The sequence below is a fragment of the Symphalangus syndactylus genome, chromosome 20 (assembly GCF_028878055.3).
Source record: "Symphalangus syndactylus isolate Jambi chromosome 20, NHGRI_mSymSyn1-v2.1_pri, whole genome shotgun sequence".
NCBI classification, from domain to species: domain Eukaryota; kingdom Metazoa; phylum Chordata; class Mammalia; order Primates; family Hylobatidae; genus Symphalangus; species Symphalangus syndactylus.
Genome location: NC_072442.2, coordinates 24,941,993 through 25,192,617, shown reverse-complemented (window position 1 = coordinate 25,192,617; position 250,625 = coordinate 24,941,993). Strand labels below are relative to the sequence as shown.

Below are 250,625 nucleotides of genomic sequence, written 5' to 3'. Positions count from 1 at the left end.
TCACAGTTCTCCTTCTCTCCCTGATCCTCCAAGCAGATGGTCTGGGGTTGGAGCTGAGAGGTTCTGCCACTGATTCCTCTAGGGGGATGTCTTCTACCCCTTTTAAGTCTTTCTGACTAGATCTAGGGAAGCCTAACTCTTACCTTCTTACTTAATGTGAGGTTTGGTCTTCAGGGTAGGTGAGGATACTCACTCATTCACTCAACCCTCTACCCATCTGTTCAACAATACACGCCGACTCTGGTCAAGCCTGGCCAAGCCTGGTGTTAGACTGTAGAGTGTGGGGCACAATCAGATTGGTTACACAAGGGCCCATACCCTTCCGAAGCTTACAGTCTAGTGGTTGAGCCATAGGGAGTCCAGGTAATCGTGGTACAAGGCTGTTTCCGATCAGGTCAATGAAGGAGGGAAATATGAAGACTGTAAAGTGCTCAAGACAGAGAGAGACCATTCCGTTGGGTGAATCAGAGGACACTTGCTAGAGATGATGGCTTTTAACCTGGGCTTTGAAGAATGGGCAGAAGTTGGACATGGAATAATGGAGAAAGGCAATTCAGATGAAGAAAGCAGGATGAGCCAAGACAGGAGTGTCAAAAGGAGCAACATGAATTGGGGACAGTAGGGCTGTGTTCCAGGATAGAAGGCTTGGGAAGGGTAGTCATTGGCGATAATGTTAGGAAGGCTACTCTTGCACAGTCCTATACTAAAAGCTCTATACTAAAAGCATCTAAAAGTTCAGAAACTAGTGTGAGAAGATGGTGCCTCCTTGAAATCCATACTCCTGTCTCATTCTCCCCATGACATATGGACAGGTGCTTGCCAGAAACAGGGAAGAGCACTGTGGGCTGTGGCCCATACCTTGGATGGTTTGGGGGCCTGTCCCACTGCATCCCAGTCAGTGGCTAAGCAAACAGGAAGCTCAGTTTGGAAATCAGATTGTGCCTCAATGAAGCCAGGCTGTGGAGTATGTAAAAAGGTGAATGGACACTCATGGGCCACCACTATTCCCGCGAGGAAACCAGAAGCAGGACTCCTTTCTGTTTAATTTCACTTGCCAATGGGCTTTTTTGGGTCTAGCAGCCATCACCACCTACCTAGGTATCTTTAAGCATTTCAAACATGCCCAGAGGACAGGTAGAACCTTCATCTTGGCACTCTGCCTGGAGCTGAGCTTCTACATAACCATGTTCCTGTCCTCCTTACTCTCTCCCCGTCCAAGCTTTGGAAGGCTTTTTCTCCTCCACTTTGTGGAAGGCAATGTCTGAAGAACTTACCAGGACCCTGACTAGAACCTGAGGCCATTCAGGATCTGAGAAAGCCAAAATCTCTGAAGTGTGGGCCCTAGAATCTATCCTTAAGGGTTTTGGAGTTGGAAGGCAAATATAAATATATGAACAACTTAATGCATTTCAGTCTTCGATAGGGAGGCACATTTAAAATGTTAAATCAACAATAGTTATCACTTACATGGCAATTACTACATGTTAGACACTGTTCTATGTACTTTTACATATATTAACTCATTTCATCCTCACATCAGTCTTATGAGGTGAGTGCTGTTATTATCTCCCTTTTACAGATAAGAAAACTGAAGCGCATAGGTGTTAACTAACTTCCCCAAAGTTATACCGGTAGTAAGTGGCAGGTCTAAGCTTTAAATCCACGTGGCTTGGCTCCAGAGCCCATGCTCTTAAAAAGTTTCACTATGTGAGGCCATAGGTCAGCCAGGGCTTAGAGGATTAAGGGCCAGAGAGGTGGTCTGGAAGGTTCTTGGGGTCAGAAAACCACGTGTTGACATCTCAGACACAGCTGAGTGACCAAAGAATCCCTCTTACCTAAGTTCAGGGAAAAAAAAAATGCTATCTTGGGTCTGCCTGGGTCTGAGACAGGGAGCTGCAGAGCCAGGATTCTGATGTTTCATAGTCACTGGTTCTGATCTGACCTTGTTCATTCTACCATAAAAAAGGAAAGAGTGCAATGGAAAGGAAACAGGGCTGGGAGGCAAGAGTCCAGTCCATCTCTATGGATCTTGGAGAAGTCATGGCCTCTCTGAGCTTTAACTCCTCATCTCTGAAATAAAGAACTTAAACTGGGTGCTTTCCAAAGTCTCTCCCAGCTCTGACACTCTACTAAAGTGATTCTCAACTTTGGATGCACATTGGACTTGCCTGGGTAGCTTTTAAAAAATACCAACACCTGGGAGGCACACCAAGCCAAGTGAATCAGAATCTCTTGGGGAAAACAATCCAGACACTGGTGTTTTAAAAACCTACCCAAGTGATTCTAGCATGTATCCATGGTCTATAGAACCCAGGTGCATTGAAGAACTAAGGCTTCATTCTCATTGTAGCCTCATCAGTGATCTTAGAAACTGATGACCAGGACCATGTTGAGGGAGGGGAGTGGTTTACAGGTAAGGAGACCAGTACAGTGGACCCAAGAATCCCAAAGTAGCCCCTGATTTTACAGAAAAGCAGCCTCTCAAAAATGGCTGATTCGAATCAAAGCACATATCTGTGGACAGAACTCCAAGCTGAGAATCCCTGGGGCCTCTTGGGACAGTAGATCTTGTGGACCCTTCTTACTCCTGGCATTCCAGATCCTTGGTTGTATAGCATTTCCCTCCAATTTTGGAGGTGCCTTCCCCCATAAGTTCTTCCCAAAGAAATGAGGTTCCTACCTCCCTCTGAATCTCACTGGGACACCACATCTTTTGGGGAACTAGCTAAGCAGGAGGACTTCTTCCATCCAATGCCGGAGGAGGAGTCATATATTCCCCTCACAGAATAAATACATTTAGCACCGCCTCCGCCTTTTTTTCCCCAATTTAGTATTGTTTAATATGCATTTAATCAGGCCATTCTGTATTACAGCGGCTATGTAGCGTGACTCCCCCCGTGGGCACGGGGGGAGGGCGTTATAGGCCATTAGGCTAAAGTAATATGTATGAGGAGTCACTTTTCCCCAGGGCGCAGTAACTATTTTTGCTCCCCAGTCGTCCCCATTAAATCATTAAACCTCATGACTATACTTTCTGAACTCTACCATGATCTTTAAAAAGCCAAGCATTAAAGGGCAGCTGTCACCCTCCACCGCCCAGGCCTCCGCCGCTTTATGTATTCACAGCATTAAGTCCTTTGTCAGTCTATACATCATGGGGTGGGGGGTGGAGTTACAGCCCACGAGGAGTAGACATCCCATCCTCCAGCCCCCTAGCTCTCCCCTGGGGAGGGCTCAAGGAGTCTGGTGGTATTCCTCCCACACCACCTCCCCACCCACCCAAGGCTTCACAGTCTGGCGAAGAGGGGTTGTGGAAACGGTGGTCTGAGAACTGTCCGTGGTCCTGAAGACCTGTCCCACAAACGGACGTCATCTGGCTTTCTCGACCGGCAAGCGTCATTTCATAACCAAACCCTTCCTGAAAGTCTCTGTTTTTCCTCATGGTGAGTATGATACTGCCTAAGGAAAATTATGGGTAGTGCAAAGGTCTGTGGATTAGGATTCAGAAAGCTGCTAACCGGCACAATTTGGACAAGTCTGAGCATTAATTTCTTCACTGATAAAATGGTGCTGATAATACCTATCACACAGGATTGTTAGATCTAATAACATGTTTGTTAAAGTTATTTTCAAACCCATAAGCACTGCACAATAATAGCATATATTAATGGTTAATAAAAATTAATATGAATTTCATTTTATTCTTTAGTAAACATTTGTTTATATTGTTAATACCATTTATTATTGTTGTTGATAGGTGTTACTCAATCATTTCCCAAGAACTTCCTTCTTCCCTAGGAAATCTCTAGAGATGCAAAAGAGGACTACCACTATTAGAAAAAGAGAGGTGGCATGTTTTCATTTTATTCTACCTCCTATGAGTTGAAGTGGAGAGGACTTTTGACTCCCTTCTTCCATGACCCAGTCCCCACCCTGTCCCCCATCCAATCCCAACTCTAACCCCCTAATCCTCATCCTGGACACACAGGTGCTTTTCTCACTCTGCATCCCCACACCTGCCTCACCATCAAACGGCTGGGCAGGGAAGGGTTAAGCATCTCAGCGGCCCCCAACAGGGTCCTCCTCACCAGCTGGGAAACAATGGAGCCATCAGTCTATATTTGACCTTTGCCCCTGCAGTGTTTATGACTTATTCCTCTCCTTCACTGCCTGCTGCGATTCAGCCTTCAATCTCCCACCCCTTGCCAGAGTGGAGCTGGCCCTCCCCCCAGCGCCCTCCCCAGCCTCTTTGGCCTCCCTCCTTCCCCTTTTCTCTCTTTCCTTATCTCTGCTGGATTCCTTTCTGTCTTATTCCCACTCTCTTTTATTTTCCCCTTTCCCTTACTCCCTCTTCATGCTCTTCACCCAACTTCCATTTCTTTCTCCTTTTCTTTCTTTCCCTTCCTTCTTTCCTCTTCCTTTCCTTCTTTTCTTTCTTTCTTCCTTTCTTTCTTTTTCTCTCTTTCTTTATTGCCTTTTCTTCTCTTTCCTTCCCCTCTCTTCAGTTTTCTCTTTCTCTCCTTATCATACCAATTTATCAGCTGGCCTACCAGTTTTGGGTGAGAGCCCTTGGGAAATCTCAGCTTTGTCTCTTCTTTCCATCGAACACTCTTAAACCTACAGTGCTCTCCCTGCTCTTATGGCTACATTTGGACATTATTGTGTCCAAAAGTGGTCATGAGTTGGCACAATGAAGGTGGTGGACTGGGGAAGGTACTGCATCCGTTATGGGATGGGAGCCCCAGGGGGATGGGAACAATGTCATCCAGACCAGAGCAGGGACAGAGGGGCTCTGGTGTGTAGAAGCAGGGAAACAGCATCGGGCCTGGGTATCAGAAAGAACCAAATTCCAGCCTTAGCTCACCCACTAACTGGGCTCACTAACCCTGGGCAAGTCATTTATCCTCTTTGAGCTTCTTCTTCGCCTACAACATGGGATTTAATAATGCCTACCTTGACTTGGCTTGCAAAGTTGTTGTAAGGAACAAGAAATACAGAGTGTGAAAGTGCATTGTAAACTGCAGAGGACTGTATAAATATGTGGGGATTGGGAGGAAGGGATTCTATTTTTTTTCTAGAATCTCATCTGGCTGCCCTACCCCCATCCCATCCCTGCAACAGGACTGACAAAGCAGTGATCCCACCCACCTATACAGTACCTTCCAGTTTAAAAAATCACATTGTGCCAGGCGTGGTGGCTCACGCCTGTAATCCCAGCACTTTGGGAGGCTGAGGCGGGAGGATCACGAGATCAGGAGATCAAGACCATCTGTGCCAACATGGTGAAACCCCGTCTCTACTAAAAAAAGATACAAAAGTTATCTGGGTGTGGTGGGCGCCTGTAATCCCAGCTACTTGGGAGGCTGAGGCAAGAGAATCACCTGAACCAGGGAGTCGGAGGTTGCAGTGAGCCAAGATCGCACCACTGCACTGCAGCCTGGGTGACAGAGCAAGACTCTGTCTCATAAATAAATAAATAAATAAATAAGCACATTGACAGCTTTTTCACTTTTAACACAGCCTCATTTCATAGATGTGGGCACCTAGGCATCAGCAAGTTTTAAGTGAATGGCCCAACGCCACAATGCTAGTAAGTAATGCAGCCAGGACCCAAGCCTAAGTTTTCAGCCTCCAAGTTCAGTGCTCTTTCCACCATCCCCTATGGCTTCTCACTTGCCTTCAAGTGCCCCAGGCTGGAGGGCACCTGTCACACCAGCCCCTGTTTCCTCCCGACACTGTCTGTGTACATGCCCAGCTTCCTTCAGAAATCATGAGTTCCTGGAAGGGACAGAACAGATCTGGTGGGCACTCAGTAAAATGTTTTGCCAAGTGAATGAATGAATAACTACATGCCCCTCCCCACCCTATCACACAGTGTTGCCCCTGAGTGCAGTGGTATGTCTTAGAAGGTGAATTACAACTTGGTCCTCTTCTCTCAGAACTCCAGAGAGCTGCTGCATAGTCAGAGTGGTCTCTGGTCTCTGGCATGAGAGTCTCTCCTAAGGAAGGGGTCTTGCCTGCCACCCCCACACATGCACACATTGCTCAGCCCCTGCCCCCAGTCTGTGACAGCAGCCTCTGTAATGAATGACTCTGCAGTGGGGCCCAGCAAAAGGACAGGAGGGCACGAGACAAATCATAGCTGCCAGGCGCTAATCTTCCCCTGGGAAAGTCACCTCCACCCCCCTCATCCATCACTGGGCACTGGGCTGCCACCGTAACCACCCCCCTAAATACACACCCAAGACAACCACCCAAGCCTCATGGATGCATGTGAAAGTGCGCAGAGAGGCAGGTTTTGGTGTACAAGTGGGAGCATCTGCACACAGCCAGAACAGCCAACGCAAAAAAGGCCATTATTGCTCCGGACCAGGTTCCTGCCTCATATCTCTCACCCCAGAAAAAGTAAAGTCTGATGATTCAAAATAAATCCTCTGAGCCATGCATTTGTTTAATTGCCTAAGAAATGTTTGTTGAGAATCTATTTCAAGTAAAGTAATGCAGTGCAAAGGACACAGAGATGGACAGAACAGGATCTAGTCCTGAAGGAATACGTGGTTCAGCAGGGGAACAGAAAGAGATCAAGGGAATGGGAAGGAAGGGACACAAGCGTAAGAGAGGAGGAAGATGGAGAGTGAAGGGAGAGATTTCTCCCAGTGGAGAGGTTCAGGGACAGCTTCATGAAGGAAGACCTTGAAGGATGGGTAGAGTTTGCAGAGACAGGAAGAAAGCAGTCTGGGAGGAGAGAACAGAGTGAGCAAAAGCAGACTATGGAAGGCGAAGGCATAAGACAGTGCAATAAGTTGTACAAGGAAAGATAAGGTTGACACCTGACCACTGAATGTCAGGTTGAAAAGGCCCAACATTCACCCACACCCACCCATTTCCAAAACACACACGCATGCACACACATGTGCAAAGAATTCCAGCCTCATGAAAGAGTGGAGCAGGTTCAATCCCACCATAGATCAATTTCATAGAGATGTGTCCAGCCATGTGTACATCTTCTCCCATTGAAGAGGCTATGGAGGTAAGAACCTATATCCATAAGCCATGTCACTGTACAGCTACAGTCACCCTTCTAGCAAGCATTCATTGAGCACAGTTCTGAGAGCTTTACATGCATTATTTCCCACTAGAATGTAAGCCTCAGGCTGGGCACGGTGGCTTATGCCTGTAATCCCAGCACTTTGAGAGGCCGAGGCAGGCGGATCACCTGAGGTTGGGAGTTCAAGACCAGGCTGACGAACATGGAGAAACCCTGTCTCTACTAAAAATACAAAATTAGCCAGGTGTGGTGGCACATGCCTCTAATCCCATCTATTCAGGAGGCTGAGGCAGGAGAATCATTTGAACCCGGGAGGCGGAGGTTGCAGTGAGCCAAGATCATGCCACTGCACTCCAGCCTCAGCAACAAGAGTGAAACTCCGTCTCAAAAAAAAAAAAAAAAAAAAAAAAGAATGTAAGCTTTATGCAGCATCAAATGTCTTACTGCTGAATTACTAGAGTTCAGAACAGTGCTTGGCACATAGTAGGTGTTCAATAAGCTTTTTTTGAATGAATGATCTCATGTCCTCATTTAATAGGGTTGTTATGCTATAAGATAGGTACAAATATTATGACTACCACCCCACTGTCCCCCATTCTACAGAAGAAAAAATGCAGCCTTGGAGAGATTCAGTCATGCAACTAGTCATGCCACTGGTCATTGCAACTAGCGAGTGGAGGATCCTAGCTCCAAGCACAGCTGTCAGAGTGCAAGCTCTCTACCAACAGTGCTAAAGAGCAGCAGCCCTATGTCTGACTTTCAAGTTTCTGCAGTCATTGTTATGCTTCAAGGAGGCACAATTTGAACTTACACTCTCAGAATCTGCATAATCATTAACTATTGTAACAAGACACTAATATATACACTTCTATAGTTATATGCACTCAGTCAGTCCACTTTAGGGAAGACCAATATAAACAAAAGCACGCAATTTCCAAAGCAGATAAATCTAGGAGGGCTCATTTGCTTTACAGAAAAAGTCTCGGCCGGGCACCATGGCTCACACCTCTAATCCCAGCACTTTGGGAGGCTGAGGCAGGCGGATCGCTTGAGCCAAGAAGTTCGAGACAAGCCTGGGCAACTTAGAGAGACTTCATCTCATTAAAAATGTTTACAGTTATATTTAAAAAAAAAAAAAAAAGAAAAATTATTTGCCCTCTAAAAAAGAGGTTTCATCCAAGGGCTTTTTTTAGTAGGAGAGCTTCTCTGGGCGTTTCAGTGCTTAATTTAATGGGGTCTGCAGGCGGTGGAGTGTGAGGGCAACACCATTTGTGGGTCACCTGCTGTGTGCCAAGCTCCTTACGACCCTGTGGAGCAGATATTATTATCCCATTTTATAGATAAGGAAACTGAGTATCAGGTTCAACACATTTGCTCATTCAACACTATTTATTGAGTCCTGTTCTGTGCTAGGAACCAATTCAGGCTCCAGGGAATCAGATATATACAAATAAAGTCCTTGCCCTGACAGTGCTTGCGTTCTCACGGGGAGAGATAGGTAATAAACAAGTGAATGAATAAGTGAACAAATCTTTGAGAGAATGTCATGTTATAAGTGCTTAGAAGGAAATAAACGGGGTGATAAGAGAGGGCTAGGGTCTCTAATGTAGATCTGGAAGCATCTGGGGATCCCTTGAGCCCTTCAGTTAGAAACTGACTGACTTCCTCTCTGGCTTCTCAGCCCCAGTTCAGAGAGGGAGACAGTGGGGGGAAGGGTGGGAGGAAGGAGGAAAGGAGGGAGGGGAGCATCCAGCCTGCTCTTCTACCATACTACCTTGTCAGAAATCCAGGTGGGAAGAGTTGCCAGAGAAGCAAAATTTATTAGAAGCCATTGTTCACTACAGACCCATCTGAAGTTAGCGCTGAAGCCCTGGCTCAAGGTCTCTGAGAAAACAGGAATTTGATGTGTAAAGTGTCAACTCAGCCAGCTTGGTAGGAGCACTGGAGCCAGGAGCACTGGGCTGTGGGTGAGTAGGGCAATGTAGGCTGAGCAAAGTGAGTTTTGTTGAGAGGGTAAGGCCAGACTGACCAGGTTCCATTTCTGGCTCAGTGACTTAAGGACATGTCGCTTCAGATGGGTGTCTTGACTTCTTTGCACTCCAGTTTCCTCATCTATAAAGTGGGTATCAGGACAGTACTCACCTCTGAGGGTTGTGAGGAGGATTAAATGCTTCAGTATGTATGCAAGACTTCCTAAGCAATAAAAGAGGATTGCATTTAGCATGGGTGCAGGAGTCAGTAACTCCGGCGATACAGAGTGGGAAAGAGAGCAGGAGGAAGGACTCGAGAGAAGAGAAAAAAGTGGAGAAAGGAGACACTGAGGGGAAAGAGCAAGTGTGCACATAGTTACAAGGTTTCTATTCACTTCCCCCAAAGCTTAATAGATTTCTAAATGGGCTTATTATCACCACCTATGAATTCTTTTAAAGGACCTAATTATAAAACACCAAACTAGCTAATTAGGTTTCCTGAGCTCGCCTTGACACAGGTGCAAACAGGCTCTCTGGATGGTAGCCCTGGCAAAGCCCGCAGTGCCAGCTCCAAATCAATGGGGGGCGGGACCTGCCTGTGGTCACACAATTAGGTCTGTAATTGTGGGCCCCCTCCTGCCACTGCCGGGCTGCCAGAGATGCTAGCTGTCTGATCTCTCTCACCTGGTGCACAGGAGCAGAGGCCCTGCAGAATAGGGGACCAGCCTCCTGGGACACCTCTGGGCTGGCTTGGTGCTGAGGGTGCATCAGGTGGGTCCCCCAGGATCCAGTTCAGGAGGGACTGCATCTAGACAGAGGGGTCCAGGAATCGGGTCCTTGGCACTCATCTATCTCTCTTTGGAATAGAAATGCCCAGGGGTGGGATCACCGTGATGCTCAGAGAATGCACATGTGTTACACACCATTGGAGACATGGGTGCACTTGAGGGTAGTAAAGTGGCAGAGATGGCTATGCCCACTCCCATTGGATTAGAGGACCCTTGGGAGAGGAAGCAGTGAAGGGCAGAGTTCCCGAGTCCTGAGGGTGGGGAGACTACAGGAAATCCTGTCTCTACTACAGTGATTCCCAAAGTGTGTTCCCGGAACCACTAGCATCAAGATCACCTGGGAACCTGTCAGAAATCCAAATTATCAGACACCACCCAGGGATGGAGCCTTGCAATCCATGCGTAAAGGAACCCTTGAGGCGTTTCTCAGGCGCGCTCCAGTTTGAGAACCACTGCTCTCCTGTATCCAAGAGGAGGCCATTAATCAATGCAGCTGCCAATGGTGGTGCTGCTGACCGAGGGGGGTGTGCCGAGGGATCTGTTTCTTAAATTAAACTAAATGATGGCCATTAAGGGGGCATCCCCTGCACATAATTAATTCTCCTTTTGCTGAAAGGGGCAGGTAGGAACTGGACAGCTAATGGTGGTCACTGTGTGCCTCACCTGCATTCCTCCGCCCTCATTGCCTCCAGTGTCCTTGTCTTTGGGCCCACCATGAACACCTGGTTCTCTTTCCATGTAGTGGCCCCACCAGAGTCTAAAATTCGTGAGCTACATAGCGCTCACTTCCCCAAACTCCCTCTCACTGCCCCCTCCCCCAAGTCAGTCACCCCTCTTGCCAGCTCTATCCCCATCCTCCCGCTCCCCTGCAGCCATCATAGACCCCCCCTGTGTCGTGCCTCAAGGTGGGGGGCCAAGGAGCCATACTGTGATTCCCTCCAAGGAATTTTCTTCCAGTTGTTAAAGTGAGGCCAGAATGCAAATCCAACCACTCTCCCCAGATACATCCCTAGCAGCCTAATGTGTCCCAGTCATGCCTAGCCCCCAAGGCAGGGGTTCTCATATTCCGTGATCACTGGCCACTCCACTCCATATTCCATGGTTATTGCCTCCTCTCCAGCCGCCTGCCTCTGCTAGGCAGATTTTATGGAATTCTCTAAATGCATTTTTACAACGCCATAGCCTCCAGAGCTGGCCATGCAGAGATCAAAGTCCTCACTGCCGACCAAGCCACCAGCCACCTCTTGCCTTTGACAATAGGACAGATTTCCCCCCTTAGACACCTACTTCCTAATAACTGGCCATCTCTTAGGGTCATGGTGAAGATTGACAGAGATAACATATGGGTAGCATCTGGACAGCTCCCGTTACACAGTTAGGCTGGGGACGTGATCCCCCTCCACACCCTCTCTGTGGGTTCCATATGGCTCAAATGGGGTTCACCTCAAGGACCCAGAGATGTCTGTGGGTTGCAGTAGCCCACCCCCTCATTCCATTTATAAATCCTGGAGTCCAGGGGCTGGGTCATGCCCAACTGGGTCAGGTTGACTGCAGTTCAACAAACCTCTCCTGGGCTCCTGTTGGTGCTGGGTACCCTGACAGTGGCTGAAGATGCAGAGACAGAACAAGAAAGGACTCTACTCTAGATATCCGGTGTGGTAGGGACGCCACATGTGTAATAATGCATCCTTAAGAAGAAGAAATAGAAGATGAGGGAGGAGGCAGAGTAGTACAGAAAATAGGGTCGCTTTGGAGACAGACCTAGGTTCCAATTTTGGCTTCACTGCTGTGTAGCCAGAAAACCTTATGCAAATCACTTAACCTCTTTGAGTCCCCTTTTCTTCCCTTATAAGATAGGGGGATAAAAATAAGAAGAACTTCAAAGGCTCAGGCTTAAAGATGTTTGGGGTAAGTACCTGGGACATTGCGGAGGCTCAAAAAATGGTAGTGTTATTATTATGAAGGCAGTGGGTTTCCTTGCGCTCCAGGAGCCCACCCTGCCTCTATGGGGTCAGAGTCTGAACATTTCTGGTGGCCCTGGGCTTTGGGGTTAACCAGATGACCCTTTAATATACAAAGAAACCCCAAATAGCTTAACCTCAGCCGAGGCATAGAGGGCCCGGCTGCCCCACGAATGCTGGCCTTGAATCCTGTGCTCCATTATTGCATCTGAAAATCCGTTAAAATTTCACACAATTTCCTGCACAGCAGTGTGCTTCATAATGCTGGGAGCCAAGCCGGCCCAGTAATTGGGACCGGAGTGGGGCAGAGTCCAAAGCAATTAATCCAGCCTCCTTCCTTGTTTGCGCCAGGATAAGCCTGATGGGGTGGAGAATAATTGGAAAGGAGCGGCCTCCATCCCCAACTCCAAATTAATATTTTCCTGCCCTGATTTAATTCCGCCCGGGAACAGTGACACAGAGACACGCCGTGTCAAGCGCTAAGTAATCCACCACGAGCCACCTGAGGAAGAGGAAAGGACTTTTCCTTTTCTTTGCGGTTGGCCGGGGGTGGAGGGAGGTGCGGCTAACAAGACAGAACCTCAGAAGTAAGAGGGCCTTCCAGGGGCATCCGTAGCGCAACCACCCTCCCGATGCAGTGACATGCCACAAAGAGGAGAAAAATCAGGGATCCAGGAAGGCAGACAAAACTGAGTCCCAAACCTGGCTTTGCTGCTTATGAAGTGTATGACCAGGGGCAAGTCATTCAACCCCACCGAACCTCAGTTTTCTCATCTGTAAAGTGGAGATTATAGTACCAGCCATGAGTGATTGTTGTCAGGATTCATTACAACAAATACAGTAGGTGGTTGTCAATGGTCGCTATTTTTCCTGTTATTTTAGGTTTTACAACCAGGAGCCAAGCACAACACTAGGCACTGAGAATCCAAAGGTAAACAGGCCGGGCACGGTGGCTCGCGCCTGTAATCCCAGCACTTTGGGAAGCCAAGGCGGATGGATCATCTGAGGTCAGGAGTTCAAGATCAGCCTGGCCAACATGGCAAAATCCCGTTTCTACTAAAAATACAAAAATTAGCAGGGCGTGGTGGTGCGTGCCTGTAATCCCAGCTACTTGGGAGGCTGAGACAGGAGAATCACTTGAACCTCGAAGGCAGAGGTTGCAGTGAGGCGAGATTATGCCACTGCACTCCAGCCTGGGTGACAGAGCAAGACCCCGTCTCAAAAAACAAAAAAAAAGTAAATAAAATGTGGGCCCCAGTCCTTAAGGAGCTTGCATTCTAGTTCCAAATATCCAGGACTGCTACACAGAAGGTGTTTAATATTGGCTAGCTCCCTGCCTTCTGCCTACAGCGTCACTGGACAGGCAATGATTCAACCTCCGCTTGATCACTTTAATCACTTGACCATCTCCTGACAGTTCTGTTGGTGCACTTGACTGTGTGCAGGCTTCCTCTCCAGCATCTAGCTGCACCCTGAAACCTCATCCCACTGGTTCTAGCTCCACTCTAGAGCAAGCTGGAGAAAGAGGTCCAGGTGCAGGAGTCAGGACTCAGGAATCTGCAGATTTCTCTCCCTGTCCCCACTGAGCCCTGCCTCTGTTGGCTCAGCAGCCTTATAATAGGAGGAGGGGTCCCAACTTGATTCTCTCTCACCCCGGGGGGTTCAGGCATGTTGAGTAACCTGGAGAACTGGGGCAGGATTGAGCTCAACCACTCACAGTGGTAACCTTCCCGGTCTCACTTCCCATTCCTTCCTGGACTTTCTTTCATCTCCCAAATGAACCACCTTCCTTGAATCCTTATATCAGGTCTGATTCTGGGGGATATCACACTAAGACAGCCGGGTGTCCGCAAGCCCTGAGGCCTGGACTGCCTGCCGGGGGTGCCTCTAAGCTTCATGGCTGAGCAGTGCCAGCACCTCAGGATTCCAAACTGTTGGCAGAGGTGCTTGGTGGGCGGGCTGACTCATTCATGGGCACCTGAGGCCCCCACCCACCCGGGACACTGGGGAATAATTGAAGGCCGCATGGCAACAGGAATCCCACAGGCTCAGGTGGCGGGTGGTAAGAGCAGGGAAGTCTCGCTATTTCTGTAGCCCTCTCCCCAGTCGGGGGAAGAACACAAACTCCAGGGTGAGGGAGAAAGAAGATGCCTCAGTGGGTTCAAAACTCCCCCAAAGAAAACCATTCAAGCCAAAGCAGGGAGTTGCCAGCAAAACCCCCGTGTGTGTTCGACAAAACTGCAAGGAAGTACTATGCAAATGTCAAACTGATGAGGAGAGGAGGGGAGAAAGGGACGGGAATAAACCAAACATTAAATCAAATCAGTAGGAGAATAAGAGCTAAACTCCTTGCTTGTAGCACTCAATTCTATAGTCGATACAGTCAGGAATGAATGAACAGCCTGCTCAGAGCCACATCTGAATTCAGTGTGTGTAGCACCCTAAACTCTTTGAGGAGAATCAGCCAGCCAGGTGCCATCCCGCCCCATGCCCAACTACAGGGACAAATGGGCTTGGGGAGGGGACCTAACCTAGGCCCTCTGGGGGCAAGGCAGGGAGGAGCCCTGCCCAGGGGCCGGGTGGCATGGGGCAAGTCCTGTCTCCTCTCGGAGGCTCACGGCACCCGCGTGGAGGGCAGCTTGAGGAGGCTGTTTGTGCAGGGCACAGAGGTCTGCGTGGGGATAAAATGGTTGGCCATAATAAAAAGATGGGGATAAAGGAGGTTGAATGAGATACTGGTGGAGCAGGAGCCCGGTGGTCTGTGTCCTATCTTGCTTTGTTTTGCTTCGTTAGGGATGTAAAATGAGGGTTTGGTTTTTGTTAAAGAAACTGGGATTGGAGAGGAGGGGAAGTGCCCTGCCTGGAAGACAGATGACGAAGGAGAGAAGGGAGAAACCCAGGGCTGCTGTGATTAGGCTGGAGTGTGCTGTATGATGCCATCTGCTCCCCTGGTTTCCCACAAAAACTTCAGTGAAACCCGCACTGTTCACCCACACGTTGGGAACTGGCCGTGTGTGTGCTGCATGGCTATAGGGTGGGCACAGGGGTAGGACAGAGGCTGAGGGGGCCCAGCTATGTTCAGGTTCTACGTGGGCAGACATGCTATGTGGAGGATCCCATCAGCCGCTCCCTGTAGCTCCATTCCACAGCCATTTGTGGATTATACGGCCACGTAGCAGGCACAGTGCCAAGACTGGGAACAGCCGCAAATATGACGTGGCCCTGCCCTTGATCAAAGACTAGAGGGGAAGACACAAGCCAACATATTGGTTCAGGGGATAAGCTTTGCATGCCAGGGTAGGTTCTAGCCCCAGGGCAGAGCGCTCTCTGGAAGCCGGGGTGGAGCCAGCACTTACATTTTCGCACTCCACCCACAGAAACTCTGCTCAGAAACAGTGGGGGACTGGCACATGGTCACACAGCTGCAAAAGGGTGGAACTGGCTGTGAACCCATGTCTGCACCTTCAGAAACCAGCTTTGCTCATGGCTCACCTGGTTGAAACTTCACCAGCCAGGCTTTTGTAGAAATGGGATGCCGACAGTGGAGTGGACACTCTTTCCCTTCACCTAGGGCAGCCTCGAGGCTACACGGCTGTCTCCAAGCTCACTGACATGTGGTCCCTCACCCCCAGCTTTGGGCTTTATCTCAGCTGTCTCCAAAGTTCCAGATGTGACATAGAGCCCCTTCAATAACTTCTCCTTTTGGCTTAAGCCAGTTTGAGTTTGGGTTTCCATCAGCATCTTTCTCCAAGCTGAAAAGAGTTAGGACTGTATAGGCCTCAACATCTGGTGGGAATTGTGCCAGTGTGTTCACCCCTGCCCACTCCAATCCCAGGTAGGTTGAGTTTAAATTCATCTTTGACGGTGGAGGAAAATGGAGTCCCAGATAAAAGAAGTAGCTTATGCAAGGCCACACAGCCAGTTAGAGGCAGGACTGAAATTTGAACTCAAACCTTAAGACTTGCACTCTGCTTCCCTTCTGGATCATTGTGTTATCCACTGGTTCTGAAAAGATTCGTATGCAGAGTATGTGAGTGTCAGTGTGAGTGTGTTTCTATGCCCTCAGAGAGATACTGAAGTCCCGTTGGGTCAGGCTTGTGCCACTGACGTCCCCGACATCTCCCAGACCCAAGTAAGAGCAAGTGGGTCCCCCACAAGTGGTCCCTGGACTTCAAGCATAAATGGGCTTCCAGAGGAGGCTGCCCTGGCATGTCCAGATCTGGGCAGCAACATGGCTCTGGGAATGCCATGCTGTGTGTCCAGGGGAAGACATCAACCTTTCTGGGACTCAAGCTGATGTGAAGTTGAACCTGATAAAAAAAGAATACCAGCAAAAGAGATAGCTGGTGTGAACCATCTCTTGTGAAAAAGTAAAACACTTGCTAAAAAGAAAGCTACCGAATGCATTCCACTTTAAGAAAATTCAATATGCAAAATCTCAATTTACTCTCTGAATTTAGAGGATGAAGAACAGTTTGACAAAAGAATTCTAATTGCCACAGCAGTTCCATTGAGGAGCCAGGGTGAGTGTTTCCAGGCCTCCCCAGCATGCAGGCAGAAATGCAGGAAACAGAAATGCTTTGAGCCAGAGGGCCGGAGCTTTGCCCACTGAAGACCCCAGGAGGATGGCCAGGGTCTCAGAGGCAGTAGAGGAAGGGGTCAGTAAACAGTTGCTATGGAGACACAGGGATGTGTCAAGTGGAAGTACAAGACCCCGAACTCCAAATCCTGGGGCAGCTTGGACCCAAGACGAAGCCCAGAAGGATGTGGTATGACATGTTACAAAATCCACTCCCTTCTCTCCCAACCCATCCCTACAGGGCCGCTCCCTGGTACCCATCCTTGTGGGAGAATTGTACTTCCCATCCTACTGCTGGACTTGGCGATAAGACTCCTTTCGGCAAATGGAATAGGAACAGGAGGGACATAGACCATGCCCAAGCTAAGGCCTTTGGACCTCACGTTTCCACCATCTTTCTTGCTCTTTCCTTCTGCTACCAGATTGGAGCTGCTTTTTCAGCCTGAGCCCCAGAATGAAGACACATGGAACAGAGTCACAAATAACCTGCAGCAGATATGTATGATGAACAAAAAAAATAACTTATGTTGCGATAAGCCACTGAGATTTTGGGATTGTTCATTACTACACCATAAACTAGCAAAAGCTGACTAATACAGAAGGCAATACTCACAGCTTTAAGGCCACCTCTGACAACCCAACGGGATAAGTGGCTCAGATGTGTCTCTTCAGATCAGCATTTGCAGTGCACGGGAGTCCCATGGGAACTTATAAAACAGATTTCCACTTCTTTTTTTTTTTTTTCCTTGAAATGGAGTCTCACTCTGTCACCCAGGCTGGAATGCAGTGGCACAATCTCGGCTCACTGCAACTTCTGCCTCCTGGGTTCAAGCGATTCTCCTCTCTCAGCCTCCGAAGTAGCTCAGACTACAGGCATGAGCCACCATGCCTGGCTAATTTTTGTATTTTTAATAGAGACAGGGTTTCACCTGTTGGCCAGGCTGGTCTTGAACTCCTGACCTCAGGTGACCCACCCACCTCAGCCTCCCAAAGTGCTGGGATTACAGGCATGAGCCACCGCACCTGGCCCCAGATTCCCCCTTCTGAGACTGAAGTCAGTTTATCTAAGGATGAGGCCAAGGAACTGGTATTTTTGACAAGCTGTGAAGATGACGGTGGCCTGTCCACAGACCACGCTTTAAGAGGCCCTGATCTAATGAGTCCACTATTTTTGCTATCCAGAACAATGTCCAGAGAGGCACAGCAACATGCCAAAGGTCACACAGCAAGGTGCTACATAAGAAACGAATCTCCACCTCATTTCCCTGAAGCACCCCGTCCTTCCCCAGAGAAACGGTGGGGAGGTGGAAGGGAAAAGAGAGACTCACAGGTTGACAATGCAGCTCCAGAGAGAAACCAGTGGGAGGCCAAGGAATTCAAGTTGAGCCAGGGTCCAGGTTCCAGCTAAGAAGGGAGTGCCCTGTGAGTGGATGAAGAGGCAGCTCCCTGGGGCCTTCCCTGGAAGAGGTGGGGAAAAGGGTGTCAGATTACAGAGCAGGAGGCTGGAGGAAAGAGAAAGAAAATAAATAAATAAAAATAGAAAAGGGAAAAAAAAAAAGCCCTCCAGCCCTGGTGAGCCCAAATATCCCCAGCCGCGCTGCAGGCGCTGCCCCAGTCCTCTTCGATTTTGATGTACAGTTTGAAACAAATCAATAGCAGTATAATAATACTCAGCACGCTGTGTAATTTTTATATCATTAGTTTTCATTTTCCGCTCCCCATGCATCAAAAAACTTACAACGGGCTCGTAAAGTTTATTTAGTATTCCATGAATTCCTAATCAGTTTCATTTCATAATGATTCAGGAGCCGCCCGCTGCCTAGGCCCCCGTGTCAAAAAATCGATAAAACCAACACAGTTTTCCTGATGGCGGCTGCAAAAGGATCTATTGTAGGGGAATTATGATTTATGCCCTGGCCTGAACCATGAGCAGCAGCCTCCACCCGGCGGCTCAGGGCTGAGGTCTTCGCCAATAATGATTTATGCACCTCTGAGGGCCCCACCCTGGTTCCCTTCCTGCCCTGGCTGGCCCCTGACACTGGGGGCAGCGGGCGGGGGGGGTGGGGTGGACACAGCTGGGAGGGAAGGAGGAAGGAGAAGGCACAAGGGGAGGGTCTACTGATAGTCTGAGCATCCCTGTGTAGGTCCAGCATCTGCCTCTAAGTCCACCTACCCTCCAGGAAGGCCTGATCAGAGTACAGAGGGATTAAGGGAGCCCTACCTGGTCCCAAAGAGCTACAGAGGGAACATTCCTGGGGCAGGTGTGTGTGGGTGGAGCTGGGGTAACTCCAGCTCTCCAACTGTAATCCTCGTTCCCACTCAGCCTCCGTTCTGACCCCACGGATGAGTTCTTGGCCCCTACTTTGAACAAATGACAGTCACCTCCACCTCCCCTGTCCCTGCCCCAGTGGCTCTGAGAAAGCTAAATGGGAAAGGGGTCCCAAGGGTCATGGTGGCCAGAGGGCCTCAGTTAGACCCCACGGGATGCAGACACAGCAGGCTTCCAGGGATTTTGAGGCTGTAATGAATGTTTCCAAGACTCCCAGGAGGAAACAAAGAGTGAACCTGAGAGCTTGTTCAGAGGTTCCGGCAGGCGAGTCCAGATCCTGGTATATCCTTGACCAAAGAACAGTCCTCCTCTATCAGGAAAGGTTGTCCTCTCCAAGTGTGCAGCTTCAGCAGGGACACATATGGAGCAGTGAGGGAGGACGGGGACACCCGCCTAGCCAGCCAGATCACCCAAATCAACCCTGGCGATCAACGGGGTGACAAATGTTGCAGCCAGATTGCCCTCATATCCAGGAATGACTTGCCCCTTCTCTTCTCTCTGAGGCAGATTGGCTTGGTTTTCAAACCCCTGCATCCCCACCCAAAGCTCCCATGCCCTTCCTCCACTGGTCATAATTAATAGATCTGTGAGACATGTTAATGGGATGGGTATTAAGTCCAACAATTGGTTTAATTAACAGCAACTAACCTAGCTGGGATAGAAAGATCTCAGGGTGACTTCATATGTGAGGGGATGCTCTGGTGTGGCAGGAAGCCAACTGGGACCACCGATATGTCCACCCCCACACACCATCTATCAGTGGGTTTCTCGGCCTCCACGTGGTGTCTGGGGAAGACTGGGGCTTCATTTAAGTGAGTTGAGAGAAGCAGAGGTTCAGGGGCTCATCACTGCAGGACCTGTCCTGAGGCACCGTTGGCACTCCAGCCTTTGACTCTAGTTAGAATAGGTGGGCTTCTAGCCGGGCGCGGTGGCTCAAGCCTGTAATCCCAGCACTTTGGGAGGCTGAGGTGAGTGGATCACGAGGTCAGGAGATTGAGACCATCCTGGCTAACACGGTGAAACCCCATCTCTACTAAAAATACAAAAAATTAGCCGGGCGTGGTGGTGGGCGCCTATAGTCCCAGCTACTCAGGAGGTTGAGGCAGGAGAATGGCATGAACCCGGGAGGCAGAGCTTGCAGTGAGCTGAGATCACGCCACTGCACTCCAGCCTGGGTGACAGAGAGAGATTCCGTCTCAAAAAAAAAAAAAAAAAAAAAAAGAATAGGTGTGCTTCCTCCTGACACCTTCATTTGTTTTTCATTCATTCACTCATCAAACATCAGGGAGACACCTTGAAGCCACTTGCCTTATTATGCGAAGAGAAGAGAAGGGACTTGCCTGACGCCACGCAGATGCAGAGTGGCAAAGCCAGGATTCCAGCCCAGATTCACCAGGTCTGACAACAAGCAGTGTCTGCCCATCCCGTCCCACTGAGCCCCACAATCCCCTCACTGGCTGCCTGTGCTCCTCTCTTCAGCCTACTTTGAGGGGTTGGGGGAACAGGGCATGACAGCCTCTCTCCTTCCATGTCCATCCATCACCCCATGCACATGGCAGTTTGGAAAGAGCCCAGACTTTGGGGCCAGACCTGGATTCGAATCCTGGTTTCCTCCACTCACCAGCTGAGTGACCCTAGACAATTTAATTAACCTTTCTGATTCTGGCTTTCCTCACGTGTAAAATCAGAGTCATAATTTCTGCCCCACAGATGGTAATGGGTCAAAAGAACAGCAGATATAAAATACCCACCCTCATGAGGCCCCTGATAGATGCTTCCTGCCCTTCCCCCACTCCCTTGTTGCCTCTAAGCCTCACTTCTCCCCAGAGAATCATCTATCTGGTGCTGGGAGTGAAAAGGGGGCCTGGGTCTGTCTCCCCTCCTCCCAGGATTAATCAGAAAACCAAAAACCAGCCAGGATTTGGCATCAGTGGGCTGGGGCTGTGCCACTGTTCGTTGCACTGTGGCAGAAGGAGAGGAGCCCAGCCTCATCTATGCAAATCTGAGCCAAAGCCCCTGCCAGCACCTCGGTTTCCCCATCTGTGAGACAGACGCATGATTCCTTCTAAGGCTGAAGCCTGGCAGTTCACTGACCTGGGAATCGTGTTCCAGGAACCAGCAGCTTCTCCCAGGTCAGGAGTCAGAGGGTAGAGGGGCTGGGGTGAAGCGTGAGACTCCCTGGACGTGGGGTGGGAGAAGGGGAGGGCCCCTGGCCTGGGGAAGCTCTAACTGCCCCCTCTCCATCCCCAAAAGAGACAGAGGCCTGCTGCCTGTGAATCAGAGTCCAAATTCTTCCCCCACGGAAACGGAGGCCCTTGAGGCTGGCTGCCACTCCAGAGCAGCCCAGTCCGATCAGGGTCTGCAACTTCAGACTCAGCCTGTCTCCCTGGGCTCCCTCCTCCGCTCCCTGCTCTGTCTCTGTCTTCTCCAGTGAGTTTCCTGTCCTTCTGCCTCTTCCGCTCTATTCCTTCCCCGCCACCCACTTCCCTCTGGGGAAAATAAGCACTTGGTTGTGTAAGGCCAGAGGGGTTCTAACACCGCTCCACCAACTGGCAGTGCTGAAAGCCCTGTGATTTCAAGGGAACAACCTCTCCCCACTGCTCCCCTTTCTGCTGCCAGGTCCCCGCTTTGTCCCTCAGCTGTTCCATCACCCCTGGGCCGAGTGACAGTCCTACTGGGAAGGTAGCAAAGTGGGGCAGGAAGCTGATCAGCGGCCAGCTCAGGCCCACAGCGGGACATCCACTAGGATCCAGCACTTTGGGGTGAGCCCCAGCCTGTCTCTGGGAGCCAAGGGATGGGGACCAGAAGCACCAATCCATCTCTCTGTTCTCTGCGCCAGACCCTGCAAACACACATAGGCTCCGCAACCCTGAGGCCGGCTCTGCCTTTGAGCTCTGCTTCCTGCTCCCTCTTTCTCTGTCCCTGATCTCACCTCTTATTCTACCAGAGACAGAGCCAGCCAGGCCCAGGGGGCCATGTCAGGGACTTGGTCTCAGCTGCTCCAGCTCCTTGATGAAAGGGAAAGGGCCCAACTCAGGCATCAGCTGTTTCACCTGTGAAATGGGTTCAATGAGAGTTTATGTGTCAGAGGAAAAGGCCACGGCTGGACAATGTGCTGGAGGATTGTGACTCCTTATTTAACAGTCCTCTATTGTCACTGCACAGACCTCAGTCCCCAAGACTGTGGGCCCAAGCAAGGACCCTCCCAGGGTGACTACACCTTACAAAGCTCTCCAGCTGGCAGAGTCCCTGACGATCAGGACCTCATTCAGGGGACACAGAGGGTCACAAAGGAAACAGGAAAACAGAGAGTAGGACCCAAAGGCATCTGTGTCCCATGGTGGGAGGGGGTCACTGAGGCAGGAGGGAGCCAGGGTTCTGGGGTCAGAGGAACCTGAGTTTGGAGGGGATGTGGCCACCTGCTAGTGGAAGGGCATTGGACCAGGAATTTAACCTCTGGGGATCTCGGTTGCTCGTTTGCAGAAATGACAATACACATGACCTCCCAGGAGTGCCCTGTGGAATCACCAGCAAATGACAGCATGGAAGGCACAGGAAGGGCTTTGGAGGCAGAAGCAGGTGGGTTTGCACTGCAGCTGGTTGACTGTCTTCCCACGTGACCTTCAGCAAGTTACCTCCTGGCTCAAAGCTGCGTCTTCTTCATCTGTAACATGGGAGTGATTGTCACATCTCTCTCACAGGGTGGTTTGTGCAGGTTACAGATGGCTGTGCATCCTTTAGAACACAGAGGTGGCACCCAACAAGTGTTCCTTGTAACTTCTGTGGCCTGGGCACAGTGCCTTGGCACAAGAGAGGGGTTCAGTAAATGTTTTTTCAGGCCAGGTGCAGTGGCTCATGCCTGTAATCCCAGCACTTTGGGAGGCCAAGGCGGGTGTATCTCCTGAGGTCAAGAGTTCAAGATCAGCCTGACCAATATGGTGAAACCCTGTCTCTACTAAAAATACAAAAATTAGCCAAGCATGTTGGTATGTGCCTGTAATCCCAGCTACTCTGGAGGCTGAGACAGGAGAATTTCTTGAACCCAGGAGGCAGAGGTTGCAGTGAGCCAAGATAGCACCACTGCACTCCAGCCAGGGCAACAGAGTGAGACTCCATCTCAAAACCATAAATAAATAAATGTTTTTTCAGTTTATTGTGGGTGTGGGTGGGGAACAGGTTTATTATGGGGGACCCATGAGGTAACCCAACTGAATAGTGAAGGGTGGACTCTGCTCAGGCCAAGAACATCTGCAAACACATTTGTAGACACTGATCATTTCTGGGTCCCCAGAGAAGAACAGGGACTTGGGTCTCCATCTGGCAATTAAATAAACTGATACCTAGAGAGGTTTGGTGAGCTTTTTTCAAGGTCTCCCAGAAAGGGTGAGTCAGAAATGTCAGAGGCATGTGAACCACAGCAATTCCATCTTGAATAGGAGCTGGGTAAAAGGAAGCTGAGACCTACTGGGCTGCATTCCCAGATGGTTAAGGCATTCTAAGTCACTGGATAAGACAGGAGGTTGCCACAAGATACAGGTCATAAAGACCTTGCTGATAAAACACGCTGCAGTAAAGGAGCTGGCCCAAACCCACCAAAACCAAGATGGCGACAACAATGATCTCTGGTCGTCCTCACTCCTACACTCCTATCAGCGCCACGACAGTTTACAAACGCCATGGCAACATCAGGAAGTTACCCTATATGGTCTAAAAGGGGGAGGCATGAATAACCCACCCCTTGTTTAGCATATCATCAAGAAATAGCCATAAAAATGGGCAACCAGGGCCGGGCACGGTGGCTCACGCCTGTAATCCCAGCACTTTGGGAGGCCGAGGTGGGCGGATCATGAGGTCAGGAGATCAAGACCACAGTGAAACCCCGTCTCTACTAAAAATACAAAAGAAAATTAGCCGGGCGCGGTGGCGGGCGCCTGTAGTCCCAGCTACTCTGGAGGCTGAGGCAGGAGAATGGCGTGAACCCGGGAGGCGGAGCTTGCAGTGAGCCGAGATCACGCCACTGCACTCCAGCCTGGGCAACAGAGCGAGACTCCGTCTTAAAAAAAAAAAAAAAAAAAGGGCAACCAGCAGCCTTTGGGGCTGCCCTGTCTATGGAGTAGCCATTCTTTTTTTTTTTTTTTTTTTTTTGAGATGGAGTTTTGCTCTTGTTGCCCAGGCTGGAATGCAATGGCATGATCTTGGCTCACCACAACCTCTGCCTCCTGGGTTCAAGCTATTCTCCTGCCTCAGCCTCCCAAGAGGATGGGATTACAGGCATGCGCCACCATGCCTGGCTAATTTTGCATTTTTAGTAGAGATGGGGTTTCTCCATATTGGTCAGGCTGGTCTTGAACTCCCAACCTCAGGTGATCCACCCGCCCTGGCCTCCCAAAGTGCTGGGATTACAGGTGTGAGCCACTGCGCCTGGCCTGGAGTAGCCATTCTTTTATTCCTTTACTTCCTTAATAAACTTGCTTTCACTTTATGGACTCCCCCTAAATTATTTCTTGCATGAGATCCAAGAACCCTCTCGGGGTCTGGATTGAGACCCCTTTCTGGTAACGAAACTAATGCCAGACCACTCAGTGCCACCCAGGTGGGACTCCAGGCTCTGGAGCAAGCTGCCCCCTCCTGCCTTCCCAGACAGTTCATGATAGCAATCACCACTTACTGAGTCTCTATGCCCAGTGCTTGGCTAAATGCTATAAAGTGCTTATCTAATTTAGCGTGCTCACTGCCTATGAAACAGCTTTTTTCTCACCCTCATTTTACAGGTAAGGAAACTGAGGCACAGGGCGTTAACGGGCTTGTCCAAAGTCACCCTGTTCACAAGTGATGGGGGCTGAACTATAAGCTTTGATATCTGAAGCCTGTGAACTTGATCTCTAACTGCGCCAGCAGAATCAGAGGTAGTCTGTCCATCTAAACACAGGCTGGTGGGTCCCCGCATTGGTCAACCTGCCAATCCCCCTGCCTCGCTGAAGGGCCAACCCTCAACTCTTCTCAGGCTGAGGCCTACCAGGTGTGAAGGGAGCCTCAGCTCCTGACCAGCTCCTGAGTGTCCCAGGGAAGAAGGCAACACGGACTCCCTGTGTCCTGCCACCCTGGGCTTTCAGAACCCGCATGTTTCCCACAGTCTAACCTAAATCCTTTCGCTTCAGGGGCAGTCCTGGGCACCTCTCACTTCCACCATCATTCTCGTCATCCACCCCTAACCTAGTACAGCCTCTAAGAAATGGGGCCAGTGGCCCCACTGGGAGAAGGTGCCTGGTCCAAGGCCTGGACCTCTCCCTGCCCTCGAGTCCCCACAGTAATGCCCAGGCTTTGTAGTCACTGGGCCGGAGCTCCCACCCTGGTTCCATCTGCATTCCTTAGCCCATGTGACACTGAGCAAGGAGATTCCTTCACCTTCCTAAGCCTCAGTTTCCTGCTCTGTAAAATGGCAGCAATCATCCTTATTGTCATGAAACTCAGACGTCACAATGGGCTGGAAGTTCTGAGCAGAGTGCTCCTGGAGCACATGGCAGGATCGCAACCCATGCTGCTCTCCTCCTCCTTTTCCTCTGCCTTCTCCTCTCCCCTCTCCTCCTCCACCTCCTTCTCCTTCTCTTCCCATTTTATTTCACCCACCAAGAAACTCCAAACCCAAGCATCTTTGGGCATCAAGCTCCTCCTCCATCCTACATCCTCCCTGATTTCTCCCTGGGGAGGGCAAAGGCAGGTGTGGTGACCCTTCCTTTTCTTCCCACCTTCCCTGGAGGCCTCGGTGGGGGTCATTGAAGGTGAAGTTGGTTCCAATGGAATGGAAGGCACAGTCTTGAGGATTGGGCTGTGTCTGAGGGTCAGAGGGTCCTTCTCCTAGGCTACCCAGCAGCCTGCCAGGGGCTGTGGTGGGGAGACACAGTATGTCACATGCAAGAGGTGGTAGATCATTTGCTCCTCCACTTTATAGATGAGAAAGCTGAGGCCTAGCAAAAACAAGAGGCTCAGCCCAGGACACACAGCTGGGGGGAGTCTGGGCTCAGCTGGAGCCACCAGCCTGCCTCAGCGAAAGTAGAAAGTTCTTGTGCTTCCTGCTTCAGAATCAACATCTTTACTCTCCAGTGTGGAAGATCAACTCCTCATCCTGCCAATCTGAGCCAGTTGGCATTTCAGAGGCCAAGACAATTGGCCTTAAATCCTAAACCCTAATACAGCCATGACTAAAATTGCGCTCCACCCAGTGCAGACCCTCCTTCAGGTCAGGTCCTGCAGAGGAAACCACACATTTGATTGCTCTCCTGTATGCACAGCTGTAGGTCAAATTGCATTACGCCAAGAGCCATTATAACAAAAGTGACAGGGCTACCAAAACTTTGCCAAAACCAGCCCAGGAGGCATCCACCAGCTCCAATACTGCCTCCTTGAGTCTCGGGAAGAGTGCTGGTCTGCAGGTCCCCATATGGGATCTTTATGGCTCAGAGAGGGCACACAGAGAGGAAGTGGTGAACAGCCCATGTGGGTCTGGCCACAAAACCTCCAAGGCTCCTTCCATGCCCAAGTCCTTCTTGAGCCATACCCTGACAGAAGTACCTGGGACAGAGGAACTGATGCACTCTGAGAGGAACACACGAGGTGGGTGGGGCTTGTACTTATGTGCCCTGACAAATGTGCCCTGACAAATGTTACACAAAAGTGGAACACAGCGCCTCCATCAATACACACGCATGTGGCCTGTACACAGGCACACACTCTCATGCACACACAGGCATTAGGGCAGCAGTTCTCAATTGGATACACACTAGACTACTGGGGAGCTTTAAAACACACCTGTGTCCAGCCCCACCCCCTGGGATGCTGATGGAATGAATGTGCGTCAGTTACCTATTGCTGCATACCAAATAACCCCCCAAAATTTAGCACCTTAAAAAAACAACAAACATTAGCTCACAAGTTTCTTTTTTTTTCTTTTGTTTTTTAAATTATTTCAATAGTTTTGGCAGAACAGATGGTGTTTGGTTCCATGGATAATTTCTTTAGTGGTGATTTCGGAGATTTCCGTGCACCCATACCCCGAGCAGTGCACACCGCACCCAGTGTGTAGGCTTCTATCCCTTATCACTCCCGCCCTTTCCGCGAGTCCCCAGAGTCCACTGTATCATTCTTATGCCTTTGTGTCCTCATAGCTTAGCTCCCACTTATAAGTGAAGACATATGATGTTTGGGTTTTCCACTCCTGAGTTACTTCACTTAGAAGAGTGGTCTCCAATTCCATCCAGGTTGCTGCCAATGTCATTATTTCTTTCCTTTTTATGGCTGAGTAGTATTCCATGTTGTGTGTGTGTGTATATATATATATATATATCACATTTTCTTTATCCACTCATTGGTTGATGGGCATTTAGGAGCTCACATGGTTTCTGAGGTCACAAATCCAGGAGCAGCTGAGCCAGGTGGTCCTGACTCAGGATCTCTCCTGAGGTTGGAGTTCAGACGTTAGCCCAGGCTGGAGCATCTGCTTCGAGATGACTCAATGCCACCAGCAAAAGGCTTCATTTCCTGGCCACATGGGCCTCTGCAAAGGGCTGCTTGAGTGTTTTCATGACCCGTCAGTTGGCTGCCTTCTGAGCAAGTGATCCAAGGCAGTGCAGAGAGGAAGCCTCAGTACCTTCCCTGCCCTAACCTCCTAAATCACACCACTTCCGCTGCTTTTGTGTTTTAGAAGGAGCCCACACTCTAGGGCAAGGGAATTAGACTCCATCTTCAGAAGGGAGGAGCCTCAAAGGATTTGTGGATCTACTTTAAAACCATCACAGCATGTGAGGTGAGGCCAGGGCACTGGGATTTTTAAACACCCCCAGGTGACTCCAACGTGCAGCCAGGGCTGAGACCTACTGTCTTGCAAAGTCACCAATCAGAGGTAGAGACTAGAGATTCAGCAAGACATGACTTCAGGGTACACCAGCCACCCAGGCCCTCCATCCCCAGGAAAGCTCACTTCAGTGGCCTCAGCCCAGCTTCCATCCTTCCCTGACCCCTCACAGCTCACGTCTCCTGGAGGCCTTCTCAGAGACCCCCACCCCCAGGCTCCAGGCCACGTCCCAGCCCAGCATCACCCCTGCACTAGCTGTTCCTAAGACTGGTTTCAGGCCTGTGCACATGTGTGGGTTTGCGTGAGTGCCCATGTATGCACACGTGTATGTGCATGTACCCACACAGGCCCATCTCCTCACAGGCCAGGACTCCCTGACAAGGTGACCACATCCTCTCTTCTCCTCACCCCTCCTCTGTCTTCTTCTCTTCCTTCCTTTTTCTTTTTTTTTTTCCTGAGATGGAGTCTCACTCTGTCGTCCAGGCTGGAGTGCAGTGGTGTGATCTCAGCTCACTGCAACCTCCACCTCCCAGGGTCAAGTCCACCTCCTGCTTCAGTCTTCCAAGTAGCTGAGATTACAGGCATGCGCCCCCCTACCCAGCCGATTTTTGTATTTTTAGTAGAGACAAGATTTCACCATGTTGGCCAGGCTGGTGTTGCACTCCTGACCTCAAGTCATCTGCCTGCCTTGGCATCCCAAAGTGCTGGGATTGCAGGCGTGAGCCACCACACCTGGCCTCTTCCTTTCTTTCCCTTTCTCTCCCCCTCCTTCTCTTCCCTCTCCTTTCTTTTCTCACTCTTGGCTTTTCCCTTTCTCTCTGTCTCCCGCAGGTCTCTCCTTTCTGATCTTGGGATCTCCACACCCTCATCCACTCGGCCGTCAGGAGGCTCCTCGGCTCATCTGTGATGATTCGGGTGCTCTAACAGGCACAGGAGCAACTCAGAGTGACCAGGGAGTGGACTGGGACCTCCCTGCCCGCTGACCTCCAAGGACTTTCCAGGCCCACTCTGCTTGTCCTCCAGCCCCAGCCACTCCTCCAGGCCACCTCCTATATCACCTGCCTCACCCCAGGCCCCCCACTCCCAGGAAGGCAGGAGCTGAGGGGCAGTGGCCGGAGCCGGGAGAGGAGCCAGTCCACTTCCAGACGCCTCTGTCTCTCTCTCTAGGGTCCCAGCCTGCCGGCTTCCCATGTGCTCCTTCCTCTCCATATTCCCTCTCTCTCCATTTCTCTCTGTCTTTCTGTCTCTGTCTCCATCTGTCCCTTTCTTTGGCTCCAGCTTTCTCTTGGAGATCTCCTGGCCAGAGCTCCTAAGGCTGCAGAAATGAGAAGGGTTCCCCTCACGAGGACAGCAGCTCTGCCCTAGTAATAAGGAGGAAGGAGAACTCTTCTCAGGAATTAATGAGACCACCAAGAACAAAAGAGGCGACCAGCAGAGGCCAGAGAGGCGGGGCCGCGTTAAGCCATCCCCGCAGAATCACACGCCAGCAATAATAGAGTCAGGAAAAATGGAGTCGAGATCCCTGTGGTAAAAACTATTAGAGGAGGCGAATTATAAAACTATTAACCAGAATGTAACTCCCAATTAAAAGATGATTTAACACTGGAACCTGATGGATGAATTTTGATTAAATGGAGAACTATTAGGAGCCCTGGGATAAGGCTGTTCCTGCCAGTTCTAAAAGTTAAAAGGCAGTTTGATATAAAAATTTATAAATTAAGGTTAATTACTTTAAATAACATGGCTGGAAGCAATGAAAGGAAATTTGTCAGAATCTCCAGAGTTTGGGGCAAGATGGATACAGATGTCTGGACTGGCCCCAGGGAGCCTGGAGGTCAGGGCAGGGACGGTCGAGGCCAGCAAAAGGGCAGGTGACATCCGTGCTCCTGCAGAAATCCACTAAGAAGTGAGGGGCTGGCTGAGGCACCAGAGTGGGGATGCCCCCAATATTCCCCACCAGACCCCACCAGTGGGAGTCTCCAGGCCATGCCCCAGCATTTCCTGAGCACTTGGCAGGAGTGGTGGACAAGTCACTCTGCCTCAGTCCTGCCCCAGCTGAAGGGGCATCACCAGCACCCCCATGCCCAGCCATGTCCTGCCAGGCCTGCTCCACGCCCTCCATTCCAGTGACACTGGCCTGCAGGATGAGGAGGATCTGCAGGGGGCAGGCTGCTCTTCTCTGATGCTCCAGGGGTGTGGGCTATGACCACCCCACAGGACCATACTCCTGCCTCCACGGCGCCCTGCACCAGAGCCCCAGATCCTCCCTGGAGCTGCAGATCTGTGCTTCAGAAGGCCCGGGCACTGCCCATATTCAACATCTGACCCTTTACAGGTCGAGGTTCTGCCTGGGTACCTTGTCCTCTTCCCAAAACCCCATCCCTGCCCTTAGGTGATTTCTCAGCATGCCCTGTGGTTGGCCTGGTCCTGTCCTAGCAGTTGGGAGAGAACCATACTTGGCTCACAGCTACAGCCAGACCTCAAGGGGTCCAGGAGAAATTGATGTAAGGCTTGCCCAGTGATTAGGGCATGGGCACTCAAGCCAGACTCCTTGGGTTCAAGCTCCAGCTCCAACCCTTAGCAACCTATGTCTTCAGGACTTGGAGTTCTTCATCTGTAAACTGGAGATAATACCCTCTCCTTGCACGATGGTTGTGCAGATGAGAGGTAAAGCCCTCACAGGTAGTATGTGCTCAATAAGTGGCAATGATTCTCACCATCTGTGTCTCATCTTAGTAAGAATTGCAATTGTCTGCCAGGTGCCACTGAGAGCTTCCTGCATGCAAGCACATGGTAACCACGTGGCAGGCATAAAGGGAAAATACCTTATTTCATCTTCTCAGCACCCTTTGAAGTCAGTCGTGTCATAATTCTCATTCACAGAAGAGAAAACTGAGGCACAGGGAGGTGTGGTCACAAGCCGCAGGCCTCGAAACTGGCAGCGGCCAAGCCAGGACTTGGGTCTTTCGGTTCCTGACCGCATCGCTCCTTGCCTCCCAGGGCACTGTTCGGCAGGCATTTACATTTACTCTGGCTGTGCCTCTCACTATCAACCCCAAATGGTATTTGGAATGAGAGCCAATAGGAAAGAAGGGAGACATAAAGGGGTTAGAGGAAGGAAAGAAGGAAGGAAGGGAAGGGAAGGAGGGAGGGAGAAGGAATGATCTGTGCTTCAGGAGGCCCGGGCACTACCCACATTCAACATCTGACCCTTTACAGCTCAAGGCTCTGCCTGGGTACCTCGTCAGAGGAAAGAGGAAGGGAGAGAGGGAAGGAAAGAGGTAGCCAGGCTTGGTGGTGCACCTGTAATCCCAGCTACTCAGGAGGCTGAGGCAGGAGAATTGTTCGAACCTGAGAGATGGAGGTTGCAGTGAGCCGAGATCATGCCACTGTACTCCAGTATGGGCGACAGAGTAAGACTGTGTTTCAAAAAAAAAGAGGGAAGGAAAGAGGAAGGAAGGGAAAGAGGAAGGAAGGAATGAGAAAGAAAGAGCAGGGCAGGACAGAGGAAGGAAAGGGAAAGTCTTATGGATTGGTTTGTATGTTTTTAATAAATCTCTCTGAAGGTGTCCTGTTTCTGAGACAGGTGCTAATAACACAGATGTTTTTACTTTGTAAAAATTCATCCCTCTGTGTGTACTCACTCGTGCTTTTTTCTCTATGTAAAACATTGATTATAATAAACAGTTTTCTTATAAATATAATGGGTGAATTTTATGGTATACAAACTATACCTCAATAAAGCTGTGTTTTAAAAAATAAATATAGTACACCAAAAAAACCCAACCCTTTGCACAGTATATAATATAGAGTAGCTATCAAAAGACCAAGAGAGGCCCGGAGTAGCTAAGTGGTTGCCCTGGGACGAGGCCATCAGAGAGGGCTTCTGAGAAGGCAGGTCTACGGAGCCAAGCCCTGTGGGAGAGGAGGCAGGAGAGGCTGGGGCGGGGCACACCACAGGCCCCTGGCCAAATCGCTTCCCCTCCAATCCTCTCTCACTTTTCTCCAAGAACAAGGCTGGGAAGGAGAGAAAGGAAGGACAACCGGAGAAGGACAGCCCAGGCAAAAGCTTGGAGCAGAGAACAGAGGTGCTCCAGGCATAAGGAACGTGAACCCTAGAGGCTTAAACTGCCCTGAGCACAAGAAAGGAATCAGGGCACTTAACATCGGGGGAGAATGAGGAGGGCAATGTCCTGAAAAAATTCCCAAATAACATAGGCAGAAAGTAACATCGCAATTGAGACAAAGCTTATAATGATAATGATAGTGATGATCCCTTATTTTTTCATTTATTTTTATTTTTTGAGATGAAGTTTCACTTTGTTGCCCAGGCTGGAGTGCAGTGGCACCATCTCGGCTCTCTGCAATCTCCACCTCCTGGGCTCAAGTGATTCTCCCGCCTTGGCCTCCCGAGTAGCTGGGATTACAGGTGCCCACCACCATGCCCAACTAATTTTTGTATTTTTAGTAGAGACAGGGTTTTGCCATATTGGCCAGGCTGGTCTCAAACTCCTGATCTCAAGTGATCTGCCTGCCTCAGCCTCCCAGAGTGCTGGGATTACAGGCATGAGCCACTGCGCCTGGCCCCCCAACACTTTTTTTTTTTTTTTTGAGACAGGATCTTACTCTGTCACCCAGGCTGGAGTGCTGTGGTGCGATCTTGGCTCACTGCAGCCTCCACCTCCTGGGCTCAATCAATCCTCCCACCTCAGCATCCTGAGACATTGGGACCACAAGTGTGTGCCACCATGCCTGGCTAATTTTTAAATTTTTTGTAGAGACATCTCCCTATGTTGCCTGGGCTGGTCTTGAACTCCTGGGCTTAGGCGATCCTCCTGCCTTGGCCTCCCAAAGTGCTGGGATTACAGGCCTGAGCCACTGCAACCAGTGGATGATCCCATTTATGATGTTAGTAACATTGCTGCTGTCTTCATGATTGTTGTTGTCAGAAAAGCAGCAGGATGAAGTATAACATTTCCCAAAGTGAGCTCCAAGGAACACTTCTCCCCCAAGATTCTTTCTCCTCAACTAACTTGTTCACAGCAAAGATTTGGCTCATACTAACGCTACTCTGCTCTTGGGACTACCCAGTGTGCAAAAGTACAACAAAGGCTCTGATAAGTTCTGCAGCAAATAGTCTGTTTAACTTTGTTGCAAACAGCCTTCCCTAAGCAGAGTTGATCACAGAAACCTCCTTTTTCACACTTATTATCACCCCAGGAATTGAGGCTTTGTGGCTCACACTCTGAGGGAGGAGGAGTAGAGCATGAGCTCCCGAATCAGACAGGCTGGGTTCGGTTTCAGCCTGTTTCACCGTGGCCTTAGGTAATTTGTTTAACCCCTCTGTGCCTCAACTTCCCTGGCTGTAAAATAGAGGAAATAATGTCTGTCGCATAAGGTTGTGATGAGGCTTCAATTAAATTTGGCACATTGGCCAGGTGTAGTGGCTCGCGCCTGTAATACCACCACTTTGGGAGGCCGAGGTGGGTGGATCACTTGAGGTCAGGAGTTTGAGACCAGTCTGGCCAACATGGTGAAACCCCGTTTCTACCAAAAATACAAAAATTAGCTGGGCATGGTGGCAGGCACCTGTAATCTCAGCCACGCTGGAGGCCGAGGCAGGAGAATCACTTGAACCCAGGAGGTGGAGGTTGCAGTGAGCCGAGATTGTGCCACTGTACTCCAGCCTGGGTGACAAAGCAAAACTCTGTCTCAGATATATATATATATATGGCACATTACAGGTATTCAAAAAAATGTTTATTCACCTATTTTACAGATGAACTCACTTGCCAGGAATGCCTAAGCAGCGAATAGCCAGGGCTGGGATTCAAGTCTAGGTTTTGCTGTTTGGTGGGGGAGGTGGGGACCCCTGCCTGCTGTTGGATGTGGGACTGATGAAGTCTTTTTAGCCAAGGAGTCACCCTCTGAAGCATAAAGAATTCAGGATTACTTCCTGAGAGCATAACACAGCACAAGCCCTGGACCATCGGGGACTGAGTCATGAATCTGCCACTTACAAGTCACTTAACTGCTTAAGAAAAGTCACTTAACTCCTCGGGTTTCTGAACAGTAAAGTGGGGATAAAAATAGTACTTTTACATGGAGTTACCGTGAGGCAGAAATGAGTCAATGCACGTAAAGTGCTTAGAATAGAGATTGACATGTGGTAAACCTTCAATACATGTGAGCTTTTGTGATTATTTCTGTTACTGTTCTTTGTGGGGCCCCAAGTCAATTGATGGGAGATATGGATGCAAAAAATTCTTTTTCCCAAGGGGTCCTGGAAAGCAGGCATGACAGTCCCTGTCTGCCAGGATCCTGTCTCCTGGCTCCGTCCTTCTACAGATTCCAGCCCTGCCTGAGCCCCCTCCTTCGGCTATGGGGATCTCACTAATGACATCTACCCCGATAGGGCTGCCCACACCAAGTGTGAGCATATTAAGCCATTCTCGAATTGCTATAAAAAAAACACCTGAGATGGGGTAATTTCTAAAGAAAAGATGTGTAATTGGCTCAGAGTTCTGCAGGCTGTACAGGAAGCATGGTGCTCACACATGCTCAGCTTCTAGGGAGGCCTCAGGACACTTACAATCATGCCAGAAGGTGAAGGGGGAGCACGCACGTCACAGGCGAAAGCAGGAGCAAGCCAGAGAGTGGGGTGGGGGAGGCGCCACACACTTTTAAATGACCAGACCACATGTGGACTAACTGATCCAGAGTGCACTTATCACCAAGGGGATGGCCCAAGCCATTCATGAGGTATCCGTCCCCATAATCCAAACACCTTCTACCAGGCCCCATCTTCAATACTGGGGGTTGCACTTCAACGTGAGATTTCAGCAGGGACAAATATCCAAACTATATCAGTGAGCCTATGACTGGCCCGTCCTCAGAGGCTTCATCTCGCTAAAGAGCTACTGACCCCATTCTCACCTTCAGCTTGCATTTGAACAGTGAACTTGACCCCTCAAATCACTGTCATGTCTGCAGCATCCTCTGAGAGGAGCAGAATGGGCATTTGCATCCACAACTTATGAGTGGAGAAACTGAGGCACACAGTGACGTTCAGGGACTCCCCTGCAGCCAAATGGGGCCTAGAACCCAGGTTTCCTGACCTGCAAGCCTGGGTTGCTTCCTGCCGTATTGTGCTGAGCCAAGCCCCATCCCTCACCCACTAAATGAAGTGATTCTTAGTTATAAAGGTGCCCACTTCCCAATGAGGCTACCCATGCCAGCGGGAGGAGGCTCGCTGATATGGCGAGCCATGCAATGGAGCTCGTCCATGGTGACAAGGCCTCATGGTCAGCAATCCAATGGCCCCGGCCCACCCTGCTGCACAACTCACAGACCCTCCCATTCCCTCCTATCTCAGGCTTCACAAGAGGGCTTCCCCAGGCTAACGAATCAAACCATCATCTGGCTCCTAATGGCTAGAGACCTTGGCCTGGGTCACCTCTGACCCCAAGGACAGAGCTAAGCTGATATACTCATTTTCTAGCCCAATGAGCCTGCTACATCTCCCACAGCACGGCGCTCAATGGCCATGGTGGCCCCATGCTAAGATGTAGCTCTCAGATTAGAGGTCAAGGGTTAAAGTTCTGAGTCAGGGCCAGATCTACCTTTTTCCCTCTCTTCCTCCTCCTCACTCTCTCCCTTCGGTGTTCCTAAATTCTCTGAAGCTTAGTTTTCTCATCGGTTCAGGTGGCATCCATAGCACCTACGTTGCTATGTGTAAATGTAGCTTCTGGCCCAGGGCAGGCATTCCTCAAGTGACAGCATAACCTGTGTAGTTCTGGGTCACCCTGTGGCCAGTCTCTACATGGTGCTGCATTCAGAGAAGACATCAGTCCATCACCACAGCACACTGAAATGCAGCTCCAGTTCTGACCAAAGCATCTGTAAACGGGCATTTACATTCCTAAGACAAATCCCAACTTCTTAGAGTCCTCTTTTTCCATCTCCTGCTCCCTCCGGCAGCATGGCCACAGTGTCTCAGTCTCCCCACAACCCTCACCAGCCTCAGCCCCAACAGTGGCCTGGTTCTCCCCGGGCTCCCTTCTGCCTTTATCCACTTCTATCCTTTTCACCTGGGAGAAATACTCTGCTTTGCCTGATGGAAACTAATCTGAGATTTGAGGGCTTCTTTCAATTTTCCTCCCTCCCCAGCAACTGGGGCCCAAAGAGGACCAAACACACAGAAACTTCCTTGGAGGGAGATGCAGCACAAAGGCTGGGAATCCTTGGATGTGAATTGTTTTGGTACTGAATAGGTGGATGTCATTAGCAGGTACAGACACACACTTATCGCCGCCATCCACAATCTCCTCCTCTGGGAGCTTACAGTTGAGTTGAGGAAAGAACTTGAAATAATTTGACAATTTGGAACTCTGAACTGCACAAAACAGACATGCCTCTGGAAGGAGTGCTCAGGGAAAGTGCTCCAGGCTGGGAAAGGCTTGAGCTGAGTCACACACACACACACACACACACACACAGAGTAGGCATTCGACTGGGGGTTGAGCAAGGGATTCATGGAGAGGGCACATGCAGGTAAGAAAGGACACCAGGAACTGACTTGAGAGGCAAGGCCAGAAAGGACAGCTGGGATCGGATCACATCGGGGCTGGAGAGCAGGCTTGAGATCTGGGCTGCTGCCCAGGGGGTCATGCAGAGCCATGGAAGGTCTTGGAGCACAGGAACAAAGCAATCGAATCTGCTGTAGGAAGCTAACTGGTGGCCAGAGGAGGAAGGTGGGAGGCCGGGTGAGGGGGCTGAAGGCTGAGGGCAGGGCTGTGGGGCTGGAAGTGAAGGGCTGGGTTCAAGTGTTGACCACGACTGGACAGGGACAGAGGAGGGGAAGGGAAGGGGGAGACCTGGTTCTAGGCAATGACTGCCCCTGCCCACCCGCCTCTGTCAACTTCTGTGGCCCCACTTCCTCAGTCCTTTCCCAACTCTGGCTAAACCCTCTAGACCTGTGTGCTTCTCCCACCCCCCATCTGCCCCTTGGGGACCCTGGGTACTTGTCAGTGGCCTCACTCCTCACCAAACCCCACACCCCACACTCACTCTTTACTGCCTTGAAAGCTCCGAGGAGTTTCTCCAAAGCTAGCGGCGCCCAAGCTGTTGGAGCTGGCCATGAGGTGCTGTCCCTCCAAGTCATGTGGGGAAGCTGAGCCCACCCAACTCACAGGTAATTAAGGTCCGTGTATGAGAGTTCAGGGGTGGGAGCATGGGCTTCAAAGCCAGACCACCTACGACTGGGTCCTGACTCTGTCAACTGCTAATTATGTGACCTCAGACAAACTAATTAACCTTCCAGACTCAGTTTCTCCATCTGTACAATGGGGGCAATGGCGGTTCCTGACTCAAAGGGCTTTTATAAGCATTGAAGGAGTTAATAACATGCGAAGCCTTTAGCACAATGCCAAGCACACAGCAAGTACTCAATACATATTGACTCCTTTGGTTTTTTTTTTTTTGAGACAGAGTCTCGCTCTGTTGCCCAGGCTGAAGTGCAGTGGTGCGATCTCAGCTCACTGCAAGCTCCACTTCCTGGGTTCACGCCATTCTCTTGCCTCAGCCTCCCGAGTAGCTGGGACTACAGGCGCCCGCCACCACACCCAGCTAATTTTTTGTATTTTCAGTATGGACAGGGTTTCACCTTGTTAACCAGGATGGTCTCAATCTCCTGACCTCGTGATTCTCCCACCTCGGCCTCCCAAAGTGCTGGGATTACAGGCATGAGCCACCACACCCAGCCTAATATTGACTCCTTTGTATAGAACAAGTCCCGTGACAGACACTAGGGAGACACAATGTATAAAGCAGGTTCCCTGCTATCATAGAACTAACAGGACATGCAAAGAAATAAATGCCTTGCAATTTGGAACAAAGGATGAGAGAAATAGGAGATATCAACTTACCCTCAAGGAATCCCCAGTCTTGGGAGGGGGGTGTGCACAGGGGCTCAGCTTCTGCCTTTCAAATCTTAGTCTGATGGGAGAGACACACCCTCCTCCCTGACCCAGGGAGCTTCCAGCCTGTTGGGTAAGGATGGACTCTCACACATCGAGGTGTCTCCTTCCAGGCTGCCTCTTCCTATTTGACTACCTAGAATTCCTACTCTTTCTTCAAATGTCACTTTCCCCAAGAAGACTTCCTTGATCCCCACCAGACACAGGGAGTCTCCTATCCTTGACACTCCAAGAGCACTTTGCTCCTTCCTCCATCAGAGCACTTCTCACTCTGCACTGAAGGAGACTGTGTGTGTCTGTGTGTGTATGTCTCCAGGCCACCTACCCACAAACCCCACATTTGTGAAGATGGAGACCAGGTCTGACTCTAGTGAGAGCCAGGTGCACAGCACGTGCAGAACAAGTGTGTGCCGGCGAACTGATGAATGAAAGGATGGACCGGATGGTAAAACAGAGAGACAATCTGGAGACACTGGTCTGTTAGGGAAGATGGACACTGGGACAGGCTATGTCTCTTCGTCATAGAATAGGATGATGACAACCTCTCTAGGGCCTCAGAGAAGCTCTGGGGGGACACAAACGATGGGGATTCCAGGGAGCACCCCTGCCTCCCAGCCTGCACAGCGCCAGCCTGCCCTCTGTTACCCACTCTCAATGATCACAGCAGAAGCCAGGCACGGTGGCTTACACCCATACTCCCAATATTTTGGGAGGCTGAGGCAGGAGGATCACCTGAGCCCAGGAGTTTGAGACCAGCCTGGGCAACATAGTGAGACCCCATCTAAAGAAAAAGAAAGAAAGAAGAAAGAAAGAAAGAAAGAAAGAAAGAAAGAAAGAAAGAAAGAAAGAAAGAGAAGGAAGGAAGGAAGGAAAGAAGGAAGGAAGGAAGGAGGAAGGAAGGAAGGAAGGAAGGAAGGAAGGAAGGAAGGAAGGAAAGGGAAGGAAGGGAAGGAAGGAAGGAAGGAAGGAAGGAAGGAAGGAAGGAAGGAAGGAAGGAAGAAAAGAATCATGGGAGCACCCTCCATCCCTAGGACTGGCTGTCTTCCCCACCTAGGCAGCATGCCCTGGAAAAACACCACAAACATAACACAAATCTGTTACTACACCAAAAAATGGGGGCATATAGCCAGAACATCACAATGTGTGTCCCAAAACCCTCTAGATGCAAGCAGGGGTCTCTCTGCCCATTCCTTGGTTGGTTTGCTCAGGCCAAAGCCAATGGCAAAGTGAGTGTTCAAAACATGTTGGACAAGTAAACGTCTGAGCATCCAGGGGACAGAGAGCTGGCTGTGCTCCCTTCCTCCTACAAGGGCTTCCCCCAAGAGCCCAAAGAGCAGACTCTGGAAGTGCCGGGTTCAAGTCTTGCCAGCTGCACAATCCTGGGCAAGACATTTGGCCTCTCTGAGCCTCAGGCTCCTCCTCTAGAAAATGGGTACGATCAGAAAAAAAGCTTCATAAAGCTCTTCCAAATGCAAGTTCATATTTTGTTCTCACTTTTTGTGTGTGAGAACAAAATATGAACTTACATTTGGAAGAGCTTTATGAAGAATAACGGGCTGCACAAACGAGGGACTTGGAGTATTTGCATTGTTTTTTGTTTTTTTGTTTTGTTTTGTTTTGTTTTGAGACAGAGTCTCGCTCTGCCACCCAGGCTGGAGTGCAGTGGCGTGATCTTGGCTCACTGCAACCTCTGCCTCCTGGGTTCAAGCGATTCTCCTGCCGCAGCCTCCCAAGTAGGTGGGACTACAGGTGCGTGCTACCATGCCCCGCTAATTTTTTTGTATTTTTAGTAGAGACGGAGTTTCACCATGTTAGCCAGGATGGTCTAGATCTCCTGACCTCGTGATTCACCCACCTCAGCCTCCCAAAGTGCTGGTATTACAGGCGTGAGCCACTGCACCTGGCCTTGTATCGTTTTAATATTATTGTTATTACAGCAAAAGAACAGAAACTCAAGCCCTTGATCCTGGATCAGTGCCGTGGCCCTCTAAGGCATCCTCGGCATCTGCTCTGAGCTGGAATTTTTGATTCAAGGTCCAACTGAGGCATGGAACAACTGGGGTGAGGAGAGGAGAAAGGTAGGTGTGTATATGTGTATGTGTCCGTGTAGGTGTGCACTTGCACGTGTGCCTCTGCATGTGCATGTGTCTGGGTGCACATTTGCATGTGTGTGTACATGTGTGTGCCTCTGCATGCACATGTGTGTGTCTGGGTCCACATTTACATGTGTGTGCATGTGTGTGTGCCTATATGTATGCATGTGTGTCTGGGTGCACATTTGCAAGTGCACGCGTGTGTGTCTATGCATGCACATGTGTGTGGGTGCCCATCTACATGTGTGTGCACATGTGTGTATCTATGCATGCATATGTGTGTGTCTGGGTGCACATCTGCGTGTGTGTTCCTATGCTTATGCATGTGCATGTGTGTGTCTGGGTGCACATTTGCATGTGTGTGCATGTGGGTGTGTGCCTGTGTGAGTGTATCTGTGTCTGCCCTAGGGTGGGGAGAGGTGGGAACAGAGGGAAGAAAAGGGGAATAGAGAAGAAAAGAAGAAAAGCAGAAAAGCACAGGGAAGAGGAGGACTGAGGTATTCGGTTACATGATCTAAATTCTAATCAAACATCATTTAAAGCGTGTTTTATTTCAGCCTCGGGAGAGCCGGTCCCTCCTGGCTGCTCACCATGGCAACGGGCCGCTCATTTCAGAAGTGTCATGCCACATTATCGTCCTGCCGCCTCACAAGCTCTCGCCGCCTGACAACTTCGCTCTGCCCCTTGCGACAACCATCCCCGCTCCGCCGGTTTATTTTTGGTGTCAGCCAGCCCCCTCTTCCCTGCCCCCTCCCCATCATCAGTGGATTGAAAGACAACCTCAGCCCTCCAGCCGGTGAGCATCGCAGCCTGTTTGGTGATAAGAGATAATTTGAGAAGATATTTGCTTACATGTGTATGAACGATTTGCTGCATTAAGACAATTCTGCCTGGTGCGTGGGGATGGGGAGGGGGTGGCCAGTGCTTCAGCTGACAACACCCCAGGAAAGAGGAGGTACAGTCTTGTGGGAGCTCTGTGCGATGATGGCTGCCACTGGCTGCCTTCCCCAACATCACCAGGAGACGGCAGGCCGGCCACCAACTGACTGTGTGACCTTGTGCAAGTCACTCCCCTTCTCTGTGCCTCCCTTTCCTTATCTATCAGAAGATGGGGTCAGAACAGCTGGAATCTGAGATCCCTGCCAAGTGTGGCACTGGGTGAACCAATGATTCTAAGAAAGGGGGCAGCAGACGGCTGAGGACTCAGCAAGAGGGTATTCCCCTGGTCTTGTCACCACTGTGAAGACAGATGAAGGGAAAGAGGTTCACATCCCACCTCTATCCATATGACAGTCCCAGCTCAGAAAGGGTGGGAGTGAGGAACCTGAAGCTCCCCACTCTGTGAAGGCTGGAGAGATCCCTGACCTAGGATCGGAGCCTGTCCTGGGAGGGGTTTCCTAGGACACCCTTCCCTGCTCTCTGCGGGGCCTTCATCACAGAATGAGACACCTCTGAAGTCACCCACTCCACCTGGATTGTGCTCACATACACACATGTGCCGCTACAGGCATCTTTCCAAGATCAAGGGCCAAGATGGAGGCAGAAAGGCAGATTTGGAAAAAGCTGGGAGGGAGGTGTGCCCTGAGGCCCCCAGGTAAGGAGATGGGACCCCTGGCTCTGAGAGCCAAGCGAGGAGACAATGGGTTGAAAGGCAAGGTGGCCCCAGCCTGGAGCTCTACCCACTAAAAGCCAAGAATAATGACAAGAGTTTCCATCTGCTGAAGATTTCCAGGTGCCAGGCCCTGTGCTGAGATTAAAAGGGTTAGAGCCCCCTCCCCAAACGCTGTGCCCTCCTGACCCAGGTGGGCAGAAGCAGGCCTGAGAGAGTCTCAGCTGATGGGAGCCTGCACCTCTGTTTATTCATCTGTCAAACAGGGTTAATAAAAGTTCCTACTGGATAAGGTAGCTGTCAGCATTAAGAGAAGGCTTAGCACAGTTGGGCCATATAGTAGGTATTCCGTAAATGTCAGCTATGAGAAGTGAGGAACTCAGGCTTTCTGCACCACTCAGCCTGTTAGGCACCTGGGCCCTATGGCCTGTTTGGCTCCCATGCAGGGGCCCTGTCCTGGGGAAGGGAGACTCTACACCTGCCTCCAACCCCTACTTAGTTTCTCTGGCCCAGCCAAGGTTTCTTCAGGTCATGAAGGATGACCTCTCTCCCGCCCCTGACACCTTTCTCTGGTCTTCAGGCCATGAATGATGACCTCTCTCCCGCCCCAGACACCCTCCTCTGGGACCCTCAGAACCCAGGAACCTTCAGGTCACTGCCCACAAAGTGACCCTCTTCCATCTGCCTTTGACTTCTCTCTGCCCATGTTTGGGGGTAACAGGGGGTGAGGGGCCCACAGAGCCCCTGAAACTAGAAGGCCAGCTGAGAACTGAGACCTCCACTTACCTCACCCACCACCCCCTTCTCTAAGCAGGGTCCCATTCCCACTCCTCAGGAGAATGGTCCCAGGAAAACCACGTCGATGCTGTAAAGGCCAGTCTCCTTCACCATCCAACTCCAAGCAGGCTCCCCCAGGCCTCGGCAGACCCCTTTTCTTCCCCAGGACACAGACAGTGGAGTAGAAAGACAGTGGCTGCAGGAAGAAGAATCTTAGGGTCAGTGGAACCGGGGTCCAATCCCAGCTCCACCATCTCTCAGCAATGGGGTCTTATGCCAGGGGCCTGGCCTCAGTGTTCCTATCCATAAAATAGGGACAACGATACATACCTCATAGGGCTGCTGGCATGATTAGGGGTACGCCACCCACATAGTAGGTTTCTAATAAAAAGCAGCTGTTATGAATAACAATGACCAAAGATGCCCCAGTGGAGCCAGGAAATGATTTCCCTTCCATCCGCTGCAGGCCTCCGTATAGACCGGCACTGGCTGGAGACTTCCCTGGCCAGGACCTTGTGCCCTGAGCCCCTCTACCCTGCCTTGCTCTGCCACCCTGCTGGAGCCTGGAAAATGATGGGCTGGGGGCTATCGTGCCATGCTATGCCTCTGGCAGGCAATGTTTGCGTGCCCTGGCATGGCTCTCTTTCTTTTTTCCTCTCTTCAGCAACACAGCGAAATGAATCAAACGATTCATCAAAACATTCCACTCACATCTGCTTTACCTAGAACGGGAGGGGTCAAGGGGCTCAGCACCTCGTAGGAGGGGCAGGGCCTCAGGAAGGAAGCTTTGTCCCAAAGGAGGAAGGGTTCTCAAATCACACCCACATTTCCGCATTTTTTTTTTAAATGTGAAGAGCATGTATTTTTTTTTTTTTTTTTTTTTTTTTTTGAGAACAGGGCCTCACTCTGTTGCCCAGGCTAGAATGCAGTAGTATGATCATGGCTCACTGCAGCCTCCACCTCCGGGGCTCAGGCGATCCTCCTGCCTCAGCCTCCCTAAGTGCTGGAATTACAGGCATAAGCCACCACGCCTGGCCATTGTATTATTTTTATACCCAGGACTTCCACACACAGAAGTAGTGAGGTCGGCCAGATGCCAACCTTTCCCATACCCACAAGCACCCCGACCTCACCCCACTCCAAACCTCTTAGAGGCAATAGAGCACAGGAGGCTCAGAGGCTTGGGTCCCCAGCCTCCTCCACCCCTTCCAGCCGCGTGGCCTTCCGCAGGTCCCTCGAGCTCCTGGGCCTCAGCTCCTAATCTGCACCATGGGGATAAGGCAGGCCCCGCCTCACTGGACCCCGGGGAGGAGTAGAGGAGGTGACCTGGGGAAGCTCCCTGCGCCTGGACTAGCACCCAGGAGGTGCCGCCGCCCATCCTCTCCTGAGAGAAGGTGGCGCCCCCAAGTGCCAGTGGCTTTAAGCACTTGCTTCTCAGCTTCCCTCTGGAAGCAGCTTTGGGAGGAGGCCGGGGCGACGGGGAAGTGAGGAAAACAGCCCCCCAAATAGGAAGGGGTCGGGAAAGGAAGCTCTAGGGGTCTCGCTCACCCCCGAGCCGGGCGCAGCCCCGCCGTCCTGCACCCTGGGGGCGCCGCCCTCCCAGGCGGGCCTCGGAGCGGGTCAGAGAGGGGCAGTAAAACTCCCGCCCCCACCAGCCCGGCGCCTTGGGGGAAGGGCCAGGGCGGGCGCCTCCGGCTCACCTCCCGACGGTGAAATGTGGCCATTTACCTTCACGCTCCGGTGCCGGCACCTAAATCACTGTCTCCGCGGCCGCGCTCAAGGTTGCTCCCGAGCCGGCCGCCGCAGAGCAGCCGCGGGAACTCCGGCCGAGCCCCCACCCTGAGCCCGGCCGGCTCCTCAGGCCGCCCGCTGCGCCCTCCGCCCCGCGTCCCTTCCCTCCCCTCCCTTTCCTTCTTCTTCCTTCTTTCTCTTTTTTTGGCCCAAGGACTTAGCTCAGGGAGCAAGGAGGCCACGGTCCCGGGCCCAGACTCACCGAGAGCCTCCAAGGCCCGCTTCTGTCGCAGACTGAGGTCGTTAGGACCGCCCCTGAGGGAAGAAGGCTCCGTGAGGCAACTTTGAACTTGGGTCCCTCTGCCCAGCGATGTGCCCCGAGAAAGCAGGACAAGAATATTTCAGTCCTGTGACTCCCGTATGACTGGTACGCAGAATGCATCGTGTGTGCGCGCGCGTGTGCGTGTGTACATGCGTGTGTCCCTGTGTGTGCGTGTGCGCAGTGTGCGGGTGTGTGCGCACCTATGTGTGTGCGCGAGTGTGTGTGTGCCTGTGTGTGCGTGCACGTATGTGTGTGCATGCATGTATGTGCGCAAGTGTGTGTGTGTGTGTGTGTACCTGTGTGTGTGTGGAAAGTGCTACTTTGTAGAAGGTAAACACTAGTCTGTCCTTGTGACTTGTGACTTTGGCACCCTTTCATCAGGCCCTATGCTCATCCTTCAGCTCCTTCTGCCTCCCTGGTCTTTCTCCTTCCTCTCCCCCAGGGACCCCCACTTGTCACTTGTCCAGAGAGGAGGAAAGAGAGTCCCAAGGCCCCAGTCCCACAGGCCGCTGGAGGCTTCTGTGGAAAAGGGGGAGCCGGCTGGGGCTGTCAGCACCAAGAGGAGAAGGTCTGTACCTCTGCCCTGGCCAGGGTGCTTCCCTCCGCAGACTGGGAGAGGGGCAGCCCCAGGGAAGTTCAGAGACCACACATCTAGGAAGGGAGAGAGAGGCAACAAACAGGGAGGGACCCCCAGTCTGGCCCTGAGGCCCACGCAGGCCAGGGCCGATTCTGCCCTTGTGCTCTGAGCTCACTGTCTGCCGTGTGCACTTGCTCTGCCTGCCTGTCATTCATTTGCACCTTATTTCCGTTTTCCCTGTGTGGATCCGTGTCTCCCTCATCTGACTGAGGGTTCCTCCAGGACGGAAGTGACGTTTTCTTCATCAGACCAGAGACTCTCTAGAGCAAAGATATATCCCTCCCGTCAGAGTGGGTGCTCCCAAAACAGGAGCTGTGTCTCCCATATGCTGAGCTTCCCTTGGCAGAGGATCTGTCTTCCCATCAGACTAGGGCTTCCCAGGTTAGAGGTTGGAGCTCCCTCAACAGACTGGGAACTCCCCTAGTGCAAGGCTTGTGTCTCTCCCAACAGGCTGGGGACTCCCACAGGTCAAGGGCTGTGTCTCTCAAGGGCTGTGTCTCTCCCTTGCAGACCAGGAGCTGCCCCAGGACCCTGCTGACCGCATCTGATCTGATGTCCGAAGCCCCAGGGTCCTGCCCCACGCTCAGCCACTGTGGTTTAGGAGCCCTCGGGTCTGGGTGTAAACACAGCTTCATCATACCATAGCTCTATGACCTTGAACAAGTTGCATGACCTCTGGGTTGAATGCTGCCACTACTCAGGGTCTTCGAGGCTCCAATGAGACAGCATTTGGTGAAAAGGCCTAGCCCAGGGCCTGGCATAAAGTAGGTGTTCAATAAATGCATGTCTCATTCCCTTCCCCTTATTAGACAGAGAAGTATATTCCAAACCTGCTCTTCCAGCTTGGACCAAGGAGACAGAGGGGAGCCAGAGTTGGAAAGGAGTGCCCACAAAACACACACACACACAGACACACACACAAGCAACTGGGTAGTGGCCTCCTTCGTTAGGGGATAGGGCGGTGGCAAGGAGTTAAATGTATTAAGCAATTTACAATTAATATAGAAGTCATTCCAGAGATAGCTACTAGAAAGAGTACAACAGGGCAATTAACCCACTAATACACTAGGCTATTACATCGCTATGTCTCTTATTTTAGCCCGAGGTGATTTGAAACGCATTGGATTAGAGGATATTACAGGAGATAGCATGAAAAATAGCTTAATGTAATGAGCCATCCCGTGATGTCTGCTATTAAAGATGATTTGCAGTTGAAAACTACAACATACAGTAGTTCAGCTATTTGAGGACCGAGAGGGTGGGGGTGGGGGTGGTGCTGTTAACCCTTCCCTCCTTCCAGCTGCCCCCACCCCGCCAGGCCCTCCACCACCTTCATGCCAAGATTATCAAGTGCATCTTATTAGGTGACAATAGCTTCATTGGGAGATCGGAGATTGGGGACTGAGGTTGATAAAGAACCAATAATCTGCTAATAACCTTTAAAAAATAGATTCCCCCAGGGAGCTGTACTAATGGGCTGAGGCTGGGGAGGGAGGCTGATTGGCAACTGGGTGTGGAAATGGGTGTGGGATTAGGGTGGAGGGAGACTTCCCTGGATAAGGGGAAGGTCAATGTGACAGCCCCAATCCCAGCTCCCCTGAGTGAGCAGGCAGGCAGGTGTGTGGGTTATGGACTGCTTATTTAAGAGGTATGCCTAATTATGTGTGTGAATAATTACAATACACAAAACTTTTTTTCTATTTAGCCAAGCTTCATATACTGCATCACAACTTTCAAACGGTGTTTCAGGCCAGTCACCATTACTCACACCTGTAACACCAGCACTTTGAGAGGCCAAGGCAGGAGGATCACATGAGCCCAGGAGTCTGAGACCAGCCTGAGCAATATAACAAGATCTCACGTCTGCAAAAAATAAATAAATAAATAAAACGAAAACATTAGCTGAGCATGGTGGCACATGCCTATAGTCCCAGCTACTCAGGAGGCCGAGGTGGCAGAATTGCTTGAGCCTGGAAAGTGGAGGTTGCAATGGCATTGCACCACTGAACTCCAGCCTGGGTGACAGAGTGAGACCTTGTCTCAAAAACAATAAAAATTTTTTTAAAAAGACTATTTCATATGCATTAGTTCTCTGAACTTTACAAGCATCCAGAGAGGTAGGTAGTATTATACATTCACTGCACAAGAAGGCATATGAGCTCAGAGAAAGCAAGTAACTTACCTAAGTTCAATGCAGCCAGTTCTATAATAAGACAGGAATCAAAGAGAGGTTTGCTGATTTCAGAGCTCGTGCTCAATGATATGCAGTTCCAGCCTATGACTATGTTCTACCCAAGAAATCTCTGCCTACCTGAAGATCCCAAAAATCTTCCCCCATGTTTTCTTCTAGAAGTCGTATTGTTTTACATCTCGAGTTAATTTCTGTGTATGGTGAGAGGTGAAGTTTTGTGTTCATTATATTTGGTTGGACTATGAATGCATTTGCACATCCATGTGTTTGGCTAGGTGTGGATGGAGTAGAGTATACACTTATGAGCTGGCTGCCACATAGAGACAGTGGCCTCTATGCAGAGGTCATCTGAGGCAGACACACGTAGAGTCGCACTGAAGATGGTGGATACATCAGCACAGTGGGCTCAAGGAGTGGGTATTGTGCACTGTGGTGTGAGTGCCTGGGGTGAGCATGTGAGTGCATGCTTGTTTTGGTGAGTGACACGTTTGTCACATGTGTGTGCCAGTGTATGTCTATCACTGTATATGCATATTGGTATATGTGTGCAAGTGAATGTGTCCCTGCACCTGTATCAGGCTACGTGTGTGTTCACAGCTTTGGGTGTCACCCAGCATGTATGTTTGTGGTTAGCATTTGCGGGCATGTCACTGTTGCAGCTAAGTCTGTGTGTGCAAGTCACTGTGTGTGTGTGTGTGTGTGTGTAGCTGTTGGCACGGATGGTACTGCGTGTCTGTGTCTGCATCTGCGTGTGTATGTCATCTTGCGTGTCGCTGTGCCCGTGTGTTGCTGTGTGCCTGCGCCTCCCCTGGTGCATCAGGGCCAGCTGGGAGCAGCCCCCACTCCCCCTTCAACGCTGTCTTTTATCATCATTTGCAGCGATAGAGAGCCCAGGAGGATGGTGATAAATAAGGGCCACTTAAAATACGAGACGACCACTCTGACTTTGGGGAATATTTCTTCTGTGGAGCAGCTGGTGCCGCCTCTGTCCTTGTAGAAAGGGGTCCCAGGGGCCGCCAGCCCCTGCCCAGTTTCCTTGGGCTCCTTCTCCTCCTCCCACTCCCCCCTCCCCTGCCGCTCTCCTACCAGCTCTGGCTTGGAGGCCTTAGGAGGCCTGGGGAGGGAAACAGAGGGGGCCCCACCTCGAGGCCAATGGGGCAGGGCAAGGCCCTTTTCAGGGTCTCCATGGAAGATTGAGTATCATGGTGAAAGAGTCATGGACCAGGAAGAGGCTGAGAGGAGACTGGAGGAGATACGCCCTCACCCCTGTGGGATTCCCTTCTAATTCCCTCTCCCTTCTAAGCTCTGGGGAAGGAATGGCTGGGGAGTGCCAGAGAGCCAAGATGCACAGAGAGACACACATAGACACACAACCCAGTCACACCATCTTGAGCACCTATGATGTGTCAATCCCTGAAAGAATGCCACGAGAACACCCATCCCATGTAGCAATAATAATGTACACACATACTAAGGCTGCTACACAAGACATACAAAGGCATGCAAAGAGGCTGGTGTGTAAGACTTGTCACAGTGAGTGCTGGGAACAGGAGGAGAAAGAAGGAAAAGGAATTGAAAAGGGAAGGGAGAAAAGGGGGAAAATATACACATGTAGATGCGAGGGATACACAACAGCATCAGTATAGAATGGCCCCTCAGTGGGAGGAAGAAGAGGGAAAAGGGTTGGAGGACTGCCCTATATGGGTGTGCAGGTTGCTCACTGCACAAGGAGGAAAGCAAGGGCTAAAGTCCACCCTTTGCTCCACCAGCTAACTCGTGCCCTAGTATGAGGCTTCCCCATCAGAAGGAAAGATGCCTTTAATAGTTCATAGAAAGCACCATCAACCAGCCACACCCTGTACCCACAGGGCAAGGTCCTTCCAGTAGGGTCCTAATTCTCACACAGGTGCCTTAAGAGCTAGCTAGGCCCTGGGGGCCCATGGGGGGAGGCTCTTGAAGTCTGTCTGTAAGACATTATTTCCTTAAAAATAAAAAAAGAGGGCAGGGCACGGTGGCTCATGCCTGCAATCTCAGCACTTTGGAAGGTCGAGGCAGGAGGATCACGAGGTCAGGAGTTAGAGACCAGTCTGGCCAACATGGTGAAACCCCATCTCTGCTAAAAATACAAAAATTAGCTGGGCTAACCCCTGTAATCCTAGCTACCCAGGAGGCTGAGGCAGGAGAATTGCTTGAACCCAGGAGGTGGAGGTTGCAGTGAGCTGAGATGGCACCACTGCACTCCAGCCTGGGTGACAGAGCAAGACTCTGTCTCATAAAATAAAATAAAATAAATAAAATAAAATATAAATTAAATTAAATTAAATTAAATAAAAAATGAGGCCCAGTGCAGTGGCTCATACCTGTAATCTCAGTACTTTGGGAGGTCAAAGTGGGAGGATTGCAGAAATTCAAGAGCAGCCTGGGCAACGTAGCCAAACACTGTCCCTACAACAAATTTAAAAATTAGCCAGGCATGGTGGCCTGCGCCTGTAGTCCCAGCTACTCGGGAGGCTGAGGTGGGAGAATCACTTGAGCCCAGGAGGTCAAGGCTGCAATAAGCCGAGATCGTGCCACCACACTCCAGCCTGGGCAACACAGAAAGATCCTGTCTCAAAAAAAAGGGAAAAGAAACAGAGGAAAGGAAGTAGAAACTAAAACAGAAGAGAAGGAAGAAGAGAAAAAAGAGGGAGAGAAAAAAAGAGAAAGGGAAAGGAGAGAAAGATTTGAAAGAGGAGGCAGAGGGAAATTAAACCATAGAAAGAACTTGTCACTGTCACTCTGCTAGTTGAGATGCTAGGACTAATCTGGGTCCCAGGGCAGAGAGTGGTGAGACAGGCAAATCAGGAATAACAGGTCTCTCTCCTTTCCTCCCTACTTTCCTCCTTCCCTCTCTCTCTCTCACACGCACACACACACACACGCGCGCGCGCCCACGCACATCCTATTCCCATCCTGTCTCCATTCTCAGCCTATCCCAGGTGGCCAGGGACCCGTCACCTCTCATTTCCTTCTCCCAGAACCAGTGATGAGGAGCTGGGGGAGAGGTAGTTGGGGGGACCACCTGAGCTGACCTTTTCTCCTTCAATTTCCCTCCCAGGCTCCTTGGCCATCAGCCATGGGTGTGCTGACACCCTCATCTCCCGTGACCTCCCCTACACACACAATGTCATGTCCCCACTCATCCGGGCTTCGGGTCCTAGGACTAACCCATACCCTCTCCCATTGAGCTGCAAATCCCTGGGCACCTTCCCTGGCCCCAGTCCTCCCATTCTCCAAGCCCCTGGGACGTTTTTCTGCCCCGCCCACCCTGTGGGAGAAGAAGGAGAGAAGAACTAACATTTTCTGAACACCAATTGTGCGCTACGGACCCTGAGCCCTGGCCGTAACATTTGATGCTCACAAAAACCCTTTGAGGTGAGTTTTAACTCAGAATCTCCAATTGACAGAGGAGGAAAGTTCAGGCCGTAGATGGGAAAGCCTCAAGGCTCATAACTAAGGCTGCAGGAAAAGAAACCCGGGCTCTTGACTACAGATCCTGCTCTTTCCACTACAGCATCAGATGCTTTTCTTGAAATCTCACTCTATCCAATCTTCTCAATTTGGCTATCGAGGGCATACAATGCGCCAGGCACTCTGCTAAGCACCATGCCACATCATCTCATTCAACCTCACACCCACCTATGGGGAAGATTCTATCATTATCCCCATTCCACAGATGGGACAGTTGTGGCTCAGGGAGGTTGAGCGACTTGCCCAAGGTTACACAGCCTGGGGATAGCAGAGCCAAGACTCAGATAGGGTCTCCTGCCTCTTAATTAACACACTGCCCAATGTGATGAGATAACACGGATTCTGCCACTATCACCTGCAGCCTGGAGCCGGCAACAAGACCGCCAGTCCAGGCCTAAAGGAGTTGAAGGTGGGGTGCTTGGGCGCAGCAGACAAAGAGGGTTGAGGGCTGCACATTCTCAGTCTTCCCAGGAGCACTGGCCCCATTGTCCCCACAAGTGCCCCCAGATTGTCAGAGCCAGGGCCTCATCTGGCCCTCAGAATATATGGCTGCAGAATAATATGACAGTTGGGGGAGGAGGGGTGGAGGCTGGAGTGGAGGGGCAAATGAAGAAGGCTCTGCACAGCCCCCAGAAGGAAACTTAATAGTCTGGGGGCTCCCTTGGGTCCTTCTCATTAAAAAAAAAAAAAAAATCTCTATTTAAATGCAAATTTGTGCTGGAGCTGCGATGGGTTGGCAGGAGGAGGCAGAGAAGCATCTAGACACTGATGACGTAGGCCAGCCATTGGACCCCGCTCCCTGGCTTGCCTTGTGATCTGGGATTCTGCTCCTGGAAGTTAGCTTTATCCTTAAAGATCGCCCGCTCCCCACTCTCTGCAAAGCCCCCACCAGCTTAAGCCCTCGCTACCTGTCTCTGCCTGTGTGCGTCTGTCTGTCTCTCACACACACTCACGCTGTCTCCAGCCTCTGTGTAGAAATGTGTTGTGGGGTGAGCTGGCAGCTGTAAGCTGTGGTAGCAGTTTCCCTCCTGTGTCTAGGAAGTGGGGGTGTCTGACATGATACCCCTCCTCCACATGCCCTCCTGCAAGGACAGAATTGAAGTTAGAAGAGGGAGAAGAACCTGAAGTCGGGTACCTGGTTTTGACCTATGTCTCCCCAAACTAGAAAACCCGTGAGAAACACACACACAAAACCAAGTTTCAAATCAGACAACAGAAGACAAACTGTCCTTCAGGTTGGATTCTTGAGAGAAATCAGACTCCAAGCCAGGAAAAACTGCCACACATAATCCCCTCCTTCCCCTCCCGCAGCCCCCAGGTCAGACTTCCCATGTCACTGTGGGAAAAGCAGACCTGGGATGTGGGGTTGACAGCTGAGACCCACACCTGCCCGGCGCCCACGTTCTGTCCCAGCCCACCTCCCACAGTGGGGGGAGATCCCTCTGTTCCTCCTCCTCCTCCACAAATCCCTCAGCCTGAGCTCCCCTCTGCCCCTCAGCGCTCCCCACCCACCACCTCTCCAAGCCCATTACCTCCAGGGATAATTATGTGGGTGATTCGCTGGCCCTGGAGAGCTCTTCAGTGGCATTAACTCGGGATGAGGGAGAGAAAGGAGGGTTGCCCTTGGTTACCACCCTTCTCCCCCTTCTTCCCAACCCCCACCATTGAGGGTGTTCATTTAGGGGGAGTGAAGAATGAGATGTTGTGAAAATCCATCTAGGACACGAATACAAACACCTGTCTCAAAACTTTCTACTTCCATTTCTGGCTTTGTCAGGGGAAACTGAGTCAGGAGCCTTGTCCTCGGGGACAGATGGTCTTGGGGTTAAGAATGCCAGCATTCTGGCTGGGTGCAGTGGCTCACGCCTGTAAGCCCAGCAGTTTGGGAGGCCAAGGTGGGTGGATCTCTTGAGGTCAGGAGTCCGAAACCAGCCTGGGCAACATGGTGAAATGCTGTCTCTACTATAAATACAAAAATTAGCTGGGCGTTGTGGTGGGCACCTGTAATCCCAGCTACTCGGGAGGCTGAGGCAGGAGAATTGCTTGAACCCAGGAGGCGGAGGTTGCAGAGAGCTGAGATCTTCCTACTGCACTCCAGCCTGTGCAACAGAGTGAGACTCCATCTAAAAAAGAATGCCAGCATTCCTACTGGCCCTGCCACCTCAGCAGCCACCCATCCCCTCCTTCCTGCTCTTCTCCTTCAGCCAGCCCCTTGGGCCTTTACTGATCTCATACCTTTATGGCTCCAGTTTGGCTGGGATGAGCCATCTTTGCCATTGCGTGTGGAGATCTGCAGGGAGAGGATGTCTAGGATTTGCAGGGGTTACCCAGAAGACCCCTTAAAGCTTTCCGTGCAAACCCAAATTCCAGGCTTGCTGAGAAGAGGGCAAAGCCATGACCGGCTCACCACTGCCTACTTCCCATATTTGTGGCCTGAACTGCGATGGCCTCTGGACACTGCAGGACCTTAACATTGTGAAGAAAGGCCTCTGGACCAAAAGTGGTTAGAGGAAGCGTGGGGACCTTGAGTGCCAGGAGACAAAGCAGGGGGGCTAGAGGTCAGGAGGAAGGAGAGATCCCCTTCGTGCCTCCTTCTAAGAAACCCTGATTGAGTAGACCATAACCGCGAGAAGAGAAGGTAGAACTCAGAGAGATTTGGGGCCATCAGAGCTTCTACCAAGAGAGAGACCCAAAGCCTAGAGAGGGCATGGAGTTGCCTCAGGTCACACAGAGTAACACTGGGAGAAAGCTGGAACCTGGTCTCTTGACTCTGAAGCCATAGGCTGACTTCAATTTGAGGGAAAGAGTGGTATTTATACAAATATAAAATCAGTTTGTGGCTGGGCTTGGTGGCTCATGCCTGTAATCCCAGCACTTTGGGAGGCTGAGGGAAGATTGCTTGAGCCCAGGAGTTCAAGACCAGCCTGGGCAACATGGTGAACCCCCATCTCTACAAAAAATACAAAAATTAGCCAGGTGTGGTGGCGTGCCCCTATATTCCCTGCTACTCAGGGGGCTGAGGTGGGAGGATGGCTTGAGCCTGGGAGGTGGACGTTGTGGTGAGCTGAGATCACACCACTACACTCCAGCCTGGGCAACAGAGTAAGACTCTGTCTCAAAAACACCCAAAAAATCAGCTTGCGACACCCCATGTGCTGCAGTGTGCCTACAGTGTGCACAAGTCTGCATGCATTTGTGCACACAAGTGAGGTGGTGTCTGCATGTGGCAGTTTGTCCACCTACAGGTTTGTGATGTCTGTGTGTGCAAGCACATCTGTGCACATGGGGGTGGGTCACACACATACACATGTGTGTGCCAAAGGGCAGGCACATGCTACTGCCTGTCAGGCTGGTTAAGGAGCAGAGGCCTCCCTGGCCACACCTGCAGGGGTCTCTGTGTCCAGAGCTGCCCTCACGAGGCAGCTGAGCCACGTGGGCCTGGGACTGACCCCACACCCTCAAACACGCCCAGCCTCTGATGCTGAGCAGCTTCCTTCTGGAGGATCCTCCTGGAGGTGGCACTGCTGAGGCAGGAGGCAGGACCGCACCCCCCTCCCCACCCCTTCCTTACAAGCTCCTGATGTGATAATAGGAACAATTAACTGGAAGAGACAGCTAATACCCAAGGGAAAACATTTCTAGATATGATATTACGACCTTGCTTCAAAAATGGGACTTTACCATGAGGAAATACAGTTTATTATTAGACACATTTTCTTTTAATTATATAAGCTTTGACTTAAAAAATAAAAAAGTATATGGAGAAGGGGAAGGGCTAAGATGTTTAAATCAATCCACTGCATTTCCCATGCACTCACTGATCACCCAGGACAAATGGCTATACATGGGAGGGTCACTCGGGAAGTCCTGGGAACAGGTCAGTCCCAAACCTATCTTCCAGCCCCCCATAAAACGTGGTCACAGAAAAAGCGACTTCAGGAACCACCAGACAAGAGAACCTGGAGGGGTGACCACAGGCCAAGTTCACTGCCACCTTCAGGGGCAGTGGGGACCCAGGCCTGCGTCAGGCAATCCATCTCATCCACCAAATCAGCCATGGCACACTCACAGTGCTACACTCTGCCTGACATGTACACACACACACACTCTTACACACACAACCTCACACACACATTCACAGAAACTTACACCAGGGAGTAGCCACATAAGCCAGACAGACACCCAAAAGCCAGACCCCAACCCTGTAAATGGCCCCAGGAGAAGAAGGAAAATAAGGCTCGCTCAGTTGACCACCCATAGTCTGCTTGGGTTTGGGCAAATTGCTGACCTCCCCAAGGCCTCAGTTTCCCCATCTTTCAGGGAGATGAGTAAGATGGTTTCTAAGACCCTTTCCAGCTTTAAACTCTTCTGCCTTAAATCACCATCCTCACTACCTGCCTCCTTTCTCCTATTCTTCCTGAGGGGGTGAAAAGAGCAGGTTCTGGGGTCGGGGGAGCATGGACTCCAATCCCCACCTGCCACTCCCTAATGATGTGACCCAGGGCAAGTGGCCAAGTCTTTCCATGCCACCATTTTCCCATCTGTAAAATGGGGAGAACAACCGTGCTATCCGCCACACCCCCTGCCCATGGTAAGTGTGAAATTCATGGTTTCCATCATACTTCTAAGTCCCTAGGAGAGACTGTGAAAGGCCCGTGCCTGCTTCTCAGGGATGAATCCCTGTGGGTAGAGACATCCTCACATGCTGGCAGGAAGCAGACACCTTAACAGATCCCCATGTCCTCCTCAACCTACTGCTCAGCTGTGGCCTCTTCCACCCTCTTCCCCAGGACCACTGACCCTATGGCCAACCGCAGTCCCCTCCACCATGTCCATCCCCCTCCCCAGGTCTACAGGCCAAGACTACCAGACATTAGGGGACACAGGGGTGGCCACAGAAACCCAGGTGTCCGTGTCTGTGGCCCAGTGTGCCTGGTGCTGCCCAGATGGAGCGGCCCCAGGTGGCAGGGTAGCTATAGCAGCAGCAAATCTCCGCACTCAGGTACTAATGCAGTAAGTCCTATCAAGACACAGTGAAATGGGGCGTAATTTTTGCGGAAAACAATGTGGGTGATGTATGCCCACGACTGGCACACAATAAAACTGTAGTAGAACGCAGAAAAAATGCACCCAGTCAATACAATAAAATCAGCACAAATACACTCGTGTAAGGCAAATAAATCTCCCAATCCAAATATTTTACAGCATGCGTACAAGGAGGAGGTGGAAGTGTGTGTCTGCACCGTTCAAGTTTTCCTCAGAAATCTCTAGGGGAAATAAACAAAACGACCAATGAACCCCTCCTGACCCTCAAATAAATAAATAAATAAATACCAAGGAACGGGGTGGGGGGGTTGGTTTGTATTTCTGGCCTCAGATTTCTTCTGTCGAGGTGACTGGGGGCTGGAGGGCCCCAAATTACCATTCATCTGGCCTTGTTGTGGAAATTTTCAAGGGATTTGCAGTAATTATATGACAAAATGCTTGCAAATCTCACTCATTGCTGAACAGAAACAGGCGGGTCAGGGATTGAACACTTTCAGCTGGGTAATTTGTAAATGTCAATCAGGCAACGGGGCAGAGAGAGAGAGAGGGAGAGAGAGAAGAGGGGGGAGTGGAAGCCAGGAAAATACTGTAGCAACCTCAGTGCAAGAGGCCCCTTCATCCTGCCTTAACCCAGGAATGGAAAGGCCCAGGCCAGAGGCCAGGGAGGAGGGAGGAGAGAGTGGGAGGAGGGAGGGAGGAGGAGGACTAAGAGGAAAGATGGGGAGGAAGGTGGAGAAGGAGGAGGAAAGGGACAGAGCCCAAAGCAGACACAGGAAGAAGGGTGGGACCAGAGGGGAGGGGGCAAAGGTGGGGGGAAATGGGGGAGGAGGGGCTCTGGATGGAGAAGTGAAAAGCGTGAATCAGGAAAAACAATTTAAATAAAACCAGAGGAGATTAAATTAACTGATACATACATTCCAAGAGGTAGGTCGCAGGAACAGCAATAAATACCAGCTCCCTACCTCCCCTGCTCAAGACAGCGGAGAGAGCAAAATAAAATTAAAAGATATAACAATAAAAATTACAAATGCATCTTGAGGGTCCTGCACTCAAGGCCCGTAATGGAGACTCCTAGCAGATTAAGCATGGGGCACAGCTCCCATTCAGGCTGGGGAGCCGGGCAAGGTAGGAGCCTGCAGGGGCTGTTACATTTTCTGATGGGCTGGGCCAGTTGACTTGCAGAAAGCCCACTGCATGTATGTAAAGAATTTGATGGCTGATGCTTACCATTGTGACAATTGATTTGGCATTTGATAATTTACAAGCTTTTTCCTGGTCATCATCACCCCTTGACGGAGATAGTTTTACTTCACCTATTTTACAGGTGAGGAAACTAAGACTTAAAAGAGGTCATGGTTTGGCGCAAGATGTCTCTCTAGTTCACAAGTAGGGCAAGGGTTCAAACCTAGGCCCCCTGACTACACACCATTTCCACCACTGCCTTCCTGCAGTCTCATCTGAGAGACTGAATATACTTTCTGATCACATATACAACACACCATCACCACACCATGTGAGTGGTTAACCTGGCAGTTGTGAACACACGAGGACAGCATCCTCTAAGCAGGAGTGTCCAACTCTCCAGATTCCAAAGATCCTTTTTAGCATCCAAAAGTTACTCACCACCCCACCAGCCACATGCAGTCACCTGGACACTAGTGGTTGTACTTCTAACATCTGTTGATCGAGGAAATGCCTGATGACCCAAAGCTACAATAAATCCAGGAACACTTTTAAAGAATTTTAATTTACTCTTCACAATAGTCTTGGAAAAAATAAAAATAAAAACACAGACATCAACACGACAGGGCTTCTGTTGGTCTCTAAATATAGTTAGGCAGACCTACTGGTCGAAAGACCTCCATGCAATAATTCCAGGGCCCCCTCCCGCATGAGGGTCCACAGTGCAAGGGTCCAGGAACCTCTGATTGAGACTGATCCTTTAAGTGACAGGATCAGGGGGTTATGGATTTGGCAAGGTTGGCCCAGGAAGACTCCCTTAGAGAGGCAAACCCTGACAAGCGCTGGCAAGGGGAGCAACAAGGCCTGTGTGGGACAAGGGCTAGGAGGGAGGGGGCAGGCTGGCCACAGCACTCTGGCCTCAAAGCCACCAAAGGCCCCAATTTATCCTTTTACCATAATCTCCAAGTGGGGTCTGTTGACAGCCACAGGGATACCCCAACAGGGTTGAAAGAAGGTGTTTCTCCCATAGGTTTAAGCTGGAGTCTCTCAACCCATGCTAGAGTGCACCATTCACTCATCAGAGCAGCAGCCAAGATGGTGGGACACCTCCTGCGTGCCAAACACTGCTCTAGATGTGGGAGCTACAACAGGGACCAAGACAGGGGATGAGAACACCATGGAACTTACCTTACATTCGCCATCTTTTAAGCCTTGAAATGATCCTGTGAGCGGTACAACTATATGCATCGTCTATTGTCAGTTAAAAGTGTCAACTTGTGGAACGTAAATCAGATGACACTTTTGCAACCCTGTCTGGTATCTCTTCATTTTTAAATGTATTGGAGTCTCAGAAATAAAAGAGGTCTACAAGCCCCTGAAAGGCTCTGAGCAGGGCAGGGGATGGCACTTGATTAAAGTTGCCATCTATCAGTAATCACTACCATCCTGGATGCCAGAAAGCCTGAGGGCAGCAGAGACACCCGTGCCAGTGCCCCCACCATCCTCTTCACCCACAGCTGACCCACACCCCCTTCTGCCTTCTCCCACTCTGTCAACCAAGATCACAGCTCTGGAATTAAGAGCCCCTGCTCTGTTAATTTATCCTCTGGACTATTTGCTCTTCCCACCCACCTCCTTCTAACACAAAAAGAATTCTGAGAGAGAGAAGTCATCAGGAAAATGTGCAAATAATCCGTTTAGCTGTGACTGTGGTCGCAGAGTACCACAGATGAGGACACCACAGAGTACAGTAGCCTTGAGTCTCTCCACCCCAGCACTGCCACTTACTCTGCAAATGGTTTCATCTCTTTGTGCCTCTGCTGCCTCATCTGTAGAATGGTAAACACTAGTAGTTACTCTGGCAGGGCTGTTGTGAAGATTAAAGAACATCATTGTGTGTGTTCTATCAATATTAACTATTATGATGATACTCTTCCCTCTGAGACCATAACAGGACATTACATTTGGAGGCAGGAAGGAAGCTGAGGGCAAAGCTAGAGTCTGCGGCCATTGCCTGGAGATAGCAGAGAGCAGTGGAGTGGCAGTGAAGAGAAGCGGGTCTGCCTGCCCCTGATTCTGGAGTGGCACCTCTCTAAGCCTCGGTCTTCCCATCTGTGGAGTGAGGAGGCTGGACTGGGACATCTGGAAGCGTTTCTGATTCTAGGAGTTAGTGTTGGAAAGAACCAGAGAGGAAGGCAGCGAGGGAACTGGGGACAAGCCTAGATCAGACACAGTCCGTCACCAAAAGTGGGCCGCTGCCTGAGAAATAGCCAGGAATCTCTGAGGCAGGTTTCCCTGCAAATCTCACATCCCAGATGAGAAAACTAAGCCAAGATCACCTGAGAGACACCGTGCCTCCACCTCCACCACCGCCGCCGCCGCCACCACCACCACCACAGCCACCAGCAGTGGGTAAAAGGCCCAGTAACTGAGGGGGGGCAGAGGGTGGGGAGGGTGGCACCCTGCCTGCTCCCCCTGCCATCCTGGAGTCAGTTACCTGCTCCCGTCATGAGCTCCACCCTCAGCTGAATTTAATGAATCTGAGAAAAATTATGAAGTCCCATAAAGCCACAAGTATCATAAAAAGTATAATAAAATTGAGAAAAGCTATTAAGTTATAAATACAACCAATGCATGCAACATCACTCAGTCGGGGAGGAAGTCGCTATAAAAGTCATTCCACAAGTGACTAAATCTCTTAATTCACAAGGTACACTCTCCCCTTTCCGCTGTCCCCCCCCCCCCCCCCCCAGGAGTTTGTGTCACGCGAAGTTTCCGCGGCGGAGAGCGCTGCGCGGGGAGACAAAGGGAAGGGACAGGGATTGCGGGGACGAAGACAAGAGCGGCCGCCGGGCTCTGGGTCCCCGATCGCCACCAGACACGTCTCCGAGCAGCCGAGGCAAAGGGAAGGGACGGGAAAGGAAAACAGGAGCGGCCCAGAAGGGCTGCTCGCTGCGGTGCTGGCGCGCGGACCCGGGAACTCGGGGCAGGCAGGGCACGGGCGGACCCCCTCCTCTCCCTTCCCTCGCTCGAGGCCGGCAGCGCCCCCCGCCCCGCGCCATGCACACCCATCGTGGTGATGAGAGCGCGCGCCCCGTGCCCGTCACGGTCACTGTGCGTCCAGTAAAAACAAACACTGCCGAGGAGCCGCCGCGATGCGGGTCGGGCGCGCGGCCGGGAAAGGGGAGGGGGCCGGAGGAAGAGCTACACCCGCGAGCCGGGCCGGGACCAGGGGCGAGGGGAGAGGGCCAAGACTGCCCCGCCGCCGAGGGCGCCGATGGAGGCACAGGGGTTCCCGTGGGAAGCCCCGAGAGACGCCGTGCCTGGCCGGCGGGACGTGGGCTGACTTCTCACCCGACGGAGAGAAGCGGCACTCTCACCTTCGGGCAGTGGGTCTGGGCTCTGAGCGGGGGCTCCTGGAACACACGAGAGTGGGGGCAGACGGGCCTGGGCCCACCCCAGGCTGGGAAGGGGTCTGAGCGGGGCGTCCTGACTGGACCCGGCCCTGGCGGTCCGAGGGCTCCAAAAGATCTTGCATTCTCAAAGACTTCTGCAGATCGTCACGGCCTAAGGCGCCCCAGGCCCGGCTCCGCTCATGGGAAGCGTGGGAAAGAAAGCTGGGAGCGCTCTGGGGAGCGGGCCAGAGACAGCGGTGTTGGGAGGCGCGCTGTGGAAGCGGCGGGTTCCAGCCGGGAAGGCAGGCCGAGCCAAGGAGAAGAGCCAGGTGACAGGGCAGGATGTCGAAGTGGGAGGTAAAGTCCACCCAGCGACCTACTGGGAGCCCAAAATAACTTTAGTGGAAAATGGGGCAGACAGAGGTTAGGGAAGCTACCCTTCCCTAACCTCTGCCTGCCTGGAATGAGAGCACCAGCCAGGGACGCCCCCCTCCCCCCGCCCTCCGCGCGTCACTGAGGGTCAGCATTCTCACAGCCTTCACCAGCCTGGAAAACTGAGTACCCAGAGCTTAAGGAACTGTCTCAAACTGGGTTTATCTGGGGAGTTGTTAATGGGATGGATTCCTCCAGAGTCCAGAGCCCAGGCGAAGGAGCCTTTGCACAAGTGATTTGACTGACTGGTGAGGCCAGGGTGGTTCTTCAGGAAGATGGGAATGACGCCGGGAAGCACCAGATCTGAGGTCAGAAGTTCAAGACCAGCCTGGTCAACGTGGTGAAACCCTGTCTCTACTAAAAATGCAAAATTAGCCGGGCATGGTGTCGGGTGCCTGTAATCCCAGCTACTCGGGAGGCTGAGGTAGAACTGCTTGAACCCAGGAGACAGAGGTTGCAGTGAGCCAAGATCGCGCCACTGCAGTCCAGCCTGGGTGACAAAGCAAGACTCTGTCTCAAAAAAAAAAAAAGAAAAGAAAGAAAAATAAAGATTTCTTATGTTCCTGCTAAGACTTGTACAGAATTTTCAGAGCAGCATTATTCATGATAGCCAAAGAGTGGGATCAACCCCAAAGTCCACAACTTTGGGGTGAATAGATAAGCAAAATGTGGCACATCCATACAGTGGAATACCATTCAGCAGCAAAAAGGACTGAACTGGTGATGTATTGTTACAACATGGATGAACCTTGAAATTTTGCTAAGTTAAAGGAGCCAGTCACTAAAGACCGCATGTTATGGTTTCTCATTTATATGAAACGCCCAGAATCTCTAGAAACAGAAAGTAGATTTGTGATTGCCTACGACTGAGGGGGATAGGGGAGCTTGGAAAGAACAGCTAAGAGGTACAGGGTTTCTTTTGGAAGTGTTCTAAAATTGGTTGTGATGATGGCCACAGAACTCTGTGAATATAAAAGCCATTGAATTGTACATGTTAAATGGGTGAATCATATGGTATATGAATTACATCTCAATAAAGCTGTTAACAAAACTTTATTCTAAGTGAGAGAAGCCAGACCCAAAAGATCATCCAGAAAAGGCAAATCCCTAGAGACAGAAAGTAGATTGGTGGTTGCCTAGGGCTAGGGGACGGGGAGGGGACCGACTGTAAACTGACCCCTGGGATCTTATTGGGATGACAGAAATGTTCTGGAACCGGGTTATGGCAACGGTTGCACAATTCAATACCTTTACTAAAAACCATTGACTAGTATGCTTAAAATGGGTGAGTTTTATGATATGTAAATTATACCTCTATAAACTTGTTTTTAAAAAACACAACGGGTGGATTCCACCCCCAGAGTTTCTGATTCAGTAGGTCTGGGGTGGCTAGAGAATTTGTATGTTTAACATGCCCCTGATGCTGCTGGCCAGGGAACCACACTTGGAGAACCACTGGCCTATGGAGGTGAAAGGCCAAAGCCAAGAAGAGGGGAGAGGCCTGTTTAAAAAAAATAAACCACTTTGGGCACCAGCTTTCCACAGCCACCCACCACCCAATCCTCCAGCTAACCCAGGCAGGTAATAGGGTGAGGGGCTGCACTGGGCAGCAGGGAGCCGGCTGCTCTCCATGCCTGGCAGACATTCCTCTGCATCAGACAGCAGCAGAGTTAATTTCAAGGCAGACTTTCCAACATCAACCGAAATTGGCAGCGTAAATAGGAACCGCTGTTTATTGCCACTTACCTCTGTCTTGTTCCTCTTAAATACTGAGGGGAAACCAGAGCCATTAGGGTCAGAAGAAAATTACTAACACATATGGTCTCTGTGGGTGGGTGAAAATGATATTAGAGATGGGGGCAGCAGGGGGAGAAGCAAAAAAATAGAGAAAGAAAGAAGGGAGGATGGGGGAAAGAAAAAATGCCTTGTACCAACAGTGCATGAAATAAAATAAAATTAAGTAAAGATCTGTTTGGTGGGTGGGGAATCTTCATCCCAAGAAATATGGGTGGAGTTTGGGAGGAGGGGAGATTTCTGGAGTTATTTTTAAAGCTAGATCAGGGAGAGTGTGAATTCTGATTTCTGTTTTCTGGCCTGATTAGCATGGTTGGGACTGATTCTCTTTCTCTCAGCCATCAGGAAACGAGTCCAGGGAAGGGACAAAAACCAAAGCTAGCATCACTTCCACCATGAGGTATCTCCCCCACCTCTGTGGTCTTAAAGCATCCCTCTTCCTGGGGCTTCACATCCAGGGGCCGCCACCTCTTCTCTACCTACCCCCACCCCCTGGAAGAATTAATTGGAGGCAAGAGAAGCACCACATTTATTACCTCCCCTCCTGCTCCACACTAAATCTTGTGGCAAGGCTTCTAAAAGTCAATAAAATGAGAAGGAAGATGCGATAAAATTAAGGTGGAAAGTGCGATGGGGAGAGGAAATGGGAATCTTCTTTTTAATTTAGCTTTAATTTTAATTTTTTGTCACCTCTCCAAGCAGCCTTCGTGCTGCTGCAGTGGAGAGGGAGCTGGGGGGAGGGGCTGGTTCTTTTTAAGGACTGGGTGAAGCCACACACTGGCCTGGGTCTTGGTGGCAGGGGCCACGTCTTGGGGAAGCCACAGCTGGGAGCCGGCATGGAGTGGAGGGGCTGCCTGTCAAAATTCTACTGCACTCCCTTCTTTGGAGCTCCCAGAGAAAGCAGCTGATTATGCACTCCCTGAAAGCACGAACTGTGTCTCGGCCTTCACTTTACCCACAGTGCCTGGCACACAACAGGAGTAGTAGCAGTAATGATGATGATGGTGGTGATGACGAGAGCAAATCGATACCAAGCACTATGTCTCCAGCATTGTTCAAAGCACCCTACGTTGACTATTTCTTTCTTTCTTTTTTTTTTTTTTTTTGAGACAGAGTCTTGCTCTGTCGCCCAGGCTAGAGTGCAGCGGCATGAACTCGGCTCACTGCAACCTCTGCCTCCCAGGTTCAAGCGATTCTCCTGCCTCAGCCTCCCCATTAGCTGGGATTATAGGTGCTCGCCACCGCACCCCGCCAATTTTTGTATTTTTAGTAGAGACGGGGTTTCACCATCTTAGCAAGGCTGGTCTCGAACTCCTGACCTGGTGATCCACCCACCTTGGCCTCCCAAAGTGCTAGGATTATAGGCGTGAGCCACCGTGTCCAGCCTACTATTTCATTTTACTTGTTACATTAACAATATTCATTAACTTGTTATATTACAATAGACTCATTTACAGGTGAGGACATTGAAGACAGGAAGCTGAAGCACTTTGCCCATGGTCACAGAGCCAGTAGGTCAAATAGGCAGTGGATACTTCTCATGTATCAAGAAATAGACAGTGGATACTTCTCATGTATCAAGAAATAGACAGTGGATACTTCTCATGTATCGAGTGGATTAATAAACTAATGGATAAAAATTGCATAAGAGGGGTGGGGTGGAAGAAAAAAATTGCATAAGAATGCTGACAAAGTGACAGCTATGTAAGTGCCACTGATTCTACGGTGCCCCATCTGCCATCAGTCCATGAATGCAGAGCGGCGCTGAGCAATGCTGAGATAGGGGAGGTGGGCTTAGCAGGAGGCAATCAGAGTCTTCCTGGTATTGGTGGGAAAGCCCTTGAAGTTAGACCATCCTTTCCTGTCATGTGATTTCTTTCCCATTTTTAGGAAAGATGAAATCACACACACTCCCCCATCTCCACCCCCAAAACCAGAAGATGTTCTCTCCAGAGTGGCTCAACCATGACATAGAGGGTCTGTGGCTCCAGCTGTGACCCTTTCCCCAAGAACAGAGCGCTGAGGCAGCAGCAGCACTGACCCTCCTTCACCCCAGCACCAGCTGGGTGTCCTGAACGTCCATAGCCAGACCCAGCTTGGCCTATCAGAGAAGTGCAGATCTGGAAGCTCTCAGGATACTTAGAGATTGCCGAGTGCAGCCCTGCAGTTTACATGCAAGTCTTGGACAAGAGGACAGGGCTTCCCTTGGGTCTCACAGGTGGCCAGTGGGAAGGCTAGGTCTCTTGGCCTCGCTTCTGCAACCCCGAAGTCTGTCCCATTTCTTTCCACCTGATGGGAGCTCCATCTTCGGTATTTTTTGACCTCATAAGTGGGCTTGTATCTCAGTCCTTGATGACAGTCCACCAGGAGGTGAGCAAGAGATAGTTGCTGCTTCCTCTGCATACAGATGGGGAAACTGAGGCTCAGAAGGGTTCAAAGATGTTTCTAGGACCATGTACTAACACCGGTATCAGGCTCTAACCGTGTCCAGTGAAGGATTCTGGCTGCTGTCCACCCTCAATTGAGTATGAGGAAAAACTGTTTTCAGTAGACATTTTCCTCCATCAAGCTCAGGTTCTGAAGCAGTCCTGCCCCCTTCTCTGCCCCACTTCCTGACCACAAGAACCCACCAGCTAACCCGCCCCACCCCAGCATCACCTTCCCGAAGACCTTGCAGCGTTCCTAACTGGGGGAGGCAAGAAACGATGGACTTCTTTCCTAACAGAGTTCCCATTGCCCCAAATAATGTTCCCCTCATTAAAAAGCCATATTCTCAAAGACCATTTAATGCCATGGAGAAGAGCACGTGAAGTATCTGTAAGTTAGAAAAAAAAAAAAAATGCAAGTTACCAAATGCCATGCAGAATACCATCCTAATTCTGTTTTGTTTCAAATACAGTTCATAGGCCGGACACAGTAGCTCACGCTTGTAATCCCAGCATCTGGGGAGGCCGGGACGGGAGGATTTCTTGAGCCTAGGAGTTTGAGACCAGCCTGGGCAACATAGGAAGAGCCATCTCTACAAAAAAAATCAAAGAATCAGCTGGGTGTGGTGGTGTGTGTCTGTGGTCCCAGATACTCAGGAGGCTGAGATGGGAGGATTGCTTGAGCCCAGGAGGTTGAGGCGCCATGATCTTGCCACGGCATTCCAGCCTGGGTGACAGAATGAAACCCTGTCGAAAATAAATAAATAAATACTGTTTATGCCTATATTTATGTATGCATGGAAGAAAAGGCTGGAGGATATACACCTCCAATGTATATTTGTTTACAATATACATTGTTTACAGTGTTTACAAAATGTTTACAGTGTTTACAAAATGTTTACAGTGGTTTCTGTTTTCTTCCTTATATATTTGTATATTTTCCAGAGTTTCTGCTGTGAACGTGTCCTTTCACAATGGTATAAAAGGAAATTATTATTATTATCTTTTTCTGGAGATGGAGTCTGGCTGTGTCACCTAGGCTGCAGTGCAGTGGTGTGATCATATAGCTCACTGCAGCCTCTCCCCCCTGAGCTCCAGCAATCCTCCCACCTCAGCCGCCCAAAGCACCGGAATTACAGGTGTGAGCCACTGCACCCAGCCAGGAAATTATAAATGAATGTTTAAATTCGGCCTTATTAGGTTTTATATTAAAAAAAATACGGATCCCCTTCTAGCTTGCTGGTTCTGCTGCCTTGTAAGCAGCAGCCAGGAACGATTCATACGGGAGCGAGTGTGTGTAAGTGTGTGTTGGGGGTCCCAGCTCCCCCACCCTCTCCCAGTGACTGCTGTTCATCATAACCAGGACAATTAACCATCCCCTTATTATTCACACGTCATGATTACTAATCACCCTTATTAATATCCATGCTTTGCAAAACCAGGAGGCAGCTTGGCTCAGATGCTTGGAACTCCACAGGAATCCAATCCTGACCCCAGGCGCGTCCCTTCCTGCTCTGTGCCTTCACCTGCCCCTGGATCAGGAGGATCTGCTCCTTCCTCATCCCTTCAGTGACCAGGGCCCTCTGCTTCCCTCCTCTGCCAGCTCTTAGAGCCCCACATCCCTGGAAGGCCATCTGAATTCCTAACTCCACTCGCCACCTGCGCCACCAACCTCCCTTTACACTGGAACTGAAACAAGGGTCTCCTCCCGTCTTTGATCCTTTTTCCCAAATTACTCACTTTGCTCATAAAATGTACACTTTCCACCAAACAGAGATGCTATGGCTAAAGACTGAACTTTATGGTTATAACATTTAACTAGTCTATTCTCTAAGCCTTGTTACTTGTTTTGAGAAATCCATCAGCAGTTTCTGTGTTAAGCCAGTTAATGATAACATTGGCCATTTGACTAATATTAAATTCCCTGGCTAATGTTTGGTGCAGATTTATACTATGGGTCCTTTCACCCCCCAGATTTTGTGGTGGTGGTGGCTCTGAGTAACGTTGAAATAAACCATGTTATGTATCAATGAAGTGGGTCCAGACTTTGCCACATGTGCACATGGAGAATTTACAGTGCATCCATGTGCCAGCCCCTAAAGGGGGCATTGTAGCTTCTTCTGGCTGGAGGTGAATCCAAAGCAGCCCCAAGAGGTGGCTGCCACCCAACCCTGCTTTGATCATGTTCTGGGTCAAAACACCAGGTACTGACCACCACCCCAGACCCTGTTGAGACAAAGAGCACAGTTTCCATTCCTGAACCTACTCGTGGAACATACAGGGGATGAAGATAACAACAGTAATTTGAACAAAATATAGCAGTTGCATTTATTATAGCAAGAAATTAGACACCTCGCACATATCCAACAATGAGGGAGTGACCAAACAAAATGATCCATCAACATGATGGAATGCCATGTGGCCATTAAAACGACAAGACAGGAGGCCCTGCCACCCTGAAAATGACCGTGTGAGTCGATGTTAGGTAAAAGCAGGAAACCCAGTGGAAGGGCAGTGACACTGGAGACATACATCCCAGGGGAAACAGCTCTGCACCAGCACAGGGGGAACCAGGTTCAAACCTAGGCTCAGCTGTTAACATGCCTTAGTTGCCCCATTTGTAAAAGAAAATCAACACCCCTGGGCCCAGTGTTGTGGGAGGGCTACAGCAGGTCACAGATGTGAAAGCCAGTTCATAGCACTCAGGATCTTTCAGACACCTGGTAACAAAAATGCCCAGAAAATCCAGAAAGAACTGATCCGAATGGAAACGTGTACAAGTTCTTTCGCTCCTTTTTGGAGTAAGTCCACGTAACAAAAAAGATAGAAAATGGTTTGGGAATAGGGGCTCTAGAGCTTTGAAGATTCTCCACGGAGGATGTAGTTGGTGGCCCATGGAGGATGGCTGGGCTCTAGAAGAATGGGGGAAGAGAGAAAATGTGGGCTCCCCACCCACCCTGGGGCCCCAAAGAGGACCAAAGCCACATCTAAGTAACTGGGGGGTGAGAAATCCCAAGCTCAGTCTACAGTGAGAAGGGACAAACATCACCCCCAGTGCGCAGCTCCCGGGAAGCACAGTGGAGCCCGGGGAGTCACCTGGAATTCGTCTCCTTCAGACAGAGACCACGAGAGAGACAGAGGAGGAGAGAATCAGAGGCAGAGAGACAGAGGGAGGCACAGCGGAATCAGCCAGGGAAACAGGCCTAAATTATCTCCTCCTTCGGCCCACGTTCTCCATTCCTGCTGCTATCGGGGACCGCTCTGCCAGCCTGCTCCAGGACCAAGAAAAATAAAATAAGCAGCTCTGACAGCTGGCCACCTATGCCTCCTCCCTCTCCTCCCCTCCTCCTTCTTCCCTTCCTCCTCCTCCTCTTCCTGCTCTCCCCTCCTCTTCCTCCTCCCCTTCTCTTCTTCCTCTTCCTCCTCCTCTTCTCCTCTTTGCCATCTTCTTCCTCTTTCTCTTCGTCCCCTCCTCCCTCTCCCCTCCGGCTCCTTCCTCCATCCCTCTGCCCAAACACCATCTCCTGGTATCTGTTCTCGAAGGAAGAGGGTGTGAGCCGGATGTAATGCAAATACTCTACAGAAATGTTTCTGGCAGGGAGCAGAATCCTCCTCCCTCATGGACCCAAGGATGAAACAGGGCCCCAGACGCCAAGCTGAGGCTGCTCCTCCCTTTCTCTGAAGACAGTTTGGGGACCTCAGATAGGGGGCTCCCCCTCCAGTCTTCCTCCAACACCACATTCTTTCTTTGAGGAGTGGGAGTGGGGTTAAGGAGGCAAAGTGATGACCTGAGGGGGAGACGGGAGGGGCTCTTCTCTGGGGACATTCCCCTCAGTGTTTCTGAAGCCTGTGACCCCCGCGGTGAAGGAGAAAGGAGGCAAGCCACACACGGGGAGCAAAGCAAATCAGGGATTTAAGGGAACATTTTTGTAATTATCCAAATAATTCAGCCTCGTACTCTTTTCCCAATATATCTCACTTTTGTTTTAATAATCCAGGAATTGGGAACAACGCCCTTTCCGTTTTATGGCACTTACCCTTTGCTCTAGGAAAGCAGCCTATTCACAGCCACACAACCATTTCACAGCTGTGTGCCCAGCTTTCTCACCGAAGGCCTTTGCCCATGCCATTCCTCCCACCGCATCCCCTTCCCTTCTCCACCTGTAAGTCTGAGCCCACTGAGAAACTCGGGTTAATGCCGCTCCTTCTTCACAAAGCCTTCTTGGAATCTCCCAGCTAGAAAAGCTGTTTTTGTCTCTGCTGTCCTGGAAAGGGCATATACTCTGGGATTTTCGGCTCACACCGTATCTCCAACTGGATGGCATCCTCTCCATGATCCTTTCACCCAATCAATCAATCAATGAGCTGAGAAAGAATTGGGGTGGGGAGATGGCAGTGGGGGGGAGCACAAAATTGCCCAAATCCTCGTTAACTGAGACTTGGACAGGCTTGGACTCACAGTTGGAGGCACCTGACACAGATTATCCCATGAAGGTTGCATGTCCACCCCACAGGCTGGGTCCTCTTACCATCCCATCTTGCCCCAGACACCCCCAGCTAGTGAGGATTTGAACCCAGCCTGGCCAAGTCCAACACCCACTCTCTTTCCACTCCACCACACTGCTTCCTACTGCCCTTTCCTGGGGAAGAAAAGTTAGAAATGGGTATATGGCCGGGAGCTGGCTCTCCTGGCTCTTTGCTTCTTCGTCCTCAGGCCCAAGCTGCACCCTGCCTGGCTGGTTGGGGAGATGGGGCTGGGGAGCCCTGGGCACTAACAAGTATTCCTACAGGTGAGCAGGGACCAGGAGCCAGGAGGGGCACATCAAAAACCTCTAGAACAGGCCAGGTGTGGAGCTGTAATCCCAGCACTTTGGGAGGCCAAGGTGGGCAGACCACCTGAGGTCAAGAGTTCGAGACCAGCCTGGCCAACATGGCAAAACTCCGTCTCTACTAAAAACACAAAAATTACCCAGGTGTGGTTATTTTTCCCTGGGTTGTTCTGTAGCTTGGCAGCAGGAATTAAGACTAACAGGACAGGGGTCAGTTGTGGAGAGGTGCATGAAGAAGAGGATGTTGGAAGAGGGGAGCAAGGACCCCCAACCTCTGCAGACAACCTTGCCCAGCCCAGAGTTGAGGTAGGGGGAAGGGTTGATCCCATCTCCATCTCTGAGAAAGATTTATTTCTTCACTTGCCTAAGGTCTTTGGAGAAATGCTGCAACTTTTGGCCTGGCCCTCATCTCCACACCTCTGCCAGCACCTCAGTTCTAGCCCCAGGGCTCCAGGAACAGACTCTTAACATGAACTGCCAGGATACCATATATCCATCCAACTGACAGCTGACCTGAGCTAGGAAGGCCTGCAAACTGGCAGGACAGGAGGGACGCCCCGCGTTTGGTGTGCTGAGTGCCTTTGTGTGTGTGTTCTCATTCAAGGTTCCCAAGTCTGAAAGCAGACACGATTAGCCCCTTTCATGAAAGGAAGCAGAGGTCTTAGTGAATTTCCCAAGGTCACATGCCTAAACAGGGACACAAACCTGCAGGAAAGATGGAGCACAAATGCTGGGGTCTCTGATGGTGGTGCACACATGTGCACAAATACATGCACACATGTGTACCCCAAACCATTTAAATGGACCATTCCCCTCTGTGTGTGATGTAGTTTACAAATGCCCTGTGCTCCCATTCATTATCTCAGTTGGTTTAACAACAGGGTCCTGTGGTAACAGGCAGGGCAGGTGTCATGAACCCATTTCTCAGATAAGGAACCCAAGGTTCAAAGAGGGTGAGCAATCTGCTCAAGGTCACACTCTCCAGAGCTTTGATCACAGTAATACTGACAAACTCCACCTCCGTTCACGTTTGTTAAATGCAGGAGCTGGGTGCTAAGCACCTTCCATGCATCGAACATTTATGGTCATCCCATAGGGGAGACATTGTTATTATCCCCATCTTACAGATGACGAAACTGGGACTTAGAGGTGTTAGATGATACGGGGCAGCCACAGAGAGTTAAGCCCCAGCCAGCCTGATTTTTACTCCAGGAAACTCGTCCAGGGCGGGCATCTTATTCACCTGGGCCCCCGAGTCCCAGCACCTAGACCAGTGCCTAGCCCACACATGAGGTTCTCACTGAGCGTTTGTGGAACATTTGTTAACCAAATAAATCTGCCCCCAATGCCCTTACCCTCAACTTCCTCCTCCCAGACCTTTCCCTGCCCATCTCCTAACTCCTCGAATGTCTCTAGCGAACCATTTGAGACCTCTCCCCCAGGAGTCGAGGGTAACAGACCCCCTCAGTCCCTGCAATGGGTCAGGGAAGTCAATTCACCACCTCACTCTCCTATCCCTACTAGCATTCAGGGATTTGTAGTTTGTCCTTAAGGTTCTCCCTTGCCTCAGTTTCTGCCCCTGGCACCAGGTATGAGGGAAGTAGGCAAGCAGACGGCTGGAGAAGAGGTCCCCAGACAGCCTACCCCTCTGCTTTCTTCTCCCGCAAGCAAGTGCTGGGCTTTTCCTTTCTGTCTTTCTCCCTAGATCCTGCAGAGCCCCAGAAAAGGGACGAGACAAAGGGGGGGCAAGCGGAGCAGTCAGGCCCAGCTCCAAGGCATGCATTTCCAAACAGGGAAAATGTGGACATCTGAGGACAGGGTCTCTCAAGGATACTCCCCCAAGTACAAGGTTTGGAGGCCCCTTTTGGAACACTGCCAACTCCAGCTGCCTTCACCCCCAGGCACCAATCACTCAACAGCACTGAGTGTTTACTGGGCCTGCAGGCAGGGAAATAATGCAAGATGCCATTTCTGCAAACTGGCAGGACAGGAGGGATGCCCTGCATTTGGTGTGGTGAGTGCCTTTGTGTGTGTGATCTCATTCAAGGTTCCCAACTCTGAAAGCAGACACGATTAGGAAGCAGAGGTCTTAGTGACTTGCCCAAGGTCACATGCCTAAACAGGGACACAAACCTGAGGCCTTTGGGTCCTGTGCCTGGGTCTTGCCCTCCGAGCAAAGCTGATCCTTCAATCACATCTGCCAAGGCTTCCTTTCCTACCAGCTGCAGGCATTGTAAACAAGTCCCCATGCCTCTTACCCAGCCCCCTTGTCCAAGGGCATGGCAGATGGCCAAACCACTCCTGGGAGACCCCAGGTCTACAACCCTAGGCTTTAGTGGTCAGTGAGAGGACAACCTTCCCCAGGCCCTTACCCGGCTGACGGGTGCCGGGCTGCCCCACCAGGGCCTGCTGATGTGCCCCCCTCAACCCCATCCCTCCCCTCCAGCTGCCCTCTGGTCCCTCTGCTCCTCCCACTGCCCCGCTTTCAGCCCCGACCCAAGAATGAACAGGAGTCACGGGTGGAGGAGCAGAGTTCCTGGTCCCCAGCCTGGCTTCTGACATCTCCGGTGCCCCTTGGCCTACCCTAGGTCGGGGTGTCAGGTCCGGTGAAACCAGCCTCCCCTCAAAGCCATCCCGCCCTGCCCTCTGGCCACTACGCAGCCACATGCTCAGAGGATTGTCCAATGTCAGAGCGCCATCTAGTGTGCATGATGGGCACTGCACCCCCCTGCCTGCCTCCGCAGGCTCACTCACTTGGCAGGACCTCTCATGGGGGTGGCCGGGTGCAGAAGGGGAGACGCCCTCAGACTCACAGAGGGCGCCAAATCTAGACTTCTGACATAGTGTCCGGATGACACTTTTTCTCCAGTCATGGGAGAGACCCCAGAATCCAGCGAGGGCGGTCCCCTTGCAGTGTGAGAACGTAGGATGACACTGCCTGCAGGGCCCTGACTTAATCACTATTTGAAAGGCTTAAAATGACCTTTCGAAGAGGCTAATCTCTTTGCACTATTTTGTGTGCACTGGTGAAAAGTAAACTTTCTAAATCGGCCATAATTTAGGTGACCTCTTTTTGGCAAATCTTAAACAACAGCCTCAAAGAACAGGGGCTAAGGCATTGTCAGACCCAGGAGAGGCTCCACTCTGCTCACGAAGCCTGCACTCCATGCCTTGCTCAATCTGTTTCATGGGTCTCTCTCTCTCTCTCTCCATCCTTGATCAGCCTGATGGAGTCAAGAGACCACTGAGTCCAGGCAGGGAGGTCAGGCTGATCTGGGTTTGAATCCTGGCTCTACACAAGCTGTGTAACCTTGAGAAATTCACTTGAAATTTCTAAGCCTTATTTTCCCCATCTGTAAAACGGGGTTGTGATGAGCATTGTGTGAAATAACAAGTTTGAAGCACTCAGCAAAGTATCAGCTGCTTATCACAGGTTCAGTAACTGTCAGTCTCATCCTCCTCATCCCTCTGAGGGCCTCCATCGCTGAGTCAGTGTCTCTCTGGGGGTCCGCTTCTGCAGCACCTGGCATGGGGTCTCCATCATTTTCCATCATTCTCTTGGTCTCGGAGCACCGGCCACACTGCACCTTGCATCTCACACTGCATCCTGCATATCCATTTTCCATGGTTATATCCGTCTACTCCCACCCACCTGATCCCTGACTCGGAGCTTCCTAGGGTCTCTGTTTCTCTCTTCTTCCCTTCTGGAAGCCCAGCCCAGTTTTGAGCCCATGGCAAGTGTGTATCTGCCTGCAGCTCAACTGAATGTTCCCAGGCACTGTTAGAGAAGCCTGTTCTGCAATCCAGGAGCTGAACCAACACATGTTTCCAGCCCTGTCAAAACATACATTTTGGCCAGGTGCAGTGGCTCGTGCCTATCATCCTAGCACTTTGAGAGGCCAAGGCCAGAGGATTGCTTGAGGCCAGGAGTTTGAGACCAGCCTGAGCAACATAGGGGGACCCAGACTCAAAATATATACATACATATTTTCTCTCTCAGTGAAATGGTATTGAAGCTCCTGACTCACACAATTGTTAAAGGGATTAGAGAGAGGGCATTTGCAAAGGCATTCATAAAGAGTATAACACACAGTAGGCCCTCAAAAAATAGAATTTATTACTATAATAGCTTGGGAGGCCTTGTTGATGTTCAAAAATATGTCCAGGCTGGGTGCAGTGGCTCACACCTGTAATCCCAATACTTTGAGAGGCCGAGGTGGGCAGATCACTTGAGGTCAGGAGTTCAAGACCAGCCTGGCCAACATGGAGATACCCTATCTCTACTAAAAATACAAAAAAATCAGCTCGGCGTGGTGGCGTGCACCTATAATCCCAGCTACTCGGGAGGCTGAGGCAGGAGAATTGCTTATATCCAGGAGGCGGAGGTTGCATGAGCCGAGATTGCACCACTGCACTCCAGCTTAGGTGACCGAGCTGGTCTCAAAAAAAAAAAAAAAAAACAATGTCCAAAGAAGACAGGATGAGTAGTATAATCTCAATTGTACAACTTCAAAAGAGACACCAGGGCAAGGAGGCAGAAGGCAAGATGGGAATGGTGGGACACGATTAATATTGGCCAAGATTAAAACCCAGTCAGGGTCTTGTCAACAATTTAAGAGTAAGGCATCCCACAGGCCAGGGGTAACCAGGTGGAGAGGATCCTTTCTTTCCACCGGATGGGGATGGGAAACAGGCAAAGCGGGATGGGGAATGAGAGGCGAACGGCCTCTTTATTAACACAATTATTTTATTTGCCGAAAGGTAATCATCCTAAGTGAGGTCAACGGCGGCTGGCACAGGACCGGCCCTGCAGGCGGCTGGCCCACGTTGCCATGGTGAGAGCCCGCTCACTTCCAGCAGCTGCAAGGGCTGGAGGATCCTGAGGAAGGAGACCCCAGGTCTCTTTTCCTTCCCCCAAGAGGGGCCGAAGGAGACCTGCAGGTGTTTGCATTCCCCGTCCCAGGCCCCAAGAGACAGACTAAGAGCCTCTGGGGAAATGTCCCAGCCCAGGTTCACAGGGGGTCCATCCTGGAGCACAGGGGTCTCTGCGAGCATCATCTCATTCTGTCCCACAATAACCCTGTGAGGAAGAGGCTACACATCACCTGACCATTTCACAGAAAGCTGTGGCTCAGAGGGGCCGGTGACCTGTCCACAGATGCGCAGCATGTGGGGATGTGGGGGCCGGGGTCTGAGGCCTAGGGCACCATTTACAGTTGCCTCAGAGCCAGGGCTGTGACGATGACAGGATTAAACCTACATCTTGAATAATCAGAAAAACTGATGTGGAGAAAAACACACTCACCCGGCGGTTAGAAAGGCCTGGGTTCGAGTGCCAACCCTTCCCCTTACAGGCCACGTCACCCTCAGCAAATTTGCTCTAAGCCTTAGTCTGTCCAGAGCATTCTGCACCCGTGACTTTCCAGTCTCTGAAAGACAGGGCCATGATCAAGGTGTGCTTCCCCATCTGTAAAATGAGTCAACTCAGTTGGGTGCAATAGCTCACACCTGTAATCCCAGCACTTTGGGAGGCTGAGGCAGGCGGATCACTTGAGGTCAGGAGTTCGAGATCAGCCTGTCAACATGGTGCAACCCATCTCTACTGAAAGTACAAAAATTAGCCAGGTGTGGTAGCAGGCGCCTGTAATCCCAGCTACTCAGGAGGCTGAGGCAGGCGAATCACTTGAACCTGGGAGGCAGAGGCTGCAGTGAGCCGAGATCACGCCACTGCACTCCAGCCTGGCAACAGAGCTAGACTCCATCTCAAAACAAACAAAAAAAGCCACTCAACCCTGCCCTGGGGACCCAGAATGTCAACAGTGACTGGGAAACTCTAGCACTACACAAACAAGAGCAGCTGGTTCTGTCATTTCACCCAAATTTTCAGGGATGGCAGCTCTGCAGAAAAGGGACACAACATGCCCTGTCCCCAGGTCCTCCGGCCCTGAAGTCCAGCGGTGAGGATACCAGGCTGGAAGTCCAGGGGACAGCATAGCAGAGGCAGGATGGGTCCGGGGGTGGGGAGGGGAAACGCAGCCAGTCCTGGGGCCATTTTGCTTGTGCCCGCAGTGTCTGTCGCCCTCTGGTGGATGCACCTGACACAGACGCAAGGAACAGCTGTGCAACCAGAGGGAATTCAGGTTGGGGGTCGGGGGTGGGGGACGGGGGCATGGCTGGAGGAACTAGGAGCATCAGGGGAGGCTTTAGGGGGTGATGAGATTTGAGCTGGGCCTCCCAGAAAGTGGCTGTGGGGAGGGAGTGGGAGGGAAAGCATGTCAGAAAATGGAAATTGATCCAATCAAAGCCTACAGATTGTCAGGTGTTGTGGGAGTTTGGGGAACAGGGCATCGTTTGGGTGGGTACAGTAAAGGGACTTCAAGAAGCCCAAAAGGGGCCGGGTGCAGTGGCTCACGCTTGTAATCCCAGCACTCTGGGAGGCTGAGGCAGGCAGATCATTTGAGGTCAGGAGTTCAAGACCAGCCTGACCGACATGGCGAAACCCCATCTCTACTAAAAATACAAAAATTAGCCAGGCATGGTGGTGGGCGCTTGTAATCCCAGCTACTCGGGAGGCTGATGCAGGAGAATCATTTGAACCCAGAAGGCGGAGTTTGCAGTGAGCCGAGATCTTGCCACTGCACTCTAGCCTGGACAGAGTAAGACTCTTTCTCAAAAAATAAATAAATAAATAAAAATTTAAAAAAAGAAGAAGGAGGAGGAGGAGGAGAAGAAGAAAAGGAGAAGGAGGAGGAGGAGAAGAAGAAGAAAAGGAGAAGGAGGAGAAGGAGGAGAAGGAGGAGGAGGAGGAGAAGGAGAGGAAGAGGAAGAGGAAGAAGAAAGAAAAGAAAGAAGAAGGAGGAGAAGGAGAAGGAGAAGAAAAGAGGAGAAGGAGAAGAAAAGAGGAGAAGAAGAAGGAAGAAGGAAGAAGGAGAAGGAGAAGAAGAAAGAAAAGAAGAAGAGGAAGAAAGAAGAAGAAGAAAAGAAGAAGAAGAAGAAGAAGAAGAAGAAGAAGAAGAAGAAGAAGAAGAAGAAGAAGAAGAAGAAGAAAGAAGAAGGAGAAGGAGAAGAAAGAAAAGAAGAAGAGGAAGAGGAAGAAGAAGAAGGAGAAGGAGAAGGAGAAGAAGAAGAAGAAGAAGAAGAAGAAGAAGAAGAAGAAGAAGAAGAAGAAGAAGAAGAAGAAGAAGAAGAAACAACCAGACTGGGGCCGACTGTGGACAGCGTTGACCATTATGCTCTGTACTTTATCGTGGAGGCAATAGGGAGTTATTAAAGGTTTCTGAGCAGGGGTGGGCCATGATAGGATTTACATTTTAGGCATATCATGTGGAGGGACAGCAGAGGCGAGGAGGCTACTGGAGCCCACTCCTCCAGCACATTGTTACTCACTAACAAAAGCAGCACTTCTGACCTCGCTGGAGACTTTACGAAGCCTTTTTCTTACCTTTACACACCAGACCTCAAGCTAGGTGGGTTCCCCGACTCAAGCAGCTTTGGGGTGAGGTGAAGCTCTGGGCCCTGGTTCCCACCCCAGCTTCCTTCATGTCAGCATCCTAGCATTGATTAAAACAGTGTGCAAGTCCACCTGAAGGGTGGAGGGGTGGGGAGCTGGAAGGAGCAGGAGTGGGGAGGGGAGGGCGCCCATGTACTCAGGGCCTGCTCAGCTACCAGCCCGTTTCCTGTGCTCCTCACTGTGAAGGAATTATCCCTGTGCTACAAGAAGGAAAACAAGACCTGGGAAAAGAAGAGCCCAGGACCCCCAGGGCCGGGACACAAGTCCGGGTGTGTCTGACCCCAAACCTCCTCATCCCAAAAGCAAGAAGAGAAGCAGGCCTCAAAGAAGCCACGCCCCTCCTCTCTGAAGGAGACGCTGGAGGCCCCTGTCCTATCCAGCATCCCCTCCACCAATCACAGCACAGACCCGGCCTCCTATGACATGCGTGCTCACGGATGCTCATGCTTTGGGAGACTCGGTTGTACTGATGACATTCACAAAGAAGAAGTTCATCTAACATCCCATTTTGGATTCATCAGCCTCATCTGTGACTGTCAATCAGAGTCTCCATCCTGTGGCCAATGACACTGAGCAGGTGGCTGGAGATGGCAAGGGGTGCTCAGGGTGGGGTGCATGCACAGAGCTGCCTTGGGGGACCCCAGGTGGGGCAGCTGACAGTCAGGAGGACTTCTGAGGAAGGGGTGGATGGCGGAAGGTAGAGTTCTTGGGAAGGTGATCACCTCTCCCCCGCCAGCTGGTCATACTGGGTAGGCCCCTGAAGGGTGACAAGGGCAGCAGGTCTGAGGGAGGCTCCAGGACAGGGGAGAGACTGGACACAGAGAGAATCAGAGACAGGGTGAGAGACAGAGAAAGGGAGGCGGTGGTGCTTGTTTCACAGCTGGACTTGGCGGTGGTGCCCAGGGTGCTGGCCACACTCCAGTGGGGTAATAGCATCAGCTCCAGCCTAAACTTTAATCAATGGATCCAAGGCTTGGCCACAATCAGCAGTGAGGAAGATTAGCAGAAGCCTGCGAGCGGAGAGGGAGGGAAGTGCCCAGCCAAGGAAGATGGTGCATGGGATCTATTGCAGGTCCGAGCGGGGGCTTCCAGTGCCCCTTCCCACTGGGCATGAAGTGGAAGCAGAGGTGGGAGTCAGACGGCTACATCAATAGCAAGGGAATGAATCTGGCCCACTGAGGCTCAGCGAGACCCCAACACAGGCTCCAAGCCACTCTCCCCCAACCCCAACAAGCCTCAAGTGAGACACCAAGAAGAACTTGCCAACCAGGGAGCCCCCAGGATGCTTGAGCAGGGGCGGTGCAAGGTGTTCACATCATCCCTACCTGGGCAGGGGTCCCAGCATCGGAGCTGGAGTGCCCCCACCCTCCCCTTCAGGCCGGGCTGCACAGAGGAATGAACTGAATGGATCACGTTCTTACCCCTCAAGTGCTTTGGAGAGAGGGTAGAAGGAAGGAGGAGACAAACTGGTTATCATCTGCCCCACATAACTTATTAGCATCCAGGCGAGATTAATCAAGCCCAGAAACCTCGAGCAGACCCCTAATTAGTTGCTGCTGATAACTATATTTGTCATGCTCTCCAATTATTCCACTGTAAATTTTAGAGTTTAATTGCACCTTGTTCTTCATTGAAGTGTCACTGTTTGCACACGCTCCCCTAATTCTTTAGCAAATTTGACAAAATTCAGCATTAAATATAGATTATCTTTAGATTTCCATAATTAACACAACCAAACTGTCTCAGGCCTAAATATTTCTCCCAGTGTCATAAATCTGGCCTGTCCCTGGAATCCAAAGGGCTGCTTCCAGCTTCCCGGCAGAGGCTGCAGGGAGAACACACATGCACAGCCATGAACTCACATGACACGCCTGTGCAGGGCTGGGGCAAAAGGCGGCAGTGATACTTCATTGAGGGCACACACCTGGGAACATACCCCGTGCCCCATATCAGTAGGGGCCCCATCAAGATGCCCACCCTGGGGCATGGGGCAGCGTCCCAGGGCTTAGAGGGCCAATTCAGGATCGCAGCTGACCTCTGGGCCTAGCGAATGGGCTGGAGGGAAGAGGCTCCGTCTACAACCAGGTCACAAGCCTCCCCACCCAACAAAGGCCAAAGGGCCCCTTCTGTGACCTTTTTTTGTCCCTGTCAAGGCTGACCTTGATGTTTGACATTACCCCAGGAACATGACCCAGGCAGACATGAATGCCCTCATGCCATACCCCTGCAGGGCACCGCCACTGCCCATCCTTCTCTCTTAGTCCACTCTCTCCAGACTCACCAGGCCAATATATGTCCATCCAACTCTAAATGTCCCCTACCCGGGACCCTTTAGCTCAGATTAGGGGATGAAGGAACCCGATATTAGGTTTGAAATGATGCCCCCATATGAGGTTTGAAATTTTTTTTTTTTTTAGACGGAGTCTTGCTCTGTTGCCCAGGCTGGAGTCCAGTGGCTTGATCTCAGCTCACTGCAACCTCTGCCTCCTGGGTTCAAGTGATTATCCTGTCTCAGCCTCCTGAGTAACTGGGATTACAGGTGCGCACTACTATGCCCAGCTAATTTTTGTATTTTTAGTAGAGATGGGGTTTCACTATGTTGCCCAGGCTGGTTTTGAACTTCTGACCTCAGGTGATCCACACACCTCGGCCTCCCAAAGTACTGGGATTACAGGTGTGAGCCACCACGCCCAGTCTGCAGTCTCTTCCACCAGCCCCCAAAACCCCAAATCTAACATGGCAAGGAAATCAGCAGGGTATCCAATTTCCATAGGGACAGGAGGGGGCAGGAGGCAGCAGGGAAGCCTGTGCCCTTTTCAGATCCCAGCCCAGCCTCTGGCCCCTGGTGGAGGAGAATCATATCTTGGGTTTATCCCAAGTCAAGCCCCTTCCCCAGGCTGGCTATCTCATGGGCAGCAGAGCATCCAGAGTTCAACTTCAAGCCCAGCCCCCCATGCCCCCTGCAGTCATGCAAACACACCTGTACACACAGAGGCAGGCGCACAGATGCAGAAATGAAGACACAGATGCACAGAGACACACCACAGAGATACACACAAAACACAAACTGACACACAGACAGATACACAATGCAACACACAGTCCAAGCCCTGTAGGAAGACGGGGACAGACAGACGGGGAAATACTCTCTCCCCACAAATCAGTGACATATCCAGGGTCTTGCCACATTGAAGGGCCAAGGGGGGCTGGGGGCCCCCTTGCCCTCCATACCACCTGCCAACCCTGACACCCCTGTTTCCCCGGCGTAGCAGCAGGGGTAGTTGAGGGGCTGAGGTGGGAGCAGGCAGGAATACGGAAGAGCCTCAAAGTGTACTCACAACAAATTTGGAAGAAAATCGATGGCCTTTAATGAGATTTGATTTTTTCTCCACAATGGACTGGGCTGGTGGTTGTGGGGGGATCTCTGGGTGCAATGTGCAAGGAAGTGAGCAGAGGCACAAGGTGCAGGGCTGAGAGGGACTGGGAAGCCAGGAGTGGGGAAATACCAGGGTCAGCAGCTACAGGGACAGGAAGAGGCAGAGGATAGACAGACAGACAGGATGTCAGTGTCAGGCCACCACTTAGCCCCACCCGTCAGACCAAGAGAGGGGCCCTGAGCTGGCTTGGGTGTCTACTGTGGCCCTGTTGGGTTCTAGATCCAGAGTCTGCACTCCCAGCCCTCAGTAGGAGATAAAAGGCTGAGGTCTGCCCAGGTTATGAGGCTGGCAGGCGCCAAGCTATGGGGAGCAGTCACAGGATGGGGTATGTTGGGGGTGTGGCTGGCTCGGGTCCTTGGATTCCAAGGGTGCTAAAAGGAAATTGTAAGGAGCTTAATTCTGATCAGTGCAGTTAACTGAGCACCTGCCAGGCTCCAGGCCCCTGTTATTGTTATTCTGCAGTAAACCCCACAAGAGAGGTGACAACTCCTTGCTCCCAGATGAAGAAAATTAGGATCAGAGACGTTAAAGAAATTGCCCAAAGCCACTCAGCCAATGGCTGAGGCAGCAACTGAACCAAGGTCCACCAGGTTCTAAAGTCTGTTTCTTCCGTTCTGCCTGCAAGCAGCACCCGGCAGGCGATGGAGGCACATCTTAGTCTCTCTTCCTCTCTTCCAGTCCAGGTCTCCAAGACCTATGGATGGGTTGGGCCAGGGCTTGGGTTCAGGCTCCAGGGTGATGACAACTTAAGGGAATCTCCTGCACAGCTAGGCTTCAAAGCACAAGACTTCCCCAGGCACAGAGGAGGGGATACCTGTCAGCTGCAGTCCCGCCCATCCCACCCTGCTGGCTGAACCTTTGAGCTCCCTCCTTCCTTATGGAATCATAGAAGGGATCAGAGGCCATCAACCCAAACATATCCTCTGTCTGAAGCCCCTGTGAAATATTCTGAGTGATCAACTGAGGTCTTGCACAACTCTAGTGACAGGGAGCTCACTGCCTCCAAGGTATCCTCTTCCACTTCTGAAATCTTGCTAGATTGAGCTGCTTTTTGCCTCCCTGGGCCTCCTACTGGTCCTATTTCTGCCTTCTGGGTCATCACTCTGCTCCGTGAAAGCCCCTCTGTCACTGGACTACCATAATCACTGCCTTCCCACCACCTGGGGGCTTCCATGATCCTGGCTAAACACGTCCTCATTCCCTCAACTTTTGCAATAGTCCCTGGCCATTCCCTCCCATCCACCCAAAGGCAGAATTATCGACAGCATAGAGGAGTGGTTTGGCAATGATTTCTTATGACATCAAAAGCACAGGTAACAAAAGCAGAAGTAGAAAAATAGGATTACATCAAAATGTAAACTGTGCACCCAGGAATACAACCCACAGGGTGAAAAGGCCACCTGCAGAATGGGAGAGAATACTAGCAAATCTTATATCTGATAAGAGGCTAATATCCAGAATATATAAGGAACTTCTACAACTCAATAGCAAAAAAGTAAGCAACCTGATTTAAAAATGAACAAAGAGCGTGAATAGACATTTCTCCAAAGACAACACACAAGTGGCCAGCAAGCCTGTGAAAAGATGCCCGACATCACAAATGACCGGAAAAATGTAAATCGAAACCACAAGGAGATGCCACCTCGCATCCATTATGATGGCCACCCTCAGAAAGACAGAAAATAACCAGTCTTATTGAGGATGTGGTGAAATTGGAACCTTGAGCACTGTTGGGGGCAGGGTAAAATGGTACAGCTACTATGGAAAACAGTATGCAATTCCTCACAAAATTAAAAATAGAATTACTATCAGATCAGCAATCCCACTTCCGGGTATATATTCGAAAGAACTGAAGGCAGGGTCTTTTTTTTTTTTTTCTTTTTGAGACTCACTCTGTCACCCAGGCTAGAGTGCAGTGGTGCGATCTTGGCTCACTGCAACCTCCGCCTCCTAGGTTCAAGCAATTCTCCTGCCTCAGCCTTCCGAGTAGCTGGGATTACAGGCATGCGCTACCACACCTGGCCGATTTTTGTATTTTTAGTAGAGATGGGGTTTTGCCATGGTGGCCAGGCTGGTCTTAAATCCCTGACCTCAAGTGATCCATCCACCTTGGCCTTCCAAAGTGCTAGGATTACAGGCGTGAGCCACTGCACCTGGCCTAAGGCAGGGTCTTGAAGTGATATTTGCACACCCGTGTTCCTAGCAGCATTATTCAAAAAAGCCAAGAGGCAGAAGCAACCCAGGTGCCCACCGATGGATGAATGGATAAATAAAATGTGGTGTATACAGACAACGAAATATTATTCAGTCTTAAAAAGGAAGGAAATTCTGTCACATGGCACAATACGGACAAACCTTGAAGACATGATGCTAAAATAAGCCAGTCACAAAAGAGACAAATGCTATATGATTCCACTCTATGAGGTATCCAAAGTTGTCCAATTCACAGAAACAGAATAGAGAATGGTGTTTGCCAAGGGCTGGGTGGTGGATGGGGAGCTGTGGTTTAAAGGGTAGAGTTTCCATTTTGTAAGGCAAAAGAGCTCTGCAGAGCTGTTGCACAGCAACGTGAATATGCTTAACACTACTGACTGGTACACTGAAAAACAGCTAAGATGATAACAACAAAAGCCACAATTTTGGAGTCAGACTTGGGTTTGAGTTCCAGCTCTGTCACATGGCCTGGGGCAAGTTGTCAAATGTCTCCCCAGCTTTACAACAGGGTAATGATAGAACCTAATTCACACGATCTTATTGACAAAGCGGGTGAAGTGTCTGGGACCTGGTCAGTTGGCTCTGGAACCATGTTCTGGAAGCTACCCTTGTACGGAGGCTGCGCAGGTTGGAGTTGGGCAGCTTCCAGCCCTGGGCTGTCCGCTCCCAGTCCCACCCAGCTTCTATTTCCGTGACCTCTCTGTCTGTCCCATTTCCTCTCACTGTCCCCACTCCTTACCTCCCTCCAGCCACACTGGCCTAGAGCACACCAGGCACACTCCCACCTAGAAGTCTTTGCACTTAGAGTTTCCACTGCTTGGAATGCTCTTGGGGACTCACTCCTGCCCTTTCTCCAGGTCTTTGTTTACAGTCCCCTGTTTAAAACTGTGCCCTCCCCCGACCACAGGGCTCTATGTCCCCTTTCCCTGCTCTACTTTTCTTTTTTATTTATTTATTTATTTTTATTATACTTTAGGGTTTTAGGGTACATGTGCACAATGTGCAGGTTTGTTACATATGTATCCATGTGCCATGTTGATTTCCTGCACCCATTAACTCGTCATTTAGCATTAGGTGTATCTCCTAATGCTGTCCCTCCCCCCTCCCCCCACCCCACAACAGTCCCCGGAGTGTGATGGTCCCCTTCCTGTGTCCATGAGTTCTCATTGTTCAATTCCCACCTATGAGTGAGAACATGCGGTGTTTGGTTTTTTGTCCTTGCGATAGTTTACTGAGAATGATGTTTTCCAGTTTCATCCATGTCCCTACAAAGGACACGAACTCATCATTTTTTATGGCTGCATAGTATTCCAGGGTGTATATGTGCCACATTTTCTTAATCCAGTCTATCGTTGTTGGACATTTGGGTTGGTTCCAACTCTTTGCTATTGTGAATAGTGCCGCAATAAACATACGTGTGCATGTGTCTTTATAGCAGCATGATTTATAGTCCTTTGGGTATATACCCAGTAATGGGATGGCTGGGTCAAATGGTATTTCTAGTTCGAGATCCTCCCTGCTCTACTTTTCTTACAACATACTATATAATTTTACTTATTGGTTGTTGCTGATTTGCTCACTGCTATATCCCCAGCTGGCACATAGTAGGTGCTCAATAAATACTTGATGAATGACAGCCTAAGCTAAGCCTTGGCGTTCTGTCTTTAGAGGCCCTCTGCCTCCAGCCCCAAATCTCATCATTGTGGTGTCTGCCTCCTTAAGGACTCCCACTCCCAGGTCCCCTCAAGTGTGGGGGGAGAACCCCACTTCCCCCTAAAGCCCCAGGCTGCCCAGCTGCTGCTCCACTGGGACCTCAGCACCAATTCTGCCCATCAATATCAGCCTGCGGCAGTCACACTTGAACACCCACCCCAATCGATAACTAGCGGCTGCTATCGATCAGCCCTGAGGGCACAGGAAGCCGGTGGGGAGAGGGAAGGAGAGGACCAGGCATGGTGTGCAGACACAGCCTCAGAGAGGGAGCAACAGCAAAGAGCCCCCAGTGACCCGGCCCGGGCAGGCAGACAGGACAGAGCTCATCAGAAACCAGAGGCAGAGGTTAAGGGGGAGGAGATGCCAGACCCCAGGCTAGGAAGGGCAAAGGGGCAGACATAGATGGAGGCTGCTGAGAAGAAGGAAGAGGCAAGATAGGAAGGGTTGGCCGGGCGCAGTGGCTCATGCCTGTAATCCCAGCACTTTGGGAGGCCAAAGTGGGTGGATCACTTGTCAGGAGTTCGAGATCAGCCTGGCCAACATGGTGAAACCCCGCCTCTACTCAAAATACAAAAATTAGACAGGTGTGGTCGTGGTGGGCGTCTGTAATCCCAGCTACTCGGGAGGCTGAGGCAGGAGAATCACTTGAACCTGGGAGGCGGAGGTTGCAGTGAGCAGAGATCAGGCCACTGCACTCCAGCCTGGGTAACGGAGCAAGATTCCGTCTCAAAAAAAAAAGAAAAGATGGAAAGGAAGGAAGGGTTATTGAAGGTCTACCATATGCCAAGGGCATCATCTTTCAAGCCTCCCAGCACAACCGTGGGTGAAAGCAGTTATTGGCTCTATCTTACAGGGAGGAAACTAAGCTCAGAGGTTAAGAAACTCACCCCAGGCCTGAGCCTTCAAATTTGGGAGCAAAGCCAGGATTTGAACCCATGTCTGGAGTCTCTGTGGGGCCGAGGCTCTTTGCAGCACCCCACAGTAGCCCTGAGCTGTCACTTCTGGGCTCCCAGCCTGGAACACCACCTAGAGCCAGTGGGAAATGGGATGGAGGTGCCTCCCAGCACCTCCACTGGAATGCCCCACTTAGAGCATGTCAAGGTAACTCGGGAAGCCTGGGCGGTGGTTCATGCCTGTAATCCCAGCTACTCGGGAGGCCGAGGCAGGAGGATCACTTGAGCTCAGGAGTTCAAGGCCAGCCTGGGCAACATAGCGAGATCCCGTCTCAACAACAACAAAAATGTTTTTAATTAGCTGGGCATAGTGGCTAAGGAGGCTACTCAGGAGGCTGAGGTGGGAGGATCACCTGAGCCCGGAGTTGGAGGCTGCAGTGAGCTATGATTGCATCACTGCACTCCAGCCTGGGCAACAGAGCGAGACACTGTCTATAAAAGAAAATAAACAAACAAACAAAAAGTATGGTAAGGGAAACAAGATGAGGCATGTAAGCCCATGGTAAGTGCATAACAAATGTTAGTACCATCATCATCACCACATCACTCCTCCTCCTGTTCCAAGCACACGGCTTCCAGGTCACATACTCCCTGAAGCAAGACTGTTGTTAGAGTGTGTGTCAGCCTCAGGGCTCTGATCCAGACAAGATCCAGCCCCATGCACAGTGCCTGACCCAGGCTGGTACCCCTATCTATGCAAGGGGCTGTCGACGGAAAGTCTGGCACAGGTGGGTCTCTGCAGAGCTGAGGGGCTGAGGGAGGCTGTGAAGCATCTCTTCAGCCTCAATTAGCTCCCTTGTTTCAGAGAAGCAAGACCAGCTGTTGGCTGGGGATGATTTCTGACTTGCCTCCTCTGACACTGCTTGAAAGTGGAAGGCCAAGGCCGGCTGGAGGCGTGCTCAGGGATCTGCCCATCCAGCCCACTGCAGAGAAGAGGAAGGGGAGGCAATCAGCCTCCAACCTCAGGACTTAGTCACTTGTTCATGCGTCATTGTGAAACACCCAGCACATGCCTGGCCCTGTGGTGGGAACTGGGAATACGAAATCGGTAAGGCTGATTCCTGCTTGGAGGTCTAAGTGGGGCATGGATATTCCTAGAGGGCGGGAGGGACTTATGTGTCTGTGGTTGTAGGGAGCAGGGGGCCTGCAAGAAAGTTTTTTTTGTTGTTGTTGTTTTTTGAGACAGTCTCACTCTGTCGCCCAGGCTGGAGTGCAGTGGCATGATCTCAGCTCACTGCAACCTCTGCCTCCTGGATTCAAGTGATTCTCCTGCCTCAGCCTCCCAAGTAGCTGGGATTACAGGAATGCACCATGCCCAGCTAATTTTTGTATTTTTAATAGAGATGAGGTTTCACTATGTTGACCAGGCTGGTCTTGAACTCCTGACCTCAGGTGATCCAACTGCCTTGGCCTGCCAAAGTGCTGGGATTACAGGCATGAGCCACCGCGCCTGGTTTAGTTTCCTCTTTCTAAGGAACTGTTTAGCCCATGAATTTTTTTCTTTCATTTTTTTTTTTTTTTTTTTGAGACGGAGTTTTGCTCTTGTTGCCCAGGCTGGAGCGCAATAGCGCGATCTCAGCTCACCGCAACCTCTGCCTACTGGGTTCAAGCGATTCTCCTGCCTCAGCCTCCTGAGTAGCTAGGATTATAGGCACCCACCATCATGCCCAGATAATTTTTGTATTTATAGTAGAGATGGGGTTTCTCCATGTTGGCCAGGCTGGTCTCAAACTCCTGACCTCATGATCTGCCCACCTGGGCCTCCAAAAGTGCTGAGATTACAGGCATGAGCTACTGTGCCCGGCCAGCCCATGGATGTTTTTCTCAGGTTGCAGATAAACCACAAAGGTACTGCTTCTCATGGAATCTCCCTTCTGATGCCTACAAACCTTAGCGAGAAAGCTGGAGCCCGAGCGGGGAGAAGGGCCAGGCTGCAGAGAGGGCAGGAGAAAGACAGGCCCAGCCCCTCCTCCCCTGCCCACAGCAGCTGGTGAAGGGTGTCCTCTGAAATGGAATATTGTGACCGAGAGGGCATGCAGCAGGGTCGAAGGACAGGCATTTCCATAAGGATCCTTGGAGTGCAGTCAGGAGGAGTCCTGTTTCAAAGCAGCCTTTGCAGAGCCTGAGGTAGAAATCTCCTGGTCCTGATTCAAAGAGCAGCCCCTCTCCCATTCCCAATCTGGGGAAGGAGCTGAGCCAATTAACTGGGAGGCAGAGCTCTCGCCCTTTCCAGCTTCTCTGGAGGTGCTAATGGTCCTCAGGGCTCTGGCCCTGCTCCCCTTCCACCCACCCCCAACGGGCTACACACAGTTCTGCGATTTAAAAAGATAGTTTTGAGAGCAGTTGTTTTGCCCATAAAATAACTACAATATTTTCCAATTATTGAGAGTTTACAATTACTGGGCACTGTGCTAACCCCCTGTGAGGTATGACATCCTCATTTTACAGAAGAGACAACTAAATGTCCTAGAGGACAACATCTTGCCTTGGGCATCCAGCTAGCAAGAGACGGGTGGGATGGGAACCTGAGACTGCGCCCTGTTCACACGGGGATTCTGAAGGAAGGGAAAGTGGCCATGTTGGGATGCCCAGGAGATGGGGGATTAAAACCTATGGATTAGAGGTTGAGGGAAGAGGATAAAAGGAAGGATCCGCTCCAGGTGCTTCGTCCCCTGACCAGGTTTCCAGGACCCTCAGGAGAGGGGAACAGTGACAACCTCTGGTCAACGGCCAGTATAAAACTGCTTCTATGTCACCTGGCGCACAGGCCCAGAAGTGAGAGGCATTGAGCTCTGGGCTGGGTAGGAGGCCGTTAGAACTTTCTGAAGCACCTCCCCCAGCAGGATGAGCTGAAGACCACTAGGGAGGTGTTAATGAAACAGGGAAGCTGCAAACAGACCCAGGAGTGATTCCAATCTGACACCTCCCCCCTACGCAGCCCCCACCAGTAATGAGCTGGGACCTGCCCTTCCCCCGACCACCCCCCCGAGAGCGGGGTGGGGGGAGGAGGAGGCGTTCTTGGGCATTTTTTTTTTTAGCTTCAAAAGCCTCCTTTCATCATCATCGTCATCATTGTCATCATCATCACTGCAATTAAAAGCTCACATTTATTGAACACCTACTGTGTCCCGGGCACGGTGCTAAGTCTTTTTCATGTATGCCATCATTAATCCTCACATACAAACCTTAAGCCTACATGGTAAGTAGTATTCTTATCTCCATTTTACAGATTAAGAAACTGAGGCTCAATCAGGGTAAGTGACTTGCCTAAGGTAGGGCCCACATGTGGACCCGGCGCTATCTGGCATCCTGCTTTTGGTACCGGACTTCTGACCCACCGAGAACTCCTGCAGGGGGACATGTATGTGTGGCCTGAGGGCTGGAGCTGAGTGGTGAATAAGGCAGCATGCCCAGTACACATCCTTGAAGTTCAGAATTGGGAAGAAAGACACTGGTAGACAGAGTCGGTGGCACAGGGATGAGTAGGATCCTGGCCTTGCCGCCAAGCCTCCCTGTCTGCTTTCCCTACTCTCTGCTTCCACATGTGTACACTGAGAAGGGGCCAGGAAGCTCGGGGGAGGAGGAGGAGGAGGGAACTCCAGCTCTGTTCACTGCCTGGGGAAGGGGAGGCAGAGGGGTTCTGGCTGGGGAGGAGGCCTGAAGAAGTGGGGAGAGGTTGCGGGGAAGACCCCTGCCTCACAACCCCAGGAGGGAGTAGCTGAATGGCTCTGCAGTGGAGCCCCATGTTTGTAAACACCATTAATCAGGGATTAGCAGATGGGCATGCTAATTGCACCTGTGGAAGTGAGAAACCTCAAGGTTGATTACATTTACAAACTGTGGGGATCCCTGGCACCTGGCCCTGCAGGAGTCGGTGGTGGTAGTGGTGGGGTGTGTGTGTGTGTGTTGGCGGAGCGGGGGTGGGGGGTGCTGTCTAATTCAGGACCCCAACCTAGGGGGAGGGGGATTGACAATTTAGCTTCCTGCCAAAAAAATATTCCAGGCCTGCAGCAGGGATCGGGGGTGCCAGCCTTGATTTAGCTGCTCCGAGAATACCAAGTCACTGCCAATTCTTCCTAGACCCTTCCTGTCTTGGCATCTCAGGTTCTTGGAGCCCTGACAAAGGGGGATCCTACAGATGTTATTCCAACCCCTCTCCTCCCTCAACTCCCTCCAGCAGTTCCCAGTGGTAAATCATTGTGCACTGCAGATGAAAGGGGCCACAGCCTACAGGAAAACGGGGGCCAGGTTGGTTGGGAAGCACAGCCCAGCGCCCTGACCTCTAGATCTGGCCCTAGAGGCTTCGAGGAGCAGCTACCATGCTCCTCCAGGCATGGGGCTGAGGGTTTTACATGTATGACCTCTTTCAATCCTTACCACCATCCTTTGAAGCGGACACCATTGTCCTCCCCATTTTATAGACGATGAAAACTGAAGCTTGGCATTTAAGGGACATGTCCACATTTATACTTCTAGAAAGCCACAGAGTTGGAACTCAAAGCAAGCACTGTCTAGCAGCCAGGCTCCTGCTCTTAACTACCACTGCTCTCTCCTCTGACTTCATTCCAACTCTGCCCTGCAGGGGATGGACCCCCACCCAGCCCCTTCACACCCACAGCCACAGCCTCCCCAGCTCCCGTGTACTTCACCCACACTTGCTGAGCAGTGTCCAGTGTATAGGCACCGCACCAGGCACCAGAGGCTGCTTAAAGGAGAATCAGACCTCATCCTCCTCATCCTTAGGACCTCAGACCCTCCCTCTTTGTTGGGAGACTGCCTGTATACCGGAAATAAGCACACACCTGTGTGTGTGTGGCCTGTAATTTAAGCCTCAATCCCCTTTGGTTTAAGTGAACTTGTCTTCCCAGAGGCCAGCCAGCCTGCTGCCCGGGGAGTGAAGCAGGGAGAAGCCCCCTGTACCTGACTAAGTCCAGGAAGAGTCTTCTAGATGGCCCAGACCACTGGGACAGGAAAAGCTGATGAACAGCACGCCCAGGGCAGGTTAGATCGGGTTCCAGCCACCATGGAGGAGTCTGTAGGGGGTGGGGTACCTGAGTAGCCCCCACTCCAAGTTCCATGTTGGGCTTGGTTCTAGAGAGCAAGCTGAACCCTGCACCCCATATACAGGGAGCACTGGGACGCCTACATTCATTTTCATCAAGTGTATTAGGTTTCTCCAGAGAAACAGAACCAACTGTGTGTGTGTTCAAGAGATTGTAAGGCATTGGCTCATGCAATGATGAAGGCAGGCAAGTCTCAAGATGTGCAGGGTGAGTCAGCAAGCTGGATGCCCAGGAGAGCTGATGGTTTCATTCCAGCCTGAGTTTGAAGGCCTGAGCACCAGGAAAACCAATGGTATCATTTCCATTCAAAGGCCAGCATGCTTGAGATCCAGGAAGAGCTGATATTTCAGGTCTAGTCTGAAGGTAGGAAGGATTCTCTGACTTGGGAGAGGTCAGACTTTTTGTTCTATTCAGGCCCTCAACTGAATGGATGAGACCACTCACATTAGGGGTCTGCTTGACTCAGTCTACCAATGTAAACGTTAATCTCTTCCAAAAGCAGCCTCATAGAAACACCCAGAATGTTTGACCAAACATCTGGGCAACCCATGGCCCAGTCAAATTGATACACAAAATTAACCACCACATCAAAGTCTGTATTATTGTGTGCTAGTCCTGGGGTGCAGTGTCCTCTGGTTTACAGAACATCTTTTACCAATACTCCCTCATTTTATTCTGTTGAAAAGGAAGGGGGTAGCTAGGGCTGGTATCCCCAAGCTAGGGCTGGTACTATCCCCAAGATGAGGAGGCTGAGAAGCCATCTAAGTGGAAAGCCACGGAGCCAGGACTAGAATGAGCACCTTCCGGATCCTGAGGGACAGATGAAAGCACACCCTCACCTAAACTTTCAGGCATGAGCTCAAAAGCACAGGTGTGCATGGGAAGCAGTTTCTTGGACATGAGTGGCTCAAAAGCCACTGATTCTTGAACCTGGTCACACAATGAGATCAACTAGTAGCTTTAAGAAATATCAGCTGGGCATGGTGGTGCACGCCTGTAATCCCAGCACTGTGGGAGGCCAAGGCGGGCAGATCACCTGAGGTCAGGGAATTTGAGACCAGCCTGGCCAACATGGAGAAACCCCGTCTCTACTAAAAATACAAAAATTAGCCAGGTGTGGTGGCACATGCCTGTAATCCCAGCTACTCGGGAGGCTGAGGCAGGAGAACCGCTTGAACCCGGGAGACAGAGATTGCAGTGAGCTGGGATTGTGCCACTGCATGCCAGTCTGGGCAACAGAGCAAGACTCCGCCTCAAAAAAAGAAAAAATAAAAATCAACACATGGCCCCTTCTCCAGAGATTCTGATTTAATCAGTCAGGTGCCTCTGGGCTTCTGAAATATTAAAAATATCCTCCTCCTTGACCCCAATGACAAGCCAAAGTGAAACATCACTACACTAGGCGCTTGGCCAAGAATGAAGCAGGGATGGGTCAGAGCCTGCGTGGCAGTCAGGGACAGGGAGCTCAAGGAGGGCAGATGCTGATCAGTGCAGTTTATGAAGGAATTCTGTCCTCTTTCTTGAAAGGAGTAACTTTGACTTTAAAAAGATCTTAGGCCGGGCGCGGTGGCTCACGCCTGTAATCCCAGCACTTTGGGAGGCCAAGGGGGGCGAATCACGAGGTCAGGAGATCGAGACCATCCTGGCTAACATGGTGAAACCCCGTCTCTGTTAAAAATACAAAAAATTAGCCGGGCGCAGTGGCAGGCGCCTGTAGTCCCAGCTACTCGGGAGGCTGAGACAGGAGAATGGCGTGAACCCAGGAGGCAGAGCTTTCAGTGAGCCGAGATCGCGCCACTGCACTCCAGCCTGGGCGACAGAGCGAGACTCCGTCTCAAAAAAAAAAAAAGATCTTAGGCCCTTTTTAGGCCAGGTTCACACCTGTAATACCGGCACTTTGGGAGGCCGAGGCGGGCAGATCACCTGAGGCCAGGAGTTTGAGACCAGCTTGGCCAACACAGTGAAACGCCATCTCTACCAAAAAAATATAAAAATTAGCTGGGCATGGTGCACGTCTGTAGTCCCAGCCACTTGGAAGGCTGAGGCAAGAGAATCACTTGAACCTGGGAGGCAGAGGATGCAGTGAGCCAAGATCGCGCCACTGCACTCCAGCCAGAGCGACAGAGTGAGACCCTGTCTCAAAAAAAAAAGGAGCTTAGGCCCTTTTTAAACAACTTCAAGTATTGCTCTAAATTGGCATCGCCATTAGAATTCTGAGACAAATCCAATGCAGATGGATTCCAGAGAAAAGTGGAGTACTATTTATTGAGCACCTAATACATATGAGTTCCTATTGCCCTCCATATTCTCCCAACAATCCAGGAAGGTAGGATTATTCCCCTTTGGGCACCGAGGCCCAGGTGGGTAAGGAGCCCGCCCAAGGTCACATAGCAGTCAGGATTGCAATTTCGGGGTTGCTATCCTCCAAAGCCATGCTCCAGGAGGGGAGATTTTTGTCTCTTAGAAGCCACCTGGCAATGTCTGGAGACATTTCTGGTTTCATAATGGGGGGTCATGCTACAGGCATCTAGTGGGTATAGGTCGGGGATTCTGCTAAACATCCTACAGTGCACAGGATGGCTCTCACAACAAAAAAATTATCTGGCCCAAAATGTCAAGGGTGTGGAAGTTGAGTCCACCTGCCCTAGTGGTGATGCTCAGCCTTGGCTGCACATTAGACCAGTGCTGGCATTTTCGAAAGCCGGATGCCAGGCGGCGCCACACCCATCATGTCAGACTCTCTGGTGTCAGTGTTGGTTTTTTTAAAGCATGCCAGGTGGTTCCAATGTGCCACCAGGACAGAAACACTTCTATGCTCCTCACACTGCTGGCTCCTGCTGCTTTCCTGGGACCCGAGGGGAGGAGTGCCAAATCGGTCTCGGTTGTACAAACAACGGCAAGCCTGCTCCCAGTTCCTCCCCTTGAGGGGAACTGACTCAGTCACCCACGAGGGGGCCCCCGTGGGGTGGGAGGTGTTTGCTAATTTCCCGTCGCCTCTCATGGGGCTGCAGCCAGAAGTCCCCCCGCAAGGAGGCTGTGGAAGCTGCCTGAAGACTGGACCGAAGAGTGAGCCTGCCACCTAATGGAGGAATTGGCCAGAATCTCCCACGTGCTGAGTGACGTTTTATTTGAGCCTCACAACAACCCTGTGAGGTAGGTGCAGAGTCCCGAGGCACAGAAAGATGAGGCCTGTGCTCAAGGCCCTAGGGCGGGGCCGTGTGTGGACCTGAGGTGCGCACTGTCTACCCCACATCAGGCCCCGCCCTCCTCCCCCCACATTCTCACACACACATTTGCCACAGGCAACGACTGGTTCAAGAGGAACGGGTCCCCTGGGCTGGGCTGCCTGCCTCTCTGCAGATGTCTAAACTTTCCCTCAACTTCCAGGCAGGGCCTGGGAGGACAGATTCCCTCCATGCTAGGCCATCATGGCTTCCCATGGAAATTAACAAACTACCATGTCCTACTACAGGTCCAACATCACAGTAGGAAACAGCTTCCTCTGGTCTCCACCGCAGTCCCCTTCCCCCCACCCAGACTGTGGTCAATAAACATGGGCCTGGTGCACACTCAGGCAGAGGCTCCCGCACACTGCAGCAGGTGGAGGCAGGTGCGGCCGTCCCTGACTCCAGCACGTGAACATTGTGGACAGTCCACGTCAGCCCTCATTTTGCCTCTCTTTCTCTGATCCTGAAGACAGCCCTGGGTGCTGAGCCATGCTGAGTCCTTCAGACCTGGCTGAGGGTTCTCGGGGGTCTTGGAGAAGCTGCCTTCTCTCCCCCTCTGTGGGGAAACCCTTCCTCTGGTTGCAAATGGAGTGAAGAAGAATTCCTGCACAGACACAAGGACAAGGGGAGAGAGGACGGAGGACAGCGTTGATGTTCAGAGACCTAGACATGTGTCAGGCAGCCCCTCATCTCATCAACAGGATGTAATTTCCCCATTTTGTACATAAAGCAACTGAGGCACACAAACAGCCAGCAAATGGGATTAGAGGGCATCAAATCCCACCTGTGTGATTAGAGGGAGAGAGGAAAGGGAAAGGGGAGTAGACTCACCTGCAGCCACAGAGACGTTCAAGGACTCAAGTCCAGGAGGCAGCTGGCGCCGGGGCAGGATGGTGAGGAGAAGCTGGCAGGAGGCCTGCACCTCCTGGGACAGACCTGAGCCCTCATTCCCTGCAGGGCGTGGGGCCGAGGGTTAGGGTTGCCCAGCTGGACACCCAATTGCTCGGGAAATGTAATCTGGGCACAAACGCAGGGACATCCACCTACCCAGCACAAGGAGAGTAGGCCTATCCCAGAGGAACTCCAAGCAACTCGTGATGGGGATCTCGGAGGACTGGGGATCCTCTGCGCTTGGGCACCCCACCGTGCCGGCCACGAGCCAGCCCTGCTGGGCTTTGGTCTGAAAGGGGGAAGAAGATATGTTCTAATTCTTTTTTTATTTTAATTTTGAGATAGGGTCTTACTCTCACTCAGGCTGGAGTGCACTGACACGATCACAGCTCACCGCAGCCTCAACCTCCTGGGTTCTGGTGATCCTCCCACCTCAGCCTCCCAAGTAGCTGGGACTACAGGCACTCGCCATCCCACCCGGCATTTTTTTTTCGAGACGGGGTTTCGCCATGTTGCCCAGGTTGGTCTGGAACTCCTGGCTTCAAGCGATCCTCCCGCCTTGGCCTCCCAGAGTGCTAGGATTACAGGCGTCAGCCACCATGCCTGCCTCTCCTATTCTAATTCATCAAATCTTCATCAGAGGCCATACGCGGTGGCTCAAGCCTATAATTCCAGCACTTTGGGAGGCTGAAGCAGGCAGATTACCTGAGGTCAGGAGTTCAAGACTAGCCTGGCCCAGGCACGGTGACTCACGCCTATAATCCCAGCACTTTGGGAGGCCAAGGCAGGGGGATCACCTGAGGTTGGGAGTTTGACACCAGCCTGAACAACATGGAGAAACCCCGTGTCTACTAAAAATACAAAATTAGCTGGGCGTGGTGGCGCATAGCTGTAATCCCAGCTACTCAGGAGGCTGAGGCAGGAGAATCGCTTGAACTCGGGAGGCAGAGGCTGCAGTCAGCTGAGATTGCGCCATTGTACTCCAGTCTGGGCAACAAGAGGGAAACTCCATCTCAAAAAAAAAAAACAAAAAACAAAACAAAAAAAACCAGGCGCAGTAGCTCACGCCTGTAATCCCAGCAGGGACTACAGTGCCTGTAGTCCCAGCTACTTGGGAGGCTGAGGTGGGAGGATCACCAGAACCCAGGAGGTTGAGGCTGCGGTGAGCTGTGATCGTACTTTGGGAGGCCGAGGCGGGTGGATCACCTGAGGTCAGGAGTTTGAGACCACCCTGGCTAACATGGTGAAACCCCGTCTCTACTAAAAACACACAAAAAATTAGCTGGGTGTGGTGGCAAATGCCTGTAGTCCCAGCTACTCGGGAGCCTGAGGGAGGAGAATCGCTTGAACCCGGGAGGCGGAGGTTGCAGTGAGCTGAGATCATGCCACTGCCTCCAGCCTGGGCAACAGAGACTCCACTCCGTCTCAAAAAAAAAAAAAAAAACCTGAGCAACATGGTGAAACCCTGTCTCTACTAAAAATACAAAAATCAGCCTGGCCTGGTGGTGGGTACCTGTAATCCCAGCTACTCAGGAGACACGAGAATCTCTTGAGGCCAGGAGGTGGACGTTGCAGCGAGCTGAGATTGTGCCACTGCACTCCTGCTTGGGTGACAGAGTGAGACCCCCATCTCAAAAAAAAAAAAAAAAAAAATCTCCATCAGAGCCCTGGCCAAGGAGGAGCCCAGCCTTGCCTATACATTCATTTATTTGCTGATCCAGTCAATTAGTCAATAGTTATTAAGCACCTAGCACGGGCTCTGTTCTAGGCACTGGGGACAGGGCACTGAACAAAACAAAACAGACCAAAATCCCAGCCTTGTGGAAGGGCAGGTGGGGATGGACTCACTGAGGTGACATTTGAGTGCAGACCTGAAGGAGGAGGAGGAAGAGGAGCACCGTGCAGACATCTGGGGCAAGAACACTCTAGGCAGAGAGATCAGCAAGCACAGAGGCAGGTGCCTCCCTGGCATGTTTGAGAACAGTAAGGTGGCCAGTGGGAAGAGAGGCGTCAAGACAGAAGAGGGAACAACAGCCACATGAGGTAGGGTCTCCAGGGCTACTGCAAGGACTCTGGCTTTGAATCTGAGCGGTACAGAGGCTTTGAAAGGTTTTCAGCAGAGAAGTAACATGGTCTGACTTCAACAGAATCACTCTGCCTGCTGTGCTGAGAGCCAAGAGCAGAAGCAAGGAGGCCAGGTGGGAAGTTCCTGCAATAACGGCCAACAGATGATGGTGACTTGCTTGGGCCAGAGTGGTAGCAGTGGAAACGGGGAGAAATGGTGATAATACGGAAATAACTTCAGTTAAGGATGATGCCAAGGTTTTTGACCTAAACAACCAAAGGGATGGAGTTGCTCCAGAAGGAACAAGTGCTCAGTTTTAGAAATGTTAGGTTTGAAATGCCCACCTGACAGCAAAACAACAACAATAACAACTGTGGAGCAGGCAACTAGATGGGTGAATCTGGAATGCAGAACCAAGGTCCAGGCTAGAGTATACACTTGGGCGGGAATTTGAATTCAGACAGTATTTAAAGCCATGAGACTAGATGAGACCAACAAGAAATGAACGTATACGGAAAAGAGATCCAGGACCAGGTCAGGTGGCTCACGCCTCTAATCCCAGCATTTTGGGAGGCTAAGGCAGGAGGACTTCTTGAAGCCAGGAGTTTGAGACCAGCCTGGGCAACAAAGTAAGACCTCATCTCTACAAAAAAAAAAAAAAAAAAAGAAAAAAGAAAGAAAAAAATTAGGTGCGATGGTGTGCACATGTATCTCCAGCTACTCAGGAGGCTGAGGTGGGAGGATGGCTTGAGCCCAGGAATTCGGAGGCTGTACTGAGCTGTGATTGTGCCACTGCACTCCAGGCTGGGCAACACAGCAAGACCCCATCTCTCTCTCTCTCTTTTTTTTTTTTTTGAGATAGAGTTTCACTCTTATTGCCCAGGCTGGAGTGCAATGGTGCGATCTCGGCTCACTGCAACCTCTGCCACCTGGATTCAAGCAATTCTCCTGCCTCAGCCTCCCGAGTAGCTGGGATTACAAGTGCCCGCCACCATGCCCGGGTAATTTTTGTATTTTTAGTAGAGACAGGGTTTCACCATTTTGGCCAGGCTGGTCTCGAACTCCTGACCTCAGGTGATCCACCTGCCTCAGCCTCCCAAAGTTCTAGGATTACAGGCGTGAGCCACCATGCCTGGCCAAGACCCCATCTCTTAACAACAACCGCTCCTGGCCAAGACCTCATCTCTTTATTTTTTTTTTGACATGGAGTCTTACTGTGTCACTCAGGCTGGAGTGCAGTGGCACGATCTCGGCTCACTACAACCTCCACCTCCCGGGTTCAAGCAATTCTCCTGCCTCCGCCTCCCAAGTAGCTGGGACTACAGGCACGAACCACCACACCCAGCTAATTTTTTGTGTGTTTTTAGTAGAGACGGGGTTTCACCGTGTTAGCCAGGATGGTCTTGATCTCCTGACCTCATGATCTGCCTGCCTCAGCCTCCCAAAGTGCTGGGATCACATGTGTGAGCCATCGCGCCCGGCTGACCCCATCTCTTAACAACAACAACAACAGAAGAGATCCTAGGACTAAAATCTGGGAAATGCTAATGCTCGGATGTCAGGGAGTTGAGGAAGAATCACTAAAAATGTCTCTCAGAGAGGACATGGTAAAGCAGAAGGAAAGCAGGTGAAGTGTTTCAAGGAGGAAGGAGTGGTCAACTGTGCCAGCTGCTACAGATGGGTCAAGTCAGAAAAGAATTGAGAACAGACCCTGGAATGCAGCAACATGGAGGCCACTGGTGACCTTGACGAAGCCTTTGATTCAGTGTGAGAGGAAGAGCTGACTGGTGTCAGATCAAGAGCGTGAGAGGAGAAGTTTGCTTGCACGCTGAAAAGAGTGTAGGAGAAAAGTGGATGCTGCAGGAAGAGGAGGAAAATTGCTAGAGCAGTGTCTCTGAGTATGCAGGAAGGGATGGGGCCCCAGCACAGGCCCCTGCTTGCGGCACCTCCAGCTCTTCCACAGCAACAGGCAGACGACACTCTCCAGGCCAGATGCTGATGACAGTAGGGAGATGTGATGACTGGAGCTTAAGTGGATGTTCTGCAGTGTTTCTGTGTTTTCAGAAGCTACCTGTTCAGGGGCTGGAAGTGATGAGTGGGAACCTCATCTCCTATCAGGCTTGGAGAAAGGGGCTCTCTACAAAAAAGTGAAGCCAAAAAATGCTTCTAGATATGTGCTGTTCAATATAGTAGCCACTAGCTACATGTGGCTATTAAGCAATTGAAAGGTGGCTAATTCAAATTGAGGTGTGTTGTATGTAAAACATTTTTTAAAGGAATGTAAAATATTTCATTAATAATATTTTTTAAAGGCCAGGTGCAGTGGCTCACGCCTGTAATCCCAGCACTTTGGGAGGCTGAGGCGAGTGGATCGCTTGAGGTCACGAGTTCAAGAACAGCCGGACCAACATAGTGAAACCCCATCTAAATACAAAAAAAAAAAATTTAGCCGGGCATGGTGTGTGCCTATAATCCCAGCTACTTGGAAGGCTGAAGCAGGAGCATCGCTTGAACCCAGGAGGCAGAGATTGCAGTGAGCCAAGATTGCACCACTGCACTCCAGCTTGGGCAATAAGAGCGAAATTCTCTCAAAAAATTAATATTAATAATAATTAAAATGATTACATGTTAAATTGATATTATTTTGGATATACTGGATACAATTTATTTAAAATGTCATCTCTTTACTTTTCAATGTGGCTACTAGAAAAGCTAAAACTACCTGTTTCTCACATCATATGTTTATTGGACAGCATTGTTCTAGACAGAGCTCTCCCCCTTCTTAAGAGGGAAATTTCTCACCGTGCAGTTGGGGTGGGGGTTGGGAGGGGTATGGTCAGAGGGGATTCCATATGCAGAGCAATACTGCCCCCTTATGTCCAGCGAGGGAAGCACAGCTGAAGACAAACATGGGAGAGGGGTTTCCAAGGTTTGTCTCTTGCTAGATATTAATGGCATACAGATCTCCTTGTTCAAACATCCTTTCAAGCTGTGCCCTATTCGAGGAACTCAGGTCTCCTGTCCACCAGCTCCCCACAGCTGAACAAAATGCATTTACTGAAGCCCGACCTGGTAGGCAAGTAGACACTGAGGCTGACTTACAGAAGAGGCAGTGATGCATACCTGGGGAAGGGGTGCAGGAAAGGGTACGACGCTAGGAAGAATTCAGATAATGCTCCATTTGCCGTTTTAAAAACTCCAGGACCCTTCCATCCCCAGAGGGGTTTATAAGGCCAAAGGAAGCGGTGCCAACATGCCCCTTTCTCTCCCTCGCCAGGGGCTAGCTTCGTCCCCTTGAAACGGCTGAGCTAGGCTCATATCTGTTCCTTCCCCTCTTGCCCCTCATTACCTGTAAAAATCCGGTGAGGTCATCAGTGGAGAACACGTCCATCACCTCCATAGCCCCCGCGCTGGACTTGCTGACTACTGGAGTGAGCGGGCAGCTGCAAGGTTTCCCCGTTCCCCGCATTAGGCTGGGCCATCTCAAGCCCGGCTCCCCACCCTCCTAGGGCTCCCAAGGGCTAGGGGGGTGAGAGTTCTAGGACAGGTAAGTCTGGCTAAGGGATCACCCAAGGGCCAAGGTGCTTAGGAACTCGGCTGCGTCTCCAAGTTGGGGCACATAGAGAATGAAGGACGTCCGTGCCTGTTTCTCCGGCTGGTGATGACCTTATCCACTCCGAGGAAGTGTGCGGAACGCAGCACAGCCCCAAAATTCCGGGGATCCTGGATCCCATCGAGGACGAGCCACAACTGCTGGGGGTCGTCGCCTGGGCTCGCCTCCCCGGCCTCTCTCCAAGGCCGGGGCCGCAGCGGGCTCACCTCCATGCAGACACCCTGGTGGACCTGGTAGCGGCACATTGTGTCCAGTTTCTGCCGTCTGGGCCGCAGAACTGGAATGTCCCGCGCCTCGGCCATCCGGAGCAGCTCGGCCCGCTTCCCCTGCAGCCCAGCTTTACCCGCCTGGAGCAGGAGCCGGGCCACGGAGCGGCGGGCGGCCTGCAGAGCCAGGAGACACGGGGACAGGCCAAATAGAAGCTCCAGCCGAGAGGTCGGCACCAGGTCATCCAGCAGCAAGCGGCTTAGCTCCTCCCCACCAGGCCGCTCCCCACGCCGCGCTGCATGGGAGAAATGACGGGTGACGAGGCGAGCCCAGGTCGCGCCCCGGACCGTCGAGAGCAATGCCATGGCGCAGCTCCCGCCAGGGACTCGATGCCCCTTGCTGCGTCCCCGGGAGCGGTAACCCGCGCCGCAGTTCGCTCCCAGGTTCCCAACACCGAGGTGAAGGGTACTCGACAGCTGTCTCCGCCGAGCTCTCTCGGACAGGAACAGCCCGGATTACCCACAACTGGACTACCGAGCTACGACCACCCCCTCCCAGGCTCCCACGTGGGTTCCTTCGCTTCCGGGTTCGGGAGCCCGCCCCTCCCCGGCCCCTTCCTGACGGCGTCTTGCGCATGCGCGGCTGCCAGGCTGTCCCCACAGCACCTCCCGCAGGGCTAGAGGAGCGGCGAGCTGAGCTGGCCGTTCTACCGGCTGCGTCCTATGTTCCTCGAGGTCCCAGGAGGCCGGGGAGCGCATTCACCCACGCACCAGTGAAGGGCCCTTTAAGGAGATGAGTTGGCCTTCCTGGTCAACCAATTCAGTCTTGTTGCCTCCCTCCCCACATCCCGGCGCTGGTGATTTTTCCCAGAACTTCTCCTCACTAGCTCCTCACCAGCCAGCAGGAGGACCCCAACAGTCATTTCCTATCCCGGGCCGCTTATTCTCTTCCTAAGTGACTCTGAGCCTGTCATGTGCCTGCTGACAAGCCCACTAACGCCCCCGTCCCACAGGTAATGGCGAGACTCTTTTGCGCAGCACTCAGCCCCCCAGCGATCCAGGAAGGCAGGAAGGAGCTGCCTCTTCAGCCCCATCTTGCTCATGTGCTTAAGTTCTGTGCCGTTCGCACAGCACTGCATGCTCTTCCAGGCCTCTCAGCCTTGCACATTTTCAAGGCCCAAACAAACCCATTCCTGCTACCTAAGGTAATCCATACTCCCATGAGTGAGGCCCCCAATCCACCCACCTGCGACCTACCTGGAAGAAATTCTGAGACACAAGCACCCCGATCACAGAGAAGGGGAAAGAATGGAAAGACACTCCTGAAGCCAAGGCAGATTGGTTGCGATTTTTCTTTTTTAATGATCACCATGAAATCCACCGGGCCAGGCCCTGGTGTTCTGCTGCCATAGTCAGAGTGGAGGGATGACCCCACGAGGGGACAAGAAGCCAAGACTGGGCTGGGGAGCCGAGAAGGAGAAAGATAAAGGGGAGAGGGTGCAGTGGCAGGCAGAGGAGGAAGTCTGGAGCCCTGGATAACCACACAGATATAAGGTGAGGGCCTCCCTCTGCCACCCCAGCCCTGAGCCACAGACGTTGAGGTGCAAGAAGATGGGGGGGGGGGGATTTTGGCCACAACTCCTTTCCCATGTCAAAGGGAAGAGACTGAGAGCAGACAAAGGCCAAGGTGCCCGGGGCACAAGAACAAGTTAACAAGTAAAACAATTAGGGACATCACCTCCTTTCCCCAGCCCATTTTTCACATTTACAACCGAACTATTTGACAAGATGATATAAAAATCTCAAATTTTCTAGCCCCTGGTCGGGGTGTGGACAGGAAGTGGTATCTAGTGATCCAGAAATCAACACCTAAAATCCAGAGGCAGGAGGCAAGCCATGAAGGGTGGGGAGGGAAGGAGGAGCTCCCACAGTCACTAGGTCACCTGCTCCGTGGGCCTCATCTGGATGTCTCCAATCTGTGGAAGGCACAAGGCATGAGGCAGCTGTGACACTCTCCTCTGGCCCTGCAGGGCTCCCTGCTCCCCTCCTCTGGGGCTGGTTGGGTTCCTCCAGTGAGTAGACAGTCAGGGCCAGACTCACCTGGATGTGTGCGGGGGTGCTGAGGACGTAGATAACAGCCTCGGCCACATCCTCGGGTTTCAGACACTGAGAGCATCAGGGGAATGGGTTGAGACAAGGACAGAATGGACTCAAATTCCCTCCCACCACTGAACTCCTCTGCGGCATCCACACATCCACCCCAACCCTCCAGGAGGAGCCACAAAGGCTGGAAGGGTGGAGTCTGAAGGCCGAGCTTCCCTCTGCCTTCATTTAGGGAGTCAGTGGCTTCACCAGGCCCAGAGGGAGGCCCCACCTTCATTTGCTCATAGGCGGCAGCTGCCTTCTCAGGGTCCTTGTCGTGGAGTTTGAAGGCGAATTGTGTCTCCACCACACCTGGAGAGATGCACTGGGCCAACAGAGAGGGCCTTCTCAGGGGCTGAGCTTTGCCAGGCCTTGGGGAGGTCGAGGGGAGAGGATGGAGGCCACAGAACCCCAGCTTCACAGTGATGGCTTCCTGACATCCGGCAGCCGCCTCCTCCCTCCGAAGCTGCCACTGGCAGTGACCACAATGATACCTACCATCTACAGAGCCTTTCCTATATGTCAGGTAAACGTTTTACAAAAAAGTGTCCCTGAAAAGCTCATATCTCCTTTTCACATGTGAGAAGGCCGAGGCTTAGGGAGGTTCAGTGACTCGCCCACGATCATGCAGCCTTCAAGAGAAGAGCCTGGAGTCCCAGTTTCCAGCCACTGTGCACCTGGTTTCCCACAGTCCCTTGCTTTCCCTCAGGTCAGCCCCCTCCCAGCTCAAAGTCTAAGTCTGGTCGTTGGCTCCTGGATCAGTAAAATGAGGAAATGAAGGGCTGCATAGGGCCATGCCGGGAGCAGCAGCACCCAGTTCTGTGCCCAGTCCACTCCCAGGAGCTCTAAGTGGCACATTCTGAACATGGGCTTCCTGAACAGTGTGTGCGGGTGGGGAGGGCCTGCGCCACCCTGTCCCCACCAGGGCTAGGCCACAGCCTCACCGTGGCTCGGATGTGGGTCTGGGCCTCCCGAAGCTCTTGCCTCAGTCCCTCTGTCAGCGCAGTGACGGCATACTTGGTGGCACTATAGAAGTGGGTCACAGACAGGGGTAACACTCGGTGGCCAGACATGCTGGGTGGGGAGAGGAAGGGGAAAGAGGAGAGAATGAAGCTCCAGGGAGTCCAGTGGTGCCCCTGCCGTACCTGGTCAGCCCCACCACCCAGATGCCCATCGGGAAGACTTCTAAAGTGGACCTCTAGTGGCCATCCCACAGCTCACTAATTTAATTTTGGTTATCCAAACAGCTTTGGAAAACCGTCCTTTTCCTGGAAGTCATCCCTAAGCTGACGACAGAATGCACTCTCCTGGTGGTGCACGATGTCAGAATTCTCTCCATCTAATCTGTATGTTCACTGATATGGTTTTATTGGGACATCTCAGGGCAGGCAGAGGCCATGTCCACCCTCAGACTGAGGCTCCCCAGTGGCAGACACTGTACATAGTACTCTTTGTGCCATGAGGTGGGGTTCATCCCCAGGCCTGAGGAATAGAGGCACTTAGTCCCAGGAGAGGCCCCAGGCTTCAGCTGTAGAGGGAAGGGGCTGAGCTGCCCATTCCAGCCAACCAGGGGCTGGTACTTGACAACATTATTCTTTCCCTCACCATAATTGTGCCATTCAGGTATTAAATCCATATTTTCCCACCAAGGAAACTGAGGTCCAAAGAGGTCAGGTGAGCTGCAGCACATTACCCAGCCTGGTGGGTGAGTGGTACCCATTGGCCACCTGCCCTCACCTATTGATGTTAATGATGTGACCATCGTCCACATTCCGCTCCTTCATGGACTGGTAGGCTTCCCGTGTGCAGATGCTGAGGGCCAGCACGTTCACCTGCAGGCCAGGGAGGGCAATGAGGTGTCTCCACTCCAGCCCAGCTGAGCGAGTGATGGAGCCACAGAATGCTAGCGGGGAAGGGGGCAGTGTGGCATTCCAAAACAGTGTCCACGTCCCCCTGGAGACCAGCCACAGGCACAGGGCATCTTGTCTTCTACACGAGATGCCCCTCTCCCTAAAGCTGCAACCCCCAGTTGACAGCAGAGGTAGCTCCTCACCTGGCTGACCCCCCAAGTTCCTGCAAACAAGAATGGAAACCCTTCAAAGCCACTCCTGACCCAGGAGACTCTGTCTTGGCCATCTCCTCTATGAACAGTAGCACAGACCCTCTAATTCCATGGGGAATCATTTCCATTTCTTCCCCCAAATACCCTACTCTTCTCTTCTCTGTGACAGTCTCTGGCCCTGCTCCCTCCTAAACTGCTCAAAATCCTTACCAAAATGGCTTACGAATCTCTCTCCTCCGGCACAGAGCCTAGCCTCTCCCTGCCTTCCTCAGCTACTCTCTGCTCCTTCCCCATCCCCTCCCTTGAGATGAGTGGAGAAGAGAAAGCCTGACCCTCCTTTCTATGCCTTCCTTTAACCTGGGTTCCATCTACAGGACTAGGCACGGAGACTCTAGAGGGTCAGGTAACTTGCCACTCCTACTCCCTCTGGTAGAGGTGACCCCCACATCCCCACCCTTCAGGGAACAGAGGTCTGAAGGCGTGTCTGCTGTAAAGCGCCTACACTGCCCCACCTGTTGGCCCCACTCATTAGCCTCACCCCGAGGACAAGCAGAGATAAAGCTTTTAGCAGGTCCTCAGGCCTCTCCTCTTAAGAAAAGAGGGAACCAGCAGGAGATTAGATGTTTCTCTTAATCAGGTGTCAGAGCCTGCCACGAGGAACAGAACACTTTTGGTGTGAACCTGCCTTGGTGTTCATGGCAGTAGGAAGAGATGGGTACCGGGACAGGGAGGTTTCCAGCTGTGTTTCTCATCTTCTTGGCAATGTGGGCTTGTGAGGCAGAGAACTCAGCCCCTGGCAGGTAGAGTAGGAAAAATAGATCCCCTGGGACGAGGTGAGTAAATCTCCCAGGTCTAGGGTATCAGGGGCAGGGAAAGAGAAGATGCCTTATAGGATGATCCTAATAGACTCAGATAATGTTCAAGCTGAAAGGATATGTAGGAATTTAATGTAAGTCCCTCATTTTACAGATGGGCGAGTTGAGGTCCAGGTTTAGAGACCCATGTGCTGTGGGTGAGGACCATGCCTCTGATCTCCAAGAAGCCTGAGAGGGCTTCATTTTCATGGCTTCATTTCCAGGCCCAAGCATCTATGAGGTGCTAAGTCTATTGTCAGCAGATGGGAAAGGATTGTGGGGAGAAAAGAACACCCCATTCACACACTGCTTTCAACTTCTCAGGATACTTTTATACTCTGCTATCACCCCATCATACCATCCAGAAGTTGAAAACCCACATCCTGAAAGTTGGGTTTGGCCTGTGCATGGTTTCAAAACATTTTAAAAACCCTTCCAACATGTACTGGAAAGCTTCATTTATTCAATAACTATCTTTTGAGTGGATCAAGCCATACCAGAGAATACAACAGATAAAAATCCTTGCCCTCATGGAGCTAACATTTTAGTGAACGGGAGTGGTGGTGGTGGGGGGGGGGGTGTCACATAAAATCAGACTCCCCACTTCTCTCAAAGAAATTATAAGATCAGCTGGGCGTGGTGGCTCACACCTGTAATCCCAGCACTTTGGGAGACCAAGGCAGGCGGATCACGAGGTCAGGCGATACAGACCATCCTGGCCAACATGGTGAAACCCCATCTCTACTAAATACAAAAAAATTAGCTGGGCATGGTGGTGCACGCCTGTAGTCCCAGCTACTCAGGAGGCTGAGGCAGGAGAATAGCTTGAACCCAGAAGGCAGAGGTTGCAGTGAGCCAAGATCACGCCACTGTACTCCAGCCTGGTAACTACAGAGCAAGACTTCGTCTCAAAAAAAAAAATAAAAAATCAAATCAGGCCACACTGGGTCCACACCACCATAGAGCAACTATGCAGCATTTGAGCAGTGGCTGTGTGCTTCCTCACACACCACAGACCCCTCCTAACCTCCCTCACTCCTTTATGTACCTACCTGGCCCCAGGGAACATTGGAGCTGTGACTCCAGATATTGATGATAGAGGTGTGTTCATCCCAATTAAATGTGACAAGACTGAAGCTCAAGGAAGGTAACCAACCTGCCTAAAGTCGCATAGTTACTAGTGAGGCTAGGTAAGAATATCATCACTTGTCTCTCTCTTCCTTTTCTTCCCATAACATCACGTTCCCAAGCACCCAGGCACAGGGCTGACAAGTGGGAAACATTCAACAGGCAGCAGTTCTCTCCCCTAACAATCTTTCTTCTAACACAAAGAAATCACTCTAGACTTTAAGAACTACCTCCAGGTCGGGCGTGATGTCTTATGCCTGTAATCCCAGCACTTTGGGAGGCCAAGATGGGCAGATCACCTGAGATCAGGAGTTTGAGACTAGCCTGGCCAACAAGGTGAAACCCCGTCTCTACTAAAAATACAAAAAAATTAGATGGGCATTGATGGTGGGCGCCTGTAATTCCAGCTACTCAGGAGGCTCAAGCAGGAGAATCGTTTGAACCCGGGAAGCAGAAGTTGCAGTGAGCAGAGATCATGCCACTGCACTCCAGCCTGGGTGACAAAGCAAGACTCTATCTCAAAAAAACAAAACAAAACAACAACAACAACAAAAAACTACCTCCAGGGGCTCAAAGAAGAGAAGAGCTGATATGGCCATTCATCCACTCTCTATCCCTCTGGTAGGGCAAGAAGCCAAGAGAGAGTCAAGATGCCCCAGGTGGGAACCTGAAGCTCCCTCTTCCTAGATGTCCCATCCCCAGCAGCACTCTGGTTCACAAACCCCTGGCTCCCCTCTCTCCTCCCCACCCTCCACCTGGAAGATGGAGGCTCGGAGCTCTTACATTGAACATGTCCTTCCAACCGCTGGTGCTGCCTGAGAGCAGGGTGTCAGGCCGGGCCAAGCCGGCATTGTTGATGCAGATGTCTACACCGCTGTGCTGAGAACGAATAGCTGAGAACATGGAGAGGATGTCCTCTTCATTTGATAGGTCACATCTGTAGGGGATCAAAGTCCCGGGGTAGCCTGCACTCTTACATTCAGCAGCCAGCTCCTATGAAACCCAACAGGGGTCTGACTGGGGTGAGCAGCTTACTCCCACGGCTCCCCAGCCAGCCTCAGACCCCCATCCCCGTCACACTCATAAAACACGCTCCTTTGGCAGCTGACTTTCAGCCATGTAGATGTTGGACTGCCCATCCCCTGAGTCTGTCCTCTTTGGTCAAAGTCTAAGGGATGACAGTGCTCCCTGAGTGATGAAGGGAAAAGGCTGTGATCAATGGAGAAACCTCACTATAAACTCAAGTCCTGGCTGGGCGTGGTGGCTCATGCCTGTAATCCCAACACTTTGGAAGGCCAAGGCGGGTGGATCAGCTGAGGTCAGGAGTTTGAGACCAGCCTTGGCTAACTTGGTGAAACCCTATCTCTACTGAAAATATAAAAATTAGCTGGATGTGGTGGCTACTTGGGAGGCTGAGGCATGAGAATCACTTGAACCCAGGAGGCGGAGGTTGCAGGAGTTGAGATCATGCCACTGCACTCCAGCCTGGGTGACAGAGCAAGACTGTGTCTCAAATAAATAAATAAATAAATAAATAAATAAATAAATAAATTCAAGTCCTGGGTGGAGCAGGGGCCAGGGACCTAGAGAATGGAGTGCTCTCTCTTTTCTGCCTCTTCGCCAACAGGAACACCTCTTCTGCCCATAGGTAATATGCGCCCCTCCACCACTTCATGCTTCTACACCAGTCCCAAGAGTCACTGGGCTGGTTAACCCAGCCTCTTTGCCTGCATTGTGTCAGCCAGTCCCTCATCTCTGAACTATTCCCCTCCCCTCGCAAACTGCAGCCAACTGGCTCAGAGTTCTCAGACATGCCTTTCAACCAAGCCCAGCTGCCAATCTTCTCTCCCTACCTAAAGGAGGGGTCAGAAAGTCAGGACAGATTCTTTCTCTCTGAGCCCTGGTGCACCACCCTCCCCTCTGAGGTTTCTCAGGAGACTATGAGGCAAGTCAGGTGGCAGGTGCCATTGAACACCCCCTGTGCATCTCCAGGCCCTCAGCATGCCAAGAAAGACCTGAGAAGGCAGAGCCACTGAGAGGCAGCCCAGGGTGAAGCTGACATTCAGAGGCATTAAGAAAATATGTTCTGTGGCCTTCTTTGGAAGCCAGTGACTGGGCAATTGAGCCTTGTGAAGGTGACTGTGTAGACGTGGGCGAGGGAGAGGGGGCGTGTGGTGCCCTAGAGGAAGGCCAGCTTGGCCAGCTGCCCTGGCCTGGAGCCCCTTCCTCCTCCCAAGCCGATCCAGGAATAAAGGACAGGATCGGGTGTCTTGGGACATTCTTTTCTGCTTTAACTTTCTGTGAGTTCAAAAGGTATAGTCCTCTGAGAATCAGAAACCCCCCTTCACCAGATTTTACCCACGTTTGATCACTTCAGGAAACAGGAGTTTTCTCTGTAGGAAGCTAGAACCCAAATTCTGCTTTAACATCAATGAACCAATCAATCAAAGCAGATTGTGGGCAAGGAAGACTTCAGCTCTCCCCTCCCCTGGCATACATCTTCCCACTTCCTCCTCTAGACTCAAAATTCCTGCCACAAGAAAACCAGAAGGGATGGGCTCAGAATGTATTTCTCCCTGTCACTGCCTTCCTGTTGCCCCACCTGTGCCACCTGATCTCCCTACCTCCCCTCAGTAATGATCTACAACATCATGTCACCCCCTCACAACAGGGGCATTCTCCTCTCAGACATGGAGTCACCCTGGGACTGAGTGATCAGCCTGGGGATCCCCTTGGGGCTCAGGCCCCCCGCCTTCCTGGCTAGCTTGCGGTAGGGGAGTAGGTGAGAAGGCAAGAGTGGCTTCAGAATTAGGGAATCCAGTTGTTTAATCCCTGGCCTGATCCTCTAGGCTCCAAGGCTGGGGCTGCGTCCTGAGCTCCTCAGAATAGGATAAAGGGAGGAAAGAGTGGGGCAGTGATGGAGCCAGGTGACCTTGGGATTATCTGGGTTATAAAGCGTACCTTTGGTCAGCAGCAGGGGAGGGGACAATCCTCCTTCCTGTATACCTTCTCCCTCTGCCCCCACCCAAGGCCTCCTTACCCTTTCCCTGCTTGAGGACTTTGAGCACGGTGGAGATAAAGCCCTGCAGCTAAGCACTAGCCTGACACTGAGAGTGAGCTTGCAGGGCACATCCAGGGAGAGCCTAGGACAGAAATTCCTCCCTGCTCCAAAATGGCTATCTTGATTTTTCTCTGAGCTCTGAGGGCTCCCAACCCCATGTCAAGAGAAAAGTAAGGAGTTCCAGGCTGCTTTATCCTCTCAAGGTTTCCACCCTATTTCACCCACTCTGTTCGCCCCAGGAGAGTGGAGGAAGGCCCACTAATGAATATTCCATTCATTCCTCATGCCACTGGGCATGAGTTACCTCCGAGGTGAGGGGGCGGGGCTGAGGCTCTTCAGTAAAGCTCCCACCCCAACCCCACCCTCAGTCCTGGATCCTGCCCATCTGGTTGGCCAGCCACCTTGCCCTGCGTGGTGGGTGACTTCTGGGGATTAGAGGCACTTGGCCGCCGGGGGTAAGAAGGCCACAGGGGCGAGACCACCACCCCCGACCTCCGGCTTCCCCCTTCTTCGGGCCAATACCCTGGGCAGACGCGAAGGGCAGGTGGGGAGATGCCGGGGTCGGAGATTCGGTAAATCGAGCAGGGGCTGTCAGGGGAAACGGCTCCTTCAAAGACGAGACTTAAGGGGAAGGGAGAAGCCTGCCTTAAGGGATCTGAGAGGCCGCCCCCACTAGAGCAAAGGGCCCCGGCGTGGCGGGCAAGTGAACCCGACTCCGGGGAAACGACCCGCCCGCGGCGTCCTCGCCCTCGGCCCGGCCTCACCTCGATGTTGCCCACGGTGCGAGCGCAGCCCACCACCTTCAGTCCCTGCTGGACCAGGGCCCGGGCCACGGCCGCGCCGATGCCCCCCGAGGCCCCCGTCACCAGCGCCAGCCGGTCGCGCCACCGCTCCATGCCGGGCCTGGCCATGGGCCTGCGCCGCCCGTCCGCCTCGCTGGACTAGCCCGGCACGGGGGTCGAGTTGCTGACGCCCAGCCGCTCTCCTGCCGTCGCCGACGACCAGCTCGCGTCCTAGCCGCGCCTAGACCCGCCAGAGTCCCGGCCTGCCTCCGGCCGGGACTCCACCCTCAGGCCCCCAGCGATCCGCCGTATCCAGTCGGAGGCCGCCGAGGCCCGGCCGCCCCGCCCCCTGAGGGAAGTCCCCGCCCCTTCCGCCCCTCTGCCCCGCCCCGGCGTAGGGAAACCGGGCTGTGCGGCAGCTTCCCGGCGGCTGGCGGCGCCGCTTCCCCAGTGAGCGCTTCCCTTTGGGGTCAGAGAAACCGAGGTTTACCGGGGAGGCTCCTTCAGCCCCAAGGGCGCAAACTGAAGCGTCCCGCTTAGTCTCCCTTCTCTACTCCTGAACCCTAATGCCAGGATGAGGAATTAAGGGCACTTAAGGTGACTCCAACACTCTTCCACACCCTCCCAAACCCGCCGGTGGCTGATGGGAAGGGATTCAGCCCAGAAAATGCCGAGTGTCTCCGCCATCAATGCTGGGTGACCTTGGGAAGGACTCATTCACCCTACCTGATCCCGTGGCTTTACTAGCCACGGAGAACTGAAACACTCCAAAGTACATGTGTACTGGTGGATTCTGTCCCTAAATGGCCCACTGTGTCTAACTGCCCTAGACCCCCACGCTTACTCCTACCCCACTGTAGCAAATGTATCATGATATATGCCAAAGATTAAAACAGTAACATTTGCTGGTGTAGCAGGCATTTTAAATATAGTAACTAATCTACACAACCGCGCTGAGATAGCACATATTAGTATCTTAATTTTAAAGATGAGGCCGGGCACGGTGGCTCACGCCTGTAATCCCAACACTTTGGGAGGCCGAGGCGGGCGGATCACGAAGTCAGGAGATCGAGACCATCCTGGCTAACACGGTGAAACTCCGTCTCTACTAAAAATACAAAAAATTAGCCGGGCGAGGTGGCGGGCGCCTATAGTCCCAGCTACGCGGCAGGATGAGGCAGGAGAATGGCGTGAACCCCGGGGGCGGAGCCTGCAGTGAGCCAAGATCGCGCCACTGCACTCCAGCCTGGGTGAAAGAGCGAGACTCCGTCACAATTAAAAAAAAAAATAATTAAAAAAAAAAAAAAAAAAAAGAGTATACTGAGGTGGTGAAGCATGGTTTGGACCACAGGCAGTCCAGTCTTAGGCCAGGGATGTGCTCCTAAACTGTCTTCACATCATCATCGCTTCTTGGGTGGTTGGTTTTGTTCAGAGTAGAGCTCGCTTTACTAGAAGTGCTGAAAACTGCGTACTTAATATAGCCATTCTCTTAAAGAAAAAGCATCTTTGAATAACCACCTGACTCCCTTCCAGCAAGCAATGGAGTAAGCGGTGAATGCGGCTGGTTTATTCAAAAACACTCATTTGCCTATCCTGTTTGACCCCAATGGCAAAGATTAAAACTAAACTAAATCAGCCTTTGCTTTTAGGGATCTCAAAAGAACATTTGACTCTTAACAGTGGTGAAGAGGGGATTCACCTCTGAGCCAAGGGCTGTGGGAGACTCACAGTCATTTTTTAGATTCTGGGATGAAATCAAAAAGGGTCCAAGAGGAGTCCTTTTACCTCTGCCCCATTCCTATACAACATTTAGATTTGAAAGACAACTCAGGAGGTGGATCCAAGAAATGGCACTATGAAAATTTAATCTAAGTTTCTGCTGCTGCCCACTTGAAATCTAACTCAAAATCTGATTAAAAGCACACAAAATTCACTCCACCTCCATTGCACAGAAGTACTGATTGTCCCATGATTTTTATGGTGCCACCAAGTATTATAAACATGTAGATACAAATCTCTAAGCATCATGTGTCTACGGAGCTATTTGACTGGATCTTTTAAATGGCAGCGAAATGCTACTCCTGGGGGGAATTCTCTCCTTCAGTACTCACCGCTGTGACAGCAGTAAACTGTAAGACCACAGTGACTTTGTTACTGGATACCAGATAAGGCTGAACCTCACATGCACTTACACAGCCCACAATGTGGTTAGCTCTCAGTGCAGCCTTCTGAGCCCAGTCTTACATGTTGAGCAGTTACTTATCGGGCAACCCTTGGTTGAAATTCTGCCAAGTTTTGTTTTTATTCTTCTAGGTCAATATGAACCTCTGAATTTAAGAAGTATTTTGTGTTACGTATTAGGGAACCTTTAATAATAGCAATTAAAGTCTCATGGGAAAGTAAGATGGTAGCAAGTATTTAAAGTATCTCCTCAAAAGAAAAAGACTGGAAAACTGCTTTTCTCAGTTGTCAATTCTCATCAAAGGAAGATTTTTGTCTTCAACCATCTGTATCTCTGTCCTTCATCCTTTCTAACATCAACACTGGCCAAGCATCAAGTCCACAAGTGGCAAATACTAAAGTACTGCCACATATTAAGTAGAAACATATACACCAAATTTTACTGTGCATATTAATAAATATTCTTTATTTTAAATTTTGCACATTGCGCTTTAACATTACATCCAAACATTTTGCAAGTGGATGTCTACTTTGTAAAACCATATATTCAGCTCATTGTCATTTCTGTACAGAATTATAAGTACAACATTACTTTTTGCCACTAAGTTGCTTTAGTAAGTCTCACAGGAAGAGAAACATTTAATGAAAAGAGATGGCTTAAATCATATGGCAGGCCTGCGCAGCCACGCAACTAAAGACACAAGCCTGAAGAAAGAACAAACTAATGAGGATACCTCCACCGTCTCCCAAAACAAGAAAGAATCACATTGATTTAAGATAAAATTTTGCCATAAGTCACTAAATTAAGAGTTTTTCGAAAGAGAAGGCGCAGTAGTCATCGTGAGTGTTTCACTGAAAGACAGAGCTATTTTATTTATTTAATTTGCTCCAGCTGTTGTCAACCAGCCACTACAAATGGGCCTCTTGTGATCATTTAAGCGGCAGTATTTATTAAATTTCTCCTTCAGATGCTGTCGGTATTGTTCTCTATTGCTGTAGAAAGATTGGTTATTAGCCATAAATGACTGTATTTCATCTTGTGAGATAAAGATTTCCTCATCTGAAGTACATTCAGACTCATCCTGCAAATTAAAGCAGTAGTTAAGACTATGACTTAAGAATGCAAAATGCTATGTAATGGAGGAGGACAGCTAAAAATTAAACCAGTCTAACTTTTTAGTTTCAATTCAGTCACATAAAGCCTTTAATTGGAGTGTTTGCAGAATAAGCATTATGTCATTCTGCCTACGAAAGTAGTGAGAATAAAATCCAACTCCTTGAGTTGAAACCTTCAATCTATAATTTCTCCTAGAAGCCTATGAGCCTAGCAAACTACCACCATACCTAGGCCTTAAAAAAATAACTAAAGATGTTACAACTAGTTACCACATTTTAAGTAGCCAGACATATCTCCAGCTAGTCCTATCTTGAAACATTCATCTCTACGAACTAAGTAAAAGATAACCATTTTCTACTTAAGAAGTAAGTTACACAGCATCACCATTAAACTTTTACAACCATTAAAACTTTTAAACACTAAACTTATACAGGTGGTGGCTCACACCTGTAATCCCAGTATTTTGGGAGGCTGAGGCAGGAGAATCACTTGAACCTTGGAGGCAGAGGTTACAGTGAGCCAAGATCATGCCACTGCACTCTAGCCTGGGCGACAGAGCAAGACTCCTCAATAAATAAATAAATAAATATTAAAACTAAACTTTACAACCACAAAAAGAAAAAAACTAGCTGAGCACGGTGGCTCACGCCTGTAATTCCAGCACTTTGGGAGGCTGAGGCGGGCAGATCACCTGAGGTTGGGAGTTCGAGACCAGCCTGACCAACATGGAGAAACCCCATTTCTACTAAAAATACAAAATTAGCCGGGCGTGGTGGCACAGGCCTGTAGTCCCAGCTACTCGGGAGGCTGAGGCAGGAGAATCGCTTGAACCTGGGAGGCAGAGGTTGCAATGAGCCGAGATCGCACCATTGCACTCCAGCCTGGGCAAAAGAGCAAAACAACACCTCAAAAAAAAAAAAAAAAAAAAAAAGAATTCCAAAGGATTTGGTTCCATCAGGACTCTAATGGAAAGGACACCACTCTTCTTCCTCCTCTCCTCCAAGGGCCACCTATACTATGCACTGGGTCAGCTGGGATCAGGTAAAAAGTCTCAGGAACTGCAGTCTTATCCTACATGACACCTAAAAGAAGAATGCAACCTCTAGTTCAAATTGTATATTCTTTCACATATGGAAGGGTGGCTACCATAACTTGCCAATCAGAAAGGCAAAGTTTGCTTACAGTAACCTACTTTAAGGAGGCAGACTACTGAATATAATGCTACCTCTATCCTTTCTCCAAACTACAGATGGTCCTGACTTAACAATGGTCAATGGTTCTACTCAAGTTTTTTTTTTTTTTGAGACAAAGTCTCACACTGTCGCCAGGCTGGACTGCACTGGCAGGATCTCAGCTCACTGCAACCTCCGCCTCCTGGCTTCAAGTGATTCTCCTGCCTTAGCCTCCCGAGTAGCTGGGACTACTGGCGCACGCCACCACGTCCAGCTAATTTTTGTATTTTTAGTAGAGACAGGGTTTCATCGTGTTGGCCAGGATGGTCTTGATCTCTTGACCTCATGATCCGCCCACCTTGGTCTCCCAAAGTGCTGGGATTACAGGCATGAGCCACCGCACCCATCCTTACTTGGGATTTTATTTTATTTTTTTAACTTTACAAAGGGTTTATTGGGATGTTGAATGTATTTTCAACTCAGCAGTATTTTTGAGTTATATGGGTTTATTGGAATGTAACCCCACTGTAACTCAAGGAGTACCTATAATGTCTTCTACTGAGACAGAGGTGGCCATGGAAACGTGTTCCAGAGTAGTTGCATAAACCACGAGTGGAAGGACAGAAATGAAGTCCCCAAAGAATAATGAAATACTACCCCCTTAATTTCTTATAAGCTTCCTTCCACTACCTACCTTAAGCCCTCAAATACTATCCCCTCCCACATCCACCCCGTTTCCAAACAATTATGTACAGTAAGACCACATGGAATACTTACAAGGAGTTCAACTAAGCTCTTGGCACCTTTTCCGGAATCGGGACCAAACAACGTTTCTGTAGGTTCTGGAAACTGTGGTACATTTTTCCTATGCTCAAACCAAGGCAATGGCTGCCCACCCTTTTCAGAGCTGCAACAGCTTTCAGGATGTGTATCTTTGGTCTTGTCACGGTGAAACACTGTGTGCATGGTATTTCCTGAGGTCTCTCGATTACCTGGATCTGTAATACAGCTTCCAAGCTTCTGGATCTGATACCACAGCAAAGGATTTCACAGGTAAAAAGGCATGATATAATAGCAATTATTCTTTAAAAAAAAAAAAAAAAAAAAAAAAAAAGCAGGGCACGGTGGCTCACTATAATCTCAACATTTTGGGAGGCCGAGGCAGGAGGATCACTCTAGGTCAAGTGTTCAAGACCAGCCTGGCCAATATGGTCAAACGCCATCTCTACTGAAATGCAAAAATTAGCCAGCCATGGTGGCATGCGCTTGTAATCCCAGCTACTCGGGAAGCTGAAGCAGGAGAACTGCTTGAACCTGGGAGGCAGAGGTTGCAGTGAGCCAAGATTGTGCCACTGTACTCTAGTATGGGCGACAGAATGAGACTCCATCTCAAAAAAAAATCCTGACATAGTATTAAACCCTTAGAAGGAATACTAAGTAATAACAGCAGCTGGCATTCATTTTACCAGGCACTTACTATGTACTAGACACTATGCCACACCTGCCAATATACATTCACTTCACCTTCATAGAACCTAATATGATAGGGACGAAACAAATTGTTTTAAGATTACATAGCTTATAAATTTAAAAGTATAAAAAGAACAATTGAATTTCTGACTCACAAGGACTGTTGGACAAATGATCACATGTCTCTCTGCCCCCAACACACACTCTCACACGATGAGCAACCAATGGAACTGCATAAAGAACTCATTCTAAAAAAAGTAAATCCTAGCAGCTAAGCTGCACATATGCCACTCCAAGCAAAACACGTGTTCTGTCCTCAACAGCAAAGGTTTAAGAATTACAAGTTCTGACACTTACATGTTCATCACATTTCAGTATCTTGCTTTTCTTTTTCTTCTTTTTATTTTTTCCTTTTGTGTTGTTCTCTTCAGAATTTGCCCAACATTCAACACAACTATCACCATCATCCTCTTTGTCTTCACAGTGATGAACACAAGAGTCATCACCTGCAGAAATCAATAATCCTTCTTATTTATGTTCTTAAGTCAGCCATGTAGTAGAAATAACTGGGAAACTTAATGTGAGCCTACCGTGTTCATCATGATTACAAATGCCTTCAGTGCAGGCAACATCCGAACCCTCCCGAGAACCTGTTTCACTGCCTTCCATGCTAGATGAATATCCACAATCACTCCCATTACAGTGTGGAGATAAGCCTGAGAATAAATCAAGTGAGAGTTACAATTAACATACCAATAAGTATATTAGGACAAAGAGTGAGTGAACCCATTGGGGACCACAGAAAAATCTTGTAATTAATGGCTTATTAAAAGTAGAACATTTCCAGTGAAGGATTTTTTTTTAAAAGTAGAAAGTAAATTAAATAATGAAAATATGATTAGGAATTTACCATTTTTCGTTTTTGTCAAAAATAAGTCAAAGAATATAAAGAAAAAGGAAATATTAAGTATCTGACTACATTATATGATATTCTTGGAACTATAAAGCAGTTTTAAAATTCTAGCTCACAGAATCTCTAAAAGCTCTTACATGTAACAGTAAGATAGAGTTAAGAGTTCATTTTAAACAGAAATTATTTACTTACCTTTCTTTATTTTAGGGGACCCCAAAAGATTGCCACTGCTAGGACAGGTACATGACGTATTTTCATTGGTAACAATTACTTCTACACAAGTATTACCATCTTCAGTGCTGCCACAGGCTTTGCAGCTGCTATTTTCTATGAAGTCTGTTTCCTTTAAGGATCAACATTAAGAGACAGTCAGGAGCTTTACTCCATAACAGCTACATTTTATTCCCTAGATCAAAACTATTTTCATCCTAATACTAAGATGTGGCATTTTCACTGTACTGACATTTACACTGACAGTACAAAAGTAATGGTGGGTAAAGATATTAGTCCTTAGCACAAATCAAGACAGTACCAACCAAAGTGTGCTAAGAATCACTGTATTCTTCAATTGTCAAGCACTCTCACAAAAATAGATATTTCACTTATGAATGTCTTTGAGGAAGCTGTAAAAATATTAATTGTATTAGATATCAACCACAAATATATATACTTTTTCCTTTTTTGAGTAGGGTCTCCCTGTCACTTAGGCTAGAGTACAGTCATACAATCATGGCTTACTGCAGCCTCAAACTCCTGGGCTCAAGCAATCCTCCTGCCTCAGCCTCTCAAGTAGCTAGGACTACAGAAGCACACCACCAGGCCTAGTTTTTTTATTCCTTTGTAGAGACAGGGTTTCGTTATGTTGCCCAGGCTAGTCTTGAACTCCTGGCCTTAAGCAATCCTTCTGCTGCCATGGCTTCCCAAAGTGCAAGGATTACAAGCATGAGCCTCCACGCCCTGCCAACAGAAATCTTTTTGACAGTCTATGTGGGGCCAGGTGCAGTGGCTCATGCCTGTAATCCCAGTACTATGGGAGGCCGAAGCAGGTGGATCACTTGAGGTCAGGAGTTCAAAACCAGCCTAACCAAGATGGTGAGACCCCGTCTCCACTAAAAATACAAAAACTAGCCGGGCAAGGTGGCAGGCGCCTGTAATCCCAGCTACTCAGGAGGCTGAGGCAGGAGAATTGCTTGAACCCGGATGGCAGAGCCTGCAGTGAGCCAAGATCACACCACTGCACTCCTGTGTGGGCGACAGAGTGAGACTCCGTTTCAAAAAAAAAAAAAAAAAAAAAAAGTATGTGACAAATGGGAAGTATGCTCAAAGCACTTCTGTTGCAGCTGTCTCAAGGAAACGTACTTGTGCAACTTTTTGAGGTGCAAGCTGAACTTTTTTCCTGGAACATCAAGTTCACTTGAAAGAATAAATGAGAGACAAACTGAGACACTTGGATATTTAGCAGGCATTTTCTCAAAAACGAATGAAGTCAATCTGTTACTTCAAGGGAAACAATGAAGAACAACTGTTGTCAATGATAAAACTCAAACATTGAAACAACAATCAGAATTTTGGCCTTGCAACCAGCAGTACTATGAACTTGAAGCTTCCTAATACTTGGACTTTTCTGACCTGCATAATTCAGTGAACTTTGAAATAAATTCCAATGCATGATGTTACAAAACAATGCATGAGTAAAAGATCTATTCAAAGTCCAATATAGTCCAACGGATTCTAATTTAACAGAGTACAAAAAGGTCATTGATAAGGTGCCAGATTCCATATTGCAAGGAATCTTTTAGAAACTACCACTGGTCAAAATGTAGTACTGAAGAATATCCACAACTATCTGAAAAGGTTTATATTAAAATACTGCTCCCAGCCAGGCACAGTGGCTTACTCCTGTAATTCCAGCACTTTGGGAGGCAGAAGCGGGCAGACTGCCTAAGCTCAGGAGTTCGAGACCAGCCTGGGAAACATGGCAAAACCCCATCTCTACTAAAAATACAAAAAAAATTAGCTGGGCATGGTGGTAGGCGCCTGTAGTCCCAGCTACTTGGGAGGCTGAGGCACAAAAATCCCTTGAACCCAGGAGGAGGAGGTTATGGTGAACCAAGATCGTGCCACTGCAATCCAGCACGGGTGACAGAGCACGACTCTGTCTCCAAAATAAAATATTTTCCTACCATATAATATCTGTGTGAGACCAGACTTTCTTCATATGCTTCAACCAAGCCAATAAATGAAAACAGATTGAATGCAGAAGCAGATATAAGAATCTAGCTTATTCCGTCAGGCGTGGTGGCTCACACCTGTAATCCCAGCACTTTGGGAGGCTGAGGCGGGTGGATCACGAGGTCAAGAGATCAAGGCCATCCTGGCCAACATGGTGAAACCCTGTCTCTACTAAAAATACAAAAATTAGCCCCGGGCATGGTGGCACACGCCTGTAGCCCCAGCTACTTGGGTGGCTGAGGCAGGAGAATTGCTTGAACCCGGGAGGCGGAGGTTGCAGTGAGCCGAGATCAAGCCACTGCACTCCAGCCTGGCAACAGAGCAAGACTCTGTCTCAAAAAAAAAAAAAAAAAAACAGCTTATTCCTTTTAAGATGAACATTAAAGATATTTGCAAAAAATATATATAGTATAATATCATTCTTCTCACTCTCATTTTATTTAGAAAAGTTATTTTTGAAAAAATATTTAGTAAACATTATTTTTGAAGGAGTAGTTTAAAATTTATCATTTAATTTCTAATACAGTAAATATTGGTAAGTATAACCCACATAAACAAAAGCTCATTGAGTGCCTTAATTTTTAAGAATGGAAAGGGATCCTAAGACCAAAAACTTGAGAACTGCTCTAGGTCATGCACAGAGGTGGCTTTCTATATTTTAACTTTGATCTAACAGTACATTAAAGTCAGGTAAAGAGATAATTACTCAACATTGTCTTAATAAAACATAGACATGAATTAAAATTCTGGTTTATACAGACTACAGTAGGAAAAAAAGCTGATATAAAAACTGCAGGAGCTCACATCTGGAAAAGCACAGTAAAAATGCCCAAATCTAGCAAAAAGCCATACAGTTAACCCTCCGTACCTGTGGGTTCTGCATCCATAAATTCAACCAAGAATCGAAAATATTTGGGGGGAAAAAAATCAACCTGCATCTGTACTGAACATGTACAGACTTTTTTCTTGTCCTTATTTTCTAAACAATACAGTATAACAACTATTTAAACAGTTTTTATTTATTTTGAGAGAGTTTCACTCTGTCGCCCAGGCTGGACTGCAGTGGCGGGATCTTGGCTCACTGCAACCTTTGCCTCCTGGGTTCAAGAAATTCTCATGCCTCAGCCTCCCAAGTAGCTGGAATTACAGGCGTGAGCCACCATGCCCAGCCTTACATAGCTTTTACATTGCATTAGGTATTATGATTTAGAGATAATTTAAGAATACAAGAGGCCAGGCACGGTGGTTCATGCCTGTAATTGTCGCATTTTGGGAGGCTGAGGTGGGAGAATTGCTTGAGCCCACAAGCTGGAGACCAGCCTGAACAACATGGTGAAACGCCATCTCTACAAAAAATACAAAATATCAGATGGGCCTGGTGGGGTACGCCTATAGTTCCAGCTACTTGGGAAGCTGAGGTGGGAAGATTACATGAGCCTGGGAGAACGCGACAGTGAGCCATGGTTGTACCACTGCACTCCAGTCTGGGTGACAGAGTGAGACCCTGTCTCAGAAATAAAAGTATAAGGAGGATATGCATAGACTATATGCAAATATTATACCATTTTACACCAGGGACTTGCACATCTGCAGATTTTGGTATCTATAGGAAGTCCTGGAATCAAACCCCACAGATACAAAGGGACAACTGTACTTTTTTTTATTAAAAAAATAAAATAAATAGAGATAGAGATCTCACTATCTTGCCCAGGCTGGTCCCAAACTCCTAAGCTCAAGTGATCCCTCCACCCTGGGCCTCCCAAAGTGCTGGGACTATAGGCGTGAGCCACCACACCTGGCCTGTACTTCTATCTACGAGCAATACATACACACTTAAGAGTTGATATTAAGAAATATTACCTTCTCTTGGCTTACTTCCTTTTCATCTGCTGTTTGTAAGGGAGTAGGAATATCACACACACACTTATTTTTTCGTCTATTCTTCCGTTTTTGGCGTTTCTTTTCTTGCTTGAGTTCTCTTACTCGTTCCTCTTCTGAAAATTCCTCACAAAGTTGTTCCAATCTGCTAATACCCTGTACTTTTTCCACGGTCATCTATTATAAAAATAAGGTTGAGGGTGAATATTGGACAGAACTTCTTTTCTTTTTTTTTGAGGCGGAGTCTTGCTCTGTCACCCAGGCTGGAGTGCAGTGGCGTGATCTCAGCTCACTGCAAGCTCCGCCTCCTGGGTTCATGCCATTCTCCTGCCTCAGCCTCCCGAGTAGCTGGGACTATAGGTGCCCACCACCACGCCCGGCTAATTTTTTGTATTTTTTAGTAGAGACGGGGTTTCACCATGTTAGCCAGGATGGGCTCAATCTCCTGACCTCGTGATCCGCCTGCCACAGCCTCCCAAAGTGCTGGGATTACAGGCGTGAGCCACCGTGCCTGGTCCCTTTGTTTTCTACAGTAATATACAAACTCCTATTCCAAACCAACAAGATTCTAGTTTTAAATTTCAGAATTTTTTTTTTTTTTTTTTTTTTTTTTTTTTTAGACAGAGTCTCGCTCTGTCACCCAGGCTGGAGTACAGTGGCACCATCTCAGCTCACTGCAACCTCTACCACCCAGGTTCAAGCGATTCTCCTGCTTTGGCCTCTCAAGTAGCTGAGACCACAGGCATGTGCCACCACTCTGGCTGATTTTTGTATATTTAGTAGAGACAGGGTTTCGCCATCATGGCCAGGTTGGTCTCCAACTCCTGGCCTCAAGTGATCCGCCCACCTTGGCCTCTCGAAGTGCTGGGATTACAGGCGTGAGACACCATACCTGGCCTAAATTTCAGAATTTTAACACAACAAAAGTAAACATACCATTTCCTCACATAATGAAAAAACTATTTAACCTGATTAAGATGGTCTAGTCTCTGAAGGTACAAAAATACAAAGAGAAAAAGAGTAAGGGCCGGGCGTGGTGGCTCATGCCTGTAATCCCAGCACTCTGGGAGGCCAAGGTGGGCGGCGGATCACGAGGTCAGGAGATTGAGACCATCCTAACTAACATGGTAAAACTCCGTCTCTACTAAAAATATACAAAAAATTAGCTGAGCGTGGTGGCAGGTACCTGCAGTCCCAGCTACTCGGGAGGCTGAGGCAGGAGAATGGCGTGAACCCAGGAGGTGGAGCTTGCAGTGAGCCGAGATCATGCCACTGCACTCCAGCCTGGGTAACAGAGCGAGGCTCCGTCTCAAAAAAAAAAAAAAAGAAAAGAAAAGAAAGAAAGAAAAGTAGTCCTTATACCATGGCATTCGCATAGCACTTACTTCATACTATTGGACATTAGCAGGCAAAATGAAACTCACTAAAGGTTTTAACATTTCCTGCTTAATCCTTGGCTGCATTTAACTTTTCGCTAGTTATGTTTTTTTCTTTTTTTCTTTTTTGAGACGGAGTTTTGCTCTTGTTGCCCAGGCTGGAGTGCAGTGATGTGATCTTGGCTTACTGCAACCTCCACCTCCTGGGTTCAAGCAATTCTCCTGTCTCAGCCTCCCAAGTAGCTGGGATTACAGGCACCCACCACCACGCCCAGCTAATTTTTGTATTTTTAGTAGAGATGGGGTTTCATCATATTGGTCAGGCTGTTCTCAAACTCCTGACCTCAGGTGATCCACCTGCCTCATCCTCCCAAAGTGCTGGGATTACAGGCATGAGCCACCATGCCCAGCCTCACTAGTTATGTTTCATAGCAGCATCTTGTTAAACACCTTCAGTTTTCTACTCTGAGAAAAGTCTAAAAACCAAAGCTGGCAAAGTAACAAGATTAAAAACATTTTTTTAAATCCATCAACTTCTTCTAAATCCCAGTTCCCTAGACCACCCCCACTCCAACCCAAAGCCATGTAACGATATCCAGCCAAAGCCATGAAGCTCTATCAGTGATGGACAGTCCTTTTAGGCACTGGTGGCTTACATTAAGATTCAGTCCAACAACGTGACTAAGCAATCTTAGATACTGGAACAGCCCACTGTTCTTACCTCAAAACTCTTGCGTAAAGCATCAACACCAAGATAGAAAAGCATCTGCCATGTCTGCTCTTCTGCCCGTAGTTTTTGCCAGATTCGATGCAGTCTTTCATAAAGATGAATTCCCAAGCAGGTCAGAACTTCTTCTTGAGCTATATCTATTGTCTTTGCATGCCTTTCTCTTCGCCTATAAAAGGGAATAATCACACACTAATACCTTTAACTGAAACAGTAAAAGATGGATAACACAGCTGCAAGTTCAGGTTTTAAACACAACGTGCTTACCTAGTAACAAGACAGTAATACATTTACACTCAATGTATATGTTGCTATACAAGCATGCATGTCTACAACCAATGAGAAATACACATGCAAGTAGAATTTAGTCCTCGTATTGCTAAAAATAAAGTAATTCAGGAACTGGCTCTAAAAAGATGGGTTTTAGGGCACAAAGCAATCACATATAAGTGTCCAGCTCACAGTGGACACAACAGTTCCTTTTACTTTCCATTTATAACAAAACATTTTTTCCTTCATTAGGTTTTTTTTTTGAGGAGGAATGGAGAAAGGCAATGCCAAAGTGATTCATCATGGGCAAGAGTCCTCCACCAGGCCAGTCTTTACAAGTGTTCACAGAACTTTGGCGATAAAAAAGGCCTTTGTATTCTAGCAGAAAGTAGGCACTCAAATGAGAGTTGATACCCTAAATACAAAAGGAAATGAATTTGATTTATTCCATTAACATCATCATCTGATTTTATTTTTACAACAAAGCCAGAGATAATACTTTAGGTTTCTATGTAGTAATAATAATATAATATACACAGTTCATGAATTACATTCAATAAGGCATTTCTTAATCCCCTACTGCAAAGATCTGACTTATGCGAAAACCATTATTGTGAATAAAATTTACACACGATAATGCATGGATAGGGGGAGAAAAATCCCTTCTAATCATTTTCAAATGAAAATGATAGTCTGTAACAACGAAAGCCAAAAACACCTGCCTCCCTTCAAGCAAGAACTAGCAGAGGACTGAACCAAACACCAGAGAACAGTTTTTCCCTATTTTCAGTCAATTAAGAAATGCATACTTTAAAGAGAAGCAAAATCTTTACAGGCATACTGTAGTTTATACATATATCATATGTACTGAGGCAGAAGGTGATGAAAATAAACTTTCAGTAATAAAATGAAGCAAAGCGCTAGATAGCCCATTCTAGCAAATTACATACTCATACCCTCCTGCGAACTCTGGCTCAGCACGACCCAAAAGATGTGCAATGAAGTCTGTTTCACAGCAAACATGTATGTGTCGTTCATGTGGACAGCACCGCAAGCCTTCATAAAGTGCAGCACAGTAGCCCTTTTCTTTGCTGCAGTCAAGTTCACCAATAAGGATATTGTATGCTCGGAGAACTTTATTTTTGCAATCAGTGCAAAACCTGTTGAAAAGAAAAGCCTCAAAATTAAGAACTGGCTGTGCAATTATTTCTTGTGGCATATAACAGTGTACTAGATGATGGCACTCTCTCCATCTACAGCATCCAAAAAAAGCCTCCATACACACATTTAAAACATACGCATATAAGGTAAATACAAATTTAGGGATTGCATAAATACAGATAGACCTTCATTGGCAAATTATTTTTAAACTAGAGAAACACACAGCCTAAAAGAATGAGGCAGATACATACCTATTATTTCATAAAATGCATGCCCAGAAAAGTATTAGTTGCCAAGAACTAGCGTATCTCCACTTCAAAAGCTATTTGCACAGGTCAGAAATAAAACAATAGAGGCAACAAACCAATGACTCTTGATTGGTTTGTTCTCTCTCCTTCCAGCCTCTGAAAATAGATGGTCTCTTCAGCCAGTAGACCTTGACTCCAATTTCTATTACAACATTTTAATATTTCACTAGCTAAGCATTTGAGGATAGGGGTAGGGGTCGGGGTGGGGAGAAGAATGGGAAAGTGGTGCATGTATTTTTTAATTTTCTGATTATTTCCAAAATGCCAAATTCTTTTTTTTTTCACTTTTACACATGCAAAATGCCAAATTATTTCTTCCCAAAAATGCCTATTTCTCAATAACAAACATAATATAGACAAAACATACATGGAAACTGGTTTAAACTTAAGTGTATATAATATGGCAAAAGCATAGAAGAGTTTGTGAATGCAGAGAAGGAAGAAAATTTCTTTTAGAAACCAAATATCAATCAATCAGAAAGAAATAATAGAGCCTGGTTTAATATCTTTGAATTCCTGGAACAAGAAGAACTTGGTCAGGTGGAAAAGCCAGGCTCACAATAAGAGTAACTGGCTACGAAGATTAGTTAAGTGAAACAAGGAAATTTTGATCTCTTTGATTTAAATTCATCTCCCAAACGAGCTCATCTACGCATGTGGCTTCAACTAACATGTCTGTAAAGATGACTTGTGACTCTGCAGCTCCATTCAAATCTCTGCTATTGCCTGAGGGCCAGACCCGTATTGAAAAGTGACAAGACATGACAGATATCCAATAGGCAACACCTTAAATTCACTGTCCAAGGGTAATGCTGTTCTATTCCTATGTTCCTTCTCAATCCCTGTTAAGAACACTGCCATTCACAGCCATTCAGAGTCACCCAGGCTGGAAATCTGAGTTAATTCCAACTTCTCCCTGGGTCTTCCTATTGAGTAGAGCCAACTAGTATTCATTCTTTTTTTTTTTTTTTTTGTTTGAGACGGAGTCTCGCTCTTTCACCCAGGCTGGAGTGCAGTGGCGCGTTCTCGGCTCACTGCAGGCTCCGCCCCCCGGGGTTCACGCCATTCTCCTGCCTCAGCCTCCCGAGTAGCTGGGACTACAGGCGCCTGCCACCTCGCCCAGCTAATTTTTTGTATTTTTAGTAGAGACGGGGTTTCACCGTGTTAGCCAGGATGGTCTCGATCTCCTGACCTCGTGATCTGCCCGCCTCGGCCTCCCAAAGTGCTGGGATTACAAGCGTGAGCCACCGCGCCTGGCCAGTATTCATTCTTTCTTGTTTCTCCTGTAGGTCCCTATTTTCAATTCCCTCTGGCATAGTTTAAGTTGCCTATGCCATATATATATATTTTTTTGTTGTTGTTTGTTTTGTTTTGTTTTTGAGTCTCTCTCTGTTGCTCAGGCTGGAGTGCAGTGGCGCCATCGCAGCTCACTGCAACCTCTGCCTCCTAGGTTCAAGTGATTCTCTTGCCTCAGTCTCCCGAGTCGCTGGGATTACAGGCGCCCACCACTATGCCCAGCAAATTTTTTGTATTTTTTAGTAGAGACAGGGTTTCGCCAAGTTGGCCAGGCTGGTCTTGAACTCTTGACCTCATGTGATCCACTCACCTTGGCTTCCCAAAGTGCTGAGATTACAGGCTTGGGCTACTGCACCCAGCCCACTTTTTTTTTTTTTTAAACTTCTTAACTGACTTTCCTGTTTCCACTCTTCCTAGCATTGATGCATCTCTTACACCAAAATAATTTTTCTAGCACAAATCTGATTATCTGTGTCTCAGCTTAAAAACCTTTCAGCTGGCCAGGCGTGGTTGCTCACGCCTGTAATCTCAGCACTTTGGGAGGCCAAGGCGGGCAGATCACCTGAGGTTGGGAGTTTAAGACCGGCCTGACCAACATGGAAAAACCTCGTCTCTAGTAAAATACAAAAATTAGCCGGGCGTGGTGGTGCATGCCTGCAATCCCAGCTACTCCGGAGGCAGAGGCAGGAGAATCACTTGAACTCGGGAGGCGGAGGTTGCAGTGAGCCGAGATCGCACCACTGCACTCCAGCCTGGGCAATAAGAGCAAAACTCTGTCTCAAAACAAAACAAAACAACTTTTCAGTTGTCTCCATTATTCATACTTCTGATTTACACTCTTCTTTGTGTTTTTTTTTTTTTAGACGGAGTTTCACTCTGTCACCCAGGCTGGAGTGCAGTGGGGTGATCTTGGCTCACTGCAACCCCCGCCCCCCAGGTTCAAGTGATTCTCCTGCCTCAGACTCCTGAGTAGCTGGGATTACATGCACCTACCAACACACTTGGCTGATTTTTGTGTTTTAGTGCAGACGGGGTTTCACGATGTTGGCCAGTCTGGTCTTGAACTTCTGACCTCAAAGTGATCCCCCCACCTCAGCTTCCCAGAGTGTTGGGATTACAGGCATCAGCCACCACGCCCGGCCTAGACTTCTTACTATAGTATTTACCCTTCTACTGCCATATCGTTGTTTCATGCACACACGTTTTGCTGGACCAATAGTAGATAACGATGTTTCTTAAAATTAAGATATGGGCTGGGCACGGTGGCTCATGTCTGTAATCCCAGCAGTTTGGGAGGCAGAGGCGGGTGGATCATCTGAGCTCAGGAGTTCGAGATCAGCCCAGCCAACATGGTGAAACCCCGTCTCTACTAAAAGTACAAAAATTAGCCGGATGTGGTGGCATACACCTGTAATCCCAGCTACTCAGGAGGGTGAGGCAGGAGAATTTTTTTTTTTATTATTATACTTTAGGTTTTAGGGTACATGTGCACAATGCGCAGGTTTGTTACATATGTATCCATGTGCCATGTTGGTTTGCTGCACCCATTAACTCGTCATTTAGCATTAGGTATATCTTCTAATGCTGTCCCTCCCCCCTGCCCCCAACCCACAACAGTCCCCGGAGTGTGATGTTCCCCTTCCTGTGTCCATGAGTTCTCATTGTTCAATTCCCACCTATGAGTGAGAACATGTGGCGTTTGGTTTTTTGTCCTTGCAATAGTTTACTGAGAATGATGGTTTCCAGTTTCATCCATGTCCCTACAAAGGACATGAACTCATCATTTTTTATGGCTGCATAGTATTCCATGGTGTATATGTGCCACATTTTCTTAATCCAGTCTATCATTGTTGGACATTTGGGTTGGTTCCAACTCTTTGCTATTGTGAATAGTGCCGCAATAAACATACGTGTGCATGGGTCTTTATAGCAGCATGATTTATAGTCCTTTGGGTATATACCCAGTAATGGGATGGCTGGGTCAAATGGTATTTCTAGTTCTAGATCCCTGAGGAATCGCCACACTGACTTCCACAATGGTTGAACTAGTTTACAGTTCCACCAACAGTGTAAAAGTATTCCTATTTCTCCACATCCTCTCCAGCACCTGTTGTTTCCTGACTTTTTAATGATCGCCATTCTAACTGGTGTGAGATGGTATCTCATTGTGGTTTTGATTTGCATTTCTCTGATGGCCAGTGATGATGAACATTTTTTCATGTGTTTTTTGGCTGCATAAATGTCTTCTTTTGAGAAGTGTCTGTTCATGTCCTTTGCCCACTTGTTGACGGGGTTGTTTTTTTCTTGTAAATTTGTTTGAGTTCATTGTAGATTCTGATTATTAGCCCTTTGTCAGATGAGTAGGTTGCAAAAATTTTCTCCCATTCTGTAGGTTGCCTGTTCACTCTGATGCTAATTTCTTTTGCTGTACAGAAGCTCTTTAGTTTAATTAGATCCCATTTGTCAATTTTGGCTTTTGTTGCCATTGCTTTTCGTGTTTTAGATATGAAGTCCTTGCCCACACCTATGTCCTGAATGGTATTGCCTAGGCTTTCTTCTAGGGTTTTTATGGTTTTAGGTCTAACATGTAAGTCTTTAATCCATCTTGAATTAATTTTTGTATAAGGTGTAAGGAAGAGATCCAGTTTTAGCTTTCTACATATGGCTAGCCAGTTTTCCCGGCACCATTTATTAAATAGGGAATCCTTTCCCCATTGCTTGTTTTTGTCAGGTTTGTCAAAGATCAGATAGTTGTAGATATGCGGCATTATTTCTGAGGGCTCTGTTCTGTTCCATTGATCTATGTCTCTGTTGTGGTACCAGTACCGTGCTGTTTTGGTTACTGTAGCCTTGTAGTATAGTTTGAAGTCAGGTAGCGTGATGCCTCCAGCTTTGTTCTTTTGGCTTAGGACTGACTTGGCAATGCGGGCTCTTTTTTGGTTCCATATGAACTTTAAAGTAGTTTTTTCCAATTCTGTGAAGAAAGTCATTGGTAACTTGATGGAGATGGCACTGAATCTATAAATTACCTTGGGCAGTATGGCCATTTTCACGATATTGATTCTTCAAACCCATGAGTATGAAATGTTCTTCCATTTGTTTGTATCCTCTTCTATTTCATTGAGCAGTGGTTTGTAGTTCTCCTTGAAGAGGTCCTTCACATCTCTTGTAAGTTGGATTCCTAGGTGTTTTATTCTCTTTGAAGCAATTGTGAATGGGAGTTCACTCATGATTTGGCTGTTTGTCTGTGACTGGTGTACAAGAATGCTTGTGATTTTTGTACATTGATTTTGTATCCTGAGACTTTGCTGAAGTTGCTAATCAGCTTAAGGAGATTTTGGGCTGAGACAATGGGGTTGTCTAGATATACAATCATGTCATTTGCAAACAGGGACAATTTGACTTCCTCTTTTCCTAATTGAATACCCTTTATTTCCTTCTCCTGCCTGACTGCCCTGGCCAGAACTTCCAGCACTATGTTGAATAGGAGTGGTGAGAGAGGGCAGCCCTGTCTTGTGCCAGTTTTCAAAGGGAATGCTTCCAGTTTTTGCCCATTCAGTATGATATTGGCTGTGGGTTTGTCATAGATAGCTCTTATTATTTTGAGATACGTCCCATCAATACCTAATTTATGGCCGGGCGCGGTGGCTCACGCATGTAATCCCAGCACTTTGGGAGGCCGAGGCGGGCGGATCATGAGGTCAGGAGATTGAGACCATCCTGGCTAACACGGTGAAACCCCGATTCTACTAAAAATACAAAAAAATTAGCCGGGTGTGGTGGCGGGTGCCTGTTGTCCCAGCTACTTGGGAGGCTGAGGCAGGAGAACGGCGTGAACCCAGGAGGCGGAGCTTGCAGTGAGCCGAGGTCGCGCAACTACACTCCAGCCTGGGCGACAGAGCAAGACTCTGTCTCAAGAAAAAAAAAAAATACCTAATTTATTGAGAGTTTTTAGCATGAAGGGTTGTTGAATTTTGTCAAAGGCCTTTTCTGCATCTATTGAGATAATCATGTGATTTTTGTCTTTGGTTCTGTTTATATGCTGGATTACATTTATTGATTTGCATATGTTGAAACAGCCTTGCATCCTAGGGATGAAGCCCACTTGATCATGGTGTATAAGCTTTTTGACGTGCTGCTGGATTCGGTTTGCCAGTATTTTATTGAGGATTTTTGCATCAATGTTCATCAAGGATATTGGTCTGAAATTCTCTTTTTTGGTTATGTCTCTGCAAGGCTTTGGTATCAGGACGATGCTGGCCTCATAAAATGTGTTAGGGAGGATTCCCTCTTTTTCTATCGATTGGAATAGTTTCAGAAGGAATGGTACCAGTTCCTCCTTGTACCTCTGGTAGAATTCAGCTGTGAATCCATCAGGTCCTGGACTCTTTTTGGTTGGTAAGCTATTGATTATTGCCACAATTTCAGAGCCTGTTATTGGTCTATTCAGAGATTCAACTTCTTCCTGGTTTAGTCTTGGGAGGGTGTATTTGTCGAGGAATTTATCCATTTCTTCTAGATTTTCTAGTTTATTTGCGTAGAGGTGTTTGTAGTATTCTCTCATGGTAGATTGTATTTCTGTGGGATCGGTGGTGATATCCCCTTTTTTGTTTTTTATTGCATCTATTTGATTCTTCTCTCTTTTCTTCTTTATTAGTCTTGCTAGCGGTCTATCAATTTTGTTGATCTTTTCAAAAAACCAGCTCCTGGATTCATTAATTTTTTGAAGGGTTTTTTGTGTCTCTCTTTCCTTCAGTTCTGCTCTGATTTTAGTTATTTCTAGCCTTCTGCTAGCTTTTGAATGTGTTTGCTCTTGCTTTTCCAGTTCTTTTAATTGTGATGTTAGTGTGTCAATTTTGGATCTTTCCTGCTTTCTCTTGTGGGCATTTAGTGCTATAAATTTCCTTCTACACACTGCTTTGAACGTGTCCCGGAGATTCTGGTATGTTGTGCCTTTGTTCTCATTGGTTTCAAAGAACATCTTTATTTCTGCCTTCATTTCGTTATGTACCCAGTAGTCATTCAGGAGCAGGTTGTTCAGTTTCCATGTAGTTGAGCGGTTTTGAGTGAGTTTCTTAATCCTGAGTTCTAGTTTGATTGCGCGGCGGTCTGAGAGACAGTTTGTTATAACTTCTGTTCTTTTACATTTGCTGAGGACAGCTTTACTTCCAACTATGTGGTCAATTTTGGAATAGGTGTGGTGTGGTGCTGAAAAAAATGTATATTCTGCTGATTTGGGGTGGAGAGTTCTGTAGATGTCTATTAGGTCCACTTTGTGCAGAGCTGAGTTCAATTCCTGGATATCCTTGTTAACTTTCTGTCTTGTTGTTCTGTCTAATGTTGACAGTGGGGTGTTAAAATCTCCCATTATTATTGTGTGGGAGTTTAAGTCCCTTTGTAGGTCACTCAGGACTTGCTTTATGAATCTGGGTGCTCCTGTGTTGGGTGCATATATATTTAGGATAGTTAGCTCTTCTTGTTGAGTTGATCCCTTTACCATTATGTAATGGCCTTCTTTGTCTCTTTTGATCTTTGTTGGTTTAAAGTCTATTTTATCAGAGACTAGGATTGCAACCCCGAGGCAGGAGAACTGCTTGAACCCGGGAGGCGGAGGTTGCAGTGAGCCAAGATCGTACCACTGCACTCCAGCCTGCATGACAAGAGCGAAACTTCGTCTCAAAAAAAAAAAGAATGTATGTTTAATTAGAGGCTCTAAGCCCACTTGGTAAACAGAGGCAACAATGCTGACAAATAATGTTAAATTATGTTATTTCACTCAAGTTTTAAATATGCGCAAAAATATACAAAAATTAACACACAATGGATTAAAAACTAAATGTTAACATCTGAAAACCATAAAACTAGAAGAAAACATAGGGGAAAATCTTCATGACACTGGACTAAGTGATGATTTCTTGGCTATGACACCAAAAGCACACATGCACAACAAAAACAAAAATAGACGCTTCTCTGAGAAAACACCAAATGGCGGATGACGCTGGTGGCGGCCGGTGGTGGGGATCGCCTGGGATGGGGAAACACGGTAGCTTCCACGGAGGCTTCGGCAGTGGCATCCGGGGCCGGGGCCAGGGCCGGGGCTGAGGCCGCAGAGCTCATGGAGGCAAGGCCGAGGATAAGGAGTGGATGCCTATCACCAAGCTGGGCCACCTGGTCAAGCACATGAAGATCAAGTCCCTGGAGGAGATCTATGTCTTCTCCCTGCCCATGAAGGAATCTGAGATCACTAACTTTTTCCTGGGGGCCTCTCTCAAGGACGAGGTTTTGAAGATTATGCCGGTGCAGAAGCAGACCCATGCCGGCCAGTGCACCAGGTTTAAGATGTTTGTTGCCATTGTGGACTACAATGGCCACATTGGTCTGGGTGTTAAGTGCTCCAAGGAGGTGGCCACTGCCATCCGCGGGGCCATCATCCTGGCCAAGCTCTCTATTGTCCCTGTGCACAGAGGCTACTGGGGGAACAAGATCAGCAAGCCCCACACCATCCCTCGCAAGGTGACAGGCCGCCACGGCTCTGTGCTGGTACGCCTCATCCCTACGCCCAGAGGCACTGGCATCGTCTCAGTGCCTGTACCCAAGAAGCTGCTCATGATGGCTGGTATTGATGACTGCTACACCTCAGCCAGGGGCTGCACTGCCACCCTGAGTAACTACACCAAGGACACCTTTGATGCCATCTCTAAGACCTACAGCTACCTGACCCCCGACCTCTGGAAGGAAACTGTATTCATCAAGTCTTCCTGTCAGGAATTCACTGACCACCTCGTCAAGACCCACACCAGAGTCTCCATGCAGAGGACCCAGGCTCCAGCTGTGGCTACAACATAGGGTTTTTATACAAGAAAAATAAAGTGAATTAAGCCTGAAAAAAAAAAAAAAGACTACAGTCGTGTCACTTAACAATGGGACACATTCTGAGAAATGCATTGTTAGCTATTTTGTTGCTGTGCGAACATCAGAGTGTACTTACACAAACCTAGGTAGTATACATATTTTTTATTTATATTTTTTTCACATGGAAAACCAAATGTCCCAGCACCCTTACTGAATGTTAATCATTTCCTCTACTTGATCTGCAATGCCACACAGCAGTTTTCTATACGCAGTATGCTCCATTATAATCTTACAGGCCCACTGTCATATATGTGGTCCATCACTGACCACAATGTCATCACGTAGCACATGACTATACATTAAACTTAAAAACTTCGGCACACCAAAGATGATCAACAGAGTAAAAAGGCAACCCAAAGAATGGGAAAAAATATTTGCAAACCATATATTGAATAAGGGGTTAATAGCCAGAATATAAAGAACCACTACAGTGAAACCCCGTCTCTACTAAAAATACAAAAAATTAGCCGGGCGTGGTGGTGGGCGCCTGTAGTCCCAGCTACTCGGAGAGGCTGAGGCAGGAGAATGGCATGAACCCGGGAGGCGGAGCTTGCAGTGAGCCGAGACTGCGCCACTGCACTCCAGCCTGGGCGACAGAGCGAGACTCCGTCTCAAAAAAAAAAGAACCACTAGAACTCAATCACAAAAAAAAATAGCCTAATTTAAAAATGGGCAAAGCCGTGATCATGCCACTGCACTCCAGGTTGGGCAACAAAGACCCTGTCTCAAAAAAATAAAATAATTTAAAAGTAAATGAATAAATGAGCAAAGCATGAACAGACATTTCTCCAGAGATTATATACAAATGGCCAGCAAGCATATGAAAAGATGCTCAACATCACTAATCATCAGGAAAATGCACATCAAAAACACAATGAGATGTCACCTTAAACCAATTAGAATGACCACTATCAAAACAACAACAACAAATAACAAGTGTTATCGAGGATGTGAAGAAATTGGAACCCTTATGCACCGTTGGCAGGAATGTAAAATGGTACAGCTGCTATGGAAACTGGTACGGAAGTTCTTCAAAATAAAACTACCATACGATCCAGGAATCCCACTTTTAGGTATATATCCAAAAGAACTGATAGCAAGGATTTTGAAGAGATATTTGCACACTCATGTTCACTGCAGCATTTATTGACAATAGGCAAAATGTGAGAGCAACCTTCAATGTCCATCAATGTATGAATGGATAAAGAAATGTGAATAGCCAGGTGCAGTAATCCCAGCACTTTGGGAGGCCAAGGCGAGTGGATCACTTGAGGTCTGGAGTTCGAGACCAGCCTGACCAACATGGTGAAACCCTGTCTCTACTAAAAATACAAAAACTAGCCATGTGTGGTGGTGTGTGCCTGTAATGCCAGCTACTCGGGAGGCTGAGACAGGAGAATCACTTGAACTCAGCAGGCGGAGGTTGCAGTGAACCGAGATCAAGCCACTGCACTCTTCCCTGGGCAACAGAGCGAGACTCTGTCTCAAAAAAAAAAAAAGAAAAAAGAAAAGTGAGTAATACAACATATACTGTAACACTGACCATTTTTAAATAATGTCACAGTATTGTGACATTATTCAGCTTTTAGAGGGGAATCCTGTCATATGCTACAACATAGATGAATCTTAGACACTATCTAAGTATTGTCTTAGATAATGGCTAAGTAAAATAAGCCAATCACAAAAATTCAAGTGCTACATTATTCCATTTATAAGAGCTATCTAAAATAATTAAACTCAGAAACAGAAAGAAGAATTGTGGTTGCTGGGGGTGAGGGGAGAAAAAAGGTGTTGTTCAGTGGGTACAGTTTCAGATGAGATGAAAAAGTTATAGAGATCTGTTGTACAACAATGTGCATATAGTTAACAATGTTGTAATGTATACTTAAAAACTGTTTAAAAGGTAAATTTATGTTTCACGGTTTTTTGAGACAGGGTCTCACTTTGTTGCCCAGGCTGGAGTGCAGTGGCATATACTCTTGTCTCACTGTAGCCTCAACCTCCCTAGTAGGCTCAGGTGATCCTCCCTGCCTCATCCACTTGAGTACCTGGGACTACAGGTGTGTGCCACCACGCATGGCTAATTTTTGTATTCTTTGTAGAGACAGGGTTTTGCCATGTTGCCCAGGCTAGTCTTGAACTCCTCAGCTCAAACAATCCGCCCGCCTCAGTCTCCCAAAATGCTGAACTGTGAGACACTGTGCCTAGCCTTATTTTGTGTTCTTTTAAAACACACACACGTGTGCAGGAACAGAAAGTCTCTCTTTTAGGAGGGAAAAAACGGACACAGAAATAACAACAAATACTTCCACATTTTCAGGTTATAAACACCAAGTTCACATTTTCAGGTAATTAAATGGTCAAATGTCAAAGAGAACAATAACAAAACTTGAAAGATTTTCCCCCTATTTTACTGCTTTATACTCTCATAGTAGTTTAATATATGTTTGATTGTACAACTATAAGCATAAGTAAATAGCAAGTTAAAAATAGGATATAAAAGCCATAAAAGAGATTTTTTCCCATTTGCAAAAGCAGCATTGCATATGACTTTTAAAAAACTTTTTTTTTCGAGACAGAGTCTCAACTCTGTCACCCAGGCTGAAGTGCAGTGGCATGATCATGGCTCACTGCAGCCTTCAACCTTCCTGTGCTCAAATGATCCTCCCACCTCAGCCTCCCGAGTAAATGAAACTACAGGCGTGTCACTATGCCCAGCTAATTTTTTTATATTGTTTTTATATTTATTTATTTTTATTTACTATTATCTTTTTTTTGAGACGGAGTCTCGCTCTGTCGCCCAGGCTGGTGTGCAGTGGCGCAAACTTGGCTCACTGCAAGCTCCGCCTCCTGGGTTCACGCCATTCTCCTGCCTCAGCCTCCCAAGTAACTGGGACTACAGGCGCCCACCATCATGCCCGGCTAAATTTTTTGTATTTTTTAGTAGAGATGGGGTTTCACTATGTTAGCCAGGATAGTCTCAATCTCCTGACCTCATGATCCGCCCACCTCGGCCTCCCAAAGTGCTGGGATTACAGACATGAACCACGGCGCCCAGCCTTTTTTTTTTTTGAGATGGAGTCTTGCTCTGTTGCTGAGGCTGGAGCGCAAATGGCGTAATCTTGGCTCACCACAACCTCCACTTCTCAGGTTAAGTGATTCTCCTGCTTCAGCCTCCTGAGTAGCTGGGATTACAGGCACACGCCACCAAGCCTGGCTAATTTTTGTATTTTTAGTAGAGACGGGGTATCACCATGTTGGCCAGGCTGGTGGTCTTGAACTCCTGACCTCGTGATCCACCCACCTCCGCCTCCCAAAGTGCTGAGATTAGAGGAGTGAGCCACCACACTCAGCCTTTATAAATGGGCCTCCCTATGTTGCCCAAGCTGGTATTGAACTCCTGAACTCAAGTGATCCTCCTGCCTTGGCTTCCCAAAGTGTTGGAATTATAGGCGTGAGCCACAATGCCCAGTCTTAAAAAACCTCTAAGGCAGAGGTTTCAGTTTATTAACACCTCATTTCTAATGATGTTCTATCACGTCTCAGCCTTTTGACTAAGATCAAGTGTAGTATCTGACGATGTTCTACCATAATATTTTTCTTTTGAGACAGAGTCTCACTCTGTCACCCAGGCTGGAGTGCAGTGGCACAATCCCAGCTCATTGCAAACTCTGCCTCCCAGATTCCAGCAATTCTCATGCCTCAGCCTCCTGAGTAGCTGGGATTATGGAAGTGCACCACCATGCCTGTCTAATTTATGTATTTTCAGTAGAGAGGGGTTTCACCATGTTGGCCAGGCTGGTCTCAAATTCCTGGCCTCATGTGATCTGCCCATCTCAGCCTCCCAAAGTGCTAGGATTACAGGCATGAGCCACCATGCCCGGCCTCTACCATAATTCTTTTTTTTTTTTGGGGGGGGGGAAATGATGTTTCACTCTTGTTGCCCAGGCTGGAGCGCAATGGCACGATCTCGGCTTACTGCAACCTCTGTCTCCTCCCGGGTTCAAGCAATTCTCCTGCCTCAGCCTCCTGAGTAGCTGGGATTACAGGCACCCGCCACCACGCCTGGCCAATTTTTGTATATTTAGTAGAGACGGGGTTTCATCATGTTGACCAGGCTGGTCTTGAACTTCTGACCTCAGGTGATCCACCCACCTTGGCCTCCCAAAGTGCTGGAATTACAGGCATGAGCCACTGCACCCAGCTGCTAATTTTATTTTAATTTTTATTATTTTTGAGTTGGGGTTTCACTCTGTTGCCCAAGCTGGAGCGCAGCGGTACAATCACGGCCACTGTGATCATGGTGCACCTTTGACCTGGACTCAAGTGACACTCTCACCTCAGCCTCTCTAGTAGCTAGGACTACAGGTTTGTGCCACCATGGCAGCTAATTTTTCTGCTTTTTTGTATGAGATGGGGTTTTACCATGTTGTCTAGGCTGGTCTAAAACTCCTGGGCTGAAACCATCTACCTGACTTGGCCTCCCAAAGTGCTGGAACTACAGGTGTGAGCCTGTTTGTTTTAAAGAAGATAAAAATTGAGGCACAGAAAAGTCAACTAACTTGTACAGTTACAATTAGTAGAATCCAGATGCAATACAATCTCCCTAAATTGATCACTCACTGCCTTATTACTCTCAACCATACTTTCTCACAACCATTAAGATATTTATAAAATGGACTAAAATCCATCTGAAAAGGTTAAAACACTAACCCTAAACACAAGAAAATCTACAAAACCACAGGAAACTCCAAAACATGTGCTCTAATAACTTGTCATTTATCACCCACAAAAACTATCTTTTGGCAGGATCAATTCATATTTAAAGAGGAAGGATATACGTTTTGTGTCTGTATAGTCCCTGCAAAACTCCAAGTAAGTGACACATTCTCTACTTTCTTGGGCATAATCCACCAAAAAGGCAAAGAAAGAAAGTTTTTAATTGAAAAAAGAAAAACATCAATAAACTTGGTATGCAGGCGAAGTCATTAGCTTACTGCCACACAAAGTAATGACACCAGTTTTTATCATTCACTTGATTTTTAGAGGCACTCCCAAAATAATTGTGTATATCTGCCTCAAAGTCAAAGGACGTACAACCACAAACGCAACACGTAACAAATTTAAACAGTAGAATCGCCCCAAGAACACCATCTCTAGATGATGTTACCTTACCAGTTTCTTTTTCTTTTTTCGAGACGGAGTCTTGCTCTGTCGGAGTGCAGTGGCACGATCCTGGCTCACTGCAATCTCTACCTCCTGGTTTCAAGTGATTCACTTGCCTCAGTCTCCCGAGTAGCGTGCCACCATGCCTGGCTAATTTTTTTATTTTTAGTAGACACGGGGTTTCGCCATGTTGGCCTAGCTGGTCTCAAACTCCTGACTTAAGGTGATCCACTTGCCTGAGACTCCCAAAGTGCTGGGATTACAGACGTGAGCCACTGCACCCAGTCCACCAGTTTCCTTTTCTACTGGACTCTCCTCCCTATGAATTTCCAAATGCTAATGACACTTAGAAAATTCCTTTGTAGGCCAGGCACGGTGGCTCACACCTGTAATCCCAGTACTTTGGGAGGCTGAGGAGGGCAGATCACAAGTCAGGAGACTGAGACCTTCCTGGCAAACATGGTGAAACCCCATCTCTACTAAAAATACAAAAATTAGCTGGGCATAGTGGTATGTGCCTGTACTCCCAGCTACTTGGGAGACTGAGGCAGGAGAGTATCTTGAACCAGGGAGTCCACAGTTACAGTGAGCCGAGATCGAGCCACTGCATTCCAGCCTGGCGAGAGAACGAGACTCCGTCTCAAAAAAAAAAGAAAATTCCTTTGTAAAAGTAGTGTTCTATAAAGAAAAATCTGAAGTTACTTTTATAGTAACGAAACACATGAATATCAACTTTCTTTTGGGGTCCTGACAATGATAGAAGAAATACTTCAAATATTAAGTAAAAAGCTACTAATTTAATTTTGAAAATGCTATCATAGGCTGGGCACAGCTCATGCCTGTAATCTGAGCACTTTGGGAGGTCGAAGCAGGTGGATCACCTGAGGTCACGAGTTCGAGACCAGCCTGGCCAGTTCATGACCAACATGGCGAAGCCCCGTCTCTACTAAAAATACAAAAATTAGCTGGGCGTGGTGGCATGCGCCTGTAGTCTCAGCTACTCAGGAGGCTGAGGCAGGAGAATCGCTGGAACCCGGGAGGTGGAGGACACAGTGATCCGAGGTCTCACCACTGCACTCCAGCCTGGGTGACAGAGTGAGACTCCGTCTCAAAAAGAAAAAAAAAAATCACAAAATAGGAGATGCTGGCTTAACACAAGAAGGCTAACCCTGAGAGTCAGCCCATAAATCAACTGCTTTGGCCAAGCGCAGTGGCTCACTCCTGTAATCCCAGCACTTTGGGAGGCTGAGGTTGGCGGATCACAAGGTCAGGAGATGGAAACCATCCTGGCCAACATGGTGAAACCCCATCTCTACTAGAAATACAAAAATTAGCTGGGTGTGGCGGCGTGTGCCTGTAATCCCAGCTACTCGAGAGGCTGAGGCAGGAGAATCTCTCGAACCTGGGAGGCAGAGGTTGCAGTGAGCCGAGATCGCGCCACTGTACTCCAGCCTGGTGACAGAGCAAGACTCCACCTCAAAAAAAAAAAAAAAAGGAACTGCCTACTCTAATATTAAGCTCCGCCTAGTGCCAAGTATTAAAGGGAAGGCTAGAATGCTATTATACAAAGGAGGTCAGTGACAGGCCACTCTAGGTGACTGACACATAAGGCACCTTCCACATTATACTGGAACAACCATCAGACTTACCTGTGTTTTCGTAGATATGTTTCTAGTGTTTCTAAAAGACAACTCGAGTCAATTAGAACTACTTCATCCCTGCATTCCTGGGACATTAGTTCCCATACATCCATCCAACAACCTCTGTAGACAGAATAAATATTAGTGAAAAGGAAGAATACAGAAGGGTAAAACATTAAAAAAACCAAAAACATATTAAAGTATTGATTTTACCTGGCTGTTCCCTGGAAAGATCCATAATGGAAAATGATCCTACACTTGCTGTCCTTCCTGTGGTCTTCACTATTTCTCTTATCTGTACTTAACTTTTCTGAACTGACACTGCTACTGCTCTCTTCACTGTAGTATAGTGTAGTACAAAGCTTAGTGACACTGAGATAATCTGAAGAAATAATTTCTATAGTCTAAATTAAAATCATGAACACTTTAATGATTAAGATATTAGAACATGTTTACAAATTACATGATTACATACTCACTTTATATTAATATAACGTTCATTTAAATGTGTGCTCATATCTTTATATAAAAACTTCTGCTTATCAAGTTTATCTGATACAATTTAACAACATTTGTAGTTATCAAGAGAGCAACTGGTTAATAAACTAAGTATTCTATGAGCAAATATAGTTGGAATGTTCTAAAGTCAAAATAACCAAAAAAATTATCAAGTATTTTCCCTTATAAACACAGACCAATCTTCCACAAACTGAAAATTCTAAGAAGTTTTGATCTACTTAATGAGATCATCATCAACTAATTTTTTTTTTTTACTTTTATTTTGTAGAGACAAGGTCTCTACTATGTTGCCCAGGCTGGTCTCAAACCCCTGACCTCAAGCCATTCTCCCACCTCAGCCTCCCAAAGCACTGGGATTACAGGTTTGAGTTACCATGCCCAGCTCAATTTTTTTTTTTTTTTGTAATCACTCCTTTTTAAAGCTAATCCATGGTAACAAAACTATTATCTACCCTCACATGTACAAGTAGCTGGGAAGGTCATAGATTAATTACAGTGAATAAGTTTTACATTTACTAAAAGATAGTACACTAAGATGAACACTTTATACAGCCTAAATTAGTAAGAACTATGTGGTAATTTTTTCGAGACCGACTCTCGCTCTGTCACTCAGGCTGGAATACAGCGGCGTGATCTTGGCTCAGTGCAACCCCACCCCTGCAGGGGCTCAAGTGATCCTCCCACTTCAGCCTCCCGAATAGCTAGGACCACAGGCGTGTACCACCACACCCGGTTATTATTATTATTTTTTTTTTGTATTTTTTAAGTAGAGACAGCAGGGTCTTGTCATGTTGCCCAGGCTGGTCTCCGACTCCTGAACTCAAGCAATCCACCCACCTCGGCCTCCCAAAGGGCTAGAATTACATGGCGCGAGCCACCAAGCCCAGCCCTATACAATTTTTTTTTTTAACAAACTTACTAAAAACTTCCCACTCTCCCTCCCCAACAGGGTTCAACTTCAGTATGAAAACTGCTCCTCCCTCCCTCCCTCCTTCAGTATGAAAATTGCTCCTCCCTCCCTCCCTTCCTCCCTCCCTCCCTTCCTTCAGTATGAAACTTGCTCCTCCCTCCCTCCCTTCCTTCCTTTTCTTTCTTTTTTGAGACGGTCTCCCTCTGTTGCCCAGGATGGAGTGTAGCCGAGTGCCTGGGATTGCAGGCACGCGCCGCCCGCCACGCCTGGCTGGTTTTTGTATTTTTGGTGGAGACGGGGTTTCGCCATGTTGGCCAGGCTGGTCTCCAACTCCTGACCTTGAGTGATCTGCCCGCCTCGGCCTCCCGAAGTGCTGCGATTACAGATGGAGTCTCGCTCACTCAGTGCTCAATGTTGCCCAGGCTGGAATGCAGTGGCGTGATCTCGGCTTGCTACAACCTCCACCTCCCAGCCGCCTGCCTTGGCCTACCAAAGTGCTAAGATTACAGCCTCTGCCTGGCTGCCACCCCGTCTAGGAAGTAAGGAGCATCTCTGCCTGGCCGCCCATCGTCTGGGATGTGAGGAGTGCCTCTGCCCGCCCGCCCCGTCTGGGAAGTGAGGAGTGTCTCTGCCCGGCCGCCACCCCATCTAGGAAGTGAGGAGCGTCTCTGCCTGGCCGCTCATCGTCTGGGACGTGAGGAGTGCCTCTGCCCGGCTGCCCCAACTGGGAAGTGAGGAGCGCCTCTGCCTGGCCGCCAGCCCCTCTGGGATGTGAGGAGCATCTCCGCCTGGCCGCCCCGTCTAGGAAGTGAGGAGCACCTCTGCCCGGCCGCCAGCCCCTCTGGGATGTGAGGAGCATCTCCGCCTGGCCGCCCCGTCTGGGAAGTGAGGAGCGCCTCTGCCCGGCCGCCCATCGTCTGGGATGTGAGGAGCGCCTCTGCCCGGCCGCCCATCGTCTGGGATGTGAGGAGCGCCTCTGCCTGGCCGCCCCGTCTGGGAAGTGAGGAGCACCTCTGCCCGGCCGCCCATCGTCTGGGATGTGAGGAGCGCCTCTGCCCGGCCGCCCATCGTCTGGGATGTGAGGAGGGCCTCTGCCCGGCCGCCCATTGTCTGGGATGTGAGGAGCGCCTCTGCCCGGCCGCCCATCGTCTGGGATGTGAGGAGCGCCTCTGCCCAGCCGTCCACCGTCTGAGATGTGAGGAGCGCCTCTGCCCGGCCACCACCCTGTCTGGGAAGTGATGAGCGCCTCTGCCCGGCCACCCTGTCTGGGAGGTGAGGAGCGCCTCTGCCCGGCCACCCCATCTGGGAAGTGAGGAGCGCCTCTGCGTGGCCACCACCCCATCTGGGAAGTGAGGAGCGCCTCTGCCCGGCCGCCCGTCTGGGATATGAGGAGCGCCTTGCCCAGCCGCCACCCCGTCTGGGAAGTGAGGAGCGCCTCTGCCCAGCCGCCACCCCGTCTGGGAAGTGAGGAGCGCCTCTGCCCGGCCGCCACCCCGTCTGGGAAGTGAGGTGTGCCTCTGCCTGGCCGCTGTGCAACCTTCCAAGTGTGAAGTGACAGCCTTTCTGCAGGTGTACCCAACAGCTCCAAAGAGACAGCGACCATCAAGAACGGGCCATGATGACGATGGCGGTTTTGTCGAAAAGAAAAGGGGGAAATGTGGGGAAAAGAAAGAGAGATCAGATTGTTACTGTGTCTGTGCAGAAAGAAGTAGACATAGGAGACTCCATTTTGTTCTGTACTAAGAAAAATTCTTCTGCCTTGGGATGCTGTTAATCTATAACCTTACCCCCAACCCCGTGCTCTCTGAAACATGTGCTGTGTCAACTCAGGGTTAAATGGATTAAGGGCTGTACAAGATGTGCTTTGTTAAACAGATGCTTGAAGGCAAAAAAAAATAAAAAAATAAAATAAAAAAAAAAAATTGCCACACATTTTGCTTTGTTGCAGCACATTTATCTTGGACCTGCATTCCAAGGGAAACGTGGGTTTATACTCCATTCAATCACAGCCTTCTTGATTTTTCATGGTTCTGAACAACTGGCTCCTGTCTGTTCTTCTGCAGGTCTCAGTGCAGTCCAAGGAATTCATTACACCTTGGATGCTAGAGATGGAAAAACCTCTGAACTTTTAACTTACTCTACGTAGCTAAATGGGTATTTCTCAACCCTCTGCCTAAAATATAAGTTATCCACACAATTCAGCTCTGTACTCCCTCTCACAAGGGCTCAGGCCAAGGTTTAGCTGCCCTTATTTGTGACAACAAAAACATCATCTGTTCCACTTTCCATGCTACATCCTTCTATTCTCAACTCTGATACTTCCTTTTTGAGACAGAGTCTCACTCTGTCACCCAAGCTGGAGTGCAGTGGTGTGATCTCGGCTCACTGCAACCTCCGCCTCCCAGGTTCAAGCGATTCTCCTGCCTCAGCCTCCCAAGTAGTTGGGACTACAGGCACGTGCTACCACACCTGGCTAATTTTTGTATTTTTAGTAGAGACGGGGGTTTCGCCATATTGGCCAGGCTGGTCGCGAACTCCTGACCTCGTGATCTGCCTGCATCGGCCTCCCAAAGTGCTGGGATTACCAGTGTGAGCTACTGCGCCCAGCCCCTCTTTTATTAACTATACTTGATTAGTATAATGCATAATTTCCCAGAACTGAAAAACTGTCAAACTCAAGTCCTCATAATTCAGGGAAAGGTTCGTAAAGAGAAATCAGAGCTGAAGAATGATTATTGTATCATCAGAATGTGAAAGCATTTTTTTTTTTAAAAAAGCTCTATAAAAAAAATCTGTATCTCAAATCAGGATTTTATTTATAAACATCCTAGACTTTATGCCTTCTATTATTCTTTTAAGATCAAACTTTCCAAAAAATTAACCTTTCCACTTTCTGGTTCTGCTCCCACACTCTCCATTCACAGCTTAATCCATGACAACCTTACATTGCATTCACTTTTCCATCACTGCAACCTGGATTCTGCTTCCACTCAATCACTAGCTCAGCTCATCAAGATCACCAATTATCTCATTGTTACTAAATCCAATGTTCACTTTTGGGTCCTTGATAACTTGGCAGCATTTAACACAATTGATCAGACTTCCTCAGAACGCTTTTACACCTTGGCTTCCTTCTACCTATCTGGCTACTCTTTCTCAGGTTTCTTTACTAATTTCTTTTCTACCATTAAATTCCTCAGAATTCTTTTACTCTCTTTCCCTTTAGGTGATCTTACATAACATTCTCTAAGATAAGCTACAGGCCTACAACTCCAGCCTAGATCTTTCTTTCAGATCTCAAACTTACTCCCATACAGACAATAACCTGGGTTTACTTGCATAGATGAGAGAATACTCTCAGAAAGGCTGACCTAGATCTCTATTTATTAGGCTAAAACCTAATCAACTGTATTATACTTTCTCTGGAAATAGACTAAACAAATTTAAAAAGCTATGGGGGGTGGGGATGTAGCAGTTGGAGGGGGAGTGGAAATACATAAAATGGAGAATCATAGTAGCATTTAATAGTGGTGACCATCCAAGGGAGAGGGAGCCTTGGCTAAGCATACCGTACTGCTTAGCCTGCTATCCTATGTGGCCTGTGGGAATAACTGAAGGTACCTTAGTCAAGAGACAGACACCACTTAAGATCAATTAAGTCCATTCACACTGATTCCATACTCAGCAAACAGCCTTCTAAAACATACTGACTTCCCATGTAGTGGAACTGTAGCTAGAAGGGGATGTAAAATCTGTGGAGGTTTGTTTTGTTTCGTAAGCTGAAAGATAGAAAAACAGAGCTGAATGTAAATTTAACAAAAGTAGGTAACTGAATAAGCAAAGTGATTGAAAACAAAAAAGATCTCGAGTGCAGAGCAAGAGTGGAAGGACTAGTCTTTGAAGGAAGGCAGCAATGAGCACAGATGCATAAGATGCTGGGCTACTTGCTTCTCAGTTCATCAACAAAGAATATGCTTAACAGAAAAAAGTACCAGAAGGCAAGCTCTTTACTATATCATACCACTCTATGCCTTCATCCAACAGGTCATTCTCTAATGTGAAAAATTAGCCTGTACTCTGCATTTAGAGTCAGAAATTCTCTGAAGCTACTGATAAATCTGAGAAGGAAAAATGAGCTGATGAAAAAATAAAAAATAAAAAATTTTTAAAAGATACTGACAAATCGGGCCAGGCACGGTGGCTCATGCCTGTAATCCCAGCACTTTGGGAGGCCAAGGCGGGTTGATCACCTGAGGTCAGGAGTTCGAGACCAGCCTGGCCAACCTGGTGAAACGCTGCGTCTACTAAAAATACAAAAATTAGCCGGGCATGGTGGCAGGTGCCTGTAATCCCAGCTACTCAGGAGGCTGAGGCAGGAGAATCACCTGAACCCAGGCGGCAGAGGTTGCAGTGAGCTGAGATCGCGCCACTGCACTCGAGCCCAGGTGACGGGAAATTCCGTCTCAAAAAAAAAAAAAAGAATTTGAAAGAAAGAAAGAAAAAAAGATACTGACAAATCAAGCAGCAAAATAACAACTGTCCTTAAGAAAACTTCTTTTCTTAAGGCCACAAGAACATAATGTGTGGTTCTTGTTTGGATCCTAATTCATACAAACCAACATTCAATAAAAAACAAAAACAGGTAAAATCTGAGTATGAAATGGGTATTCGATTGTTACACTTAATTTTGTTAGGTGTTATGATGACAATGTGTGAAAAAAAATGTCCATATATTTAGAGATGCACATGGAAGGATGCAATAGAGTAACACGAAGCCTGGGACTTGCTTTAAAGTACAAAGAAAAAGGTGGATAAATGAAGCAAGTGTGGCAACTCTTGATAACTACTAAATCTTGGTAAACGTGCATGGGAGGTTCAATCATTGTATTTTTTACTTTTCTATGTTTGACAATTTTACTAATAAAATTTATTTTATTTATTTATTTATTTATTTATAATTTTGAGACAAAGTCTCACTCGTCGCCCAGGCTGGAGTGCAATGGTGTGATCTCAGCTCACTGCAACCTCCGCCTCCCGGATTCAAGCGATTCTCCTGCCTCAGCCTCCCAAGTAGCTAAGATTACAAGCACCTGCCACCATGGCCGGCTAATTTTTGTATTTTCAGTAGAGACAGGGTTTCACCATGTTGGCCAGGCTGGTCTCGAACCCCTGACCTCAAAGAATCCACCCAACTTGGCCTCCCAAAGTGCTGGGATTACAGGCATGAGCCACCACGCCCAGCCTATTTTTTTTTTTTTTTTTTTTTTTTTTTTTTTTTTTTTTTTGAGACGGAGTCTTGCTCTGTCGCCCAGGCTGGAGTGCAGTGGCACGATCTTGGCTCACTGCAAGTTCCGCCTCCCGGGTTCACGCCATTCTCCTGCCTCAGCCTCCCGAGTAGCTGGGACTACAGGCGCCCGCCACCGCACCCGGCTAATTTTTTGTATTTTTAGTAGAAACGGGGTTTTACCGTGTTAGCCAAGATGGTCTCGATCTCCTGACCTCGTGATCCACCCACCTCAGCCTCCCAAAGTGCTGGGATTACAGGCGTGAGCCACTGCGCCCAGCCCTATTTTTTTTTTTTTTTTTTTTTTTGAGACGGAGTCTCGCTCTTTCACCCAGGCTGGAGTGCAGTGGCGCGATCTCCGCTCACTGCAAGCTCCGCCTCCCGGGTTCACGCCATTCTCCTGCCTCAGCCTCTCTGAGTAGCTGGAACTACAGGCGTCCGCCACCACGCCCGGCTAATTTTTTGTATTTTTAGTAGAGACGGGGTTTCACCTTGGTCTCGATCTCCTGACCTCGTGATCCACCCGCCTCGGCCTCCCAAAGTGCTGGGATTACAAGCGTGAGCCACCGCGCCCGGCCTATTTTTTTTTTTTTTTTTTTTTTTTTTTTGAGACAGAGTCTCGCTCTGTCACCCAGGCGACACGATCTCAGCTCACTGCAACCTCCACCTCTCGGGTTCAAGCGATTTTCCTGCCTCAGCCTCCTGAGTAGCTGGGATCACAGGTGTGCGCCACCATGTCTGGCTAATTTTTGTATTTTTAGTAGAGACGAGGTTTCCCCATGTTGGTCAGGCTGGTCTCGAACTCCTGACCTTGTGATCCGCCCATCTCAGCCTCCAAAAGTGCTGGGATTACAGGCGTGAGCCGCCGCACCTGGCTGATAAAATGTTTTAAGTATTTTTTGCTGCTCAGTACAGGGGAAAAAAACTTAAAAGATTATTAACACACCACTGCCTGGTCATCCAAGTCTTTGTGTCAGGGAGGAAAATGTCTATACAATAATGGTGTCACTCGGAAGTTCAGGTCAAAAAAAAAAAAAAACAAAAAAAGGTGACAATGACACAAATGAGATATTTAAAAATTAACTTTTCAGAGGCCAGGTGCAGTGGCTCACGCCTGTAATCCCAGCGCTTTGGGAGACCAAGGCAGGCAGATCACTTGAGGTCAGGAGTTTGAGATCAGCCTGGGCAACATGGTGAAACCCCATCTCTATTAAAAACCCAAAAAAATTAGTCAGGAGTGGTGGAGAACATCTGTAATCCCAGCTACTTAGGAGGCTGAGGCATGAGAATTGCTTGAACCCAAGAGGCGGAGGTTGCATGAGCTGAGATCGTACCACTGTACTCCAGCCTGAGTGACAGAGCAAGACTATGTCTCAAAAAAATAATTAAAAAATAAAATTAATAAAGAAGTATTGTTTTTTAATATCCCATTCTCTCCAAAACTAAAGTCACGTCTTAGAAAGTCTCTTCACACTCCATGGCTTCACCTCACCATCCCCACCCCCAGGCAATTTTGTAGGGGACAACTGTGGCACTGTGCTGGGAGAAAGTGAAAAAGCAACCTTGAACACTATAGCACTTAACCAAGAAGAAAACTACAAACTATTATCAGGCAATATTTGCTTAAAAAATAAAATAGGCCGGGCGCGGTGGCTCATGCCTGTAATTCCAGCACTTTGGGAGGCTGAGGTGGGCGGATCATGAGGTCAGGAGATCGAGACCATCCTGGCTAACACGGTGAAACCCCGTCTCTACCAAAAATACAAAAAATTAGCTGGGCTGGGTGGCACGCGCCTGTAGTCCCAACTACTCAGGAGGCTAGGGCAGAATAGCTTGAACCCAGGAGGTAGAGGTTGCAGTGAGCCGAGATCATGCCACTGCACTCCAGCCCGGGCGACAGAGGAGACTCCATCTCAAAAAATAATAATAAATATAGAAAACTACAAATTAGTTACATAAATACATATTATCATAATATTGTCGTAACTACTTTTTTTAAAACCTTGGTAAATTACAGCTAGAGACAAGAAAGATAAATAATTTATACATTATGACTATTCTGTAGATCAAATAATGATTACCACTACTTTGAAAACGTTAATATTAGCTGCATACATTTTCACAAAGACTTCAACCGGCCGAGTGTGGTGCCTCACGCTTGTAATCCCAGCACTTTGGAGGCTGAGGCCAGCAATCACCTGAGGTCAGGAGTCCGAGACCAGCCTGGCCAATAGGGTGAAACCCCATCTCTACTAAAAATACAAAAATTAGCCAGTGTGGTGGCATGCACCTGTAGCCCCAGCTACTCAGGAAGCTGAGGCAGGAAATCATTTGAACCAGGGAGGTGGAAGTTGCAGTGAGCCGAGATTGCGCCTCTGCCCTCCAGCCTGGGCAACAGAGGGAGACTCCGTCTCAAAAAAAGAAAAAAAAAAAAAAAAAGACTTCAACCTCCCTCCTCTAAAACATATTTAACATAAAAAAATCTTTTAATCAGATCTACATTGAGACTTTATACATATCAAGGCAAAATGGCCAACATAACAAGAGGATCTATTTATTTTGACCTATGTCATAGAGTATAACCAATTAATGAATTAAAGCAAGCAGTGGATTTCTTTTACTAAATATGATCAAATATATAATCTTAACAATGACAAAGCCTCTTGGTATTCAATTCTACTTACCCCAAAGGTTTTGGCTTGTGCGTATCTAAGGAGTGCAACTGACATCTCTTATTCTTCTTACTTTTTGGAATAGCATCTATCATGTCATTTAGTTTGGACCTAATTAAAAATAAAACATATTAAGGGTTTAATTCATTTTACTTTCAAATTTTAAAATCTCTATTTACTGTCTTTTAGAGAGAAGTCTCAAAACAAAACAAAACAAAAAACACTTTTCTCTATCCACTGTATCTAGCAGAATGCCTGGCACTCACGTATTTCAACACTGACTGCTACCTGACTCTCAGCCATCTTCCCTTGCCCAGCCATTATGTAAATACACCAGTTGCAGAAGCACACACCTGTAGTCCCGGCTATTTGGGAGGCCGAGGTGAAAGGATCACTTAAGCCCAAGGGTTTGAGGCCAGCCAGGGCAACATAGTGAGACCTCATGTCTTTAAAAAACATATAAAAGCCTCACAAAACATTATGTAAACACAATACATCCTTGAAGAGGAGTCATCAACAGAAATTTTATGCAAATATAGAATACACACCACTACTATCCGCACCCTCCATCCAACCAATGAGCAAAGTTTGTCAATTCTACCCTTTAAATATATCTAGAATCAGGCCTGGTGCAGTAGCTCATGCCTATAACCCCAGCACTTTGGAAGGCTGAGGTAAGAGGATCACTTGAGGCCAGGAGTTCAAAGCCAGCCTGGGTAACGTAGCAAAATTTTCATCTCTACAGAAAATTTTAAAATGAGGCCAGGCATGGTGGCTCACACCCGTAATCCCAGCACTTTGGGAGACTGAGGCTTGGAGTTAGAGACCAGCCTGGCCAACATGGAGAAGCCCTATTTCTACTAAAAAAAAATACAAAAATTAGACAGGTGTGGCAGTACACGCCTGTAATCCCAGCTACTCGGGAGGCTGAGGCACGAGAATCACCTGAACCTGGGAGGCGGAGGTAGCAATGAGCCAAGACTGCACCACTGCACTCCAGCTTGAGACAGAGTGAGACTGTCTCAAAAAAAAAAAAAAAAGAATAAAAGCTAAATAAAAATTAACCAATCTAGAATCAGATCACTTCTTATCACCTCTACCATTATCATCCCTGTCCAACCCAATCTCTAGCTTAGTCAACTGCAATAGCTGGCCTCCTAAATGGTCTCCTTGCTGCACCTTCTGCTCTTTACATTCCAGGCCTCACTCAGCAGCTACAGTGATCCTTTTAAAACATGAATCAGATTACATTATTCCTCTGTTCAAAAACACTCCAAGGCTTATTTTCCCAAGCCCAGGCACAGTAAATATCAAAAGTCCCTACCGCCATCTCTAAATAGGAAAGCCTCAGGGTTTACTTTTCAGACCTCTTCTTCTTTTCCTATTTATATTCACTAAATGAGACAAACTTACAGCTCTAACCCAGACCTCTCTGAATTCTATTTGGATGTCTAATCGCTATCTCAAACTTAGCACACCCAAAGATGAGCTCTGTTACGTTTCTCCTCAGTCTTGTCCATCTCAGTAAATGGAAACCATTTGTCCATTCTTTTTTTTTTTTTTTGAGACAGTCTCGCTCTGTTGCCCACGCTGGAGTGCAGTGGTGCAATCTTGGCTCACTGCAACCTCCGCCTCCCGGGTTCAAGCGATTCCCCTGTCTCAGCCTCCCGAGTAGCTAGGATTACAGGCGCCTGCCACCACGCCCGGCTAATTTTTGTATTTTTAGTAGAGATGGGGTTTCACCATGTTGGCCAGGCTGGTCTCAAACTCCTGACCTCTGGTGATCCACCCTTACCGGCCTCCCAAAGTGCTAGGATTACAGGTGTGAGCAACCACACAAGGCCTGTTGTCCATTCTTTACATCACAAATCTGAGAATCATCTTTGATGGCCTCCCTCACAACCAATCTATCCAAAAAATCCCATTGGCTCATTCCTCAAAATATATCCAGGATCCTTTATAACCATTTTTCACTACGTCCATGGCCATCATTCATTCTCAATACAGAGGTCAAAGTAAGCCAAATTTCATCAGACTATGCCACTCTTCTGCTCAAAACCTTCCCAAAGCTTCTCATCTCAGAGTAAACACAAAAGACCTCGGCCAGGCACAGTGGTTCACGCCTGTAATCCCAGCACTTTGGGAGGCCGAGGCGGGCAGATCGCCTGAGGTCAGGAGTTCAAGACCAACATGGCCAACATGGCGAAACCCTGTCTCTACTAAAAAATACAAAAAAAAAAGCCGAGCGTGGTAGTGGGCACCTGTAATCCCAGCTACTCGGGAGGCTGAGGCAGGAGAATCGCTTGAACCCGGGAGGCAGTGGTTGTAGTGATCCGGTATCGCGCCACTGCACTCCAGCCTGGGCAACAATAGCAAAACTCTGTCTGAAAAAAATAAAAATATGACTGGACCTTTTATTACTTTTTTTTTTTTTTTTGAGATGGAGCTTTACTCTTGTTGCCCAGGCTGGAGTGCAATGCGCAATCTCAGCTCACTGCAACTGCCGTCTCCCGGGTTCAACAGATTCTCCTGCCTCAGCCTCCCGAATAGCTGGGATTACAGGGACCCGCCACTACTCCTGGCTAATTTTTTGTATTTTTAGTAGAGACTCGGTTTCACCGTGTTGCCCAGGCTGGTCTTGAACTCCTGAGCTCAGGCAATCCAACTGCCTCGGCCTCCCAAAGCGTTGGGATTATAGGCGTGAGCCACTGCGCCCAGTCACTCTTCTTTTTTTCTTTTTGAAATGGAGTCTCGCTCTGTCGCCCTGGCTGGACTGCAGTGGTGTGATCTCGGCTCACTGCAACCTCTGCCTCCTGGGTTCAAGTGATTCTCCTGCCTCAGCCTCCTGAATAGCTGTGATTACAGCCACGCGTCACCAGCTAATTTTTGTATTTTTAGTAGAGACGGGGTTTCACCACATTGGTCAGGCTAGTCTCGAACTCCAGACCTCGTGATCTGCCTGCCTCGGCCTCCCAAAGTGCTGGGATTACAGGCATGAGCCACTACGCCCGGCCTTATTACTCTGCTGACCCCATCTTTTATTACTGTTCCCTTCATTCATCTGGCTCCAGCCACAAGGGCTTCCTTACTATTCCTCAAACATGCCAATAAAACCCCAACCTCAGAACCTTTACACTAGCTGTTCCTTCTCTGCCTTCCCCCAGTTTTCTACAAGATTCACTTGCTCACTTCATTCAAGTCTATATTCAATGTCATTTTATCAGGGAGGCCTTCCCTGACCACCCTCCACAATAATTCTACCCCCGCTCCATTCTCTACCTCCCTTACTGATTTTTCTAACTTATCATCCCTGACAAACTGAGTATTTGCTTACTGTCTGCCTCTCCCCACGTGGAGAGCAGAAACTTTACATTCACTGGTACGTACAACTTACTCAATAAAATTATTAAATTAGACTCAATCTTTCCATCAAGAAAATAAGCTGCCACTGCCACCAAGCTGTTTTAAATTTTAACAAACCCGTTTTCTCCTAATTGATTATACTTACCCATGTACATAAAATAATGTATAAAGCTTCTTTGCATCAGTCATGCAGCTTCTAGTTACAGACAGGACTCCCTTGGGCCCTACTGTTAGGGGTTCAAGAGCAGGATTTCCAGACTCTACAAGCTGGGAAAAGAGGCGCTCCACACTGCGACGACAACCAACACATGGGACAAGCTGAGAAAGCGCACTCAGGACTTCGCGTGATGTCACCACCATGGCAATACTTAGATCCTGTTGCTTAAGCATACCATGTCGCTGAAAGAGGGAAAGAAAATGAAGGAGTGTCCTTTAAAAAGACATAAAATTACACTTTCACTACTACTGGTTCCTATTCTTGTGCAGTAAGTACAACCTGGACAGGGTTTATCAGCTGTACCTGCAACTGAGTCAGAAAGGCAAAGTAGTCAGCCTTGTCCATGCTGTACGGAATTTGCACCACAAACCCCCTTGCTCTAGAATCTAGGGTATATAAACAACTCTGCTTAGTATGCCAAAAAGCAGTCCTGCATCTGGAAATGTAGGGCTGGTTCAGTGAGTATTAGGCCAGTCCTCTCACAACACACACACACACAAAAAAAGCACAATACAGCTGTACCTTTTTTTTGGTTTGTTTTTGTTTTTTGAGATGGAATCTCGCTCTCTCACCAGGCTGGAGTGCAGTAGCACAATCTCAGCTCACTGCAACCTCTGCCTCCTGGGTTCAAGCGATTCTCCTGCCTCAGCCTCCTGAGTAGCTGGGACTACAGGTGTGTACTACCATGCCCAACTAATTTTAATATTTTTAGTAGAGATGGGGTTTCACCATGTTGGCAAAGATGGTCTTGATCTCTTGACCTTGTGATCCACCCGCCTCAGCCTCCCAAAGTGCTAGTATTACAGGCGTGAGCCACCACGCCTGGCCTGTATTTTGTGTGTTGTTTTGTTTTTACAACTTTTAACAACACACTTACCATCACTATGTTTAGCTATAGGAGTCAAGTTAGGATGGTAATCGTGTGGAGCAGCAATTCCCAATCCAGAGGCATGAACAGGTGTATTACAGATTAGAGGGAGAAAACATGGCCTATCTTCCTTATGTAGGGAAGTGAGTAACTAGCATGCTGCTGCTTATGAATTGTTATCTGCTGGTTATGACAAGGTAGAAAAATAACTGAGAGCTACTGTTGCGGAGAAATGAGCAAACTCTAGTAAGTAACTTCTACCTGATGGAGTTATAGTTAACTGCAGTTAACACTTTCAGATTTACCAAAAACAGATAGGAAATTAGGATAATTCCCAAGAAGCATTTTCTCACATTTACCATTACCCTTCCATTCAAAGTTTTCTCTAAAAGTAGAAATAAGAGTTCTGAAGTAAACTAACAAGTCATCTTCCAATATCTTAATTACAGTCAGCCCTCCATATCCATGAGTTCTACATCTGTGACTTTAACCAACCAAGGATTGAAAATATTTGACGGGAAAAAAAGGATGGTGCCATCTGTACTAAACATATACAGACTTTTCTTCCTTGTCATTATTCCCTAAAGATGCAGTACAACTACTATTTACACAGCATTTACATTGTATTAGGTACTATAAGTAATCTAAATATGCTTTAAAGTATATGGGAGGATGTGCAGAGGTTATATGCAAATATACATCTTATTTTTTCTGAGACAAGGTCTCACTCTATTGCCCAGGCTGGAGTGCAGTGATGCGATCTCAGCTGACTACAACAACCTCTGCCTCCTGGGCTCAAGAGATCTCCCACCTGAGCCTACTGAGTAGCTGGGACCCCAGGCACATGCCACCATGTCCGCCCAACTTTTTTGCATTTTCTGTAGAAACAGGGTTTTGCCATGTTGCCCAGGCTGGTCTCTAACTACTGAACTCAAGTGATCCACCTGCCTTAGCCTCCCAAAATGCTGGGATTACAGGCATAAGCCACCATGCCCAGCCCTTACTACACCATTTTCTATAAGCATTGTGGGTTTTGGTTTGCATAGGGATCCTTGAACTATCCCCCACGGATACTGAGGGACCACTGTATATTGCATTTAAGCGTATTTATAAAGTACTATATTTCTCAGAAATTAAACAAACATCAGAAAGTTCATAATATAGGATTATTTTGTCCGAACAAAACAATTACTACAGCAGGAAACCAACAAGTTTTTAATGAAAAATTATATACCTTATCTTTTAAAAACTAGGAAAGATGGCCTGGTTTTAAAATTAAAGTCTTACGGACATGTAAAATATTAACACACCACCACCAATTCTTTTTCACACGGCAGTTACATAAATCAGGTAAGTAACTATGCATGCTTACTATAGCAATGGTGAAAGAGCAATTTCAGTGCAATATTAAGACCTAGAGAATCCTATATAAAATTAATACAGTTAAATTTTAAATGAGTCTTTAAAATACACATACACCATTAAAAACACTGATTGAAAAAACTATTACCTGAATGAACTGCTTTAGCTGTGCACCATTATTCTGATGTCCATCGAGATTTAACACATTGTCAGGAAATTCCATCACCATCTTAAAATGCAAACAGAACAGCAATCAATTATTTTACCCCTCTGAGAACAGGATACAGCCTACAAATTCCAGAAATAGACCCGTGAAAGCCAGATTTGCACCCATCCCTAGCCCCCCAAAAAATTTTGTTAAATCCAAGTACATGGCCCGGTGCAGTGGCTCACGCCTATAATCGCAGCACTTTGGGAGGCCAGTGGGGTAGGGGGCGGCGGATCACCTGAGGTCGGGAGTTCGACACCAGCCTGACCAACATGGAGAAACCACGTCTCTACTAAATATATAAAATTAGCCGGGTTTGGTGGTGCATGCCTGTAATCCTAGCTACTTGGGAGGCTGAGCCAGGAGAACTGCTTGAACCCGGGAGGCGGAGGTTGCAGCGAGCCGAAATCGCACCACTGCACTCCAGCCTGGACAACAAGAGTGCAACTCTGTCCAAAAAAAAAAAAATCTAGTACACAAGACAAATTTCCTTTTTTTTTTTTTTTTTTTTTTTTTGAGACGGAGTCTTCGTCCGTCACCTAGGCTGGAGTGCAGTGGCATGATTTCAGCTCATCAGAACCTCCACCTCCTGGGTTCAAGCAATTCTCCTGCCTCAGCCTCGCGAGTAGCTGGGATTACAGGAACCCACCACCATGCCCAGCTAATTTTTGTATTTTTAGTAGAGACGGGGTTTCACCATGTTGGCCAGGCTGGTCTCGAACTCCTGACCTCAGCCTCCCAAAGTACTGGGATTACAGGCGTGAGCCACTGTGCCCGGCCGGAACAGTGCCTGCCTGGCACATAGTAAATGTTTGCTCTAATTATGAACAAAAAGGGCACATTGATATACTTATTCAATTATCAAAATTCACTACCATAGGAAGGCATATGAAACTTAAGGAGGCTTCAGTATGTCACATAATGGGAATGTGTAATTAGTACATTTTACTGTTCTGTTGTCACACCACAGATTTTAAGTAGTACCATAGTTATGTATCACTACAAGCCATTTTTACTATAAGATGTCATCAAATTAAAGCAGCATCCTGATTTTGGGTATTAAAATGTGGGGGAAAAAGATATGCCTTCAAAACAATGAAAGTAACACATGTATATCTTAGCTAAAACATTGTTAAAGATCAAACATATTGTACCAGGACAAACTATTTCCACATTTCCACATAACAAGGACCACAAACTCCTACAAAACCAAAGAGTGAAGTCAAGACAAAAACACCCATTTAAGGCAAAAACAAAATATCCCTACCCAGTTGAATACGATCTTAAAAAGATCACTCCCTACCCCAACCAGCACCAACGACCTGCTTCTTTAATGGATGTGACCATTCCTTTCCTTCCATATTACAGAAATTTAAAACATGCTTGTTCTAGCAACAAAATGAGGCCTCATTAACAGCTAAGTCAAATGTAAGCAATAGATTTAAGAGTTTTTGATTTGATAATGGAGCAATATGAGATATATGAAGCAGAGAGACAAATAGGTACTAAGAGGATGGACTATGATGCAAATACTAACTTAATCCGGACTGCATGTACAACACAATTCAAATTTTTAGTGTGTATACTTTATCTTTCAAAAAAAGAAAACATATTAGATGTGGCTATCTCTAGGTAGTAAGACAACTTTTTCTGTATGTGTTCCTAAATTTCCCAAATGTATTACAATGCATATATACTATATATTATGGGGGGGAAGAGTTAATGCTCCTTGCTTCCAATTCTATATTCACTATACCATGTTTAGAGACATGCTTCCATTTCAATAGCTTTTTTTTTTTTTTTTTGAGACAGAGTCTCGTTCTGTCACCCAGGCTGGAGTGCAGTGGCGCAATCTCGGCTCACTGCAACCTCCGTCTCCCAGGTTCAAGCAATTCTCTTGCCTCAGCCTCCTGAGTAGCTGGGATTACAGGCACCTGCCACCAAACACGGTTAATTTTTTGTATTTTTAGTAGAAACAGGGTTTTGCCATGTTGCCCAGGCTGGTTTCAAACTCCTGAGCTCAGGCAATCTGCCTGCCTCGGCCTCGCAAAGTGCTGGGATTACAGGCGTGAGTCACCGCGCCCGACCCATTTCAATAGCTTTTACCATTCTGGAAGTTTTTTCTTCCATACATACAGAAGAAATGTCCAAATGTCAATCCAATTTTCAGGTTTATCAACCCTGACATCTTGTTTCTAGTTTTCCTTCTCAGTCTTCTTATTAATACCTCCAAAGGGGGGTAGCAATAAGTAATAATAAAGACACTTTATATGTATTAGACATTGTTACAAGCACTTTCATACATTATCAACAGTACAAAGCAAAACTGAAGTCAATGGTCTATTTTAATGCTGTAGCTATAAATGATCTGGTGAGGATGACTGAAATGAGCAAAATATCTAATGATCCATACTGCCTATTGTATTTATTCTAATTAACATGGTCTACTCAAATTAAAAAAAAAAAATCCTGATATTGGAAATCCTGGTCCAAAAAACTATTATAATAAAAGCAATAAAATAGTTAATAGTTCAATTAACTCACATTTTCTGGAATCATCAAAAGGTTTAAGACACATAAAAATTTAACTGTCAAGTCATTAAAAAGGTATAAACTTTTGGAACCATGTAACTCAACAGAATATTGCAGGTCACTCCAAACCTGCCATTTAAGTAACTAAAACTGTCATTTATATTTTCACTTGCTTGATACAAATATACACCATTTCACCACATACCAATAGCTGTAATAAAAAACCACAATTATCTATACTGTTTAAAGATCAAAGCTATCAATTTAAGAAACAAAGAATATTCCTTATTTAACCAAATCAAAATCTCTCCAGTCTGGTTCTTTGGCAAAATCCTAAATTCTGACTCAGTATGTATTTCTATTCTGATCAACTGTTTTAAAAATTGAAACGGAGATCAAAGAACACATCTAATAATACTGAGACCTGCGAGCTGATTTGTAAAATTTTTTTTTTGAGACAGGGTCTCACTCTGTTGCCTAGGCTGGAGTGCAGTAGCTCAATCTCGACTCACTGCAGCCTCTGCCTCCCAGGTTCAAGCAATTCTCCCAAGTAGCTGGGATTACAGGCATACCACCACGCCCAACTAATTTTTGTATTTTTAGTAGAGACAGGATTTCACCATGTTGGCCAGGCTGGTCCCGAACTCCTGACCTCAGGTGATCCGCTCTCCGAGGCCTCCAAAAGTGCTGGGATTACAGGCATGAGCCACCGCGCTCAGCCTAAAATATTTTAATTATATGGATAATACCTGATTTAGGAATTCTTTTTAAGAGGTCAATAAAGAAGCCGGTGGCTCACGCCCGTAATCCCAACACTTTGGGAGGCCGAGGCGGGTGGATCACCTGAGGTCGTGAGTTTGAGACCAGCCTGACCAACATGGAGAAAATGTCTGTACTAAAAATACAAAAAATTAGCCATAGTGGCACATGCCTGTAATCCTAGCTACTTGGGAGGCTGAGACAGGAGAATCACTTGAACCCGGAAGGCAGAGGTTGTGCTGAGCCGAGATCGTGCCATTGCACGCCAGCCTGGGAGACAAGAGCAAAACTCTGCTTCAAAAAAAAAAGTCAATAAAGAACAGGGTTATTTTTAAAAACAAAGCTCGTTTCCAGTCATTTCATTTTCACCTAATTAGTACCAAAAATACTAAGATCTAATCTATTTCTATCTTTCCTGGTTTCATCAGCTTACATACTACTAAATTTTCTCTTGGATTTACTCACTACTCTGGTTGGAGACAATGCACTCAAACTAAATACTGTGTCCTCGCCTTTCAAACACTTAGGACAATGGCTTTTTACCTTACTGTTTTCTGGCCAATCACTATATGCTGTTCAGTGTTTTAAGAGATGAAAATAAAAAGGGGAAGGCAAAGAGGCTAGTAGCACAATTTGTTCTTCATTCTTTAAAACCACTTCCTTAACTTAATCTTGAGATTCTAGGTTACCTAAAGGAAGACAGTCCTGTAAAGTATTTCAGGTGTGGTTTTATAGAGGCATCATTAGCATTCAGCTTCATGAAGAGGTTCCCTACCCATAACTAGCCACAAATAGAACAAGTTATTGTGCTGCAATTACTGCTTTATAAAGTTTATTGAATCCATTACCCACTTTCACTCTTAAGTATCTGTTCTGGTTTCTCCTGACCACAAAAAAAAATCTGTTTTTAGCGCATTCTCACAAGTTCTAACCAACAATATACTAAGTTTGCACTTATTAAAATCACTGTCATTTTGGTTTTACTCCACACAATTTGTAACATCTATCACCCTCAGTAAAATTAACTGTTAAAAGTTGAAAGAAAACATTAAATGCTAAACTTTTAACAATTACAAAACATCTAATTCCCAAGTGGATATGCTACCATTTATTATTTTTTTAAAGTGTAAGACATTAAGAACTCTTATCAGATTAACGCTGTACATGCAAACAAGAATAAAAAGAAAAAAAAAAAACCCAAACTCTTATCAGAGTAGTCTATTTAGATTGGTTTAAATTAGGAGAGTAAACTGCAATGCAGAAATGTAACAATCTGGCCAGGCGCAGTGGCTCACGCCTGTAATCCCAGCACTTTGGGAGGCCGAGGCAGGCGGATCACTTGAGGTCAGGAGTTCAAGACCAGCCTGGCCAAAATGGTGAAGCCTCATCTCTACCAAAAATACAAAAACTAGCCGGGCATGGTGGTGGGCGCCTGTAATCCCAGCTACTCAGGAGGCTGAGGCCCAAGAATCACCTAAACCTGGAAGGCAGAGGTTGCAGTGAGCCAAGATCACACCACTGCACTCCAGCCTAGGTGACACAGTGAGACTCCATCTCAAAAAAAAACAAAAAAAAACATAGCAATTTGACAATATGTACCTGGAACTTTACAAAAGGTTCTTATCCTTTGATCCAACCAGTAATTCCACTTCCAAAAGCCTGAGAAAAACATTTTAATGCAAAGACTTTTGCATTATTTATGTTCTTAGTTTATTCATAGCAAAAACTAGAACAACCTCCATGTCCAACAGTGCAAAAATAATTACAGAATGTCATACAACAGAATATTACACAGCCATTAAAAATGTTTAAGAATGACAAGAAAAAATGTTTTCAAAATTACATTTAGTGAAATAAATAAGGACAAAAAATGTTACAGAAAACAATATATTAACTCTGTATCTATGTGTGTGTCTAGGACTGAAATTACACCAAATTCTGCTTATCCCTGAGACGTATGACTAAGGGTAATTTGTTTTGTAGTTAATTTTCAAGATTTTAGAAGGAATATATATTTTGGCCGGGTGTGGTGGCTCACACCTGTAATCCCAGCACTTTGGGAGGCAGAGGCAGACAGATCACCTGAGGTCAGGAGTTCGAGACCAGCCTGGCCAACATAGGGAAACCCCAACTCTTCTAAAAATACAAAAAAATTAGCTGGGCGTGGTGACGCGCACTTGTAATCTCAGCTACTCAGGAGGCTGAGGCAGGAGAATCACTTGAGCCCGAGAGGCAGAGGTTGCAGTGAGCCAAGATCAGGCCACTGTACTCCAGCCTGGGCGACAGAGCGAGACTTTGTCTCAAAAAAAAAACAAAAACTTAATTCTTCAGATTTCTCTAAAATCAAATCTGTATTCTACCTGTTATTTTATAATTGTAGTAACACTGAACAACATTTTAGCCACAGAGTATAAGACTTTCTTAAATATTTCACCATTCCACCAACTTATTTGGGATTTTCTCAAATACATCTACATCAGCCCTATCCTATACTCAAGTGTTCAAGCTCACTGAACTACCACGGGAATCTTCTAAACATGGATACAACATATCACATAAAAGAAGAGGCTTTTTTTTTTTTTTTTTGAAACAGTGTTTCACTTTGTCTCCCAGGTTGGAGTACAGTAGCGCAATCTCGGCTCACTGCAACCTCCACCTCCTGGGGGTTCAATCAATTCTCTTGCCTCAGTGTCATCAGTAGCTGGGTCTACAGGCGCACTCCACCACACCCAGATTTTTTTGTATTTCAGTAGACAGATTTTCACCACATGCCCAGGCTGGTCTCAAACTCCTAAGCTCAGGCAATCCACCGGCCTCGGCCTCCCAAAGTGAGCCACAGCGCCGGGCCTAAGGCTACTTTTTTTTTTTTTTTTTGAGACAGAGTCTTGCTCTTGTTGCCCAGGCTGGAGTTCAGTGGTGAGATCTCGGCTCACCGCAACCTCCACCTCGCAGGTTCAAGGGATTCTCCTGCCTCAGCCTCCTGAGTAGCTGGGATTACAGGCGCCCACCACCATGCCTGGCTAATTTTTGTATCTTTATTAGAGACGGGGTTTTGCCATGTTGGCCAGGCTGGTCTTGAATTCCTGACCTCCAGTAATCCACCTGCCTCAGCCTCCCAAAGTGCTAGGATTACAAGGGTGAGCCACCAAACCCGGCCTAAGGCTACTACTCTACATACAAGTTTGTTAATTTCATTTTACAAGTCCAAGTTACAACTGCCAGTTTAACTAAGGGTAGAGTTTCAGCATCCCAACTAAAATGATAAAGTCTGCAACTGCCTGTAAACATTGTAACTGTATTGCAACATTTAGCTACTATCAAAATCCTAAGACTACTATTTGAAATAAGTTCAAACAAGGTTTCCTCAGTGCAATACCTACAGACCCTAGGGACAAAGACAAAACCTAAGGTTAACTTCAGGCATGCACTGCCATCTATCAAAGGAACAGTGCAGAGCATAAAACTGATAGGGGCATCTTCCTTCCCTCTTCCCTTTTCCCCTTCTTTCCCAACAGGTGTTTTGCTCTGCATTCTCCCTTTCAGTAGTATTTGGTAGAATATCCTGAAAGAAACTTGTTTCCCTTGACAAGAATTTTCACTAACATTCACTCACAGCATGCAATGACTGTGCAGAAGTTCCAACACAAATAAATCTCACTCATTCCTTTGTGATAAAAACCCATTCTGAAGCAAAGAAAAACTGCGCCTTTTCCTAAATGTTCTTTTGAGATATTTAAATTAAGTGAGCTCAAGTTTTATTTGCCTTAGTCACAAGTCCACAGTACAGTAAAAGCAAAATTCAACCGCCAGATACAGTGCAAAGTAAGTTCCATACTAAACCACATTGCAAGGTTACATCTTTTTTGGTGGAAAATTTTGGAAAGTCACATCATTGTGGAGAGAATACAATATAAAAGCACCTAAAAAGTTGGCCATTTTAAAGTGCTATATGACAGATATATTAATGTGCTGCATTCACAAAGGAGGTTATGTGAATATACCAAGAACTAGTGTCTTTTAAAGACTATTTATGTTGGTTTTCCCTATGTTTTGATATGTTTTCCTATGTTATGATTATTCATTAAATAATAATCTTATATCCAAACTCACTGAATTTTTTTTTTTTTTAACTCCACAGCCATTGTGGGACAATAAACCTTAAAGGCTGATATCATAACTATATGCTTCAGAAGTGTTTATGTTGGCAAGGGGGAGAAGAAAGAAAATATCAACAAATGAATCCCTATCTGGAGTCCAAACTGAGAAATGCATTATTTAATATGATCACAGTGCTAGTTTCAACTATTTAAAAATACAAGTCCATTATACTTCTAACGCAAAAAGTACAGAAATCATAATCAAGACACACAATTTCTAATGCATCAACACTATTTACTTTATGTCAGAACAAATCATTCTACCTTTTTCATGAAAAATAAATGCACTTGAATAATTGTAGATACTGTCACTTAAAAACTTCTAATAAATTAAGTCATTCAATAGCTCTTCTAATCCTTTTTAAAGTACTGCAGCTCAATCAAGTCTTAATTGAGACTGGCAAGCATAAAAGAGATAGACTGGCATCTCTGCAATGACTTGCATTTTACATAAAATTTGAAAAAACTTCGGTAGACATTTGCAAAAAAAAAATATTGAGGAACAAAACTGATCAACTGCCTTTGATAGCAAAAGAATACTGATGAGATGAAGAGACTTAGGTGCACCTTATCGAAATAAGCAAATGTATAATCCAAAGCTTCAGCATCATCAAAACGCAGATTTCAAAAGATATTCGGAAAAGCTTAATTTCATTTCTTAAATAGTGGCAAGCAACTGCACTCATTTCCTGTTCAGATTCAATTCAAATTTCAGCCATTTCCTTTTAAAGGAGATAGTACAGCAACACAGGACAGAGGATCGGTAATGCTACACTACCAAATCTAAAGAATAAAGTACCCGGAACTGGGTCTTGACACTCAAGATGAGCAATCAGCTTTTTATAGTACTCTTACACATTCAATAATGTGGCTTCCTTTAAAAAAAAAAAAAAAAAGTCCACCTGTAAACTAAATAATGCCAAGAAAGCCCGTTTTGAAGACACAGGGCCTAGCAGTACAATCATTTCAAGAGTTTTAATGTATTAGGCAATACGAGACTATTTACAACGAAATCAAACCATTTTAGTGGAATCTTGACTGTGCACGAGCATGTCACTCTGCCCCCAGTAATTAAGCTTATGTGGTGAGAGCTACCAGTGTTAAAACAGAAAATACACAGGTAGCAGTGCAGCTGCGACATTTCCAGGTAATTAAACCTCCCAGAGGATAGGTGGTTTCTGTAAGGGGTAGGCCCTAAACGCCCAAGATCCTTCAATCCCTCTCTGAGATGCGTGCCTTGGCAAAAGCAACGTCTCCTAAAGGGAAAGGGTCAAGGAAAAAGGTTCCAAAAGAAGGAAAATCTGGAGAGAGGGAGTGCGTACGGAGCTCTGGGCTTGGGGCCGACAGAGGTTACCGAGCCACCCACTGCAAAGGCGAGTTTGTGGGGCCTGCTGAAGAGAAGGCCTCGCCTAGGAGTTGCAACACACTCTTTCTCCAGTGCGCAGCGCTCGGCCTAGGGGAGGGGGAGGAGGGGAAACAGCTGCCAGGGGAGCGGCGGGCCCAGCCCGGCCCGGCCCGCTCACCGTCAGGGTGTCGTCTATGTAGAGGGGAATCTGCCTCCTCTCGAAGGGGAACTCCTCCTCCCCGTCCCTGCACACTGCCACCAGTCGCGCCATCGTCCCCGACGCTGCCGTTGCCACCGTCACCACCTCCTCCCAGCTGCCGCCGCCGCCGCTGCTGTTTCTGCCGCCGCCGCTGCCGCCTCCTCCCAGCTCCTGCCTGCAACAGCCAAACCCCGCGAGCGTAAGCACCCGCCGCCGCGCAGCACATTCGCCACGGGGGGCAGGGAGCGGAGCGGGAGGGGACGGGAGAGCCGGGCTGCGTTTCCCATCACCCGATTCCACACGCGCTCAGCCAATCAGCGCCCAGCGCCGCTGGGACCCGCCCCCTCGCGCCGCGCTACCTCCCGCCCGCCCGCCGGCCTCCAGTCAGGGTCCAAAGGCGAGGCGGAAGGGACCGGCCTGCCGGGGGCTTCCCCGCCCGCCGCAGGAGTCCTGGCCCCAGGACCCCACCCCTGGCCTGGGCCCCGCAGCCTGCTCCCCGCCGCCCGCCGCCTGGGTGCCCTTTACCCCCAGCTGACCCCTTCTCCCCGCTTCTGGGCGCACCCCGCCCAGTCGGCCCCAGGACTGCAGTTGCCCAGCGCGACCCCGCCCCTGGGAGGGGTCGACCCCGCAGCGGCTCTGCGGAGTCCAGGGAAGGGGGAGGCTCAGACGCTTTCCTCACCCTTCTCGGAGGAGGCCGTTGGTTCCGACCTTCACTGTTTTCGTGGTCGCCTCGCTAACTCCCACCTCTGCTCCCTGTTACCGGCTGACGAGGCCCGCGTCAGGGCCGGCCTGGGCGGGAGGGCAGCTCCGAATGCTGTTTCCTCTCCGGGAAGTCAGCCGCTCGCGCCGCGGGGAGTGGAAGAGGGAGGGCGGGGGACAAGGGGAAGGTGGGGCCGGGCGGGGTCGGGCGCTGGGCGGGGCCCACGTCCTCTCGCGAGACTGGGGCCGGCCGCGCTGGGGTCCATGCTGGGGAAATCTGCGCCAAGAGGGTGCGGGGCCGCCCTGGCCGTCCCGCCAGCGTTCCCGGCGCCCTCCTCGGAGCCCAGCCATTCCGCTAGACCCGAACTAGGACTGGTAGGAGGGGTGATCGGCCCAACCTCAGGCCCCAGCCGCGGGCCGGGAAGGCTTCTCCAGGGCCGAGGGGCAAGCCCCCCTCGACGTCAGGTCTATGTAGAGGGGAATCTGCCTCCTCTCGAAGGGGAACTCCTTCAGCGAGTCAAGCCCGTCTGATTCGGGGCTGACTCAGGGCAGAGGCCCAGAGAGGACCTGGGTAGGTTGCGAGGAATCGAGATCAGAGGGGGCGGAAGGCAGTGAGAAAAGGGAGACGAGCATCGGGGGGTGAGAGGAAACTCAGGTCTGGCTCTTGGCCCTTAACGCCACTGAATTCGCGACCCACGGCGGGAAGAGTTGAAAAGGGCCCTGACACCGCGGCTCGCCAGGGGCCCGCTGCGTAGCTGCATCCCGATCCCGCTGAGGGGACCGCAAATAGCGAAGTGCTGACAGCTTGTGGTTGTTACACTGGAAGGAAATAGAAAACCGGACAGTGGTGTGTGTGTGCGTCTTGGCCAAAGGAACTTCTTGGTCTGGGTTAATGTGAACAGGTACTCCCTTGGGCGAAGTACTGGCACTGGCCGGCGGCCTTTCCCTCTGACCGTCTCTGAGGAAGCAGAGCTGCTGTGAAGACAGTTCCTCTCGCCACCGTGTGCTCAGTTCTGACCTTGAAGGTTTTGGAGGTCTGTTGTTAAGATACTTAGCCTATGAAAGTCCTGGTGATCTGAAGGACAGATCAATTTACTGCTCTATTTCCTGGTAGAATAGGCTGGAGCTGTGATACCTTTAAAAAAAGTATTTTGGGTCGGTCATAGTGGCTCACGCCTGTAATCCCAGCACTTTGGAAGGCCGAGGTGGGTGGATCACCTGAGGTCAGGAGTTCGAGACCAGCCTGACCAATATGATGAAACCCCCGTGTCTACTAAAAATAGAAAAATTAGCTGGGCTTGGTGGCATGCATCTGTAATCCCAGCTACTAGGGAGGCTGAGACAGGAGAATCACTTGAACCCAGGAGGCAGAGGTTGCAGTGAGCCCAGATCGCGCCATTGCACTACAGCCTGGGCAACAAGCGCGAAACTCCATCACAAAACAAACAAAGTATTTTGGTTATCACATGGAGTCTGAGAGATTCACAACAAAAAACCCACAGTGCACCCTTAGCCATGTTGACTTAGTACATTGTGTGGTCATTGTTAGGGTCGGTGACATAATAAACGAAGAACCATTGTTCATTCCCGAAGGTGTGATTACCAGGCAAATATTTATGTCTTCTGGGCCGGGAGCCATGGCTCACGCCGGTAATCCCAGCACTTTGAGAGGCGAGGTGGGTGGATTACTTGAAGTCAGGAGTTCGAGACTGGCCTGATCAACATGGTGAAACCCAGTCTCTACTAAAAATACAAAATTAGCCGAGAGTGGTGGCGCACGCCTGTTATCCCAGCTACTTGGGAGGCTGAGACAAGAGAATCGCTTGAACCCAGGAGGCAGAGGTTACAATGATCCAAGATCGCACTGTTGCGCTCCAGCCTGGGCAACAAGAGCGAAACTGCTTCTCAAAAAAAAAAAAAAAAAATTTTTATGTCTTCTGGCCATGTTAGCAGAATAGAAGAGTGTGAGCATTAGCTTGAATCTAATACGTATGTACGATGTTCATATACATAGCAAAATTTGGACATTTTTAGAGAATCTTGCGTTTTATGTAAAAAACCAAAACAAAACAAACAAACCAGGATGGGCACAGCGGCTCACACCTGTAATCCCAAGACTTTGGGAGGCCAAGGCGGGCGGATCACTTGAGGTCAGGAGTTCGAGACCAGCCTGGGCAACATGGAGAAACCTCTTCTCTACTAAAAATACAAAAATCAGCTGGGCGTGGTGGCGAGCACCTTTAATCCCAGCTACTCGGGAGGCTGAGGCAGAAGAATTGCTTGAACCGGGAGCCAAGATACTGTGGCCTTCAGTATCTAGAGGTGATCCTATAATGGTAAATCAATTAATGTACCCACTTTAAACCTTTTTTTTTTTTTTTTTTGAGACGGAGTCTTGCTCTGTCGCCCAGGCTGGAGTGCAGTGGCGCTATCTCAGTTCACTGCAAGCTCCGCCTCCCAGGTTCATGCCATTCTCCTGCCTCCGCCTCCCGAGTAGCTGGGACTACAGGCGCCCGCCACCACGCCCAGCTAATTTTTTGTATTTTTATTAGAGACGGGGTTTCACCGTGTTAGCCAGGATGGTCTTGATCTCCTGACCTCTTGATCTGCCCGCCTCGGCCTCCCAAAGTGCTGGGATTACAGGCCTGAGCCAACGCACCTGGCCTAAACCTTTTAGACTTCATTAGGATTCTGGTTGGTAAAGAACATTAAAAATGACAAGATCATTATATAGGTGCTAATTTTAATTACTTTGACTACTGAACACACGCCAGGTACTAACAAAGAAGGGAGTATTCACCCTGGGGATTTAAATCTATGAAAAGGTATTAAAACACATATATAAAACATAATAAAATGAGATCCCAAAGGTCTCTTTCCATCTGAGCTTACTTTCCTTAATTTGGGTGTCTCTTAGGTCCACTGAGTATACTTAGTATCTTTGGACAAATAGGAATTCAATGAAAACGTATTCTTAAAGGCGAAAAAGGCGGATTTGCTAGGTAAGTTGCTGTTTCTCAAGGAGGTAGCCTGGGTGCTATAAATCCAATCCAATCTAATACAATACAATACAATCGATACAATAAAAGCAATATTCCAAGGAAAACGGTTAGAAAATTATTTCATGGAGGCCGGGCGCGGTGGCTCACGCTTGTAATCCCAGCACTTTGGGAGGCCGAGGCGGGCGGATCACGAGGTCAGGAGATCGAGACCACGGTGAAACCCTGTCTCTACTAAAAATACAAAAAATTAGCCGGGCGTGGTGGCGGGTGCCTGTAGTCCCAGCTACTCGGAGAGGCTGAGGCAGGAGAATGGCGTGAACCCGGGAGGCGGAGCTTGCAATGAGCCGAGATCGTGCCACTGCACTCCAGCCTGGGCGACAGAGCGAGACTCCGTCTCAAAAAAAAAAAAAAAAAAAAGAAATTATTTCATGGCAAAATAATTTTTCGAAGTTTTCACTGTGCATCTTCCTGGTTTTAGAGTAGGCACTTATGTTTATTTTCACTATTGCTCTATTTTTAGCTGTAACCACTAGTACTGCAGCAAATATTTCTTGAGTATTATCCTATGTACTTTAAAATGAAAAGTATCTGCTTTTAGAGAGTAAACCTCTAATTGACGAAATATATAATTGCTACATTAAAAGACAGTTGTCTGTTGCCTATTATTTCATTTTGATATTGGCATTGTGAAATGCAAGTTCGAAGGATTTGAAAGGCCAGGAAAGCAAAGGCAATCAACAGCAGAACACATTTTGCTGGTACCTAATAAAGAACAGCTGGAGGGACAGAGCTGTAATAAATTATCAGCAAAATACTATTCTTTTTCTTAGGTCGAAATGTGTGAGAAGCTAGTCACAAAATGCAGGCATAAATGAGATCTATCTGTTCTCCAGTCTACCTAGGTTTAAAAAAAATGAAGGCCGGGCGCGGTGGCTCACGCTTGTAATCCCAGCACTTTGGGAGGCCGAGGTGGGCGGATCACGAGGTCAGGAGATCGAGACCACGGTGAAACCCTGTCTCTACTAAAAATACAAAAAATTAGCTGGGCGTGGTGGCAGGCGCCTGTATTCCCAGCTACTCGGAGAGGCTGAGGCAGGAGAATGGCGTGAACCTGGGAGGCAGAGCTTGCAGTGAGTTGAGATTGCGCCACTGCACTCCAGGCTGGGCGACAGAGCGAGGAGACTCCGTCTCAAAAAAAAAAAAAAAAAAAAAAAAAAAAAAAAAAAAAAAGAAAAGAAAAGTACCAAGGTATTCCTTATAATTTCTTACCTTCATAGACTATATTTAAACTCCTAGGGAGCAACATAAGGTTCTTGTATGATTTATATAAATATATTGGACATTTATGCTCAATAAAAATAAAACTGGTTGTCATCTTTGGAACACGAGCTATTGGGGCATGTGTAGTAGACATCCCCAGTTTATAATTGTGTAAAATTAAAATTAGCCAGGTGCGGTGGCTCGCGCCTGTAATCCCAGCACTTTGGGAGGCCGAGGCAGGCGGATCACGAGGTCAGGAGATCCAGACCATCCTGGCTAACACGGTGAAACCCCGTCTCTAATAAAAATACAAAAAATTAGCCGGGCGTGGTGGCGGGCACCTGTAGTCACAGCTACTCGGGAGGCAGAGGCAGGAGATCGCGCCACTGCACTCTAGCCTGGGCAACAGAGCAATACTGCATCTCAAAAAAAAAAAATTAAAATGATGGGAGTGAGTCACTTTCTGAAGGGCCTAGATAGGCTGAGGTCCTAGACAGATTATGTTCTTCTTACTCCTCACTTTGTTATCTTTCCCTCTCCCTTCTCTGCCCTCAAAAATTGATAGTTGCAAGGAAAATGATAGTTGATTAGAAGACCTTTTGTTGTTTTATTATAATAACCACATTGTTTTATGTGGTAAGACAATCTATGGCCACAGAATGTTATTTAAATCACCATAGTGACCTAAATCTGAGGAGCATCTGTGGATTGGGTTTTCTTTTTCATGAGCTGACACTGGGAAGTTCTGTTTTATCTGTCAAAAATAAACACACCTGGCCGGGCGTGGTGGCTTATGCCTATAATCCCAGCACTTTGGGAGACCAAGGCGGGCGGATCACTTGAGGTCAGGAGTTCAAGACAGGCCTGGCCAACATGGTGAAACCTCATCTCTACTAAAAATACAAAAATTAGCCGGGCAAAGTGGCACTTGCCTGTAATCCCAGCTCCTCCGGAGGCTGAGGCAGGAGAATCGCTCGAACCTGGGAGGCAGAGGTTGTAGTGAGCCAAGACTGTGCCACTGCACACCAGCCTGGGAGACAGAACAAGACTCCATCTCAAAAAAAAAAAAAAAAAAAAAGACAGTAGAATATTAAATGTTATTATAGGCCAGGATCACGACGCCTGTAATCCCAGCACTTTGGGCGGCTGTAATGGGAGGATCACTTGAGGCCAGGAATTTGAGACCAGCCTGGGCAACCCCATCTCTATTTTTTAAAAATTTAAATTAAATTAAACCTTAATTTAGCCATAGTTTTATTTAATTACACTGGGTACTTGATGACTCTCATCTTTCTTATTGGTTCTCCTTTCCCTTAGCATGGTAGACAAGGATGCCTGATGTGGCCCCTGCCTGCCTCTCCGGCTTTCTGCCCATGCTCTTCCTTTTTCTGTGTTCAGCCTTCTTTCAATTCCATTATGTGCTTGGTGCCCTCCCAACGTAGGACTTCTGCTGAGGGAGTCATCCATCTATAATGTTCTCTGCCATTTGCCCCCCAACACCCAGACACATAAGACTTTATAACTCCTCATCCTACTAATCAGCTCTAGCTCAAAAACATCTGTGGGGAAAACTTGACGCCTTACTAGGTCAGTTCTTGATTTGACACTCTTGACAACCTATGCTTTTTCTTCATAACTTAGCATTTCACAATAGATGTTTAATGTCTATTTCCTCCACTAGATTGCAAGCTCTGAGGTATCAGGAAATTTGTGCTGTGCTTCTTCAATCCCTAGTATAGGGTAGGCTAAAAGATGAATTAATCCCAAAGCAAAACTTTGTCTTGTAATTATTATGTGTATAAATGTATATAATACAACATCCAATTCAGTCTTTTTTTTTGTAGACAGGGCCTCACTATATTTCCCAGGATGGTCTTGAACTCCTGGGCCCAAGTGATCCTCCCACCTCAGCCTCCCAAAGTGCTAGGATTACAGGCATGAGTCACCATGCCCGGTCTTCTGTCTGTTCTTTGGTGCATTTAACTGTCTGACTTCATAGTATATAAGTAATTATTTTATTTTTAAAATTTTTCTTTTTTTATCCACCCATCTGCACACTGGAGTATTTGATTTTAAACACTTGCTTCTTAGTCCTAGGTTTTATTCAAAAATTTAAATTGAGCAATAAACAAATATTGACAATCCACAGTTCACACTGAAATGTCAACATAAACATTTCATTTTATATTTATTGTAAAAGCAATATACAATAAAAATACAGAATAGCACAAGGTTACATTAAGATGGAAAGTAAAAATCTTCCTCCCCCTACCCCAACAGTCTTTCAATGTCATAACTATAAGGTTTCTTTAAAATACTACTTAATACATTCTAACAAGTCACAAGGCTTTGTTTCTTCTTGGTTTTGTTGTTGAAATACATTAAAATATTAAGCATTGGCGCAGTGTGGTGGCTCACACCCATAATCCCAGCACTTTGGGAGGCCAAGGTGGGTGTATCACTTGAGTTCAGGAGTTTGAAACCAGCCTGGCCAATATGGCAAAACCCTATCTCTACTAAAAATACAAAAATTAGCTGGGCATGGTGGTACACGCCTACAGTGCCAGCTACTCAGGAGACTGAGGCAGGAGAATTGCTTGAACCTGGGAGGTGGAGGTTGCAGTGAGCTGAGATGGCACCACTACACTCCAGCCTGGGCAACAGACGGAAACTCTGTCTCAAAAAAAAAAAAAAAAAATTAAGCATCACTACTGTTTAGAGGACTGAAACTATTTTATAATAAAATATGGTTAACACTGTTGCCAAAAGCACAATTTCTTTACAATTAATATTCCTCATTAAATATTGCCCAAATACTTATATATCCTACCCCTGCTGATCACCAAAATTGTATAGTCTTATCTTGCAAATATAGTACATATACAATTAAACAGTTGTAAAACATATAGAGATTGACCACAAATAAGGCCCACAAGGTACTGCTGTGTAATGTATCTACCATCAGGTTGATCAGGCCAGTTGTTATATTTGACAGCAAGAAAAATACTAACTGTTTTCTGTTTAGAGCTGCGATTAAACAAAGACTGGGTTCCATTCTTTCAGCTTCAGGGACTAGAGATTCTGAATGCTTTTTAGTTGTAACAGGTGACTGGATAAGTTTCCAAGAACATGGTACTAGAGCTCCTTTAATTAGAAATTTGGCAAAACTCAAAATTATATCACCCAGTAATAAACTACTAAGAAGGATCAGGCTAGAAGCAACTATCCAAATACAAAAGGCTAAATTTGCCATTCTTCGAGATACTGCTTCTACATTTACTTGAACTACGTAAAGAGATATGAAGAGGCTAATAGCTGCCAGTAAAAGAAAACAGGCTACTTTTATCAAGTCTTTGATATGTGATCGGTTCTTATGCACATATAACCCTGTTTGCACACCAGCCATGTGTATTGCCACATACCCCAGGGTAGAGATTATTCCTTCGCGGTTGGCGTTTAATATACCAACCCGTGTGCCACTACCATCAGTGCCATATAATATTAACCTCTTCAGTGAGGTAAAGTCAAGGGCTAGCTGGTATAGTACAGTAATGCTGAGGGCAATAATCCAAGACTTATTTAGGGGAAAAATAATCAAAAGCAGTGGTGTTATCAATTTCACAACTATTATGGTAAAGAAAAAGTTCCAGTGAACTCCATACTCAGTTAAATGTTCCTGATAGCCTATTGATTTTATAATGGCTAATCGTCCGATTCCTAGGAAGACTAGTGGCCAAACAGAGTACAACGAGTTTGTAAAGTAATGCAATTTGGACCCTTCCATATATTTTCTCCTCCTGACCTCTAGACAAACCATTGCAGACCCAAAAACAAAGCCACCTACTCCAAAATCCATTGCTCCTGTCCCATAGAGCTCAGTTTTGGCAAATCTTCTGGGAAAAAGTGGGAAGTCCACAGCCAAAATAGCAATAGCAGTAAATGCACTGGTAATTACACGGAAACAGGAGATGGCTGGAATGTATTCTGATTCTAGACTGATGTTCAAGAATTTTTCAAGGATTTTTAGGAAAGGCAGTCTGGCATAGCAGGTCCTCCTTCGGTATATTTGATACAACAGCCCTGCCCCAAAGATAATTACACCGAGGAGCTCAAGGAAGATAAATGAAGCCCAAATGGTCAAAGTGGCTACCATGGGAACTATTAGGACAACAAAGTCAACGAAGAATCTAGTTTTCCAGGTATGTGAAAAAGAACACAAGTACTGTGAGAAAATGATCAGCAACCCTCTGCACAGGATACAGAATGCAGGAAAGCACAATCCCTGGGTGATTTCCAGCACGGTGGTTCCATTGAGGTTACTGACAAAAGCTTCCTTCATCTGCTTTTGAGACATTTTTCTTCCTGTGAAAGAGCAAAAGAATGGATTTGTGAAAAGCAATATTCTTGTGTAATTAGCATACCTGGCTTAATTTTACTCTTATTACTAGATTTCAGAGCAGAACTTTGGGGCCCTAATGAGTTCATCTAGGATTTGTGATTCCCCTTCCAAGGATTGTGGGAAGAAGCTTAACACTAATGTGTTCAGATAGAAATATCATACTAATAGTATGAAATTATTGGTTACAAAGCTTCAGCTATTCCCTATACAAGACAGACTCACAAAGAAAGTGAATTTGGGGCCGGGCACAGTGGCTCACACCTGTAATCCTAGCACTTTGGGAGGCCGAGGTGGGAGGATCACCTGAGGTCAGGAGTTCGAGACCAGCCTGGTCAACATGGTGAAACCCCGTCTCTACTAAAAATACAAAAATTAGCCAGGCGTGATGGCACCCGCCTGTAATCCCAGCTACTTGAGAGGCTGAAGCAGGAGAATCGCTTGAATGGGGGAAGCGGAGGTTGGAGTGAGCCATTGCACTCCAGCCTGGGCCACAGAGTGAGACTCCATCTCAAAAAAAAAAAAAAAGAAAAAGCAAAGGAAAAGAAAGCGATTTTGGGATACAAACTGTGAGAATGGCATCATAGGCAGATGGGAATTTCTATTATGGAGCACAGTACGTATCATGAAGATTCTTTGGTGAAAATTGAATAGACTTTACTAATGACTTTAAAGCAAATTCAAAGGCTAGGGGCCAAGTACATTTTGAAGTTGGGGGCCTTGGTTCCAATTCAGAGCCTCTCCAAACCTGCTGCCTCGGTACAAAACGTGACCCCTGCAGTGATTTCTGGATCCCCAGGCTGCTCCTTTCCTCATTTACAGACAGCTATGTTTTCAGGTTAGGATAGAAGTAGGTACAATGGGAGCGTTAAGAATGGATCTATAGCACATACTAGTGTTAGTTGCTCTTTTATTAAGGGTTGTAAAACAACTCTGAATGCCACACATCATTGAAAAACGGCATACTGGAAGAACACGTTTGTTGGTCAAACATGAACCTAGAGTTTCTCAGTGTACCATGAGCTGAATAAGTGAATGCATGCATGCATTATGGCCTGTCTGGAATCTGTGACAGTACCTCACAGTAACCAACTCAAATCAGTTGCCCATTAAAAATAAAAGTCCTAGCCAAGAGAAGTGGCTCATGCCTGCAATCCTAGCGCTTTGGGAGGAGAAAGGATCGCTTAAGGCCAGGAGTGAAAAAAAAAAAGAGAGAAATTAAAAATCAGCTGAGCGCGCCTGTAATCCCAGCCACTCGCCAGGCTGAGGCGGCAGGATCGCTTGAGGCCGGAGGTTGAAGGCAGCAGTGAGCCGAGATCGCGCCACTGCACTCCTACCTGGGCGACAAAGCGAGACTCCGTCTCTTAAAAAATAAACATAAAAATAAAAAGTCTTTTTCCTAACAGACACCCGACCTGGCCGCGCCCTGCCCGTATACCTCACGTGCTCCAAATGGTGCCGGTGCCCCCAGCAGTCTACGTGGGCAGGGCCGCCGGACTCCCGCTGCACCCGCCAAACCACGCGGGAACCAGCCGCTTCCGCCTCCCGCGCGGCACTTCCGGCCGACGCGGGCAGGTGGCACTTCCCAGTCGGCCGATTCCGCGCGTCTCCGCCCATCATGGCGCTCGTCCCCGTGTCCCTTGGGCTACCCACTCCTGTCTTTATGTCCTTTGGGCTGGTGCAGGCCAGATATTCTAGGGTTGCAGCTCTGAGACGAGCGCCTGGAGAGGAAACGGCGCGCCACGCACCTCACACAGGCCCTCAGACCTCACGGCGAGGCCCTATCAGGGTAATGGGTCCGCCGGACCCGCACAAGACTCCGCCGTGGCGACCTCTACTCAAAGACCCCCAGCCCTGGGGGCGCCCGAAGGCCCAGGAAACCGTGCGTCTGCGCTTCTTCCCCAGGACGTGGGAAGCTGCCGCTTTACCCTCATTTTACCCCAGGGTCGCAAAACATCTCACCGTAGATGGAGCCCGCAAGCCAGACCCGGCGTCCCGGCCAAGCCACGTGCGCCCCGTGCCGCGAATGCGCGCCCCGCCCCGGGGGAGGAGCCGGCCGACCCCCGGCCATTTAGCCAGTGCCGCAGCCGAAGGGGTGCGGTTCGGCGGTCCCAGGTTCCTCTCTTCACTGCTCGCTCCTGCTCCTCCTCTTTTCTCCCCTGCCCGTGTTCTTCCCGCCGCCTGACCTGGCCCGCTGCTTTCCAGTCTGGCCGGGCGGGGTCTTAAGCACGGCGGCTCGGGCCGTGGGACTGGTGAGTGTCAACCCGAGCCCATATCTGAAGCCCTTTAGACACGGAAGGGGCTTGGGAGGCCAGTTTGCCCCGCAGCGCTGAGGAAGAAGGAGGCGTCTCCACCTCCCCTTCCAAAGCGCCGTTTCCCTCCTTTTTCCCTTTTCCTTTTGACCCTCTTGTGTCTCACGAGGGGTAGCCCAGCTCTTGGCTCTTGCTTGAAACAGAAGCCTTTCTTGATCACTCTCCACCTTTCCACCTGGCCGGCAGGGGGGCGGCCTGGGTGAGGAGAGGGTCCTTGCTCCACTCTTCGCCCAGCTCAGGACCCCGGGAGGGGGCGGCTGGTCGCGGGAGGTGTCAGGGCAGCTGCGCCCTTGGCTGGGGTCACGTCCACCTTCCTGGGAAGGACATACTCTCCCCGTGCCAGGTGCTTCCGGAACGGCATCCCAGCCCTGGGTTTGCGGCACGACGCCCGCCGGGACCAGGAGTCCCCGGTTCCCGCTGGAAACCTGGGGGCGGAGCCAGCTGGACTCATGAGACCCTTACCCAGCGCTTCTCAGCGTCTGCCCTCCCACTGTCCTCCATGCCCAGAAAGAAACTGAGTCTGAGAGGGGGGGACTGGTGATCAGGTTGCCACTTGCCTTGATTCGGTGTTCCATTTACTCATTACCGTCTCCCTTCTGCCCACAGTGGTCACACCCTTTCCAGAAATTCTTGGCTGGTAACCGCGAAACCGACTGGAGCAGGAGCTGGGAGAACTGGAGAAAACTGCTCTAGTCTCACTGGACTCCAGCTGGAAGCTGATGCTGCATCGTAATAACATTTGCAGAGCGCTCTCACAGGTATCAGCCCCTTTAACGCTTCATTTAGCCCTGTGAGATCTGGATGTTATCACTCCGTTTTGTAAACGAGGAAACAGAGTGAGGCTTAGTTCTTGGGTTCTGTGCCAGGGGCCTTGGGTTTTGGATTCAAACCCCAAACCTGTTGTGCTGCCCCTCTGGACCTATTGCTTGAGATGAGTTCCCAGTTGAAAGAGCTTTGTTTTCTGGAGCCCTCTGCATGGCTGTCCCTTGGATGGGGTACAGTCAGTGTCCAGGGTCAGGATCTTCTAGGGCTGTAGCACCACACCTTTCGTGGTCCAGCACAGTCCTGATGCCTGTTTCTGCCTAAATTGTCCTTTTTCTAGCTTCTATGGAAGTCCCTATTCCTGGGTTCTTTTTTTGAGACGGAGTCTTGCTCTGTCGCCCAGGCTGGAGTGCAGTGGCGCGATCTCGGCTCACTGCAAGCTCCGCCTCCTGGGTTCACGCCATTCTCCTGCCTCAGCCTCTCCGAGTAGCTGGGACTACAGGCGCCCGCCACCACGCCCGGCTAATTTTTTTTGTATTTTTAGTAGAGACGGGGTTTCACCGTGGTCTCGATCTCCTGACCTCGTGATCCGCCCGCCTCGGCCTCCCAAAGTGCTGGGATTATAAGCGTGAGCCACCGTGCCCGGCTATTCCTGGGTTCTTTAAAGACTTGATGTATTCAGAGCCTCAAGAAAGTCTCCACCAGGGTTAATCCATTGCAGGCACGCCTCACCCTCAGCCTCATCTCTCCTTGCTAGGGGTGGTACCAAGGCCTAGAAAATTCCAAGTCTGAGGGTCACTTAACCATTCTTCAAAGATTGGCTTAAGCCCAACCTCACAACACCCCACCTCCTAGGTGGATTCAGCTCCCTGAAATCCTCACCTTCTTGAAGTTGACACTGGACTGTTCACCTGATTAGTGCTCCCAAATGGATCATCAACCCTTATTCGTAGTGCTAACAGTGTTTATCCTCTGAGGGAATACTCAGATTCGTACTTTGTGTGGTGCTGTCAAACCATGACCTCATTGACCTTCACAACCACTCCTTATGAGGCAGATTTAACTGTCCCCATTTTCAAGGTAAGAAATTGAGGTAGGTGATGTGCCTGACCCAGGATCACACACCCAGTGAGTGGTTGAACTATGATATAAACTGCCACACCACACTTTTCCTGGAGCAGCAAGAGATGACTCCAGCGTCTCTTCCCCACCAACGACTGGCTACACTGAAATAGGATATTTCTGTCTAGTGTAGAGGATAGGGCATAAGGCTTCTCTGTCTCCCCAGTGTCTTATTCCTCCTACATGGCACACTGACCCAGAGGGTTTGCAGCCCCACCCCAACCCAAACGCTAACCCTGTAATAAAACTGGCCCAGGGAGCCTCTGAGGCTCTTGTAAGAGTTTTCCTGTCTCCTAATTGGCAAGGGAAAGGACAGGCCCACTCTCTGCCCAGGCCTGCCTTGCATCTCATTTTGGTTGCTTCTGCTAGGTGGGAAGGAGTGAGTGAGTCACCCCAGAAAAGCCCTCACCTGTGTGTGGTCCTTGTCTTCTCTCTCATGCCACAGGCTCTGGAGCGACTCATCTGAGATTCCTCCAGAACTGAGCCCTTTGTTGGAACCATACCCCAGCCCATGGTTCCATGACTAGGTGGATAGTACTCCTTGTACCTCCTGCAACCCGGAACCCTGACTGACCACTTTGAAGGAGGATGCTCCAGCAGGTAAAACCTCGACCTTAGATAACCCAGGCCCTCAAGCACCTGCAGCATCTTTTGCTAGCTCTAACCTGGAAGGAAGGGAAAGCCCCCTTAAAGGTCTTTCTTTTCTCTCCTCAAATTGTCTCTCCAGTGCCTTTTACTCATCATCAAGAAACTCTTCCTGATAGCCTAATTTGAATCTGTCTTGTGGTTTTTAGCTCCTTTCTTTGGGATAGGTAAGGTGGGATGGGTAAGGGAATCCTTAGGGCACTTTGGGCATTCTGCAGAAGAAGCCCTGAGAGATGTCCCTGCCACCTGAATTGTTGAGTCATAGTAGAAGCCTGGGGCTTCCAAGAGGATGTGTTCCTTGAAGCTAAGCCTTAAAGAACAAGAAAGAATTAGCCACTTGGAGAAGGAAAATAAGCACTCCAGGCAAAGAGGTCAGCCTGTGCAGAAATGTAGGAGACTATGAGGAAATATAGAAGGATTCTAATGAGTGGATCATGGGTTACATGATCCCCATGTCTCTGCCTCTCTGAAAAGGCTACTGTTGCCCCAGGCCTGTAGGATTCCAAATCACGCTTTACAGTGGAGCTCTATCTCATACCCATATCATCCTTCATATGTAGCTCTTGGTCCTGAGAGAGTGCCAGTACTTATTTGCTGACTTTTTATTTTACCAAGTGTTGCCAGGTACTGGGCTGAGGCAGATGTTGAGGGTGGTGCTTGCCCTCAAGGAGCTCAGAGTCTAGTGGAGTCTTGGGTAGGTAAGTGCCTGAACTCAGCAAGGTAGCAGCCAGGTGTGGGGCCTGCCAGCTTTAAAGGAGCCATAGTAGACACCGCAGCTTGACCTTCCAGCCATATGGCTCCTGGAACAGGTTTGAAGGTAAGAAGTGGGCAAAACAGTTGACTGCTCTGGGCTTTTTTTTTTTTTTTTTTTTTTTTTTTGAGATGGAGTCTTGCTCTATCACCCAGGCTGGAATGCAGTGGCGCGATCTTGGCTCACTGCAAGCTCTGCCTCCCAGGTTCATGCCATTCTCCTGCCTCAGCCTCCCGAGTGGCTGGGACTACAGGCACCCGCCACCATGCCCGGCTAGTTGTTTTGTATTTTTTTAGTAGAGACGGGGTTTCACCATGTTGGCCAGGATGGTCTCGATCTCCTGACCTCGTGATCCACCTGCCTCGGCCGCCCAAAGTGCTGGGATTACAGGCGTGAGCCACCGCGCCCGGCCTGCTCTGGGCTTTTTTATTGCTTATTTTTAACTTTTTTTTTCTCTTATTAAAAAAAAAGTATATCAATACAATGGAATAAAGCAAGTTACACAAAAATATAATACTTTTCAATATTTTTGAACTATGTATTTGGGAAAAAAACGTATGATATTCTCTAAAATACTGGTTATTTCTGGGTAGTATGATTATGGATTTTTATGCTCCTTTTGCTTATCTCTATTTTCCTTTTTTTTTTTTGAGACGGAGTCTCACTCTCACCCAGGCTGGATTGTAGTGGCGTGATCTTGGCTCACTGCAACCTCCACCTCCCAGGTTCATGCCATTCTCCTGCCTCAGCCTCCCAAGTAGTTGGGACTACAGGCGCCAGCCACCACGCCTGGCTAATATTTTGTATTTTTTAGTAGAGATGGGGTTTCACCATGTTAGCCAGGATGGTCTTGATCTCCTGACCTCGTGATCCACCCACCTCGGCCTCCCAAAGTGCTGGGACTACAGGTGTGAGCCACCGCAGCTGGCCTCCAGTTTTTTTAAAATAATTTTTATTTATTTATTTATTTTTATTTTAGAGATGGAGTCTCACTCTGTTGACAAGGCTGGTCTCAAACTCCTGACCTCAGGTGATCCGTCTGCCTTGGCCTCCCAAAGTGCTTTTACAGGCGTGAGCCACAGCACCCAGCCGTGAGACCCTGTCTCTTAAGTAAATAAATAAATAAATAAGGCCAGGCACGGTGGCTCATGCATGTAATCCCAATACTTTGGGAGGTCGAGGCAGGCAGATGACATGAGGCCAGGAGTTCGAGACCAGTCTGGCCAACATGGCAAAACCCCATTTCTACTAAAAATACAAAAATTAGCCAGGTATGGTGGTGCATGCCTGTGATCCCAGTTACTTGGGTGGCTGAGGCATGAGAATCACTTGAACCTGGGAGACAGAGGTTGCAGTGAGCCGAGATTGTGCCACTGCACTCCAGCCTGGGCGATAGAACGAGACTCCATCTCAAAAAAAAAAAAAAATACAAAAGCCACTTGTAGAAGAAGAATAGCTAACCCTTTTTGGCAGATTCCAGATGGCCTTTCTAAATCCTTCATGTGTTTATGTGCTTGTGAGTATCTGTGAGGTAGGTACCATTATCCCATTTTACGGAAAAGAACTTTAAAAAATTTTTTAGAGACAGGGTCTCACTTTGTCGCCCAGTGCAGTGATATCACCATAGCTCACTGCAGCCTCAACCTCCTGGGCTGAAGCAATCGTCCTGCCTCTAGAATAGCTGGGGTTACAGGCACATACCATAACGCCCAGCTAATTTTTAAATATTTTTTATAGAGACAGGGTCACCTTGGCCTCCCTAAGTGCTGGGATTACAGGCTTGAGCCACTATGGCCAGCTGGAAATTTTTCTATTTTTATTTTTTACTTTAGAGACAAGGTGTTGCTCTGTTGGCCAGGCTGGAGTGCAGTGGTACGATCATAACTCATTGCAGCCTCGAACTTTTAGGCCCAAGTGGTTCTTCTACCTCAGCCTCCCAAGTAGCTGGGATTACAGGGACCAGATGAGGAGAATTCAGGCACAAAGAGATTAAGAAATTAACATAAGAGTATATAACTGTAAGAGGTAGAATCAGGATTCAAAGCCAGACAACTAACTTTCAAGTCCAGGTACTTCATCACTATACTCAGATGCCTCTCTGGTTGGATCAGAACTCTTCATAAATTGTGTCTGTGTTTGTGAGTGGTTTGTGTGGTGGTGTTTCTTTTTTTCCCTTCATAAAAGCAGAGGGATATGCATAGATATAGCTGTGCTCTGACCTCAGCAGTTACTCTGGAGGCCAAGAGCCTACCTTGTGCATTATAGTGGGCCCAAAGTTCAGAGAACAGGCAACGGTTTTGGAAGAAATGCATTACTGGGCCTCTTGGAGGAAACTTGCCACCATGGCTTATTTCTATGAGAGGTTTGAAATTTTAGGCTCACCATTCTTATTGGAAATTCACCTGTTGTATCACAGACCTCTTCCTTCAAAAGCACGTTTCAGCAAGATACCTGTCTTCAACCCCCACTCTATATTTCCTGCATCCCCAAAGGAGACAGTAGGAGAAATGGGACCACGGGAGGAAGTGGAGGGATGATACATGTGGAAAGGGTTGACATCAAGGATGGGCAAAGGAAGATAGGGTGACTCATGCCTCTAGTCCCAATTACTTGGGAAGCTGAGGCAGAAGGATCACTTGAGCTCAGGAGTTGGAGGCTGCAGTGAGCTATGATCACGCCACTGCACTGCAGCCCGGTTAGCAGAGCAAGACTCCATCTCTTAAAAAAGAAAGGAAAAAAAAAAAAGATAGGCAAGGGAGAAGGAGAAAGGACCTGTTCCCTTGGTGCCTATTCTTGACCTCAGACAGCCTTCTGAGCCAGGCTTTCCCTCAAGCAGACTCCGGCCAAGGGAACCAATTCATTAGCCAGCCTAAATTTAAGCCACAAAAGGAAGGTGATGAAGACATGGGGCCACCTCTCTCGGAAGGTACAGCTGTTTTACATCAAAAGCTGAACTGTCTCTTCCCAAAAAGGCCTAACCCATGGTTCTTTTCCTCTGCAGTGTTCCTATAGCCTTATTTCTAATAAGGCTAGTAGCCTGGAAGTGCTACTTCCAAGTGGCCGGAGCTCTTGGCAGAAGAGATAGCATTTGTTGAGTACGTGCTGTATGCCAGGCACTGACTAAATGCTTTGTATATCTCTTGCTTTTCTTCCCAATAACCCTGTCAGTTAAGTTTATTTTCCTTTATTTATGAATAAAGAAACTGACTCAAAGAGGGTAACTTACCCAGGCTCACAGGGCTAGTAAGAGGCAGAACTGAAATTTGAACCCAACCAGACTATGCTACCAGAGTCTCCTTCTACTATACAGGTTCCCACCCTTCTGTAGCTGCCAGCTGTTCTGAGTACCAGCTGTCATGGCCTTCATGTTCTTTGGTTTTTTGGTTTTCTTTTTTTTTTTTTTTTTTTGAGACGGAGTCTTGCTCTGTTGCCCAGGCTGGAGTGCAGTAGCACAATCTCGGCTCACTGCAAGCTCCGCCTCCCAGGTTCACACCATTCTCCTGCCTCAGCCTTCCAGGTAGCTGGGACTACAGGCGCCCGCCACCACGCCCGGCTAATTTTTTGTGTTTTTTTTTAGTAGAGACGGGGTTTCACGGTTTCACCGTGTTAGCCAGGATGGTCTCGATCTCCTGACCTTGTGACCCACCCGCCTCGGCCTCCCAGCGTGCTGGGATTATAGGCGTGAGCCACTGCACCTGGCCTCACCTTCATGTTATCTCTTCCAGGTCAATGGCCACAATCCGGGGTCTGATGGCCAAGCCAGGGAGTACCTCAGAGAAGACCTGCAGGAGTTCCTGGGTGGGGAGGTCCTGCTGTACAAGCTGGATGACCTCACCAGAGTGAATCCTGTGACACTAGAGACAGGTATGGGCCTCCCATTCCTCAAGAGTACCATCTCCAGGAGGTTGGAGGTGTGAGGAGAGTAGTCAGCACAGCTTCTCTAGGTCAGACGGAGGTCGGCAGGACTCCTGATCTGGAGCCAGGTGGGCTGTCCAGACCTCCGCCCGAGGGAGCATGACAGCTGCACCTGGGCTCCCCAGGGCATGCTTTGCTTCAGATTTGGAGCTCGTCTTAATTAGATCTTGTATCTGTTCTTCAGGGAGCTGCTGGGATTTAATGATTCTTGGCTAATTGCAGAAAGAGGGCTGTTACTTAAGTAGATGTGTGTCTGTGTGTGGGGTTTGACTATATTTGAGCCCGAGTTCGCTAAAGGCATTTCTGCCTCAGTCCTGAGGTGCCTGCAGGCCCGGTACATGGCAGACACATTCTACACCAATGCTGGCTGCACCCTGGTAGCCTTGAACCCCTTCAAGCCTGTTCCTCAGCTCTACTCGCCCGAGCTAATGAGAGAGTACCATGCTGCGCCTCAGCCCCAGGTAAGGCTCTGCCGCTGCCTGTGGCCTCAGGGCTCCTCTACCTCCCGCTAAACCTCTTTGCAGTTACCTCTGTCCTTATTCATCTATTCACCAGCCATGTGGTCATTCAGAGTCTGCTAGTGTCATGGCCTGCTCAACAGGAGCTGGAAGAATTTTGAACTGTAAAGAACTGACTACAGGACAGAAGGTGCAAAGTGGTGAATAAATAAATATTTGTTTAACTGAGTTTGAAACCTAAAATAGAGACATAAGAGAAAGGATTTTTTTTTCTTGTTTGCGGTTTCATTAACAGGAAAGGATTTTTAAAGGTATTATATATTTGTGTATTTAGCAAACTACCTTTTTATTTTTTTTATTATTTATTTATTTATTTTGAGACGGAATTTCACTCTTATTGCCCAGGCTGGAGTGCAATGGTGTGATCTGGGCTCACTGCAACCTCCACCTCCTGAGTTCAAGCAATTCTCCTGCTTCAGCCTCCTGAGTAGCTGGGATTACATATGCCACCACACCTGGCTAATTTTGTATTTTTAGTAGAGATGGGGTTTCTCCATATTGGTCAGGCTGGTCTCGAACTCCTGACATAAGGTAATCCACCCACCTCGGCCTCCCAAAGTGCTAGAATTACAGGTGTGAGCCACCGCACCTGGCCCTATTTATTTTGAGACTGAGTCTGTCCCTGTCACCCAGGCTGGAGCGCAGTAGTGCGATCTTGACTCACTGCAACCTCCGCCTCCAGGGTTCAAGTGATTCTTGTGCCTCAGCCTCCCGAGTAGCTGGGACTACAGGTGCCCACCACCATGCCTGGCTAATTTTTGTATTTTTAGTAGAGATGGGGTTTCACCATGTTGGCCACGCTGGTCTCGAACTCCTGACCTCAAGTGATCCACCCGCCATAGCCTCCCAAAGTGCTGAGATTATAGACATGAGCCACTGAGTCCAGCAAAACTACCTTTTTAGAAAAGAATGAAATTATACACGATAAGGATTGCCCTGGAAAATTCAGCGTATATTTATCTCTACTGAGGAAAGTAACTTATTCTTTTACTGAGAAAATGATAAGTTATGGGGTGGGGTGGTGGAGGTACAGACAGATAATGAGCTTGTTGGTGTAAAAGTGCATGATGCATTTCAGGGAGAGGTGAGAGAAAACTTGCTGGCAGGAGAGAGGCCTTGGGGGCAAGAGGGAGTAGATGAGGGCAGGAAGACGAGAAAGCCAGGGTTGTTTGTAAAGAGTCTGAAGCACCATAGCAGGCAGAGAGAATCTGCAGAGCGTCTTCATCCAGGTAGAGGTGGAACTGGGAACAGAACCCACTAGACGAATAATTACTCTGGGAGTTGGATTCAAGAAGGTGAGGCAGGAGGCAGAGACAACAGTTGGAGGCTTTGTATCCCTCCAGGTGATAGGTGGCTGGGACAAGGGCAGGTGTAGAGAGGAGTGGCTCTGATGCCATATGGAACAGTTGCCTTCTGCCTCAGCAAGCTATGGGTAAGTGATCACTGCTGGCTGGGTTAGCTAGGCATTGTAGAGATGGCGTGGCCCTCCAGAAGTTCGTGCATGATGAGGTATCCAGTTGGAATCCAGGGGAAGTCTGTCCTGAGAGCTCTGTCTGCTGTCTGCCCTGCCTCCTGAAAAGTAAAAGCCAAGTCATAGTCCCCTGTGTTTCCTCAGCATCCAGCTTGATTGATGCCTAGTACATTGAAGACAGTTAATAGTTGTTGAAGAAAAGGAGAACAGTGGCTTTGGAATTTAAATCACGTGGATATACTTACTTGCTGAGTGGCCTTGAAAGGTTATTTAACTCCTCTGAACCTCACATTCCTCATCTATAAAATAGGATTATATTTCCAATTAGTGGACAGACTTCTTAGTATTTTCTAAGAACTTAGCAAATTGCAAATTATAGTAATATGAAGTAATAGGCAGAAGGATAAGACAAAGCAAGATAAGATGGGAGTATAAAGGGTTAATGTCATTAACTGGTCAAGGCTAGCACTGCTTCTAGGCTGAGAGAAGACGAGTAGGTAAAGCCAACATAGGGGTCCTAAAGTTGGGCCTAACACTGACATCCAGAAAATTTTTCTGGAGGAAGCGTCCCACCACTGCTATTGGCAGCCTCCCCATCTCAGCCATCATTGGCTCAGTCATCATTGAAAAACAGGTATTCCCTCACATGACTTTTCATTCCTTGATGTTCCAGAAACTGAAGCCCCATGTGTTCACTGTGGGTGAACAGACCTACAGGAATGTCAAGAGCCTGATTGAACCAGTCAACCAGTCTATTGTTGTCAGTGGAGAGAGTGGTGCTGGAAAGGTAGGAAGACGTCTTTCCCATCTTGTCAACTCACGACTGGCTGGGTGGACAGGGAGGCAGGGGTCATTCCTTGGCCTTCCTTGTGGAGTTGTTTGCTTCCTAATCATTCCCAGATAGGCTGGCTGAGGCTGGGGTTGGTGCACAATGGTGGGCTAGCACTGAGCTGGAAGTCAAGAGACAGGATTCCAGTCCAGGCTCTACTGCTAGCTCTGCCATCACCCTAGGTGAAAAAGGAATGAAGCTTCCTTTCTAAGCCTTATTTTCTCATTGAAAGTCTCTGGGGACAAAAGTCAGCTGCTGGGGATTCCAGCATAGTGGTTAAGAACACATCAGAAAAGTACTTAGCTTCTGCAAAGCTCTCAGTTCTTCCACTTGTAAAATGGAAGGGAAGGGAGGACCAACACCTGACTCACAGGACTTCTGTGAGAGTTAAATGAGTCACTGTACATATGGCACCTGGTGGCGTGCTTTGCATGTGGCAGTGCTCCTCCAAAGTAGTTGGGGTTCTTGTGGGAAAGAGTTTATTGGAGTAGACCACCTGAACCCTCTGGGTTGCCTATGGTGGCAAGGGCAGTATATTGGGCCAGGTGTTGGGGAGGACAGAAGCTCCTGGTATGGCCACGTGGCCTTCTGGGTAGCAAAACCACAACAGGTGAGACAGGATGTTGCATACAGATGAGTGGGGAGTTGCACAGCTGGTCAAAGGAGACTATTGGCCAAGGCCTTGCCACCTTCTTGACAAGCCTCACCCAGCTGCCTCGCCCTTTCCACAACACTTTTACCTTCATGAGGAACTCTTTGGACTATAAACTCCTCCTGCCTTCACTCACATATGAGAATTGCTGAACACTGAGAACTTGCCAGGTTCTAGGCTTCTGGCTGGGCACTGAGGGGTGGCAGGGGGAGGAACAGAGATGAAAAATGCAACATGTAGCTTTCAGGGAGCACTTAGTCTGCTGAGAGAGACAGACAAGAAAACAAAGACAGTAAGTTGCAGGGATGAGGGCTTGGATTTGGGTTAGGAGGGGATCTGTAGGAGCTATATCAAGGTGGCTAGTGAAGTGGCTTATGTCCAGCTTCTCAACGAAGCCTTGTCCCCAGAATTGCTCTGGGGAACTGAAGCTGAACCTGGCCCAAGACTCATCCAACCAGAGAGCTTGGTAACCCTTTATTGAGCAGCCACTATAGCCCTGGGCTGGGCCTGGTATATTTTCAAAAATTTATTTTTAATAAATAGTAATGTAGTTACATAGTTCAAAAAATCAAGCAATACTACAAGGCTTATAAAGAAAAACAGCAAACCTGCTCCTTATCTTTCAACCTTGTTCCCTCTCTCCAGATGCAGTTACTTGCACATCTTTTATCAGTTTATTTGGGTGTTTACATCTATATTTTTAAACTACTGCTTATATTATTACTGACTTTTTGGTTTTGGACCTTATCTGTTCACTTCCTACTTTGATGAGGATTTAACCCTTATTTCCCTGCCCTCAAAATACATACTCTGTATATAATTATTTCATAATTTCTAATTAAGTTAATAAGCAGTATTTACATGGTTATGGTCATGTGTATATTCACAGCAGAGCCATATAATATACTATATATTCTTGCATAATTTTTATTTTCCCTCTGTTTTCCCTGTTTAGTTTAATAGTGGTGTACAAAAACTAAACCAGAGAAAAAGTGGGGCAAGTGAAATAAATAATAAATAATTGCCCCATTTTTTCACTCGTTTAGTTTTTATATACCATTATTAACTCATTACCAGACTTGTCACCAAATCTGGAAAACATCTGTCAAACTGGCAAGCAAATCAGTTTCTTTCATTGGAGATACCCTTCCTAGAGCTCTCAGACCACATCTTTTCTTCCGTCTGGATTGGTGGCTACTGAGGGCTGCTGCCACACAACTGTTGCATGGAAGCTTCTTTGCCTCTGCACATCCCCAGATGCCCATCTGTCCTAGGATAAATCCCCCACGGCAGGAGCCCATAGCGTTCTCTTTATTTTGTTTTTGTTTTTTGTTTTTTTTGAGACAGGGTTTCTGTCGCCCAGGCTGGAGTGCAGTGGCACAATCTCAGCCCACTGCAACCTCTGCCTCCCCAGTTCTAATAATTCTCATGCCTCAGCCTCCCGAGTAGCTGGGATTACAGATGCATACCACCACACCCAGCTAAGTTTTTTTTTTTTTTTTTTTGAGACGGAGTCACTCCGTTGCCCAGGCTGGAGTGCAGTGGTGCGATCTCGGCTCACTACAACTTCTGCCCTCCGGGTTCACACCATTCTCCTGGGAGTAGCTGGGACTACAGGTGCCCGCCACCATGCCTGGCTAATTTTTTGTATTTTTAGTAGAGATGGGTTTCACCGTGGTCTTGATCTCCTGACCTCGTGCTCAAGAAGCTCAAAAAATACCAAGTAGAATGAATACAAAGAAAACACATTTAGGCACATTATGGTCAAAGTGCTGAAAACTAAATATAGGAAAAAAATCTTAAGGACCAGGTGCAGTAGTTCACGCCTGTAATCCCAGCACTTTGGGAGGCTGAGGCAGGTGGATCATTTGAGGTCAGGAGTTTGAGACCAGTCTGGGTAACATGGTGAAATCCCGTCTCTATTAAAAATACAAAAAATTAGCCAGGCATGGTGGTAGGTGCCTGAAATCCCAGCTGCTTGGGAGCTGAGGTGGGAGAATTGCTTGAACCCAGGAGGAGGAAGTTGTAGTGAGCCAAGATCATGACAGAGTGAAACTCTGTCTCAAAGAAAAGGCAAAAAAAAATCTTAAAGGAAGCCAGGAAAATAAATATTACATAAAAATGAACAAAAATAAGAATGACAATAGGAATCTTGACAAAAACTGCAAGCCCACAGATAAAAGTGACACCTTTAAAGTGCTGAAAGAAAAAAAATCTGTCAACTTAGAATTCTGTTAGCAGCAAAAATATTTTTCAACAATGAAAGTGAAATAAAGACTTTTTAAGACAAATAGAAGTTGAGGAAATTCATTGCCTGCAGACTTGCACTGCAAGAAGTGATAAATATTTTAGTCCAAAAGAATATGAAAAACAGATAAATATTTGGATCTACACAAAGGGGTAAGTTTCAGCATCACAGATGTAAAATCTTTTCTTTTTTTGTCTCTTTAGAAGATAATCACTATAAGGCAAAAATGGTAACAATGCTTATATGATAGAATGGAATCATTAAAATGCTGAATTTAATCAAAGACAATAAGAAAAAAGGGAACTAAGATCACGTGGAACAATTTAAAAAATAACAGATGGTAGATTTAAACCCAGTGACAATTACGATAAATGTAAGTGGTCTCCTCGCGGATAAGTTCAAACTAAATGGATGGAAAAAAATATAACATCCTAACACTCATAAAGGAAAGCTGAAGTGGCTACATTAATATGGAACAAATATTTTAGAACAAGCAATGTTGCTAAGGATAAGATGAGACATTTCATAATGATAAATGGGTGAATTCATCAAGAAAACAGGTCTGAACAGGTGTGTACCTAATTAGTTTCAAAATACATGAAGTAAAATCTGCTGTCATTGAAAGGAAAAATACATAAAATCAAAACTACATTTTGAGGCCAGGCACGGTGGTTCACACCTATAATCCTAGCACTTTGGGAGGCCAAGGCTGATGGATTGCTTAAGTTCAAGACAAGCCTGGGAAATGTGGGGAAAACCCATCTCTACAAAAAAATCCAAAAATTACCCAAGCATGGTGGCTTGTGCCTGTAGTCCCAGTTTACTCACACAGAGCAAGTAAGACTGTCTAAAAACAAAAAACAAAAAGATTAAAATGATACAACTACGTTCCTTGAGCTGAATAGAATTGAACTAGAAATAAATAACAAAGACTCCTAGAAAATCCTAAAACATTGGGAAATTAAACAACACACTTCTAAATATGCTATGGGTCAAAAACAAAATCACAATGATACTATAAAGAAAAAAATTATCTATCTATCAATCTATCTCACTATGCCTGGGTTTAAATCTACCATCTTATTTTTTAAATTGTTCCATGTGATCTTAGTTCCTTTTTTTATTTTTATTTTTATTTATTTTTATTTTTATTTTTTTTGAGACCAAGTCTCGCTCAGTCGCCCAGGCTGGAGTGCAGTGGCGTGATCTCCGCTCACTGCAAGCTCCGCCTCCCGGGTTCACGCCATTCTCCTGCCTCAGCCTCTCCGAGTAGCTGGGACTACAGGCGCCCGCCACCACACCTGGCTAATTTTTTTGTATTTTTAGTAGAGACGGGGTTTCACCGTGGTCTCGATCTCCTGACCTCGTGATCCGTCCACCTCGGCCTCCCAAAGTGCTGGGATTACAAGCGTGAGCCACCGCGCCCGGCCCATTCCTTTTTTTATTGCCTTTGATTAAATTCAGCATTTTAATGATGCCATGCTATCATATAAACATTGTTACCATTTTTGCCTTAGTGATTATCTTCTAAGGAGACATATATATGTGTGTGTGTGTATATATATATGTGTGTGTGTGTATATATATGTGTATGTGTGTGTATATATACATACATACGTATGTGTGTGTGTGTGTGTGTATATATATATATATATATATATATTTTTTTTTTTTTTTTTTTTTTTTTTTTTTTTCTGAGATCCTCTGGCCCAGGCTGGAGTGCAGTGGTGTGATCTCAGCTCATTGCAAACTCCACCTCCTGGGTTCAAGTGATTAATCTGCCTCAGCCTTCCGAGTAGCTGGGATTACAGGTGCATGCTACCACACCTGGCTAATTTTTGTATTTTTAGTAGAGACTATGTATTTTTAGTAGAGATGTTATAGTTTCACTGTGGTGGCCAAGCTGGTATCAAACTCCTGGCCTCAAGTGATCCACCTGCCTCAGCCTCCCAAATTGCTGGGATTACAGGCGTGAGCCACTCTGTCCAGCCTTGCTTGAAATTTCATTACCAAGTCGATACTAGAAAATATTTTGAACTAATGAATTGAAATGAAAGCACAACATCTTCATTACCTCTTTTTTTTTTTTTTTTTTTTGAGGCAGTTTCGCTATTGTTGCCCAGGCTGGAGTGCAACGGTGCAAGCTCAGCTCACTGCAAACTGTGCCTCCCGGGTTCAAGAGATTCTCCTGCCTCAGTCTCCCTAGTAGCTGGAATTACAGGTGGATACCATGACACCCAGATAATTTTTGTATTTTTAGTAGAGACAGGGTTTCATCATGTTGGTCAAGGCCGGTTTTGAATTGCTGAACTCAGGCAATCCACCCACCTCGGCCGCCCAAAGTGGTGGAATTACAGGCGTGAGCCACCGCACCTGGCCTCATTACCTTATTTAACCTTAATTACCTCCCAAAGATCCTTTCTCCAAATGCAGTCACATTGGGAGTGAGGGCTTCAAAATATGAATTTGAGGGGAACACAATTCAGTCTGTGGCATATCTTAAGAAGCTAGAGGGGAACAGAATAAACCCAAAGTATGCAGAAGAAGGGAAAAAGTGAAGATGAATAAAATAGAAAAAAAATTAATGAAATAAAAGACTTTTCTCTGAAAAGATGAATAAAATGATAACTCTCGCTGGGTGCAGTGGCTCACGCCTGTAATCCAGCACTTTGGGAGGCCAAGGTGGGTGGATCACCTGAGGTCAGGAGTTAGAGACCAGCCTGACCAACATGGTGAAAGCCTGTCTGTACTAAAAATAGAAAAATTAGCTGGGCATGGTGGTGAGCGCCTGTAGTCCCAGCTCCTCAGGAGGCTGAGGCAGGAGAATCACTTGAACCCTGGAGGTAGAGGTTGCAGTGAGCCGAGATCGTGCCACTGCACTCCAGCCTGGGTGACAGAGCAAGACTTCGCCTCAAAAGAAAACAAACAAAAAATGATAACTCTCCAGTCAGACATACAAAAAGAGAAAAAAGATGTAAATCACCAATATCAGGAATGAAAGAGTAGACATCAATATAGATCTTATAGATTAAGATAATATTTTTAATAACTTTATGCCAAGAAATTAGACACTTTAGATGAAATGGAGAAGTATTTTGAGAAACAAACTGCTGAAGATCACATAAGAAGAAAAAGAACCTGAATAGCCCCTGTTTCTGAAAGAAATTGAAGTCATAGTTAAAAGCCTTCCCACAGAGAAAGCTCTAGGCTCTAGTGGCTTCACTTGTGTATTCTACCAAACATTTAAGGAAGAAATGTTACCAGTTCTACATAAAGTCTTTCAGAAGATAGAAATATCTCTGATCCCAAAGAAAAATCTAAAAAATCTACAAAGTAAGTTGCCACCTTACTGCAGCTAAAAAGTTGTAGAGCGTTTAGTGAGGTGATAGGATACAAGGTCAATATGTAAAGACAGTGTGTTTCTATGTCCTAGCCACAAACAATTAGAAGTTAAAATGAAAGTATACCTTACTTCAGCTGATTGAGAACAAAAGAGTATGAATTTTAAAATTAGACTGCTTGGGGCCAGGTACGGTGGCTCACACCTGTAATCCCACTTTGGGAGGCCAAGGTGGGCAGATTACGAGGTCAGGAGCTTGAGACCAGCCTCGCCAACATGGTGAAACCCCGTCTCTACTAAAGATATAAAAAATTAGCCAGGCGTGGTGGTGCACACCTGTAATCCCAGCTACTCGGGAGGCTGAGGCAGGAGAATCGCTTGAACTGCAGTGAGCTGAGATTGTGCCATTGCACTCCAGCCTGGGAGGCAGGACGAGACTCCGTCTCAAAAAAAAAAAAATTAGACTGCTTGGGTATAAATTGGAGCCCTGTCATTGAGTAGATGCATGATTTTTAATAAATTTTTAAATTTCTGTGCTTTGGTTTTATTGTTTTATGAACAATTGTATAATCACACCTTTGCAGAGTTTGCAAAAAAACATACACAGAAAGCCTCAATAGCTCAGTGTCTGCCACAGAGCTGGGAGAAACAGATGTTATTACCCCCATTTTACAAACACAGGTAGAGGAAGTGCCTTGCCTGAGGCCAGGGTTGAATTCTGCCTTCACCCATTTTGTCAGCAACACACTGGTGGAGAAGAGAGCTCTGGTGGGCACTGTTCTCTCAGGCAGGCTCGGAAGTGGGTGGGAACATAGATACAGCTCCCACAGGGCTGTTTCTGCCACAGACATGGACGTCTCGCTGCCTAATGAAGTTCTATGCTGTGGTGGCCGCCTCACCTGCATCTTGGGAGAGCCATAAGATTGCAGAAAGGATAGAACAGAGGATCCTGAACTCCAACCCTGTCATGGAAGCTTTTGGTGAGCTTGGGCTCCTTTGCACAGTATCTGAGTCCCATTCCCTCTGGGATTTTCCACCTTCCAGGGAGAGGGGCAGTGCTTTGAGACCCTCTCTTGGGAGGGGTTGGAGGATGAGTATATCCTTCACTGCGTCTCCCTGGTACTCCTTAGCATCATTCTAACAGAGGTAATGTCGTTCAGTCCTCTTCCTCACTCCAGCCTAGGCACACGTAACAGTCGTGCTGGAGAAGATCTGGTGGCTTAGCTCGTCCAAATTCTGTCTTTCCAGTTTCCTGATGGTTCAATGAAGGGCACTTGTTAAGGGATACAAGGTGATTAGTGTTTGTGTTGGCACTGGAACCCAGATGTGACTTCCTGTCTGAAGTCAGTAGTGACAGCTGATTGTTTTTGACCTTTCCCTTCAAAGAAAGGTCCCTGACTGCCTAGGCTTGCTCATTCCAATTTCTTGCCAGAAAGTTGTTCTAACTCCCCTGAATCCCACTTGCTAAAGCGTGAGGGCCCATTTTCTAGTCCTGTCCCCTATGACATGAAAACCAACAAAGGGACCTTTAGGTGACTTGAGCACAGGAACAGGACCTCCAGAGACCTTGGCTTATGAGGACTCTGCAAACCCAGGGGAGTGAAGTAAACATAGGTGTGATCTGTAGGGAATGCGTGTACGCTGAGGAATAACAACAGCAGTCGCTTTGGGAAGTTCATCCAGCTCCAGCTGAACAGGTAATAGCTGCTGTCGCCCTGGCTAGTGGGAGGACGGGATTGGAGAGGTTAAAAGTGGCTGGGGCAGTATCTGGCCTGGGCCACCCCTATGGGGAAAAACCCTCCTCCTCCTGGTGCATGCCCTTTACCTCAGGTGTGAGCTCTGAGGGTGATCTTTGCACCTGGAGAACTATAGCTGCTCTCGCCTTGGGGAACCCTGGGGCAGTGCGCTTATTCAGGCCTGGGTTCCTCCTGGCTTCTACTCTTGCTCAGGGACTTCTAGCTAAATTGCCACCTCTTTGGACCATATCCCTGAGCTTGAAGCTGGGACTTTGACTCCTGTCTTGGGGTAGAGCAAAATGATGTGCAGAGGCCTTGGCCCTGCCCACCTGAGCTAGATGCAGGGGAATATTGCAGGACACCCAAGGACATTCTGAGTGGTCCCCACCCCTCAATGCCCATTGGCTAAGTGGAAGAGCTTGGTGGGGAGTTGCCAGGTGGCAGGCAATCTGGCACACCCAAATTGCCAGACATGGCTATGGAATGAATGGGCAACTAACGGGCTCTGGCCTGTGTGTGCCCCAGGGCTCAGCAAATGACTGGAGCCGCAGTCCAGACCTACCTCCTGGAGAAAACTCGAGTGGCCTGCCAGGCTTCCAGTGAGAGGAACTTCCACATCTTCTATCAGGTTTGTGCCAAATGGGGCCCACAGCCCCCCAGATGTGGGACAGGGATGGGTCCCTGTTTTTCAACCCCCCACCCGCTAGAATGCTCCATGCCTGGCTCCTTCACCTAGCTTTTGATGGAGCCACCACTTTCTTCTGCAGACTTTACATGCAACACTTCTGCCTCACACTGTGCCTTGGCTCCCAGCACAGTTGTGGCCTGGGGGTATGTTTTACCTCCTCCATCAGACCAGAAGGTCCTTGAGGCTGGGACTGTATCTCTAGGGTGGAAGCCGTGTCACTCTTATCATTCTAAGGGCTCTCCTAGAATGGCATCTGTCTCTAACAGAATAAGGGCTTCCCTAGAGTTGTGCATTTTCCTTCGGACTGGGAGTCCCCCAAGGCATGGATAGGACGTCTCCCTTTCTCTCAGAATCGGAGCATCCTTAGGTGATGGGTATGCCTCCCACGTCAAGATGACGGGCTCCCTGGGCAGGAGTTGTCCTTTTTTCACCAGACTGCAGGTTTCCCTAGAGCAAGGTTCTTTTGCATCAGGTTGGAGACGTCCAGGGCTATGTTTACGGCATCTTTTGCCCCTGTACCTGCCCTGGACTCTCGGAAGGGACTTCTGAGCCTTGTGATGTTGCTATCATCTCTCACTCCTCTCATCCCAACCCCATGCCTATGCAGGCCTGGGCTTTTCTCAAACCCCCTACCCAGCCTCCCACCTACCCTTCTCCACAGATTTGCAAAGGAGCCAGTGAGGATGAGAGGCTCCAGTGGCACCTCCCTGAGGGAGCTGCCTTTTCCTGGCTGCCCAACCCAGAGAGGAGCTTAGAAGGTAAGGGGAGCCCCATCCAGCACCTTGCGCTGACCCAGCGTCACCCACCCACTCTGTACAGAGCCTGCCTCCCTCGCATCTTGTTACTGCTGACCTCTGCCCCTGAACTTGGATTCTTTTTCAGAGGATTGTTTTGAGGTGACCAGAGAGGCCATGCTCCATTTGGGCATTGACACGCCTACCCAGAACAACATCTTTAAGGTCAGAAGAAAAGCCATGCCACTTATGTTTGGCAGAGATGATGGGCAGCCCCTTTCATAGAGCCTTTCCCTGGACTTGGAGTTGGTCTTTCCCTGAGGATCTAGGACTTTGGGCCCCTCTGTGCTACCTCCAAGGAATCAGCCACCTCTCTGTTCTGCTGAGGCTGGAGACCAGGTGATGGGGTGGACGGGGCATAAGGAACAGTGATGCATACACAGTGCTAGAGTACAGAATGCAGTAAGTGATTCATGGGGGCAGAGAGCAAGGTACGGCATGATCAGAAGAGAGAACTAGTGCTACCGCCGTGCTTGTCTAGTACATTAAAACTTACAAGTCATGTTCACACCTCTCTGCTCACTTAGTTTTTTAAATAGTCCTCTGTGTGTGTTTATTTCCCTTTATGCCTGAGAAAACCAGAGAGGTAAAGTGACGTGCCCAAGGTCAGATACCACTAAGTGGTGATACAGAGTACCAGACATAATAATTCCAAATTCCTTGCCGGGCGCGGTGGCTCACGCTTGTAATCCCAGCACTTTGGGAGGCCGAGGCGGGCGGATCACGAGGTCAGGAGATCGAGACCACGGTGAAACCCCGTCTCTGCTAAAAATACAAAAAAATTAGCCGGGCGTGGTGGCAGGCGCCTGTAGTCCCAGCTACTCGGAGAGGCTGAGGCAGGAGAATGGCGTGAACCCGGGAGGCGGAGCTTGCAGTGAGCCGAGATTGCGCCACTGCACTCCAGCCTGGGTGACAGAGCGAGACTCCGTCTCAAAAAAAAAAAAAAAAAAAATAATAATAATAATAATTCCAAATTCCTACTCTCTCTGTCTTCCCCCAACCCCGTGCCCCGTCGTCCTCTGGAACATGAGACTGCCCCAGGTGAGCTGGGCTTCTCCCAGTCACACTAGGGTGGCCTCCCTTCTGTCCTTGCTGACAGTGCTGACTGCCTCCCCTCATCTTCCTCACCCTCTAGAGCAGCAGGAGGGGATAGATAGGATGGCCTGGCAGTCGAGACAGGGAGGCCACTTCAGGGAGGTAGCAATGCAGTGGAAAGTGACCCTCACCTCCAGATGGCGGCTTTTCAGACACTGCCAGGCAAGAACTTGACAGAAGGACAGCACCTGGGGACAAGGCCCAGGATAAGTAGACAACACTGGGAGTCGGGGCAGGAGTGCTTTGGGGGTGGCATGACCCTCTGCCACAGCCCTTCTGCCTGGTGGGCATGGCAGTCTTCTGGAGCAAGTTGTGGCCGGAAGACCAGTGGCACATGGAGGCACCCTGCCTGGGACCATATAGGAATGGTGGGTGGGGTCCCTGTGTCAGGTCTGAGGGTGGTTGGTTTTTTTTTTTTTTTTTGAGATGGAGTTTTGCTCTCGTTGCCCAGTCTGGAGTGCAGTGGCACAACCTCAGCTCACCGCAACCTCCTCTTCCCGGGTTCAAGTGATTCTTCTACCTCAGCCTCCGAGTAGCTGGAATTACAGGCCTGTGCCACCACACCCAGCTAATTTTGTGTGTGTGTGTGTGTGTGTGTGTTTTTAGTAGAGATGGAGGTTCACCATATTGGTCAGACTGGTCTTAAACTTCGGACTTCAAGTGATCCACCTGCCTCAGCCTCCCAAAGTGCTGGGATTACAAGCGTGTGCCACCATGCCCAGCTGGGTCTGAGGGTTTTGAAGTTGCTGGGCCTTGGTGGGGTGAGGGGAGCTTCTGTCTATAGCCCCTGGGGGCTTGTCTGTGTGGAACACTGAGTACAAAGGCAAAGGGGCACCCATCGGACACAGACCAAGGTCACAGTTCCTCCAGTAGGCTGGGCTCTCAGAAGCCTGGCAGTGGGAAAGGGCTCAAGGAAGCAGAGACAAGCCTCCAGCAGGCACACAGAAGCAGCCCTGCCCCCAGTCACCAGTCTATTCCCAGAGAGCAGGGGGCAGAGGGGTAGAGGATGGGTGGGCATGGGGGCCCACGGGCTGCCCCGGGAGACATCTGAAGTCAGCCTGGATTCTCATCCCACCTTTCCCTTTGGGAAGCACGTGTCCTTAGTCTCATCTCTATCATAGGCAGTGGCATGGCACATACCTTACAGGTTGTTGAAAAGATGCAATGAGGCTATGCATGTAACTTGTATAGAATTGTGCCTGGCAGAGATGGGCACACTTGGGCCATGATCGGGAGCTGCCCTTCTGCTGTCATGATTGTACTCAGCAGAACGGCCCTTCCCAGAGTAGCCTCACGTCACACCCTCTCCTACTCCCACCCATCCTTTTCTTTCCCCCAGGTCCTAGCTGGACTTCTGCACCTTGGCAATATCCAGTTTGCTACCTCCGAGGATGAAGCCCAGCCCTGCCAGCCGATGGATGATGCCAAGTGTGAGGGTCAGGGTGTGGGATAGGGCAGGCCCTGTCACGAAAGTAGCCAGCATTGCTAGGGTTGGGTGGAAGGTCGGATGGTGAAAATTGGAATCTGATGCCCTTGCTTATGCCACCCACCATAGGGCCTGGCCCTGGATCATTTACTCCTCACCCTGTCTGGTGAGGCAGACAGTATCGTCCCCATCTTAAAGATGAGAAAATGAGTCAGAGGTTTGTAAAGTGATTTGTCCCGTACATGGCAGTATGGACTGGTACATGGAAGTGCTGGGTTTGAGTTCTGACTGCCGCTTATGGAGTCCTTTGGTGAGTCACTTCACTGATCAGAACTTAGGTTTCTTCTGTCCAGTTGGGCAAGTCATGGTCCCGCTGTGATGACTTCACAGTGCCTCGTGAAGAGGACTGGATGGAGAGTGATTTGCCTAAAGAGGATTTGCCCCTCCCAGACTCTGTCAGGACGGCAGCCTCGCTGCTGGGGCTCCCAGAGGACGTGCTGCTGGAGACGGTGCAGATTAGAACCATCAGGGCAGGCAGGCAGCAGCAGGTGTTCCGGAAGCCCTGCCCCCGAGCCGAGTGTGACACCCGTAGAGACTGCCTGGCCAAACTGATCTATGCGCGGTGAGCAGTTACTCTGGCCCCTGTCCTCCCAACAAGTGCTCTTCCTGTCCAGGGTTGGGCCAGACAACATCAGGCAATAGGCACAGGCCCAGGGTGGGGGATAAGACAGACTGGTTCCTCTCCCTGCCCCTCAAACCCCTGGACACAGCAGGGCACAGCTCCCAGGTTTTCCCCAAGCAGCACCTGTGGCCTCTTTCTGAGTGGGAAAGTTGCTAAATTCCTGGCCAGAATTCAGCTCATTATTAAAGTTCTGGAGGCTGCTTTAGCCTCAGCAAGGTGAAGAGAGCCTGCTCAGCTCTCTGCTGGCAAGGCAGGCCCCAAAGATGATCTAGAGCCTTTGCAGTTCCTGCTTCAGATCCTTGGCTGAATGGGCCTGTCTCCCTGTGCCTTTGTACATCACCTAGGAGTTTGATAGATTGTGGTAAAGCCAGAGGCTCAGCCCACAGCATGTAGCACAGTGGTGGAGGTGGGGTCCTGGCCTTTTCTGGTAGGTTACATGGGTACCTTCACCCTCTGGCCATGTGGTTAAGAATGATTTCTCACCTTGAGTTCTGAGATTCTTCAGCAGGCCTTGTAAGGGCTTCAGGGGCCCAGAATCCTCTGAGATGAGCCAGAATGAGTGTATGTGTGTGCATGTGCACATGAGACCTTGGGCACCTTTCTGGGGAGAGGGTCCCCTGCTTTCATAAATGCCACAAAGAGCCAAGAGCCTGAGAAGCTCTGCTGGGGGAACCAGATCATCTGAGTTGAAAATGGTCCAGGGCAGCTGAGGCCAGACTAAATCCATTTCAGCAAGAGACTAGTTACCACTGCCTCAAAGCTAATTTCAGGACACAATTTGAGGTCAAAGACTTTTAAAGCCTTTGCCTACAAGTCACTCCAAGATGAGCAGATAAAGTGTGATGAACACAGATAGAGTGAGCTTCCGACCACAGGACATTTGCACAGCCCCTGTTGCAAAAAGAGCCAGTTTATTTACTGAAGTGAAAAAAGTTGCAGAGCAATTACTTTAAGAAAAATCGTGAGGAAGAAACCCCGGTATAGTGTTGTACGTGTCAGTGTCTTGTGTGGTAGTCTCATCTTCTCTGGGCTGGGGCCAGTTCTAGAGTGGAGGATGCCATTGTTGACCTCGGGACTGGGGGCCCACTTGTGCAGAACTACGTCGGGGGGTATGGTGGGGCCTTGAACCCTGGGCTCCACAGGTGGAGTTTTGCAGGGGTGTTCAATGAACTCAGTTATTTACAAACCACACCCAGGCCCATCTGCCCATTCTCAAGACACCAGCTGGGTCTCGAGCCATGTGACTGATGTAGACCCATTCCCTGCCCAGCCTAGGAGTTGAGCTTGTCCTGTGCTCAATCTTCCCGGAAGAACATGCCAGGTTTGTGTGTACCTGGGAACATGCATGCCCATAGCCTGCATCTGTAGTAGGTCAAGACGTGGTGATGGGCTGGAAGCAAGAGGAGAGGATTTGGCCTTTGACCTGTCAGGCTCAGAATACAAGGGCCCCCCAGGGTATAGCACCCTGATGGGGGGAGCAATTTTACCACCCCTTTGACTCAGCCAGACCTTCTCTCACCAGAGTCCACTCTCTTCCCCCAACAGGCTGTTTGACTGGCTGGTATCAGTGATCAACAGCAGCATCTGTGCAGACACTGACTCATGGACCACTTTCATAGGTAGCAAGGCCTCACTGTGCTGGGAGCACTCCAGAAAAAGAGCAATAAGGCCCTGGATGGAGAGGCAGGAGCCCTGGGTCCACTGTGTGACTCTGGGCAGTTCCTTTCCCTTTTTTGTCTCCTCCTGCATCTGCCTGCCAGCATAGGGCGAGATCTCTGCATAGGGTGAGATCTCTGCTCTCCTGCACCCACATCTGAGCAGTCCATAACTCTCCAGACAGGCTTAACAGTGCCTTGTCTGAAAGAGCCCTTTTTCTCCCCAGAGACCCAGCTCTAATTGTAGGAGAGTAGTGGGGGTTGGGGAAAAGAGCTGGATTAGAAGGGACTTTGGAGGCTGGCACCGTGGCTCACACCTGTAATCCCAACATTTTGGGAGGCCAAAGCGGGAGGATCACTGGAGGCCAGGAGTTGGAGACCAGCCTGGGCAATATAGCAAGACCGCATCTCAAAGAAATTAGCCAGGCATGGTGCTACATGCCTGTGGTCCCAGCTACTCAGGAGACCGAGGTGGGGGGATCACTTTAGCCCAAGAGTTTGAGGTTTCTGTGAGCTGTGATCACACCACTGCACTCCAGCCTGGGCAACAGAGCAAGACCCTATCTCAGGGGGAAAAAAAAAAAGACTTGGGGGACATGACTGAGGGAGGTCAACACGGTTGTAACTAGGTGGGACAGTCAGTTATAGGAGGAAATAAAGCTTAAAGGTACAAGTGCAGTTTGCTCATGGAATGGTGGAATTCTAGGCAACAAATTGGCTGGTGAGACGAATGCCCTCCAAACTAGATTTAACACAGAAAATGTTCCCTGGGACCTGGTTTCCTCACAGGAGGTACCTATCAGAACCAGAGAATTCAGACTCAAAAATGGGCCTGATGCTCTGGGCTGTCTTCACACTTCATTTAGGTTTCCTGCTTGCTCTGAGCTCTACAGGGGAATGGGGTGGAGATGGGAGCCACCTTGGGTGGAGGGTGGGGAAGGTATGTTCTGCCCACCACAGGTGTCATGCTCACTCAGCCTCGTGCCCAGGCTGCCAAGTATAAGGCATTGGCAGGGGCCCAGCCACCCTGGGTTCCTTGGTCCCCTATTCCCCATCTGCTCCCTGCAGTGGCCCCATGGGTTCTCTGCCATCCTTCCAGGCCTGCTGGATGTGTATGGATTTGAGTCATTTCCTGACAACAGTCTGGAACAGTTGTGCATCAACTACGCCAATGAGAAGCTGCAGCAGCACTTTGTGGCTCACTACCTAAGGGCCCAGCAGGTGAGGGGTGGGGTGAGCAGGAAGCAGGTCCTTCTTTTGGATCCTCAATCCCTTCCTGACCTTCCAGCCCCAGTCCAGGTTCTGGTTAGAAGGCTTTTGTTCCTTCTTATTTTATTTTTAATTGACAAATAATAATTGCACATATGGAGTACAATGTAATGTTTTGATATACTTTTGTTTCTTTGATGCTGTTCTGGAATACACTGTGGTACCGAGGCCAGCCGCGGATGGCCTGTCAGGACATCAGACCATGGTTGCCTTCTCCCACCCCATCCCACCTTGTTCTTTAGGAGGAATACGCAGTTGAGGGCCTGGAGTGGTCGTTCGTCAACTACCAGGACAACCAGCCCTGTTTGGATCTCATTGAGGGAAGCCCCATCAGCATCTGCTCCCTCATAAATGAGGTGGGGAGGTCAGCTAATGAGCCGAGCACCAGAGTTGGCCTTTGGGTTTTCTGGGGCCTTGATGATTATCCTGTTTCCTCTCTGTGCCTCTCTCCTCCCAGTCTGCCAGATAGATCTGCTTACTGCTATATTTCCTCCCTGTTGGGGACACTATGATGCCTGTGTGATGTCTGCTGTCATGGGGGTCACAGGATGGGGACAGTGAGGGTTGTGGTGAGACACTCTCATGTATGTGGCTGACCCCCTGTTCCCATCCCACAGGAATGCCGCCTCAATCGACCAAGCAGCGCAGCCCAGCTCCAGACACGCATTGAGACTGCCCTGGCAGGCAGCCCCTGCCTGGGCCACAATAAGCTCAGCCGGGAGCCCAGCTTCATTGTGGTGCATTATGCGGGGCCTGTGCGGTACCACACAGCAGGCCTGGTGGAGAAGAACAAGGTACGTGCTGGGCCATGCCCTGTGGGGCCTGCGAGAAACGAGGTGCTGGGTCTTTGCTATGCAGACGTAGTAGTTTCCCATCGTGAGTCCTTTCTCTCCTGAACCTCCTCCCAGAATCCAGAATCACCATCTTGGGCCCACCTGTCTGAGGTCTCCACTAGTCGAGCATGACCCGCCTGGAGATAACCCATGTTAGACTGGATCTCCAGGTCTCTGGTTGTCCAGTGGACCTTCTCTTGGACTCGGGCCCTGTCCTACCTGGAAGCCCTGTCATCTGCGGCTTGGGTGGGCAGTGGATGGCCCTGGGCAGAAGCTCCACCTGCCCTCACTGCTGCTCTTGCCATTTCCCACTAGGACCCTATCCCACCTGAGCTGACCAGGCTCCTGCAGCAATCCCAGGACCCCCTGATCATGGGGCTGTTTCCTACTAACCCCAAAGAGAAGACCCAGGAGGAACCCTCTGGCCAGAGCAGGGCCCCTGTGTTGACCGTGGTGTCCAAGTTCAAGGTGGGTCTGATATGCTGATTGGTTCACTCCACAGTCTCACAAATATTTATTGAGCACCTGCCAGGATCGGTGCTGTTTGTTGGGGAGCAGTGGCAAGTCAAGTAGATGTGGTCCCAGTCCCCTGGAGTTTATACTTCAGTGTGGAAGACAGAAACAGTAGACAAATAGGCTATCAGGTATAATATGATGGGAAGCCTAGGGGCCTATGGGGGCACTATGCAGCCTCTCACACCCTGCCAGTGGGGTGCTCATGGGAAGAGGATCAGCTACATGAGCTTGTTTGACCTGGCTCATCCCCAGCTGTCTAGCTTCCTGCTCTAACCCTACCCTCACTCACTTCTCTCACATCGTCTGCTTTCTACCACCTCTCAGTCCTTGCATGTACTGCCCCACCTTCCTGGGATACTCTTGACCACTGCCCCATCAGCTCCACCTCACTCCCATCCTCCACGCCCCTTTTCCTAGTTTAGTCCTTCTCATCCTTCAGACTTTAGCTTTATCACCACCTCCTTAAGGAGGCACCTGGAAAACCAAGTTTGATTAGCACCTTCCTACCCAGCCTCAGACACACCCCCGAGGGTGTTCATCCAACATGTGTGGCCCATTGGACTGAGCTCTGACATGGCAGCAGGCAGCCTGTGGCACAGCCTCCAGCACACAGGATGAGCTGAGTGATAACACTTGTTGCTGGATGAATGGCAAGAAGTTTTGAGATTGTTCTTTTCTAAGAAGATTGCCCTGGGGAGAAGTGGGGAGGGGAAAGAGGAGGAGATTGGATTCAGGGAGACCAGTCAGGGAGGGTCACAGGTTGAGAAGGGTCCCATAAGACAGAGGTGAGGAGCATGGGAAGTCGAGAGAGGAATGTGCTCTGAGCCTGCTCATTGAGAGCCTGCAGCAGTCATCCCTGCACAGGAGATTCCTGGTCTCAGGATCATGGAAGGGCCCGCTGGAGGCATTTGATGTAGTTACTAACCAGAGCCCAGTTGATGGCCCTGGGCAGCCCCTCTCCCTGCCTAACCCCATGGTCTCTCATCTGCAGGCCTCACTGGAGCAGCTTCTGCAGGTCCTACACAGCACCACGCCCCACTACATTCGCTGCATCAAGCCCAACAGCCAGGGCCAGGCTCAGACCTTTCTCCAAGAGGAGGTAATTAACACCAGGCCAAAGCTGCTTTGCACCAAGCCCCATCTGGCCAAGGCCCTGGAAAGATGAAGGGCAGGACATCTGCTCCAAATGGAGTGAACAGAGGTGGTCTCTCCGGCCAGGCCTGACATGAGAGAGGACCCATCTCCCTTGCTGTGGCAGGGCAGGCATGTATGGTTGTGTGGTCTGTGCATAGTAGCCTAGCCAGGGAGGCAAGTTCCAGTGCATCTTGTTTTTTTGAGCCGTGTACCCTGATGAGAGACTGAAGCTGCCCAGAGGAATGGGTGTCTCTTGTGATTAGCTGAAAGTCTGCGTCACCATACAGTCCCCGCACAGTGCAGCCATTTCTCACTGGAGGTATCATTTTTTTCTTTTTTTTTTGAGACCGACCCTCACTCTTGTCACCCAGGCTGGAGTGCAGTGATGCAATCTCAGCTCACTGCAACTTCCACCTCCCAAGTTGAAGTGATTCTCTTGCCTCAGTCTCCCAAATAGCTGGGATTACAGGTACGCACCACCACACCCGGCTCCCGGCTAATTTTTGTATTTTTAGTAGAGATGGGGTTTCACCATGTTAGCCAGGCTGGTCTCGAACTCCTGACCTCAGGTAATCTGCCCGCCTCAGCATCCCAAAGTGCTGGGATTACAGGCGTGAGCAGCCACCACACTCAGCTGGTATCATTTTTTTCTAATCTAACAAAAGCACTCTAGCCAGCAGCTGCCCTTTTCTTGGGGTTCCAGGTTCTGAGGGATGTGGATGAAGGGTGAATGCTGGGCACTGCTGAAGGTGTGGCCTGGTAGATGTGGCCTTCAGGTTTGTAGCCAGAACAACTCAGCTCTGTGGTAAAGACCTGGGTTCAGGTCACAGAAGAATCTTCATAGTATAATCTTCCCTGCCTCTCAGCTGTGAACCACCCTCTAATGCCTGCAGACAATGAAAACAATCCAAACTGGAAATTTGCCTGGGCTGGGTTGTGTGGTAGTGAGACTACACTGAGGGCAGGGTGAGACGGAGCCAGGACATCACTTGCCTCAGCTGTATCAGAAGCCACGCGTCGGATGAGGGGGACTTGGGACCACCAGGACCCTTTCTAGCAGGGAGATTTGTTTTCAAGGTCCCTCAGTTTCTCACTGCCCCAAGGAGATACCCCTATTAGCCAAGCCTTGGGAGAGCCTGCAGCTCGGCACTGGCCAGGGCCTAAGAAGAAGGGCCAAGAGAATGGCATTTCTGGCCTGCTGGCCCCATGCTGCAGGTGCCTGCCCTGTCTCCCCACCCTTGCAGGTCCTGAGCCAGCTGGAGGCCTGTGGCCTCGTGGAGACCATCCATATCAGTGCTGCTGGCTTCCCCATCCGGTGAGTGGGCTTGATCACGGCACAGTGCAGGGCCAGTGCAGAGTGGGGCTCAGGACTCTCATCGGGCAAGAGCCTGCCCAACCCAGAGTGAGACGTGGAGATGAAGAGAAAGAGGCTGGTCTGTAGAAGTCAACTGGGAACTAGGGAGCAGCACCCATTCGTTTATCCATTCACTTATTGTACACTATTTTGTACCCAGCTGATGGCTGTGACAAAAGCCACATTGGTACAATGTTGGGGACAGAAGCCATACTCAGGAGGGCTGACAAGCAATTGGGAGGAAGTGCAGATATCAGGTGCCATTAGCTATCTGAGAAGTGTTGCCTTGATGGGGAGCAGGGAGATCTGGGGGAGGCAGAGGAGACTGGGGTCAGAGAGGTCAGAGGGGAGATGTGGCCAAGCATGTCTGCATCATAGGAGTGGTCCAATTGTTTGGGGAGAGGCCTGTCAGCCCCTTTGGAGGGAGGCATCCAGCAAATCCCTTGCTAACACAAGAGATGCTTTGTGTTGGTAGACCAAGGCAGCAGGGAGAGCAGACCCATTTTAAATGGTCTTTATGGGCTTCCAACTAAGTGATCCTAGAAATCGCTTCAAAACCACATTCACATTCAGTGGGGATACTCGGGGAGGGCAGCACCGTTCTGTGTTGTTGAGCTGATTAAATAGAATAACTTCTGTTGAGCCCTGAGCCGTTTACCTGGCTCACAGATGAAGTAATTCTCTCCTTCTGCCTGCTTTGGCTTCCAGGGTCTCTCACCAAAACTTTGTAGAACGATACAAGTTACTAAGAAGGCTTCGTCCTCGCACATCCTCTGGCCCCCACAGCCCATATCCTGCCAAATGGCTCCCTGGTGAGTGGGACCCATGAGTTAGTCATTTGTGCAACCACAATTTACTGACCATCTACCCTGTGCCCTGTCTCAGGGCTAGGGGCTGGGGCTTACTGGTGAATAAAACACAGCCCTGGTTTTGGTTCAGTGGGGGAAACAGATTCAAAAAAGACAAATAGTGTGGAAAGTGGAAAGGCAGAGCTATGAGCAGGATGCTGTGGGTGGTGCTAGGGAGGTGTGAATTGGGGAAGGCTTCCTGGAGGAGGTAGTATCTGAGAATAGATTGGATTAGCCAGGTGACGGGTGGTCCACATGACAGATGTAATCTGAACAAAGGCCTAGAGGCTTGAGGCAGAAGTGTGGGTATGAGGAACTCCAGACCGTTCTGTGTTGCTGGTTCATTGAGGCAGAGAACTGGGGCAGGTGAGGCTGGAGTGGCAGGTAGGGCTCCATCAAGGAATCTGGACTTTATTCTCTGGGCAGATGAGCAGGCACTGCAGGGGAGGGAGCAAATGATTCTATCAGCCTCACACTTTCTGGACACCACTCTGGGGGCACCATGGAGGGCCGTGGGAGTGAGGCTGCAAAGTTGCCCCAATAGAGAGAAACAAGAAATATGGGCACAGTCGGGAAATGTTTGTTGGAAGAAACTGGTCGGTCTTGGTAGGGCCTTGACTAGATGTAGAGGGAGAGGAAAGGAGTAAATTAACTTAGCCTGAGCAGTGAGGAAAAGCAAGAGGAAAAGAGGTTCAGGGAGGCTGAAGAGCCTGGGCATGGGTGACTTGTCCTGCAGGTCCAGTGGAGAAGTCTGCAAGGCACTTAGGCAGGCTTTAGTCTCAAGGGAAAGATCTGGAGGCCCTCATATGGGGGTTGTCAGCATGCAGATAAAAGAGAGGCTGTGGGAGCCATAGGGCCCAGACACAGGCAGAGGGAGAACAGGCCAAGGACAGGCTGCCGGGGGGGCCCCGCCTCGGCAAGACCCCAGCCCAGCACCGCTGCCCTTCCCACCCAGTCTTACCCTGGGCCCCTCACAGCCGTTGGGGCAATCCTGCTTTGTTTCCTCCCCTCCTGGGCAGTTTTCACTTTCCTTTCACCCTTTCTCCTTTCTTCTCCCTCTCCATGGTTTGTTGTCCTGTTCCGTGTCTCTTGCCCAAAGCTCTTCTGGCCCCTGGTTGATTTTGCTGCAGTTTCTCATCTGTGGTGTCTCCTTTGGCAGCCTCTGTCTCCAGAGAGGCACTGGGCAGCTAAGGTGGTCAGAGCCCTCAGGTAAATCCTGCCCCTCCAGGAGTCAGCCCTGCGAGCTGCGGGAGGGCAGGCAGTGGGACGCGGGACCTTTGCAGGGCTGGGATTTTTTTAATTTATTTTTTAATTTATTCTTTTTATTTGCAGTAGAAGATTCCCAAACTAAGGGCTGGGATTGGATCTCCCTTTTCCCATACATGGTGGGGAGTTGAGGGGTAGGGGCTGAGGGCCTATTTGGCCCTCAGGATATATGTTTGTGGCCTTGGAAACAAATGCTGGCTGAGCAGTCTGGGATTCCAAGCTTGGAAGGAGTCACCCTTCCAGGTGTCAAGCACCCTCTGCCAGCCTGCCCAAAGGGACTCATGGCAGCAGAGGCTGTGGGACACCCCAGGACACACAGGCGCAAGTGGGTATTCCAAGGCTCCACGGGACAGCCAGCACCCTGAGGGACAATAGAGAGGCTGTTTGTGGCTTCCTCCAAAAGAAGAACGAGGATAAAATAGCTAGAGCCAAGAACAGCAGGAAAGAGACCTGTAGAATGCTAGGGAGGCCAAAGACAGTTTCTTCAGGCCACAGAGGCATGTAGAGATGACCACGCACTGATGGGGCCATCTCCCTCCCCCAGAATGGCGTCCACACAGCGAGGAAGCCACACTTGAACCTCTCATCCAGGACATTCTCCACACTCTGCCGGTCCTAACTCAGGCAGCAGCCATACCTGGTGACTCGGCTGAGGTCATGCCAGCCCCCATGCACTGTGGCAGGACCAAGGTGTTCATGACTGACTCCATGGTGAGCTGGTTTGGGGATGAGGAGGTTACAGAGGCAAGCAGTGTGCTCTCCTCAGCAAGAGGGGGTGGGGGGAGAAGAGGCTGCCCTCAGTGGATGCCTTTTCTCCCAGCTGGAGCTTCTGGAATGCGGGCGTGCCCGGGTGCTGGAGCAGTGTGCGCGCTGCATCCAGGGTGGCTGGAGGCAACACCGGCACCGAGAGCAGGAGCGGCAGCGGCGGGCCACCACGCTCATCCAGGCAGGTAGGTGGGCAGGTCACCTGTCAGCACTGCACACAGACCCCACAGGATGTTGGTTTCCTTTGAAACATAGCTTGTCAAGTCCCCATCTCCTGAAGCTGTGTCCCAGCCTGAAGAGATGGATGGCATGTCCCTGTGGTGTGCTGGGATTCAAATTCCCTGTCCCCCTCACCCATAACGTGTCTCCAGTTCAATGGAAACCAAGTCACTCCACAAACAAAGGTGCTCTGTAAGAAGTGGAGGCTAAACGTTGTCTTTAATTCCTCTTTCTCAGACCCTGACAGCTGTTTAGGCCAACTTTTTTTCCCTTTATGACAACTCAAACCATTACCTGCTGGGCTCTAGGGCTGGAATGAATTTAAGGAGAAGGTAAAAACCAAAAGGAGTTCATCAAATGAAAAGATGTATTAACCAACATGTTCATAGTGGTCTTATTTTGAAAAGGAAAAGTGTTAGAACCCAGATGTCGAACAGTGGTGACGTCATGGCCAAATGATGGACTGGACCATCCCTATGATGCACTAAGTGTTTTTGAAGAATATTATAAATTTAATGGAGAACCACTTCCAAAATGATATTCATACCTAGATGCCAAACTACATATTAAGGGCGATGCCATCCTTGTAAGGTGTGTTTCTGTGTTTGTAGGCATTAAAAAATTATATAAGGAAGCTGGGCACGGTAGTTTGCTCCTGTAATCCCAGCATTTTGGGAGGCTGAGGTGGGAGGATCACTTGAGCCCAGGAATTTGATACCAGCCGGGCAACATGGCAAAACCCTTTCTCTACTAACAATACAAATATTAGCCAAGCGTGGTAGTATGCATCTATAATCCTAGCTACTCAGGAGGCTGAGGCAGGAGAATCACCTCAACCCAGGAGGCAGAGGTTGCAGTGAGCTGAGATTGCACCATTGTACTCCAGCCTGGGTGACAGAGCAAGACTTTCTCAAAAAAAAAAAACAAAAACAAAAACAACAACAACATAATTAACCGTGCCTCTGGTCCCAGTTACTCCAGAGGCTGAGGCAAGAGGATTGCTTGAGCCTGAGAGATTGAAGCTACAGCCTTACAGAGGCTAGAATAAGCTGTTCGTGCCACTGCACTCCAGCCTGGGCAAGACCCTGTCTCAAAAAAAAAAAAAAAAAAAAGAAACAAAATTGCTGAAATTGTAGAGAAGGGAATAAAAATTACCACCATCTATCAATTGTATCAGTGTTTGGGTATATGGTGATGTGAGATCAGGGATGCATAAATCAAACAAATTCAACTGAGGATTTAAAAAAAAAAAAAAAAAAAAGACAGTTTTTAAAGGCACAGATAATCCAGACCCCTCCCATTCCCTGGGTGCTGACCTGGACCCAGCCTGAGACGGGAAGTGACTGCTGGGCCCTCAGCCAGTCCTTCTCCCCAGTGCCCCTTCACTGTGTTGTGTAGATGTATTCAAGCGTGTGGGCAGTGTAAGGGATGTTTAAAAGCCAATTTTACCTTATGTATTGATTTTAGAACCTTATTTGTAGCAATTTATTGAAATAAAAACATATTTGAAACTTTGACAGCAACTGTGGTGCTGCTGCAGCCAGGTCACTGACAGCTCTTATGGCCCCTTTATTAAATTCTCTTTCTTGTTTCTGGGCAAACCTCTTAGCCGTTCGTTCCTGGTTAACTCGGAAACACATCCAGAGGCTGCATGCAGCTGCCACAGTCATCAAGCGTGCATGGCAGAAGTGGAGAGTAAGTAAGACCCAAGAAGTCGGGGTGGGCAGTGGATCAATTTTGGGGACCAGATGCACCCGAGTGGGAATGCTGGCTCTGCCACTGCAATGCAGGTGGCCCTGGGCAGGTTGTTCAGCCTCTGTGGGCCTCATATTCCTCGTGTATGCAGTGGGCACAGTAACACCTACCCTGCAGGGTGGTTATGAAGGTAAAGAGTGGTATAAGCAACTCTGGGAATATACCAAACTCTGGGATGTACACTTTAGAAGACTGGGTTTTATGGCATATCAGTTATATCTTGATGGATTGTTATCTTGTTTTCAAGTAGCGTATGTAAGGCCTAAGCACAATTGCCTGGGGTGTATAGACTTGTGCCATATGGAACCAGTTTGGTTCAGGGCAGCCAGCTGTTTGCAACCAGGTGCCTTCAGTTCACCTTGTTAAGATGATTTGTTAAAGACAGTTTTGATTTCCATTTTCTGCTAAGAGGGCTAGATAAATCTAAAGCTATAAAGGGATGTTTATAAAGCTATAAAGGGATGTTTGCTTTTTAAGATCAGAATGGCCTGCCTTGCTGCTAAAGAGCTGGATGGTGTGGAAGAAAAACACTTCTCTCAAGCTCCCTGTTCCCTGAGCACCTCGCCGTTGCAGACCAGGCTCCTGGAGGCAATAATCCGCCTCTGGCCCCTGGGACTGGTCCTGGCCAATACAGCTATGGGTGTAGGCAGCTTTCAGAGGAAATTAGTGGTCTGGGCCTGCCTCCAGCTCCCCAGGGGCAGCCCCAGTAGCTACACTGTCCAGACAGCACAAGACCAGGCTGGTGTCACGTCCATCCGAGCGCTGCCTCAGGTACGTGTGTGGGATGGCCACGACAGCTTTGTTCCTGAGAACAGTAGGAGCAAAGCCTACAAGTTCACAGTGGGAGTGAGACTGAGGCTGGGACAAGATCCGTCCCTAACCCTACTGGGTAAACCAGAGGCCTGCACATCCCAACCAGCTGCAGGTTTGGATTATTTGTTATAACTGAGAATATTCCAGAGCCCTTTATCTTTTTAAAAACTGCTTCTTATTTCAGCATCTCTAAATCTTTTAGTCCGATTTCCAAATGCAATGCTGCGTTTCTAGCAAGCTCCCAGCTGATTCTGATGCTCCATGAACCACACTGTGAGAACCAAGGCTTTAGATGAGTCAGGAGCAGGAGGTGATGAAAGTTTAGCTTAGGGCCTGGAGCGGTGGCTCACGCCTATAATCCCAGCACTTTGGGAAGCCGAGGCGGGCGTATCACCTGAGGTCAGGAGTTCAAGACCAGCCTGGTCAACATGGGGAAACCCCATCTCTACTAAAAATACAAAAATTGGTTGGACGTAGTGGCAGGTGCCTGTAGTCCCAGCTACCCGGGAGGCTGAGGCACGAGAATTGCTTGAATCTGGGAGGGAGAGGTTGCAGTGAGCCGAGATTGCACCACTGCACTCCAGCCTGGGTGACAGGACGAGAGTCCGTCTAAAAAAAAAAAAAAAAAAAAAACTTTGGCTTAGGGTAATAATAGGTCAATTACAGAAAAGAGGAAAAATTCACGAGACATAGCAAAAAAGAAACTACCCAAGACTTGAGAGCAAATAATCTAATTAGTCCCACATCACAACTTTGGTTGTGAGGAGTTTGTTACCTCAAATGGCACTGGATTTGGCACCATGTTTTCCTCAAATTGTATTGCTTGTTTTTCTCCTTTTCTAGCTGACGAAATGACAAGCAGGGTCAGTCGTCCAAGTTCTCTGTGGTTTTTTTTTTTTCATGTTATTTAATTTTTTGACATGGAGTCTCATTCTGTTGCCCAGGATGGAGTGCAATGGGTTTAAGCGATTCTCCTGCCTCAGCCTCCCGAATAGCTGGGACTACAGGGCATGTGCCACCATGCCTGGCTATATTTTTTTTTTGTATTTTTAAGAGACGGGGTTTCGCCATATTGGCCAGGCTGGTCTCGAACTCCTGACCTCAAGTGATCCGCCTGCCTTGCCCTCCCAAAGTGCTGGGATTACAGGTGTGAGCCACTGTGCCCAGCTGTTTTTATATAAGCATCCAGGAAAAAGTCAGCCAGCACACTCAGGAAGTCAGTGTCACTCAGGGCTTTGTGAGTCACCGCAGTAAGCCAGGCCTCATAGAATAAAGTGGCCGAGGAAAGGTGAAAATGTGTTGCACTGGGAGGTAGAACCCCAGGGTCTGGGTCCTGGATCTGCCTCATTCACTGGATGATCTTGGCTAAGACACATTTTCTTGGAGTCTGTCTATAAAATAGGCTAATACTCAACCTACTGCATGGAGCCACAGCAAGGAGTAAGTGAAATGGCAAGGCCGAAGGAAACAACAATTTCCATTCAGAGGAATTACTATAGGCCTTAATCTGGATGAAATCTCCCATGAAAACACACAGGCCTGCTAAACAGAAGGGTAAATGTTTTGCTCTTCTGGCTTTAAGCAGTCATAGGAATGTGACAGACATTCCTCTTAGGGAGCACCTCCTCCTAGGGTTTCCTCATCTGTCTCACACTGAGTGGATGTAATGCTATTTTAATCCTGCTGTGGCCCCCAATACTAGTACTTGTCCATACCTCCTTGCATTTTTAGGGTCTGCTCTGTGGGGTTCTGTTAGGCCCTGGCACTCCCAGGAACTGGTGCTAAAGCTGCATCTCTCTCCCCTCTAGGGATTGATAAAGTTTCACTGCAGAAAGTCTCCACTGCGGTATGCTGACATCTGCCCTGAACCTTCGCGCTACAGCGTTACAGGCTTTAATCAGATTCTGCTGGAAAGACACAGGCTGATCCACATGTGACCTCTTCTGCCTTCACTGGGCTGGGGTGATCCTTGGTGCCTTTGTTTCCACAAGGCCTTTTCCTGCCCCCTGCCTTGCCCAAAGACATTTAATCAGCACACAGCTGCCAGACTATTCCCACAGTGCTCCAAATGCACATGAACAACAGTGACGGCTCCAGCCTTCGAGCCAGGGCCCCGTGCCCAGTGTGTCAGTGGGCGCCTGGGGCTCCAGGCTACATCAAGCACTGATGGTGTCAGGGCTGGTAGTTACCAAACCAGGGTTAAGAAACACCAGGGCCACGTTTCACTACCTTCACAGATCAAACTCAGCAGCAGTCATGACTGACTGTCACTACATTGGGGACCGCAATTCCACATAAGCACTTTTGGAAGAAAACAGCCAAAGTTGGTCTAAAATTGGCGCTGGAATTTGGGCTGGGGAAAATTTTGTGGTTATTTCCTTTAAAAAGGAAGAAAACTTTAGTATTTAATTAGTTGATTTATTTAATGTAATTTCAAACAATTAAACTATGAATAATGCAATGTACAGTAGAATCACCACATCTTTTGATTTTATTAACACTGACCAAGTTTAACTCCATATGAAGTGTAAAGCTTGATATCATTTATGATGTCTATCAACTGTACCAAAAGTAAAACATTTAAAAACAACCATCTGAATGTCAAGTTTTCTCTCCATAAAGGACTTGCCACCTTAAGGACCCCATGTCTGCCTGAAACATGAGCCACATCAATGCCGGTAAAGGCCTGCATAACCTAGTCTGCATCCTGCAAACCTCTTTTGCCTGAGCGCCCCCCCCCCCACCCCCACTAGCTGGTCTCCTGGGAGAGGGAGCAGGCAGGTTCTGGGAGTCAAGCACACGCTTGAGCAAGCAGCATAATAATCCATCTTAAGAATCCTCATTCTGGGATGGCTCCACAATTCCTAAACAGCAGTCTGCAAACTCCACAAACAAGGGTTCTTGCATGTAAGCTCTCATGAGCTTTGCTTTGTCTTCCCCCTGATCGAGGTTGACCATCAACTGCCTGAGGTGTGGATTGAGCAATAAGCTTCTTAATGTTGCAGATTCCCCTAAAAATTAACAAGAAAAGAAGCCAATCTGAGTTCAAGTGGAAACACATGGAGATGGCTGAAAAGTGAAGAAATATTTCAAGTGTAATAAACTATGAGCAAGGCGTGGTGGCTCATGCCTGTAATACCAGCAATTAGGGAGGTCAAGGTGGGCAGATCGCTTGAGCTCAGGAGTTCAAGACCAGCCTGGGCAACATGGCGAGACCCCACCTCTATAAAATGAAAGGTAAGATCGGCATATCAAACTATTTCCACATTAAATGCAGTAACAGATACCAGTTCTTGGTATCTTTGTAAATATTGTAACTTCGTGCCACTTCAGCTAAGAAAAAATGCTTTATCAGCACAATCACAAAGCAAATAGTAGCATTAAGCTGCTGGCATGTTTTCTTTCTTTTTAACCATAAAAGTTGCCATTGGTGAAGACAGCTATACGAAATACTCTGAATGATGTCTAAGCATGCGATTTGGCGTGCAGCAGCACCAGTAGCAGGGAACCAACAATAATACCTGCATTGTACTTTACAGTCTGTAAAATTTTTCACACCTATTACCAGCTCAGCTCCAAACTCAGTCTAACGAATCATTACCATGAGACTAAGTGCAAAGCATAACCTTTTAATATGATTCTATGAAATGGGAAGAATGAAATTAACAGACACCGTGCACATGTAACAGAATGTTGTAAGGACTGAATAAGCAGTGCTACAAAAATGGCAACACCTGTTTCCCCCTAAATCAAATCATGTGATAACCAGTTTGCGTTAAGGGCTGGACTGTGAGCTGAGCACTGGGGATCTGGGAATACAGGACCCTGCTGTACAAATCATTATGTGAGAGACAAATTATCATGAAATGTAACAGTGATTTATTACTAGTAAGTCCAAGTTGCTATGGGAAGCCAAAAAAGTGCCTAATTCTGAAAGAGACACAAAAGGTCAAGAAAAGCTTAGCTGAGCGAAGAAAACTTGAACCAAGGCTTGAAGGAGGAGCAGAATTTTGCCAACCCACAAGACCAGCAGGATTCCAGGCAGAAGGAATGGTGTGGGCAGGCTGGGAGGTGTGAAACCCTGTATGTTTACAGATTATGTGGCTAGATAGTAAGAGCCCTACATGGCATACTTATTCAAGGATTTAATAACTTTTTTAAAAATCACAATCCTTACAACACAGTAAATGTATCTCAACGATTGACAAGCATAGCACAGACTTACCTAAATTCTTTAAATTCTGCAAAGAAACTCTGTCTTCTTCCTCATCACTATTGAGAAAATCAGCTACAGAGTTGTCATCATCATCTAAGGAATACAAAACAGTCAAAATGACTCATGACTAAAAAGGAGGCCTGGGCACCAGATTTTAACCACTACTTCAACAGGATAAAAATGTGTGCACGCACATGTGATAGTGATAGGGATATTCAAGCAGGTACAGACAAAAATCCTCCAGAGTTTGTGACTATACTAACACGCCTTTTTTAGAAGAGGGAGGCTAAGTGAAAGAATTGGTGATTTTAACAAATGCACCCTAGTGTTCACATCCTTACTGTATATGTGGTCCTGTGGTCTTTAGGCTTAGACCTCGGTTGTCTAATAACTTACTGCCCATCCCCACCTCAACATGGCTCCAACCCTGTGATAGGCCAATTAACTGGATGCTCTGTAAAAACCAGCCAAGCAGAATCTCCTGTGCTTTCAGCATGGGCAGAAACTGCTGGCAGTGCCTGAACCCAACCTGGAAGTTTCTCAAAGGGCAAAAATGGGCCATGCCTTTGGAGTGAATGTTCAACACCTCTTTGGTGGCACCAGAGGGGCTGCTTTCAGAGCCTGGCATGGTACATGACACCCAGGAGGTATTAAAGAACGTTCAGATGACTGGACAGATGGGTCGACAGCCCACTACTGCTATGAACCCCCAGCAGCAGTGAGATGATCTAGGACAAAAAAAGCCTCCGGCCTGAGCTGAGCTCAGGTGAACTGACAGCCCCAGCCAGATTCAGGGAGGGAGACCAGCAGCTGTGGGTTAGAGAAGGCTCCTGCCAGCAGGGCCCACCACAAACCCCCAAACCACAGCCATGGCCTTTCTCATCTGTCTTCTGCCCATTTTTCTTCTCCTGAATACTGCTTTCAGGCTGTTGCCTCAATATCACCCATGATGACATGGTCCCACTCCTGATGCTCAGGGCTAAGGAAGCTGTTGCTTCCCAATGAAGCTATTGTTTTGGATTCCCTGACCAGCCCCACTCTCCACTTTTCCTTCCTTTCGACTTATTCTATGTGAAGTCCCTCGTAGATTTGTTTGAAGTCAACCAACCCACCTTTGTTTTCCACAGGCTTTATGGTTTTGGTAGGAAGAGCTGATCTTATTTTTTTCTCAACAGGACGAGTTTCAGGGTTGCATCGTTCTGAAAAAGACACAAATCCCAGGCCCACATTACCTCCATTTCAGCGACAAGGCTGCATCTCCCCATCAAGCTAGCATCTAGGTAGGAAGCAAGTGTCTGGGGTAAGGGATGTGGGTGGGTGCCCAGGAATGTGGAAGAAGTGAGAGATCAAAGCAAGAGGGAGGTTAAGGAAAACCGCCAGCAGGCTGAGAAAGCAGGACTCATTCATGCACCCCAAGAACCTGTCCCCATCCTCCCTACCCTGCCAAATCTTACAAAATTCTCACCACAATTAACTGGGGTGTTTGAAATAGCTGCTGCAAACCAGATACCAGATGGGATAAAACTAGAGGCAAAACAACCAAAGAACTTACAAAGTCAACAGGCCAACTGTGCTGGCTCACGCCTGTAATCCTAACACTCGGAGGCCAAGGTGGGAGGATCATTTGAGCCCAGGAGTTTGAGACCAGCCTGGGCAACCTAGCGAGACTATGTCTCTACAAAAAATAAAAAAAAATCATCCAGGCATGGTGGTACATGCATGTGGTCTCAGCTACTTGGGAGGCTGAGGCAGGAGGATCACTTAAGCTCAGTGTGTCAAGGCTGCAGTGAGCTGTGATTGTGTCACTGCACTCCAGCCTGGGTGACAGAGAATCAACAGAGCATGAAGTCACAGGAAAGGGTTCTGAGGACATAAAGGCAGGACCAGATTGTAGAGACTTAAAATGTAGATTTGACAATATGCTATGGAAAGGTTCTAGTCAGGTAGGTGGCAGTTACAACAGCTGCTAGTGACTTAAGTGCCAAGCACTGTGCCAGGTACACAGTGAGATACATAGTGGCTCAATGAACCTTTACAAAGCCCCCATGACATGGAGACTGTTAATTCCACTTACAGATGAAAGGAATAAATTTTCTTGTAATAAACTTGTCCACTGGGGTCCACAGCTAGTAAGTAGCAGAGGCAGATTTGGAATCCAGGTCTAACTTTACGGCTATGCTATATGTGTAAGGAACACAGCAGGAGGGACTGAAGGAGAGGTGAATTTTCTGGGTTGTACTTGACCCCAAAATACATTTGTGTCTAAGGGGCTCAAAAAGAGGCTGAAGCTAAAGAGTTGGATGTCAGCAAGAAAAAAAAAAAGGTTAAAGTGAAAGAGAGATCACCTACCTAGGAATAAAAGTCAAGGACCAAATTTCAAGAGAGAGATCTGGCAAAAGGAAGGAGAGGCTGGGCAGAGTGGCTCCTGCCTGTAATCCCAGCAATTTGGGAGGTTGAGGCAGGAGGATTGCTTAAGCCCAGGAGTCCAAGACCAGCCTAGGCAATACAGCGAGACTCTGTCTCTACGAAAAATAAAATTTGTCTCCGTTACTCAGGAGGCTAAGGTGGGAGGATCACTTGGGCCCAGGAGGCCAAGGGTGCAATGAGCTGTGATCACGCCACTGCACTCCATCCTGGGCAAAAGAGCAAGACCCTGTCTCAAAAAGAAAAAAAGAAAAAAAAGAAAACAAGGAGAATCTACAGCTATGCCACCCTGAATGCACCCTATCTCATCTGACCTCAGAAGCTATAATAGGGTCAGGCCTCGTTAGGACTTCTAAGGGAGAAAGGGAGGAGAGAATACCACAGATCGGTATCTTCCCAGCCTCCAAAGAAGAATGTCAAGAAAGAAGAAGCCAAACACAGCAGATACTCATAGGAATCAAGAAAGATGACAGGCTGGGCATGGGTAGCTCACGTCTGTAATCCCAATGCTTTGGGAGGCCAAGGTGGAAGGATCACTTGAGCCCAGGAATTCAAGACCAGCCCAGGCAATACAGTGAGCCTTCATCTGCACAAAAATTAAAATTAAAAATAAATAAGCCAGGCATGGTGGCACACGCCTGCAGTCCCAACTACTTGGGAGGCTGAGGTAGGAGGATTGCCTGAGCCCAGGAAGTCAAGGCTATACTGAGCAACACTGCACTCCAGCCTGGGTGACAGAGCAAGACTTTGTTGCAAAAAAATAAAAATAAAAAAACAAATGAAAAGTGTACAACAGATGTGGCTATTAGAAATTTCTGATAAAAATTATTCTTTATTAAATACCACTTTAACACTGCCTATAGCAGCAACAAAGGCAAAATTAATGTAAATATCCACCAATAAGAAAAATAAATATCAAAATGACCATACTACCCAAAGTAATCTGCAGAGTCAATGCAATCCCTATCAAATTACCAATGATACTGTTCACAGAAATTTCAAAAAAAAATTCTAAAATTAATATGGAACCACAAAAGACCCCCAATAGCCAAAGCAATCCTGAGCAAACAGAACAAGGCTAGAGGCATCACCACTACTTGGCCTCGAAATATACTACAAAGCTATAATATCTAAACAGCATGGTACTAGCATAAAAATAGACACATAGATCAATGGAATAGAATAGAGAACCCAGATATAAATTCACACATTTACAGCCAACTGACTTTTCACAAAGGCACCAAGAGCATATACTGGGAAAAAAAACACTCTTCAATAAATGGTACTGGAAAAATAGGATAACTGTAAGGATAACCATATGCAGAAGAATGAAACTAGATCCTTATCTGTCACCATATATAAACATCAAAATGGATTAAAGACCTAAATGTAAGACCTGAAACTACTACAGGAAAACACAGGGGAAATGCTTCAGGACATTGGTCTAGGCAAAGATTTTATGAATAAAATCTCAAAAACACAGGCAACAAAAGCAAAAATAGGCAAATGGAATTCTATGACACAAAAAAGCTTCTGTACAACAAAGGAAACAACAGAGTGAAGAGACAACCTGTAGGATGGGAGAAAATATTTGCAAAATATTCACTTGACAAAGGGTTAATATCTAGAATACACAAGGAGCTCAACAGCAAAAAAAATAAAAAAAAAAATAATAATAATTAAGTGGACAAATGGGCCGGGCATGGTGGCTCACACCTGTAATCCCAGCCCTTTGGGAGGCCGAGGCAGGTGGATCACCTGAGGTCAAAAGCTCAAGACCAGCCTGGCCAACATGGTGAAACCTTGTCTCTACTAAAAATACAAAAATCAGCCAGCAGGCACCTGTAATCCCAGCTACTCTGGAGGCTGTGGCAGGAGAATCACTTGAACCCCGGAAGCGGCGGTTGCAGTAAGCAGAGACTGCGCCATTGTACTCCAGCCTGGGCGACAAGAGCAAGACTCCGTCTCAAAAAAAAAACAAAAATGGGCAAATGACCCAAACAGACACTTCTCAAAAGAAGACATACAAATGGCCAACAAGTACATGAAAAAATGTTCAACATCACTAATCATTAGGGACATGCAAGTCAAGACCACAATGAGATACCATCTCACCACAGTAAGAATGGCTATTATCAAAAAGAAAAAAATAACATGTTGGCAAGGATGTGGAGAAAAGGGAACTCTTATACACTGCACTGTTATTGGAAATGTAAACTGGTATAGTCATTATGGAAAACAGCATGGAGGTTCCTAAAAAAACTACGAATAGAACTACCATATGATCCAGCAATCCCACTACTGCGTATATATCCAAAGGAAATGAAATCAGTCTGTCGAAGAGATACCTGCACTCCTGCGTTTACTGCTAGTCACAACAGCCAAGATATGGAATCAACCTAAGGATCCACCAACAGATGGATAAAGAAATGTGGTACATATACACACTGGATATTAGCCATAAAATACCATGAAATCCTGTCACTTGCAGCAACATGGATGAGCCCAAAGGACATCATGTTAAGTGAAATAAGCCAGGCACAGAAAGATGTTCTTGTTAACACGTGGATGCTAAGCAAGTTGACTTCACAGAAGTAGAGAGCAGAATAGTGGTAACTAGAGGCTGGGAAGAGTAGAGGGTAGGGGGCTGGGGAGAAGTTGGTTAATGGATAAAAAATTACAGCCAGATGGGAGGAGTAAGTTCTAGTGTTACACAGTACCTTAGTGTGCAGCAATTTATTTTTTATTTATTTATTTATTTTTTTGAGACGGAGTCTTGCTGTGTCGCCCAGGCTGGAGTGCAGTGGCGCAATCTCGGCTCACTGCAAGCTCTGCCTCCCGGGTTCACGCCATTCTCCGGCCTCAGCCTCCCGAGTAGCTGGGACTACAGGCGCCCGCCACTACGCCCGGCTAATTTTTTGTATTTTTAGTAGAGACGGGGTTTCACCGCGTTAGCCAGGATGGTCTCTATCTCCTGACCTTGTGATCCGCCCGCCTCGGCCTCCCAAAGTGCTGGGATTACAGGCGTGACCCACCGCGCCCCGCCTACGTCAAACTTTTTTTTCTTTTTTTTTCCAGACTGAGTCTGGCTCTGTAGCCCAGGATGGAGTGCAGTGGTGCGATCTCGGCTCACTGCAACCTCTGCCTCCCGGGTTCAAGCGATTCTCCTGCCTCAGCCTCCTGCGTAGCTGGGAATACAGGCGCATGCCACCTCGCCCGGCTAATTTTTGTATTCTTAGTAGAGACGGAGTTTCACCATGTTGGCCAGGCTGGTCTCGAACTCCTGGGCTCAGGTGATCCACCCGCCTTGGCCTCTCAAAGTGCCGGGATCACAGGCGTGAGCCACCACACCCGGCCAGGTCACTTCTTTTTGACTGTACAAAAGTGCGTTCACATCATACAAAGAACTTACTTGGTTTTTTTTTTTCTCTTAACAAATCAAGGACTTCTCCTTGTATTGTACATGGACTTACCTCTTTGTTTCTAACAAGACATTATTTACACGAGTGAAAATATTGTTAAACTTAGCGCAGTTTCAGCCAAATGGTGAGGGGCTACATCAGAATACTGAGGAAGAAACTGCTAGGGTAGACCTCGGTGGGAAAAGCAATCGGTAACTATTTCTAAGCAAGAAAGAGTAGCACGCAGCAGGAGGAGAGGGGTAGAAGAAAAGCTACTGACCAAAACCCTGAGAGCGATTACAGGCAGGGACAACAAAGGGAACTGTCCAACACACAGGGAGAGGCCTATGACACCAGGGACCAAGTCAGAGGAAGCAAGGTTCCTGCAGAACCCGCGGAGACCCGAGGCGGGAAAGGAAGCGCAGCCCAAGGGTCCACGCCCCCAAGACAGAGGCTGGACGTGGGGGCTGCCCCGTGCGCAGAGGGGGCCGAGGGCTGGCGGGGACGGGGCTCACCTTTGTGCTTCCGGAAGCAGGCTACCGAGCAGCTGTAACAACAGAGGCCACAGGCCGCGTCAGCCCCGAGGGTCCGCGGCCCCTCCAGCAGCCCGCCGGCTCCCGCCCGGCCTCCCGCCCTCCCGCCGTGGCCGGACACCCGCGCCCCCGGACCCCGCGACCTCCCCGCTCACTAGGGCACGCGGCAGGCTGGACAGCGGTATTTGGGCTTCTCCAAGCAGATCACGCAGACGACGGTGCTACATTTGAGCGACGCCATGGTCTTATGGAAGGAGACTGCTTCCCGTGCCGCCGCGCGCATCTCACGCAGCCGAGCTCGCGTGCACGCCCTTTTTTTCCGTTTCCTAAACGGGGACCAATCAGCGCTCAGCAGGTAGGCAAAAGCAATGGACTGATCCTGCTCAGTGTTCCAGTCCTCGTAAGTAGAGCGTCGATACACTCGATGTGCACCTAGCAGCTGCGTCCCAGGTTTTCCTTGATTAGATCATAGCGTCGAAGAACTTGTTATGTAGCCCAGTCCCTGTCCCTGTGCGGCCGTGTGGCTTGGAGCAAGCCATCTTGCGAGACACTGTCCAGGTGTGTTGCCCCGCATGTTAAAAAGAAAACAATAGGTGGAACTAAACGTCCTTTACTTTCTGGCTGGGACTTCCTGAATCTTGCAGGGACATTGGGGTTCGTCCACCCGTCTCATCTGCTTATTCTTGGCAAAGGGCAAGTCCAGACATTGGGCGAACCAGAATCGGTTGGATCACGCAGTAGACAGGAACCTGCCCTTCCCAACCTAGGCCATTTTTCACTGGGGAAAGAAAGATGAGCCTGAACACTGGCAAATGTTTGAGCTCCAACTGTGAGCCCTTCAGTGCTGGGCCCCCCCCGGGTCTTCTAATGAAGAAGTCGTCTCTGTCCTCTGGGAACTTAATGCTTAGAGTGAAAGTAGGAAGGGGAAACGGGGAGGAAAGATACTCACTCTTAGAGTCCTGCTGTTGCTACCCTGCACCTGCACGCCCCTGAGAGTGAGTGCTTCTTAAATTTTGCACTCTAGGCTCCTCATACCTCCCCCTAGTCCCGGAAGCTAATTGACCAGGAAGCAGGCCAGTGACCACTAGTCCCAAGATGGTGATCCCAGGCAGATGAGTCTGGACAGATGGGCTATGATGGGACTTGAATGCCACCACAAACTTTAGGTTTAGACAAAGTCACGTTTTTTGTTTTTTAAGGAAATTTGCTTGCAGCTAGGCATGGCCCAGCCTTACCTTAGCTCCTATCCTACCTGCACTGGGCTCTCTCAGGGCCATAAATCACCCTTACTCCCAAGTGCCTCCTCTTCTGTGTTGGCTGTTCAGCCTTCAGGGTCCCTCTTCAATAAACGTGTCTGCAGGGATGTATCTGCAACAACCAAGGTAGTGGTTTGAACCTTGGCTCAACCCCCTCCCTGGCTGTGTGTGACTTGGAGGGGTTGGTTACCCGCTCTGAGCTCCCTCATCTATTAAAGTGGATGTTTGGGCCTACTTTCCTGAGCTGTTGTAAAGCAGAGAGGAGACCATGTGCAAAAAGTTTTGTAATCAGAAGTGCTACATGATATCTAGAAAGAATCTTAACTCTCATGGACCTCCATCTGGACCGCATGAACATAGGTCCCAGGCCCCAAGCCATGCTCCTCCAAAACGGTTCTGCCATCTGCTTCTTGAGTGGGAAGTGAGTAATTATCCTTCCTTTGGGCGTGGCGACCCAGTCCAGTCCTCAGTGCTGAAGCTGCTGGGCCCTCTGGCCACCTGCCTGTCCTGCTTGCAGTTGTCCCAGCCTCCAACTTCTGCCCAGGACGCAGCCTAGAATCCAAAACGGGTCCACACAGGCCCAGTAACCCGCAGCGTTCCTCATATTGTTCAACAGTTGTACCACTGATGATTTGAACTTGAAGCGTCCCGGAAAGTCCAAGCTTACCTGGGAAGGCCAGAGAAGGCCAGTGACTTGTCCAGGGCCATATTTAAATCCTGTGCCAAGCCGGGCATGGTCGCACCAGCCTGTAGTCCCAGCTACTTAGAAGGTTGAGGCTGGAGGCTCACTTGAGCCCAGGAGTTCAAGGCTACAGTGAGTTATGATTGTGCCACTGCGTTCCAGAGACCCCGTCTTAAAGAAGAAAAATTTAGGCCAGGCGCAGTGGCTCACGCCTGTGATCCCAGCACTTTGGGAGGCCAAGGCAGGCAGATCACTTGAGGCCAGGAGTTCAAGACCAGCCTGGCTAACATAGCAAAACCTGTCTCTGCTAAAAATAGAAAAAATTAACTGGGTGTGGTGGTGCACACCTGTAATCCCAACTACTAGGGAGGCTGAGGCACAAGAATCGCCAGAACTTGAGAGGCAGAGATTGTAGTGAGCCAAGATCACGCTACTGCACTCCAGCCTGGGCAACAGAGCAGGACTCTGTCTCTAAAAATTAAAAACAAAAATTAAATTTAATTTAAAACCCTGTGCCCTGCCAGGTAAGGTGGCTCACACCAGTAATCCTAGCACTTTGGGAGGCCAAGGCGGGCACATGGCTTGAGCCCAGGAGTTCAAGACCAGCCTGGGCGACATGGCGAAAACCCATCTGTACCCAAAAAGATACGAAAATTAGCGGGGGTCAGTGGCATGAGCCTGTAATCCCAGCTACTGGGGAGGCTGAGGTGGGAAAATCGCTTGAGCCCAGGAGGCGGAAGTTGCAGTGAGTGGAGATCACGCCACTGCACTCCAGCCTGGGTGACAGAGCAGGACCTTGTCTCAAAAGGAAGAGAGAGAGAGAGAAAAAAAAGATCCTGTGCACTGTCTGGCATGGGTAGAAATTTGCCCACTGTGGCGGACTCACCACTGTCTGCTTGATTTGCCCTGTGATGTGTGTACCGAGGCTGAGGCCAAAGACAATCCTAACCATTTTCAGGGGCTCAATCCCTCCCACCCGCATACAAACCACGCTGACTCCCCTACCTGCGAGTGGAGAGATGATGACTACAGAAAAAAAAAGAAAAAAGAAAATTCGACGAGGCGCGGTGGCTCACGCCTGTAATCCCAGCACTTTGGGAGGCCAAGGCGGGCAGATCATGAGGTCAGGAGATCGAGACCATCCTGGCCAACATGGTGAAACCCCATCTCTACTAAAATACAAAAAATTAGCCAGGTGTGGTGGCACGTGCCTGCAGTCCCAGCTACTTGGGAGGCTGAGGCAGGGGAATCGCTTGAACCCGGGAGGCGGAGGTTGCAGTGAGCCCAGATCGCGCCACTGCACTCCAGCTTGGTGACAGAGCGAGACTCCATCTCAAAAGAAAAGAAAAGAGAAAAGAAAATTAAATTCCTGGAATCCCTCCCATGCACATCCACGCAGGGAAGAGGCCCCTCCTCTACTCTGGATATCTGGATGCCCCCAGCTTTCCCCGACCTGCGCACCCCTCGTCCTCTAATGTCCGGGAAAGGAGGTGGGCTCAGCCGCGATGGCTGTTAGGTGGTGGCACACTAAGGCCCACAGCGCAGCTCCTCCGGGCAGTGGCCAGCTCAGACAAGAAAGGGGGCTGTGACCCCAGGCCCAGCAACTAGATGTCCACACTGATGTCCCCTCCAGACCCGTCCTAATGGCCGCCCAAGGCTGTCAGCTTGGGACGCAGTGCGGGCACTGGAGAGAGAGGCGTCGTTGTCGAGGTTTTCAGAGCTCTGCCTCCTGGCAGCGCTGTCTGGTGCGTAGAAGGCGAGTCCGGGCCAATCCCAAGGCTGGAGACGCGCAATGCCACGCCCCGTCCCGCCAGAGGGCGCTCTAGGCCCGCACTGCCCGGGTGGAGCGCGCTCGCCCGGATTCCCGCGCAGCTGGCGCCCAGCCTACGCCCCACCCCTTGCGGGAGGCTCAGCGGTCTGGCCGCACCGGGAAGAGTAAGTCCAGGCTCTGATAGGCAGTTCGGACATCGCCAGGCGGCAGGAAAGTGCGTCTAGAGCGCGGGGGCGAAGCGGGCGACCCGATGCCCACGAGTATTCCTACGGGAAAGCAGGGCCTGCGCTCACCGAGGGCTCCGCGTGCCACTGGCTGTCCAGGGGCGGTTCCCCACGGTGCCCACCGCCCAGCGCTTGCGGACGGCCCCGGGGGGCGGAGTGCCCGCTGACAGCTGGCCGGCCGGCCGCAGTAGCCTGGTGAAAGTTGAACCGCACTTCCAGAGCATGTGGGTTGCTCGCTAGGGCGCGATCCACTGCCTTCCACCCTCCTGGCCTCCCGCGATGGGGTGGGCAGATCGGCCTAATCTCCCCTACGTGCTGTGTGGCCCTTGTTAGAGGCGGAGGTTGATAAGGGCGAGCCCTGCTAGATCTCAGCTCCTTTCCGCAGCTCTAACACTTGCATTCCTCCCCTAGGGCACGGATGAGCCAGGGCCAGCACCAGAAGTGACTTTTAGGGACTGCTGCCACGTTCTCACCTGCGTGCCTCCGTTTCCCCTCTGGTATCTAAGAGAGAGTAATTCAGGTGTTAAAGTGAGTGACGTTGCCAGTGGGAGTCAAATGAAGGGACCTGAGTTCTGGTGGAGTGGGTGGGCCCAGTAATTGGTGTCCAACAACTCTGCATATTATTTCATACTCATGAAATTATATCCATCCTCCAACTCTAGACTAAATGACAGTATGACCTGCAGTTAGACTTCATGGAGAACTTCCAAAATACAAAAGGGATGGAGAACAATTGCATTCTCCACAGTCCCAGAACTGGTGGGAGAGCACAGACAACAGAGGTCACCTTTGCCCCCTGAACACACCCTACCAGCCATAACCCCACATTTTTCTTTTCTCACACTCACTCCCATTTGCAAATGCACATCGATCTTCCACCTGACATTCCCAAGGACACACAGAGATGAAAGGAGTCAGAGCTACCCAACGAGCTTCCCCAAGAAGCCTCTAAAGGTTCCCTGTGGAGTGGGCGTGCAGCGCCAAGCTTTTCACAAACCTCTGAACCCATCTCCACCTCCCACGTGGCAGCAGTGCATAAAAACTCTGCTCAGTGAGGGGTGGGGAAGAGGAACTGAGACCCCAGGTTTATTTCCTTATCATTTAAAAATGAGGACAAGAAACAGATTTTTTTAGACAAAACCCAACAGGATTCTTCACTAGTAGATCTACACTACAAGAAATGTTCAAGAAAGTTATTCGGGCAAAAGGAAAATGACATGAGATGGAAATTTGGATCTGCACAAAGGAGTACCAAAAATTGTAAACATACAGGTAAATTCAAAAAATTTTTTTACTTTTTTTTTTTTTGAGACAATGTGTCATTCTGTCACTCAGGCTGGAGTGCAATGGCGCGATCTCAGCTCACTGCAACCTCCGCCTCCCGAGTTCAAGCAATTCTCCTGCCTCAGCCTCCCGAGTAGCTGGGACTACAGGTGCCCGCCACTGCACCTGGCTAATTTTTGTATTTTTAGTAGAGACGGGGTTTCGTCATGTTGGCCAGGCTGGTCTCGAACTCCTGACATCAGGTGATCCACCCGCCTTGGCCTCCCAAAGTGCTGGAGATTACAGATGTGAGCCACTACGCCCAGCCCATTTTTACCTTTTTAATCTCTTTAAATGATAACTGGTTCAAGCAAATATAACAGTACATTGTGGAGTTCTTAGCACATGCAGAATTAAATATATGAAAGTAATAACATTTTCATAAAACATAAAGATGATGGAGGGAAATAGAAGTTACTAGGTAAGACTCTTACACTATATGTGGCATGGTCTAATATTATCTCCACTGTGGAGGTAAAATGGCATTGGGTACTCAGTCTCAAAGAAGGCAGTATTGTGGAGTAGTACTTCAATAAAAAAGATAGAAGCTAGCAAAAAAGAAAAAAAGAACAAGCAAATGGGATAAATAAAAAGAAATAGCAAGATGATAAACTTAAACCCTTCTGTATCAACATATTAAATGTAAATGGTTGTCCAGCGCTGTGGCTCAAGCCTGTAATCCCAGCACTTTGGGGGGCCAAGGCAGGCAGATCACTTGAGGTCAGGAGTTCAAGATCAGCCTGGGCAACATGGTGAAACCCCGTCTCTACTAAAAATATAAAAATTAGCCAGACGTGGTGGCGGGTGCCTGTAATCCCAGCTACTCAGGAGACTGAGGCATGAGAATCACTTGAACCTGGGAAGCAGAGGTTTCAGTGAGCGGACATTGCCCACTGCACTCCAGCCTGGGCAACAGAGTGAGACTCTGTTTCAAAAAAAAAACAAAAAACAAAAGTAAATGGTTTCTAAACACTTACTTAAAAGACAGATATTGCCATATTGGATTAATCCTGGCTAATTTTTTTTTTTTTTAGTATAGACAAGGTTTCACCATGTTGGTCAGGCTGGTCATGAACTCCTGACCTCAAGTAATCCACCTGCCTCGGCCTCCCAAAGTGTTAGGATTACAGGCATGAGCCACCACGCCCAACCAGAATATAAAAACCTTGAACAACACTATCAACCCACTTGACCCAATTGACATTTATAGACAACTGTATCCAAGAATACGTTATTTTCACGTGCACACTGAACATTCCCCAAAATAGATCATATGCAGGACCATAAAACACATTTCAACAAATTCAAAAGAATTGAAGCCATTCAAGTATGTTCTCTGACCACAAAAGAACTAAATTAGCAATCAGTAACAGGAATATTTCTGGAAAATCCTCAAATATTTGGAACTAAAAAATACACTTACAAATAATGTATGGGTCAGCCAGGTGCGGTGGCACACACCAGTAGCCCCAGCTACTCAGGGAGGCTGAGGTGGGAGCATCACTTCAGCCTGGGAGTTCAAAGATAGCTTGGGTGACATAGAAAGATCCTGTCTCTAAAAAAATAAAAGTTTAAAAAAATATAGTATTGCATGTGCCAAGGAGGAAATCACAAAGGAAACTAAGAAAAAATTTTCAACTAAATGAAAAAAAGTCAAAATTTGTGATACACAACTGAGATTTCTATCATAAAATGCCTACTATAGCAGTCATTCTCAGCCAGGAGCGATTCTCCCATGCCCAAGACATTTGGCAATATATGAAGACACTTTTGGTTGTCACAACTGTAGAGGGATGCTGCTGATTTCTAGTGGTTATAGGCCAGGGATGCTGCTGAACATCCTGTCGTGCATGGGACAGCCCCCACAATAATTATAAAGCCCCAAATGTCAACAGCGCTGATGCTGAAAATACTGCTAAATTACAAAAGCCTCAAATAAATGATTACGCTTCCTCACTAAGAGACTAAAAAAAGAATACCAAAGTCAGCAGAAGAAACAAATAAACTAAAAGCAGAAATCAATAAAACAGAAACTATAGAAAAGTAATAAAACAAAAAAAGTGGTTCTTAGAAAAAATTTAGTAAGACTGAGAAATCTCTAGCCAGACTGATGAAGAAGAAAGGGGTGAGGAGGGGGGGATATGACATACACGGATCAGATGATTCTATATGGTTAAGATGTCAGTTCTCCTGAAATTGATCTGTAGAACAATGCAATCCTTCTCAAAATCCTAGAAGGCTTTTCTGTTGAAACTGGCAAGATGACTGTAAAATTTAAAGGAAGTCCGGGCGCGGTGGCTCACGCCTGTAATCCCAGCACTTTGGGAGGCTGAGGCAGGCTGATCACCAGGTCAGGAAATCGAGACCATCCTGGCTAACAGGATGTAAACCCTGTCTCTACTAAAAATACAAAAAAGGCCGGGCGTGGTGGCGGGCGCCTGTAATCCCAGCTACTCGGGAGCCTGAGACAGGAGAATCGCCTGAACCCAGGAGGCAGAGATTGCAGTGAGCCGAGATTGCACCACTGCATTCCAGCCTGAGCGACAGAGTGAGACTCTGTCTTAAAAAAAAAAAAAAAGAAAAAGAAAAAGAAAAAGAAAAAAAAATTAAAGGAAATGCAAAGGATAGAGATTAGCCAAATCTATTTTATAAGAAAGAAAATTTTGAGAATGTATATTACCTGATTTCAATACTCTGAAAAGAATACAGCGTAGAAGACAGTATCGTGGCTTTTTTTTTTATTATTATTATTGTTGTTGTTCTAAGAGAGAGGGTCCCGGCCAGGTGCAGTGGCTCTTGTCTATAATCCCAGCACTTTGGGAGGCTGAGGCAGAAGATCACCTGAGGTCAGGACTTCAAGACCAGGCTGGCCAACATGGTGAAACCCCATCTCTACAAAAATACAAAAATTACCTGGGCATGATGGTGGGTGCCTGTAATCCCTGCTACTCCAGAGGTTGAGGTGGGAGAATCACTTGAACCCAGGAGGCAGAGGTTGCAGTGAGCCAAGATCACACCATTGCACTCCAGCCTGGGTGACAAAACGAGACTCCATCTAAAAAAAAAATAATAAGAGAGAGGGTCTATGTTGCCCAGGCTAGATTTGAACTCCTGGGATCAAGTTTTCCTCAGCCCTCAGTCTCCAGAGTAGCTAGACTACAGGCATGGACAGCATGGTATTGATGTGTGAATAGACATAAAGGGACAGAGAGGAGTCCAGAAGTAGAGCCACACCAGTATGGTCAATTGTTTTCTTTTTTTTTTTTTTTTTTTGAGACGGAGTCTCGCTCTGTCGCCCAGGCTAGAGTGCAGTGGCGCAATCTCGGCTCACTGCAAGCTCCGCCTCCCAGGTTCACGCCATTCTCCTGCCTCAGCCTCTCCAAGTAGCTGGGACTACAGACGCCCGCCACCACGCCCGGCTAATGTTTTTGTATTTTTTTTTAGTAGAGACGGGGTTTCACCGTGGTCTCGATCTCCTGACCTCGTGATCCGCCCGCCTCGGCCTCCCAAGGTGCTGGGATTACAAGCGTGAGCCACTGCGCCCAGCCAGGTCAATTGTTTTCAACAAAGAAACCAAGGTGATTCAATAGTTACTTCAACAAAAATGACTGAAAAATTGGACTTCATAGCCAGGCATGGTGGTGCATATCTGTAGTCCCAGATATCTGGGAGGCTGAGGCAGGAGGATTGCTTGATCTCAGGAGTTTAAATTTACAATGAGCTATAATCGCACCACTGCACTCCAGCTTGGGCAACAGAGCAAGACCCAGTCCCCACCCCCCCCAAAAAAGAACTTCTATATGCAAATAATAATAACTTGAAATGGCTCATAGACCTAAATATAAAAACTAAAACTAAAATTTCTAGAAAAAATGAGAGAACATCTTTGTGACCTTGAGTCAGGCAAACATTTCTTAGGTTAGACATAAAATCCACAAATCACAAAAAACTAATAAGTTGAACTTCATCTAAAAAAAACCCCAAACCCCAAACTTCTGTTCTCCAAAGACGCTGTTAAGAAAAGGAAAAAAACAAGCCACAGACAAGAAAAAATATTTGCAAAAGACACCTTAGATAAATAACTTTTGTCTTTTACCACCAAAGAATATATACAGATGGCAAATAAACACATCAATAGATACTCAGCATAAACAGCCATTAGGGAAATGTAAGTTAAACTCACAATACAGCACCACCATACATCTACTAGAATGATGAAAATTAAAAAGACTGAGAATAGCAAGTGCTGACAAAGAGGCAGAGCAACTGGATATCTCATATATTGCTGCTGGAAATGCAAAATGATTCAATCACTTTGGAAAACAGCTTGGCTGTTTTTTTTTTTTTTTTAAATAAAGTTAAACATGTACTTATCATCCAACCCAGCAAACACAGTCCTAGATTTTTAGCTAAGAGGAATGAAAATGTATGTTCACACAAAGTCCTCTCTGCAAAAGGTGATATCAGCTTTATTCATAAAAGCAAAAAAATAGAAACAACCCATTTGTCCATCAACGGATAAGTGGATAAACAATTTATGGCAGATTTATAGAATGAAATACCTCTTAGCAACCTAAAGAAACAAATCACTGACATAAGCAAAATCGTGGATTAACCCAAAGCATTATGTTAAGTGAGAGAAGCTAGACACAAAAGACTACATACTCTCTAATATTTATGTGAAGGTATAGCAGCCGGGCACGGTGGCTCATGCCTGTAATCCCAGCACTTTGGGAGGCCAAGGTGGGCAGATCACGAGATCAAGAGATCGAGATCATCCTGGTAAACATGGTGAAACCCCATCTCTACTAAAAATACAAAAATTAGCTGAGCATGGTGGTGCGCACCTGTAGTCCCAGCTGCTCAGGAGGCTGAGGCAGGAGAATCACTTGAACCCAGGAGGGGGAGGTTGCAGTGAGCCAAGATCGTGCCACTGCAGTCCAGCCTGGTGACAGAGCAAGACTCTGTCTCAAACAAACAAACAAAAAGGTATAGCAAAGGCAAAACTATGGTGACAGAGGCCGGGGTGGGGGCGGGGTGGGGGTTGATGGCCAAGTGGTATAAGGAAATTTTTCAGGATGCTGGAACTGTTCTATATCATGACTTCAAGGCTGGATAAAGGTCAGCCGATGCCTTAAACACAGCCCAACAATGATAACCCCTTGGCCCTTTCACTGCTTAAAATAAAGAACCTAGGGGTCCCTCACACAAAGCATCTGATGAGTTAACACTAGCCAGATCCAGGCAGCTATGTTTGCATTGAATGGAAGCAAAACTTTCCTGCCTTGAGACAGAAACAAAGGTGATATCTGATGACACCTTCAAATCAAAGTTTTTAACTAGTCACTTACCAGCCAAAGACAATTGTTTTTATTCTTTTGCAGATTATAGTTGAACATGGCAAATAAAGACAATTACCAAACAAACAGACAAAAAGAAATCTGACTAAAGTTGAGTGTAGCTGTGAAAAGTTAAGGGCATGATACCTGGGGTAAGGGTGGGGATGGAGGGGATGGACTGTCTGTAGTGTCCCCTTCCCTTGGTCCCCTAAGCAAATTCCTTTTTAACTTAATGATTATCCAAGGCTGCATGGCTTTTATCTTTTTATGCCACCTCTCAGGTCCATAGCTCTAGTCCTAGTGATAGTGACAAGAGGCAGAGAAATTCTAGGCAGAGAGGGGTGGGTCCCTGGTGAAGCCCCACCCTCAAGCCAAAAAGCCTGAGACTGCAGCCCAAAGTGAGAACTTATATCCCCGTTTTCCTGCTTGAATGTAGCCTTTTCCTAAACCACCATGGTCCCGCCCTGCCCCATCTGGTGCCTATAAAGACCCCACACTCAGCCGGTAGAGAGGAGAAGCAGCTGCATGTTGGGGACTACGGCCGAAGTTGGAGAGAACCAGCTTGACTTCAGAGGGACAGCTTGACAGTGTAACTTCAAAGAAGAATCCGGCCAGAGACTGCTGGACCTCAGGGGAAGATTACCTACATCTCCGGCCCCTTTTCAACCTCCCTTCCCTCTGAGAGCCACTTTCATCAGCAATAAAAATCCTCCACATTCACCATCCTTCAATTCATTTGTGTGACCTCATTTTTCCTGGGTGCTGGACAAGAGCTTGGGGACCACAAGTGTGGATACAAAAGGCTGTCACACTGGCCCTTTGCCCTCACTAGTGGAAGGCAGCCATCCCACATGAAAAGGCAGAGGGCCCACTGAGCTGTTAATACTTAAGCTGTCAGCGGATGGCAGAGCTAAGTGAGCAATGTAACACGCCCTCTGGGGCTTCAGGGGTCACAGGCACCCCCACCCTAGATGCTGCCTGGGACCTGCACAGCATTCGCTACTGCCAGCGCCCAGAAGTGCTGGTGCTGGCTCCTGCACCTGCTCACCTGCATGCTCCCTCCTGTGAGTGGTGCAATACAGCCGGTCTGAGTGAGTGGAGTTTGCTCCTGCCAGTGCCCAGGTGGCCAGCTGGTTCCAGCACTCATGCACTCCAGTTCACGTCTCATTCACTCACACACTCCCTCCTGTGAGGAGTTGACAGCTGCAGGCTGAGTAAATGAGGCACCCTTGTTGCAAGTCCCTTGAAGGGGTCAGGGAAATATCCTGCTTCATCAGGGGGCCTATCCAGGATTCCTCAGAAGGGCAAATCAATGCAGATCTGCCGGATATCTCTCTTCACTTTTTTCCTAAGACTTCTTGTCCTCACACTTTCCTCTGAGCTATGCCATTTGCAGAGGACAGGATGCAACCCTGCCACCTCTCTCTTTGTTTCAGGTGAAAGGAATGTTGGCTCTGTTTCCCTTCAAAGAGGTCTAGCCATCGGGTGGGACCGGAATAAAGTCCTGGGGCAACTGAAGTCATCTGGAGGAGGCCACTCCTTGGCGTTGCCAGAAGGCCCCTAAACTGGACCCCGTCCCCGATAGCACATTAAGGCGTTGACCAACACCCCCGGCCTTTTCTATGGTATCTTTCCCTTTCTTCTTTCACAGTTAAAAATGGCTCCTCTCCCTTTATAATGATAAGGGTTTTGCTGCAAACTGCAGAAATGTTACTAGGTAGAATGGGCATTTGGCTCAGCCACGAGATACGCAATTCACAACAATGTGACTTCCATTTGTTCTCAGAGGTGCGACCCCCACCCTCAACCCCAGCAGCCACAAAGGTGTGCAGCACATGGCGGTTCCCCTCCTCAGTCTCCCCTCCCAGCTACGGCACCTGGGTGTGTCCACAGCATGCACATGAAGTGCCCAAGGGCGGGGTGGGAGAGAACTGTGGCTGCTGCCCAGGCCCCAGAGCAGTCTTGGGGGCCAGGGGCCCAATGCAGCCAGTTGGCCAGCATTTCCCATTCACCATCCCCTCCTTCCACATGCCCACAGTCTTTCCTCCCCCAGACAGCCGAGGGGTCCAGCTTCGTCCAAACCAGAGGAAGGATATAGTGATTAAAGGAACCCATTTACATAGAGCAAGAGGTTCTTCCCCCTCTTAAGCTGTTTTTTCTTTTTTTTTTTTCCCTCTTTCCTTTTCTAAGCGAGGAGGTTCTTTTCCTACCTCAGCACTCTGCTTATGATAGAAAAGCAGTGGAGGAGCGAGCCCACTGGCTAATAACTGCAAATTTGGCAAGGCCTGCCTAGGACTTAATCTAAATGAATCCATGCACCCCCGAGACACCTTTTCATCCCAAACTCATTTTTTTTTTTTTTTTTTTTTGAGATGGAGTCTTGCTCTGTTTCCCAGCCTAGAGTGCAGTGGCACAATCTTGGCTCATTGCAACTTCTGCCTCCTAGTTCAAGCAATTCTCCTGCCTCAGCCTCTGGAGTAGCTAGAACTACAGGCGCCCACCACCACGCCCAGCTTATTTTTGTATTTTTAGTAGAGATGGGGTTTCACTATGTTGGCCAGGCTGGTATCGAACTCCTGACCTCATGATCCACTCTCCTTGGCCTCACAAAGTGTTGTGATTACAGGCGTGAGCCACTGTGCCTGGCCCAATCCCAAACTCAATTCTAAACTTCAGGTTGAAGCCCTAGAAAGGAAAATCAGATCTGAGGGATTCAAAGCTAAGCAACAGGCACAGTATCAATGGGCAGGACTAATTCCTGCCAATTAAGCCACTGCTTCACGGAAGGAGGCCACACTCCATGGCATAGATAAGGCCCAAGGAACCCAAAGGTTGCCGACAGTAGGGGGCATGGAGGCGTAAGTGAGTGCAGATAATTCCTATTCTCTAGGCCCTCCCTGCTTCATGAGTGCAGGCCACAATGGCACTTATGGATGGTGTCCACCTAAGGTCGCCAGGACTCGGGGATAAACATATAGAAGAGAAAAGGAGGACACCTGTTTTCTCTTGGGGAAAGAGGGAAAGAAAATGAGCGATGCCTATTTCCCTCTCTTTCAGAATGGGCACCAACTACTTTCACCATCCTCAGTCTCTACTCCCCTGGAGTGTATCCTGAATCACTGGGACTGCTTTGACCCTCAGACTCTAGAGGGAAAGCATCTCATAGCCCTTTGCACAAAGGTTTGGCCAAATTATGATCTGTAGGAAGGACTGGCGTGGCCTCAGGAAGGAACCATTCATTTCGATAACCATCCTGCAGGTGGACCTTTTCTGTAAACGTGAGGGCAATTGGTCTGAGGCTCCATATGTGCAGGCCTTTTTACCTTGCAGGGCAATCCAGACCTTTGCTGACAGTGTAGGATTGCTCCAGCCCTCCCGTTTGCCATCTCACAGAACAATACCAGAGAACTAAAGAAATGAACTCCAGAGGCACCTCCAGCAAGGGAGCCAGCTCCCACTGGCCCTGCTCCTCTGGGTCCACCCATCCTCCCTACCCAGTTTTTCTCTCTCACTTGGCCCCTCCTAGAAATCCTCACCCTAGACAAGCCCCAGTCTCATTCCTGCCCTTTATCAGATACTTGGTGAATTTGGCCCCCTGGTCCAGGTCCCCTTCTCTCTACAGGACTTAAAGCAAATTAAGGGGGATCTTGGCAAGTTTTCAGATGACCCTGACAGATATATAAAGGCTTTCCAGAATTTAACCCAAGTATTTGAACTCTCCTAGAAAGACATTATGTTACTTTCGAATCAAACCCTAACACTGAGAAGCAGTCTGCTCTGCAAGTGACAGAGAGATCTGGGGATGAGGTTTGTGTCACATATAGCATCAGGGAGGGGGTCAAACTTCATCCAACTGGAGGAGAAGCAGTACCAACGAATGACCCTAAATGGGATCCCAATGACAAGACAGGAGAGTGTAAGAGGAGACAGTTTCAGGTGTGCATAATAGAGGGCTTATGTAGGACTAGAACTAAGCCTCTCAACTGTACCAAGCTATCCAGGATAGACCAGGGATTTGATGAGCACCCTACTGCCTTCCTGGAGAGGCTAATAGAGTCTTGGTAAAGCACACCTCTCTAGCTCCTGATTCCATCACGGGACAAGTAATCCCAAAGGATAAATTTATTACTCAGGCAGCCCCTGATATCAGGAGAAAGCTGCAGAAACAGGCCCTGGGATCAGATAGTACCTTAGAGAATCTCCTGAAAGTGGCCACCTCAGTCTTTTGTAATAAGATAGGGATGCCCAGAAGAGAGAGAGAGGAGACACAGGCAAGAGGCAGAGGCTTTAATGGCCACCACGCAAACCCACAAACTCCAGAATCCCCAAGCTGCACCTGTTAACTGCTACAGATGTGGTAAGCCAGGGCATTTTAGGAAGGATTGCCCAGGCAACATGAGGAAGCCACCCCGACCCTGTCCAGTGTGCAATGGGGACCACTAGAAAGTGGACTGTCCCCGGGGGCACTGGTCACCAGGCCCAGAGCCAATCTCCCAAATGGTCCAGCAAGACTGACAAGTCCTGGGGCTCCTCTCCCTGGCTCCAGTGGTCCAGACCACCATTACCATCCAGGAGCCCCAGAATTTACAATTCTGGATATTGAAGGGAGGAAAGTGGACCTCCTTCTGGACGCTGGGGTTGGTCTCTCGGTTTTCATCTCCAATCCAAGCCCCTTGTCCTCTCTTAGCATGACTGTGAGGGGCATCCCAGGAAGGCCTTAAACCCAATATTTTTTCCAACCCCTTAGTTGTAGTTGGGGAGACCTCTTGTTCACCTGTGCTTTCTAATTATGCCTGAAAGGCCAGCTACTCTGTTGGGTAGGGGTATTGTGGCCCGTGTGGGGACCACCATCCTGATGGCCCCAGGACAAACTCTTTGTCTCCCCCTAGTGGAGACTGATATTAACCCAGAAGTTTGGGTAATTCAAGGGAAAATTGGCAGAGCCACAACCACCATACAAGTCTGGATCCACCTTAAGGATCCCACCACCTCTCTTAACCAGACACAATAACCCCTGAAACCAGAAGTTAAGAAAGGACCAAAAGCCATCATTGATAACTTAAGGTTGCAGTACCTCCTCAAACTCTGCAACAGCCCTTGTAATACCCCAATATTGGGGGTACAAAAACCCAAAGGGGAATGGAGACTAGTTCAGGACCTTCATCTGGTTAATGAGGCTGTGGTTGCAATTCACCCAGTGGCTCCCAATCCGTATACCCTGCTAGCTCACATACCTGAGGGAACTAAATCATTCACGGTCCTGGACCTAAAGATATAGTGGTATGCTTCTTCCGCCTACCATTATACAAACCCCCGGTATTTGTTTGCATTTCAGGATCCCTCTAACCAGACCACCCAGTTAATCTGGATAGTGTTACTTCAGGCATTCTGAAACAGCCCCCACTTTTTTGGGCAGGCACTGTCAAGAGACTGCTCCAAGTTCCTTTATCCTCAGATTACAGTTTTACAATATGTAGATGACATTCTCCTCTGCACTCCAACTAAAAAAATCTCTCAGGAGGGCAGTAAGGCTCTTCTTAATTTTCTGGCTAACAGAGGATGTAAGGTTTACTAATTAATGAGATAATTCCTCACTTTGGACTCCCTAAGTACCTCCAGAGTGATAATGGCCCCTTGTTCAATGCAGCTGTCACCCAGGGGATCTCAAAGGCACTAGGCATACAGTACAATGAAGATAGTCCTTCATTGTGCTTGGAGACCACAATTCTCAGGAAAGGTAGAAAAGACAAATGATATTATCAAAAGACACCTCAGGAGACTCACCTCCCCTGGACTACCCTTCTGCCCATATCTCTACTATGTATTAGAAACACCCCTTCAAGGCTAGGTTTGAATCCCTTTGAAATGATGTATGGATGGCCTTTTCTCACCAATGATTTCTTGCTAGACCAAGAAACCTTTGATTTGGTTAAACATATCACTTCTTTGGCCCATTTCAACAGGAACTGAAACAACTGTCAGAGAGGCACAATCCCATGAACCAGGACCACCTCTATTCAACCCTGGGGACCTAGTACTTGTAAAGGTACTTCCTTCCCTTTGTCCCTCTATAAGCCCAGATTGGGAGAGACCTTATACTGTACTTCTTTCTACTCCTATGGCAGTGAAGGTCACTGGAATAGATTCTTGGATTCATTATACCCTAGTAAGGGCCTAGGAAACTAACAGAGTTACCTCCATTAACCCAGAAAAGCACTCAAAGTACCAATGTGAAGAGATCAGGGACCTCAAGCTAAAAGTCACAAAAGGTAAGTGTTAATAATTAACCTTCCATGGATATCTTCCTTAAAATTCTTGGCTATGCTTGCTGTTCTTACCTTCATTCTGTTCTATACCACAGGATATAATGTTGTTTTCAGAATAATTTGTATATTTTACTTCTTATTTCTGTAAACTTTGCCACTAGATTCTTTCCTTTTAACCCCTTTTTGTATAATACACATATTTGATTCATGCATACTTAACCTTGTAGAACTTGTTTCTTCTCACCTAGAGACCAGCAAACTCCAAATGGTCAAGGCAAGCAGAGCCCTGGATGATGGCTCCCTTTTGCTGGGGACCCTTAGGTAGACCTCTGGGAAGAATCTGACTGCTATTCTCCCCAAAACAATGCCACCTGTCTGCAGGAAGCAGCTTAGATCGGTCATTGTCTGTATCCTAACAGCAGTTAGATGTGCCTCTTCAGGGGGGGGAAATGACAGCTACAGGAGGCCGAGAAATTCTAGGCAAACACGGGGTTGGGGGGGCGGTCCCCGGTGAAGCCCTCCCGACTCAAGCCAAAAAGCCTGAGACCCAAAGTGAGAACTTCTATCGATGTTTTCCTGCTCAAATGTTGCCTTTTCCTAAACTGCACATGGCCCTGCTCCACCCCATCCTGTCCCTATAAAGACCCCAGACTCAGCCGTCAGAAAGGAGAAGGAGCTGGACATCAGGCACTCTGGCTGAATGTCAGAGAGAAATGGTTTGACTTCAGAGGGACAGTTTGACAGCATAACTTTGGAGAAGAATCAGCTGAAGATGGCCGGACTTCAGGGGAAGATCACCTACACCCGCCCCGTCCCCTTTTCAGCTCCCATTCCCACTGACAGCCAGTGAGGGCCGCTTTAATCAGCAGTAAAATCCCCGCATTTACCATCCTTCAATTCATTCATGAAACTTCATTTTTCCTGGATGCTGGACTAGAGCCTGGGAGCCACAAGTGCAGATACAAAAGGCTGTCACACTGGCCCTTTGCCCTCGCTGGTGGAAGGCAGCCGCCTCGTGTGAAAAGGCAGAGGGTCCACTGAGCTGTTGATGCTTAAGCCATCCATGGACAGAAGAGCTAAAAGAACACTGTAACACACCCTCTGGGGCTTCAGGGGCCACAGGAACCCTCCTGCCTAGATGCTGCTGTGGGGCCCACACAGAGTTTGCTCCTGCCGGCGCCCAAAAGCACTTTCCCCAGATCCTGCACCCACTCACCTGTGTGCTCCCTCCTGCAAGGGGTGGTCCAAGTGAGTGAAGTTCGCTCCTGCCAGCACTGAAGTGGCCAGCTGGTTCCAGCACTTGTGCACTCCAGTTCCTGGCTCCTTCACTCATGCATTCCCTCCCACGGGAAGTTGAGAGCTGCAGGCTGAGTAAATGAGGCACTCCTGTTGCAAATCCCGTGAAGCGGTCAGGGAAACACCCTGCTTCACTAGCACCATCTGTCCACATTTGGGGTTCACTCTCCTCTCTACCCTCCTTGTCCTCCCTACTTCCTGGTGTGTAACACAGCCTTAGAGTTGGACCTGGGTTCACAGTCTGTCTCTGACACTTTCTAGCTGTGGAGCTTCGACAAGTTTCTTTATTCCCTGACGCCTTTGTTTCCTCATCAGTAAGTGGAAATAATACCACTGTCACAGGCTTTTTTGCAAGAATTAAATGAGACACTATGAATAAGTGTCTGGCTCTTAGTAAATTTTCAGTTATTGGTAGCTGTCCTCACCAACTCCCTGGTTAGACCCCTTTCCTTCACTTCTCATATCTGATTGCTTCCCAAGTTTTTTCAAGCCTGTCTTTCTTCAATCTGACCCTTCTCTGTTCTCAGAGACACTTTCTAGGCCCTCAACCTATTGCATTTTGCTCATTCTCCTTGGATTTTTTGCCTTTGGTCTTATCCACTCCAATCTCTGTTTGTTTGTATTTTAATTTGTTTTGTTTTGTTTTTAGAGACAGAGGCTTGCTCTGTTGCCCAGGCTGGAGTGCAGTGGCATGAACATAGTTCATTGCAGCCTGGAACTCCTGGGTCAAGCAATCCTCCTGCCTTCGCCTGCCGGGTAACTGGGACTACAGGTGTGTGACACCCATCTGGCTACTTACAAATTTTTTTTGTACAGATGGGGTCTTGCTTTGCTGCTGAGGCTGGACTTGAATTCCTGGGCTCAAACGATCCTCCTGCCTCAGCCTCTCAAAGTGCTGGAATTACAAAAGCGTGAGCCCCCATACCTGGCCCCAATCTTTCTTTTTGCAGCAGTAGTTTTCAATCTTTTTAAAATTAATATCTCTAGATAAATTTTTAAACAGAAGAAAGCACTCTTCTGTAATCAAGGATAGGATATAGAGTCCCAAACACCTCCCTGGATCCCTCATCCACTGCAGCCCTGCGAAGCTCCACCAGAATCCCTTAGGGTGTTGAGAAAGTCATTTTTGCCACCCTATTGCTGCCAGCGGTGATGTTTCTGAACATGTGGATCTGACAAGTTCACTCTCCTGGTGAAATTTCTCCAGGGTTCACTAGCACCTCATGTAGAGGTTCCTAACCTGGGTATTGCCCTCTCTAGTCAATCTCCACCTTCACATGATGTTGTAGATATATATATTTTAAATATGGCTCTGATTGTGTCACCCATGGCTCAGCATGGCGGTAAAGGCCCATCACGGTGTGGCTGCAGCCTCTCTTTCTGCAAGGCACCTCTACTTCACTCATGCCAGGCCTGGCACTGCCTCCCCACTGCCTTTTTTCTTTGCCCTTGCACCTCTTTTTGCTGCATGCTAAGTCACCGCTTGCCTGCTCCTGCCTGAATTCCTCTTTTTCCCAGGAGACTCAGGCTAGGGTGGGGAGAGGCTTGCTAAAGCCCTAAGCAAGGAAGATTGATTTCCAGGAGTGTAGACAGGCTAACATGGGTAATTCAGGCCTTCACCTTTATCTGTGTAGATAATGTTTCAGACACATGGAATAGTCCAGGTGTCAAATTCCTTGTGGAAAGAAAACTTGACATTGATCTACTGTCAAATGGTTGTTTTGGTTTTTTGAATAGTTAAGATAGACATAATCAAAGATTACATCATTTGGCAATTTTTATTTATTAAATACCAACATTTGGTTCCCTTTTAACTACATGCCTGATCCTACTTCCTTCCTCAGCCAGAATTGTAAACCTTATTTTATTCTGGCTTTGCCTTGGTAGTCCCACCATTGTCTTCCAAAGTTCTCAGGGGAATCTGTAAGATTGCTATCTGAAAACTTTCTGGGGGAAATTATACAACAATTTGAAAAACTTTGAAGAGTACATAAATGATGGAATGTTAGTCCTGTGTACTAAAAATGCCAATTATCTTGTAATTAATTTAAACAGTCAAAGAGATTCTAGTCTAGGTGCAGTGGCTCATGACTGTAATCCTAGAACTTTGGGAGGCCGAAGCAGGAGGATCACTTGGGCCCAGGAGTTGGAGACCAGCCTGGGCAGCATGGCAAAACCCCATCTTTACAAAAAATATATAAAAATTAGCTGAGTGTAGTGGTGTGTACCTGCAGTCCCAGCTACTTGGGAGGCTGAGGTGGGAGGACCATTTGAGCCTAGGAGGCAGAGGAGGATCATGTGCAGTGAGCCATGATTGTGCCATTGCACTCCAGCCTGGGCGACAGAATGAAAACCTGTTTCAAAAACAAACAAACAAACAAACAAAAAAGAAATAAATTCTAATTTAAATGTCCCCATAAAAAGTCTTTAGCCAGAATGGATCACCATTGAATGGGCCTATATTTTCCAAGCAGGATTTGACTAAATCTGGTCACACTTTAGGCCTCAAATTCAGAGATGATGCAGGCGATGTTCAGTGGAGACACCCCATAATGGAAGTGGACAGAAGTCCAGGAAGAATGACCTGACTCTGCAGTGCCACCAGAGTTGCTATAAAGTTCTGAAATATATTATGTTTCTTCATAAAAGTTAAGTTCTACAGTCAGCATGAAAGTCAGAAACTACATTGTGGTTTTTTTGTTTTGTTTTTTTGAAACAGTCTCACTTTGTCACCCAGATTAGGCTCACTGCAGCCTCCACCCTCTGGGCTCAAGCAATCCTCCCACCTCAGCATCCTGAGTAGCTGGGACTACAGATGTGCACCACCACGCCTGGCTAATTTTTTATATTTTTTTGTAGAGACGGGATTTCACCATGTTGCCCAAGCTGGTCTCCAACTCCTGGGCTCAAGCGATCTGCCTGCCTCAGCCTCCCAAAATGCTGGGATTACAGGCCTGAGCCACCATGCCCAGCCAGAAACTATGTTTTAACCCAACCATCAACCAACCCATACTTTGGAGAAATACCTACAGAAACTAAGATTGGTGGGAGGCCCAGCAGGGTGTCACCTCCCATCTCAGACTCAGTCCAGGACGTAGGCTCAGGGGGCAGAAGGAGGGCTGATTTGCCTGCATCTTTTGAAATTCTTTCTTTCTCTCTCTGCCTCTGCCTCTCTGTCTTCCTCCCTTCCTCTCTCTCGCTCTCTCTTTATTTATTTCACCTGAGTTTCAGAGTCCTTGGTTGAATTTGTCCACAATTTCCTGCAGCTCTAGCTGGGAGTCGAGAAGCATCACTGAGGACCACTGCCCCTTGCTTCCCTGAGCCAGGTCCCCTGCGCTGAGAGTGCTGTTTTGGCGCCTGTGGTGGTCCTCTTCATCCTCCAGTCTGCTTCCCGACTCACTTACCACATATGGTCACCACCTCCTGGGTCACGTCACAGGGTACCAGGGCTGGAGTGGTTTCACCAGGTCAACAGGCGTGGCTGCTGCCCTAGTTAGAGAATGTCCTAGAAGAGAGGTCAAACCATCATGACATCCTTGGGACCAGGGGATAGGAGACAGAGGCCCCCAGTGCACAGTCGTGTGCATTGGCGCCCACATCCCCTTGCTCAACTTCTAGGAACTGGCTCTGGCCCCCTGCACACTCCACAGGCCCCTCCTGCCAATCTGCATCTAACAATTTTCCTGCCTTCCCCTTCGGAGGGGCAAAGGCCAGAGGTGGCCCCTCATTTTGTTGAGAAGCTCAGGGATCTGGTTCTTCCAAGGAGTCTTGGAATCAATCCCTCCTTGTCACTGTGCCCTAGAGTGTCTTGCAGCCTCCATTCCCATGGGTCTTCTTGGGCAGGTGGCAAATAGAGCTGACTGAGCAGTAGGGTGACTCCTTCCAACCTAGAATCCCGAGCTGCACAGTAAGGACGTTAAAAGGACCGCTAGGCCCAGCACCCCCACTCTCCCTATGTGAGGATAAAAGTTGATGACACCTCCGAGCCCTGCGAAGGTCCCGCATCCCACTACCTTCCCTCCCGCAGCTCGGAGGGCTGACTCCTGGAGAGGGAGGATTTACCTGAGGGCTCTGACCACCTTAACTGCCCAATGCCTCTCTGGAGACAGTGGCTGCCAAAGGAGGCACGGACCTGTTGCCCATCTGGACAGTGTTTGTCAGGGAAGAAAGGGCAGCTTATGCAGCAGCCAGGCAGCACCGGGACGGAGCTGGGTTCCTCCCGCCTTCCCGTTTGCATCACGCGACTCCGCGGGTCCCAGCGCGGCCCTGGCTAACCCGGATCTGCGCCACTGCCGGGTCACTGAGCCTCTCCAGGACGGAGTCTCGCTTCACGCAGGAGCCCAGGCCATCCTCGCTGCCGAAACAAGGCGGGGTTCGTCTCCTGACCCATAGTAAATGGAGCTGCGCTGGGGCGCGGGGAGCAGACTGCTTTTCTGGGGAAGCCGTGGGGCTCTCCACTTTTCGGGGTGGGGAGGGGAGGCTGAGCAGAGCGCAGACCAGGGGCCTGCCACATGGCCTCTGAGCCAAAAGAGCAGAGCCCAGGGTGAGGGGCCCCTACCCAGGCAGACCCAGCCCAGGAGGTTTTGGGCCCTGGGGTCTTGGGTGTGGACTGGTCCGAGATGAGTCCCCCAGGTTGGGTGCCACCAGCCTTGACGGGTTCAGGAGATGGGACGTTATGTCTAGACGCCGCCACCCTTTATTGCAAGCCCGGGCCTCATCTAGACCCCAAGGGGCACCCCAACCTGTTCAGGGTTCCCGGGCCTCGTGCGCTTGCCCGCCTAAGGCAGTAAATTGCCATCGTCTCTAAAGGCCGCCCCCACTTCGTCCGCTCCCCACCCACTCCCAACCCCAGGCTCAGAACCCGCCAGGGCAATCCAGGCCCGTTCTCTAGGTGAGGAATGCCGGCCCTGGGGGCATTTGTCCCTGTAGGGAGGGCGCCACCCGCCTGTCCCGGGGCGCTGTCCAAGCCGCGGTGCTGAAGCGCCCCGGGCCCTGACTCAGCGAACACACCGCCGTCACAGTGTGCAGCCGCCACTCTCCAGGCCGGGCCGGCTCCAGGCCGCTCCCACACAGGCTAATCATTCGCCCGGATGCACGTCTGCCTCAGCAGGCTTAAACTGGAATCGCCTCGGAGGTTCGAGATTCCTGAGGCCCAGAAAGGGCCAATGCTTGTCCCGGGCCAGGCAGCTGGGAGAGTGTGGAGCTCCATTCCTGCGCTCCATCCCGGATTCCGCAAGCACCTGCTCACTCTGCCTGCTCCAGACCCGTCCCCTCCAGTGAGCTGCACTGCCTGCTCCAGACCGTCCCCTCCAGTGAGCCCAGGGGAGGGTCCACTCACTCTCCAAGAACACATTCTTCCCACTGTCATCCAAGCCCAGCAGACCCTGCTACCTATTGGGGGCGGGGAGGGTGGGGAGTGCAGGCAGAGAGACAATCCCTGGAATTGGTCCCGCACACAGCCAGCAGTGAAGATGCCTCTCTGCCTCTCTCCCTTCTTTCTGGATGCCCCCCACAGCTTCCATGGATGCCCACAACCCCTTCCTCCCTCCACCCTTAATGTCCAAGCAGGCAAAGAAGACCGGGTGTCCCCAGTGAAGGGCTCTGCAGTGAGGGCTCTAGAATCTTGCCCTTGAAGGAGTAAATGATATCCCTCGAGTTGAGCATGATCATGATGGCAGTGATACTGGGCCAGGCACTAGTCCAGCAAAGAGAGGCCAGAAGGACACCAGAAGGAGCAGCCAGATGGCAGAGCTGGTGCCCAGAACCATGACCTGTCTCGCCCCAGGCCCCCACGGGTGACTGCTTAGAGTCGGCCAAGGATCAGTGCAGGCCAGGAGAGGGATGAGGTAATAGTCAAGGCAAAAGGGTTTTGAGAGGATGTTCCAGGGGAGCAGAGCCAGCGGCCAGCACTCCTTTGGTAGATACAAATGTCACATCCTGGTCTCTAGTCTTGGCAGATGTGTTCAAGAACTCACGTCTGGCACCTCCAAATGTTAGGCAGCTCCAATTTGAGCTGTGGAGAGCATTCTGCCTAGACCCCGTGAGCAGGGCCCCAAGGGACTGGGCTCTGTGTCAGGGATGAGTTCATACTATGGCAAAGAGCAGGTGGTGGCCTCAGGGCTGTTGAGGTGTCCCAGAATCAAGATTCTTTTTTTTCTTTCTTTCTTTCTTTCTTTTTTTGAGGTGGAGTCTCGCTCTGTTGCCTATGCTGGAGTGGAGTGGCATGATCTTGGCTCACTGCAACCTCCATCCCACGGATTCAAGTGATTCTCCTTCCTCAGCCTCCCAAGTAGCTGGGATTACAGGTGCCCACCACCATGCCCAGCTAATTTTTGTGTTTTTAGGAGAGATGGGTTTTCGCCATGTTGGCCAAGCTGGTCTCCAACTCCTCACATCAAGTGATCCGCCTGCCTCAGCCTCCCAAAGTGCTGGGATTACAGGCGTGAGCCACCGTGCCCAGCCCAGAATCAGGATTCTTAAAATGATTGTGCTGCATACTGAATCATGTTGCTTTTGACTCTTGTAGCTGGTCCCCTTCCTTATCTAGGGTGCCTGCTGGTACACCCTGGATGATGTCTGAGACAGACGGTGCTGCTCAGCCCCTTGAGGGAACATTACTGTGTGGGAGTTGGGTGGACTGTCAACCATGGGGCAGGAAGATCTAACTCCCCTCCCTCATGGCCCTCACATTGTGGGTCCCCTGGCAATAGATAATAACGAGTGTCACCGTGGACATTACAGTGACCCCAAGAGACGGACAAGGTGGGTATTAGTGAACACATTAGGGGAGACAGAGGGGCAGAGAGGACACGGGACAGTCACCAAGGCTCCTAATGACTAACTTCTTCAAACTTCTCAGCAACATCTTCTTCCCTGTCCCCTGCTCTCCACCTCATCCATCAAGGAGCTGATGCTAATGGGGTTCCCTTGTTCAGAGCCAGACTGCTGTGGTTACTATGGTAGTTAACAAACAGCCACTCCAGGCTCTTAACAAAGTAATCCTGGAGGGACAGAAAAGGGCTTCTGTGGCCCGAGGACCAACATGTTACCTCTTGGCTGGCTTGGCAGCCATGGCAAGGACATGAACAGCATCCTCTGAGGAAAGGAGACTGCTAGGCACACCCTGGGGAGGGGCGGGAGCCTGGAGGAAGTGCAGATGTCGGGATTTGGCTGCTGGCCACACCTGCTGGGCCCTCAGGTTGTGAGCAACAAAGTGTTGCTTTACCTTCTCATTGCAGTAGCCAATCCAGAGCTGTGACAGCAGTTGTTGGGGAAGAATGTGACTCCAAACACATTCAGCAAGCCTGCTAGAATGGGAAAAACCCAGGGGGCCCTGGGAGAGGGTCTCCCTGGCAAGGCTCCCGCCAAATAGAATAATTCGGCATCTGTATAAACCAGAATAATTCTACCACCTGGATGACCTACAGTAAGGCTGAGGAACATCACACTGGGCAATGCACAGAGCAAATGCAACCCTCCATACACCACCTGGAATGGTCCCCATTTCCCATTCTGCTCTCTCTGTGAGTCTAGAACAGATGCAAAGGCCCAGTGGAGGATGAGGGGCAGCCCCAGGACACCAAGGCCTACTTTTGAGTCTTTATTTTCTGGTCCCGTGTCTCTTAGAAGTAGCCCCTTCTGCTGGAACGTCTGAGCAGCTTTTTAATGCCTCATCCCCAGACAGGAAGCGATAGTCAAAGATTGTTAAGCTTTCTGAGGCTGGGTGTGGTGGCTCATGCCTATAATCCCAGCACTTTGGGAGGCCGAGGTGGAAGGATCACTTGAGGCTAAGAGTTCGAGACCAGCCTGGCCAACATGGTGAAACCCCATCTCTACCAAAAATACAAAAATTAGCCAGGCATGGTGGCACAGGCCTGCAATCCCAGCTACTCAGGAGGCTGAGGCACAAGAATCACTTGAACCCAGGAGGTAGAGGTTGCAGTGAGCCAAGATTGTGCCACTGCTCTCCGGCCTGGATGACAGAGCAAGACTGTCCCACAAAGACAAAAACAGAAACAAAACCAGTGTGATGGAAAGAAAGAACTAGTCCAAGAAAAAGAAAGAGCTTTTAGAATTTAAACTGTTTAGCCAGGTCCGGTGGCTCGCACTTACAATCCCAGAGCTTCTGAAGGCTGAGACCAGCCTGGGCAACAAGTGAGACCCCAACTCTTAAGAAAAATGTTTTAAATAATTTAAGCTGTTTAATAAAAATTCAATTGGATTGGAGGATAAAGTTGAAAAAAATCTCCCAGGAAGTTAGCGGGGGATGGGGGAAGGAGAATTGGAGTAAAAGAAAAGGAAGGAAGGCGGGAGACAAAAAGAGTTAGTTGATTAACTTCGTATTAGTAGAAGTTCTAGGAAGAGAAAACAATAGGGAGGAAATTATGCGCAGAGGGTTCCTCGTTCAGCTGGCTTCTCCGGGTGCTGAATGATGGGGTAACCTGGGTCCCTGAGCCAGGGTCTCCCTGTGCCTCCTTACCCTCCTTGCCCTGCAGTGCGGAGGTCCTCCCCGCACCCTGCCTGCTTCCTCCCTCCTTCGTCCTGCCCATGACAAGCATGAGGCATGAGATCATGGAATACCTAAGGCAGCCGGGAAACACCATTGTCCAGTGCCACGCCTTGGCTTGCAGTGATTCTCCAACCAGACAGATCATTAGCGTCCCCAAGAAGATTCGCAGCCCTGCTCCAACTCCCGCATCAGCACCTCTCAGGACAAGCCTGCTGGTGGGGCTGTTTTACAAGCTCCCCAGCCAACTCAGGCTGGGAAGTCAGGAGGCAGCTTAGGGGGCTGAGGAGGGGGACAGAGAAGCTGAGGGGAGAGAGGGGGCTGCTGCAGGGCCCCCAGCCCCAGGTGGAAAAGCCGGAGCCACAGGCTTCAGGGCAGCAGGAAGGAAAAGTAGAGCCCCACTGAGCCAGGACAGAGCAGCCTGGAATCAGGGCAAGCAGGGGAGAAACCTTGGGCAGGACATTCAGCCTCCCTGAGCCTCAGTTTCCTTCTCTGGGAAATGGGAATAACAGCCCTGCCTCACAGGCATATTAGGGGATTAGAGGCCAAATAAAGCACGTGGCAAAGGCTGGTGGCTAGCGTTATGTTTATGAGCAGGTGTTTACAAAGCACCTACTATGTGCCTGGCACTGTGCTGGGCACTCAGACTCAAAGAAGAAGACAGAGAAGCCCTAGAGACATAGTCTTCTGGGGCAGAAGGTGGTAAAGACAATCCCAATACACTAAAGTCAGGCCACGATGGGGGTACTGGGGCCCTGCAGAGAAACAGAGGGAGCAGGGTCCCTGGGGGAGAACGAATGTCCAGGCCCAGGCTCTGCCCCTGTGATGGCTCCCGGGATCTGGGGAAATCTGTGAGTGCCAGGCCACCTTCGAGGGTCCTCTCCCCTCCTGCATGTTTGATGCCCCCCTTCTGAAGGTGGGGCTGTCATAGCCCTTCGTAATCCAACCACGGATCTGCAGCTTCTGCCTTGATGATGGGGTGAAACATTCTGTGCAGTGGGCAGGGAGTGTGTGGACGAACTGTGACTCCCTCCTTGAGTCCCATAGCTGGGTCCCCAATCCAGCCCAGGCACATGTCCCCAGCATTCTGGGCCCACTTGGGGTCCTTGGACAAAGTCACTCAAGTCTCCCCACCAGCCCCTGGCAACCACTACCTCTACTGGCTCGGCTCTCTGGGCACACCAGGGGGCTCCCCCATTCTGGCCTCTTGAGCCTCCCACCCACTCACTTTGTGGAGAAGGGCTTCTTCCCCAACAGAGGGGCACAGTCTGGGGCTGTCTCTGGTTCTTCCCACACTCTGCCCCCTCCTCACTCGCGCCATCAGTAATTGTGGACCCCAGGCTCTACAGGAGGGAGAGATAGCCCTGCCTGGAGCCTGAGGTAGGGGAGGAGGGGGGGCTTGGCTCCTCTTCCCAGCAAGGAAGCGGGGCCCACTCCCCTCCCCTGCCTGTCTCCACTAGTGACCCCCCAGGCTCCGGGACAAGGGCTGAGTCACTGCTCCTTGGAGCCTCAGTGTCCCCATCCACACAACAAGGTGCCTTCCCCCAGACCCTCCCTGCTTCCGGGGACTATTCAGATAAATGAAGTCACCCTCCAGAATGAGCCATCTGCATCCCAGGGCTGGTTCTTCTGGTTGTGGTGGGGGCCTGGTGCAAAGAGTGCCTCCCTCCTGCCCTCCATCATGCCACATTTGCTGCCAGACAGCAGGGAGACGTCAGCCTCTGACGGAGCAGAGCCTGCCCTTGCTTTGAGTCGTGCAGATGCCTCTGCAGGCGCAAGTCCCCGACTCCAGGCAGCTATCTCCCCTGCAGAGATAAACACTCTCCCGGGATGTCAGGATGTCATAGCTCCCAGGTCCAGGGAGGGCCTGTGACCAGCCCAAAGTCATCCATACCCCAGTGGTCAGTACCCACCCCCATCCCTGGCCTCTGCCAGTCCCAAACCCCCACCAACCCAGGCTCAGAGGGCTCTGGTCACTCCCATTCTCCTCGGGCCTGGGCCCCACACCC

General features: G+C 48.7%; 6 protein-coding genes and 2 pseudogenes across 17 annotated transcripts; 3 read left to right on the top strand and 5 right to left on the bottom strand.

Annotated features, from left to right (window-relative positions):
- Positions 1 to 93,474: 93,474 nt before the first annotated feature.
- MRM1 (mitochondrial rRNA methyltransferase 1) lies at positions 93,475 to 100,997 on the bottom strand. The gene is made up of 5 exons (XM_055257060.2): positions 100,191 to 100,997; positions 99,897 to 99,990; positions 94,639 to 94,771; positions 94,423 to 94,542; positions 93,475 to 94,195 (listed from the first exon to the last, which is right to left on the bottom strand). Exons 1-5 carry the CDS (start codon positions 100,730 to 100,732, stop codon positions 94,023 to 94,025), a joined length of 1,062 nt encoding a protein of 353 aa, XP_055113035.1. The 5' UTR covers positions 100,733 to 100,997; the 3' UTR covers positions 93,475 to 94,022.
- Positions 100,998 to 101,704: 707 nt separating this feature from the next.
- DHRS11 (dehydrogenase/reductase 11) lies at positions 101,705 to 110,733 on the bottom strand. Of its 2 annotated transcripts, none has more exons than XR_008653114.2 (7): positions 110,378 to 110,716; positions 107,336 to 107,545; positions 104,246 to 104,340; positions 103,453 to 103,582; positions 102,741 to 102,879; positions 102,467 to 102,532; positions 101,705 to 102,342 (listed from the first exon to the last, which is right to left on the bottom strand). XR_008653114.2 is itself a non-coding variant. In XM_055257064.2 (7 exons), exons 1-7 carry the CDS (start codon positions 110,522 to 110,524, stop codon positions 102,301 to 102,303), a joined length of 783 nt encoding a protein of 260 aa, XP_055113039.1. In that variant the 5' UTR covers positions 110,525 to 110,733; the 3' UTR covers positions 101,705 to 102,300. The 2 variants fall into 2 exon arrangements, 1 of the variants encoding a protein (XP_055113039.1); XM_055257064.2 differs by having other exon boundaries at positions 102,741 to 102,833; positions 110,378 to 110,733.
- A 2,280-nt stretch (positions 110,734 to 113,013) lies between these two features.
- On the bottom strand, positions 113,014 to 165,518 carry GGNBP2 (gametogenetin binding protein 2). Of its 6 annotated transcripts, none has more exons than XM_055257049.2 (15): positions 165,289 to 165,482; positions 164,589 to 164,784; positions 155,558 to 155,638; positions 153,108 to 153,361; positions 149,612 to 149,710; positions 140,428 to 140,553; positions 140,224 to 140,337; positions 124,682 to 124,891; positions 123,456 to 123,630; positions 121,341 to 121,535; positions 117,441 to 117,591; positions 116,926 to 117,051; positions 116,693 to 116,841; positions 115,643 to 115,891; positions 113,014 to 113,658 (listed from the first exon to the last, which is right to left on the bottom strand). In XM_055257049.2, exons 2-15 carry the CDS (start codon positions 164,679 to 164,681, stop codon positions 113,455 to 113,457), a joined length of 2,226 nt encoding a protein of 741 aa, XP_055113024.1. In that variant the 5' UTR covers positions 164,682 to 164,784; positions 165,289 to 165,482; the 3' UTR covers positions 113,014 to 113,454. The 6 variants fall into 6 exon arrangements, with proteins under 6 accessions (XP_055113024.1, XP_055113025.1, XP_055113026.1 ...); XM_055257050.2 differs by having other exon boundaries at positions 124,688 to 124,891; XM_055257051.2 differs by lacking the exon at positions 140,428 to 140,553 and having other exon boundaries at positions 165,289 to 165,518.
- Positions 132,482 to 133,393, top strand: LOC129469880 (small ribosomal subunit protein uS5-like; annotated as a pseudogene).
- On the top strand, positions 136,943 to 137,092 carry LOC129470775 (uncharacterized; annotated as a pseudogene).
- A 6,201-nt stretch (positions 165,519 to 171,719) lies between the features above and the next one.
- On the bottom strand, positions 171,720 to 176,003 carry PIGW (phosphatidylinositol glycan anchor biosynthesis class W). Of its 2 annotated transcripts, none has more exons than XM_055257057.2 (2): positions 175,929 to 176,003; positions 171,720 to 173,932 (listed from the first exon to the last, which is right to left on the bottom strand). In XM_055257057.2, the coding sequence occupies exon 2, from the start codon at positions 173,922 to 173,924 to the stop codon at positions 172,410 to 172,412; it is 1,515 nt and encodes a 504-aa protein (XP_055113032.1). In that variant the 5' UTR covers positions 173,925 to 173,932; positions 175,929 to 176,003; the 3' UTR covers positions 171,720 to 172,409. The 2 variants fall into 2 exon arrangements, with proteins under 2 accessions (XP_055113032.1, XP_055113031.1); XM_055257056.2 differs by lacking the exon at positions 175,929 to 176,003 and adding an exon at positions 175,405 to 175,550.
- MYO19 (myosin XIX) lies at positions 175,955 to 213,354 on the top strand. The gene is given in 27 exon segments (XM_063628609.1): positions 175,955 to 176,218; positions 176,885 to 177,036; positions 178,608 to 178,762; positions 183,284 to 183,422; positions 183,786 to 183,934; positions 186,136 to 186,249; positions 193,379 to 193,511; positions 194,159 to 194,228; positions 194,793 to 194,895; positions 195,617 to 195,713; positions 195,838 to 195,914; positions 198,184 to 198,274; positions 198,721 to 198,892; positions 200,498 to 200,571; positions 201,707 to 201,828; positions 202,119 to 202,232; positions 202,494 to 202,670; positions 203,025 to 203,177; positions 204,217 to 204,324; positions 205,604 to 205,674; positions 206,422 to 206,525; positions 208,372 to 208,538; positions 208,648 to 208,777; positions 210,421 to 210,506; positions 211,044 to 211,337; positions 213,188 to 213,307; positions 213,310 to 213,354. Coding segments are annotated over 25 exon segments (2,913 nt in total). The 5' UTR covers positions 175,955 to 176,218; positions 176,885 to 177,036; positions 178,608 to 178,750; the 3' UTR covers positions 213,346 to 213,354.
- On the bottom strand, positions 211,879 to 225,644 carry ZNHIT3 (zinc finger HIT-type containing 3). Of its 5 annotated transcripts, none has more exons than XM_063628624.1 (6): positions 224,897 to 225,615; positions 222,109 to 223,321; positions 221,936 to 221,967; positions 216,708 to 216,794; positions 215,605 to 215,688; positions 213,853 to 214,390 (listed from the first exon to the last, which is right to left on the bottom strand). In XM_063628624.1, the coding sequence occupies exons 2-6, from the start codon at positions 222,234 to 222,236 to the stop codon at positions 214,209 to 214,211; spliced, it is 513 nt and encodes a 170-aa protein (XP_063484694.1). In that variant the 5' UTR covers positions 222,237 to 223,321; positions 224,897 to 225,615; the 3' UTR covers positions 213,853 to 214,208. The 5 variants fall into 5 exon arrangements, with proteins under 5 accessions (XP_055113046.1, XP_063484694.1, XP_055113045.1 ...); XM_055257070.2 differs by lacking the exon at positions 224,897 to 225,615 and having other exon boundaries at positions 222,109 to 222,279; positions 222,903 to 222,979; XM_055257071.2 differs by lacking the exon at positions 213,853 to 214,390 and adding an exon at positions 211,879 to 211,988 and having other exon boundaries at positions 222,109 to 225,644.
- Positions 225,645 to 250,625: the final 24,981 nt, after the last annotated feature.

Excerpts from the sequence above, each read along its gene's own strand:
- MRM1 (XM_055257060.2), bottom strand. The coding sequence starts at position 100,732 with ATGGCATTGCTCTCGACGGTCCGGGGCGCGACCTGGGCTCGCCTCGTC. Across the intron at positions 94,543-94,638 it reads GCCTACTCTCCTTGTGCTGG|GGAATGAGGGCTCAGGTCTG; the intron begins GTAGGTGGATGT and ends CACGCCCTGCAG. Across the intron at positions 94,196-94,422 it reads GAACGTCTCTGTGGCTGCAG|GAATTCTTCTTCACTCCATT; the intron begins GTGAGTCTACTC and ends GTGTCTGTGCAG.
- DHRS11 (XM_055257064.2), bottom strand. The coding sequence starts at position 110,524 with ATGGCCAGGCCCGGCATGGAGCGGTGGCGCGACCGGCTGGCGCTGGTG. Across the intron at positions 104,341-107,335 it reads GTTGGAAGGACATGTTCAAT|GTGAACGTGCTGGCCCTCAG; the intron begins GTAAGAGCTCCG and ends CCTGGCCTGCAG. Across the intron at positions 102,343-102,466 it reads GCACCCCCGCACACATCCAG|ATTGGAGACATCCAGATGAG; the intron begins GTGAGTCTGGCC and ends TGCCTTCCACAG.
- GGNBP2 (XM_055257049.2), bottom strand. The coding sequence starts at position 164,681 with ATGGCGCGACTGGTGGCAGTGTGCAGGGACGGGGAGGAGGAGTTCCCC. Across the intron at positions 140,554-149,611 it reads CACAAGCCAAAACCTTTGGG|TGAAGAGAGCAGTAGCAGTG; the intron begins GTAAGTAGAATT and ends ACTATACTACAG. Across the intron at positions 140,338-140,427 it reads TCTTTCCAGGGAACAGCCAG|AGGTTGTTGGATGGATGTAT; the intron begins GTAAAATCAATA and ends TTCTGTCTACAG.
- PIGW (XM_055257057.2), bottom strand. The coding sequence starts at position 173,924 with ATGTCTCAAAAGCAGATGAAGGAAGCTTTTGTCAGTAACCTCAATGGA.
- ZNHIT3 (XM_063628624.1), bottom strand. The coding sequence starts at position 222,236 with ATGCGCGCGGCGGCACGGGAAGCAGTCTCCTTCCATAAGACCATGGCG. Across the intron at positions 221,968-222,108 it reads CCAGCCTGCCGCGTGCCCTA|CTGCTCGGTAGCCTGCTTCC; the intron begins GTGAGCGGGGAG and ends CTGTTGTTACAG. Across the intron at positions 215,689-216,707 it reads AAAGCCTGTGGAAAACAAAG|ATGATGATGACAACTCTGTA; the intron begins GTGGGTTGGTTG and ends TGTATTCCTTAG.